Source organism: Bos indicus x Bos taurus, chromosome 2, assembly GCF_003369695.1.
Source record: "Bos indicus x Bos taurus breed Angus x Brahman F1 hybrid chromosome 2, Bos_hybrid_MaternalHap_v2.0, whole genome shotgun sequence".
Lineage (NCBI taxonomy): Eukaryota > Metazoa > Chordata > Mammalia > Artiodactyla > Bovidae > Bos > Bos indicus x Bos taurus.
The window spans coordinates 90087115-90369440 of NC_040077.1; the positions used below are offsets into that span (position 1 = coordinate 90087115).

At 40.3% G+C, this 282326-nt stretch overlaps 4 protein-coding genes and 2 non-coding genes across 12 annotated transcripts; 3 read left to right on the forward strand and 3 right to left on the reverse strand.

Annotated features, from left to right (window-relative positions):
- Positions 1–428: 428 nt before the first annotated feature.
- On the reverse strand, positions 429–23562 carry TMEM237 (transmembrane protein 237). Of its 3 annotated transcripts, XM_027564393.1 has the most exons (14): positions 22671–23157; positions 21361–21392; positions 20463–20473; positions 19497–19553; positions 17737–17814; positions 17441–17578; positions 10977–11097; positions 9892–10049; positions 7480–7603; positions 7006–7197; positions 5426–5499; positions 4685–4778; positions 4163–4284; positions 431–2119 (listed from the first exon to the last, which is right to left on the reverse strand). In XM_027564393.1, exons 1-14 carry the CDS (start codon positions 22686–22688, stop codon positions 2058–2060), a joined length of 1281 nt encoding a protein of 426 aa, XP_027420194.1. In that variant the 5' UTR covers positions 22689–23157; the 3' UTR covers positions 431–2057. The 3 variants fall into 3 exon arrangements, with proteins under 3 accessions (XP_027420207.1, XP_027420194.1, XP_027420197.1); XM_027564406.1 differs by lacking the exon at positions 17737–17814 and having other exon boundaries at positions 429–2119; positions 22671–23155; XM_027564396.1 differs by lacking the exons at positions 17737–17814; positions 22671–23157 and adding an exon at positions 23429–23562.
- Positions 23563–24305: 743 nt separating this feature from the next.
- MPP4 (membrane palmitoylated protein 4) lies at positions 24306–65628 on the reverse strand. Its single transcript, XM_027564414.1, has 21 exons — positions 65526–65628; positions 64367–64488; positions 62880–62957; positions 59758–59838; positions 57800–57931; positions 56475–56556; positions 54918–55003; positions 52138–52209; positions 51431–51627; positions 47958–48022; positions 46034–46051; positions 45065–45103; positions 43176–43196; positions 39229–39243; positions 38068–38109; positions 37095–37265; positions 35265–35345; positions 31139–31232; positions 30652–30760; positions 29213–29347; positions 24306–25247 (listed from the first exon to the last, which is right to left on the reverse strand). Exons 1-21 carry the CDS (start codon positions 65611–65613, stop codon positions 25056–25058), a joined length of 1920 nt encoding a protein of 639 aa, XP_027420215.1. The 5' UTR covers positions 65614–65628; the 3' UTR covers positions 24306–25055.
- Positions 27369–27472, forward strand: LOC113881504. The gene has a single exon (XR_003508047.1). It is a non-coding gene; the product is annotated as a U6 spliceosomal RNA (small nuclear RNA).
- On the forward strand, positions 42100–42171 carry TRNAC-GCA. The gene has a single exon. It is a non-coding gene; the product is annotated as a tRNA-Cys (tRNA).
- Positions 65629–76106: 10478 nt separating the features above from the next.
- Positions 76107–137732, reverse strand: ALS2 (ALS2, alsin Rho guanine nucleotide exchange factor). 5 transcript variants are annotated; one of them, XM_027564434.1, is made up of 34 exons: positions 136955–137732; positions 124858–124933; positions 123408–123562; positions 119624–120558; positions 116156–116513; positions 114638–114806; positions 113694–113790; positions 110391–110468; positions 107319–107501; positions 105381–105552; positions 103103–103283; positions 101280–101345; positions 97695–97857; positions 96123–96254; positions 95387–95515; positions 94950–95020; positions 94491–94557; positions 94026–94228; positions 93840–93905; positions 92699–92797; positions 91790–91954; positions 90123–90234; positions 89809–89886; positions 87561–87694; positions 86472–86639; positions 82751–82868; positions 81684–81841; positions 80720–80842; positions 80025–80201; positions 79273–79318; positions 78998–79059; positions 78265–78414; positions 78081–78177; positions 76107–77453 (listed from the first exon to the last, which is right to left on the reverse strand). In XM_027564434.1, the coding sequence occupies exons 2-34, from the start codon at positions 124875–124877 to the stop codon at positions 77415–77417; spliced, it is 4971 nt and encodes a 1656-aa protein (XP_027420235.1). In that variant the 5' UTR covers positions 124878–124933; positions 136955–137732; the 3' UTR covers positions 76107–77414. The 5 variants fall into 5 exon arrangements, with proteins under 5 accessions (XP_027420235.1, XP_027420228.1, XP_027420241.1 ...); XM_027564427.1 differs by having other exon boundaries at positions 136545–137013; XM_027564440.1 differs by having other exon boundaries at positions 86472–86636; positions 136545–136979.
- Positions 137733–164867: 27135 nt separating this feature from the next.
- On the forward strand, positions 164868–261248 carry CDK15 (cyclin dependent kinase 15). Its single transcript, XM_027564470.1, has 14 exons — positions 164868–165094; positions 165809–165958; positions 166160–166254; positions 174871–174950; positions 183398–183492; positions 184625–184687; positions 190285–190408; positions 192176–192296; positions 207720–207813; positions 219616–219679; positions 240598–240646; positions 244520–244659; positions 255750–255891; positions 258601–261248. The coding sequence occupies exons 1-13, from the start codon at positions 164972–164974 to the stop codon at positions 255857–255859; spliced, it is 1308 nt and encodes a 435-aa protein (XP_027420271.1). The 5' UTR covers positions 164868–164971; the 3' UTR covers positions 255860–255891; positions 258601–261248.
- Positions 261249–282326: the final 21078 nt, after the last annotated feature.

Genomic DNA, 282326 nt, shown 5'->3' on the forward strand with positions numbered 1-282326 from the left:
CAATGAGTTGGCTCTTTGCACCAGGTAGCTAAAGTATTGGAGCTTCAACTTCAGCATCAGTCCTTCCAATGAACGTTCTCAATTGATTTCCTTCACGATAGACTGGTTTGACCTTGTGAGAAGACTCTTGCAAGCACTCTTGGAGTCAGCACTCCAATTCAAAAGCATCAGGTCTTTGGTGCTCAGCCTTCTTTATGGTCCAAATCTCACATCCATACATGACTACTGAAAAAACCATAGCTTTAACTATATGGACCTTTGTTGGCAAAGTGATGTCTCTGCTTTTTAATAGGCTAAGTTTGTCATAGCTTTTCTTCCAAGGAGCAAGCATTTTTTAATTTCGTGGCTGCAGTCTCTGTCTGCATTGATTTTAGAGCCCAAGAAAATAAAATCTGTAAAACTCACATTCATTCAAAAACCTATACACAAATTTTCATAGTAGTTTTATTCATAAATAAAAAAGTGGAATCAGCTCAGATGTCCTTTGACAGGTAAATGGTTAAACTTCAATAACTTGCAATGTGACTTTGCAATCAAAAGGGATGAACTATGGCCTTACAACATGGGCAAATCTCCAGGGAATACACTGAGCAGAAAAAAAGCTAATCCCTAAAGATTATATACTGTATAATTCAACTTATTATTGAAATTATAGGATTTAAGAAATAGAAGACATTAGTAATTGCCAGGGCTTGGGGTTAGGGGTACAGGGAAAGGATGTAGGAAGGATATTGTCTGTTTATAAAAGGGCAACATGAGAGATTCTTACAGCTTTTAGACTTGGTAGATACACAAACATACACAACTGATAAAACTGTATAGAACTTAATATATACATAGACATACACATACATGTAACAGTAGGGGGATTCCCTTTTCAGCAGCTCCTGACAGCTGGAGAATACCTTATAGACAAGCAAGATATTCCTAGTTGGCATGTGTATCAAATTTAGACCTATTCTCAGCGCCATCCAACTCCACCATCAACTTATCAGTCCTCTTCTATTCCACAACATTCAGTGGGTTGCTAATCAGGGCAGGCTCAGTTTTACTGAGGTGCTCAAGAGACTCTGAGACATCTTTTCCCACAGTGAGCCTTAATGTCTTGAGCTCTAAGTCTCATGTCAGTTGAGGCACCAATAGATACAGCTCTGAAGAGATCTCTTCCAGTGCAGGACCCACCTGAAGAGTGGGATTTCCGTGAAGGTCAAAGATCTCTCTGACAAAGAACTCAGGAACAGGTACGGTGAATTTCGACTCATACTTCTTGTCATTTAAAAAAAGAGGCAGGGGAAAAGGTCTGCAGAGGTCAAATGAGTGTTAACTTAATAAGCTCACAGGCCTCTCCTTTACTCTCCCGAACTCTTGGCCAGCTTGGCTTCTCTCTTGCCATATATGTTTCTTAAAGCTCCCTATATGATTCTGATGTGCAACCAGATATGGGAACTACTGGTATAGGTCTTAAAAAAAAAATAAACTTTTACAATTATATAACTTCTCAAACGAAAGTTACATTTCCTTTTTATTAGCCATCTTTCAAGCTAAATTACATTTTACTTATTACATGATACACAACCACTGAACCAGTTTCAAAAATGACAAAATTCATACTTCAATTTATTCAGTCAGGAAACATGAAAAATAAATAATGAAGGTCCTTTTCCTCTACTTCTTCTCTATTCTCTAAACTTATGTTTAAACTTGATAGATATTTTGTAACACTAAAGTTATGGCTTTTTTAAAAGCATTGTATTACTGCTTTTAAAGATAATGATTATAAATGCAACTAATCTGAAAAAACAGGAAATAAACACTTTCACCTGTTGGTTTCTAGTTCATTATCTCCTTCATCATAAAGATGATAATGCTATAGAAATTAATGTTTGGGTATAAATTACAGATACAATTTTAACATTTTCCATAATCCTGAGACATTTTTCAGTATTATATATCAAAAATCAATTCCAAATACATCTGTACATATATAAAAATACATTTACAAACAAGAATGGGAAAAATTCTAAATACTAGGTCATTACTCAGAAGGTGAGTTGGCACTATGAAGAGACTTTGATTCCTTTATCAGGATATTCTTCCACATCCGAGGAAAACATCAACTCTGGGAGAGAAAATGAACAAATCATACTTAAAATGATTTCCCAGCATCTCAAAAAGTTTTATAACTTACTAATGAACAGTCTTAAAATACTGACATATTATAGAATTATAATTCTTTATGTTATAAATTATTATTATAAATTCTTTATATAATTCTTATTATATCATATAATATAATTCTTACTTGAGTACAAGTAAGATTTCTTGATAGTGAACTCTGAGTTTTAAAAGATGAGCTATTGACAAACATACAAGTTTTGCATTTTGAGATGTACAAGTTTTTAATGCATTGTAACTCCTGAAAAATAAAATATATACAATAGAGACAATATAATAACTCATACCAGGAAGTTTAAAACACTTAGAGAATCCAGGATCATTAAACGGCTAAAGAAGTCTAATTCTATAGTGATCATGATAAGCTAAAATATAGGACACAGCCATAGAGGAGGACCTGGAACTAAGATTAGGTGTGTGCCAGGAAAGTTTAAATATGTGACCCCATTTAATCACCATGAACTCCCTTTAAGTGAGAATTATCTTCCCATTTTATATTTCCTTTTTTTTTTGTCCATATGGAAATGCTATTTGACTCACATAACCCTAAAAGAGAGCAGGATTCTGGAAATATAAGTAACATATACTTTATGATTAAGATTGAATACTGCATAAGCCAGCTGAATTAGCTTCAATCCCAGTGGAGAATGTTATTAACTGGCATTTCGACATTTCAACTATCACTAAGCATAGTCCCATAATTTACTAAAATACCAATAAATATTAAAAAAAGAAAACCTTAGGAATTTAGTAAAATAAAGTCCCCTGATGTAAACATTAGATGGAAAAAAAAACTTTGAATGATGAAAAACTACACCAAGTTAAAGAAAAACTGCAAACTACCTAAAGCCTAAGAAGATTTTTTAAAATATTTTAAATATATCTAAAAGGAATAATTAGTGAATAACACAAGAAAAGGTACATTCATGAATGAAAACACACAAGATTACATTTTTTGTCTTGGTTTTTACAAATGGAAATGTTGGAAAGATTCTCAGTTTCAAGATTTCTGAGACACAGGCTGTAATCAGTTGATCGAATTGTGGTTAAATGCTTTGTTTAACAAATCAAGAATGAAATAATAGCCAAAGTCCAGAAAACAGCAAAGAGATTCAAGGGTGAAACTGTGGAACATCTACCAGGAAACACAACTTACAATACAAATACTAAGCTGTTCTCAGAGCAATGCTGAAAGACGAGCAGTTTACAAATGTGATCCTTCTTCAGGTGTTCCAAAAAGGGTCTGAGGACTACAGATTAGTAAATCTCACTTTACTCTGGGCACTTTAAAGATTGCTAAACACTTCATTAGACAATGAAGGGTTAAGAATTTGTGCCAGGTAGAGGAGGAGGTAAGGGTAAATTCACCTGAATATGTGTCTAGCAGAGGCTAACAGATGAAGCATATGATTAATTTCAAATTTATGGGCTTCCCGAGAGGCTCAGCAGTAAAGAATCTGCCTGCAATGCAGGAAGCACAGCAGGAGCTGCAGGTTCAATCCCTGGGTCGGGAAGATCCCCTGGAGGAGGAAATGGCAACCCACTCCAGTACTCTTGCTGGGAAAAGCCCATGGACAGAGGAGACTGGAGGGCTATAGTCTATAGGTTCGCAAAGGGTCAGACACGACTTAGTGACTGAGCAGCAAGAGATACTTTGATCAGAAAGAGACTAAGAGAAAGGAAGAGCAAAGACTTTCTATAAAATACCTGAAAGGGTCCAAGAAAAGAAATATCTCCAAAATATGTGGAAACCCTCATTAAGTGCTCCAAGACTCCAGCTCTCCTACACACGCCTCTGTTTTTTGCAGCATTCAGTTTCACCACTTTATTGTTATACTTCTTGGGTTATTTTAAATGCATCTTTGTTATTGAAATGTTATAATACTATAAAGTATAAATGACATAATGCTATATCCATTAAAAGAAGATTTATGAAGTCATTATAGAAGATTTTATGATGTACTTATACTATTTTTTTCTTTAATACCTTCACTAAGATCCATGCCTGGCCTGTAAGACAAAAAAAGCCAAGATAACCCAACCAGAACGGCCACCACCAGATTCACCACAATCCATGGCTGAAGAACCTGCTCCTCAATTCCTTCTGCCCTAGAGGTACAGAAATACTCATCAGAAATGTCTTCATTGTGATCCATATATCCAGATATATCTATTTTGTAAATTTTAAAAAAAATTAGCCATCCTTATCTAGAGGAGTAACAAGCATAAAATAAAACTTCCCTATGAAATACACTATATATATCATGAGAATTTTAAAACCATAACTTAAAAGATTTAAAACATTGCTTACAAAACATTTCATTAAAAATGCAAGAGTATATAACAATAGTTATCCATTAACCAGTGGAATAGGGGGTTTTTTTGGCCACAATTGTAGAAACAAAAACAAGGCCCTCATTACTATCTTGAAAAAACAAGAATAGCACCATTCCTCCCGCTGTTTCTATTATTACGATCAACAATTACAAGTGCTACTATGAATCCTTACCAGAGGCTACCGTTAACAGAAGAAGGTGTGTAAAGGTGGATTCTGTCACTCGTCATTTGTTGACTCAGAGATAATACAAGAGCAGTAAAGTACACTGAGAAAAGACAAATGAATTACTAATCCTGTACTTTTAACAACCCAGTTTGTTTGGAATTTATAAATAACTTTAAGGTCAAAAATAATCTGAGCTTTGGGAAATGATGACACAAAAAATTTTCATTTGGTCAATTTCAATAGGCTGGATAGTCTTACATTATTTTTCAATATAGGTAGAGAAGGGTCTTTAGATACTCACTATTTTATCATTAGACTGACAAGAATCTAGAAGATCATTTAAGAAATTAAATGATTCAAGGTCTTAAAATTAGTTTTATTAACATTCTCATAATTAGAACAAAATTTACTCCAAATTACCAAAAAGGTAAAAAAAAATAGTATTTGTTACTAAAATGCCCTATCAGCCTTATTTGTTTAATGTCAAGTAGAAAACACAAAAGTTAAATATTAAGTAATACAGAACAATAAACTTTAAAAAGTTAGATAACCTCTACTGAAAAATAATTCTAAACCTCCACTGAAAAATAATTCTATCAAAATTATACCTACCATAGTTTAATTACAAATTCCACTGAATATTGATATGAAATGTTTAGAAGTAGCAATAATATAAAATCATTTAAAAAATAAAATTATACTTTTTTTCTGATTCAAATTTACACAGTTATCAAATTATTTACTTACAGAAAGATGCTAAAGCTCTTGGATCCAGAGCAAGAAAATTTCGGATTGCTACTGACGTTTTAGCAAAGTCAATCCTAGAAAATACAAAAGCCTCTTGTCACAGTGTAGTTGTAAACATATTACAAAACTGTACAAAACTGTAGTCTCTAGGCAACAGTTTCTTCTCTATTTTAATGCTACCACATGTACTGTCTAGTATGAAGCTTTAAGTAGCTACAGTTTATACTTAACACATACAAAAGAATCTTATTTACAAAGGCCACATAAAACATTTAACTAAAAGACTATTTTAGTCATTATTCCTTTAGCATTAAGAAGAAACAAATTTGATCAGCTATTTCATTAGATTCTACTTCCTTTTATTACTCATATTGAGTGACAAGCTGTTGTTTTCTTAGTGGGTTAAATTGTGTTCCTAAAAAGACATATTGAACTTCTAAACCCTGGAACCTGTGAATGTGACCCTATTTGGAAATAGAATCTTTACTGATGCAGTCAACTTAAGATGAGGCCATTACAAGGGGCCTAATCCAATAAGACTGGTGTCTTTATAAGAAGAGACACAGATCCATGAACACACAGGTAAGACTGTCATCTGATAATTGAGGGAGAGGCTAGAGTAATGCATCTACAAGCCAAGGAACACCAAGGACTGCCAGAAACCACTGGAAGCTAAGAAACAGGCAAGAATAGACTCTCCATGGATCCCTCTAAAATGGAACCAACATTGCCAACAACTTGGTTTTAGACTTTCAGATTCCAAAACTGTGAGAGAACACATTCCTGTTGTTTCAAGCCACCCAGTTTGTGGTACTTTTGTTACAGCAGTCCTGCTGCTGCTGCTGCTGCTGCTAAGTCGCTTCAGTCGTGTCCGACTCTGTGCGACCCCGTAGACGGCAGCCCACCAGGCTCCCCCGTCCCTGGGATTCTCCAAGCAAGAACACTGGAGTGGGTTGCCATTTCCTTCTCCAATGCACAAAAGTGAAAAGTGAAAGTGAAGTCGCTCAGTCGTGTACGACTCTTCGCAACCCCATGGACTGTAGCCCACCAGGCTCCTCCGTCCATGGGATTTTCCAGGCAAGAGTACTGGAGTGGGGTGCCATTGCCGTCTCCATTTGTACAGCAGTATAGCCAATTAATAATGTTGTGATAGTTTCAGGTGAATAGAGAAGGGACCCAGCCATACATATACATGTATCCATCCTCCCCCAAACCCCCCTCCCATCCAGGCTGCCACATAACACTGTGCAAAGTTCCAGGGTCTATACAATAGGTCCCTGTTGGTTATAGATACAGCAGTGTGTATGTTTGGGACTTTTTGAGTTGATTATATTTGGATGAAATTTTGGATTTAGAGTTGATGCTGGAACGGGTTAAGACTTTGGGGTATGTTTTTGCTCACAATTGTCCCATCTCCTCCCCTCAAAAAGAACAGAAACAGAATGGCTCTTTAAAAAGTCAAAATAATATTAATATCCTGTAATTCTATTTTGAAAATGTCATAGTTTGTCAGGGACACATTTTGCTCAACACTTCCTTCCGAAGAAAGTTAGAGGGGCCTACAGTCACAACAGTCTTACCTGTCAAAGGCTGAAACTGTACTCAGAGCCAAAAGCAAGTAGAGAAGACTCTGGAATGGATATGCTAATGTCTTGTATTGTTGCAGAAGGTTTGAGAGGTCAGAAAGCTCATCTCCTGCCAGAACATAGATCACAACAATGTTCCACACAGCACAGCCAGCCAGGAAGCCATGGGAGAAGACACCAATCATCCTGAATGGAAAACGGTTTTGTTAACATACACGAAAGACTAAAGCAAAAAGCTCATTCTTCAAATCTCTTCATGTGTAAGAATAAAGTTCAACATTTCACAGAAACAAGCTTTTCTTTTCTCTATACTAACAGGCAGATCATTTAAATCTAATTGAATGTTTGAAAACTATATCCACCCACCATTTTAAGCTGTCAATTTTTTAACATTATTGAACAATCAATTCTTAAAAAAAAAAAATTGTGGAACATTAGTCTTTAGAAAAGTCCAACAAAATCAGTCACCGGAAAGCCCGATGCACCAACAGTGCAACATCTCTGGTCGTCCAGGAAGGTTTCATGTCCATTGACACATCGATCTTTTCTGTGGTCTTAATCAACTCTGCACGATCAGCAGCCTGGAATCGCCCTAAGAACACAACACACAATTAAAAACAACTCACAACAGAGAACCCTGGTGATCTTTCTTGTTATTCCACATTTAAGAACCCTCAGGTTGAGACTGAAATTTTACAGTTTTCTTGTCTTAAAATTCTCCCTGATTCGGCTCCTATTTCAGAAGCCTCTTTTCTCTCAGTTGCTAAAAACATACAATGTTTTAATCTTGAAGAGAAGTAAATGATGTCCATGTAATTTCTTCTCAACCCAAAACAGATGTTAAAGTAGCAGTCTTGGAAATCAATGTATTTAATGAAATACAATGAACTTGTAATTCAGAATGAAGTCTGGAAACCTTTAACATGATATAGTCTAAAACATTCTAATTTAGAGATTTTTACAAGTATCAAAGTGTAAATCCTACCACTATAAAGGTAAGTCAATATTTGAAAACACTTCAAATTTCTCAGGCAAAGATGCCAGCATATGTAGTATGGTGTTCTGTGGTGACAGAAAAGAAACAGATTGTTTCATACACTGGTCTTAAGATTCCCATGGAAACCATCAGTTCAAAGGTCAGAACTCAATACTGTGAGCAGAGCTTTATGCTTCTACTGCACACAAGGAGGCTCCTTCTCATTCATCAGCCAATCTACAAATGGACCTCAGGAAACTGGAAAGGTTCCATTATCTTTGAAAAACCTGGCTGTCAGACACTTTGGAGAAGGAAAGACAAAAGTGGGATACCTAATGTTCCCAAAGAAAAAGCAACTGCTGGGCAAATCACTGGTACATTTCATGGTCAGTTACTTTACTAAGGGAAGTTTCTGTGCTACAGGAAGCAAGAATAAAAATGAGGATTGAGTGATATTGCTTGAAAATCAGTTCAGTTCATTCAGTCATTCAGTCGTGTCCGACTCTGCGACCCCATGAGGCCAGCACACCAAGCCTCCCTGTCCATCACCAACTCCCAGAGTCCACTCAAACCCATGTCCATTGTGTTGGTGATGCCATCCAACCGTCTCATCCTGTCATCCCCTTCTCCTCCTGCCCTCAATCTTTCCCAGCATCAGGGTCTTTTCAAATAAGTCAGCTCTCCGCATCAGATGGCCAAAGTATTGGAGTTTCAGCTTCAACATCAGGCCCTCCAGTGCTTGAAAATAGACTGAAGCAAATTAAATGGCCACACGGTATACTAGTCCTGCTGCTTGCTGCGTGCATGCTCAGTCGTGTCTGCAACCCCATGGACTGCAGCCTGCCAGGCTCCTCCAACAGCCCTTAACTAGAAGTCATAAAACTTTGGTTCGAGTCCCTATTCTGTACTAATCAACTGTGAGACCCTGGGTGAGTCCGCCTCTCTGGGTCACAGGTTTCTCACTGGCCAACAAAGCCAAGATCCCTTAAGTGGGCTCTTAAGGAATCAGAATTCTAAAACAATTTACGCAAAATCTAAGTTGTAAATTTTAAGGGTTAACGTTTATGTTTTAGATGAGTTCTTTAGGCTGCATGTTCACAGCATATCCATGGGACTAATATATGGTTCTGATCATGCTTTCAGTAGGTTTTTCTTAAACACCACAGATGTAGTGTTATAACCAATGTGTGCTATATACAATGTCAGAACTATTTTTCTAAAAGAAAATATAGCTATAATGTTGTATTCCTCATTTAATATGGCAATACTCTCATGTATTTTCTCTTATTTATTTTTAATGATAGTATTTATATCATTACTTGCTCCACCACCAATATCACTACCAATTGCAGAAAACTGGTAAAAGTACAACAGAGAATAAAGAAATGGGTGGGGGGAGAGGGAGGTTTTTTAAATTACCAATCATCTCATAACCTAGAAACAACCAGCATTAACATTTTAGCATATTTTCTTCTAGTCTTTTGTCCTATGCATTTCTCTATAGTTCAAATCTAACTACAAGTATGTATGTTTGCTTTTCATTAGCATCTTAACATGAAGTGAAAAGTTCTCCCTAAACATTATTTTTAGTGGTGCAGAAGATTTCATTGTATAGATATGCCATAAACTGTCTGAAATCACTCCCCTTGTTTTTTGATCTCATTAATAATATGATGGTTTTTTCCAGATTTTTGCTCTCATTAATAACAATATGATTAGCTTTATGTTTTTCCAGTTTTTTGCTCTCATTAATAACAATATGATGATTAGCTTTATGTATAAATTTTTATCCACATTTTTACTTATTTCCTTAATTCAGATTTCCAGAAGTATAATTCCTAGGTCAAAGGATATCCTTGTATAATTCTTAAAGGGTTCATGTTCCAAAATAAGGACCTACTTACTGCTTTTTTCCACAAACACTTTGCCTACAGGCTGGCTAATGCCCGTGGGTGCAGTGAATACAGACTGTTGTTCTGGACTACTTTGCTCGTCAGTAATTATGTCTTCATCTTCAACTCCTAGTTCATTGGCATAATGTAATTCCGCTGGCTGGGTTTTCCTGTAATCAAGGAGAATGTAAGAAAAATGGATGATTTCTGACCTTTTATAGACCCAAATAAGGAGGTTCTTGTGAGTCTAATGGAAAGAACCCTGGATTTGGAGTCAGGAAATTTGGTTTTTACTCAAATGGATCAGTTATTAACTGTTATGTACAGCAAGTCACTTACATTTCTGTGGACCTCAGTTTTCTCATCTGGAAAATGAAGTGACTGAACTAGATTTGAAAGGTTCTTTATAGACTTAAAAGTATATGATTCTATATAGATACTGATCACTATGTTGTAGAGTCATTTCCAAATATGAACAACAACGTTATATAACTTCCAGTATACTCCTTTAGAGTCTACCATTCTATCTTACCTGGGACTTAATTTCCTATGAAATAAACATTTTATGTATTGTTAGAATAATCATAATTTTAATTCTATTAATATGAGAAAATAAATAATAGCCTACCTTATTATACTGCTACTGCTAAGTCAATTTAGGCATGTCCAACTCTATGCAACCCCATAGATGGCAGCCCACCAGGCTCCCCTGTCCCTGGGATTCTCCAAGCAAGAACACTGGAGTGGGTTGCCATTTCCTTCTCCAATGCATGAAAGTGATATCACCTTTAATTTTTAATATCTTTAATAGGTAATGTTTTTACTACTTATATAAAATCTTCTATTTGTGTTCCTCTTCTTTAGATACAGCTCCTAAATATTTTATTTATTTAAATATAATATTTTACTTTTCTCAGTGGGCTTACTCTTTTCAAAGTTATTCTTAGATTAGTTTAACTAATACCTTTGTAATACTACTTATGCGAGAGAACACAACTGCAAGCATTTAATAAGACTTAGAAGCTGCTTTTTGGGAGCTCCAAATTAAGCATCAGGGTATATCTGCAGAATATTTAGAAGGACAAATAAATCCTTACTTCGTCTTCCTTCGAGGTTTCTGAATAACTGGCTCCTCATCTGGCTCCACATTGATACCATTTTCATTTGGTAATAAAGATGGACTAGCTGTCTTCTTCTGGGTCAAGGTAGTCTCCAATTCTGAAAATAAAGCAGATTAAGTTTTTAAATAACTATGATGCAAAAAAGAAAAGTAGCATGTAAGATTTCTGTAAGACAAAAGAACTTTAAGAATTCTAATTGGCCCCCAATTTTTTTCACCACCTTATTAATCTTTAATTTTTAAAATTTTACACCTCTAAACATTCAACAGAAAATTTGAAATCATGATGCCAAACAACATGAAAAAAGAAAAATTAAGTCATCCAACATTGAGGGTATGTCAGAGCTCCAAGATTACCTCCAAGTTCTATGATTCTCTCAATGGACTCACAAGTCATTTACACTCACAGTTATGGTTTATTACAGGAAAAAGACACAAAAATCAGAAGAAGGAAAAAGCTCATGGAACAAAGTCCCAAAGAAACCAAGTCCAAGTTTCCAAGAGTCCTCTATCAGTGAAGTCACACAGGATGGTGCTAACTCTTCCAGCAACAAGTTGTGATGATATACATGTTCCTTGCTCTTTCCAGGGAAGCTCATCAGTCACTTAGCAGCCAGGAATTTTACTGGGGAGTGATCACAGAGGTACCTCCTGCCAAACACATACCAAAATTCTAGACTCCCAGAAGAAAAGCAGGTGCTCAGCATAAATCTCACTGTTTGCATAAGTGCACAGTGAGCCATCCTGACAGTTTATAGAGAAAGCTTTGTATCAGTGTAGACAACTGTTGCATAGGAAGCTGGAATGTTAGGTTCATGAATCAAGGTAAATTGGAAGTGGTCAAACAGGAGATGGCAAGAGTGAACATTGACATTTTAGGAATCGTGATCTAAAACAGACTGAAATGGGTGAATTTAACTCAGATGACCATTATATCTACTACTGTGGGCAGGAATCCCTTAAAAGAAAAGGAATAGCCATCATGGTCAACAAAAGAGTCCAAAATGCAGTATCTGAATGCAATCTCAAAAACGATGGAATTATCTCTATTCGTTTCCAAGGCAAATCATTCAATATCACAGTAATCCAAGTCTATGCCCCAACCAGCAATGCTGAAGAAGCTGAAGTTGAACGGTTCTATGAATATCTACAAGACCTTTTAGAACTAACACCCAAAAGAGATGTCCTTTTCATTATATGGGCCTGGAATGCAAAAGTAGGAAGTCAAGAAACACCTGAAGTAACAGGCAAATTTGGCCTTGGAGTACAAAACGAAGCAGGTCAAAGGCTAACAGAGTTTTGCTAAGAGAACACACTGGTCATAGCCAACATCTTCTTCCAACAACACACAAGAAGACTCTACAAATGGACATGACCAGATGGTCAATACCAAAATCAGACTGATTATATTCTTTGCAGCCAAGACGGAGAAGCTCTATACAGTCAGCAAAAACAAGACCAGGAGCTGACTGTGGCTCAGATCATGAACTCCCTATTGCCAAATTCAGGCAATAAACTGAAGAAAGTAGGGAAAACAACTAGACCATTCAGGTATGACCTAAATCAAATCCCTTACGATTATACAGTGGAAGTGAAAAATAGATTCAAGGGAATAGATCTGATAGAGTGCCTAAAGAACTACAGACTGAGGTTCGTGACATTGTACACGAGGCGTTGATCAAGACGATCCCCAAGAAAAAGAAATGCAAAAAGGCAAAATGGTTGTCTGATGAGGGCTTACAAATAGCTGAGAAAAGAAGAGAAGCTAAAGCAAAGGAGAAAAAGAAAGATATAAGCATCTGAAGGTAGAGTTCCAAAGAATAGCAAGGAGAGATAAGAAAGTCTTCCTCAGTTATCAATGTAAAGAATAGAGGAAAACAATAGAATGGGTAAGACTAGAGATCTCTTCAAGAAAATTAGGACATACCAAGGGAATATTTCATGCAATGATGGGCACAATAAAGGACACAAATGGTATGGACCTAACAGAAGCAGAAGATATTAAGAAGAGGTGGCAAGAATACACAGAAGAACTATACAAAAAAGATCTTCATGATCCAGATAATCACGATGGTGTGATCACTCACCTAGACATCCTGGAATGTGAAGTCAAGTGGGCCTTAGGAAGCATCACAACGAACAAAGCTAGTAGGTGATTGAATTCCAGTTGAGCCATTTCAAATCCTGAAAGATGGTATTATGAAAGGGCTGCATTCAATATGTCAGCAAATTTGGAAAACTCAGCAGTGGCAACAGGACTGGAAAAAGTCAATTTTCATTCCAATCCCAAAGAAAGGCAATGCCAAACAATGTTCAAAGTACCACACAATTACACTCATCTCACACACTAGTAAAGTAATGCTCAAAATTCTGCAAGCCAGGCTTCAACAGTACGTGAACCATGAACTTCCAGATGTTCAAGCTGGATTTAGAAAAGGCAGAGGAACCAGAGATCAAATTGCCAACATCCACTAGATCATCAAAAAAGCAAGAGAGTTCCAGAAAAACATCTAATTCTGCTTTATGCCAAAGCCTTTGACTGTGTGGATCACAACAAACTATGGAAAATTCTGAAAGAGATGGGAATACCAGACCACCTGACCTGCCTCTTGAGAAATACGTATGCAGGTCAAGAAGCAACAGTTAGAACTGGACATGGAACAACAGACTGGTTCCAAATTGAGCAAGGAGTATGTCAAATCTGCATACTGTCACTCTGCCTATTTAACTTATATGCAGAGTACATCATGAGAAATGCCAGGCTAGATGAAGCACAAGCTGGAATCAAGATTGCCGGGAGAAATATCAATAACCTCAGATATGCAGATCATACCACCCTTATGGCAGAAAGTGAAGAAGAACTAAAGAGCCTCTTGATTTAAGTGAAGAGGAGAGTGAAAAGGTTGGCTTAAAGCTCAACATTCAGAAAACTAAGATCATGGCATCCGGTCCCATCACTTCAGATCAGATCAGATCAGATCAGTTGCTCAGTCGTGTCCGACTCTTTACGACCCCATGAATCGCAGCACGCCAGGCCTCCCTGTCCATCACCAACTCCCGGAGTTCACTCAGACTCATGTCCATTGCTTCATGGCATGGCAAATGGGGAAATAATGGAAACAGTGACAGACTTTATTTTTGGGGGCTCCAAAATCACTGCAGATGGTGACTGCAGCCATGAAATTAAAAGATGTTTGCTCCTTGGGAGAAAAGTTATGACCAACCTAGACAGCATATTAAAAAGCAGAGACATTACTTTGCCAACAAAAGTCCGTTTAGTCAAAGCTATGATTTTTCCAGTAGTCATGTATGGATGTGAGAATTGAACTATAAAGAAAGCTGAACACCAAAGAATTGATGCTTTTGAACTGTGGTATTGGAGAAGACTCTTGAGAGTCGCTTGGACTGAAAGGAGATCCAACCAGTCCATCCTAAAGGAAATCAGTCCTGAATATTCATTGGAAGGACTGATGCTGAACCTGAAACTCCAATACTTTGGCCACCTGATGTGAAGAATTGACTCATTTGAAAAGACCCTGATGCTGGGAAAGATTAAAGGCCCTGATGCTGGAGGAGAAGGGGATGACAGAGGATGAGATGGTTGGATGGCATCACTGACTTGGTGGACATGAGTTTGAGTAAGCTCTGGGAGTTGGAGATGGACAGGGAAGCCTGGCGTGCTGCAGTCCATCAGGTTTCAAAGAGTCGGACACAACTGAGCAACTGAACTGAACTAAGAAAACTGTTTACCTGCCAAGTTCCCAGATTCCAGTCAAGCGGCCCTACAGCAAGTAGGCCTGTCCAGTCCTGCTGAGTTAACTCTTTTCTAAACACAAAGCATTAAATTCAGGCAAGTCAATAGAGCCTTCTAACCCACTAGCAACTCTTCCTATCTGGAAATACAGGAAATGGCTCCCTGGAATGCCCACAAAGACCCTAGAAATCTATTTTTAAAAGCACTTACAGCCTGGGCTGGAAATAGAAGCAGTACAGGCAACCACAGATGTGCTGGACAAAATAAAAATGAAACAAACATGTGGGAAGCTAGGCCTGTCGTGGCAGGTGCATTCTAGAATGGCAGTAAAGGTACTCTTTGGCCCAGGACTTAGTTGGGATCTTAATTTTCTAAAAACTATCACTTCTATAAATAAATTTGCTCCTGAATTATAAAGCTAGGTATTATGGTATCCATCTTGATTTTCAACTTTGTACCCTAACTGAATTACTGAGACAGTAGTTTTATATGTACCACAGCTTTCTTATCCATTCATCTGCTGATGGACATCTAGGTTGCTTCCATGTCCTGGCTATTATAAACATATACACAATGGAGTATTACTCAGTCATTAAAAAGAATACATTTGAATCAGTTCTAATGAGGTGGATGAAACTGGAGCCTATTATACAGAGTGAAGTAAGCCAGAAGGAAAAACATAAATACAGTATACAACGCATATATATGGAATTTAGAAAGATGGTAACAATAACCCGGTGTACGAGACAGCAAAAGAGACACTGATGTATAGAACAGTCTTATGGACTCTGTGGGAGAGGGAGAGGGTGGGAAGATTTGGGAGAATGACATTGAAACATGTAAAATATCATGTAAGAAACGAGATGCCAGTCCAGGTTCGATGCACGATACTGGATGCTTGGGGCTAGTGCACTGGGACGACCCAGAGGGATGGTAGGGGAGGGAGGAGGGAGGAGGGTTCAGGATGGGGAACACATGTATACCTGTGGCGGATTCATTTTGATATTTGGCAAAACTAATACAATTATGTAAAGTTTAAAAATAAAATTAAATTAAATTAAAAAAAATAAAAATAAATCAAAGGAAATAAACTGTTGGTAAAACTGTCTGAGGATCATTTCTGTCTCTTTTTCTCTCTTCTGCCCTCTACTTCTCCTCTTACTGCCCCCCGGCACTGTGGTATCCCACTTCAACTTGCCTCTCAAAACTGTGTTCCATTCTCCTGGCTTTTCTAGTTCCTGCTCTCTACTCCTGTAATCTCTTCATCTAATAAGAATCTATTGTTTTCTAAGAAAACAAAGAAATAGTCTTGGGAACTATTTTGTAATTAAACATTCATTGGGGCTAATGTTAATGGGAGAAAGCTAATCTTACAATCTTTGTTCCTTCCTTTTTTTTACTCTAATAAAATCTATTGTCATTTTCTAATTATTATAAAAGTTACACATACAATATATGAAAATTTAGTAAACATAAAGAAAGAAAATTTTTAAAAATCATCCCTAATTCTGCCTTCTAAAAATCTTACCACTGTTGACACTTTGCTATATCCTTCCATTCTTTTTACTGTATGTGTGTGTATGTACATATGTTCTGGATTGAATTGTCTCTCCTGAAAGATATACGCAAGTCCTAATCCCCAATACCTGTGAATGAGACTTTAGAAATAGGGTCTTTGCAGATGTGATCAAGTTAATATGAGGTTATGCTGGATTAGGATGGGCCCTAAATTCAATGGCTGGTGTCCTTATAAGAAAAGCCAAAGTTGGACACAGAAACACAGGGAAAAATGTGAAGATGGGGGCACAGAATGGAGTTATGCTGTTACAAGCCAAGGAATGCCAAGAACTACAAACAACCACCAGAATCTGGAAGAGGCTAGGGTAGATTCTTTCCTACAAACTTTGGAGGAAACATGGCCCTGTGGACACCTTGATTTTGGACTTCTAGCCTCCAGAACTGTCAAGAGACTAAATGCCCATTGTCCATTGGAAGGCATGCCGAGATCTAAACTTTCTATTTTGCTTCTGAAATTGCATCCCTTCTCTCATAATCTGTACATATATTCCCTCATAGCTCAGTTGGTGGTGGCTTCCCTGATGGCTCAGAGGGTAAAAGCATCTGCTTGCAATGTGGGAGACCCAGGTTTGATCCCCGGGTTGGGAAGATCCCCTGGAGAAAGAAATGGCAACCCACTCCAGTACTCTTGCCTGGAAAATCCCATGGATGGAGAAGCCTGATAGGCTACAGTCCATGGGGTTGCGAAGAGCCGGACACAACTGAGCAACTTCACTTTCACTTTTCAGCTCAGTTGGTAAAGAATCTGCCTGCAATGCAGGAGACCCCAATTCGATACCTGGGTTGGGAAGATCCCCTGGAGAAGGGATAGGCTACCCACTCTAGTATCTGATCTGGAGAATTCCATGGACTGGATAGTCCATGGGGTCACAAGGAGTCGGACACCACTAAGCAACTTTCACTTCACTTCACAATCAAAAGAGATCCTGTTAAATATTCCTGACTTAACCCTCTGGAGTTACCCTAGCAATAAAAATTTTAAGCAAAAACAAACAAACAAACAAACAAAAACTGGATATGAGTGGGGAAAAATAGAAATAGACAGGTTTTTAATCATATCCCTCAAACCACAACTGTTGTCACAACCTAACCTTGGTTTCTTTACATACCAAGAGGTAGCCTTGTTTTCTTCTGCCTCCGTTGAACAGGAGCTTCTTGATGTTCTATGGAGTCTTTGGTTGGTGGCTCGCTGCCCTCAGGTGGCCTGTGAACAGCAGTCTGAACAAGACCTTCCGAAGAAGCACTAGCTACAGAGATACAGAGTAGGGGGAAATGGGGATAACTTGAGCAGAGACTACCAGCTCTCAAAAATATGGGGAAAGGGGAACTGGAACGTTTCCTATCTAATATCCTCTTCTCTCACAGAACTAATTGTGCCCCAAGTCTTGATTTCCTCCCCACTTACCTGTAACTTTGGGCTTCAAGTTGAAAAAACAAAGAAATGAGGGAACAAGGAAGACTGAGGAAGAAAGAAACCTGGGGACTAGAAAGAAGAACAAAAGATGGGGAGGAGGAAAATCGCTTCTGAACTTTCAAAAAAGTGAAAACATGATAGAAACTGTCACCATAGGGAACTTTCTTATGCCTTGAGGATTATCAGCCTCTAAATATCAACAGTTTAGTCCTTCATTTATAAATTAACACATGATAAATTCATCATGGATAACTGGAGTTAACAGAGAACTTATAAATCTCTCCCCTCATTAAATCTTTGAACAGATTTTGACACATTTTGGCAGATCTGAATTCTGCTTCATACATTCCCTTGCCAGTTTCTTCACAAAAGAATACAAATGAGTGAACAAATGAACAGATCTATCAGTATCTTGGTATTATCAATAGTGTTCAATGAAATAGAAACTAAAATAAGCTACTTTTTGTCCACTAGGTTAACAAAAAAAAAATTTTTAAGTTGATATTTTCCAGCGTTCCTTAGCAAATGTGACACTCAAACTCTGTTGCTGGTACGAAGATAACTAAAGCTCTGTTAAAGGCAATTTAGTAGAAACATATTAATAATGCACAGGTCCTTTCATCAGTTTCACTGCTAGCAATCCATGTTATAGAAATATCTCTTCTTCCCCATCATCCACTATTTTATGTAGAAGAATTGCAAACTGTTGGAGTGAAAAATTTGAAATAACCTAATCGAACAACAACTTTAATAAAAGCCAGCAATACATCCCTTTGTCAAGAGCACTGATTTTTTTTTTCTTTTTCACAAGAAAAATAGTTGGTAGCTGGGATAGAGCTATACCTCTGTTCCTACAACTCACTCTTTATTACATTCTTCACCAGTGACCTTTTTAAGTCCATAGGTAAGACATGTCTGTACTTAATTGTGAGTACACTTTTAGAGCCTAGTATTTCAGCGAGTATCTTTGTGAATCTAAGTCTCTCTGCCTCTTTTCTTTTTGTTCCATGTCTGTATATTTTTCTGTATACATCCATCTCCATTTTTCTCTTTTCTTACACCCACCATCTATTTATTAGGCAATGATAAGCTAATATAAGTTTCCAACCAGGTATAAGGTAGGACCAGCTATGAGCTTTAGGACATTCATCCAGCAGTGGTGGACAGGACAAAGTGGGGTGGAAGGAAGCTAGAGGTACAGAGCAATGTTGGAGGCAACCCCCGTACCTCAGGTGAGAGGAGGAAAGGTGCTAGACTAACCAGTGGAGATGGCAGCAGGAAAAATACATTAAAACTACTATACAAAAAGCAAGCTTGAGCTTCCCTGGTGGTCTAGTGGTTAAGAACCTATCTCGCAATGCAGGGAACATGGGTTCAATCCCTGGTCCAGGGGATTGTGTCTCTAAATCCAGTATCTTGTTCAAGGGTCTGGAACTGATCACAGCTTAAGACAACTTACGTTATCTGGGGATAAAAGACCTCAAAGAGTCCAAGAAAGTTGTGGAAGTTAAGATTGGGGGCAGCACTACCCTTTATTCCACAAATGTTTCTAGATACTCCTCAGCCTGCCCATTGCCTTATCCCTCATTACCATCAAGAATCCCACTGCTTCAGAGTGAACTTGATCCTATCTTTAATAAAGCAGTGACTTGGGACTGTTAGGGCCTTGCCTCTCCCTGATCTGTGATGTTTATCATGTCCGAGGTCCTGGAAAAACTTGTGATCCCACAGAACAAAGAACAACTTCTTACCAAGCGGGGTTTTCGTTCTGGGCTTCTTTTTCTTAGGACGACTAAGTGGAATATCATCTATAAAAGAGAAAGAACACCAGAAAAGGCTGCCTAAAAGTCAATGCATGGAAAAGTCAAAAGGGAACTTTTAGTGGGGAAGACCTTTCCCTTCTCTTCCCTGGGTCCAGTCAACTTCTATACATTAGGGGAAGAAGGTGAGAAATTGACAAAGTTAAAGGAAGCCCAGAATGTAATACAGGTAGCTCACAGCTGGTCAGTAAAGTTATAAACTGTGACAGAAAGTGGGCTCATCAAATATTCATCTGATCCCCTACATTTCCCAGCCCCTTTGCACTGGGGCCTATGACTGGTTCTGACCAGGCTGTGAGCAGAAGTGTTCTGTGCCATTTGGGGGCCAAGACATTGAAAGAGCCAGTGAGTAACCCTCCAGCTTCCTCATCCCTTGCTGTGGCAACTGAGGGGGCCTCACGTTAAGATGGTAGAACTGCAGCATGGAAGTAGCTGAGATCACTGCATCATTAGTGAAGAGGGAGAGGAAGGTAACTTTCCTGGATTGCTCCTATGATGGACTTTGCATTAACCAGAAAAACCCCTTATGATATTAAGTAACTGTGATTTGGGGGTTAGTGTGATGTAACCCAGTCTATCCTGATGAAATGAGACAAAAGAAGATGTAGTCCCTATCACAGAACTATATGCAAGACAACAGTTATATTCTAGGTGACTCCATTCAGGGATGAATGTTTTTTAACTTTTAAGGTCAAATATCAACCACATAACTAGTGTCACATAGTATCAGCCATCCTTTAAAAATGGCAGTCATAGGAGATTAATATGATTTAAAAAATTGTGACATTATATACTATTCAGATTCAAGTTTAAGGGAAAATTAAGGGGGAAAAAACTAACTTTCAAACATCAAATACTGTATTTAGAAAATTTTACATTAACAGAAAACTAACTCACCTTGAATAGCACTTTACATGACACCACCAAATTTAATCAGGACAGAGACAAAAAGAGAAACTCTATTAATTAGAAATCTATTAAACTGTCAGATTGTAAATTGACTTATATCATTACAAATTTAAAATAAAATTAGCTTTCACAGAAAATAAGCTAATTTACAAACTAGCTTATTATTTATAAGTAATAAGCTGTTTAATAAGACTAACAAAATAACCCCAATATTTTCTGAACCTACATATACATACTCCCTGTCTATTAATAAAGTGGGTTAAACAGATTAAGGACTCTCATGTTGTCACTGATTAAAATCAGCTTAAACTCTGAGGAAACTATTCTCACAAACAAAAGAGGATCAGAATTCTGATCAACAAATCACTAAAACATTCAGAACAGACACAGTATACGAATATGTGGACATTCAGTCTTTGAAACAGAATGTTTAATTACAACTGTTATCTTAATGATTCAAGGATTTTTCATCTTTAAGCTTGAGGAAGTCTTTTCTGAATTATTATAATTGTGCAATGCTATGCTATGCTATGCTAAGTCACTTCCGTCGTGTCCGACTCTGTGCGACCCCATAGACGGCAGCCCACCAGGCTCCCCCGTCCCTGGGATTCTCCAGGCAAGAACACTGGAGTGGGCTGCCATTTCCTTCTCCAATGCATGAAAGCGAAAAGTGAAAATGAAGTCGCTCAGTCGTGTCCGACTCTTAGCGACCCCATGGATTGCAGCCTACCAGGCTCCTCCGTCCATGGGATTTTCCAAGCAAGAGTAGTGCAGTGGGGTGCCATTGCCTTCTTCGAATTGTGCAACGGTACTAGTCAAATTTTTTCACTTTGTTTATTTTGCATTTTTAAAACTAGATAATAAAATTACTGTAAATTATTTTTACCTTGGCACAGGTGGAAGGGCTCGTGGAGGACGCTATGGGAAAAAGAAAACTGCTTGTAAGTGAAGGCCTGGGAGCATCTTTACTTCACGTATTTTAAACTTTTGATAACCCTGTTCATCAAATGAAACCCAAGAGATACAGATGAGAATCAGATGGGCAATTTTAATTTTTTCTATCACTTCTAAATTTCACATAAAATTCCTTCCTTCCTATATTCCTATCTTCAGGCCAGGCACTGTTCTAAGCATTAGAGATACATTAATAAACAGAACCGAGAGATCCTTGCCTTATGCAAAGTACATCCTAATGGTTAAATATTAGAAGATAACATTAGGCATATATATTTTTATATATATGATGAAGAATGCTGCTTTAGTTAGGAAAAGTCTCTCTGAGGTATTTGAACTGAGACCTGAATAAGAAAGGAGCCAAAGGGGAGCAAATACAAAATATTTTACTGGAGGTTGGGCTTGGAGAGTTTCAGATAAAAGAAGGCCAATAAAGGTGAAGCACCATTATCAAGGCATGGGAAAATTAATTAGGAAGACCAACAGAAAGAACTGAGATTTTGCTTTAATTCAATGGGAAGCCAATGGAGGTTTTAAGTCACAGAGTAAAATACTAACATTTATATAGTAACATTTTAAAAATGTTACTAACACAACACAGTAACCTTTTAAAAAATATACTCTGAATACAATGTGAAACACCCAATTTAGGGCAGAAAGAAAAAAATTCTAAATGTACTATAAATTTTCTACTTTACATGAACAAGAAAAGTGTTCACAACATTAATTGGCTATAGGCCAATATAAAATAACACACGTTTTAAGAAGTGCTTGCAGGTCACAGAAATTACAGTAAGTAGCACTCTGGAATCTTTCAAAATAAAATACTAACAAATATGTCTAGTAATCAGTTTAATATTCCAAGTATCTCAAGTTGCTTGCAGAAGACATTGATTTTGAAGGGTTAAATTTTAAACAACTCATTGCTTGTTCCACAACTGTCCCATTCAGCTATCCATTCGTTCAAAAAAGTGTGTTAATAAAAATGCTACAAGACTAAGACATCGCCGGCTGTCTTAGCACTATCCAGTAGCCAAAACTGAACTGGCAAAGGATGGGTACTGTTCCATCAGTCTACAAAACGGTATTGTTCTAAAGATGCTAACCAAAGACTCAGTTCAGACGACAACTCATTTCAAAAGTCCCGCAAAAATGACGTGTCATCCATCCAGAAACTCAACCTCTATGTTCCTCAAAAGTAGAAAGTCTCATCTGAACTGAAAGTAACTAAGGCTCGCTTACCACCTGCTTCTTCCCCATTGCGTCTAAAGCTTGGCTCTCCGGCGGCTGCCGGCTCCCAGGCGCGGGTAACTCACACCCCGCCGGGGTTCACACCCGCCTCGCTGCCGCGCGCGCAGGCGCAATGCGTCATCAAGCTGCGCCGCACAGGTCGTTCTGATCCCCAGCCTCCACGCAGCAGGGTGGGAGCGAGGGGGAGCACAGAGACCCGGTGTGGCTTTTCCGGGCTACACTTGCGGCGGGCGTTGGAGTCGGAACCCCGGGAGGGGAGACTCCGGCGGATGCGCAGTAGCAATCACGATTTTCCCCGTGGTCTCCCAAGTGGTTGCAGTGATTTGTTCGAGAGAAGACCAGGATTAAAAGTCCCTGCTGGCAAACAAATCTCTTTCCTGGGCAGCTAAAACGCTCCCTGGGAGGAGTCGATAAGGGCCTGGCTGGCAACCCCCGCACCCGCAGGGGCGGGGTCTAAGCGAGTGAGGCGTCGTCATGGCAACACCCTCACTCAGACCCCCCACCCCCACCCCCGGCCCCCCGGAAACTTCACGCCTGGCTCTCCGCCCGGCTTTTGGAGTTCGGGTCCGGCCCTGGGAAGAACTTCTAGCCCCCGCTCCCAATCCCTCTCCTGTGACCACCGAAGGGGCGGAGGCGCGAGCTTCCAGACTGGGGTTCGCCCCTTCTTGTCTCCAGCAGGTCGGTATCGGCCCCGCCCCAGAGGCTGCGGCCGCGTTAAGGCAGCGGCTGACAAGCCCTTCACCGCTCACCCGGTGGTCCTCTTCCACCCCGAGCCTGGAGTCGGCCCTCATGGCGTTGTGCCCGCCTGGGCTCCCTCGGCGCAAGTGCTGCCGGCGGGAGCCTGGTTCCCCGCAACCCTGCAGCCTTCGGGACCAGCGGAAGGCGGGGGCTCTGCGGAGCCGGACTAGGCCGCCGCCCCCGGGCCAGGTCTCCGCCCGCCTCCGCTTTGGCAGCCTTCGCGTTCCGAGGCTTCGGGGTTGAGAGACGCAAGCGTTTAGCCACCAGACCTAATGTTTAGGTTCGGGTATGAGTGAGTGTGTGTTGAAACAGGCAATTCTCAGATTTTCTCCAGTTGCTTACCCTCCATCCAAAGACGCACGACATAAAATCTGAGCTCACATAAGTGTTTTAAAATGACAGTTTTCTTCGTTTTGTTTGGTTGGGTTTCTGAGAAAAATAATGGTCACTTTAAATAAAAAACTACGAATATTTTGAAGCATACACTCAGTTTGCTCAAGTTAAGAAAGAGCAGATCGGATATGGGGAAAGTTAGGGAATGATCCTGTAGTCCTGTATGGATGGATGTGAGAGCTGGACCATAAAAGAAGGCTGAGCACCAAAGAATTGATGCTTTTGAACTATGGTGTTAAAGAAGACTCTTGAGAGTCCCTTGGACTTCAAGAAGATCAAACCAGTCAGTCCTAAAGTAAATCAGTTCATTGAAAGGACTGATGCTGAAGTGGAAGCTCCAATACTTTGGCCACCTTATGACAAGAGCAGACTCATTGGAAAAGACCCTGGGAAAGACTGAGGGCAGAAGGGGGCGACAGAGGATATAATGGTTGGATGGCATCACCGACTCAGTGGACAAGAGTTTGAGGAAATTCCAGGAGATAGTGAAGGACAGGGGAACCTGGCTGCTGTCCATGGGGTCCACATGACTGAGTGACTGAACATCAAGGGAGAGATCCAGAAGGTGAACATATATAAGGGCAGGAAGAGCGACTGGAAGTCTCCGAGTTCGTGGAATAACATCCTCATCCCCTTGTTTTCTTCATTGCTCTTTCCTAATTTAGGCATAAATGTAGATACTGGCTTTTAGGAAAATTAATGATTGCTACAGCCCTGATCAGAAGAAGAATTTTTCTTTGTAGCTTAATGTGTAAAATGAGAGCAGTGCTGTTTCTGTAAGTTTTGGTGTTAGAGGTGATTTGTATATTAATCCTTCCTTCTTGCAGGTAAACTGCATACTTTTTGAAAAATCCATGTTTATAAAACAAGTTTCATAAGGTAAAATACAGTTTCTGAAATTAAATACAACGTATTTTATTTAGGAAAGCTCTTTTTTATCTGAATCACACAAAGGCCACGTGAAATCTATGAAAGGTCCTCATACTCTGTGACTTAACATTGTTCTCTACCAACTGCTGCATATAAGGTAAAGGAAAACATTTTTTCCCCCTGAAATCCAAACAGATAACTCTACATAACCACACAAATTTCTTTCACATAAGATGAACAAACTGCAGCACTTTTGCAGCTGCACATATTATAATAGAGCAAATATGACACTGATGTTTTAGATTATAGCTGTTTTTCCAGCACTAGTGAACAGGTGAACATTGTTAAAACTCCAGTATTAAGCAGAAGGCCTCTTTAAGATTTTGTATCAGAGGAAACCCATGTTGCTGGTACCCACTGAGACTCCTCCTGAGCCTTCTGAACTGCAGACAGCAACTGGGCACATGCCTCTTCCAAGTTGTCATTCACAATCACATGGTCAAAAAACTGGCCAAACTGAGTCTCCATTTTTTGGGCTAAATCCTCCATCTCTTGTAGATCTTCATCCTTTAGGAAAAATAGAAAAATACAAATAGCAAACTTAATGAGATGAATAGAAATAATAGGCAGTTATGTTGTTATACTCAGAACTGTATCTGTTTATAAAAACAGGTCATGTAAATGTTCTCCACTCTAAACCACAAAACTTATGTTTTTGTGTTTAGTCTTACTTAATTTTTCCCAGATCAAGTTTTCATAAAGTTGAGTTAATAGTTTGTAGACAACCAATCCTCTCAACTTCCTATTTGGACTTAAATTATCTTATTCTATTATCTAAACACTTGGAGTTCTCAAACCCCATACAACATAAAACCAAAGAAATTTTATCAGTTAAATATAAATAAAAATTAAACATAAATTTCAAATGAACATTAATCTGATAAGAATGACATTATTTTGTAGACACAAATGGCCACTTTGAACATGATGCTATGACATGGGTCTTCAAATGAGGCATTTCTAAATTACTCTTCATGATGACTGACTTCACTTATCAGATCAGATCAGATCAGTCATTCAGTCATGTCTGACTCTGCGACCCCATGAATCGCACCACGCCAGGCCTCCCTGTCCATCACCAACTCCTGGAGTTCACTCAGACTCACGTCCATCGAGTCAGTGATGCCGTCCAGCCATTTCATCCTCTGTCGTCCCCTTCTCCTCCTGCCCCCAATCCCTCCCAGCATCACAGTCTTTTCCAATGAGTCAACCCTTCACATGAGGTGGCCAAAGTACCGGAGTTTCCACTTTAGCATCATTCCTTCCAAAGAAATCCCAGGGCTGATCTCCTTCAGAATGGACTGGTTGGATCTCCTTGCAGTCCAAGGGACTCTCAAGAGTCTTCTCCAACACCACAGTTCAAAAGCATCAATTCTTCAGCGCTCAGCCTTCTTCACAGTCCAACTCTCACATCCATACATGACCACAGGAAAAACCATAACCTTGACTAGACGAACCTTTGTTGGCAAAGTAATGTCACTGCTTTTGAATATGCTATCTAGGTTGGACATAACTTTCCTTCCAAGGAGCGAGCGTCTTTTAATTTCATGGCTGCAGTCACCATCTGTAGTGATTTTGGAGCCCAGAAAAATAAAGTCTGACACTGTTTCCACTGTTTCCCCATCTATTTCCCATGAAGTGGTGGGACCGGATGCCATGATCTTAGTTTTCTGAATGTTGAGCTTTAAGCCAACTTTTTCACTCTCCACTTTCACTTTCAGCAAGAGGCTTTTTAGTTCCACTTCACTTTCTGCCATAAGGGTGGTGTCATCTGCATATCTGAGGTTATTGATATTTCTTCTGGCAATCTTGATTCCAGTTTGTGTTTCTTCCAGTCCAGCGTTTCTCATGATGTACTCTGCATATAAGTTAAATAAACAGGGTGACAATATACAGCCTTGACGAACTCCTTTTCCTATTTGGAACCAGTCTGTTGTTCCATGTCCAATTCTAACTGTTGCTTCCTGACCTGCATACAAATTTCTCAAGAGGCAGATCAGGTGGTCTAGTATTCCCATCTCTTTCAGAATTGTCCACAGTTTATTGTGATCCCCACAGTCAAAGGCTTTGGCATAGTCAAGAAAGCAGAAATAGATGTTTTTCTGGAACTCTCTTGCTTTTTCTATGATCCAGTGGATGTTGGCAATTTGATCTCTGGTTCCTCTGCCTTTTCTAAAACCAGCTTGAACATCAGGAAGTTCACGGTTCACATATTGCTGAAGCCTGGCTTGGAGAATTTTGAGCATTTCTACTGCTGTGAAAACTTCATTTAGTCAAGATCATTTGGCCTTCACTTGGCGATAATACATTAAATTCATTGCTATTATTTTCTTATTTGTCTACAATAATTAGTACAACTTGTCACAAATACAAATATAAATATGGGCACTGAGATCTTGTGGCAGTACTCCTTTACAAGGTGACCATACACAAGACCTAGAAACAATTTTGTTAACTTTTCAGATTGCCATAAAACTGAGAACAGAATTTAATTAAGACTCAGAGAATATATCCATAGACTCCACTGTTTGAAATGCAAACTGGAGAATCAAACTTCCATATAGTAGCCTTTGAAAAAATAACGAAGATAAAAATAACGAGAGGTAAAGGATAATACAAAGATACCTCATGCCCACTTCAGCAACACATATACTAACATTGGAATGATGTAGAGATTAGCATGGCCCCTACTCAAGGATGACATGCAAATTCATGAAGTAATCCATATATTTATTTTGTTTTACAAGATTAAAAAGTTCTGGAGATCTGCTTCACAATATGAACAGAATTAACATTACTTAACTGTACACTTAAAATGGGTAAGACGGTAAGTCTTGTTTTATGTTATATACTTTTTACCCCACCACATACACACACACATGCACGCGTGTGCATGCACACACAAGTGGATATAATGTCTTGATCTAGATGATGGTTACCTGGGTGTATACACACTATAAAAAATTCTTTGAACTGTACACTTAAGATTTATACACCTTACTGAATGTATGTTATGACTCAAAATATTTAAAGTATATTTAATTAAAAATATACATATATTTATGGAAAAATCACTGATTAATCCCACCTGGCCTGGCCCCTCTATTATTACTATAATTATTAATAAACATCTTTTATATTTTAATATATTTATAAAGAGATCTCATGTAATAGATGATATAATCGATTAGAGTATTTTATTTTTTTCAGGTTTACTTTTTTTTAATATAAATTTATTTATTTTAATCGGAGGCTAGTTACTTTACTATATTGAAGTGGTTTTGCCATACATTGACATGAATCCACCACAGAGGTACATGTGTTCCCCATCCTGAACCCCTCTCCCACCTCCCTCCCCGTCCCATCCCTCAGGGTCATCCCAGTGCACCACCCCCAAGCACCCTGTCTCATGCATCAAACCTGGACTGGTGATCCATTTCACATATGATAACATATATGTGTCAATGCCATTCTCCCAAATCATCCCACGCTTGCCCTCTCCCATAGAGTCCAAAAGACTGTTCTATACATCTGTGTCTCTTTTGCTGTCTCTTATATAGGGTTATCGTTACCATCTTTCTAAATTCCATATATATGCATTAGTATACTGTATTGGTGTTTTTCTTTCTGGCTTACTTCACTCTGTATAATAGGCTCCAGTTTCATCCACCTCATTAGAACTGATTCAAATGTATTCTTTTTAATGGCTGAGTAATACTCCATTGTGTATATGTACCACAGCTTTCTTATCCATTCATCTGCTGATGGACATCTAGGTTGCTTCCATGTCCTGGCTATTATAAACAGTGCTGCGATGAACACTGGGATACATGTGTCTCAATTCTGGTTTCCTAGGTGTGTATGCCCAGCAGTGGTATTGCTGGGTCATATGGCAGTTCTATTTCCAGTTTTTTAAGGAAAACTGTTCCACACTGTCCTCACTGTTCTCCATAGTGGCTGTACTAGTTTGCATTCCCACCAACAGTGTAAGAGGGTTCCCTTTTCTCCACACCCTCTCCAGCATTTATTGCTTGTAGACTTTTGGATAGCAGCCATTCTGACTGGCGTGAAATGGTACCTCATTGTGGTTTTGATTTGCATTTCTCTGATAATGAGTAATGTTGACCATCTTTTCATGTGTTAGCCATCTGTATGTATTTTAAAGTAAATTCAAATATTTTGCAAAATAAATAATCCATTTTAAGTACACACACGCAATTTCTGTGTGGTTTTGCAAATTGTGACTTGAGGGCCTTTTAAAGCTAGACCCAAAAAGAGAAGAAAAATAAGAGTAGTTATTAAACTTTATTTTAATATCTATAAATGATATTCAATAAGGATAATTCATAAGGGTAGTAATCATTAGAAACAAAAATTACATTCCTTAACATAGGGATACTGTGGAATAATACAGTAATTTTTTTGACTGGGGAAAAAAAACAATATACTCATCTATCTCCTCTGTATCTTACCTTGAACTTCATGTCCACAAAGTAGTCTGTAATAATCTTGGCATTTTTCCGAGATCGTTTCATACAACTCATGTTAGATGGCTTTATAAATATGACATAGGGCTTCAGTTCTTGGGTTCGAGCCACTTGAATACCCTACACAGAAAAATTAAATGCACATTTAAAACAGAAGTCCTTACATGTATATGTATGGCTGAGTGCCTTCGTTGTCCATCTGAAACTACCACAACATTGTTAATCAGCTCTACAAAATAAGAAGTAAAGTTTGGGGAAAACAATAATGAAAAAGAAAATGAGAAAAAAAGAAGCCCTAGTAGCTGAAATATCTCAAGAGAATATTAAATTGAGGATCTAAAAACATAAGTCCTAATTTTCTAGAGTCAACATGAATGTTCTCAAAATTTCTAAGACCAGAAATTAGCAGTTATTTTTAGCCAGAGTATATTCTCATGTGCTCCCAAGTCCTCAACTCTAAAAAACATTTTAATAATTAAGAGATGGAGTTCTGGAATCAAAATTAAGTTGAAATCCTGGCTCTTCCTCTTACTAGCCATGACACCGTTATTGAAACCTGAGAATAGGATTCTACACCTGATCTCACGGGCAAAAGACAAAGACAGACTCCCAAGGCCAGTCAGCTCCCTCACTTCTCTTTCCCCTGACATCTTCGTGCTGACCACAGCTTCAGCCCAAGCGAGAACAACTCTCTCGTCCTCTGATTAGCATACAAGGTAATATTTTTACATGACTACAGAAAACATGGAGTTGGTGATGGACAGGGAGGCCTGGCGTGCTGCGATTCATGGGGTTGCAGAGTCGGACACGACTGAGCAACTGAACTGAACTGAACTGACAGAAAACATAAACACAAGGTTTATAAAAATTTCGACAACACATTGTATGTTCTGTATCTCACTTTAACTCACTCACTCCTGCTCTATTCCACACATGGTCTCAGGGAGACAGCTATTGATATGATAACATGGGAACCTCATCTCCTTGCATAAAGCAACATTTTATTCCCTCCACAAGAAGTTACCTTGATGCCTTTGTAACCAAAGGCAAAGCAAGATTCTCAGTTGTTTTTTTTTTTTAAAGATCCTCAGTTTTCTTTATGGCTGTCTGCTCATTTCTGGGGGCTTTTCGCTTTGTTTTTTTGTTTTTTTAAATTTTTTATTTTATTTTCTGTTGTTGCTGTTGGTTTTTTTTTTGGGGGGGGTGGGGGACAGGTCTGAGAAACTAGATTTTTTTTCCCTCCAACTAAAAGGACAAAATAATGACAATTGATTTTTCAAGTAACATCCTGGTCCTTATATATGGGAAGTAGTCTTATCCTAACAGAATAAAGTGGCTCAACTACAGCTTAAAGCATGTGCAAAAAATGGATGACATGCATTCATTACTTTGGGGAGATGGGAAATATTCCACCATAGACCCACCTGAGGCTCTAGGTCCATAACACAGATCTTTCCATCATCAAGGACTGCTTGAACCGCATCCACACTGGTGCCATACAAGTGGCCTTTGTACTCACCATACTCGAGCATTCTGCAAGGGTGAGATAAAGAAAACAAGAACTGTTTGTACAGGTAAAATATTATTAGCAATAACATAGAGATAAATTCCAACAGAAGAGAGTAAAATATGTGGATCTTGATAAATGAATTAGTGGATATTCAACAGGAAAAATACATATTAGGAGATCTAAGACTTAAGTACTCCAAATTCTCTGAAATTTGCAACTCAGTTCAGCTCCTTCTCCAAACTCAATGAGTTAGTGTACTAGTAAATCAGTATACATTTTCTTAATTTTTCAGAATAAAAAAAATGTATCCCAGAAGTTTTGGACAAAGCATGAAAATAAGAGATCTATTTTAAGTATAAAACAATGAGAGGGGAGAATCAGATTCTGAATGTCTAGCTTACCTGTGACTGTACATGAGGCTTTCAAATGTTTCCTTTGACACATAGTGATACTCACGACCATCCATTTCATAACTCTTTTTGGAACGAGTAGTATCTGTCAAAATAGGGAATTTTTAAAAGACTTTAGAATCTACAAAATGTTTGGACTTATTACCCATATACATTTGGATAAAGATGATCAAAATAATTAATACATAAGCAGATAGATCAAATGCTAGAACAAAAAAGGGAGCCTGATTGGTGATAAGAAAGTAGAAGTTCCCATATCAAAATGAGCTAATCATAAGCCTTTGTTAAGTGTTTGTGGTGTAGACTAGACCAGAATGTATCGTATTTAAACCAAGATAAAGAGGCTCTAAAGGAACTCTTGCTGTTACTTCAGGACAGGAAGTGGTAAGTTATATGTGAGCCCTATGGTGCCTAAGGGCTTCCCAGGTGGCTCAATGGTAAAGAATCCACCTGCAATGCAGGAGACACAGGAGACATGGGCTCAGTCCCTGAGTTGGGAAGATCCCCTGGAAGAGGAAATGTCAACCTACTCCAGTATTCTTAACTGGAATATCCCATGGACAGAAAAGCCTGGTGGGCTATTGTCCATGGGGTCACAAAGAGTCAGACATGACTTAGTGACTGAGCACGCACACACAAGGTGCCTAAAGGCCCTCAGGTAGCAAAACCAGCAATATCTTATGTTTAGATAATGCATCTCCCAAGATCTCATTTCATCCTTCATATTCCTAGCTAGGTGAAATGCTGTTATTTGTAGTTTACTGATAAGTAACTAAAGATTTTAGAGAGTAACTAACTTGCTCATGTGAATAAAATTAATGAAAAACAAAGTTGTAAACAAGCACCTAGGTGTCCTGACTCCCAAACTAATCTCTTCTACCACAGCAGATTCTGTCAGATTTGAAATAAAGCCCCTGACACTCTGTAGTCTTGCTCAGATGCATTAACATCCAAGTAAGCTGGTGATCAGTTTTAGGGATCTCCAGAAAGAAAAGATTGGTAGAGTCTAGATTCAATCTGATTCTTTGATACAACCACTTTGTTCATAGATCTTCAACCTAAATAGTACCTAGTATAGAACAAGGAGTTCACTGACTACCTAAAAGTGATTCTTGTCTGCTTACCCATTTATTCAACTAGCATATACTGAGTGCCTATATTCCAGCTATCATGTTAATTTCTTAGAACACAAAGATGAATAAGACATGGTTCCAGCTCTGTGACCTGTATAAACTATAAAGCTGCTGGTTCCCTAACCTGCATTACAATAAATTCTCCTTATTCATAAAAAATTTGTATTTACATTTGATAAAGTTTAAAGATGAAATAGATCAACATCTGATGATACCAACACATGGAAATAACCAAAAAGGAACTTGAAATAGACCCTAAATGATAAAAGGAGTTCCCAACGTTTCAAGATACAATACTTTGGCCACTTGATGCGAAGAACTGACTCATTTGAAAAGACCCTGATTCTGGGAAAGATTGAAGGCAGGAAGAGAAGGGGACAACAGGATGAGATGGTTGGATGGCATCACCGACTCAATGGATGTCAATTTGAGTAAAGTCTGGGAGTTGGCAATGGACAAGGAGGCCTGGCGTGCTGCAGTCCATTGGGTTGCAAAGAGTCGGACATGACTGAGCGACTGAACTGAATTAACTGAACATTTCAAGAAGTTCAAAAACCAAAATTTTTTTCTTTATTCAAGCCTCTCTTTAGATCCTCAGAGTTCCTACAGTTATGCTACCCTCCTATACCTTTGTACTGAAAAAAATCTAGTTCTCAGGTGATAGAAAATTATATTACTATCAGCCTAAGATCAGCCCTTCTCCTTGGCTTCTATCCTACTATGTTATATATGGTAGGCTAAGGTCTGTGAATTGGTGCATAACTTGAGGCGTTCATTCTGAGCTTAAAACTGTTCACTCAATTTAAAGAGCAAAGTATGGGCAACATATTCCCATTTTGAATGATGGTTATCCAGACAACATACAATTCTACATTTTGTGGGCATTTTATTTTTATCCAGGTTATTGTAAGTGGTGATTTCTTTATTAGTTTTTGCTTTGTAGTGCCCATTCTTACATAGGTAAACAGTACTTGGAAAGCACAACTTATAGGATGTGATCATAAAACAAGTTCATTTGTTTGGCCCTGGATAGAATTCTCAAATTCGTCTGATTACTCTTAGATTTGTTTGTTTGTTTGTTTTTTAAGAAAGGTTCAATATTATTTATGCCTGAAACTCCGTCTCAATAATTAAAACTCTGTTTCCATGTAATACTCAAAATTATGAACTTTATTTATATTTCAGGCTTCTTCTCCCCACAGCTGGCTCAGACTTGCTACACCAAGGGAAGCCTGACATCAGAGAAGTCAGAAATCAGGAAAGGGAGCTTGATTCTCTTCTCTTCCCTTTCATTGCATTCCTGCTGCTCCTCCTCCAGTTTTATAACTCTCCAAGCCTAAGTGCAGAGAGAGAGGAGGAACAAGCAGGGCAGGAAAACTCTTATTTAATTGATGCTGATGCTGGCTTCTCATGGCTCTTTTTAGACTTGCTGCTGCTGCTGCTGCTAAGTCACTTCAGTCGTGTCCGACTCTGTGTGACCCCATAGACGGCAGCCCACCAGGCTCCCCCGTCCCTGGGATTCTCCAGGCAAGAACACCGGAGTGGGTTGCCATTTCCTTCTCCAATGCATGAAAGTGAAAAGTGAAAGTGAAGTCGCTCAGTCTTGTCCGACTCTTTGCGACCCCATGGACTGCAGCCTACCAGGCTCCTCTGCCCGTGGGATTTTCCAGGCAAGAGTACTGGAGTAGGGTGCCATTGCCTTCTCCCCTTTTAGACTTAGCAGATGTTTAAATCTGGCTCTTAATCTCCCAGAGGATTCAGTGGACTATTTTGCAAAGCCTACCCCTCTACCACCACTACTGGGTATCTCAAATCCATCTCTATTCCACCTAGTCATTTGTGACTTCTTCCACACCCTCAGGTAACCGGGGCTTCACGTTTGATCTTCCTCTTGGGCAGGAACCAAGACAACCCCAGGCAGACTTTCTTCCACATTATCCACCCAGATCTGGTCTTTGGGGAAAAAAAAAAAATCACAACTCTTTTGCAGTGATAGACTCTAAAATGGCAGCTACCTGCCCAAACAGCCTTTGGCCACTCTTCTAAACTCTCATGCTTTAGATATTTCAGATATAATTCTGATTCCAGTCTTCTGTGTCTCCCAAATAGCACAAAACACATATTAGGCTCTTTAAGTGGTTTTCCTAACTTCTTCTCTCTTGCCCTGAGGTAAAGGGGAAGCACCCACATCCACATGCTCCTTCACCTTGGATGGTATAATAGTTATTGTTCTTGTTCAGTCTCTAAGTTGTGTCCAACTCTTTGAGACCCCATGAACTGCAGCACACCAGGCTTGCCTGTGTATAGTTGATTTAAAATTATATGTGCATATATTATGGAGAAGGCAATGGCACCCCACTCCAGTACTTTTGTCTGGAAAATCCTATGGACAGAGAAGCCTGGTAGGCTGCAGTCCATGGGGTCGCAAAGAGTCGGACAAGACTGAGCGACTTCACTTTCACTTTTCACTTTCATGCATTGGAGAAGGAAATGGCAACCCACTCCAGTGTTCTTGCCTGGAGAATTCCAGGGACGGCGGAGCCTGGTGGGCTGCCGTCTACGGGGTCGCACAGAGTCAGACACGACTGAAGTGACTTAGCAGCAGCAGCAGTTCATATATTAAAATAAAAAATATGATAAAGCATTCAAAGAGCCAAGCACACTGCCAGGAGGATTGTAAATATTGAATGAATGCTAGCCATTATTATTAAATATTTAGTTTTCCTAAAAGGTTATGCATATGATTGCTAAGCAATGGAAAAAAAGAGTCACTTTTCAAAAGCCTAGCTAGCTAGCTACATGCTAGTAAGTCAATTTCCTCTATTAAAATAAGCTTAGTTAGAAATGCTGAGGACTATCTGTGTCTTACATTCTTACAACAAAGATGGTATAACATAGTTGGGATCAGTACATCTGAAAATCTTTTTGCATCTGTAAAAAGAAAATCTTACTCCAGTATGAACCACTATGAAAGATAAACATACGTGGCACGGCACTTTGAAAACGGTTAGGATTAAGTTCAATAAGTTGTCTTCTCAGTTCATTTACTCCAACACCAGAAGGTCCTAAACAAAACATCACATATGGAAATTATTAGAAGTGGATAAGCAGAGGTATGTGGTAAAACCATCACTTTGATCCTTTCCCTGAAGACACTTGAGAGCACATGTTTTTGCAGGGAAAATAACATAACTTCCATTCTCATGAATTGAAATAACTGGAAAATTCTTGGGAATTTCCCTGATGGAGTAACCCACACTTCTCCACCTGATGACCTGTGGAGTAACCCCCACTTTCAGAAAAGAAGTAGGGAATTGCAGGAATGTGGCACCCCGGAACACTTTGCCTAATGTTGGCTACTCTGAGAAGTCTCTAGCCTCGTGTCAGATCATTTGAGACACGCTGCCTTTCCTCTTCCCATGAAGTTCCCATGAAGCACAACCCAGAAACCGGCTTCCACAATGATAGAATGCAGGGACACATCCCTGACCACAAGTGGAGAAGTCAACACCCCCATGTGCAAGTGAAGGCAGGGCTGGCTTCCAACTGTGCAAGCCACAAGCCCACACTTAGCTGCTGCACTTGGCTTGATGCTCTTCTTTTGCCACATATATAGTCTTCATTTTTGAATAAGGGATTCAAAAAAAAAAAAGGATTTTTATTTTGCTGTGTCCTGAAAATTCTGTAGCTGGTCCTGGCTGTGAGGTATGTTGTTCTGCTTCAAAGGGGCCTGCCTTCACCACAACTGGAATACACAGAGAAGATGGCAGTAAGAGTAAGTTACTACTACTGAAGGCAGGAGGAGAAGGGGACCACAGAGAAAGAGATGGTGGGATGGCATCACTGATTCAATGGACGTGAGTTTGAGCAAGCTCCAGGAGTTGGTGAAAGACAGGGAAACCTGGCGTGCTGCAGTCCATGAGGTCACAAAGAGGTGGACACAACTGAGTGACTGAACAACTCCTATGGCAGGGACCAGCTTTGTAGACATCTGGGTCACAATGCAGGTCATCCCAGCGCTATATTTGCCCTGTTCTTTATCAACAAAGATACAGCCCAGAAGTGTTTTAGAAACTCTCCTAAAGGAGACAGTTACACACTTTTTAGGGAAATGGATCTTAAGCATTTTTATTCCTAATATAGACTAATGATGTGGTGGGGGGGTGGGGGGGGGATGGGAAACATCTCATCCATGCTTCTAAAAGCACTGATGTATAGAACAATCTTATGGACTCTGTGGGAGAGGGAGAGGGTGGGAAGATTTGGGAGAATGGCATTGAAACATGTAAAATATCATGTTTGAAACAAGATACCAGTCCAGGTTCGATGCACGATACTGGATGCTTGGGGCTAGTGCACTGGGACGACCCAGAGGGATGGTATGGGGAGGGAGGAGGGAGGAGGGTTCAGGATGGGGAACACATATATACCTGTGGCGGATTCATTTCGATATTTGGCAAAACTAATACAATTATGTAAAGTTTAAAAATAAAATTTAAAAAAAAATTAAAAAGAAATAAAAATAAAAGAAATTCGAAACAGGACAAAAAAAAAATCTTAAGTTATGACCTCATCATATCACACCTTGTTGTTACACAGATTCATATACACCTTGACATACCACATTCAACTGTAGACATTAAAAGTATAATTAATAACGTTATATTTATAAACACACATTAAAAAAACGGTTTCGTCTTTTTTTTTAAAATATGCAGGCTCACAGAGTCCTACTTTTACTACTACACCCAATGCAAGACTACTGAAGGCAGGGGAACCTCGCCGGGGATGGGGAGACTGCCCTCGGGACATACCCACGAGCACGATGAGGCGGTGCTTGTCCGTGGGGCGTCGCTGGTATCTCACCACCTCCTCGTACGGGGCGCCCACCGCGCCGGCGCAGCTCCTGGCGCTGCACCCCTGGGCGCGCAGCTGGCTTCGGTGGGCCCTGCGGCGGCACAAGCGCATGCTGCGGCGGAAACCCGCTGCCAGGGTGGAAACGGAGGGACAGTGAGATCCAGGGCAGGGGAACTCGCTTCCTGCGTCTGGCCTGGAGAAACAGGCGGCGACTGTGATTCGAAAGAGTTCATTTTATTTTTTTATGTGGGACCTTAGTTCTCCTCGGAGAAGGCAATGGCACCCCACTCCAGTACTCTTGCCTGGAAAATCCCATGGACGGAGGAGCCTGGTGGGCTGCAGTCCATGGGGTCGCTAGGAGTCGGACACGACTGAGCGACTTCACTTTCACTTTTCACTTTCATGCATTGGAGATGGAAATGGCAACCCACTCCAGTGTCCTTGCCTGGAGGGTCCTAGGGACGGGGAAGCCTGGTGGGCTGCCGTCTATGGGATCGCACAGAGTCGGACACGACTGAAGCGACTTAGCAGTAGCAGTAGCAATAGCAGTTAGTTCTCGGAACAGGGATGGAACACATGACCCCCTACAGGGGAAGGGCAGAGTCTTAACCGAGGGACCTCCAGGGAAGTCCCGGAAAGAGTTGACTATGTGTGTCTGAAGGTAGAAGATAGGAAGCAACAGAAAGGCTGCAGGGTCTGGAAAGCAGAATGTTGGTCCCTAGGCCTGGCTGCATACTGGAATCATCTGGGAGCTTTTAAAATTAAAAAATGGGGCCACTGACTAATTAAAAAAAAAAAACAAAAACAGAGAAAATAGTTTGAGAACACCCATCAGCAAAAGAAGCTTTCAGAAGAGCCAGGCTTATCCATTATGGTATGAATATAACTTAGCAAGTGACAAAGAGCCACCTGTTATTAATCATTACCTACCAATATAGAACTTCTGACCATAGCCAACAAATTCCTCCTTGTCTGGAACACAGCAAATGGCAGGAACAGAATATGTGAAGGAGAAAGAGAAGTTTACTTAGAAGAGGTACATGAAATAAATCTTTAAATAAATAAATCTTTAAATCTTCAAGCGACACTATTTCAGTAGATGGCAGCACAGCTGAATTTGTCCTTGGCAGCTTATTGAAAACTGTCCCAAGCACTTTCCATTTTATCACATGCACTAAACTATATAGAGACATGCTCCAGAAATTTAGCAACACACTGCATATATTCTGTCTAGTATAGTTGGAACAAAAATCTATTATAGGCTTCTTTAAAATTATAAGAAATACTGAGTCATAGTGAAAACACATATTTGGGTATACATTTTTAAATGTTCCCAAGGAAAACTGATTTTTTAAAAAAGAAACATACAAACTGGTTTTGGCTTTAACTCCTAGATATGGCGTTCTGTAGACCCAATAATTAATTTCTTTGTTAGAAATGGGTTGTTATTTTTTCCCTTATAAAATGGTTCATTCTGTAGAAAATTAGTATTTGCTTTATAGATGCAAATTCTTTCTGACTCTGAGAGACAAAAGAGTGGAAAACTGTGCCTAGTAGTAACATCTAGAGCTATTTTAAACTTCTGTCTCTGCTTCCACTGGGGTCTCAGAAAAATTATCGAAAACTATGGGGAAAAATGTTATAAAACTGTCATTTGAAATTACTTCTTACTAACGTATTCCTTTTCACTTATACAACTCTGTTCTGATCATTGAAATAATATAGAAAGAGCATTTATTCATAGAATGAAATGACATAAATCTTTCTTAACTTTTGTGTTTAAACACACATTTTAAAATATAAAGAAAACACACAAGTATCAACTCCATCTTCTGGTAAGAAAGCACATTTTTCTAACTGAAAATTGGCAATAAGTTTAAAAGAAAATGTTTACTTAGGGATATAGTCATAAGAGTACTTTCATTGTTCATTTAAATATATTTTCTATGACATTGAATGTCTCGTCATTGATTTCATCCTTAAAATATCATATCTTAAAACACTTCCAGTGAAGTATTCATGTTGAGGCATGTTTGAAAGATCTCAAACAGCTCTATTTGGTATACCAAGGACATAAAAATGAATAGTTACCTTCTGAAAGTTCCTCTGGATATTTTGGTAAGTTAAGAAACAGACATGAAAAAGTTAAGCCTTTGAGGAGATCAAGTTGGCAAACTGAAGACAAATAACAAACAAATGACACAAGTGAGGCATTCGTGTTACCCTTAGAGAGAGTTGTAAGCTGGGCAAGATGAACAGCACACAAACTAGACTCAGAAACTCACTGGACCTGTGTCTGCTGCCCAGCAGACTCTAACTTCCTGAAAGCTGCTTATCTCAACTCTCCTCAAAGGCCCTCTATCCATGCAGACTTCCCTCTACCCGGCTGGCACAGATGGGGATTGAAAGAGAGAAATTATAGGAAGTCAACTAATGTGAGCCTTCTCTCCCTGTCTCTGCCAGAGGCCATCTGCCTGCAACCCTGTGATGTGGAGGAAGTGGTGGAAGGGGCACTGGCAGCCTTGAGCCACACCATCCTCATTCCTTACCCATCCCAGGCCCAGTTACATATTCCACCTCCAGTTGGCCCCTTGAAGATAGGTGTAACTAAACACAGAGCATACTCTTTTCTTTGTTTTCTAGATGTCTTGAAACATCTATCATCCCTGTTTTTGTTTGTTTGTTTTTGGTAGCGGGGAGAGAGAGAGAGAGTGTGTGTATGTAAATTGAATTCCTAATTAGACTATACCATCCAGAGGTATTCAAAGAGGTCACATCATACTTCATTCAGAGACAAGTTGGGGATAAAACTTAAGAAACTTAACTGCCCGTTAAGTGCTCAAGGAACAGAATTGAGCATCTTAGAAAAAAATGCCAGCCTCAAGCCAATTGTTCCTTAATTGAGCTCCTAAGTGAGGAGGATTCAGAATGTACTTGAGAGTTCTCATGCTTTCAACCATGAGGAGTCCAGAAGGAGCGCTCTACCGTAACTAAGGGCAGCTGCACGCTTTCCTCTGTAGTTCTATCAGAGAACGAACTGCTGACTGCCCCTATATTTCTTTGTAATAATGCTGGCTAACCCTCATGCACTTATGTTCTAAGCATGTTTTATATATATAATTTTTCCCACTTTAGACATGGGGCACCTGAAGGATAAACTGTGGAAAATTCTTAAAGAGATGGGAATACCAGATCACCTTACCTGTCTCTTGAGAAACCTATAATGTGGGTCAAGAAGCAACAGTTAGAACCAGACATGGAACAATGGACTGGTTCAAAATTGGGAAAGGAGTATGTCAAAGCTGTATATTGTCACCCTGCTTATTTAACTTATATGCAGAGTACATCATGTGAAATGCTGGGCTGGATGAATCACAAGCTGGAATCAAGATTGCTGGGAGAAATATCAACAACCTCAGATATATAGATGTTACCACTCTAATGCCACAAAATGAAAAACTAAAGAGTTTCTTGATGAGGGTGAAAGTGGAGAGTGAAAAACTAGCTTAAAACTCAACATTTAAAAAACTAAGATCATGGCATCCAGTCCCATCACTTCATGGCAAATAGGGAAAAAGTGTAAGCAGTGACAGATTTTATTTTCTTGGGCTCCAAAATCACTGCAGACAGTGACTGCAACCATGAAATTAAAAGATACTTGCTCCTTGGAAGAAAAACTATGACAGCATATTAAAAAGCAGAGACATTACTTTACTGACAAAGGTCCATCTAGTCAAAACTATGGTTTTTCAGTAGTCATGGTACAGATGTGAGAGTTGGACCATAAAGAAGGCTGAGTGCCAAAGAATTAATGCTTTTGAGCCTTGGTGTTGGAGAAGACTCTTGAGAGTCCCTTGGATTGAAAGGAGATCAAATCAGTCAATCCTAAAGGAAATCAGTCCTAAACAGTTGGAAGGACTGTTGCCAAAGCTGAAACTCCAATACTTTGGCCACTTGATGTGAAGAGCCAACTTATTAGAAAAGACCTTGATGCCTGGAAAGATGGAAGGCAAAAGGAGAAGAGGGCAACAGAGGATGAGATAGTTAGATGGCATCACCAACTCAATGGACATGAATCTGAGCAAACTTTTGGAGATAGTGGAGGACAGAGGAGCCTGACATGCTACAGTCCATGGGGTCGCAAAGAGTTGGACATGACTTAGCTACTGAACAATAACAACAATAACCTGACGGGCAGAGAGGTTAAGTGACAGAGGAGCCTCCCAGTTAGTGAGTAATGGGCCAGAATTCACGCTTGGACATTCTGCCTCCAGTCCATGGCTTTGACCACTGCAACACTGCCTTTCCTCTCACAGATGTCTCAAGTACCTCTAAGCCTAAGCTGCAACTTTGGCATGCAGAGTGTCTCCAGCAAAATGACCAGTTGAACAGAACAAAGAAGGATGACTATAATCCAGAGGAATTAAGCATTAAACCAATCCCAAACACTGAACCAAGTGTAGATCATTAAATCACCCCTAACAGGCCAATTATCTAATTGAAAACAGGAAATTTAGAAAGAATATAAATGGTAAATAATTTCGGAGAATTTAGGTGAGTAGTTTCCCAGCTCCATCTGCCTCAATGCTATCTCTTTTATAACTAATATATATACAGCAATCTCTCTACTCTTATAAAGTGAAATCCATAGATATAATCTAACACATATAACTTTTAAAAACCAGTGCAATGCTCTGCATGCGTGTGTGCTGTCACTTCAGCCGTGTCCAACTCTTTGAGATCCTAAGGACTATAGCCTGCCAGGCTCCTCTGTCCGTGGGATTCTCCAGGCAAGAATACTGGAATGGGTTGTGCAATGCTCTAACTGGAATATAAAGAAAGTAAAAGGAAGCGATTTATATTTTAAAAGTCTGTATTTTAAAAAAGTATATATTTTGGGAATGACTTCTCTATTAAACAAGAGAAACTATTAGATGCCTATACCTGTCTATATTGAGGGCTTCCCTAGTGGCTCAGTTGGTAAAGAATCTGCCTGCAATGCAGGAGACCCAGGTTCGATCCCTGGGTAGGGAAGATCCCCTAGAGAAGGAAATGGCAACCCACTCTGGTACTCTTATGATGCTTACACCTACCTATACTGAAGAAGCCTGGCTTTAAAGGAAGTAAGAAGATCAGAAAATAGTCCTAATATGAAGTAGAGAAAAATACAGGAACAAAGTAACAAGTGGACATTAGAAAAAAAACATGTTCTGATAAATAGTAACAGATTAGATTCATTTGTGTATATGGGAAAGGGGGAACTTGACATAAATGAAGTAGATGTAATGTATGCCAAAGTAATTATAGACTGATGAAGTGAAGAAAATGAGACATCATACACTAGAAGAGGGTGAGTAAGGTTAACACGCTCCCAAAGGTTGCCAGTGCCTAAATACTCTGTGGGATTTATTTTTTTTTACTAACGAGGTCAACAGTACTTTGAGGACCAGATACTGGATGAAACCATGTGTCATCAATAATGACAATAACATGTTAAAGAAAAAGAAAAGAATTGATTTAGTATAAATACCTCACTTTTCAGTGTATTTTCTATCAATATAGATTAGACAGAATGTGTGGAATAAATTATTCAACACTTGCAAAATAAATGTCTTTATTCTGTATAAATATCTGTCTCCATAATGACACTCTTCTAAACCAATGAGCTTTTCATGTTACATCTTGTGAAACCTTACATCACTATTGTGTATTAAAGAATTACTTACTCAGATTTGTAATGAGTTTTGTCCATTCAGGAGTTGGTGTAGGATGGTCCCACACTTGGCAGCTCAACTGGCATCCCCAACTCCCAGCAGTTGAAGGCCAGTAGTGCCCCCCAATCAATATGAAAACCAAAACAGTGCTCCCAGAGGGTTCCAAAATGTCCCTAATGAACAGCGCCTCTTAAGGTGAAGTTTACAATATCTCACAACCATACCGCTGACGTATTTCTTCACATCCTTAAAAAGTGTTTAACGTATACCAAAATTTGGATAACACATTTATAAACCAGTACCAAATATTCACATCTTACTTACCAGATTCAAATGTTTCTTCATCTGTCGTTTTTCCATGAGGCAAAACAGAAGTGTAGTTATGTTACTATCCATAGCAAGTCTATAGTTCAACAGTCTAATTCCCTGACCCTGTGTTTCTGCACACACAACACTTTTAAAATGCTTTTCCTAAACCAAGGCCAACTCAGGGGTGTGTCTGTGGCAATAAAGCTTTAAATGAGATATATACGCAGCTGGGCTGTGATGACAAGAAGGGATACAAGCAGGAGCTTAAAATAAATAAAATCATAAGATAGAAAAGGATAAATAAGATCAAAAAGAGACTCAGAGGGAAGGGAAAGGTGGAATGTCATGGTAAACTCCAATATCTGGTTGGATGGTACACAGCTTTGCTGCTAGAGGCCTGCCTGAAGCTTTGGAGGTCCATAAGCAAAGGGAGCAGGATGAGGGGAAGAAGCAGACAAATAGCTTGACAGGTTAGGGTTGTTTAGGTGACTGAAAAATACCTGAGATAATGCCTCATCAGTTAAAATGATTATTGTTAGTGTTTTAAAGAGACATTAAGCATTGAGAAGCTAGAATTTATATGCAGAGCAATTTGAAATATATAGCAATATTACTAATACATCCTTGAATCTGGTGATGCTACATCTATGGTCTACTCATGTATGAAATTGTTTATAATAGAAAATATTAGACATAATTCAAATGTCTACCAGTAAGTGATTATATAAATGCACAACAACTTACCTAATCAATAAGCTGTTTAAAAAAATATGAGGAGGCTCTTTATGTATTATGATGGAATCATCTCCAAAGATACAATTTTAAGTAAAAAAAAACAGGAACAGAACAGTGTATATAGCATACCATCAAAGAGTACATGCATTTGTGTTTTAAAAAGAGGTGAGAATGAGGTGTGTGGGAGAGGAGGAAAAAACGTACATCATTGCACAGAATATGTCTGGAGGGATGCCAAAGAAACAGAGCATTTATTGCCTCAAGAAAGAAAACTGAGTAGGGAAACAGGAAGAGAGAGGGAATTTTACTGAATATATTTTCCTAGTTTTTTGAACTTGAAAGATGTGACTGGTTAACCTAATAAAAACTTTTCATTAAAATTATAGAAAGGAAATGAATATTACTGCTAGTTAAAACCACTCACCCAGGATGTATACTTGGTAGAATAAATATGTCAACATTATTCTGTAGTTGTTCTGGGAAATACATGTAAATCTTTGAAATACTCAGTATTTAAACATTTCATGTCATTCTTTAATTTCTAAAACTAGATTAACCTGTAAAGCCAAGACACACTCACTTATCAGACTAAAGACTCTCCATTTAGTCTTCCAACAAAATCCTAGTGATTCTTGAGTCAATCTTAGTTTTGCCACTAAATTTGAAACATCTTTTCCCAATTTCCAAAAAGTGTAAGGATAGAAATGTGAAAAGTTTTAATATATCTCTCAGAAATTTGGAACCCGTGACTATTGATCTGTACTAGAATCTACCAGAAGATGATATCAAACAATAACTGGATATTTTGCTTTTAAAATTTTGATATCTCAGTATTCCATAGTATTTCACAAAGAGCATGTGGATTCTAGAATTTCTCCTGAATGTTACTGAATGTAACACTAGAGCATTACTGTGTATTTCTGTGATTGTTTCCAAAAAGTGCTTTCTAGAACACTTTCTAAAAGGTTGGTCTGGAGCATGGAGACATCCTTCCAGCTGTGCTTCCCTTCTGAGTGTCAGAACCACAGGAAAATGCTGGGGTGGGGGCTTATTTTACACATTTCTTCCAGAGAAAAAGGTCCATGGGTCCTTTGACTGACTGCTTCAGAAAATCTATAGTTGAGCTGCTTTGTATCTCTCCTAGTAGTAAATCTATCAAGAAATGCTACCTGCTTCCACACATTTCTCATCAATCTTCATGTCATCATCTATAAAAGAGCAAGCATAGACAGGGAAAAAATGAAATTAAATGTGTTACTATCACAACAAAAATCCCCTGCTAAGTCATTCAGTCATGTCCAACTCTGTGGGACCCCACAGACACCAGCCCACCAGGCTCCTGCATCCCTGGGATTCTCCAGGCAAGAACACTGGAGTGGGTTGCCATTTCCTTCTCCAATGCAGGAAAGTGAAAAGTGAAAGTGAAGTTGCTCAGTCGTGTCCGACCCTCAGCAACCCCATGGACTGCAGCCCACCAGGCTCCTCCGTCCATGAGATTTTCCAGGCAAGAGTACTGGAGTGGGTTGCCATTGCCTTCTCTGCAAAAATCCCCTATGTATAGGCTATGGCAATGAAACTCAGACCACCGTATATCATGTTATTCTTACAGCAATCACTCACTCAGACAGATAAAAAGGACTCTATTGTACTAAATGAAAAAATATATATGTTATGGGAGGCTACAGGACATCACATGGTTAAAATTATAAAAGCATAGGCTTTTGAATGCTGGACAAATGATTTTACCTCTAAGCCTCCATTTTCTATCTATAAATGAGGGTAGTAACAATACATACTGTGTAGGATAAGATTGAGATAATGCAGGAAAAGCTCATACACATGGTAAGTGCTCAATAAGATTAACTATTTTTACCTTTAGTTGGGATATATATATATATGAGAATAAAAGAATATAACTTTCAAAATTGTTCAACTCAAAACTCTTTACAGTGTAACCCAAACACTGCATATGTTTTCTTTTGACTGACATCTTTTTATAAATTAGGGTATTAGTACACTATTAGGCACACAGAAAGAGCTTATTAAACAGCTGAATTGAAGTGAATTAAGAAAGCTACAGGAATTTTCTAGGTGGCTTTGGAAATGAAGCTTTTTTCCCCACAAATACTGTTTCCTACCTTCTTCCATAGAAATCGCTGGGTACAGATGATTGAAGCCGGGGGGCGGGGGGGGGGGAGAGAGAAAGCACAATATTTTATGCTATAATTTATCAGATGAATTTACCCACATTAATAAAAGTGAAGTGCCAAAATTATTCTCTAAAAATTCAGTGGAGACTTAGTAACAAAATGCTAAGTGAATATCCTATAGAAACCAATACATTCGTGAGCCTTGCTGGAAACGGAATCTGTTTGCTTCTGGCAAATCCTATTCCCTTCTATCCTAATAAACTCTGCAAGAGTTGCATTCTACTCATTTTGAATTAAGGCACTTATTATTGATTCATTATATTTTTAGAACTCAAACCTTGAATGAAAAGAAGAAAGAGAAAGGAAGAGAGAAAGAGGAAGAAAAGATGGAAGGAAGAGAGAGAAAGGAGGGAGGGAAACAGATGACAACTACAGTGAATCTTCAGTAAATAACTCTTTAGTAACTGTCTATAAACTAACATATGCTTGGAATTTTTCAATAACTCTTGAGTAATAAAGTTGTGTACACCTTCTGAATCAGTATCTTTACCTAAGATTTTTTTTCCTATAGTAACTTTCAAGCAGAACAGAATTATATGAAATAATGTTTCATTTTGATATTTCATATTTAGAAATATTTATTTGTAACATCATCTCCAAAAACTAAAAAGAAATGACTTGATAGTTCAGATAGTGCTGTCCTCCATCAAAAACATCTCTGCGAGAAATGATCCTTTAAGTCAGTGGGCTCCATACCTTGGGTTCTTGGACTCAGAAATATGTGAGGATAATAATACAGAGCTGCAAACTCTTTTCAAGATGGACTTTGCAAAAGTCTAACAGAAGTGGCACATAGCCTGTGCAAGCAAATTAAATGTTAACAAGTGGTCCTACTGGTTACCAGATACTGATTAAAGCTGAGTTAGACTTTTCATATGCCTTTGAGAAACAAAATAGGAAAATGAGTTAAAGAAGTCCTTCAATCTGGTTTGGTAAACAAAATTTTTTTCAAAGCACAGGGGAAATAACTAGAATATCACCATGAAGATGATATCATGACAAATGTTTCTCATAAAATGTTACATTAGAGAAAAAAGATAAAAGGTAGTACTGCAGCTGTTACTATAATCATGTCAAATACGGTTCCATAACTGGAAGGTAGTATGAAACTATTGCCAGTGTAAAGGAATTCTAAGAATTTATTTCCCAAAAAATGTCTTTATAGTTGTCATGTTTTCAAGAGAAAAAAAAATGGGAATTTTTGGCTTAGAGAACTGAGAAATAAAGAGGGTGAGAATTCTCTATGGGCAAGTCTACGTCTATGCCCTTCTCCCTCCTTGGGGTGCCTCTTCCCCTTCTGTAACTGCTGCCAGGGAGCATATCGGAAGGGCCTTGATCAGTAGGGTCTAGCTGCACTCTACAAGCTAACATCCCTCATTAAGGCAGTAAGTCGTTCACAAGCGTTTGCCACCGTGGATGCCTTTGCTGACCATTGCCCCACTGCCATTTGAAAATACTGTGTAGTGAACAAACTACACTCATCGAACAGTAATTCAGTCCCATGTTTACTTGTCAAAGGCACACGCGCTACACCACCACGAAGCCTTGCTTGCCAGTAGATGTACAATGCATGGACTAGCCATAGACACCTCAGGGGACTTCAAGCTGGGGAGTGAACCCTGAAAGTGTCACAACACAAGGACATTTGCATTTTTCACGAACTGAAAACTGAAAAGTCTTCTAAATCCCAAGGAATGAATGTTTACGGTAGGATTTCAGATGGCTGCCAGGAGGCCATTTGGGGCATGGGGACGTTTAAAGATCCTCCTTTGGGCAGGAAGCCAGTCCTGGAAGAGACGGAGCTGGCTTCCCCATGAGGCAAACGCTGGATTTGAGGTGTCAGCATACTCACAGATGGTGGATCTGAGGTGTTTGTAAGGCTGGTACGGCTGAGACCACCAGAACTCCCGTTGCTTCCTGTGCAAAAACAAATACACTGTGAGAAAAAAATAGAACCCAGGTTAACCCAGGTGAGATAGACCCAGGACAGAAAGTTTTCTAGAATTCTGTTGCCTCCAACCAAGTGAACAAGATTCCACCTCCAAAGTGTCAGTTGCTCAGTCAAGTCCGACTCTTTGCGACCCCATGGACTGGATAACCCGCCAGGCTCCTCTGTCCATGGAATTCTCCAGACAAGAATACTGGAGTGGATAGCCATTCCCTTCTCCAGGGGACCTTCCTGACCCAGGGGTCGAACCTAGGTCTCTTGCATTGCAGGCAGACTCTTCACCATCTGAGCCACCAGGGAAGCCTCCACACACATTGTCAAATACGTTCTGCAAATGTACAGTCTTTCTTATTTTGTCCTGCCTCATAGCATCTTCTCAGAGCCAAACCGATTTAGAGTTAACACCCAGCCCATGACCCTAGTTCATATGCCCAGGGCTTCAGTGCATGAGCCCTGGCACCCCCGTTTCTGGTGTGGTAGCCCGCTCCAGCAGGTCTCAGAATATTCACCACATGTTCTGGTTTCCCTCCCAAGCTGTGAGGCTCTCCATAGTCCCTTTAGAGCCACATGAATTTCAACTCCTTCTGTTGCCCTTTATTTGTGCTCTGATCCAATAAGCCTGTCATTTCTGTATGCTCCTTGCAAGACCCCCACCAGAGCCTCCACACCACTCCCTGCTCTGAGACCATGAGGACTAATCTCCTTAGGCCTTTATCCCTGGTGTGTGTCCTCAGCCCCCAAATTCGGGTCATTCCTTATCCTCTGCACATTAATCCCTGTTCCATCTACCATCTACCGCTCCCTGACACCCTTTCTCACACTCTCTAGAACTGGTAGAAAACCTTTAGTGAAGCCTCTCACCACACTTGACCTTCTTGGAGCTTCCCTGGTGGCTCAGATGGTAAAGAATCTGCCTGCAATGCAGGAGACCTGCGTTCAATCCCTGGGTCAGGAAGATTCCCTGGAGAAGGGAATGACAACCCACTCCAGTATTCTTACCTCGAGAATTCTATGGACAGAGGAGCCTGGCAGGCTACAGTTCATGGGGTCTGAAAGAGTCAGATATGACTGAGTGACTGATACTTGCACTTTCACTTTTCACCTTCTTGCCTTAACTAAACCCAGGTCCCCCGGAGGTCCCTGCTCCCCTTTCCTCTTGCTCCCAGGCTTGTGTGGGTAAACCAGCCCAGACTCGAGGGGGAGGGGAATCCTGATGTGCAGCTTAGCTGATTTCGGTCTTGTCAACATTCCCACTGTGACTGATTTCCAGCTGCCACCTGACGACACTGACCATGAGGAAGGGTGCACACGGGCTCTGCGGGCTGGCTCCAGCATACCACAAGGCCCTCACTCCACAGGGCCTGGAGGTGGGGGTCTCTGCCCTGCCATCTCCAGACCATTCTCCCTCTTCCCTAGAAGAGGCTCTCACTTTGAATACCCTCCTCCTGACTCTTCTGGAAGCCATTCTCAGATGATTCCTGCTCACTCCCATGCTCTTAACACTGCTAAGTCACTTCAGTCGTGTCCGACTCTGTGCGACACCATAGACGGCAGCCCACCAGGCTCCCCAGTCCCTGGGATTCTCCAGGCAAGAACACTGGAGTGGGTTGCCATTTCCTTCTCCAATGCATGAAAGTGAAAAGTGAAAGTCAAGTCGCTCAGTCGTGTCCGACTCTTAGCGACCCCATGGACTACAGCCTACCAGGCTCCTCTGTCCATGGGATTTTCCAGGCAAGAGTACTGGAGTGGGGTGCCATTGCCTTCTCCAGCTCTTAACACTGCTCCATCGTAATTCATGAATATTTTTATTTGGCACATTAATGCCTCTTCCAACACCCTGGCCTCTTGGTTCCTTGATCTCCTCTCTTCCAATGACCTTAGCTACTGCCTCCCACTGTCATCCCCTAGACCTTTCAGTTCCAAAAACTACAATCTCTATAATTTCAATTTCTAGCATCCCTTTCTTCTACCAGCAACTTCTGTCTTCCCACTCCAATAATCTATCAACCTCTTAGGAACCTATAATCCACTGACCTGACTTCCTTTCCACTGATCCTACACTGTCACCTCCCTCCTTAACATAAATGTCATGATCCTTCATAAAAGACACTCTCTTCTCCCTCTCTTAATTTACTGCTAAGTCTGACTCTCTGTCTAGTCTGGACCTGTCCTCCCAGGAAGCTGACCAAATTTATGTAAATTTGACTGTAAATTTATGAACTTGAAGCCTAAGTGGGCCCTTAATGCTGATGACTGTATTTAGTCAATCAATTTCTCTCCAGTTCTCATAGAAACTTTTCAAGCTTTCTCCTCTTTCCTTCCCCAAATCTCCTACCCACTTTACTCTCAGCCATGACATTGGTTGATAAGAAAATAAGAGCAGATGGAAGAGACTTTCCATAAGCTCGCACCATATCCCTCATCCTCAGCTGTGCCCACACTCTGCATTCTCTACTGCTGCGATTACTGTGGGTAAACTGTTCAGAATCCTGTACAAGGCCAACCCCTCTACTTATAGACTTCATCACCTCTCCATCTGCCTCCTCAAGGACTGATAACAGCAGCAATTCTCTCCTTTTTCTCCTGTATCAGGAAAGTTTCCCTCTCACTGGATTTCCCCCATTAGCATTATCTACCCCACCTAAAAACTCTCTCATACCACTCTACTTTCTCCTCTAGCTATTTCTCCACTGCTTTGCTCTGCCTTATACAAAATGTTGCAAAGACTTTTCTGTGCTCAGTTGTCAATGTCTTCAAATCCCCTTTTACTCAGATTTTGGCCCACCCCTCCACTGAAATTGCTTTTATCAAGATCACCAATGACCTCCTTTGCTAAATCCAGTGGTCAGTTCTCAGTCTCCACAACAGTGGTGAACATAGTTGATCAGCACACTCTAACATCATGATTTTCATCCTGTCTCATTGGCGATTCCTTCTCAGTCTCTTTTGCTGGCTCCATTTTCTTCTTTGTGATCTCTTAACATTGGCTGAGTCTTGGGCCTCTTATTCTATCTTCTTTCTCTCTCTAATCACTTCCTTGGGTGATGAGTTGAGATTCAGTAACTGAGCTTTCAACTCAGCCTTGAAAGGTTAATAGAGGGAGCCAGAACTACCTTTTAAACTTTAGTTTCCCAAGTACTAGTCTCTCTTTTCTAGTTGATATGATTATCCTGGTCCCTTTGGTATTTAAGATGTTTAGGGCATATTGACAAGTTGACATTTGGATTTATAGACCAGTGTGTGTTCATCTATCTGCTTGTCTCTCCTCCTATCTTAATTGCAGTAACACTGCTTATCTCCCTTAATTGCAAAAACCTGAGAAATATTTTATTTCCTGATGACTCAGTCTTGGGTCCAGGAATAATGACTTTTCTTACCTCTTCAGAAGTTGGTTAGAAGGGATTAGCCCAGCACAGGTATCAAGGTCAGAGATTTTCCGGGCCTGCCACCAGAGGGCATCATTCTGGTCCACAATCTGGAGGATGTCTCCTTTCTGGAAAGGCAGCCCGGCATCCATGCAAGGGATGGTGGGGTCCTCCTGGGGCCAGTACTCGATCATGGCACGAACATACACCTGATGGTAGGCACGTAATGACATCATCAGAAGAATCCTTACCCCCAGGTTGTTAAGACTTAAAATCATCTCTCTCACTCTTCTACCTACTAGTGCTATCTTTCCTCTCCATCTTCACCAAGAAGAAGAAATCCCTTCTTGAACTGAGTCTAAGAGCCATGAAAAAAAAAAGTGACTTTGGGAATAAAATCTTTTAGTTCTGAGAAGTTTCTGCTCAAATGTTCACCATTCCTGATGTTACTTCTTAATTTCTCAATACCCCCATTTTCTCTTACTGTGTTCATTTACTGATTTGCGTCTCATGTCATCAGTGTTGAAAAATATGCAATACAATATTGAACAAATGATCAACACATTACAGAGGATAGTAGTAAAATATAAAGTTTTTTTGTTTTGTGTTTTTTTTTTTTTTTTGCTGTTATTGTGGAGGATTTACTGTGTGTGGGTAAAGGTTTTTACTGTGGGTAAAGGTTTTTACTGTGTGGGTCTGAAGGTTCAGTTAATTCTTACCGTCTTCTGGCTGTTAACAGGAGGGTCAGAAACTGGAACCACCTTGAACATAATTGTGCCACGAGACATGGCCTAGAAAATGTCAGAGGAGAGAATGGCAAACCTCAGACTTTACTGGGTTATTAGGGTTTGGCAGGTGAAAGTTAAAAACAATGTGTGCAGGTCAAATGGTGACATCTCCCACAGGGGCTTTTACAAGGGCTCAACAGCTAAATATCACCACCCAGAAACGGACATTAGAAGAACTTTAGCTTCACTTCTGTCCTGCTGTGTGGGGTCCAGGGTCCTGAGGCTGGACTCTCCTAGTACCCTCCACCTTGCTCTCATCAGGACACCACACTCAGCAAGCTCTTTTTCCCCCAAAGCATGAGGAGGGAAAGGAACTCTTTTTTTTTTTTTTTTTAACCAACGAAGTATCATCTTTGTCGTGTGTAAGAACTTTTAGGTTCCTCACAGTGTAGAGTCATAGTAAGGACATCGTGACATCAGCCATGTATACTGTTGGGGTAGGTAGGAGTTAGTCATTTTCCCAGCTTCTCAGCAGTAGAGAATCCGCCTACTAATGCAGGAGTCCTCCCCTCCCCACCGCCCCCCCACCCCCGCCCCGTCAACCCCAACGCCCCCAGCCCCTGCCATTGGATCCGTGGTTCCAGAAGATCTCTTGGAGAAGGAAACGGGTAACCCATTCCAGTATTCTTGCCTGGAAAATCCCTTGCACAGAGAAGCCTGCCGGGCTACAGTCCATGGGGTCACAAAGAGTTGGACTTGTCAGACTGAACAGGCTAGGTGAAAAACTTCAGAATTGTCGCTTAATTACTATATCTCTGCTTAGAAATGCCAGGACCCTAGACAGTAATCATCAGAAACAATGACTTTGAAAACTTATTAATACTGTCCAAAAAAAAAAAAAATCAATCTTAAAGAGCTTTGCTTTAACTTCGTCTTTGTTTCAAGGATTAGAAATAATGTTAAATAAATACCCTCCGACAAAATAGTCTCACAATAAATGGTATCTATTACTGTCATTCCTTGCTGTCAAGGCTCATATATTCTCATATCTGTACCACCTCCTAACGCCTAGCACATATTGGACAGTCATATAAATATTTCATTCGAATGAGTGAAGGAGTGATAGCACTGAGATTCAAGTTGCACTCTAGTTAAAGCTTCGAGTCTTGCTTTTTGCGTTAGACCCTGAGTGCATGAGAAAACGAAGGATAAAAACCTTCTCCGACTTGCTGCCAGTGCTAAACTATTAATTCCCAACATGCAATAAAACTCCGTAGTTACCCGAGCCAGGTCAAAGCAGTCTCCAACTCTCCTTTCGATACGCGGGAGTAGAGCAGAAGTTTATGCAAATACTGGAAAGGAACTCTTGATCTGACTTTCACTCTTCATGTCTCTGTCAGTAAGTCTTTCCTAAACACTTGTTTCTGTATCAGGCAGCCTCATCTGATGGGGAAGAAGATCCCAAGTCTTCTCAGGGGTACTGACAAGCCTCTAAACTAATGGTAGAGGAGACAGAGAACCTCCTAGCTTGATGTGGGAGGTAGGAACACACCCCTCAGCCCCACTCCCCCAAAACACACACCATGACAGACACTGGAGATCCAGAGATGAACAAGAAAGATCTCATTCTCACTCAGGAATCTCATGACCCCACTGTCATGGTAACTCCACAGCTGGTACCAAAAGGACTGTGGTGGACACATGTGTATCTGTGACTGACAGTCCTTTAAGCTCTTTTGGCAGTACATTTTAAACCACAAAGAATCTTGCATAGCAGTTTGCAAAATATTTAGGTGCTTAATATACTCCTTAATGGGGGCTTCCCAGGTAGCGCTAGTAGTAAAGAACCTGCCTGCCAATGCAGGGGATGCAAGAGACTCAGGTTCAATCCTTGGGTTGAGAAGATCCCCAGGGAGAAGGAAATGGCAGTCCACTCCAGTATTCTTACCTGGAGAATCCCCATGGACAGAGGAGCCTGGCAGGCTACAGTCCATAGGGTCACACAGAGTTGGACACAACTGAAGTGACTTAGCAGGTACACATACTCCTTATTATACCACTTCTCATCTCAGTCCCTAAGGCACATCTATGAAAATCCAGAGTTCCCGCAAGAACCCAGTGTGAGAACCACTAGTACACGTAATATATAATAACCGACCTCAGGCCCCACAGGGGGGTGTGCAAGGGGAGAGCTGGGCAGGGCATGACGCTATGGCTATATTGACAGCTGAACGGTGACCCAGGCAATGGTTGGAAGGATGGGAATGAGAACTGAAAAGAAACCAAAAGCTCATATAACCAGGTCTTAAATCCCCATCTCAACCACAAGGACTGGCAGGGCCAGCAAAGATGTCCCCCTCCCCATTTGCTGCCCTCTGGGGACTTCTTTTCTACCTCAAAGCTGCCTCAAAGAAACTGCATAAAAATGTTAGGGGAGCAAGGGGTGGTTTGCTCAGGTTCAGACTCTCCTCCACAGTCTCACTCTGCCCACCCCGGGCTCAGTTTCCAACAGAGCAACCCAGGTGATGAGGACCTGGGCCGTCTTCCTGAGGCTGAAAGAGCAGCTTGGGAAGGGACATCTCCAGCAGGGTCCAGATCAACTGGGGAGAGGGAGTACATGAGGGGGATGAGATGCATAGAAACAGACAAGTTCTAGGGCCTGGAGAGAGTGGGCTGCCAGGAGGGACTCGAATCCCCCTCCCAGCGCACACGCCAGAGGCTGGATGCAACACGGAGTGAGTCATGGATAAAGTGAGGAGAAGACTTGTTACCAGAATGTGGATCACTTGCTCAGGGTCCAGTCCTTCAACTGAAACTCCATTCACTTCCACCAGTTTGTCCCCGGCGTATAACAGCCCTAGGCAAACCGGAACACAAAACAGATGGGTGCCAAATAACTCGCAAAAAGGGCGGCAGCCATCCCAACACTACTTAACAAACTCACTAACCTAAGCATGCTCTGACATCTTAAATTCTACTGTGAAACAATAGTAATAATAAACTGGTTATTTGAATTTACAAATAACCACCAAATTCAAACTGGTTATTTGAATTTACACTACCACCAAAGTACACGAGAATTGCCTTTTTCTACCTTTTCACCAACACTGGGCATTAACTAAAGGTGATACTTTTATTTTTGCTAATCTGATGTTGTAAAATGGAACTGGAACATTGGTAAGAAGATAAGACTAAAAATAAAGATGTCTATAATTTCCTTTGCTGTGCAAAAGCTTTTAAGTTTAATTAGGTCTCACTTATTTATTGTTTTTATTTCCATTACTCTAGAAGGTGGGTCACAGAGGATATTGCTGTGATTTATGTCATCAATTGTTCTACCTATGTTTTTCTCTAAAAGTTTTGTAGTTTCTGGTCTTCTTTTAGTTCTTTAATCCATTTTGAGTTTATCTCTGTGTATGGTGTGAGGAAGTGTTCTAATTTCATTCTTTTACAGGTATCTGTCCAGTTTTCCCAGCACCACTTAAATTTAAAAAATAAAAATAAAGATGTCACGGTCGTGAGTAAAGGTTAAATGAAAAGGAAATGGGGTGGGGGTATTCTTCAAAAGAGAAAGTGTAGAGAAACTTGGGGGTTAAGATTAAGCCTTGAGAATTATGAGGTAAGACAGTGGAGACAAGAAGCTTCTTGAAAATTTCAAGAAAGCTATCTTCAACAACATCAAATGTGCTAGAGAAGTAAAAATAGAACTGAGTCTTAAGGGAGGGCCAGTGGACTTAGCAACTAGGAAGTCTCTGGGTAATTTCTCTAAGAATGTTGGTGTATGAATTCTACACCAGGTTTCCGGGGTCATGAGCAGAGAGGACAAGGGACAGCAGGTAGATAACTGATGGTTTCAGAAGCACAGCAGTGAAAAGAAGGAAATTCAGTTCCCAGATAGAAAAGGCAAGCAACGACAGTCTGAAGATGTGGAAAAGCTGTGCCTTTAAGAAAGCAGAAGGACCAAGTGGAGAGTGAAAGTTGGGAATATAGAGAGAGGCAGACCTAGCCTTGAACCCTAACTCCAACTGTGAAACCTCAAGCAAGTTAGGTGGTTAATCTTTGTGAGCTTCAGTCTCCTCATCTATACAGTAGCATGATGATGCTTAGCTTGTTAGGTTTATGTGAGAATGTAAAGTGACAGAAAATTAATTTAATGCATAAAATGGAGGGACTCGGTGAGGAAGGGCAACGGGGTTGGTTTCTCTGGAATATTTCTGTCTTCCTTCTTAGTAACAAAGCAGTGGAACTTATTAAAGGCTCGACCTCACATAGGAGACAGGGGTCCCCTGTTTTCCCGGTCCCGCTTGCACACCGCTGCTCCAGCTTACCACTCCTCTCGGCCAGCCCACCATGGATGACTCTGGCCACCAGGATGTCCCCTGTCATCTCATGGCGCTTGATGGTAGCTCCCTGGGAAGAGAGTACAGTGGAACCCATTTTTTACGTAACATGACCACTTTCCTGGGGGCTTCCCTCAATGTCGTTCTGGTCTTTCAAACAAGGGAATTCATACCAACCAGGGTCATGGAGAAGGAAATGACAACCACTCCAGTATTCTTGCCTGGAGAATTCTGTGGACAGAGGCGCCTACAGGCAGGCTACAGTCCATAGGATCTCAAAGAGTCAGACAGGACTGAGTGACTATCACTCACACTCGGGGCCATATGTATACCATGTCATCAAAAAGGAAAGGCCATTTCACTCAGGTCTGCCAGAATCTCTATTCAACCACATAGACATCAAATAATATTGAGATCCTTCCAGAGATAAACAGAACTTCCACGATTCCAACCTAATCAAAGGAAATATGCTTAGAAAATCATATTAATGCCTTACTTAGCTTCCCCTTAACCGAGGAAAAAACCTAGGCAAATACATTAGAACTAGGTGAAATACATATACGTGTCACAGAGCCAAATAATAAAATAATTTCTTTTTTTCTCATAGCTGTTAAAAAAGAAAAACACTAAGCAGAAATCTTTCCTGGTGAAAACATTATAACCTGTAAAGTGCTTGAAATCACAGGCAAAATTGATTAAAATATATTTTAGCCATTATTATCATGGATTCCCTCGTGTTGCCTGAGTGCCTCACACTATAGGTGACCATAGACAAGAATATTGCCCAACAGTTATTTCAAGCTACTTATCACACTAAATTTCAAGAATCCTAAGATGAAGCAGTGATCTCTGCTAGAATCATATGAGGAAAAAGTACAACAGCACTGATTTTGACTGCTTTCCTCTGGCCAACTGAAGAAACAGAACAGACAAGCATTACAAAATTCTGTCGGCAACCATGCCTAGCTGGGAATAGGATTGCTATGATAAAGTCAGAAAGACAGGTAGGTAATCAGCAAATCAGCAGAATAGGGGAAACACATAACCCTCACCAAAAGGGAGAATAATTTGTAGCTCAAAGATATCCTTGATTGGATGGGGGAAGTTAATAGTTAAATAAAGAGAAATTATTAGTTTAAATAACACATGCATAAGGAAAACTGCCAGTGATTCTCTGTATGGCCTTTGAAACATTTTGCTTATTTTAAATTAAAGAAAATTTTTATTAAAAAAAATATTGTTTAAATAACTACTAGAGATAACTTAGCTCCCAATTAACCCTGGTGTAATCCTAAATGAAAAGATTTCCTTACCAGGGGCTGCTGGTTCTTTACCAAGCAAACAATCCTCATTGCTTCCTCACTCTCAGGGATGTTGTCTGGCAGTGGGGGAAGAAGGGGCTCAAAGTCCTTCTGAGCTACCGTGTCGTGGGCGCTGAGCAAGGCCTGGAAACAGAGAAGGAAAAGGCAAATGAACCTCACGCATAGAATGCACCCACCTAGAAGATGCTGACTCAGTACTGTGTGAGACACACGACGACAACCAACAGGGACGCGCCAGGCACAGTTCTAAGTGTTTTATGTGGATTAACTCAATCGTCACAGTAACTCTGAGGCAGGTGTGCATATATTTTTAACTTTTAAAATTTATTTTTATATAATTTTAAAGTTTACTTTCCATGTTCAGTTATTACAAAACACTGGCTGTGTTCCGTGTTTGTACAGTACATCCCTGTAGCCTGTCTCACACACAGTAGCTCACACTCCCCGCCCCCTCGCTCCTGTATTGGTCCTCCCCACTCGCACTCTACTGGTCGCTCCTAGCTTGTTCTCTGTATCTGTGAGTTTGCTCCTTTTTTGTCGTATTAGATTATTGTATTTTTTAGGTTCCCCATATAAGTGATATACAGTATGTCTTTCTCTGTATGACTTATTTCATTTGGCATAATTCCTTCAAAGTGTCCGTCCGTGTTGCTGCAAATAGCAAAATCTCATTCATTTTTATGGCTGAATGGTATTCCATTGTGTGTGTGTGTGTGTGTGTGTGTGTGTGTGTGTACCACATCGTCTTTATCCATTCGTCTGTTGATGGACACTTACGTTGCTTTCATACCTTGGCAACTAGTGCTGCTATGTACATTGGAGTGCTTGTATTTTTTTCAAATTAGTGTTTTTGGGGGGTATATACCCAGGAGTGGAATTGCTGAGTCAGATGGTAGCTCTATTTTTCGTTTTATGAAAAACCTCCATACAGTTTTCCATGGGGGCTGCATTAATTTACCAGGGTTCCCTTTTCTACACATCCTCATGAGGCAAGTATATTTACTGTCCCCATGTTATAGATAAGGAAACAAGGCACAGAGAGGGTAAGCAACACACAATTTATTCTTTCATTCCTGATAAAATGTATTCTGTCATGTTCTCATTTCCTGGAAACCCATGTAATCCATGATGCTCCTGTAAACTTGAACTACAAAATAATTATTGTAATAGTTTCCCCAGGCAAGGTAGAATGAGAGGCAGTAATCAAAACATCTTGCTGGTTTAATTTGTCAATGACACCTAAGATCCCATGTGAAACAGGATGAGAAAAAGCAGTCCCCTGGTTTAGGGTACGATCAGATAGTTCCGGTATGTTAAAATTTCATTTCATGGGGTGGGGAAGTAGTCATTCTACGACTCTGCTTGAGACTGGTGGACAGAACTCTGTTGGAACTCAGAGAAAATTCTGTAGGCTTATCTTGTGAAATAAAACTTTTTGACTCAAAAATTCCATTGCTCCAGATGCAGATATTCTCTTAAAGTTCTAATTTGTTGATAAATTGGTCTCAAAACCTGTAAGGTAGGGTTCTGTTCTGCAATCAAATGTTCTTTATATACCCCCTCATAGAGCTATTCATTATTATACTGTTTTTTCCAAATACCTTCATACACTTTATCTCTGAAACTTAAAATATTTCCCAGTTGGAAAGGATGTATGGTGCCTTAATTGTCCCCCAGAATTTTAGAGGAATGGTGGCTTTTCAGGGGGAAAACAAGATGCCATGGGAAGTCCTGAATGCCTCCATATAAATAGAGCCGGCTTGGCTCCATAACCAATGAGATTAAGTCGCCCATCAGTCACATCTGAGTCCCACATCTTTCAGTATAATCTGTTGGTTACCCACATACAGTAAAAGAACATCTATTCCAAGAGCACATCTTTATTTCTTCTTCCCAACTCTGTCAATGTGCTGGATGGTTATACCTTGTCAATTTTAGCAAGCACTTGCCTTAAAGTGTGGAGCCTGGAGGATCTGTCTTAGCTCTTGGATCTCAGGGGACTTGGGGGTTTCGCGTAGTATCTTCACTACCTGGTTGGTGGGAAAACATACATGTGAATTTTTAATAATCTTTATCACCTAGTTAACATCACCCAGGTTGGATAACAGGTATATTGACATGATATTTACCTAAGAAAAGCTGTTACTAAAGCCTTCTTCTTCACCTTTAAAGTCAGGTGAAATTAGCATTTTTTCCTTATTCACTAAACTTCATTACAGCCGATAGAATCCAAGACTGGGGATAGATCTAAACCACAGTGCCCTTGTCCTGGCACCTCACAGACTTGGGGGAAGGACTAACTTAATCGTGTAAGATCATATGTGCCAAGGCAGTTTCCCTCAGTGCCTCTAAAGTGACTGTTTGCTCATGTGAATGCTTTATGGGCAAGTTAAGATATCTGGGTTCTCCAGGTACAGGCTCAGTTACCTGGAAAACCAAGTAGCTTTAATCCCATGGGATGTTCCATTTTTCAACTAAAAAACGAAACGGTAATTTGTATTTTAAGGCTTTTATTTGATTAGTAATTTTAATGTTTGTTGCAACAATAAAAAAGTGTTAGAATAAATTCTGATCCCTTTGCTTTGGTTTAAGTGTAGACCTGGCTTCTGATAGAACATAAGAGCTTTCAAGAATTTAACTCTGTAAATCCTCACCAGTCAAGCAACATCACATCCAGTCAAATGAAAACAAGAGGTTTAGCAAACTTCACCTCCACTCACTAGGGTTACAGCTGAATAAAATCACATGTATGTGTTTCCCCATGGATAGCTAAGAACAATTTGAGTTGTTGATTACTGGAGTTTTGGCTGTAAGGCTTTATTTTTTTTCTTTTTAAAAGTTTCTATTAATGTGGTTTGGACAATAAATAAAAATAAAATGGATTATATTTATGCATCCAAATATTGGGCTTCCATGGTGGCTCAGATGGTAAAGAATCCACTTGCAAGGCGGGAAACCCAGGTTTGATCCCTGGGTGGAGAAGGTCTCCTGGAGGAGGGCATGGCAACTCCAGTATTCTTGCCTGGAGAATCCCCATGAACACAGGAGCCAGGTGGACTATGGTACATGGGGTTGCAAAGATTCAGACATGACTGAGTGGCTTTCATTTTTCAACAAATATGTATTGAACATTTACTATGTGCTAGGTATTGTTTTTTGTTTGTTTGTTTTTAAATATGTATGTATTTATTTACTTGGTTGTGCTGGGCCTGTCATAGCGCTTGAAATCTTTGATTTTTTTTCTGAAATGCAGGATCTAGTTCCCTGACGAGAGATCGAACCCTGGTCCCCTGCTTTGGGAGGGCAGAGTCTTAGCCACTGGACCACCAGGGAAGTCCCTAGACACTGTTTTAAGTGATGCAAATACAGCTGTGAATAGGCAGACACAAACCCCCACACTCATAGAATTTACATTTTTGTTAGGAGCCACAGAAAAGAAGTAAAATGTGTAAATAAAAAAAAGAATAGTTTTATTTGATGATGAAAAGAATTAAGAAGAAAAATAAAACAAGGAAGGTGGATAGAGAGTGCTATGAGGGGATTGCAGTTTTAGATGGGGTGACCAGAGAAAGTCTCTGTGAGAAGCTGACGTTTCAGTGGAAACTGGAAGGAGATGTAGAAGCATATCATGTGGATATATAGGCAAGAGCATTACTGATGTAGGGGATAGCAAATGCAAAGGGCCTGCAGCAGGAACATGTCTGATTCAAACATCCACAAGCGGTTCATGAGTCTGAAGCAGAGTGAATAAGGGAGAGGGTGGTAAGTCAACATCCAAGAGAGGTAGCACTATGTTTGCCTATATGATAGCTTTGATGTTTACTCTGAGATAAGAAGTTGTAGAAGAGTTTGAGCAGGGAAGTGACACATTTTGACACATCTTTAATTCAGAATGTCTTAATGGCTGCCATGACAGGAATAGATAGGGAGCAAGAGTAGAAGGAGACGACCAGGCAGGATGCTACATTGCAATTATCCATGTAAGAGAAAATGATGGCTATATGCAGTGATGCAGCAGAGGTGGTGTAGCTCAGCGTATTTTGAAGCCAGAGCTGAAGGACTGGGTGTGGGTATGAGAGAAAGAGAAAGTCAAAGATGATCCCAAAGATGTTGGTTTAAGCACCACAAAAACAAAAATTGTGCTCAGTCATGTCTGACTCTTTGCAACCCCATGGACTGCAGACCACCAGGCTCCTCTGTCGATGGAATGTTTCCAGGCAAGAATACTGGAGAGGGCTGCATTTCCTACTCCAGAGGATCTTCCCAACACAGGGATCGAACCCACAACTTTGTGCCTCCTGCATTGGCAGGAAGCTTCTTTACCACTAGCGCCACCTGGGAAGCCCCATGCAAGAACAAAAATAGATAGAAAAGGCTGGAGGAGGAGCAGCTTTGGGGTGGGGATGATCAGGAGCTCAGTTTGGGACCTGTTAAACTGGAGGGTCCATTAAACAGTAAAATGGGCAGGAGGCAGTGGATATAAGAGTATAATTTAGCGGAGAAGTCCAGACTGGAGAAGTAAAATTGGAGATCATTAGCAGAAAAACAGGAGAAGGCAATGGCACCCCACTCCAGTACGTTTGCCTAGAAAATCCCATGGACGGAGGAGCCTGGTAGGCTGAAGTCCAAGGGGTCGCTAGAGTCGGACATGACTAAGCGACTTCACTTTCACTTTTCACTTTCATGCATTGGAGAAGGAAATGGCAACCCACTCCAGTGTTCTTGCCTGGAGAATCCCAGGAACGGGAAGCCTGGTGGGCTGCCGTCTATGGGGTCGCACGGGGTCGCACAGAGTCGGACACGACTGAGGCGACGCAGCAGCAGCAGCAGCAGCATAACTGAGTCGAATATTTAGGGAAAAAGAGAAAAACAGACACATTTCTCTAGAAATGTGTTTTGTTTTAATTTGGGGAGGCAGGAGGCCAATTGTCTTTCTTCTTTTAAAGCTCAATTAGAAGCAAGGATTAGATGCATAGTCACCAATTAAATATTTAGAGCATTTAAACTAGCACTATGAGAAAATGGCATCATGTTAAAACTACTATTCTCTGGATGAAAGAAAGCACCTCACCTCACAGGATAACGCCTGTGCATGGGGTGTGGCAGGAACGAGCTTCTTCTCTTTGAATTCCTGGAGGCTGTCATAAACCTGCAGAGGGGCAGCAAGGAGAGAATGATGTACTGAACAAAGGTTTGCCAAGGGGAGAAGCAGCCTGGGCAACGGTGCCAGCAGGTAGGCAGCCTGTGTGCCAACCTTTAATAAGGCTTGTTAGGTTGCCAGAACTTTTTCACCTTATAATTAGAAGCTTGTACCCTTTGACCAACATCTCCCCATTTCCTCCATCCCCCAGCTCCTGGCAACCACTAATCTCTCTGTCTCTATGAGCTCCACATTTTTAGATTCCACATACAAGTGAGATGACATGATATTTGTCTTTCTCTGACTTATTGCACTTAACATATTGCCTTGAGATCCACCCATGCTGTCCCAAAAAAGGAAGATTTCCTCCTTTTATGGGTGAATAATATTCCATTGGACATCCCATTTCTGAGGATATTGTAAAATGAAATCATTATCTCAAAAACGTATCTGCACCCCATGTTCACTGAGGCTTTATTCATAATAGTCAAGGGCTTCTCAAGTGGCATTAGTGGTAAAGAACTCATCTGCCAATGCAGGAGATATAAGAGACCTGGGTTCGATCCCTGGGTTGGGAAGATCCCCTGGAAAAGGAAATGGCAACCCACTCCAGGATTCTTGCCTGAAGAATCCCATGGATAGAGGAGCCTGGCAGGCTACCGCCCATGGAGTCACAAAGAGTTGGACATAACTGCGTGACTTAGCAAGTACACAAAAGCCAAAACATGGGGGAAAAGAATCTGTGTCCAGCAATGGATAAAGAAATCAGGTATTTTAAAGCCAGTGCTGTAAGGAGTACTTCTGTGTTCACACTAAATACATTGACACCTCTTTTAAAAATATTAATATGCACCATAAGGCTGACCACATTTCACACCTAAGTGAAGGAAACACATCCCCCAAAAATAACTTCAAAAGGATCTTTCTTGATAATAACATTTGTTTAAAAGAACAAAATTTTAGTCAGATAGTAGACACTATTGTATAGTGTGAAATTTCAGCCAACTTATAAAAGAGAGCTTCAGAGTAAGAAAAACTTAAGATACCTAAACAGAACTGTGGACATTTCATTTCCTAATTTATAAAAACAAAGAGGAATGATATTTTAAAGCCTTTTTATTTGTCCTGAGTTGACCTCAAGGACAAAGGGTTATGGACAGCTGCTGGGGTTGCTGATGGCCATTTTCAGTGGCTGCTTTGTGATCCTGGGGCCCCTGGAAGAGAGGAAGGTGAGGGCAGAAAAGAGAGGAGCTGCTATATTCTTTTCCACTCAAGTAATTTCCTTCCTGAACTTGGGGTTGTGTAGGTCTTCCTTGAACTTTTTCCCTGTTGAGATTTCCCGCCATGTGACAGGCGACATTGCTGGATGAGCAGGTGCCACTCCCAAGGCCATGGCTTCAGAACAGTGGCGCACTCACCTTGAGCAGAGCCTGCAGCCACGGGGAGTGGAGGAGGTCATACAGGAGGCACACTCCGTTAACGTCTCGGCTGTAGAACAGGTTCAGCTCCTGTAGCACGAGCCTCAGGAGGTGCGAGATCCCTAGGAACAGGAGAGGGCAGAGATGGAGTGGCAGATGAGGGCAGAAAGAAGGGCAGGTGTAACAGGAAGGACAATTCAGACCATGAGGAGGCTCCAGGGGCTCAAAAGGAGAGGAGTGGACACTGCATTTAAAGCCGAAAGATCTACCTTCTGGCTCTGTTATCACTGTGTGTGCTTCAGAAAACCATCCAACTCTCTGGGAACTAGTTCCTTATAGAAAATGAGGGTATACTTGCTTTGCTATAGAGTTCTTGCTAACATTAGATGAACTAATAGATCACAATATACAGATGAAAAATTTTATGAGAGCAGTATTGCTTTCCCCTCCTCAGTCCTAACAGCCTCTGGTTTATTCCAAAATTATATAGTTGTTTTCTGGATCCTTCAAATATGCAGTCATCTGTATTTACCCTTTATGAAAATTCTTACTGAAAAACTCTCCCAACAGGCTCTTAGAAAATATTTACTCATGTATGTGCCTGCGCTGGGTCTTAATTGTGACACGCAGGCTCTTTCAGTTGCAGCTTGCGGAATCTTTAGCTGCAACATATGAGAGCTCCCCGACCAGGGATCGAACCTAGGCCTCCTGCTTCTGGAGTGAGGAGCCTTAGCCACTGTAGCACCAGGAAAGTCTCTCCCAGTAAAAAGGCTTTTAATACAAACCTCAGGGTTCCACTATTAAAAGGACTGGACAGATTTTAGCAAATGGTTGTTTTTATAAGTGTTTTCATAGAAATCCTATTTGTTGCAATGACATTCTGAATGTGAACAAGTTGCAAAGTTCTAAATAGAAGTAAAACATTGTGGGATAGGAAAAAAAGATTCCTCATCTACTGTATCGATTTCTTTCCTTTCTGCCTTAAAAATTGCTTGGACATATCACTAATAGATGCAACAGTACACTTCAGAGTGTATAACAAGTTCCATATAGAAATCAGAATAAATCTATCAGAATTTCTGCCCCTAAATTGGATCACATGTTTAGAGTGATACTGAAAGGCCTTTCTGGTCTAGAAAAGGAACTTGGCACCACATACCGTTCTCCGGATTGGTTCCCGTAGAGAGCTTCTCCTCCTTCTTGTCTTTTTCATCTGGAAGATCTGATCCTTTGTCTGACTGTATCATCCTCCTTGCCCAAGATTTCAGAGGGGATTCAGAGCTAGGGAACAGATCAACAAACAGCACACAGCTCATCCAGTCACACTGGCCCCATAGCTCTTAGTACATATAAAGGCATATATTTTCAACTAGCAATAGTCCAACTGAGCAAGTTGGACTCTGTGCTACATACACACCAGGATCCACATCAGATAAAATGGTCCTGGGTCCTGCCCAGTGGTACTTCCTCTCTAAATTCACCACCACCAGCTGTGTGGACAAGAAAACTCACAAAACATTCCTTCTATCCCCTCTTTTTTATTTTCATTTATTTTTAAATAAATACTTTGATACTTTATTTTTAATGTGTTTATTTATTTATTTGGCTGTGCTGGGTCTTAGTTGCAGCGTGTGGTATCTAGTTCCCTGACCAGGGATTGAGCCTGGGTCACCTGCATTGGGAGTATGGAGTCTTAGCCACTGGACCACAAGGGAAGCCCCTGTTCCCCTCTTTTTTTAAACAAAGGACCAAGTTATATTTGTTTATTTTCCACCTCTTTGCCTTGTTGATTTTACCACCATTCTGAGCTTGGAAGGGCCTTCTCTGGCCTGACTCCATCTAGCCTGTCGATCTGGCCCTGTTCCCTTTCATTACACCAATGGCACTGGTCACAGTTGCAAAACTTATGGATTACTGCTGAAAATACCATTAGAGTTTATTTTATATATTGCTATAAGTAGGTTTAAAGAAACAGAAACTCCAAACAATAGTGGCTGAACAGAGTAGAAGTTCATATCTTGCTCGTGTAAGAGTCCAGAGGCAGAGACATCCCAGGGCTAGTAGGGCTGCCCCACTCCTGAAGTTGTAAGAGAATAGGCTCCTTCCAGCCCACAGTTCTGCCTCCTCAGGATGCAGTGTGATTCTCATCTTCCTGCTCTAAGATGGTGGCTGGATCTCCAGCCCTCAGGCCTACATTTCAGCCAGCAGGACGAGGATCAAGAAAATGAGGGCAAAGCAGACATGCTCCCTGCTCTTTGAGTTAGTTTGACAGAGAGAAGTTACCCTACATGATGGGAAATCACTTCAGGCCCTGTAAACTTCCAAATGTCCCACTGGACTCTCACGTTGCTGAGAAAAACGAAACAAAAAACTTATAATTATCTGACCCCAGGTGGTGCTAATGGTAAAGAACCCACCTGCAAATGTAGGAGACATAAGAGACCTGTGTTCAATCGCTGGGTAGGGAAGATCCCCTGGAGAAGGAAATGGCACCCACTCCAGTATTCTTGCCTGGAGAATCCCATGGACAGAGGAGCCTGGCGGGCTATAGTCCATAGGATCACAAAGAGTCAGACACGGCTGAAGCGACTTAGCACACAAACACCAAAACTCAACTTCTCTTTATAAACACAAAGTATTTTTGCACAGTTTTAATGTACATTGAATTTTCTGGAATGTTACTACCATAACTGAAGAATGAATTTACTCCGTTTTGCTTGGACTTTATCAAGCCCACCATTTCAGAAAAACCATGTCATTGATAGTAAAGCTGCTTACAGTATATAACACACACTGCAACACACCAGGCTGCGGCTGTGTCTGTCTGCATTCAAAGCCGCTGATTCCCTAGAGAATTCTTTTATAGGTGCAAACGTGTTACTTCATTATATCTTTTGGTATAATGATATCCCATTTTATACATTGTAATAGTATCTTACCAGCCACATAATTTACTTAATTAAATAGAAATTAAGTAATTAGTAAATTACTAATTAACAGAAATTTACTTAATTTCTCTTTCTCATTATTACTAGGATTTTGTTTGTTTGTTTGTTTCATGTAAGTAAGTGCATTAGTCTGGGCTTCCCCAGAATCAAACACCGAGCAAGGATTCTAGTGAGGTGATTTGCTTGGAAGGTGATCCAGAACATTAGTAGGGGAGTGGGGTATTAAGACAGGGCAAGGGCGGAAAGACAGTAAAAGGTGTTATCAAGCAAGAAGCTGCTCTGGGTACTGTGGTGCTTAACCCATGGAGAAACAAGGGGCAGGGAGTGGGGTTATTCATCCCAATGCTGCCAGATACTGGTGGAGGGCTTTCCCCAGAAAACATTACTTCTGGGCCTTCCAGCCTGCTTCATGTGTGCATTCACAGAGTGTGGACGTAGAATACACCAAAAGGGACAAGGTAGGGCACTGATAGTACTTGTTACAGGAGGATAATAATGAATAAATCGGGAATTTTTTTAAAAGGAGCATTTCGCATTAGTTGTTAAGGACATGGGTATTGAATCGGATGAGGCTGAGACCACTGTCTAGAATCTAGACAGACTGTGGTGTTGACTCAGGGAGGATGTCTAGGAAAAGACAGATCATCATGTAGTCTCTCAATTCTAAGGCAGTGAGAAGAGCAAAGCAGAAAGCTGTTACGAAATCTTACACATTCTTGCCCAGTCACATTGAAGTTTTCTAGTTTGCTAGATTCTGCCAAAACTTGACATCATAAACTTTTGCCCTGCCCAGCACCACCCATCCTACCCAGCCCCAATTCAGTTTAAATCCTCCCTTGTTCCTGCATTCCAATTTTTGAGCCTCTATTGAATCATTTAGCACAACAGTTGCTTATACGACTCATCTTCCTCCCTGGAGGGGAGCACTACCAAGGTAGCATTTGAAAAGGGAGATGGGGTGTCTGCCAGACAAAATTCAAAGCAAAGAGATGAGTCTAACACCAAGCCATCATACTTGGGCAACTTCTTAAAATGCTTCTCACAAATTGTATGTTCTTGGTGAGGCAGTATGAATCAGACAATGATGCTATGTGTGCATTGTGGGCGAGCCATAGTTCTTCCATATTTAATGCCCAGATGACAGTGTGCCCTACCAGGCCTATCCATGCAGCATATGGGACACTGGAGACTGTAGACTCCTGAGATGAAACTGTGAGAGAAACTTACAGACTGTGGTTTCTATGTGCGTGTGTGCTAAGTCCCATCAGTCATGTCTGACTCTTTGCAACCCCATGGCCTGTAGCCCACCAGGTTCCTCTGTCCGTGGGATTGTCCAGGCAAGGATACTGTAGGGGTTGCCACGCCCTCCTCCAGGGGATCTTCCTGACCCAGGGGCGAACCTGAGTCTCTTTTGTCTCCTACATTGGCAGGCGGGTTCTTTACCACTAGTGCCACCTGGGAAGCCCAAACATTATCTGACATTGTTGTTCAGTTGCTAAGTCATGTCTGACTCCTGTGTGACCCCATGGACTGTAGTCCACCAGGCTCCTCTGTTCATGGGATTTCCCGGACAAGAATATTGGAGTGGGTTGCCATTTCCTTCTCCAGGCGATCTTCCTGACCCAGGGTTCAAACTCATGTCTCTTGCATTGGCAGGCAGATTCTTTACCACTGAGCCACCTGAGAAGCCTTAATAGAAGGTTTCTATGCTGCTGCTAAGTCGCTTCAGTCGTGTCCGACTCTGTGCGACCCTGTAGATGGCAGCCCACCAGGCTCCCCCGTCCCTGGGATTCTCCAGGCAAGAACACTGGAGTGGATTGCCATTTCCTTCTCCAATGCATGAAAGTGAAAAGTGAAAGTGAAGTCGCTCAGTCGTGTCTGACTCTTAGCAACGCCATGGACTGCAGCCCACCAGGCTCCTCCGTCCATGGGATTTTCCAGGCAAGAGTACTGGAGTGGGGTGCCATTGCCTTCTCCGAGAAGGTTTCTATAGTGAGTTCTAATTATCAAAGTGTGTATGTGCTCAGTCACTCAGTCACATCTGACTCGTGGCAACCACAAGGACTGCCGTCTGCCAGGCTCCTCTGTCCATGGGATTTTCCCAGCAAGAATATTGACTTCAGCCTCATTCCTTGTCAAAACTTGGATCGAGGCTGACGATCCTTGAGGCAAACAAATGCAATCTTACAGATAAGGAATCTGACACTCAGTGGGGTATTCAGTAGATTTCACAAGTAGTAAGGACAAATGTTTTCCTCCTTTTTTTTTCCATATTTAGCCCTGAAACATGGTAGTCCCTGGCAAAAGATTGTGATGTCCTTTCCTTGCCTGCCTTTTTATGACCGTCAGCTGAGACTTAATCTATTTCTGTCTTGAGGATGAGAATTCTTGATTGAGACTGTAGTAGCCAATCATAGGCAATCCTGAGCTAAGTAACACAGGAAGCATGGCCAATTCTTATTATTAACTTAGAAGCTGCATTAGTGTTATTGACACCTAAGAAATTTGCCCTAATGTTATTTTAAAAATCAGTATATGTGAACTTTTAAAAATATAGTGATTATTAAATGCCACAATCCTTACCCATATTATGCTTATTTTTCAAAACAATGCTTTCTACTAGACAAAGCTGAAAAAGCACTTTAAACTTAACGATGAGAAACAGCCTGTACAAAAATGGCTGGCTTCCTCTGGGTCAAAAGGCTGTTGACTGGGACTAAGACAAATGTTCAGCTTTACTTAGGCTCCACAGCAATTTATTATTTCATACTTAAGAAAGGGTTTCTCAAAGCAAAACCTGCTCTTTCAAAATCAAAAAATTCTCCATGCAACTAAAGCATTCATGCATCGATGCAACTAAAGCATTCAAATATTACTCACAATTTTTAGCTCTTAAAAATTGACAGAGGGCAGACATTTGTATTAATAGATTTCTTCTGGTAACTGGGGGTCATCTGGAAGGGTCTCTTACCTGCAAGACTGCAAACATGTAACGCTGCTCCTATGCAGAGAAAAGCTTTAGCAGGAAATACCAGTGGGCTATTAGGTACCAAAGTCACCTCACTGTTCTAGATAAAATCTCGGTGCATCCTCTTTGATCTAATCCACGGAAGCCTAACCCCGCCTCACCACTAAATTACACTTAAGCCTCCCCTGTTACAAATCTTCCTACGTGTTCCTAGCACTGGTTTCTTGCACTGGATCTGTAAAGTCCAACATATCATTTTCAAACCTTCGCTTTAGTATTTTCTGATGGCCAGCACATAGTAACCAAAAAAGATGAATATTTTTGTTGACTATTTCAGGAAAAGACACCCCATGATAGACAATAGCATCTTTATTGAAATCTAAGGAAAAAACTGATACTTGAGAGTAAGCTGACTTACTAATCTCATTTTCTCACATTATGGTGAGGAAACAAATGGAAGACTCTTCATCCAGTAATAATGAGACTGATACATGATTTCCTTCTGGAAGTTCAGTTCAGTTCAGTTCAGTCACTCAGTTGTCTCCAACTCTTTGCAACCCCATGGACTATAGCACACCAGGTCTCCCTGTCCATTACCAACTGCTATAGCTGCTCAAACTCATGTCCATCGATTGGTGATGCCATCCAACCATCATCTCACCTTCAATCTCTTCCAGCATCAGGGTCTTTTCCAAGGAGTCAGTTCTTTGCATCAGGTAGCCAAAGTATTGGAGCTTCAGCTTCATCATCAGTCCTTCCAATGAATATTCAGGGCTGATTTCCTTTAGGAGTGACTGGTTTGATCTCATGGCACTCCCAGGGACTCTCAAGAGTCTTCTCCAACACAACAGTTCAAAAACATCAGTTCTTCTGCACTCAGCTTTCTTTATAGTCCAACTCTCACATCCATATTTGACTACTGGAAAAACCATAGCCTTGACTAGACAGACCTTTGTTGGCAAAGTAACGTCTCTGCTTTTTAATATGCTATCTAGGTTGGTCATAGCTTTTCTTCCAAAGAGCAAGGGTCTTTTAATTTCATGGCTGCAGTCACCATCTGCAGTGATTTTGGAGTCCAAGAAAATAAAGTCTGTCATTGTTTCCATTGTTTCCCCATTTGCCATGAATAGGAATAGGAGTACGTCAAGGCTGTGTATATTGTCACCCTGCTTATTTAACTTATATGCAGAGTACATCATGAGAAACGCTGAACTGGAAGAAACACAAGCTGGAATCAAGATTGCCGGGAGAAATATCAATAACCTCAGATATGCAGATGACACCACCCTTATGGCAGAAAGTGAAGAGGAACTAAAAAGCCTCTTGATGAAAGTGAAAGTGGAGAGTGAAAAAGTTGGCTTAAAGCTCAACATTCAGAAAACGAAGATCATGGCATCTGGTCCCATCACTTCATGGGAAATAGATGGGGAAACAGTGGAAACAGTATCAGACCTTATTTTTTTGGGCTCCAAAATCACTGCAGATGATGACTGCAGCCATGAAATTAAAAGACGCTTACTCCTTGGAAGGAAAGTTATGACCAAACTAGACAGCATATTCAAAAGCAGAGACATGACTTTGTCAACAAAGGTTCGTCTAGTCAAGGCTATGGTTTTTCCTGTGGTCATGTATGAATGTGAGAGTTGGACTGTGAAGAAGGCTGAGCTCTGAAGAATTGATGCTTTTGAACTGTGGTGTTGGAGAAGACTCTTGAGAGTCCCTTGGACTGCAAGGAGATCCAACCAGTCCATTCTGAAGATCAGCCCTGGGATTTCTTTGGAAGGAATGATGCTACAGCTGAAACTCCAGTACTTTGGCCACCTCATGCGAAGAGTTGACTCATTGGAAAAGACTGTGATGCTGGGAGGGATTGGCGGCAGGAGGAGAAGGGGACGACAGAGGATATGGCTGGATGGCATCACTGACTCGATGGACATGAGTCTGGGTGAACTCCGGGAGTTGGTGATGGACAGGGAGGCCTGGCGTGCTGTGATTCATGGGGTCACAAAGAGTCAGACACGACTGAGCAACTGAACTGAACTGAACTGATGGGATGCCATGATGGGACCAGATGCCATCTTAGTTTTCCGAATGTTGACTTCTAAGCCAATTTTTTCACTCTCCTCTTTCACTTTCATCAAGAGGCTCTTTAGTTCTTCTTCAGTTTCCGCCACAAGGGTAGTGTCATCTGCATATCTGAGGTTATTGATATTTCTCCCGTATATCTTGATTCCAGCTTGTGCTTCACCCAGCCTAGCATTTTGTATGATGTACTCTGCATATAAGTTAAATAAGCAGGGTGACTACATACAGCCTTGATGTACTCCTTTCCTGACTTGGAACCAGTCTCTTGTTCCATGTTCAGTTCTAACTGTAGCTTCCTGACCTGCATGCAGATTTTTCAGGAGGCAAGTCAGGTGGTCTGGTACTCCCATCTCTTTCAGAATTTTCTAGTTTGTTGTGATCCACACAGTGAAAGGCTTTGGCATAGTCAATAAAGTAGATATTTTTCTGGAACTCTTGCTTTTTCGATAATCCAACGGATATTGGCAATTTGATCTCTGGTTTCTTTGCCTTTTCTAAATCCAGCTTGAACATCTGGAAGTTCACGGTTCATGTACTGTTGAAGCCTGGCTTGGAGAATTTTGAGCATTACTTTGCTAGCTTGTGAGATGAGTGCAATTGTGCGGTAGTTTGAACATTCTTTGGCATTGCCTTTGGACTGGAATGAAAACTGACCTTTTCCAGTCCTGTGGCCACTGCTGAGTTTTCCAAATTTGCTGGCATATTGAGTACAGTGCTTTCACAGCATCATCTTTTAGGATTTGAAATAGCTCAACTGAAATTCCATCACTTCCACTAGCTTTGTTCATAGTGATGCTTCCTAAGGCCCACTTGACTTCACATTCTAGGATGTATGGCTCTAGATAAGTAATCACAAAGTCATGGTTACCTGGGTCGTGAAGGTCTTTTGGATAATTCTTCTGTGTATTCTTGCCACTTCTTCTTAATATCTTCGGTTAGGCCCATACCATTTCTGTCCTTTATTGTGCCCATCTTGGCAAGAAATGTTCCCTTGGTATCTCTAATTTTCTTGAAGAGATCTCTAGTCCTTCCCCTTCTATTGTTTTCCTCTATTTCTTTGCATTGATCACTGAAGAAGGCTCTCTTCTCTCTCCTCGCTATTCTTTGGAATTCTGCATTCAGATGCTTATATCTTTCCTTTTTTCCTTTGCTTTTAGCTTCTCTTCTTTTCTCAGCTATTTGTAAGGCCTCCTCGGACAACTACTTTGCCTTTTTGCATTTCTTTTTCATGGGGATGTTCCTGATCACTGCCTCGTGTACAATGTCACAAACCTCTGTCCATAGTTCTTCAGGCTGTCTATCAGATCTATTTCCTGGAATCTATTTGTCACTTCCACTGTATAATCGTAAGGAATTTGATTTAGGCCATATCTGCATGGTCCAGTGGTTTTCCCTACTTTCTTCAATTTAAGTCTGAATTTGGCCATAAGGAGTTCATGATCTGAGCCAGTCAGCTCCCAGTCTTGTTTTTGCTGACTGTATAGAGCTTCTCCATCTTTGGCTGCAAAGAATATAATCAATCTGATTTCGGTGTTGACCATCTAGTGACGTCCATGTGTAGAGTTGTCTCTTGTATTATTGGAAGACGGTGTTTGCCATGACCAGTTGTGTTCTCTTGGCAAAACTCTGTTAGCCTTTGACCTGCTTCACTTTGTACTCCAAGGCTAAATTGGCCTATTACTCCAGGTATTTCTTGCCTTCCTACTTTTGCATTCCAGTCCCCTATAATGAAAAGGACATCATTTTGGGGTGTTAGTTCTAGAAGGTCTTGTAGGTCTTCAGAGAACCGTTCAACTCCAGCTTCTTCAGCATTACTGGTTGGGGCATAGACTTGGATTACTGTGAATGGTTTGCCTTGGTAATGAACAGAGATCATTCTGTCGTTTTTGAGATTGCATCCAAGTACTGCATTTCAGACTCTTTTGTTGACTATGATGGCTACTCCATTTTTCTAAGGGATTCTTGCCCACAGTAGTAGATATAATGGTCATTTTAGTTAAATTTGCTCATTCCGGTCCATTTTAGTTCACTGATTCCTAGAATGTTGACGTTCACTCTTGCCATCTCCTGTTTGACCACTTCCAATTTACCTTGATTCATGGACCTAACATTCCAGGTTCCTATGCAATATTGTTCTTTACAGCATTGGACTTTACTTCCATCACTTTACATACACAACTGGGCGTTGTTTTTGCTTTGTCTCTGTCTCTTCATTCTTTCTGGAGTTATTCCTCCACTCTTCTCCAGAACGTATTGAGCACCTACTGACTGGGGGAGTTCATCTTTCAGTGTCCTATCTTTTTGCCTCTTCAAACTGTTCATGGAAGGTCCCCTACTAAGTGACTGTTCTGATCCTAACAGTCCATTCTCTATCTCAGGTGGGAGCTACCTCTTTTTCGAAATTTTCAGGGAGGTGACAGCTGGAAGAATATTTGGAAGCAGGATGAGAGAGGGTACATACCCCTGGCAGCCATGCAAAGAGTAAAGACCAAATGGCAGCTGTTAAAGGTTTACCAGCCCTTTCATCCTAAATTAGACGGATGGCATTCTGTTACTCTGTTGTAGATGGAAGCTCAAGCTAGGAATGTGATACATTTGTGACTGCTTGAGCACAGTGTATTTTATCAAAAAACTTAACTTTATTTAAAATTTGCAACTGTTTTTCTACTTATGAGTAGCCCACTATGAAATAACATCTCTGGCACCTGCAGTAGAAAAAAGCACTGGAATTAAGAGTAGGGAAGTTTCAGTTTGGAATCCCAGTTCTGATAGCAAGAAAATCCCAGCCTCTGCTTGTCTACAAGATCAGGGGGTTAACACCTGCCCCATGGGGCTGTGGGCATTAGCACACATGTGTTAGACCTATGTAAGCTGCTGCATCAAGGCTAGGTATTTCTACTTGCAGGCACTGGCCTGGCGACTTATCCTCGAGGTTTTCCCCTCAAGGGAACTGAAAATTTATAGTTTTAATATGCTTTCTGAAAAGTATAAATACAGTGTGAAGAGTCAAGTAATGGAATAACTGGCTTTCAAGACTCCCAATAAAACAATGAATTGTAACTCTTCTCTTAGAATTAAGATAGCCTACTATCATTTGAGAACTTCAGTATAGGTTTCAAGTCTGTCAGTTTCTAGAATTATCCCTCTCTCTTCCTCTAAAGAGGTCATTCAGTAAATTTGTCTTTACAAGCCAAATGTGAAATCTGTGTTTATCCCAAAATCAAAACAATTGCTAATGGTAAACGTAAAGTGCTTAACATAAACTAAACTTTAAGCGTTGGTCTCTTTCCAATAATGACAGGTACATCCTGGTAAATGCTCCCTGAGAAGACATTACAACTGGTATGCAATTAAATAATGCCTAATATTTTTAGCCAGAATTTTAAATCCTCCATTTTCCCTCCTCTGTATCTGTTTAGGAAGGGAAAAAATTTAACTTCTAACTATCAAAATATATCTTATTCAAAGAAATAATAGTACCATTTCTCTTAAGACCCTTGTCCTCAGTTTATTAGGGTCAGAAATTTAATTTGTTCTTTGTCAACAAAGGTGCTCTAATTTATGTCTATTCTAAAGAAAGAGAGCTCTAAAACTCTGTGGGATCTCTGAGGCCTGTACAAAGAGGCATGGATTACAACGCAGGGGGCAAAGCCCCCACCCACAAATAACTAGACTCGGATTTCTTTTAAATTTTTAGGTGGCCCAGTGTCACTTCCTTCACAATCATAAAACAACCTCATAAATATGAATGTCTTTTATTATGAAAATTGCTGTTACATTACAGCCAACATTCCAAAACAGTATTTTAATAAACACTTGTCTTGATTACAAAGTAGAGCAGAAACCATGATCCTTTTTCAAAATCGATTAACATCTGCAGATGTTAACATGAAGAAGGAGGAGGACACTCCAAACGCTCACCCTGGTGTAGAGGAGATGAGATGGGGAAGAGCACCTGTTATCCAGAATAGCTACTAGTGTTATTTGTACAGTGTAAACCAACCACTTACAATAGGACATTTAAAAATGGTGAAAAGCAAAACAATAAAAGGCTGAGGTGTCACAATACTTTTGAGATGGGAAAAGCCAAAGTGAGTTTCCTTTTCCTTCCTCTCTGTGAGTTCAGTGCAAGGTACAGGGAAGAACCACAACACTAGGTCAAGGATGGATGCAGTTCTTTGCTTCCATATTTCCCAGTCTCCAGTCCTATTTTTAAAAACAGCTTGCATGTAAAAGCCCTTCAGGCTTTCACAGGTCCTGGAACACAGCGTTTGCACGTGGATGAATGAGGTTCCACAGCAGCTCAGAGTCAGTGTCTGAATTCCAGTGTATCCACTCTGGAGCATTGTAAGGAATCCAAGAACACAATTCCTATGTTCTTTCTCATTGGGAGGCAACAGACTCCTATTTGGGTGTGCTCCATGTTTGGGGTCAGGGTGTAGAAGTAGTAACTGCACAGAACCTTTCCATCACGAATAAATACCCTGGTGGAAAAGCTTAGAAAAAGTTAAAATTGCAGTTTAAAAGTTCCTCTTTCCCCTTCCCTCAGCAAAGAAGCATGGTGCACACATGATTGCAAGGAATTCTGGAAGGCATAGTGTGGCTACTATAGTTTCAAGTACAAAGTATTCCTTGCAAAGGGGTCTGGGGTGACTGTGGGCAAACCAGAAACTCAAAAATATTCATCAACCTCTTTAATGTAAGAAGCCACACTGAGAATTTTATCCTACAAGTTCATGAGCTGGCATACTCTTTACCATAGGAAGGGATAGCCTCGTTTCTCCAACAGCAGATGTATGATACTTGGAAAACTTAACACAGGCCAGGGACTGGTCTAATCTGATTTCTACCTCCTTTTCCGTCCTCCCTTTCCACCGGTCTTTTATTCTGGGCTCAGAGCTCCAATCACTAGCAAGGCTCAGAAATAACAACCAAAATAATACAACGTCCTAATTTCAACACTGTTCTTTTTTGCTGCTACAGGAAGACACCAGATGGTGCCGAAACACTCTGAATAGATAATCCAGTTGTCAAGCTGTTATGCAGCCTAGTTAAGCTTCTCACGCTGGATCTGATAGTAACATGCCTGAAAGAAAAGTTCAAAACCATTTAAAATTTACTTTAAAAGAAATTACATAAACATAACAATGCACATGGGACTAAGAAAAGAACTCCTTTATGAATACTGAGCGCTCAACAAAATCAGCTGCTCTCATATTTTCCCATTTTCTTCCAGTCCCCCTATCCTATCCCATGTCTACTTTGTCTAGTTGTAATTAGTAGAAATAAAACTTTGTAAAATTCTGATTCTAAAACAGACAAAAACATTTTTTTCAAGCTGTTTAACATCTGTTATTAAGCAGAAATATCTTAATTTGCTAAGCCACTACTGACTGGACATTTAGAATATGCTGATGATCAGTATAAGGTACACAAACAAGTGTAATCAGAATCACCAACATGTTTGATAAACACACAGGTTGAGATTAAGCATCATTCCAGACCTACTGAGTCAGAGGATTGGATAACTTGCTTTAGTATTTTGAGACTGACCAATTCTATTTTCTTTAATATAGTATATATTTTAAAATATTAACAATATGTGCTGTTTGCATTAAAATTTTATATAAAAGAAGGTGGTTAATGAAAGATTCACAATATTGTAAATGAAGGAGAGATTTTAACAAAATATTAAATAATATCTATACTTTACCTTCAAAGTAGTGAACATTATACCCTGTTCTCCATGCTGAAGATATGGGTCCATTAGATCCTCGATGAGGTGTACCTCAGAGCCTAAATTCCTAATCCTGCCCCAACGAGAAAGAGATATTGAGTTACTTCTGCTTATGTATGTCCTACTTCTGAATCTATTTAAGTTAGAAGAGATTGGTCACCTGGCCCGGAGCACCACATATAAAAAAACAGGGAATAAGTCATCCATGGACCATAGGAAGTCTTCCTGAAGTGATGCCAGGACACTCTGAGAGATCTCTTCAAAAGTCTGCTGGATGACTTTTAGTTTGTCTGATGGGGTAAACGTTGTGCTGTTGTAAACAAACAAACAAAAAAAACAATTAAAAACTAGAAATAAATGACAAAATATAGCCTATGGTTGTTTTCTTAGTAGAGCCATTTGACATTGTTTGACAATATACTCTAAGGGCTCATGTGCCTTAAGCTGGACACATCAGGCAAAAGGAGTCACCAGAAGGGATGACCTCTGTAAGCCTATGATTCTTTGAGGAAAGAAGCCTCCAGCTATGAATGGTTCACATGAAAGAATTCACTAAGTCATAGATCACCTCCTTTTACCCACATGGAACCTTATTGTCCTAATACATGCTCTTCTCTGAGTAAGAAGCTTAATTTCCCTTTGGCTAAAGATATGATTATGTAGATAAATTTCTGGGTAGGTTCTTCACCACTTCTGAAAATGCAAGGGCCTTGTAGAGTAAAAGGTAACCCAAATGTCTCAAGAGTCTTTCTGATATCCAGGCTGAGTTTGACACCATCTTGGGGAGTTGGGTGTGGGGGGACTAGAGTTTAGGTAAATATAAAATCGCATCAATATCTTAGTAAACTAACCACTCCTTTGATTTATGTAATTTTCAGCAAAGCAGAGATCACCTGATCTGTTGCAGACATTCCACAGCTGAGGCAAAACAAGCATCTTTCGTGGTTGGCAAAACCTGCAAAAAAAAAAAAAGGACTGATAAAGGTCAAAGAAGAAAGCTGTCTTTTGCAGTGACAATAAACATAAACGACACCAATCACAGAATGCGTGTCTTAAGTGAGTAACTTACGCTTGTATACTATACTATCAAAGTAAAATGGAAATTTTTTTGCTAATCCCCCACACCAAACAAAAGCATATTTGCTAAGGAAACCAAAATCCACTGTACCTTTTTATTCTCTCCAAGGACTGACAAGGTCACTGGCCAAAATTTCCTACAATGGAATCCATATGTTGTTAATATGTGTTTGTGTCTTATGGTAGATTAAGCCCCATAAAAACAGTTAATGACTAAATTGACTTTCCTGTCCCCACTTAAAATAACTATTTCAGTTACTTAGTTTTTACTACTGAACCAGTCCATTGAAAAAATTTACTTTCCAATTAAGGCTCAATCTCTTTTTTCTAATAGCACAAATCTATAATTATTGGGTGCTGTGGTAATCAGCTTCATCATAACACTTCTAAAAAGTATAATTATTGACTGTTTCCTTAGATTATAGGAAACAACGCCCTACAATAAAAAAGGGCACTTCTAAACTTTTAATTAGAAATTGTAGATGGGAAGGGAGGGAGGAAAGAGAAGAGAAAAGAAGGGAAAGAAGAATGCAAGAGACTGAATACAATTAACTTTTTCTGAAAATGTGAATGTATGTACTTGGCTTCGAAGAACTGCAAAATACCAGTCAGGAAAAACTCAAATTATTTACATATATTCAGAAGAATAATCAGATTTCAAACTCACATCTAAAGATTCTCAGAAATAAAGATTTTTAAATATCATTATTTTGCTAAAGACAGGCAATAAGTAATAAGTGCAAATCATATATTTAATTAAATATCAAAGTACCAAATTCCTGATAATGCTGTTTGCATTTTGAGTTAAAACCACTAGCTCCCATTCATAATTACTGTACTGACCTCTGCACCCCAAGGAAGCCCAAAAGAGCAAGGTCTGTCTGCTTATTTAGCCGGAGAACACATTCCCAGTAAACGTCCTCCTCACGATCATTATCCAGGGCGTACAGCATGAACAGTGGTGGGTAGAGCCGAGGTAGGAGTACAGGAAGCAGTAACCCAGAACCTGTTACCACATAGCTACAAAACATCACAGGGAGGCGGAGAACCCTTAACATTAAAACTGAATATAGAATCAAACATGGAGCTTCATTTTCTAGAAGTAGAAAGTAAAGGTGGGAAATTTTGAGTAAAGAAGCAGTTCTATTACTTCTTTTACGTAAGGAGTTAACATGAGAAGTTTACCTATGGCCCCAGAGTTTTGTTTTGGGTCACCTGTGAATTCTTTTCATAGGCTCAAAATCTAAATGAAAGCCCACTGTGTTTACATTTTAAGGTTGACTTCTCTGTTGAACTGTGGCAAAATGATCTACTTTGCTCATCAGCCTTTGTGCCTAGTCATCTGTGGTTACAGCTTCATGGCATTTGGCTAACAGAACTTGAGACCTAAAAGAAACCTCAGAGATCACCTAATCCAACCAAACTATTTTAAAAAGAAGGAAACAGATCTAGAGAAAAGAATTTTCCCTGGGATTCTCTGCATAAGATCACTTGGTTCCCATCCTCTTTCTTCACCATCTCCACCCAGCTCTACTCACCCTGGCTCTGGTGATTCAGATCTGGAATCTGACTTTCCAGTGCAGAAGGATTTCCTTTCGGTCGGCAGAGGGGCAGAGAGAGGAATTGTGCTGCCCTCTTCAGGAAGCTCAGGAAATAAGAACCTAAGGAAGAATAAAACAATCATTATACAGTTACACCTCTAGAGTGAATAAAAAGAGTAAAAACACATTTCCATTATTTAATCCACTTAAGGACCAATTAAATCAAACTTCATATCAATTATAAAAGAAAATGCCAATTCCCTTAAGAGTCTTAACTAATGCTTTTTACATAATAAAATTAACAATGTAGCTAATGAGTGTATATGTGCTCAGTCCTGTCCCACTCTTTGCGACCCTATGGACTATAGCCTGCCAGGCTCCTCTGTCCATGGGGTTGTCCAGACAAGAATACTGGAGTAGGCTGCCAATTCCTCCTCCAGGGGATCTGCCCGATCCAGGACTGAACCTGCGTCTCTTGCATCTCCTATACTGGGAGGCAGGCTCTTCACCACTGCACCACCTGGGAAGCCTCACAAAACATAAATGCTCGGGGATAAAACTTCCTATTAGACTTCGTCTTCTCCAGGTGTTAGGTTAGGCTAGGTTTTAGAGACACAACTTTGCCTAGAGATTAACTCCAAATAAGACTCCTATATGTCACACCAAAATTGGTATTAAAAATTTATTTTTAGCTTTCTATTATACTTAATGAGTAAGAAAGACATAAAGGAAATAAGTTACAATGGCTATGAACACAAAGTAAAAATGTGTTTTCACTAATCTACTGAAGGATCTATGGCATAAAACCATTTTCCTGATGAATAATTTCTGCAATAAAGAGGAACATTCATGATTACAGCTTTCCTCGCAAAGCTGTAATCTCTAGATTCAGGGTGAAGCCATCCAAGCATGAGTGTAAACTAGTATTTCCACACCCTGCTGACATGAAAAGCTCTCTCACCTCACCAGCTGGAAAATTCGCTTAAGGTAGGACTTAATCTCCTTCACAGCCTCCTGCAGTAGCCGGCGGTTGGCTCCCACACCCACATATGTCATTCTATACACTGCAACCAGAGTCTCCACGAGCCTGCCCAGCGGGTGCAGAGGAGTGTCGCAGGCCTGAGCAGGAGAGAACCAATGCAGCCAGTCAGTGTGCACCAACAGCGGAAACAATCAGAATAAACAATTTCATAAAGGATAAACAATTTTCAAAGCGCCAAAAGTCTACTTTTTGGACCAGGAATATTTAAATACTTCAACTTCTCTGAAAGCGTTAATTCTACCCAAATTATATGGAGTAGGAATTCTTAATCAAAGAATCCTATTAACATTTTGGAAAAATAGCTTTGGATACTGATATAGAATAACATCATTAAAAGAAAGGTTCTAAGGGAATTCCCTGGCAGTCCGGTGGTTAAGACTCTGCACTTGCACTGCATAGGTTCAATCTCTGGTCAGAGAATTGAGATCCCACATGCCATGTGGCCCAGCCAAAGGAAAAAAGAAAAGAAAGATAACATACCTTAAATGTCAAGAAAAATACATGAAATGTTACCTTGCAGAAAACTGAATAATGAGAGTTGAAACAGTCACTGTTCAGTTCCCTTGATTTCTTCTAATACTCCTTCCTGCAACCCTACATCAATGCCTGTCATACTTTAAACTGTGGTCTGATTTCACAGGATTGGAGAAGGAAGCAAAGACAGCATAACCATGGGGTGAGGGTGGGGTGCCTTCTTTATATAACTTTTAGTTTGTTAATGTTACAAACAGAAAGCCATTTTAAACTCTGACCCTAGATGTCCAGGATCCCCTTGAACATTTACAAAACTTATAAATTTCTACCATCATAATCAGCCAATCTTCAGGTGGAAATGTGTTCTTAGCAGTCAGAGAATTAACAAAAGACATATTAAGAAAGCAAAAACAGGATATGAGTAACAATAAGCTGTGAGTACATATGAATGATATACTGTGTTAGTTGTATCATTAATTAACAAAACCAGTATGGTTCCGATTCTCATTTACCTTTATTAAGTATTTCTTAATGTCATCATATTTCTCCACGGAGAAGGCACCAACATGCTGAGGAATGAATTCCAAACTCTCTAGTGTCTGAGTCTGTGAACGACTTAGTATCTCTGGACTATAAAAAGGGAAAACAAAGCCTATCATATATTTTAAGAAAGCAAGATAATTTTAAGTGCACATGAAGCTCTATTAAGGATGAAATGGAGCAACCATCACAGTGTTCAGACAAATGTACTTATAACTTGTAATTGTCCTATATTAGATTTATATAAGTTATTCAAAATAGCACTTAATGTTACTCCACACAAACCACAATAAATTAATGAAAATGTTGTGCCAATATAAACCCTGGTGTTGAAAAATACTGTTATACTGTTGTAAAATACTGTAATGTAGTATGTGTAATAGCCTGAAGAGAAAACCGGTGACAGACTTGTTAGTGATGATAGAAATGGAATAAAGGGGAGAGGGAGAGCTAAAGAATGAAGGAAAACAAATCAAAGGGCAAAGGGTGAAATGGAAATGAGCTCAAGATGTAAGGGGATAATGCGGACACTATAACACGTGGTGGGGTACGCACACAATGGGTAAAGGGAAGCTTCGGATGAAGAGGTTAAGATAAAACACATACCAGTCATCAACTGAAGTTTTTTGTATTGGCACTCTATCATTAGATTACAATTAATGAGAAATTAGAAACAGTGCACAATTAACATTGATACTATTTTAATAGTATCAATGAACAAATAAGATCTTTGTGGCAACAATGTGGTTTTACACAAAAGTTCATTCATTCTCACTTCTTGGAAATACCCAACAAAAGTTAACCAAGTTAACCAAGGTTAACTGGAAGACTCAAGTCTCAATGTCTTGGCCCAGGGGCTCTATCAGCGAAGGCTGACCAACTACATCCCATAAGGACACATCCACAGCTTTAATCAATCCTGGGAGTTTCCATTTCTTTCACTGATACAGTAGGAGATAAAAATCATAAACTTCATGAATGAAACACTATAATCAATTCCCACTGATCCCCAATACAGGAAAAAACAAAACCAAATCTTCTTTCTATACTGCAGGGATGAGAAAGTTCTTTAGATTCAAATGCTAATCAGTGCTTGTGGAAGTGACTGGCCAAGTTACATACAGAAATATGAAGAATGGTAGATGGAAAAGAAAAGCAGGAAAAAGAAAAAGGAAGAAAATAAGAAAAAGAAAGAAATGAAAAGTACATCTGTAATTTTTCTTTCAGCACTTCCAAATCATTGTGCCACTTCCTTTTGGCCACCAAGGTTTCTGACAACAAAGATGCAGCCATTTGAACTGAAATTGCCATATACATGCAACGCATAATTCCTCTGTAGCTGCTTTCAAGATTTTTTCTTCCAATTTGAATATGACATGTCTGTGCATGGATATCTGGTTTTTTCTAGGATGAAGTTTGTTCAGCTTCTTGAATGTGCAGGTTTATGTGTTGGGCTTTCACCAAGCTTGGGAGTTTTCAATCACTACTTATTCAAATATTTTCAGCTCTGCAATTTTTCTCGTTTCCTTCTGGGATTCCAAGGACACAAATATTAGACTGTCAGGTCCTTAGAGCTCTGTTCACTTTTTTTTTTCACACTCTGTTGTTCAGCTTAAATAATTTCTATTAGTCTATTTTCAAGTTTACTGACTTCTGCTGTCGTTTCCTATCTGCTACTGAGTCCACACAATGATTTTTAAAATTTTGCTTAATTTTTCATTTCAAAAATTTTGATTTGGTTCTTCTTTATATCCTCTATTTCTTTGCAGGTACTTACAATTTTAACATTTGTTTCAAGGATATTTACAATTGCTCATTTGAATGTTTTTATAATAGCTCCTTTAAAGTTCTTGTCATATAATTCCAAAATCTAGGTTAAGGGGTCATGGATATCTGTTGATTATCTTCCCCTGAATGAGTTGAGATTTTCATGGTTCTTTGATTGCCAAGTAATTCTGGTTTATTTCCTGGACATTTTGAGTATTACGCTATGAGATTCTGGGCCCTGTTTATATCCTATTGAGGATGTTGACATCCAAAACATAGTAAACATAGAACTGAAACTGTTGTCTTTACAAAGACCTGCTTATGAAGCTGGCGCTTGGGTGGCACCTGGGAACCAAACCCCCTATACGAATATGAAGCATTTCCTAACATAGGGTATTGTGGCGCTGCCCGTAAACTGTATTAACTAAGTGATTTACAGTGAACACATGCTTCCTTCCGCGACTGTGGGATTTTGGTAGCTGGTAGGCTTAAGATTGGAGAAGAAAATGGCAGCCCACTCCAGTACTATTGCCTGGAGAATCCCAGGGATGGGGGAGCCTGGTTGGCTTCCATGTATGGGATCGCACAGAGTCGGACACGACTGAAGCAACTAGGCAGCAGCAGCAGGCTTAAGATGCCTATGTGACCAGTCCCCATAAATACCTGGGGCAGTTCATCTCTAATGGGCTTCACTGAGCAGAAATACTGTGTTTGTGTGGCTGCATTTTACTGCCTGGGGGAGAGTGTGCTGTGTGTGACCCCTCAGAGAAGAGGCAGAGCACAGGAAGCTTGCACATGGATTCCTCCAGACTCTGCTTGTGTCTTCTTCCCTTATGACTGGCTGTGGAGCCTTACTGTGTTGCTGGAACAACTCTTACCTGTGAGTACAACTATATGTTGAGTCATATTATGAGTCCCTCTAGTGAATCACTGAATGTGTAGGTGACCTTAGGAGTCTTTCAAACAGCTGGTATTTTTGTTTCTGCTGTCTGTGGGCTGTGGTTCCAGTGTTAGCCCACTTCCCACGGACTATGCAGGCCTGTCTGGGTCTGTTCCGTGAGTACCACTCAAGTGTCAGTCTGGGACCTAGGTGGACTGCTTAGCTAATTAGAATCAAATCCACACATGAACAGGTATGGGGTGAATCCAGGAGTTCATAAACAACTTATCAGGGTTGCTTTCCAAAGTTCCTCTCTCTCCATGACCTCTCCAGCATTTTCTGATTCCCCCTGTAGGTAAGTCTTTCAGCCTGAAATTACCCACTTCCATAAAGTGGTGGGAGGACAGAGAGAGAAGCCAACATAGCAGTAAGATTTGGCCCTGACTCCTGGACCTGATGATCCATCAAGGGAGAAGAAGGCTCCACATCGTAAGAGTCCTGGCTCCTCCAAGCACTCCTGGCTGCTCCAGCTGGTACATCGCTGTCCTGCCACAGAAGTGCCTGTAGGCTGAAGCATGAGAAAGTGGAGGAGAGAGAAAACCCAGTGTTCCTCCTCCACTCTTTCTGAGCTCTAGGAGTCTCTGGCATCTTAAGCCAGAAATAGAGGGGTTTTTCTGGATCCCCACACCACAGTGTGTGCTTCTAGTTTCAAGTTATACTGAGTTCAAGCTGAGGAACATGGAGGTTAAAAAACTTGTAAACTTTCCCTGGTTGGGTGGCACTTTAAAATTCAGGTGTTCTCCCCCAATAATCTGCTGACATGTACTCTTCAGAGTTTTGAACAGCTCACCACGTATTCTGCCTGCATTTTATATTAATAGTTGAGTTCAGTAGAAGACACAGGGAGGCGTGTTTTATCCATCCTTACCCAGAAGTACATCGCTGACTTCTAAATTGTCCTTAAAACCTAAATGTGGAAATCCTTAACCTACTCGCTTTAGGTTTCATCTTCCACCAGACTCTATGCTGGGCAGGCATCCACGCACCTGTCTCTGTGTTGGCGCCGATTGGTGGTCAGGGCCACAGCAATATTGTCCCACGCTTTCCAAACTTCCCCTTGGCCTGGGTTCTCACAGCCGAGCTGATGCCAACATTCATCAAACACGGCTTTCCACTTCTCATCAGCCGGCACCGCCAGGTTTCCAAGCTTCCTGCTAATAAGGTTATGTCAACTTTTTATTGATCACTTATTTTTGTGCAAATATCCTAAGAAACAGAAACTTTCTAGTAATATACGAACTATAAATATTTCTATGACAAAAGCTGCCTAAGTTGATAGTGGCTCTGTTGTCTAAAGACTGAATAAGAAGTGTAAAGGGATGGTTTTTAGCTACTTAGTGTTTATTAGATACTAAAGTATATGAACTGTTAAGTATGAAGCACATCAGCTTGTCTCCTTTGCTTTCTACATTTCTACAGAATTGATTTTGAAAAACTGATTCCTGCTAAAAAGAGAAGTTTCTGTGCCTTGCATATCTCACAATGAGAACTGTAAAATACATTATGCACTGGGTTCTAAAAATACTCCTTAAGAATAAACATGCTACAGAAAGTATATCATGCTCCCATGAAAACAAAGAATCTGAGATGCTATCAAAATAAAAAAACAAAGCAGAAGCTGGAATCAGTAAAGGAAAATAAACGTGCCAAAAACCTAGAGAAAGAACACAATACACTTAGAGACCTTGATTTTCCCCATATATGCAGCGTATACTATTCCATTTATTGTATCTATAGGGCTGATCTTTACTTTTCAAAATCAAGTTGTGCAGGGCTTCCATTTTAAAAGGTTCTCTTTCGATCAATTTGGATACCTGTACCATTAACAGTAAGATTATTCCTGCACACAGAACTTCCATCAGTTTAAACATTTATGCTCTGAGGCTATAATCGAAGATAAGACTATAGATTTAGCTATCTGTAGCAGTTGTCAGTTTACAATTCAGGGTTATACACTACTAACAAAAACAGACTTTAAAAACCTGTTCTGCATTTGAAATATTAACCAGTTTTTACAAAAGCGAGACAACTCAAAACATTCAATAATTAATCCATAATTAATACTCATTACTCACAAAACTTTAGGTCGGTCTTTATCACTCTCATACAGACTAGGCTTGAAGTATGTTCCAGTGATTTTGATCCCAGATCCCCATTCTCCACTAAAATAACCTTCAATGTAATCTCCATTTGGCATAGTCAGTGTTCCCTAGGTAATGGTAGAGAAAATGTGGAATTACAAGAGGTACTTCCAGTCTTAAAAATCAAGGTGGGGGCATTAAAAAAAAAGAAAAAAGAAAAAGCACTACATGGTTGGCATTTTCACTTTTAACTAGCCCCTAATCCTTAAAAAAAAGTATATGTACACGTATGTGCAAAAAGAGTATATAAAAATAACCCATGGGTTAAAGAAAAAGAAATAACAAGAAAAATTGTTAAAATACATTGAGTTGTAAAAAATGAATACACAACTTATCTAAATTGATGCAATGCTACAAAAGCAGTGCTTAGAGGCAAATTTAAAACTGTAAATGTCTATATTATTAAAAAAAAAAAAAAGACCTGAAATCAATAATCTAAAATTCTACCTCACAAAATTAGAAAAAAGCAAACTAAACCCAAAGCAAGAAGATACTAAATATTAGAGTAAAAATCAATGGGAAAGAAAATAAGAGATAAAAAAAACAATGAAACCAAAAGTTGCTTCTTTGAAAAGATACTAAAATTTGACACACATTTAACTGGATTGACTAAGAAACAAAGACCAACACTTAACTAGATTGATCAAGAAAAAGAGAGGACATAAAATTAGAAAATCAACAGAGGATATTAAAATGCAATAAGCTATAAACAAGTAAATTCTTAAAATGTCAAAATATTTGAATATATACATTTCACCAAAGAAGACAGATGAATTGCTAGTAAGTACTTGAAGATATGGTCTATAATGAGATTATTAGTCACTAGGGAAATGTTAATTAAATCCAAGAGGTTTCAGTTCACATCCACTAGAATGACAAAGAGGAAAAAAAGAAAATAAAACGTATTGGCAAAGGTGTGAAGAAATTTGAATCCTTATACATTGACTATAGGAATGTAAAATGATGCAGCCACTGTGGAAAATAGTTTGGCCATTTCTTAACATGTTAAACATCAATTTTCCATAAACCCAGCAACTGTACTACTAGGTATCCACCTGAGAGAAATGAGAACACATGTTCACAGAAGAAGTTTTAAGTGGAAACGGAAAACAGAAACAAACTCAGAGAGACAGAAAACAAACCTGTGGTTTTCAAATGGGAATGGATAGAACATGGACAAATTAGTGGTATGGGATTAACAGACACAAAGTACTATGTACACAGTAGATAAGCAACAAGGATATACTGTGTAGCACAGGGAATTATACCCATTATCTTGCAATAACCTATGCAAAAATACTGAGTAGTCATGGTGTACACCTGAAACTAACACAATATTACAGATCAATCATATTTCAATTTAAAAAAGAAGAAAAGAAGTTGTAGTTAACTTCACTATACACAATAGCCTAAAGTTGAAAACAGTCTGAAGTTGAAAATAATCCAATGCCCATCAACTGGTGAAGGGACAAACAAAATGTGGTTTGGGGATGCTGTTCAGCAATAAAAAAGGAATAAAGTACTGCACATGCCACAATATGTAAAAATCTCACAAACATGCTAAGTGTGAGAAGCCACACAAAAGAAAACCCTTGTTGCATGATTCCAACTACATGAAAGGACCTGAAAGGGCAAATCTATAAAGTTTATCAGAGGTCATCTGGGACTGGAAGGAGAACCAGGGAATGACTATAACCGGGCAGGAGACGCTGATGGAAGTGATCTCAAACTGGATCATGGTAAGAGATCAGTCCTGGGAGTTCACTGGAATGACTGATGTTGAAGCTGAAACTCCAATACTTTGGCCACCTGATGCGAGAGCTGACTCACTGGAAAAGACCCTGATGCTGGGAAAGATTGAGGGCAGGAGGAGAAGGGGACGAAAGAGGATGAGATGGTTGGATTGCATCACCGACTCAATGGACATGGGTTTGGGTGGACTCCAGGAGTTGGTGATGGACAGGGAGGCCTGGCATGCTGCGGTTCATGGGGTCACAAAGAGTCGGACACGAATGAGCGACTGAACTGAACTGAAGTGAATGGTTGTACAACTCTGCATACGTACTAAAAAATCACTAAAATGCACACTTGAAACAGGTAAATTTTATTGGAGGTCAGCTTTTTTAAAGATCAAGAAAAAAATCAGTAAAAGATTATTAAGAGAGAGAAAGAAGTTTCCAACCTTTCCACTGAGGGTCCAGTCATCTGAAAATTCCCCTTCATAGATAGTATCATCTTCAGAAAGTAAAACCCCATTTCCCTATGTGAAGAAAAAAAAACAAAAATCACAACACATAAAACATAGGGCAACTTAGGGTAACACCTAACTTAGGGTATCTGTAGCCACATCCTCCAAAGCCTTACATAATCTTAAAAAAAAAAGATAAGAAAAATTGTATTAGGGAAGGTGGAACATTAATAAAAAGATGACTTAAAAATTAAGGACTAGGAGTTTAAAAAAGTCAACCGTAACTATATGCAAAACATTCCACTCACCATCATTTTATTAAGATGGAAGTTGCCTTCATAGTATAAACCAAACTGGGTAACTACTACACCATTGCCTTGGCATACATCATCTTGCCACAGTCCCATATACTTCTCCCCTCTGCAGAGAAATAGAAAAAAAAATTAAAAATAGAAATTTAAAAAAAAGAAATGAAATTAAAAAATCAATTATGATAAGGATGAGGTAGGGAAAAAACAATGATCACATGGAAGATACCAAGCATCACCCCTAGGTTAGTATCTGTCCCATTTCATTAATTAAAGTGTTAACGCTATCTCCTCCAACAGGGGAGAATGTGACTGCAAAACACATCCCACTCTGAGCACTGCCCTCTCGGGAACTGGTGGCTCAGATGATAAAGAATCTGCCTCAACTCGGGAGATCTGGGTTCAAACCCTGGGTTGGGAAGATCCCCTGGAGAAGGGAATGGCTACCCACTCCTGTATTCTGGCCTGGAGAATTCCACAGACAGAGGAGCATGGTGGGCTACAGTCCATGGGGTTGCAAAGAGTCAGACACCAACTGAGTGATTAACATACACATACTACCAGACACAGATCTGTATATATTTTCAGGGCTTCCTTGATAATTATAAAATATTAATTAATGCCAGAATTCAACTCAAAACAATGTCACTCAAGAGGTGAACTTAAAGCTATGCACAATTTTTCTTATCCAAAATTTATTGACTCAAATGGGGTTTATCAAAAAAGAAGGCTCATTCTTCTACCTACTCAAACTCAAGAGAAATCTTACTAATCTCCACTAAAAAAATCAAATGAGTACAAATTACCTGTTAAATAACCATGGATTTTAGTAACTACAGCAAAAAATTTTCAATCCCACATTATGACAATAACATGTGTGTGCTAAGTTGCTTCAGTCGTGTCCGACTCTGTGCGACCCTATGGACTACAGCTCACCAGCCTCCTCTGTCCATGGAATTCTCCAGACAAGAATACTGGAGTGGGTTGCTATGCCCTCCTCCAGGGCACGAGATCAAACCCACGTCTCTTACATCTCCTGCACTCGCAGGCAGGTTCTTTACCACCAGCAATACCTGGGAAGCCCCAACAATAACATGAGGGGCAGATTATATATTTAGTCTAAAAGCAAATCAGGCCAAACCAGATACAGAGGCAAAAGAACTATTTTCCTCCCCAAAGTTTAGTTCATTGAATTTAACCAAGTTTGATTCCTGGGTGGCTGGCATGGTAACAAGTCAGAGGCTTGACAGGAACAACTACATAGAAAGGTGTTTAGATACTATTTCATAATCCCAAAAGGGAATTTCCACTGATCTTGCTAACTTTTTATTCCTATTATCTACTGACTGCATTAAAGGTTTCTCTTTGTATAATAGTCAGATTTGGTAGCCCCTTTGAAACATGAAAAGCTTTGTATGGGTAAAGCTTTAAGGAAAATCATACCAATGTTAATTTTTAATGATCCAGATCTTGTACAGAAGTAACCTGTTGTTTGGTTCACAACCGAATGAATAAAATGACACCTGACAACTCTGTTTTCTTATTAAAAATGTTCTCAGTATTGTCCAATTAATACACTTAGCCTTCATAAAATCATCTTTTTTTAGAGACGAACAGGAACCTTATCCTCTCAACTAAACTGTGAGAGAAGAAGCAGAATACTGTACCTCGTGATATCATCAAAGACACCATATCCTGCTTTCTTATCCATTACCCACTGGCCAATGAACATACTGGGAGAAGAGGAAGTCAGCTTGCCGCTTCGCAGGAGACCATGACCATGACGCATATTATCTTGAAAACAGCCTTCAAACACTTCACCAGAGGCATAACTGTGGTTAGAAAGAATGGATAAAGATCACAAGCATACTGAATTCTGATGCTCATTTTTACAAAGTTTAGGAAATTCAAAATTATACTCATGTCTCACTGGTATTTGTTTATTTATATGACTATTTTTCACCATCAAAAATCTCACTTTTGAATGACTGAGTTTAAGAAGTTGAAGATGTTATGGGGGGAATTTTATGCTAACATGGGGGAAAATGTGCCCCTTATGGGAAAATGATAATGAGTGATCTCTGGAAGAATGACAGGTTTTATCCATACTAGAGCTATGCAATAAATATCAGATAAATTCACAAGCAAGAAGGAGATTCTATGAGAAAGTTATGGCTTGCAATGATTTTACAGTTTTAAGAACTAAATAATAAGCTAATATCTTCATCCTGTGATAGATGAGAGGCTGATATTTAAAAGAAGAGTCAACACATTTTCAGTCATTAAGGATAAGTAAAATTTACTGCTTGGAAATAGAAAATTCAGGTTTACATGATTTTTCTTTTAAATTTATTTTTAATTGGAAGATAATGGCTTCACAATATTGTATTGGCTTCTGCCATACAACAATGTAAACCCACCCTAAGTATATATACATGTCCTCCCTCTTGAACCTCTTTCCCACCTCCCACCCCATCCCACTTCTCTAGGTTGTCATAGAGTACTGCTGTGAGCTCCCTGTGTTAAACAGCAACTTCTCATTAGCAACCAGTCAGCAACCTTTCCAATGCTATTACCTATAGACTCCTTGACCACACATTTTTCCTTCTTTCCAATGGCCCACATAATGGTCTTCTTTGTTCAGTGCTTTGTTTGGGATTCTATATTCTCCGTATCTGCCAAGGAAAATAAAAACATTTTAAGATGCATATATGACATACTCACTTTTGGTATGAATATGTTGGTAAATGTAACAGGAACAGAGAAAAGATTTACCTAGAAGAGTAAATGGGTTATTGGTTTACGTGGTTTTCTATTACCTAAGCTATCTGGCAAGTATTAGAGGAATGGGATATCAACATCATTACAGAGTAATTAGGTGTTTTATCCCAAGTCCAATGAAAAACAGGAAATCTGTGTCCTAGGCCTATTTTTGCACCTAATCAGCTGCATCAGCTTGGGTAAGTCTAGGTACCCAGCTCCCTCATCTGTGTAATAAGGCAGGTAAATCAAGAGTATCTCAAGTCTCTTCTCATTCTGAAATTCTATGAAATAGAGATTAAAAGACATCAAAATTATATAAAATTAATTATAAAAATTATAAAAAAATATAAAATTAATTATATTATCACACACACAAAAATCACCTATCCAATTTATATAATAATCTTTTTATATAGTAAAATAAATTAGTTCTCTAACATGAAACAAAACACTTCATTGCCATACATTTATCATGTAAATACATTTATAGTGTTAGAAAACTTGACTTGTTTATATAAAAATAACATCATCTGAATATCATTAAGATAAATACAATTTAGAAGATTTCCCCTTCAACAGATCACAGAAATTAAAGATGAATTAAAATTACTGAAGGGAAAACTTCCTTTGTGTAAAGGGGGCACTTGATCTCAACAGTCTCAACATCAACATTACCCAAGGTTCTCAGTCCTTACAACTGAGAAATGGATAGAAAAAACAGTCCTATGTCAACAGATAGAAGCTGTGTAATTTAAGGTCATCAGCTGTCAAAGCAAATGATTCATTCTAGGTAAAACAAGGCTGCAGCCTGGATTCCTAGCTCTCTTCATGTTCATACCTGTACATAAGTCCTAATCCATTTCCAAAAACATAAAACAAAATTCTACTGTCTTAAAAATAACTGTGAGCACAAAATAATGCACTTTAAGACACTTATGTTCACAATGTCCTTACCCATCTTCCAAGCCATTCCTGAACATGCCAGAATACATCTTTCCATCTGGCCACTTCAAAACCCCTCTGGAAATGCATAAGCAAAGAATGATACATGTCAGTTAAAGTTTCCGATAATCAGTACTTTTTCAGTAGTTAGACTACCATCCTGACTCCAGACATGTATCAAATCATGAACATGCTAACCTGCCATGAGGCTTCCCTGAAAGCCAGCGTCCATCATAGGTTGCGTCCTTTAGGCGAGGATCCTTGTAGAAAGTGTATTTGGCACTGCGTGAAATTGGTGGTTCCTGCCTCTGAATACTGCTGCCACTTCCATAAGGTGGAAGATCAGACATCCCCCTCAAAGCCTGATCCACAGCTTGGCTTATAGCCCGGAGCCACTTTGTCTAAGAGCAAAAAGTACATGCCAGTAAGCTTAAGGCAACAACTCATCAAGCATTGCTTTAAATCTTGATAGCTTTCCTTACTGTGGAAATTTCATCTGACTCCTAACACTCTCTTTATTAAGTAATACTGACTGGCTCTTAAAATTGATTGCTTTATGTTTAAAATTCATTGCAAGCAAGAACAATTTGTATTTCTTCCTCACTACCATAAAAGACAGAAACAGTCAGGCCAAAGATGGAAAGAAAATACCATAAGACTAACCTTTTCCTGGGGTGTTGATGAAATGAGAGTGAACTGCTCCTCGGGTGTAGTTATCTTTAGGCCATTCCTAAAATGTGCACAAGAATAAAGGCCAGTAGGTAAAACAACCTGTTATTATAACATCAATCCTCAAACATGAAAAGCAACTTGTTTATTTCAAGAGGATGAGAAGTCAATCAGATGTAAATGCAGTCTTGCCCTGGGTTTGGGTCCCATAGTGGGGAAAGGACACAGTTTCTTTGCTCTGGGTTAAACAATGGGGATGTAAGCAGTGGAGAAGCCCTTCCAACACTCATCATGTTGGCTCTTCATGATCTTCCCGCTAGGCCACTTACTATCTATGTGTTGGGATGGTGAGCACTCTTGTACACAACAGCGAGGCTTCTTGAGCTTTTATTTGTCTAAGGAAGCAACCTGGGTAAGTAACACAAGAAGGGAATGTGGTAGGGGGACACTTACACACCACCAGCTTCTTCAGAAAGTGGCTCAGCCCACAGTGTGGCCAAAGGGAAAACATGGTGTGTGGAGAACTGAAACAAAGAATATGGAGACACGTCTGAGAAGGCCGATGTGGGCCCTGAAGTTGCTGCTGCAGAACCCCTTTCAAGTGGTTAAGTCCACCTCAGCCACATCCCCATAACACAGCCAACCCCAGTGGTCTCGCCATGTTTGCAGCTATGGACCCCTTCACATGGCTGACACTCATTTTCAATTTGGAAACTAAAACAGCTCCTGGAAGTCTAGCCTGTGCCACCAAGCAAACTAAACATTCTCTTTCACTCAAGTGTTTCAGTAAAATCACAACAGTTTATAAAATAAACTGATGGTACGATTAATTAAATACTCATAGTACTGCCCCTTCCATGGCCTCTTTTGAGGTGAGGAATCTAACCTACCTGGGCATGGACTAGGGCATCATTAAAGAGAATGAACCAGTTCACAGAAAACCTCCCAGCGTGCTGCAGGGACAGGGCCCGGTTGCTGCTCTCACACAGCAGCCGACGCTCGGGCTTCCGCAAGGAATCCTGGGATTGAAAACAAATACAAAATCAAAGTATCAAAATTATTTTATGCAAAGAGAAAAAGAAAAAAAAATACAAATTACATTTAGGAGAATTTGTTGGTCATAGCTTAGCTTGGTGTTAATAAACTTAAATTCAGATGGGATCCAAACATTTCATAAAAGCAGAGCTCAAAGGAAAATAAAAAAGACAGGAAAGTGGCTCAGTTGGTAAATCTGCCTGCTATGCAGGAAACCCAAGTTCAATTCCAGGGTCAGGAAGATCCCCTAGAGAAGGAAATGGCAACCTACTCCAGTACCCTTGCCTGGAGAATTTCACAGACAGAGGAGCCAGGTAAGCTACAGTCATGGGATTGCAGAGTTGGACATGACTGTGCTACTAACTTTCATTTTCTGGAACAAACAAAAGAAGAGACATATTCAGAAAAGATTCCCAGAGATGAGGGAAGGTGCTGATTCTCAGAACCCCCATGGCTGTGGCCCTTAGATCACCCTTAGAAAAGGGGTCACTATAGCACCATTACCGTAAACAAGTGAGGGGTCAAGAAAATTATGGCAGCTATTACAGCTATGCCTGCTGTCTGTGGGGTAAGACCATTGGCATAGTTTACCGTCATTTTTCCAGGAAAGGTCTTCCAGAAACTCAGTGTGTATTCTGCTTCCTTCCTTTTCCTGCCGAGATGGAGAGCAAGTGACTCATAACAAGAGCTGGAATCCTGCAGCTTCTGGTATTCTGGAGATGTCTAGAGGCCAATAATTAAGAGGGGGGGGTAACGGATATATAACAATAGTCCAGAATTTGTAGACTCATTGTGGTTTAAATAGGTAGTAATAAATTTAGGGAAGGAAGCCAGCCTAAGAAAAGACATGGTACACTATAGGGAACTGAGAAAAAAGAAGACTGTCTCCAGAAAATTCTACCACATACAGTTACACATGTATCACATACAGGTACATATGGAATAGGTGAAGAACTCAAGAGGGAAAAGAAACAAACACTGGCAGTTATCAGTAAGGAGAAAAGCAGAGAACTCAGGATAGGAGAGGAATTATCAATGGTTTTGGTCTCAGGATCCCTCTATTTTGCTTCTGTGGGCTATATCTCTTGATATTTACCATATCGGAAAATAAAGTTTAAAAAATTTTAAATCTTTATTAATTCAAATATAACAATTTTTAATGAAAATTAAAATTTTCAAAACAAAAAATGTTTCATATTAGAAGCAGCACTGTTCCACATTTTTTTAAATCTCTTTATTATGTGAGTTAAAAGATAATGGCCGGATTTTCATATCTGACACTGCATTTAATCTGTTGAGACTGTTTAGTTCAAACAAATGAAGAAAATCTTGCTTTATACAGTTGGAAATACAGCTGAAATTAGATCAGTTTGGGGTAACACCAAAACCAGACAAAAGAAAAGACCTACAAGACCACAATAGGATCAAATATAAAAAGACCACATAAATTCCTAGATCATTCTGAAGACAATATCTGTCCTAAATGAGGACCCCAAGATATAAAAAATTCTAAACTATAAGAAACCCTAGAATCATTATGGTTTCTCTAGAGCCCTTCAGAATGGAAACTAAAACAACACATTTCAGCACAAGTTCAAAAATGACTATCTTAGGACCGGCTTTAATATACACTCATATCCTAGAATGATGCTAATTATCTAGGACTCCACCTAACTAAGTTTATACAGAAAGTGATCTAGTTAACATTTGAGAAAATCCTATAACACTGCTGATTTTTCACAGCATATGTCAAAGTGACCCAAATACCTGGCATTAAGTCTACCATGAATCCAGGCCAGGTGCTAACGCCACACGGCCTTAGAAGGTGTGTCATTATAGGCAGGGTTTTAAACAGCTCTGTTTAACTTGTAACTTGTACTCAGTATGTACTCAAAGTTGGACAACTACTGAATGAGTAGCAAAACTGGGTCTCAGCTTTAGACTGACATAAAATGAATAAAATTAATCTTGTCAAGGCCCTGAAAGAAAATTGAATCCATAGCAAAGAACACAAGATAAACCTACAGTCATACTTTCTTCTTTCATTTCCCTGAAGAAAAATAAATTTAGTGGAGTTCCAGATCTTGGGGTAGAATAATTCAAACAAAAAACTATGATCCTTGGCGTCCCAAGTGTCCACAAGAGATACATATGTGAGCTTACCACTTCAAAACAAGTAGCAAGTTTTAGCAAAACTTTTGCATAACTATGAAGCCGTCTGATTGGCAAGAAAAACAGAGTATTCAAAATTTCCATCAACTGGGTGTTTTCCTCATCCACTTCTGATAAATCTTGCAACAGTTCCTGGTTTTTATTTAGGAAATCACTGAAGGTAGAGACAAAAAGGGATTCAGTTAATCATTTTGATATTGACAATATGCATGATATAAATAGAAGTATTTCACCACCTACTACTTTCTTCAAAATGTACATTTTTAGGTGCTATGAGAGAAAGTAACAGATGATTAATACAATGAAATAAACATGATATAATTAAAACAATTTCCCTGCCTATAAATATGGGATTTTTGAGTATGAAAAGTAGTAAATGGTAGCAACAGTAACACTGTAATAGATATGGTGCATCACAGCCTTGTGCCTAAAGTTCTAGGAAATCAATCATACATCCCACAGTTACAGGGAATAACTGGAGACAAGCTGACACAGTTACCTGTTAATTTCCAAGTAGGAAGTCACAGCAATAAATGGAAAAACCAACTGTTCTAAACACTTGTGCTAAACACAAATACTGGAAGAAAAACAAAGTTCTTTGCTCTAACAAAATTGGCATGGAATACTAAATACTGCTAATTTCTTTTTTTTCAATTTGTGATCATCTAATAAGCGTTTATTACAAAGGCGTATTAAAAGGTGGCCAGTACTACAATTAACAGCGAATAGTAAAGCAAATTGTATGTGTGGATTTTAATGCTGAGATCACTGAAAAAACATTTCAAACTGAAACTAATATTTACTTTTTATATTCAATTATGAAGTTAAGTCACTCAGTCGTGTCCAACTTTTTGCGACCCCACGGACTATATATAGTCCATGGAATTCTCCAGGCCAGAATACTTGAGTGGGTAGCCTTTCCTTTCTCCAGGGGATCTTCGCAACCCAGGGATCAAACCCAGGTCTCCTGCATTGCAGGCAGATTCTTTACCAGCTGAGCCACAAGAGAAGCCCATGTGTGTGCTCAGTTGCTCAGTCGTTTCCAACTCTTTGTGGCCCCATGGGCTGTAACCCGCCAGGCTCCTCTGTCCATGGAATTTTCCAGGCAAGAATACTAGAGCGGGTTGCCATTTCCTATTCCAGGGGATCTTCCCGATCCCGAGATCAAACCCACATCTTCTGAGTCTTCTGTATTGGCAGGAGGACTTTTTTTTATCACTAGCGGCTTCCCAGGCGGCTTCCCAGGTGGCGCTAGTGATAAAAAAATCCTCCTGCCAATATTGTAGACTCAAAGATGTAGGTTTGATCTGGGGATCAGGAAGATCCCCTGGAATAGGAAATGGCAACCCGCTCTAGTATTCTTGCCTGGAAAATTCCATGGACAGAGGACCCTGGCGGGTTACAGCCCATGGGGCCACAAAGAGTTGGAAACGACTGAGCAACTGAGCACACACAATATAAGTTCATGATTAAAATTTTACTGCAAATTTTAAGGCTGGTCAGTAACCATTGAGATTATCCACACCACACTAAAACACTTAAAAGATCTGTAAAGAAGTAAGAGGGCTTCCTTTGTGGCTCAGCTGGTAAACAATCTGCCTGCAATGCAGAAGACCTGGGTTCGATTCCTGGGTTGGGAAGATCCACTGGAGAAGGGAAAGGCAGCTCAGACGGTAAAGCGTCTGCCTACAATGCGGGAGGCCTGGGTTCGATCCCTGAGTTGGGAAGATCCCCTGGAGAAGGAAATGGCAACCCACTCCACTACCCTTGCCTGGAAAATCTCATGGACAGAGGAGACTGGTAGGCTACAGTCCATGGGGTCACAAAGAGTCGGACACGACTGAGTGACTTCACTTTCACCCACTCCAATATTCTGGCCTGGAGAATTGCATGGACTGTATAGTCCATGAGTTGGTGGAACAGAATAATAATCATTATCTGCCACTTAATGAACAATAATTATGTGCCAAGTACTGCCCTCACTGCTTTGTAAGCACGATACTATAACTTTTAGCTACAAGGCTTCAAAAACAAAACAATGTCACACAAGGCTATAAAACAAAAATGAGTAATTTTAGAATCCCTTAGAGAACTATGGAATAAAGAGATGTTTAACTCAGAAATTATAAAACATTATCTTGGAAAGATGGAAAAATATGTAATAATTTCCAGGAACCCGTAAGTTCAATGGCACAAACTGGACTGCTATACAATGTAATTAAGAGATCTTGGAGAGTGTGCTGCAGGGAACATGGCCCAGATTTTTGTTTATATTTGGCTTGTTGGATGGTCCTACTTACTCCTCCATGTTCTGCTGGGGAAACTCTCTTAACCTTACATAAGTATTCTGCTTTGACCAGCTCCTGAGAGATGGAGGTGGTACATGCTGAACACATAATCCCTCTGTCCACATTTCTGCTGGATGCCCAGTACTGGACCAAGAATATTCCAACTCTCGTGAACCTTATTATTTTTCTGAACTCACTGAAGTACTTGCCTATAAATCTTCCCAAAAGGAGCCCTAGTATGCGCTCAGAAAACCTGAACTACTCTGTTTAGCATATTTTCTCTTGGGAGTCTTTAATCCAATAGTGGCAATATTGCTCTTTCTTTATACGGTTAGGTTTGTACTTGTCACCCAAAAAATAAATACATTAAAGGTAGAAACAACCCAAGTGTCCGTCAACAGATGAATAGACAATCAAAATGTGGTATATTCCTAAAATGGAATATTATTCAGACACACAATGAGATGAAATTTTGATATATGGTATCACATGGATGGACTTTGAAAAATCATGCTTAAGGAGATAAGCCAGACACAGAAAGACAACTACTGTATGATTCCACTTATGTGAGGTACCTAGAGCAGGGAAATTGAGAAAGACAGGAAATAGAATAGAGGTTACCAGGGGCTGGTGGAGGAGGGGAAGTCATTTTTAATGGGTACAGAATTTTTGTTGGGGATGATAAAAAGTTTGGTGTGTAGACAGTGGCTTGTACAACACGTGAATGTACCTGATGCCACAGAAATTGTACCCTTAGGAATGGTTAAAATGATAAATATTATGTATATTTTACTACAATATTAAAAAAAAAAAAAAAACCTTTATGAAGATCAAACTACCAGGCTAGTCTGAGGTGAATGTCTAAGTGATAAACCAGCTGAGTGAGGAAAACGTGGGCAGGGTCACTACCTGCCTGTGGGCCCACTAGTATGTTCTAGAGATTCTCAAATGGTTCTTTTTAAATGAATATCTTAAAATTCTGATCTTGTAAACAGAAGTATAAAAAGAAGTTATTACTGCCTTTAACTATGTAAAACCATGGGATTCATGGACCATCACTTCGGAAAGGCTGCCCAAATCCAAATTTAACATCTGCTGCCATAGCTCAGAGTCACCCAGAGTTCATTAATTGCTTTCTACCCATCCAGGCTCTAGCAAGAGGCTTTCACTTACGTTATTGTGAACTCAACTCTTAAATACTAGCTCTTCCTAGGCACTCAAAAACACAGGCTGCTATAAAACATGTTCTTTGGTTGTTAGAATAACTGGAAACTATGCATTTGCTTACATGGCAGGTTTAGCAAGAAGCTGGAATCCTCCCATAACCAGGAAATTTGTAATAGATGTGCAATACCTTGAGCAAAAAAGAAAACACACAGATATTAGTGTAAAAGTAAATTTGCTCTTCAGAGTTTTGAACAAGCATCTGGAATAAACACTTCTTGGTATCTCATGAGTGAGTTTCACTTCAGAACTTTGTGATGTTAATAATCATGAACTACGTAGGGCATATTATGTGATCATCACAACAATCAGGAGTAAAAGGCCATTTTCGTAAAGATGTTAATAGGAATTTTTAAAAAAACACTTTAAGCTGTGCAGAAGATGCTAGAAGTATCTTTATTAGGTATGTTTTACTTTGGTAATTTAACCAATGTGAGAAAATACGATTTAAGTTATTGGATTTTAAAAAAATTTTCTCTAATCTTCACTTTAAGTCTTCCAATTAAGTCTTCAGAAATAAACAATAGGGAAGGTAAGAATATATGTTTAAAAGAGCTTAAGCGAAAAAGTGTTAGAAAGTGTTGGTAAAGTACTGATCTACAGTTAGAGGAAGTCGTGACATACTGCTTCGCACCACGTACATTTCTTCCACACTCCTGGGCCGGCAAATAAAATCAACTGACTTTGACAAAGACGACAAATTCCTGCTAAAAACACCCCAAGGTACTGAACACTTAAAAATAGTTACAATGGTAAATTTTATGTGTATTTTACCACAATTATAAATAATTTTTAAAATTCATACACAAATCAAGTTTTTTACCTGCCCAGTATATAGGAATACATTTTAAAAACCCAAGGAATCAAAATAAAAGCATTTCCAAGCATAAGTCCTAAAGTATTACAGCAGAAAAAGAGAAATACACATGAGATCTATACAAGTCAAAACAAAAAATTTATACCAATAAAAGCTGAAACCTTCACACATACAAAAATCTAGTTTAAAAAAGTAAATTCATATCAAATTATGCTACTTTTTATGTCCGAAAGAAGATGAGTTAAAAGACTCTAACAAGGGTAATTCCTCCCAGACAACAGCCAACAGCTTCAAATATACTCAGTTTTGCTTAGAACTAAAATCACATAATCCATCTGCACATTTATGCCTAAGTCTGTAAGGAAATACACTAAGATTATTAACAATGGCTGTTTCTGATAGTAGGATTATGAGTGACTTTAAAATCAATATTTCAGATCAATAGCATAACCTAATACACATTAAAGTAACACTTAAATTATGCCTCACATCACAATGCCAAAATGAAAATGAAAAAGGCAAAAGAAAAAGTGAGAAATACTGACTATTTCAAATACACTTGGGATATTTTACTTGAAAAACATGAAAAGAACCTTGGATCACTATCCTAGGTTTTATTACAATAAGATCTTTATTTTTAAACCCTCCTTTACACAACAGTGAAAAGCAGGCATTGGAAGAGCTCCATATTTACAATCATTAGTTGATCTTAAAATAATCTGTTTACTTATTTCTTCAAATTTTAGTATAATTTATTTAAGTACAAAATTGTTCTCTAAAGAGCCATCTTTATTATAGTACATTTTGTAAATTAAGAATACTATCATTCTGCTAGAATGCAGAAGGAAATTTGAGAATGCATTATTTCTTTTTAAAATTTTCCCCTCTTAGAGCAAACTAAAATTGTAGTGACATGGAGCTATATAGTTGTCTTAAGATTAAAGCACTGCTTTGCAATTTCTATTACCTTATAGAACTCTCCCTAATCTAGTCTCTTCTGATTAAGGAGCTGTTCTCCTTGGCAGAATAACCCTGCAGAGACTGAACATGACACGGGACTGGATACTTGCTCTGTATAACTATCCAAGAAGAGACTTGCATGCTTCAGGATGACCAAACTCCTGGCTTCCTTTATCCCCTGAAGGAAGCTGCTCAGTGAGGTTCCATGCTGACCAATTAGGTAACACAGCTTGCTGAATCGGCTTGCCACTTCCTGCAACAGCTGGACTGTATTTGCAGTGCCCAGATTTTCTGGAACAAAACGATGATGATGATGACATAACCTAAAGACTCATTATATAAATACTTTCTTATGATCAAGATTATGAATTTTCCTTTACTAAAAATTCTTAACATGTTGAAATGGACTCTCAACTATGGAACCCAAATAATTTATGGAACCCAAATAATCACAGTGGTTAAAATGCAGAGATCAGTGTCCAGTCATTTCAAGAACTTGTTAAAAACACATTCATGGGACCCCTATAGATTCTGACTCAGCAGCCAGAGTTTAGACACCAGGATGGATATTTTTTTAAAGCACTTTCCAGGTAATTCCGAAGACCAGCCAATATTTGATAACCACTGTGCAAATCCAACTCTCTTCTCATCTTGAAGTCATCTAAGGCCAAGGGAAAGGAAGTGAAATATCTACCTTTACACAACTGGTTAGTAACAGCCAGGAATTAAACTCACTTCTATAGCTATACCTTTGTCAACATTTCCCACTTTTACACTGACTTCAGCTCTGCTTGCCCCCTGGATAAGCCCTGTCCTTCCATGCAAAGAAAAAGATTCCAAAAAGATTGCCTTTGATCAGGATTAAGACTAAGTCTAAGACTGATTTAGACTGCCTCGGTTACTCTTAACTTTATAAAGGACATCAGGAGATTACTACTTTTTCCCAGTCCAAAATACCCAATTTGTAGGACTTCTAAGAAGTAAGGCTGATGAGCAGACCACATGAAACCAATATAGAAATCAGGAATCAGAACAGGAAAAGAGTAGGTTTCACTTTCTTTTCAGAGCAATCCAGGAAGCCTCCAGCTTGGACTGCTTCCTATCTCTTGCCAAAGTTCTAGGAAGCTGGGCCCACCCACTGGAGGAGTATTTATAGAACAGGAACTCTACAACATTTAAAAAAGCAAAACATGTTAAAAACAAAAACAAATGCTGACTGTCTCCAGCTTATATAGGGACTGAATTCAGAAAGACTGTAAGTTAGTTGTTTGAAAAATAGATGTTTTCCCATTAAAAACAATGGACTGACCTACACAAGCCAGTCACCCTAATGTGGAAAAGTGATGCATGAACAGGGCACAATTTAAGTACTAGAGTACTGGTCTGAATTCTGTGGCCTCACAGGGGGTCGAGTTCAGGTGAATGAAAGAGAAAAAAGGTCCTTTCCATTTTCTGAGAGTAGGGTCAAACCTACAAAAGCTTTTGACTAGGGGAAGTTAATCTTTAATAGCCCACCCACCCATCTCCATTCTGCATTCCTTTATAACCTCCTGGAGATCCCAGTATTGTATTTCTGGACAGTAGCACCCCACTGAGAACCACTGTAATCTATTTTCTCCATATTATCTCCTTACCTTCAATCCCTGTTGTCACTGATTACAGCTAAGGGATAAGATTTAATCAATTTCTGCTAACGTGGGGGGTAAGATCCTTAACATTCTTACAGTTATTCACATTTTGAGATATTACTTGTAAATCCAAATGAAGTTCTACTTGATAAAATTCTAAGAAGCAGAACAAAGAAAATGAAAATTTGGAGTAGTATATAAGCTATCTTGGGGCTTGCCTGGTGGCCTAGATGGTAAAGAATCTGCCTGCAATGCAGGAGACCGGGTTTGACCTCTGGGACCAGAAGATCCCCTGGAGAAGTGAATGGCAACCCATTCCAGTATTCTTGCCTGGAGAATTCCACGGACAGAGGAGTCCAGCGGGTACACGGGGGTCTCAAAGAGTCGGACATGACTGAGTGACTAATACTTTCACTTTACACTTTTAGGGTATCTTAGAACTAGTGCAGCTAGAAGTGTTGTTTAGAAGTCTGACTCCTAGGATCAACTTTTCCACAGTTGCTCTGCTTCTCTGCCATGGATCTTATGAAAGCTCCATGTTCTACTTCCATAAGTAACAGGACCTCTGCGGGTGCCAGGACAGCGGAGCTAGGCTACCAGCAAAGAGGAAATGGCTTGTAAGCTGTTGACCATCTGGGCACAAAAGAAGAGACTGGAAAGAAAGGAGCAGAGTACAACTCAAACAAAAAGTTTTCTTTATTTGTGATATAGGAAGAAGAGGTAAAACAAGACTCCTGATAACTGACTGGCTGGTACTTACCTAAACCAAGAAGAGGCCTGAGAATCTGGGACTTGATATCACTTAGTTTTGAATAGAAGCGTCTTTCAGTAGTAGCCAACTCATGGAGACTGGCAATATATCCCATAATGTTTTTGTCCACCAAGGCTAGATAACTGTCTTTTCCTGCTGTCACTCTGCTTATATACCCAAGCTAAAACAGGAGAAGAAAGAGATTAAAAATAAAATCTAATTTACTAGCAGTAATTTGGGTACTGAAGTTAGTTCATAACAGCTGGTGAGAGCCAAAAGCTAACTACGCAGGAATTCTGCAGCAAGTTGGTTATTAAATCATTAATAGTTTGAAAGTGGCAATAGTGAATTTACTAAAAAAAAAAAAAAAAAAAAAAGCCTGGAAAACATTACAAATCAGAGCTTTTGAGTTTACTTTTTAGGGCTGGTTTACCAGTATACTGTTGTTATATACATATAACACAATCTATATAACTATAAACATCTATAGTATTATTTATTGCCACAATACCTTTTATTTCACTTTACACAGAGTTAGAACCATAAATACTCTAAATATACAAAGATCCAAATGATACAAATACATGTCTCAGGACTTCTTTTTGCATGAAACAGATGAGAGCAGAGACCATCTCTATGCTGTATGTCAAAATATCAAGGATCTAGGAGCTATATTTTAAAAGCACAACAGATATATGGCAAAACCAATACAATATTGTAAAGTAATTAGCCTCCAATTAAAATAAATAAATTTATATTAAAAAAATAGATACGCAACAAGCAAAAAAAAAAGTACAACAGAAAGAGATTTTCTTTAAAAGTGGACTTTGTCATTTATTCATGATAGCAGTGAACAAAAACATTTGATGTCTTTGTCACATATCCCTATTAAACTAGGCAACCAAGCTGCAGGCTCAATACACTATTAAGAGCCCATGGTAACTAAAGACACAGATTGAGCCTCATCGCTTTCATCAGCCCATTTTATCCTTTACCTGGACTGTGGAATCTTTAATGAGGAATGTGGAGTCAGGGCCAAGAACTACAAAGAGTCAATTAGTATGTCTGGAATAACAGGCTATATACAGGTCAAGAGTCAAATCTTGGCCAGTGTTACCTTTAACAAGAAAGATCTTGCCCTTATTACGCATTTAGCCAGAAAAACAAAGGATTAAAAAAAAAAAAAACAATCCATAGGATATATTATTCAGTAAGAATAAAAAACCCAGAATGCACAAGCTTTGAAGGTTAATTTCCTTGCAATGTGTGAGGAAAAAGAAAACTAGAAACAGACCAATGGTATTAAGTTTAAGAAAAAGAGGTAAGCAGTAAGAAAGCAAATAAATTCAGATCAACAACGGAAAAATAAGTTAACAGTAGTAAACAAAAGAAAAAGCTAAGAGAAGAGGGGAAGCGATGGAAAACAGTATGGTTGGTGGCCTGTCAGGTCTGCCACGAGCCCATCTCAGGCCCCTGCAATTTTCACTTTCTACTAACAGTTAAAAACTTGTTATTCAATTTCTATTCTGATTCATTTCTGAGGACTCCATTAACACAGTCAGAAAACTTTGCTGTGAAATAAATATTTTTAACATTCCTATGTGAGGGTGTTACATCAACAATCATTTATAAAGCATTTACTTCAACAAATATTTATGAAATATACATAAATATAGCTATAAATGAGAGAGCCTAAAATCCCTACTCTAATGAATTTTACAGTTAAGGAGGACAGACAATAAACAAAATAAGTAAACTCTATAGAGGGTGAGATGATGACATGCACTGTGGAGAGAAATAAGGCAGGAAAAGGAGATGAGGAGTGAAGGGGGATGGGAAGCAGCTTGCAATTTTAAATATATTAGTCAGGGACACTTAATAACAGGCATACATACAAACAGCAACAGTGTTACGGGATGTGGGCCTTAGGATCTAATTCCTGTTCACCTTACTACAGGAGAGGAGGACTGGCATCTTAGTACCACTGTGATTCTCTGGAAGGTTGTCACCTTCTGTCGGGTCCAGCCGGCCACTGTAACATAACCCAGGCTGGAAGTCTTCGGTATCCACTAAAAACAGGGAATAATCCTGGCCTGCAGCCACACTCCAGACTCCATTTTCACTGTTCACCTGCAGTGACAGGAAGACATGTCTGTCTGATATGAAGTAATCAGATGCAACTCCAAGTCCACGATAACTAGAATGTTAGGTTACCTGAACAAGTGAAATAAAAGTCACGTCTCAGAGGGCAAAACTCACCCAGAAACATACCCAATCAACTGCGGAACAGATGCAGCAGTGAAAAGGAACCCTGTTCAGCCAGTAAATGTAGAACTGGATTGTTAAGTCGCCAGTCCAGGTTCGATGCACGATACTGGATGCTTGGGGCTGGTACATTGGGACGACCCAGAGGGATGGTATGGGGAGGGAGGAGGGAGGAGGGTTCAGGATGGGGAACACATGTATTATCTGTGGCGGATTCATTTCGATATTTGCCAAAACCAATACAATATTGTAAAGTTTAAAAATAAAATAAAATTTAAAAAAAAACTGAAAAATTGGAATTCAAAAAGAAAAAAACTACACATTTGATATTTTAATTGTTATTTTTGGAAGCTGTCATAGGACTTAGCCTGTACTATAATCAAAGACCCAAAAACTTCTAGAGCCCTATTCTACAGCTAGGACACACCTTTGTCCATTCATATTCTGCTATGTACACAAAAATCAATGTAAAAAGAAAACCTAACTAGGCTAAATTCCATTCTGGCCAACTAAACCCATGAGTGCGAAAATTGCTTTCTGACTTGGAACTCACTAATTCTCACATGATTTCACTGTGTCCCAGGATGTTGCAACAGGCAGAAACCCCCAGAAGCCCATCTACAAGGATCCCCTAGACCAATGGTGCTCAACAAGAAGCTTTTGCAGCAGCAGCAGCAATCATCTAGGAACACATGAGAAATGCAAACTCAGGCCACAGAGCCACTGAGGGGAGGTACTGGGCAGTCGGCTTTGACAAGCTCTTCAGGTGTTTCTGATATATGCAAAAGTTTGAGAACCACTGCCTTAAACCAATGGCTTTAGGTTTCCAGGATTCCAGGTAGTGATTCAGGAGCCACCATGGAAAGGCAGGTGCCCGGGTTCTATCCCCACCCACCTCCATCCCTCAACTAAGACAGTCCTACAGTTATCTGTTTTATGTAGGGGATTCAGCACAAGGTTTCGTTTGAAGGAAGTGTTCTGCTACGAAAACCACTGCCCCATCCTGCAGACCCAGCTTCAGCCATGACTCGTATAACAATAAAGCAAAAAAATTTCTTATCTTGAGATTCCATGTCTAGATCTGGTTCACATCCTGGGTGATTAGGTGATAGTGTGTGTGTTACTATCACGCACATCTCCACTACTTTACAGTTATCCTCTTCAGGCATGACATTATCTTCTCAAATTCAGGCTATCTATAAAATTGACTTCCTGCTGGTTTTGCAAAGAATGAATTAAAATTTTTGCAGGAGGAAAGAGTTGTCTTCCTAGTTTCTAATCAAAACTAATTCAGGTCTCACTCTGCCTTGATTTTAATTCACACATTAATTTAAATGACTTCAAAATAATTTTCTCAAATAAAAAACCAAAATAAAACCTTCCCCCAAATAAAGACCAAACTAATGATGTTGCATTTTCAGAGGTATAGGTAAACAGTAATGAAACTAAAACCTTATAACAAACTCTATTCTCTCGTCTGACTCTAAAATGTTAAATAAAAATTGTATTTGCAGCATCTCCATGCTGGATTATAAAACTTTTCTTAGTAGGAATATAAGCATGTTCTAATTTATTCAAATGAACAGAAAACAAGAAACAATTATTTACCATATTTTTATGTGTAATAAAATATCAGAAATTGAATTTGCTGTTCAGTTGCCAAGTCATGTCCAACTCCTCAGGACACATTATTCAAAACTGAATAGCTGACCACTAAAACATTTTATGCTAAAAATATTTAAGATTGGAGCTAGAAATAACAACTGTTCTGTAATGTTTCATTTAAGACTTTCCTTCCCAGTAAAATTAGTTCACTGGAAGGAAAGGTAACAGGTAAAGGTCTTATGTAGTGATGGATGCACAGTGTACACTGAATACATGAATCACTGGAATACATATTAACTGTAGCTCATATGTTGAATCAGGTTCCTGAAACTCAAGTAAACATCCTTTTCTAGTCTCTAATACTCTCAGGGCAGAGAGCATGCATCAGGATGGAGAGGATTCAAATTAGAAACACATGAGCCCCATATCCCATTCTTTTAGGCTATTGGGCTATCATCATGCCTACTCTCTGCCCACAACACATCCGTTCCCCAAACAAACAGATCTCATATGAGGAGCCAATACTACTGATGAATTCTGTATTTCTGCAGAACATTGTGACAGAAAAAAAAGGGTGAGAAACGGTCCTCTAAAACTGCACCCATTACATAAACTAAAACCAATTCATACAGCAGTGAAGAAATTATCTATACTTTTAGCTTCCCTATAGAAAACAAAAAGGGTTACAAAAAGGTTTTACTACTGTGTACATAAAAACAAAACAAACCATCAAATAATGTTATGTAAAAGTTACACTTAAAAGAAAGTCAAACTTAAGTGAGAAGTCGAAGAGTAGGCATTATTCGGTGGTATAAAGCTTAGAAGTCAATCTCACAGTCCAAGAAACATTTGCTTTAAAATAACTTATTCATTTTTACTTAAAAAAAAAAAACAACACAGAACTATGAATACTTAGTGAAGCTAGGAAAAAAAGAAATATTAATACAAACTAACACATCAAAAATGGGGAACATTTTGCCTGAAAACAAGCAGCTTCAGTTTTTTAAAAATTTTAATGTACGTGATAACAAACAGGTTACAAGTATACAATTCTCCTAATTTTATAAAACAAGAATTGGAGAAATATAGTGTTATAACTTAGAATTCTGGAATAAGCTGCTGTAAAAGTTATCAAGATTACAAAAGTACCTTTGCAAGACGGGGAACTGTTGTTGGAAAATCTGAATGCCCAAGTTGACCAAAGGTGTTGCTCCCCCATGAGTAAACCTATTAGAAAACCACAGGAAACTAGGTAAGAGGCGTGCCACTGATTTTTGCATGCCAATTCTGAACTTTTATAGTAACACATATATACCAAGAGTTACACACAAATTACTTATCCTCGTCTTTCCACTCTTTAGAAAATTCATTTTAACTAACATTTCTCAGGACTTTATTACCTGCCAGGCCCTGTTCTTAATATATTTTGTGTATTAATTAATGTTTCACTATCACACAATCCTTTTTTTTTTTTAAACATATAAGGGAATTGACCCAGAGAGGTCACAAAATTTTCCAGGATTTAATCCCAGGAACTATCCTATACTGCCTCTTATAAAGAAAGTGATTTTTAAAAATAAAGCTAAGTACCATGAAGAAAAAGGAATCACGATTCTTTATTCTGTGGACAGGAGTAAAATGGAATAACTAGAAAGCTTTTCATATATGAAGAATCACATATATGAGAAGCATAAAGCACCTATGCACTAATATAGACAAACAATTCAACCAGATTACAGTAATTATGCTTAATGCAAATGATTTTGTTTATTCTGATTATAAAAGCAATTCATGACCACTGTACAAGACTGTGACAATACAAAGAAACAAAAAGAAAGTGAAAACCACTGATGAATCACCCACTCAGAGACAACTCCTACCTTGCTTTAGGAACATACACATATATAATTCCAGAAATTTTATTATCTACTAGATATAATGAATATACAAAATGTAAAGTATAAAGTGGGACTCTACTATCAATGCTGCTTTGTGACCTGATGTTTTTTATGTAATGCTCTGCACACTTACATCTTTCTAGGTCAATACGTATAGAGCTACAATATCATTTATAACTACATGAAACTCCACTGTGGGTGTAGTTTAATCAATTACCTAATGAAATAAGTACATTTATTAATAATTTCTTTTCAATTACTTACTATAAAAATTAATTAAAATTCTTTATATATATATATAAAATGTATCTGTTTCCTTAGGATAAATTTCTAAGCAAAGAACTTTGGGTCAATGAACATACACATTCTGATTTTTGCTATATACCAACAAACTGTCTTCCAGCAAAGTCCAATTTACATTCCCACCAGCAATGTGTATACCTTTTCCCCACATCCTCACCAACACTTAGCATTAAATGCAATCCCTGCTAATATGATAGGTGAGAAAATTTTGTTTTAATTTAAATTTGCTTACTGAGTAGCTGACCATCTTTTGTTGCTGGCTACTTCTATTTTTTCTTCAGTGAATGGAATATAAATGCTCTTAAACAATTTTTCTTTATGGATCAGGTCATATATGTTACAGTGTTTTTCCCCGTATATTATGTATCTTAAATTTGTTTGTGGGGTTTTTTGGTTTGTGTTTAGGTTTTTGCTGTGTGGGACTGTTGAATTATTATGTAGACAAACATATATCTTTACTTTCTAATTTCTGGTTTTGATGTCATATCTTATTCTACTCCTAAGATTACTGAAAAAATAAATCACCTAAATTTGTTCTTACACATGTAAGGTTTTATTTTTTAACATCTAGATCTTTACTCCATCCAGAATTAGCATATGTAAAGTTATCTTAATTTTCTTCTGCAAATAAGAAGCCAGTGGTTCCAACAGTATTCACTGAACACTCAAGTCTTGTTTCTCCACCTGATCTGAAATGCCTACTTTTTAAAATTTTTTTTAATTTATTTTTTAATTGAAGGATAATTGCTTTACAGAATTCTGTTGATTGCTGCCAAACACATGTACACCTATGGCTGATTCAGAATGCTGAAATGCCTACTTTTTATCACAGACTAAATTCTCATATATACTTATATATGAGAATATATAATATATACTCATATATTCTCATATATACTAAAATCTCTTATATCTCTATAGTGTATTTCTGTTATAATAATCTGTAGTTTTATAATATGTTTTATAAGGCTAATGCTTTCTTTTTCAGAATTTTTATGGCTCATCTCCTTTGTTTATTCTCCTAGAATAATTTTGGGAATCATTTTATTAAGTTGTAAATATTATATTGGAATATTCTGGGGATTGTACTGAATTTACACTCTACTAATTTAATGATCTAGGAGAAATGGTATTTTTGCAATGTTCAGTCTTCTCATCTAAAAAGAAAAATTTCCCTCTTTACTCCTATTTTCTTTTATAACTTAGAAGAGTTCTTGAATTCATGTCATGTGGGCTATATACTTTTCCTATTAACAATGTTCCTGTTTCCTTAACACTTGTTTTGTAATTGTGAACAGCTTTTTCCTTAAGCATGCTTTCTGCTTTACTTTATGTATATAAGAAAGCTAGAAATTTTTATGTTTACTTTGTAACTTACCATCTTCCTATTTTCTTATTTTTAAGCCTTTTTGATGATTCATCACATTAATAACAAATTATCCTTTTCTTTGCTAATATTTATATTTATTTATATGAGCTATAATAGCTTTTTGGTGAGACTATTATGTCATTTAAAATAAAGTGTTTAGAATCTTTTACTGACTGTTTATAGCAAGATAAAGGGACTGATGAAGAATCATTATATGAATATATTTAAGAGTATGTTAAAAAATCTACCAAAAAATATTTATATTTATTTATATGAGCTATAATAGCTTTTTGGTGAGACTATTATGTCATTTAAAATAAAGTGTTTAGAATCTTTTACTGACTTTTTATAGCAAGATAAAGGGACTGATGAAGAATCATTATATGAATATATTTAAGAGTATGTTTAAAAATCTACCTTCCTCAGATTTGTGTATGTGGGCATGGTTTTAAATGATTCTGGAAGTCACTTTCAGGTCTCACTATTTTAAGAGAGAAATGCCTTCTGTTTTCTTAATGTCTTACGTAAGTGTTTCCTTCATCAAGAAATAAAAGTTTACCAATACCTTAGAAAACTCTGAGTTCTATTTTTCCATAAGAGCACATTATAAAAAGCTTCTGTGTCAAGCAGACCAGTGTTGAATCCAAACTCTTACAGTCACACATGTGACTTTTGCCAAGTTACACAATTTCTCTAAATCTCCCTTTCCTTACGTATAAAATGGAAATAATACAGTGCAATGTAAAACACTGAAAAGATCAAATGAGATATAGGATTGTTGCCTGACATATAGCAGATAAGATTCTCAATAAATGATAGTCTAATCTCATCATGTTGGTCTTTCATGAAATCAAAATCAGCTTTTAACAGTTTGCCTCCTACCTGGGATTTTGCAGTAAGTGCAAGAGAATGGTAACCACCTGCCTCCAGATGGATTACTTCTTTACCGTCCAGACATTTTACACACAATGGTTGAAGCCTTAAAGAAAAACATACACACATACACACAAACTCAGAGGAAGAAGTATTCTCAGCAAGAATCATGGACTTTCTCAAATTATGTTTTCAAATAAACATTTCCAAAAAAAATTAAAATAAAAATACTGGATTTATATTCAATCTACTCCTAAATACAAGTAATTTTAAATGGTTTTAATTTAATCTTTGTCTGTTAATCACTAATTCACCACCATAATTCGAAATCATAAAACAACTAAATGATTCATATAGCACAGAGTATACTTTTTAATGAATTAGGTGCTTTCACTCTGCTAAGGAGAAAAGAGACATTTATATTAACTGGTTTAGATAATCATTCTATTTACACACTTTTACAAATATTTATTGCTAATATCAAAAGAATTTCTCTTAAAACAGTTTTTCCATGATATACATGAACAGACACGGTTTAATACAGTGGTTATAGTTATTTTGGCAGCAGCAGATAGACCTCTCTCAGGTTAAGAAAACTGTTGGCTCTTTTTTATAAGTTAAAAATGTGAACCATTCACATGTTCCAGTGACATATAATCTTATCCCAAACACCCCTTTCTGCATTCTAACATGAATAAACATCAAAGAAGAGATGGAAAAATATACCATGGATACTTAAGTCCTTTATTGTCAGGAAAAATTCAAGACTAAGAATGACTGGGGGGAGCAGATGGTGTTTGTTTTGGTTTTTTATCAGAGTTAATGGTGTATAACAATCTAGAGCTAGAAGGGACCAGATTTCCTCCAGAAGGAAGTGGAGATTTGGAGACCTTCAAGGGGGAGAAGTTATTTGTCTAAACTAATTCCTAACAGTAAACACTGGCAGCACTCACCTGGGCAGAACATCGCCATGCCCCAGCTGTCCTTCCTTCCCTTTCCCCCAGGTCCACACCTCTGTTCTCAGAGAAGGCAGGAGCGCGTCTGCTTCTCCACTGTATGTAGGGGTCAGAACCACTGTTCGAGTTTTTACCCGTGCAGCTTTCCTCAGGAGCCTGGGCGAGACTGAAAACAAACCAGAAATATCATGAGGGAATAGACAGATGAAAAGAAAGGTACCCTTTTAATAAACTGTTGATTTTCAAGTAAATATACTAACATGGTATTTGTGAAGCATATTCTATAGGTCTGCAAAACTGGGGATTAAGTGAGTTTGGTAAATACTGCCTACTACATTCTTCCTTCCTGCCCCTGTGGAGATTCACACACACATCAGCATGCTAAAGGTACAGACAAGTCCTGCAATTAAAAGCCATGTTTAAATCTGTTTAGCCCTACCCCACTTCCAAGCATTTGGCCACAAAATTCTTTTCTGTACATTTTTTATATAGAATAGCTATATGACATCCTATGTAACTGGTATTCTGAAGAACAAGCTTACCAAAGTACTGCTGCTGCTACCACCAAGTCGCTTCAGTTGTGTCCGCTTCTGTGCGACCCCACAGACGGAAGCCTACGAGGCTCCCCCGTCCCTGGGATTTTCCAGGCAAGAACACTGGAGTGGGTTGCCATTTCCTTCTCCAATGCATGTAAGTGAAAAGTGAAAGGGAAGTTGCTCAGTCGTGTCTGACTCTTAGAGACCCCATGGACTACAGCCTACCAGGCTCCTCCGTCCATGGGATTTTTCAGGCAAGAGCGCTGGAGTGGGGTGCCATTGCCTTCTCTGAACAAAGTACTACACTAAGGCTAAGAAATAGTTCTTCCATGTCAAAGCAAAATTAAAAGTAAAGCTTTTCCAAATGAAGGTCTTAAGTTCAAGCATACTGTAAATATTGTAACAAAAGATTTACTTTAGACATAAAGTGTTAGTTTTTAAGTGAGAAAATGGTTATGAATCAAAAATACTAAAAAGCTTTTGTATTTTGCCTGCTAACTTTATTTTATAGAGAACTTCAACTTTTAAAAAAGAATGCTGACATCTTTTACAGTGTTCTAAATTATACCAAAGGCTGTTATAACATTGTGAAAATCTTGTACACCAATCTGGTGACAGAATGTTTTGAAGAAAATCATCAAGTGTCACTAAGTACAGACTCAGTCACTTGATCACTAAGTTGTGGGTCACAAAGAAAGTGATCATCACTGGCTAAGATTACAATCTTTTCTGCTGAATGTGCCACTAGCTTACACAAGGTTCATAAGCAGAAGCATGTATCATGAAAAAGTGAGGGTCTAAAGTTATTTCTAAAGCACAGTAATATGTAACTTTAAAAAAATTAATTAATGAAATAAATTTTGATATTTGAATATGTTAGCTTTAATAATTAAGAAAGCAAATTTATTATAACACAATATGTGATGTCAGGAGCATCTTGGATTCACCAGAAGTCAGCTCAGAAAAGCTAGCTCCTTACCTTGTGACAACAAGCCAGGGAGAGAGAGTCTTCGGCTGCCTCCCTCAGACTCTTCTTCTCTGATATCCACAAGACTTGAACTCTTCTTTCCTTGCATTGACTCCTGTTTAACCTGTTCTTCTCTGCTATCTTTCAGACCTTCTGGGCCTATGGAACTGCTGCCTGCCAGAGCTCCAGGCTCACAAGGGGCTGTATTATAAAAGTTCATAACTTTCTTAAGAGACAAGGCCCCAGCTTCATATGTAGCAGCCACTCTCACACCAACAGCAGATGCACAAGAGACCACAAGGCTGTTGAGGGCTGAAGTGCTTGTGGTTGGTGGGCTGTGAAGATTAGGAATTGCTTCTTCTACAAGAGGCTAAAATATACACACATAAAACAGCATATAAAAATATAATCCCTTATACAACAAGTAATCAATACAAAGAAAATGTAACATCTATCACTATTCGCAAATATAAGACTGAAACAGGAGGTCTTCATCTCCAACCTAAAGGTATCCCTTCTTGATCATGTATTTAACACATTTATATGGAAAAGAGTACTCAAAGTACAGCTCCTTATAAAAAGTACTTCCTTTTGTTTGAGCGGGATTTTATCATGGTATTTAAAAATAAGTCCCAGCTGCTTTATAAAACAAAACACAGTAGAGGAGAGAGGGGAGGGAAGGTATGAAAAACAAAGCCTTTAACATGGGGTAATAGCCCTGGATAGAAGGTTGAAAAAGTATAAGCTTTACTATTGATCACTACTAGGAAAAATTATACAGATTTCTACTAAGAAATTATGAGAAAAAATTCTATTTTAAGAAAATTCTATTTTAGGCTTTTCCTAAAATATTTTATAGACAGAAATTTATATATGGCATACACAGGCAGAGAAATAAGTTATATCTCTAAATTATCAGCCCCCAAATTATGTTTTGAAGTTTATGTCCTCCTCCTATCTAATCAGGAGTTATTTTCCATGACCCAGGCACAAGGTAAACTGAAAGATTACTTTTGCTCTCATTACCATTGAGTAATGTGGTAGGTTAATCATTAAACACTTGGATCCAATGTGCTTAGTGTTATTCACAGCTGGATTAGAAAGCTAACTAAAGTTTTCTGGTATCCTAGTGAAAGATCAGTTAAAATTTACTCTGAGCTGTCAAGCACCACTGCTTACTAAAAAAGATAAGCCTACTAACCCACACAAAAAGCTTTTAGTTTATGAGCACAGGTCACAGTGAAAATTTTGTTTCCTATGCTACCCAAATATCCCAGAGGTGTGGGTATGCACACACACACGTGTGTGTGTGTGTGTATAATATTTCTTCATTTGTCCTGAATTGCAAACCAAACCCCCAATTTTTTTTTTAACACTGGCTTCTGATTTTCTTACAGGAAATAATGCCTATTCCCTGCACAGTGTCTGACATGTAGTAGGCACTCAACACATTTTGGTGAATTAAATACTAAATTCAAGAAGAGTCACTTCTGTGTGAGTCTTTAATTAAAATATCCAACAAAATAAACAAATAGACCATATAAAAAAAGTTAAATACAAAGTGTGTCACTTCCCTGGTAACACAGTTCCCATGATAACGTGTTCAGAAAAGCTAGTGTTGCTACTTCCACCCTCTATTTACAAACGCTCACAGGTGGTGCTAGCTGGTAAAAACCCGCCTGCCAATGCCAATGCAGGAGACTTAAGAAACGCAGGTTCAATTCCTGGGGCGGGAAGATTCCCTGGAGGAGGGCACAGCGACCCACTCCGGTACTTCTTGCCTGGAGAATGCTATGGACAGAGGAGCCTGGCAGGCCATAGTCCATAGGGTCGCAAAGAGTCGGACAGATTGAAGTGATATTAGCATGCATGCACATAACAGAAGCTTAAATAGTATTTACAGGTGACAAACTTAGGAAGTTCTTAGCATCAGGCTCAGGAAAATTAAAAAAAAAAAAAAACTCTACCTTATATAAACTTTATTGTCTTAATTTGTCCCTCTACTTAATTACATTTAACAATTCATAAAATAAGTAAATAAAACAAAAACACATGCCCAGCAATTCTGACAAAAGACACAATTTTAGTAGTCCCAGTCAGTAAAATTCAATAATGAGATATATACTTCATTACCAAATACTTTGGCTTATTTCATAAATATGTGATATTCTTTCAGTTACATCTGGCCAGAAGAAGAAAAGACTTATCCTAGACTACATAAATTCCTAAGGGTTAGCTGTATGACTGAGACACTCTTTACAAAGATGGGTGAGTTACACTTAGTTAAACACACAATGTCAAAACTAGCATAGGTAACCAACGCTTTAAATGTTTAACCAAATGATTGGGTCCAAAGAAAAGTGCAATTTCAATGATGACAATCTATTAATCAAATAAACAGTACAAAATAAACTTTTAACTTCAACTTTAACAAATCAGATGAATGACTTTTGACAAGTCAAAATCTAACTTTTTTATTAGCGTGCGCAAGTCCTGTTAAATTATTACTTTCACTTGGTTTAGATTTCCCTTTCTCCAAACAGCTTCTTAACTAAAAAAAAAAAAAAAAAAAATCAAATATCTACAAGGTTCAGGGAGTAGACTGTGAAATAAAGACTGTTTCTGAAAACACCTCTAAGCCACATTTCTATCCTGAGCCAGTAAACAACAGTAAGGAAGAATCAAGAAGCAAGGTGGTTTCAAAAACCTGAAAACAATGCCACAGGGTAGCTCTTTTATTTGAGTCTTAATCACTAAATTGCCAGGGAAGTCCATATGATTAGATGTTCCTCTTCACATTTATTTTAGAAAAGCAAAAGCCTTCTACTAAGAGTAAAAAAACAAGTATCCTTTAGAACAATTTGTTTGAAGTAGGGAGACACAGTTTACTATATGGCCCTAGTAAATAGCTTCTCTCCACTTATTACACATTTTCCAACTAAAAATAGTTTAAACAAGTTGAAAAAAAAAAATTAAAGCCTCCGTCCAATAATGCCCAGTAAGGACCACTGATATAACTGAAAAGAATTCAAATATGTAATGCCAGTCAATTTTAAGTCTGCCCTCAATCAAGGGATCTACCACATAGCAAGCTTCCCTGATAAAGAAGGAACCTGAATAGTGCTACAAGTACAGATCAGAGAATTCTTTGTGAATATACAGTCATGTTAGATCAAACTTTTTGGGGAGCCCACCTTAGCCAGGGGGGGAAAGTACTTGGACAAGAAAAATGGGATTTTGCTACTTATAAAACAAGCCCAGAGTAACATCTTGCAACATCATAAAGAGCCAGAATTTGAACAAAAAGAGTAATTTTGAATCAATCCAGGGTTTTTCTTATCTAGGCTTGCATGATGAGATAGAATCATACTCAAAACTAAAAAAATTTTAAATGGTACCAACCCTTAGGTATTTAAAGTTTCTCAAGAAAAACTCAGATGGTTCAACTCCAGAAACACCTTTACAAAATTTAGCAGGTACCTGAGATGGCACTGGCTTTTCACCATTCTCGGAGCTTTCTCTTACTGAATGATCCGACAGTTTCTGCACATATTCATTTACTGCCTGAGTGTCAGGGTATGATGGTCTACTTGCAGAAGAAACTTCAGTTGTTCCCATGATATCTTGTGGGAAGGAAGTGGTTTGAACACTTGCGGTCTGAACATTTCCAACATTCAGTTCAGTAGCAGCAGGCGGCTCATTCTGCACAAGAGTGTTCTCAAACACTTCTCCCTGGGTGTCAAGGGTTTCAGAGGAGGGGCTGACGGTGGTGCTGGCCTGGATTTCTGCCTGGGATTCTGACAGTGTCACACCTAATGGACAACAGTGGCTGTCTGATATAATCACGTGGTCTTCCTTGTCAGTCATCGTAATCAAGAGCTGGCTGCATTGGTTGCATCTTTCTGGCACTGGCTTCAGATCCTGGGAAGGGAGGCACTGGACCAGTGCTAAGCTGTGGAAGGCACCGCAAGCAACTTGGAGCACTACTCGCCCAGCAAGGTGTTCCACCTTTTGTGGCTTTGTCACTGGAAAGGTGGTGGTGATGAGACCCAACTGACAACCAGTACCCCATGCCCAGATCTCTCTGCTTAGGGACAATGCCAGAGTGTGCTCCTCACCACATGCCAACTGCAAGATCCTGACCGCTAACAAAGGACTGGTCTCAGAATCAGAAATGCTGACAGGGTTTGGCTCTGGAACATATGGCTGGTTAGCTACCGCACACTGGCCAGCAGAGTTCTCCCCCCACATGTACACCACACCACTGTCTGTGACTGCTCCGGTGTGGAAACTCCCTGTTGCCACGGTAACAACATACTGCCCAACCAGGGCACTCTCCAGAATGGGGTTGCTTGGACAAGTCTCTGCTGGCTCACTTCTCCAGGGGAGAGTCCCAAAGCTGTAGACCTCACCATCTGAGGGTTTAAAAACAAAACAAAACAGAAACAAAAAGTTAGTGAATTAACTAGACATTTTCTCAGCTAACCTTTAGTCCCCTCTAGGTTTAACAAAATAGAATTTCTTTTTTTTTTTCCTTTTCTTAATTTTCAAGAGCACAGCTATAGAAATTTGGTTCAAGCATATAGCATTCCATACTTACTAATCTTTTAACAAAGAGCATCTTTGAACATTCAGAAATATGGTGACAATTTCTACAAATTGCAGGAGACAACTTCAAATGAAGGTGCTCCTCTTATTCAGCCTCATCCTAGCACTGATCATTACTAACGGCTCTCATCGTAGGCTATTACAGAAGTAGATTCCAAGTTCAAATACAGAACAATGATCATGATATGATTAGATAAAATAAGCAGAAAACAAAACAGATACATTCATTAATATCTATAAAATTCACTTCTAATGTTTAACAGAGCAGTAGATGAATATGCAATGGCATAAAAAATACTAGAGATTCACTTTGGCCAAAACTATGAAATCAGCTTTATATAACACCTCCAGGTTGGACTGAAAGCAGCAATATTAACAATATGTGACTGTCTTCATGTTTTGTACTATACTATGTGTAATTCTTAAATATTATATATAATATATATTGTGTACTAGACAGCCTTTCTGAGTTGCATTTAAAAAGCACATCACAACAAAACAAAGTAAAACACAAACGAAGTCATGACCGATAGCTTTAGACTGAAGGGTAACCGGCCAGCTTTAGAAATAAAAAGGAAGGCACCAGTGAGTTGGAGACATGAATGATGACAACCCATTTATGCTCACTTGTGCTATCAAGTCGTAATTTTACTGCAGGCACTGCAGGAATTTGGGGGCATGTATAAATGATCCATATTAGCTAAAAAATTTAAATGGGACAAAGATTTGGCCATGGATTTTGAAAAATACTAAACAAAGCCCACTATCTTTTCTTTCCTATATGACCAGGGATCTACCCATTTTTTTTTTAAATAAAGAAATGAGTACTATTCTTCCTCCACAAGCAGCGATTCAGTCACTGATGAAAAAAATGCTTATTTTATCTCTGGCCTATGATACATGGCAGATACAATTATATATTCAAATTAACTCACTACAAGATCTGTGTTAGGAAAAACACAACAGTGGCTAGAAGAAAGATCAGCTTTTGTTAGGGAATTTTTAATTTGGATAGAGTACTGAGAAAATAAGCTCACTGGTTAAGAGCTTTCAAACTTTTCTTCCCAAGTGATACACCTATCACACTTGTTTACCAAATCACACAGTTCACCAAAACTTTCAATTGGTATTATTCCACTGGAATAATAGGCTCTCTAGAGAAAACTGCAAGAAATGAATATTTAGACATCATTTAAAAATAGTATCCCACACAAACAGTGAGTCAATGAGGTGTCCTCACTGAATTAGGAGCTAATGGCTAACTTGAACAGAGACAAAGAAGCTTGAAATTTCTAGTATTCAATCAATACCATTTCCTCACTTAGAAAAGAAAGTACTGGAGATCTCTGTGCCATTTCAAGCTACACAGTTGTGTTGAGAGGAGATTTTTTGTTACTTTGACACTTAAACCAGAATACTGCTTACACATGAACATTATTTACATATTTTTTAAAGTTTTCCCTCAGATTTCCCAGCCTTTTAGGTTTGATTCTAGATGTTTAAAGATCCCATGCTCATGAAGGATTCCTAAACAGCTTACTGAAGGGCTCAAACAACAAGAGTAACAGAATTCCATTTATATATGCTTGAGAACTATACATTTTGAAGCCCATAGTATAGGTACTGAATATAGTTTACATTTAAAAAATAAGGCTTTTTCCAAATTTTGGCCTAATACAATAATAATGATAGTATTATGTATTATCATAACAAAAGTGACAAAATAACAAAGAAGTTAGAAAGAAATCTATGTTTACCCCATAAAACCACCAAGGTCAGCTTTAAGCTTTGTTTCCTAGAATTTGTCTTCCCTTAGTTCCTACAAGGAAAATACCAAAGCATTATTAAATACTTAACAAATGCTTATAGAGCAGAAATTTATAAATTAGTGGAGTTGATGGCAGTCCTGACCCAAATCAAATTTGCCATGACTGCACTGGCAAAATGCCATCAAAATTAAAGGTAGCTCTCTATATAAATTATAGCCTAGGTTTCTGTTACAGATTTATAGACTGCATTAAATTCTTATAAGCTGCCATTTATGCCTGAGAAAACCTAAGACAGTATAGCCAAGTGATTTTAAAAGCAGGCTTTGAAATCAGACTTTCTGGGTTCCCATCCTGACTCTGACCCTTTAAATAGCTGTGTGTGCTTGGTAAAACGATTTAACCTCCCTGACCTTCAGCTTCCTCATCTGTGAAGTGGGGCTAATAACAGCAGCTACCTCATAAGGTGGCTGTCAGGACTCGATGAGATAATACATATAAAGTGCTTAGCACAGTGCCTGGCACATATAATTGCTTAACAGACATTTGCTATTATTAGCATTATTATTTTGATACATTTAATGAACAAAGGTATAGCAACAGGATCTCTGAATACATAATCTTTGAAAAAATCTAATTTTTCATGTACTTATCACTACAAAAAAATTTAAGCTATAATTCTCCCTTTTATTCTAGCTAGGGAACATCTTAAATTTAAGAACTAATCTGATTTCTGATAAAGGGAGTAAGAACATATTTTGAAAACAAAAAGAAAATAAGCTCCAGCAAAGTCCATTGAGAACCCCGGGCACACAGGAAGCTCAGCTATTCTTACACACTCAGACACTGGTCAGAGTTTCGGTTAATGCTGGCTAAGCCATTCTCAGCACCTTCAGTCAGAAGCACTCCATGTTTCACTCCAAGGGCAGCGTGAAGAACAGTCTTTCCTCCCCAGCCTGGCAATCTCTCTGGTGTCACAGAACAGGACCCTGCCTGCCACACATGGACCAGGCCTCTTTCTTTGGATCCTTCAGCCTCTGTGGAACTACAAACATCAAGAAAAATAGCTTAATTGTTTCTGTAGTTCAGAACTATACCTTTTGTCCTTAATACTGTCATGAAGATTTATACCTTTTACCAGTACATGGGTGACTGGGTGACTGGGTCAGACAGGTTAGCTATTTTATGACTTGGTTACGACACAGAAGCAGAGGCAAAACAACTATTTATATGAGACCCTGAGGACAAATCCACAAATTACTTATTTCTATCTAAGAAGCCAACAAAACCTGGGCTATTTTTTGAAGTTTTTTGATTAACATAAAATTTCAAAATTCTAACTTCTCAATACATTAACTCCTCAGCTATTAAAGTTACAACATATCCACCATGGGTATACATGTGTTCCCCATCACACACACAAAAAAATATATAAAGTTACAACATATCCAAAGTTGGAGTCTTACTTTTAAATTTTTTTAATTTGGTAGAAAAAAAAACAACAAATAGATATCTGATGAGAAAGACAGGAGCAGTAGAGATCCTTATTTCACTTTATGCTAAGTTTAAGCTCTATAATTCCTATTTAAATTTTTAAGAGTTAAATTTATAACAGGTAAAATCCTTCATGCTTTACTTACATTTTAGCCAAAGAATTCTATCCATCTGATGACACTGGCTCAAAAATCATAAAACACACAGCTGTGTAATAATGATCATATCCTAACTGTCTCCCTTTCCAAGAAAAGGCCATATTAACATACTCTGGATTTCCTTTATATAAAGTCTTCCTTTGTGTCGCCACTGATGGGACATTTCTTTTTTCATAATCTTTTTTCTAGAACACTGATGCCAAAATTTTAATGATGTTCAGAAACTTTCTTTGACTTTATTTTGTAATACCTAGATTTTCTCTATTTGTGCTAAATAATATTCCTGTAAGTTGTAATTGGGCACATCCATGGTTTTATGAAAGGGAAGCCAGAAACCTAACCTCTTTTTCAAAATATCGTTCATGACAAGTTTTCCAAGAATATAATTATAAGTAATAAGGCTACTTTTGAAAAAACGGAAATTATGTGAGGAAAAAATGGCTTCAAAAGCTTTGCAATGATGAAATGAAGACATCTGTGCCTTTAGTAAGAAAGGGACTAGCAACAAAGTGAACCACTAACAAGCTTTATTGTAATTATCTTCTCTCTTTGCCAATCAACACAAATGTCGCTATTCCTACTTAATAACCATCAAGAAGAAAATTAAACTGAAGAGAAGCTACACATAAGTGGAACTGCTTGTTGTGTTTTCCTAGAAAGACAGAGGAGAAGGAAAAAATGGTTTTACCTTTTCTTCTTTGAGTCCATCGGTCAGTGGGAGCACTCCATCACCAAATCATTCTCTCCTTGCAAAAGGTAAAGACCTAAACGGCAAAACGCAGGTAAGCACAAAGAGCAGTAAAAGAACCCTTTGCTATTTTATCAGTCAGATTTTTCAAAAAAGGGAAAAAAAAAAAAAAGGCAGCCTTCCAACAAGTGCACGTTCACTGGGCAATAAATATGCAGCAAAACTATTTAAACTATTTCACATCCTGCCTGCCAAAGTTGAATCTCTAGACTGAGCCTGCCCACTAGCTTATAAAAAATGCCTGTTGAACGTCAAATGTAATTTCAAAGTGAGAAAAGACTACCTATGACCTCGCTGTACTTTGTCAAGCAACAGACTTTTTTCGTTTGTTTTATTACAAAGAAGTGGAATCCAAAAACTCAGTGTGTTACATATTCACTACATACACACTAAGGCTACTTTTTAAATGCTTCTGGGACATATGTACACTTAAATACCAACTAAATAAACAAGAAATTCTACAATCTCTCCAGTAATGTATCAGATTGAAGCAGTTTTAATTTACATTTTCCAGCAATGCCCACACACAAAATTACATCATTAGAACAAAGTTCTCCATTTATTGGAACCAGCAGTATTTTCCCCAAATCAATCTTAATTCAAAACCATAATCCAAAGGGCTAGAAGAAAGAAATCTGAATTTTAAAATATCATCTGCCATTTAATAGAAAAGAGTTATATGAAAATAACAGTACCAATATCATGATCCATCATTTCAGCAACTCAAAATTTAATAGTTAGAGCTAGCAATAGGAACAGGCAGACAGAAACGCTCAATGCATTTCAACTTAGAAATTCACATTTTTAAGGGCACCAAAGCTCATGAAAATAAGGGCAATGGGGTTTTAGATGTGTGAGTGATAAAAATACTGGGGCCAAATTTATTATTGTCCTGCAAAAGGATATGGCATGATCACAATGCTCTGCAAACCGCCCACACCGGCAGGAGAGATGTAAGATCCATCTGTTTACTCCAGGTTGCCTGTGAATTCTTACTGTTTCCCATCTGTGTATCTGGAGGAAATTACTCTCTACCTAGTGCTTATTTTAGAAAGGTTCTGAATCATTCCAAGTTGGATGAAGGGTACCATATAAATCAAAGATATATTTGAATAGATTTAGCCGATTCATCGGAAGAGACCCTAATGCTGGGAAAGATTGAAGGCGGGAGGAGAAGGGGACAAGAGGACGAGATGGATGGATGGCATCATCAACTCAATGGACATAAGTAAGAGCAAACTCTGAGAGATAGTGAAGGACAAAGAAGCCTGGCGTGCTGCAGTCCACAGGGTCGCAAAGAATCGGACACAACTTAGTGACTGAACACCACCACTTAATAAATGATTACTAAGTGGTACTATGCTTTGTGTGTGACAGTAATATACTTTTGGTAAAAAGGTACGACTTGATGGACTCGATGGACGTGAGTTTGAGGTGAACTCTGGGAGTTGGTGATGGACAGGGAGGCCTGGCATGCTGCAATTCATGGGGTCCCAAAGAGTTGGACACGACTGAGTGACTGAACTGAACTGAACTCAACAGTTCATAGCATAACAGAAAAGTTCTGAGGACAGGTCTAACCTTCGCTTATCTATCAGAGATCACAGAGTAACTGGTCCCTTGATACAAGTAACAATGCCCTGGAAGAAACCAGAGAACTGCTCGGGGAGGGTGCGGCAGTGTACAAACACACTTAATGCAACTGACTCACTGCCTCTGAGCTGAACTGGCAATCAAAACTGTGGAGAATCTTTTGGTAAAGTGACTGAAGCAGCTGACATATCTTCCCTTTTGGGGTCCTTTTTTTGAATAAAGGGCTTTCTTAAAGTAGATTACCCTTATGTGATATGATTTCTCACCAATAATCATTTTTTCAAATCCAAGTGAAATTAAAACTCTACAAACTGTTTTGCAACATTCCTTTGTTACTTTCTATCTATGGTAGGGAAGATAATGATCCCCAAGATGTCCATGTATCCTAATGTCCAGAACCTGGGAGTATATCAGGTTACACGGCAAAGGAGAAGTAAAGCTGCTAACCAGCTGGTTTTAAGTTGGGGAGATGATTCTATTAATAGCTATCCAGGTGGACTCAGTATAATCACAGAGTTCTTAAAAGTGGGAAAGGGAGGTAAAGGAGAGTTTGAAAAAGAGATATGATGATGCAGACAGGGTCAGAGAGCTGCTAAACTGCTGGCTTTGAAGATGGAAGGGAACAGCCCTAAGCCAAGGAACGCAGGTGGCCTCTAGGAGCTGAAAGGGGCAAGGGAACGGATTCTTTCCTAGATCCTCCAGAAAAAAACGCTCCCTGATGACACACTGAAACCTAGAGAGACTTGAGTCTGACTTTTAACCTAAAGAGCTCTAAGATAATAAGTTAGTGGAATTTTGAGCACTAAATTTGTAGGAATGCTATAAGCAGCAACCAAAAGCTAGTATACTATTTCACAGACATCTTTATCAATATTTATAGATCTAATTTTGTTTTAATGGTGTTTAATATACTTCTAAGAAGATATGCCCACCTGAAATTCAAATATGGCAATGACAAAAAAGGAAATGAGTACTAAGTAAACATAACTAAAAAGGAATATTACAGCTAAATGTGGAAAGCTTAAAAAGTTTTACCTCACATACTTAAAATATGTAGCATTTACCAAATCCAGTTAACCCAGTATTCTTCCTCAACTATGTACCGAAACAGAAACGTAAATTTAAAAATTTTGTTTTCCTAATATTTTTATGATCCCCCCCCTCGGGAAATCTATAAGACTTGCCTCAACCATTCAAATAGCATTTAAAGTTGCTTATGTTCTTCCTCTATTTAACATTTTTAATTGTTATAAAACTGTCTAATTATGAGGCTTCTTCTGAGGATATTTCTCCCCAGGTGAGTCAGGATCCCTGCACTCTGCTTTTCTTCTGTTACAGTAACTTTCCCTAACAGCCTTTATTATATTAACTAGCTCTGACCCCGGAGAAGGCAATGGCACCCCACTCCAGTACTCTTGCCTGGAAAATCCCATGGACCCTGGTAGGCTGCAGTCCTTGGGGTCGCTAAGAGTCAGACACGACTGAGCGACTTCACTTTCTCTTTTCACTTTCATGCATTGGAGAAGGAAATGGCAACCCACTCCAGTGTCCTTGCCTGGAGAATCCCAGGGACAGGGAAGCCTGGTGGGCTGCCGTCTATGGGGTCACACAGAGTTGGACACGACTGAAGTGACTTAGCATAGCATAGCATAGCTCTGACCCAGAAACTGTGTGATATTTACGGAGTCAAATAATGTGGGGTCCTCTTTTACTTCACCTGGCCTTTCCAGACACCAGTGGCATCTGTAAAAGAAGCAAAATAGACTCTGGCATCCCCTCCAACTACTAAGTACTATGAGCCACAGAAGAAAGCTACATTCAGTTTAAATATACCCCTGAACACTTCAAATGATCTCCTTCACTGTGAAATGTAAAGTAATCAAACTCTCAGAAGACCCTTTAAAACAAAAAGCAAATCTTGGTTCTTAATGAATTGATTCCATTGTTAGATCCCAGTGGACACACAACCTCCTGTTACATTTAACAGAGAGATAAGCTAACTTGTACATGCTGAGGATATGGTTTTAGTACCATGATCTGGAAGTGTCTAAAAAAAAAAAAAAAAAAATCTGGTCTAGATGTTCTAATTATCACTAGAAAGAAGAGCTGCAAACTATCTACAGGTCCATGATACCATAACCAGAAATCCAAAGGCCAAAAAACTCTGAAAACTAAAAGTTTTTTTCATTTAAGTCTTCTGGTGGCAAAATTTAATCTGACCTGAACTCACCCAAGAGCAAAACCTGACCAGAACTAAAGTGAGGCTATTTAGTTTTTACCCCTTTGGTGCACATCTTCATAAGTTCTGTCACAGAAGTATTAATACGAATGTAGGGTGGGATCAAAAGCCCCATAGCAAGTGTTATATATGGTTTATGCATCTTAGTCCAAAGATCAGAAAAACTCAGTTTCAAAACACGTCTTGCCCCAAGGGTTACAAGCAAGGGACTGGGAACCTGTATTCTAAAACTATCATTTTGGTAGGCATCCTCAACTTTTTAATGGCAATGGTTTACATCACTTGTTTCAAAAGTTTTAAGTCAATTTTACAGTGAACATAGTCACATACAGTGCCCAAATGAGTTTTGTAAGGAATACCCTCCCTGAAAATACTCTCTTGCCTCATCTGAGTGAAGCAAAGAAGCCTGGGCTCTTTAATTTCACACAAGGCTACCCATCTGGTGGAAAGTGGTAAACAAGGTGAGAGGTGCTGTGTCCTAGAACAATCAGGACTTAGTGATGTATTAGATATAAGGGGGAGATAAAGAAGAAGGAAGAATAAAAAATGACTTCTGACTTCTGCCTTGAGCAACTGTGTAGTGGTACCATTTACTGAAATGAGGAAAAGTGAGGGGACAGGATTCTGAAGTGGAAGGTAAGATTCTGGTTAGACAAGATTTTTTTTATATATAAATTTAAGGTGCCTGTGAGAAATCCAAGAGTACATATCAAGTGAGCAGCTGAATATATGAGTATGGTGTTCAGAAGAAAGGTCTTAACTGTTGACATGAACTTGGGAAGCATATGGACAATATCTGAGATCAACACAATGGACAGTGACAGTGGACACACAAAGAAAGGGAAGGCACAGAATCAAGCTGTAAGATGCCTGGACAGACAGCAACAAGCAAGGGCTGAGGTGGGAAGTGGCCTGAGAGGCAGAAGAAACGTGAGTCAGATGTGAGCACACAAAGCAAAGCAGAAAACGTTTCCAGCAGGAAGGACTGATCAGCACAGCTGGGGTCTCAGTTGGGGAATGAAAACCAGATTGGAGCAGGCTGACTGTAAGTGGGAGGTGAGGACACGAAAATAAAGTTGGTGCAAATGATTCTCTTAAAAAAAAAAAATGTTGAAATGGCAAACAGAAAGGAGCAGTCACTGGAGAGAAATATGAAGATCAAGAGTGTATTTTGGGGGAGCAGGGTAAGATGAGAGACAGGTGAATATGTCTGCAGGACGATGACACTGATCCTAGATATAAGGGGGACAAGGACAGAGGGCAAAACCAAAATCCTGGACAAAGTGGGAAAGGATAGCATTCAGAACACACATGCAGTGGGACTGATCTTTCATGAGAGGAAGGGTCTACATTTCAAGAAGAAACAAAATGGCAGGTATAAACACAGGCAGGATTATAGATTTCATGGTGGGCGGATAAGAGTCCCACAGGATAGCACCTGTGACTAGGACTTCACTGCATGTGTGCTGTTTTCTAATCTCACACCTGGCTCCATTCATTCCATCTCTTCGTTTTATTTTGCCACATTGACATATTTCTGTAAACTGCCTTGTAGGAACAAAGTAGAATATAAATAAACATTTTAAATATGGAACAGACTGAACTATTATCAATGAACTATTTTCCCCAATGCAAAGATAAAATTAAATTCTATGTATTCACATTTAGGAAACTTTATTCTCTGGACAAAGTCCATTTGCTTTAATAATTTAGTCAAAGTTAGCATACTAACTTTAAAATGCTTAAATTTCAACAATTAAAACCATATGTATTTTTCTTACCTACTATACTTCAGGTATGGAACCAATATAAAACTTCCATGGAAGCCCAAAACACCTTATCTTCTATTATATCCCAGCTGCTTAAAACAGTCCTGATATACAACAAGTACTCAATAAATACCTGTAGACAAACTGTGCTGTGCTTAGTCGTTCAGTCATGTCCGAATCTTTTCGACCCCATGGACTAGCCCGCCAGGTTCCTCTGTTCATGGGGATTCTCTAGGCAAGAATACTGAAGTGGGCTGCCATGCCCTCCCCTCCAGGGGATCTTTCCAACCTAGGGATTGAACCCATGTCTCTTAAATCTGCACTGGCAGGCAGGTTCCTTACCACTATCACCACATGGGAGCTGACCACCCCTTAAATCCTGACCCAGAGTTCATGAATTCAGTAAATTAATGCATATACATAAAGTCAGTAGGATGGCCAGAAAGTACTTACTTATAATGCTGTTACTAATGGGATAATGCACTTACTAAGTCATTGATTCAAAATATATTACAAACTCCGGGAGGTCAGAAACCATGACTTATTTATTGGTAAGCTCTTGTACCCATAGGAACCATTAGGTGCAAGCTGGCTACACGTAAGAGTACCCAGTGGAAGACAACCCTTGATCTTAAGTTCCTGTCCACAGACTTTCAAATGATTAGAAGGTTTCTATGCTTATATATAATTAAAAGTCAGTTTTAGACACAAAAGGGAATCTTCTCATAATAAAAACTCTCATCCATAATTTGCTAATGATCTTCCTAACAAGGAAGATGCTTTTCTTTCATGCCACTTCACAGATGTCAGATAACGCAGGAGAGAACAGTCCCTTTCTCCTTAGCACATGGAGACTTTTTGGTGTAATCAGGGACATTAAGGCTTCATAGTCTCTCTCTTTTTACTTATTTTTATTTTTTTATGGCCCGATAATCTCACCCTGGGGGCTTCCCTGGGGGCTCAGTAGTAAAAAATCCACCTGCCCAATGCAGGAGACACAGGTTTGATCCCTGGGTCGGTAAGATCCTCTAGAGATGGAAGTAGCAACCCATTCCAGTATCCTTGCCTGGGAAAACCCATGGACAGAGAAGTCTGGCAGGCTGCAGTCCATGGGGTTGTAAAAAAGTCCAACACTACTTAGTTACAAAATAACAACAACAACAAATCTTACCCTGAAACCTATTAAAACTGTATTCTTCTGACTGTTGAGAATCTTCTAAAATGAATATTGTTCATGGGAGGGGGGAAACATGGTAAAATAAACATCCCACAATACCCACTTAGCTCTTTTTTACACTCACTGCATACCTCTTTGAAATGCATTTGTTGGAAATACTAAAATTCCAAAGAAACATTCTGATAAATATTATAATTCTGCAAATGAATTTCAAATTCCCAGGTACTGCAACCATTTATGCCTATTATTACTTGACAGTGTATAACTTATGATATAAATTATGTATATATATAATTTATTTATATAATTTATTTATATATATATTTATATATATAATTATTCCTTTAATAGTTTGCTACTATTCTTTCATTAAAATGGCTGCTTTTTTAAAAAAAGGCATTACAGAAATACAGTTCAAAGTATGTTGTGACTTATTTCTTATTTTACCGATCAATAATACCCAGTGCTTAAGGTCAAAAAGGGACCACAACAGGGAGTACACATGCCAAAATATACTTTTCTGGAGACATATTTCACTTAGAGTATTTTGAAAGTGCTAATACCAGGTACCTTGATTAGGCCTGAAAATATTCTTTTTAAACTTGAGTTATATTAGGGATCAGCCACTAAATTGACTATTCATAACTCAACCATTTAATACATTATCATCATGTTTACTTATTAATACCTGTAGAAAGAGAATTATTTTGCTTGAGCAATAACTAGGACACTTGTATTCACAGTATAAAACTTAGGATTACTACACTGTAATGAAATTTAACCAATGCAAACTTGAAAAAAAGTAAATGTTAATGACTATATGATACCTACAGTTATTTTGTATCTGAGTCACTGTCCAAATTCTCTTCAGGATTTTAGGATACAATGCACTCCCCTACACTCTGAAAGTTCACCATCATGTACTTCTCAAGGGTTTCTAGAACTTGAATTCCCCTGCAGCCTCTTAAGAAGGATCACTCCTCATATCCTAAGGAAAGCATTTCTCCCAGGAGCTCAAGTCAAACAGCAAAATAAACTTGAATAAATAATTGGTCTGGCTCCTTTCTTTAAAAAGCTTCACACAGTGGCTATGCAGTGGCACATTCTTTTCCTGCTGCAGGGAGAGAAGCTCCAAAGTAAAATAAACAGAGCATATCGAAGAGAGCCCAATTATAAGCAAAAATTATAAGGTTCTAGTTTCACAAACTATCTTAACCATACACAAGTCTTTAAAAACACAAATCCATGCACCTATCATTCCATTTTATATTTTAACACATTTTCATATCTGCTTCAGCTCTCTTTAAAACAGAAGAAAAAGTTATACAGAGACCTGAAGGAGTTCTGTCCAAACCTTCCTTCTCCAGGGTTACCCACTATTTCTAAAGTTAGTATGTATTTCAATGTATATTCTTGTATGTTTATGTAATTTCAGTAGATATACACATAACAATAAACAGTATATGTTATATTGTTTTAAAACTCTACACAGTTGCATAATACTGTGTGTATCTAACCTTTGGCAATTTGTTTTATTTTTACTCTATTATATATTTGAGGTGTATCCATGTTGATAAGCAAAGATCTAGTTCACTCATTTTTACCAGGGGATAGTATTTCATTGCATGAATGCTGCTGCTAAGTCGCTTAAGTTGTGTCCAACTCTGTACGACCCCATAGACAGCAGCCCACCAGGCTCCCCCGTCCCTGGGATTCTCCAGGCAAGAACAATGAAGTGGGTTGCCATTTCCTTCTCCAATGCATGAAAGTGAAAAGTGAAAGTGAAGTCCCTCAGTGGTGTCCAACCCTCAGCGACCCCATGGACTGCAGCCTTCCAGGCTCCTCCGTCCATGGGATTTTCCAGGCAAGAGTACTGAAGTGGGGTGCCATTGCCTTCTCCGTCATTGAATGAATAAACCATAGTTTATTCATTTCCCTACAAAAGTAGAGCTGGATTGTTCTACTGATTGCTATTTTTTAAGAACTGCTATCATCATCTTTGTTAGATGTTTGCTTACGAAACTGCCCTAAGTTTAGTTAAGAATTCAGCTCAAAAAGAAAAAAAAAATTCAGGTTGTGGAAGAAAATAATCCTAGAATGAAAAACCTACCCATATCACACTGACCCAGTCTTTTTTCCGTAGGAGTTAAGAAAGCTACATTTTCTTCAAAACAAAAAACTCTACAATAAAAGAGTAAGTCTGCAAGAGCCCCCCAAAGTACTCATTACCTTGCTGATTTGAATATCTGTGCTCTATCCACATGGAGAAGGCAATGGCAACCCACTCCAGTACTCTTGCCTGGAGAATCCCACGGATGGAGGAACCTGGTGGGCTACAGTCCATGGGTGCGAGAAGAGTCGGACACGACTGAGCAACTTCACTTTCACTTTTCACTTTCATGCATTGGAGAAGGAAATGGCAACCCACTCCAGTATTCTTGCCTGGAGAATCTCAGGGACGGGGGTGCCTGATGGGCTGCCGTCTATGGGGTGGTACAGAGTCAGACATGACTGCAGTGACTTAGCAGCGGCAGCAGCAACAGCTCTATCCACATGGATCAATTAATTCACCTATTTAACCAATTGCTCATCTGTTCTATCAATTGTGTGATATAGGCAAATATCAGGACAAAATGTGACGATAGCACTGTTACATCTATAGAGGAATGGGAGGTGGAGACAGGAAAATAAATGGAGTGCTAAAAAGAATCAAGTCCAAGTTGGCTGATTTAATTTGTGGTTCCCATGCATGTTCTTAAGGACTGATATCCTGTTAAACCTACTGCTTTTATATTGATGACTGAATTACCTGGTCATCAATGAAGAGTTAAAAGAAAAAATTGCTAAAAAATTAAACTAAGTCTACCAGAATTATGTATATCCCTAATACAATCAGAATATGTGGTAGGTTTAATTTCACAAAGTAATTAAAATCCTCACAGCATTCCCCTGAGTGTCTGAGAAAAGGGCTCAACCTCACACTTTATTAAAGCAAGGCTTTTTTTACACCAGCCCAAAAATCACCACTCGTTACTTCCTTCACAGTTTTTCAACCCACTCCTTACCTAGTCTCATATTAATAAAGAATTACAAAAGGTTTTTACAAGTCAGTCATATTCTTTGGAAATACTTTTAAAATGGACCCAACACTACTACACTAAACCCATGTTTTTCATGAACAGGTAGAGGATAGTACTCTTTCCATCTAATTATATGAAAAAAATCAGCTTTCAGTGAGGTTCATATCATACCTTTTGCTTCTTTAACAGTCAAAATGTCCAAAGTAAGTCAATGATGACCTAAATTCTGTCAGGCTGAAATCTGGAGAGAAGGGATTCCAGTTCACATTATACGAATCAATTTTAAAAATAAGGGGCTTACATAATGTTACTCAAATTCTCCCCCTCAAATTACTTGCTTGGTACTTTATTTTCTGCATCATTATCTTTCCAAATTTTAATATTGTGAAACAGCTTTTAACATTTCTCCTTATAACTATGAATCTTACATCTGCCAATACTAGTCACAGTTTGCAAACTAAGTAATTAATTTAAACTAGGTATGGATTCCATCAGCATTTTCCCCGTTAAAAGACTCTAATGGAACACCAAAGTTACTACAGACCAACTTGAAATCATATTTTCTCTAAATATACCCCTGCATCATAAAACTATCTGGAAACTAACCCTTGATATTAAAAACTATAGCTCTTTTCTAAAAAAAAAAAATCAGTTCTCTTTCACATCATTTAGAAAACAGTAAGTCAGTGGGTCATGGTGTAGTGGAAAAGAAAATGACATAAAATGGCTAATATGTATTGAATATTTACATACAGTGCCAAGTTCAATAAAAAAGAAAAAAAAATACAATACATGAACCACTACATGTAAAGATACTGTTATGAAGAAAGTACTTTTATCCCCAGTTTAAAGACAAGGAAATTCAGACAGAGGAGTAACTTGCCCAAACTCAAAGATGTAGGTTGATGGGGCTCCAGGTACGCCCAGGTCTAAAGCCTAGGATCTTCACCATTATGCTTGTACTATTAAGATTAAAATACTGTAATCTACTGCAAAAACAAATTTTTCACTCTTTTAAATTCTTAATCACTAACTCAGAGGTCAAGTGGCCACTCCAAACCATCCCTATCTATGATAAACTGAAAAGATACTGGACCAACAGGTTTGCTGAATTTCTGTACTTGTTCAAAATAAACACACATCACACAATTTTATTTTTCTAAGCATTTTAAAGAACATTTACAGCCACCAACAAATCCAGAAGGCAACAGACTAAGGATGAGCGTTTGTTGCTGCTGCTATTGTTCAGTCGCCCAGTCGTGTCCAACTCTTTGCGACCCCATGGACTGCAGCACGCCATGCCTCCCTGAACCTCACCATCTCCCGAAATTTGCCCAAGTTCATGTCCATTGCATCGGTGATGCCATGGACAAATGGTGAGCGTGTGTATTCAACAGTTATTCCTTTTCCATTCTAAACCCAAAAGAAAATACTGTACTTGGATAAGCCACTTCAGCCAGTGTGTTTTTCCTATTCCCTCATCAACAAAGCCCTAAGCAATACACCACCACTTTAGCCAAACACACAAGGAGGACCAACACCAGCGTCAGTACCATTTCCTCACGAAAACCCCTGTTATTTTCCTCTTCACTTGTCAAAAGAACTTGCCACCCTCTGCTGGATCACTTGACACGCAAAAGGACTAACCTAAACTCCTAATTCTTAATATCATTTTCTTTTTCCACGACCGCCTTTTCAAGTCAGCGAAACCCTTGGTCCACTGTCCACCGCGAGCTGCATCCAGGGGCAACCCCTCCCGGGACACTCACCAAGGTTCGCGGCCAGGGACCCGAGTTTATCTGGTCGGCGCCAAGAGTGGGCATTCAATAAATCCTCCGGAATGAATGGCTGGAAGGCAGCGTGGGTGGAGGCGGGAAGGGGGGACGCGAAGAATTTCAGGAGGCTGAGGTCTCCGCAGTGGCGCCCCGTGTGAGGAGGGAGGAACCGGGGCGACTGGGAGAACCTGGGGCCGTTGGGTGCTCCTCCACAGGCAGGCGCAGCGGGGCGGACGCTGGCTTGGGAAGATGGGGGCGCCGTCTCCGCGGATCCCCGCAGAGCGCTCCTGGGCCTCTGCCTGCGCCTCCGCCTTTCTCTCGGACCCCGGCCGCCCTCAGGCTGGAGGCCCCGGCCGGTCAGCCTTCCGAAGCCACGGGCCAACCCGGGACCCGCGCTCGCTCACCTGACGCTCCACCAGCGGCACCGCCGTCTGCATCCGGCGAGAGCCCCGCAGCTCGGCGGGCCGTGAGATCAGCTGATTCATGGGGGGCGGGGCTTCTCAGCTCGGGCTGGGCGGCTTGCGAGTCTGAAGGCGGGAGGAGATCACCCCCGAAGAGGTGGGGTCAGATGCCAACGGCGTCTGGTAGGGATCAAAATTACTCAAGGGGCGGTGGGCACAGCGGGCAACGTCCCGGGGGTACTTGCCTCTCCCTTAAGACCAGGCAGAACCACCCCTCCTGAGATGCACTTGGACAGTGACGTAACGTGGCGTCGCCGCAGCCTAACTACCCGAGCGCTTCCATGGTAACGGACAACTAGGAGGGTGGTCGGGAGCCACAGTCATTTTGTTGCTACCTCAAACTGCCGAAGTCCGAAGGGTAAGCGCTACACTTGAAGGCGAAGAGGCTAAAATGTGAAATGTATTCAGACTGCTTTGATGGACTGTACCTACCCCAACGGTAGCCGCTTGCTCCCGCGAGAATGACGTCATCGCCATGCGGCGCGGGTTGGCGCTAGTGTTCATACTGTGTTTATACTGTTATTTAGACTCCAAAGGATGGAGTCTGGTCGGAGGGAATTAGTTGGTCTCTCCTATGATTCCCACTGGGCTCTCGAGTGTACAGTCTTAGTAAAGCCAGTTTGTTTGCCCAGCACACATTTTCACGACCTTTTGCTTCTTGCAGTCACTACCCCACCCCGTCTCAACTCGAGCCCCATAAGTCCCCTCGTGAAGATTTTCCGGAGACGCCACTCTTGGCAGAGAGTGGATGCAAACTTTACGGCTAGGCAGTGTGCCATCGCTGGACCTGCAAATCTGTATTCAGACCATCAGTGAGAGATGTGCAGTCAGGGTCTCACCGTCCTGTGCATAAATGGTCTATTGTGTTCACCAACATCTTCAACTCAGTGACCTCCTTGATCCTCCATCACCTGCAAAACTGTTAGCCTGTAACAATTCAAGCTTATACACTCTTGCGGCAGTTCTGGAAAAAACATAACCCCGAGGATTCGTACCACTGCAAACCAAGGGTGTCCAACTTCAGTCAGGACTACCATGTGGCAGGGCAACCTTGGTGAGCCCCAAACTGTCCTTAATATATTGCTACTCAGAATTTCTCTTATCTCTGTCCCCTGCTATTCCCAATCGTCACACTCCGCTAAGTTCTTACTGAACTCTACCCACCCACCCTTTCTGATGCAAATTTTAAAAAATAAAAAAAGTTTGCTTCCTACATTTCTGAGGAAAATGAGACCAGTAAGTCAGGAAGCAACAGTTAGAACTGGACATGGAATGACAGACTGGTTCCAAATAGGAAAAGGAGTAGGTCAAGGCTGTATATTGTCACCCTGCCTATTTAACTTATATGCAGTGTTCATCCGGAGAAGGCAATGGCACCCCACTCCAGTACTCTTGCCTGGAAAATCCCATGGATGGAGGAACCTGGAAGGTTGCAGTCCATGGGGTTGCTGGGGGTTGGATATGACTGAGCGACTTCACTTTCACTTTTCACTATGAAAAGGAGAAGGAAATGGCAACCCACTCCAGTGTTCTTGCCTTGAGAATCCCAGGGACGGGGGAGCCTGGTGGGCTGCCATCTATGGGGTTGCACAGAGTTGGACACAACTGAGTTGACTTAGCAGCAGCGAAGTTCATCATGAGAAACGCTGGGCTGGAAGAAGCACAAGCTGGAATCAAGATTGCCAGGAGAAATATCAATAACCTCAGATACACAGATGACACCACCCTTATGGCAGAAAGTGAAGAGGAACTAAAAAGCCTCTTGATGAAAATGAAAGAGGAGAGTGAAAAAGTTGGCTTAAAGCTCAACATTCAGAAAACGAAGATCATGGCATCTAGTCCCATCATTTCATGGCAAATAGATGGGGAAACAGTAGAAAGAGTGTCAGACTTTATTTTTGGGGGCTCCAAAATCAGTGCAGATGGTGATTGCAGCCATGAAATGAAAAGACACTTACTCCTTGGAAGGAAAGTTATGTCCAACCTAGACAGCATATTCAAAAGCAAAGATATTACTTTGCCAACAAAGGTCCGTCTAGTCAAGGCTACGGTTTTTCCGGTAGTCATGTATGGATGTGAGAGTTGGACTGTAAAGAAAGCTGAGCACCAAAGAATTGATGTTTTTGAAGACTCTTAAGAGTCCCTTGGACTGCAAGGAGATCCAACCAGTCCATTCTAAAAGAGATCAGTCCTGGGTGTTCATTGAAAGGACTGATGCTGAGGCTGAAACTCCAATACTTTGGCCACCTCATGCGAAGAGTTGACTCATTGGAAAAGACTCTGATGCTGGGAGGGATTGGGGGCAGGAGGAGAAGGGGATGACAGAGGATGAGATGGCTGGATGGCATCACTGACTCAATGGACATGAGTTTGGGTAAACTCCAGGAGTTGGTGATGGACAGGGAGGCCTGGCATGCTGCGATTCATGGGGTCACAAAGAGTCAGACACGACTGAGCGACTGAACTGAACTGAAGGATGAATTTCCTTAGCTCCCAACTGCTACCTTTACAAAGACTACCTGCAGCCCCAGCCTTCCTTTCCTTCTCTCTCTTTCTCCTTAGAAGTGTTCTGTCCTCTCAAGGTTAATCCCTTCCAATCCCCTTAGAGGCTTGCTCCATTACTTATCGCTTCCCTTTTGTGTATTTTCAATCTCCTTGTCCCTTGTTACCTTTATTCTTAAGGATATAAGCCTGCTCCTGCATATTCATCTTTTATTTCTTTTTCCTTTGTCCTCTCCTTGTTTACTTTCTGACCCCTCAATCTTCATCCCAATCTGCAGTCTCTACTTTTTCAGGAGGTAATGAAATCAGTAATTGCCTTCTAATTTTGAAAGCTAAAGATACATCCTAAGAATGGAACCATTCTATGCAACCATTTGAAAGAAAGAAAATGTTCTATATGTACTGATGTGGAATGATCTGGAAGTTAGGTTAAGAGAAAAAATGCTAGAGGCTGAATCATGTGAATTGTATTCTACTAATTACATACATTAGAAGAGAGAGAAGATAAATATCCTTGTCTTTGTGTATTCATATTTTAACTCTGAAAGGATGCATTAAGATGACTGACACTGGGGAGGAGAATTGGGAACAAAGGTAGGGAAAAAATTCACTTTTCACTCTATGCCATTTCGCATTGTTTGAACTTGTAACTTTACAAATGTAGATTAAATATGCTTTTTCAAACTTATTTTTAAAGCTTTTAAATCTGGGGGGGAAAGGAGTATAATTTTCATTCTTATCTTCCTTTCCCTCTTTTCTTAACTTCTGGGACACATTCCTTCTGGGCTACTGGTCCTACTCCTTAGACCTTTCCTTTACCTTTTCAGACTCTTTCATTTGTCCCTTAAATACATGGGCTAAATAAATATTTGTTGTACATGTATTATGTGCCAGGCACTGCTCTAGGCACTAAAGAGACAATGAACAAAACAGACGAGCCCCTCCTCTCATGGAACTTGCACTCTGTGGTGGGGAAGACAGTTGCCAGCAGTAGCAGCCATCAGTTCCTCCCTTTGTGTATACAAATGCCACTCTTGACATCAAGAGATGGAGTCTGTTTCCTCTTCCCCTGAATATGGGCTAGGCTTATGTTTTTTTCCCCAACTAATGTGACAGAAATGAAGATCTGATACTTCTGAATGAAGGCCTTCTAACGAGCTGTATGTTTATTTAGTCCATGTATTTAAAGGACAAGTGAAAGAGTCTGAAAAGGTTAAGGAAAGGTCTAAGAAGTAGGAGGAAAGCCCAGAAGGAATGTATCCCAGAAGTTAAGAAAAGAGGGAAAGGAAGATGAGAGTGAAAATTATCCTCCTATAAATAAGTTTGAAAAAGCATATTTAATCTACATTTGTAAAGTTACAAGTTCAAACAGTGCGATATGGCATAAAGAGAAAATTGAATATTTTCCCTGCCTTTGTTCCCAATTCTTCTCCCCAGTGTCAGTCAGTTTAATGCGGCTGAGTGAGTGACATCAGCCAACGTGAAGGGGAGCATACACAACAGCCCAGTTAAGCCCTGCCTGAGTTTCTGACCCAAGTTTCCAAGAAATAGTAACTAATTGCTTCAAGCTGGTGAGTCTGGAATGGTTGATTACGCCACAATAACTGAAACATATGGGAAGAGTGAGAGATAATAAATAAATACAGCAGTGACTGGGGCTACCCAAGAGGCAAAATAGTGGAGTAGCTAAAAGCACAGGCTGGAGCCAAACATCCTGGGTTCAAATCTCAGCTCTTTGGACCTCTGTTTCTTCATCCATAAAACAAGGATAGTGGGACTTCGATGGTGGTCCAGTGGTTAAGAATCTGCCTTGCAATGCAAGGGATACAGGTTCAATCCCTGATCCAGGAAGATCTCATGTGCCCTGGAGCAACTAAACCTGTGGGCCACAACTACTGAGCTTCTGCTCTAGAACCCGAGAGCTACTGAGCCCTTGCGACACTACTAGAGAGTCCGTGCATGCGTGCATGGCCAGTCATGTCCAGCTCTTTGTGACCCCATGGACTGTGGCTCCTCTGTTCATGGGATTATCCTAGCAAGAAAACTGGAGTGGGTTGCCATTTCCACCTTCAGGGGTTCTTTTTGACCCAGGATTTGAACCTGCATCTCCTGTGTCTCTTGCATTGGGAGGCAGATAGTTTACCACTGAGCCACCTGGGAAGATGTAGGCAGTCCAAGATCTCACATGACTTGCAATGAAGATACTGCATGCTGCAAGACCCATCACAGCCAAGTAAATAAATATTTTTTAAAAACAGAAATAGTAAAGTCACTTTTACAGGGTGATAGAATTACATGTAAATTACTTAGAATAGTACCTGGCATATAAATGTTATATAAATGTTGTTATTTTGAACAATAAACAAAGGTAAGGGAATAGACAAGAAAGAGTGCGATTTTATGTAAGGTGGGTAGGACAAACCTCTTTTTCTATTAATAAGAAGATATCTGAACAGAGATCTAAAAGTAAGTGAAGGCACAAACCATATGAATATCTGACACTCCAGGCAACCCAAACAAGTATTCTCTAAGGCTAGGAGGGCAATGTGGCTAGAGCTGAATAAGAGACTAAAAGTGACTGAATGAGGCTAGAGTTGAATGAGAAGAGGATGAAAGGTAGGAGATAAGCTACTAACTGGTGGCTCAGCTGTAAAGAATCCTCCTGCCAGTGCAAGAGATGCGGGTTCGATCCCTGGGTCGAGAAGATCCCCTGGAGAAAGAAATGGCAACCCACTCCAAAATCCTATGGACAGAGGAGTCTGGTGGGCTAGAGTCCATAGGGTCTGAAAAGAGCTGGACACAACTTAGCAACTAAACAAAAAGATGATACTATGTAAGAATTTGGGCTCATAGAATTCTCTGAAAATATCTAACTGTGTGAAATCCTGTTCTGCCCATTTTTCCCAGAGCACAGAGTGCCTCATTCCCGATCTCCTCCCTGGACTCCCTTTCAGGGTAGATTGATAAGATCAGGTAAATAATGATCTGAAAGTAGAGGCAGATCCTCTGGGCTGGGGAAAGAATGGAAAGGACTTCGAGTTTATCTGAATGATAAGAGCAACCACTGTGGCTTTAAGCAGAGGGTGCTGTAATCTGGCTTCTGTTTTAAAGGAATGACTTCTGCTCTGGATCATAGTGATCATAGTATCAGATCAGATCAGATCAGTCGCTCAGTTGTGTCCGACTCTGCAACCCCATGAATCGCAGCATGCCAGGCCTCCCTGTCCATCACCAACTCCCAGAGTTCACTCAGACTCACATCCATCAAGTCAGTGATGCCATCCAGCCATCTCATCCTCTGTCGTCCCCTTCTCCTCCTGCCCCCAATCCCTCCCAGCATCAGAGTCTTTTCCAATAAGTCAACTCTTCGCATGAGGTGGCCAAAGTACTGGAGTTTCAGCTTTAGCATCAGTCCTTCCAAAGAAATCCCAGGGCTGATCTCCTTTAGAATGGACTGGTTGGATCTCCTTGCAGTCCAAGGGACTCTCAAGAGTCTTCTCCAACACCACAGTTCAAAAGCATCAATTCTTCGGCACTCAATCTTCTTCACAGTCCAACTCTCACATCCATACATGGCCACAGGAAAAGCCATAGCGTTGACTAGACAAACCTTTGTTGGCAAAGTAATGTCTCTGCTTTTTAATATGCTATCTAGGTTGGTCATAACTTTCCTTCCAAGGAGCAAGGGTCTTTTAATTTCATGGCTGCAGTCACCATCTGCAGTGATTTTGGAGCCCAGAAAAATAAAGTCTGACACTGTTTCCACTTTTTCCCCATCTATTTCTCATGAAGTGATGGGACCAGATGCCATGATCTTTGTTTTCTGAATGCTGAGCTTTAAGCCAACTTTTTCACTCTCCACTTTCACCTTCATCAAGAGGCTTCTTAGTTCCTCTTCACTTTCTGCCATAAGGGTGGTGTCATCTGCATATCTGAGGTTATTGATATTTCTCCCAGCAATCTTGATTCCAACTTGTGTTTCTCCCAGTCCAGTGTTTCTCATGATGTACTCTGCATATAAGTTAAATAAACAGGGTGACAATATACAGCCTTGACGAACTCCTTTTCCTATTTGGAACCAGTCTGTTGCTCCATGTCCAGTTCTAACTGTTGCTTCCTGACCTGCATACACATTTCTCAAGAGGCAGGTCAGGTGGTCTGGTATTCCCATCTCTTTCAGAATTTTCCACAGTTTATTGTGATCCACACAGTCAAAGGCTTTGACATAGTCAGTAAAGCAGAAATAGATGTTTTTCTGGAACTCTCTTGCTTTTTCCATGATCCAGCAGAAGTTGGCAATTTGATCTCTGGTTCCTCTGCCTTTTCTAAAACCAGCTTGAACATCAGGAAGTTCACAGTTCACATATTGTTGAAGTCTGGCTTGGAGAATTTTGAGCATTAGTAGTTTAAGAGCAGAAGCAGCAAGAGCAGTAAGAGGCTATTGCAACACATAGGCAGTATCCACTAGGCACTGGTTGCAAGACCCCTGTGGGTAACAAAATCTGCAGATACTCAAGTCCCTTATAGAAAATGATATATTATTTACATATAACCTATGCACATCCTCCCATATACTTTAAATCATCTCTAGATTACTTATAATAACTCATACAATGTAAATGTTACCTAAATAGTTGCCTGGCACAGCAAATTTAAGTTTTTCTTATTGGGACTTTCTGGATTTTTTTTCCAAATATTTTCAACCTATGGTTGGTTGAATCCATGGATGCAGAGCCCACAGACACAGGAGGATCAAGGCAAACAGTTTTGATATTTTGGCTAGACTGGAGGAGAAGGTGAAAGAAGTTGGATTCCTGATGTATTTTGAAAGTAGAGTCATGAGTATTTGCTCATGGATTAGACATGAGCTTTGAGATAAAAAGAGGAATTAAGGTCTGATTTGGGCTTCCCTCATAGCTCATTTGGTAAAGAATCTGCCTGCAGCGCAGGAGCTGCTGCTGCTGCTGCTAAGTCGCTTCAGTCGTGTCTAACTCTGTACGACCCCATGGACTGCAGCCTACCAGGCTTCTCTGTCCATGGGATTCTCCAGGCAAGAACACTGGAGTGGGTTGCAGGAGACCCAGGTTCAATTCCTGTGTTAGGAAGATCCCCCGGAGAAGGAAATGGTAACCCACTCCAGTATTCTTGCCTGGAGAATCCCATGGACAGAGGAGCCTGGGAGACTCCAGACCATGGTGTCTCATGCATCGGACACAATTTAGTGACTAAACCACCACCAAGGTCTGAGTTGTTGGTAAAAATGCACTATTGTTTACTGAGATGGAAAAGACTGAAGAAGAGAGTATATCTGGGAGTATAGGGAGGAAGTACCAAATATTCTTTTTTTATATATATAGATTATATGGCTTATAAGCATCTGAATGGAAATGCCAGGTAGACAATTGCAGATACAAGTCTTGTGTTGGGGAGAAAGATTACGGCTGGAGATAAAATTTAGGAACCTGTCCAAGGAAAAGATAAGCAGTCTTAGGTCCAAACTCTATCTAAAGACTAAGAAGATAGGGAGAATCTAGCCCAGAAACCTGCGAGTTTCTTTGAAAGGAGAAATAGAAAGAAGGCAACAATATCTAGCACGGAGGGGTTGTTGTCATTGTCGTTGTTGAGTTGCTCAGTCATCTCTGTTTGCAACCCCGTGGACTGTAGCACACCAGGCTCCTCTGTCCCCCACTATCTCCTGGAGTTTGCTCAAACACATGTCCATTGAGTTGGTGATGCCATCCAACCATCTCATCCTCTGTCGTCCCCTTCTCCTCCCACCTTCAGTCCTTTCCAGCATCAGGGTCTTTTCCAGTGTGTCAGTACTTTGCATCAGATGGCCAAAGTATTGGAGTTTCAGCTTCAGCATCAGTCCTTCCAATGAATATTCAGGACTGATTTCCTTTAGGATTGACTGGTTTGAACTCCTTGCTGTCCAAGAGACTCTCAAGAGTCTTCTCCAACACCACAATTTGAAAGCATCAACTCTTCTGCACTCAGCCTTCTTTATGACCCAACTTTCACATCCATACATGACTACTGGAAAAACCATAGCTTTGACTGTATGGACCTTTGTCAGCAAAGTGATGTCTCTGTTTTTAATACGCTGTCTAAGTTTGTCATGGGGCTTCCCAGGTGGCTCAGCATAAAGAATCCACCTGTGAAGCAGAAGATGCAGGAGGCCCCGGGTTCAGTCTGTGGGTTGGGAAGGAGGGCATGGCAATCCACTCCAGCATTCTTGCCTAGAGAATCCCATGGACAGAAGAGTCTGGCAGGCTACAGTCCATAGGGTCACAAAGAGTGGGGCATGACTGAAGCAACTGAGCACGCACGCACTAGGTTCGTCATGCCTTTATTTATTTCTATCATAGGTTTTTGTGAGTTTTTGGAAGAGAAAACACATATATAAAGCACTTTGCAAATTGTACATTCTAAAATATATTTTATTGCAAGAGTATTTAAATTAGTCCGAATATCATTACCTTCCAGTGGGCATATCACCCACCTCATGAACACACACGTTCACACATTCATTCATCAATTGCCTCAGCGCAGGTAAACCACTGCCTTCAATCCTTTTGCCCTTTGAGCCCAGAAGGGGCTTATCTTGTATGACTTTTGTTGATGGAAAAATTAATCAATAGTCAATCTAAGAAAGAAATAGAAAATTTTACTTGAGGCAATCTGAGGATTATAACCTGGGAGAGTCTTTGAGAAAGCTCTGAAGAGTGTTCCACCCATTCAAGTTGAGACAAAGGAGTATATTATATACATCAAATGTTGTTGACAGTTTACACAATCCAGATCTACATGTACAAAGTGAGTAGTGGGTCATAGATTGTCACAGCCCCTTGCAATATTTAGAAGGAAGATTATTTCCTAAGGAGTTGTTACCATTAATGAGATTCAGAAGAAATCCTATCTCCTAAGGAGGTCTGATTGCCGGGAGAAATATCAATAACCTCAGATATGCAGATGACACCACCCTTATGGCAGAAAGTGAAGAGGAACTAAAAAGCCTCTTGCTGAAAGTGAAAGTGGAGAGTGAAAAAGTTGGCTTAGAGCTCAACATTCAGAAAACGAAGATCATGGCATCCAGTCCCATCACTTCGTGGGAAATAGATGGGGAAACAGTGGAAACAGTGTCAGACTTTATTTTTTTGGGCTCCAAAATCACTGCAGATGGTGACTGCAGCCATGAAATTAAAAGACGCTTGCTCCTTGGAAGGAAAGTTATGTTCAACCTAGATCAGATCAGATCACATCAGTCACTCAGTTGTGTCCGACTCTTTGCGATCCCATGAGAATCGCAGCACGCCAGGCCTCCCTGTCCATCACCAGCTCCCAGAGTTCACTCAGACTCACATCCATTGAGTCAGTGATGCCACCAGCCATCTCATCCTCCGTCATCCCCTTCTCCTCTTGCCCCCAATCCCTCCCAGCATCAGAGTCTTTTCCAATAAGTCAACTCTTCGCATGAGGTGGCCAAAGTACTGGAGTTTCAGCTTTAGCATCAGTCCTTCCAAAGAAATCCCAGGGCTGATCTCCTTTAGAATGGACTGGTTGGATCTCCTTGCAGTCCAAGGGACTCTCAAGAGTCTTCTCCAACACCACAGTTCAAAAGCATCAATTCTTCGGCACTCAATCTTCTTCACAGTCCAACTCTCACATCCACACATGACCACAGGAAAAACCATAGCCTTGACTAGATGAACCTTTGTTGGCAAAGTAATGTCTCTGCTTTTGAATATGCTATCTAGGTTGGTCATAACTTTCCTTCCAAGGAGCAAGCGTCTTTTAATTTCATGGCTGCAGTCACCATCTGCAGTGATTTTGGAGCCCAGAAAAATAAAGTCTGACACTGTTTCCACTGTTTCCCCATCTATTTCCCATGCTTTCTGCCATAAGGGTGGTGTCATCTGCATATCTGAGGTTATTGATATTTCTCCCAGCAATCTTGATTCCAACTTGTGTTTCTCCCAGTCCAGTGTTTCTCATGATGTACTCTGCATATAAGTTAAATAAACAGGGTGACAATATCCAGCCTTGACGTACTCCTTTTCCTATTTGGAACCAGTCTGTTGTTCCATGTCCAGTTCTAACTGTTGCTTCCTGACCTGCATACACATTTCTCAAGAGGCAGATCAGGTGGTCTGGTATTCCCATCTCTTTCAGAATTTTCCACAGTTTATTGTGATCCACACAGTCAAAGGCTTTGGCATAGTCAGTAAAGCAGAAATAGATGTTTTTCTGGAACTCTCTTGCTTTTTCCATGGTCCAGTGGAAGTTGGCAATTTGATCTCTGGTTCCTCTGCCTTTTCTAAAACCAGCTTGAACATCAGGAAGTTCACAGTTCACATATTGCTGAAGCCTGGCTTGGAGAATTTTGAGCATTACTTTACTAGAGTGTGAGATGAGTGCAATTGTGTGGTAGTTTGAGCATTCTTTGGCATTGCCTTTCTTTGGGATTGAAATGAAAACTGACCTTTTCCAGTCCTGTGGCCACTGCTGAGTTTTCCAAATTTGCTGGCATATTGAGTGCAGCACTTTCACAGCATCATCTTTCAGGATTTGAAATAGCTCAACTGGAATTCCATCACCTCCACTAGCTTTGTTCGTAGTGATGCTTTCTAAGGCCCACTTGACTTCACATTCTAGGATGTCTGGCTCTAGGCCAGTGATCACACCATCGTGATTATCTGGGTCATTAAGATCTTTTTGGTACAGTTCTTCTGTATATTCTTGCCATCTCTTCTTAATATCTTCTGCTTCTGTTAGGTCCATACCATTTCTGTCCTTTATCGAGCTCATCTTTGCATGAAATGTTCCTTTGGTATCTCTGATTTTCTTGAAGAGATCCCTAGTCTTTCCCATTCTGTTGTTTTCCTCTATTTCTTTGCATTGTTCGCTGAAGAAGGCTTTGTTATCTCTCCTTGCTATTCTTTGGAACTCTGCTTTCAGATGTTTATATCTTTCCTTTTTTCCTTTGCTTTTCACTTGTCTTCTTTTCACAGCTATTTGCAAGGCCTCCCCAGACAGCCATTTTGCTTTTTTGCATTTCTTTTCTATGGGAATGGTCTTGATCCCTGTCTGCTGTACAATGTCACGAACCTCATTCCATAGTTCATCAGGCACTCTATCTATCAGATCTAGGCCCTTAAATCTATTTCTCACTTCCACTGTATAATCATAAGGGATTTGATTTAGGTCATACCTGAATGGTCTAGTGGTTTTCCCTACTTTATTCAATTTCAGTCTGAATTTGGCAATAAGGAGTTCATGGTCTGAGCCACAGTCAGCTCCTGGTCTTGTTTTTGCTGACTATAGCATATTCAAAAGCAGAGACATTACTTTGCCAACAAAGATCCATCTAGTCAAGGCTATGGTTTTTCCTGTGGTCATGTATGGATGTGAAAGTTGGACTGTGAAGAAAGTTGAGCACCGAAGAATTGATGCTTTTGAACTGTGGTGTTGGAGAAGACTCTTGAGAGTCCCTTGGACTGCAAGGAGATCCAACCAGTCCATTCTGAAGGAGATCAGCCCTGGGATTTCTTTGGAAGGAATGATGCTAAAGCTAAAACTCCAGTACTTTGGCCACCTCATGCAAAGAGTTAACTCATTGGAAAAGACTCTGATGCTGGGAGGGATTGGGGGCAAGAGGAGAAGGGGACGACGGAGGATGAGACGGCTGGATGGCATCACTGACTCGATGGATGTGAGTCTGAGTGAACTCCGAGAGTTGGTGATGGACAGGGAGACCTGGCGTGCTGCAATTCATGGGGTCGCAAAGAGTCAGACACAACTGAGCGACTGAACTGAACTGAACTGAAGGAGGTCTGGCTAATACAGAAGCACAATACATAATAAAGGTGATGGAGGAGGGCCAAATGAGCAAAGAGAAATTTTATATATAATTTTTCTCATCTTGCCATCAAATAGGAATTTTATTTTGTCACTTTTAAAGAGAGGAAAGTAGGAGAATCATGCCTCAATTCTTCCCAGTGATCAGAGGACAGGAACAAGAGCCCATGTCAGTCAGGTTAGCTGGCAGAAGAAGCAACCACTTATGTCGCTTTCAATGAACTTCACTTCAACAAATTGTTGAATTGCTAGATCTCAAGAAACAATATTACTGAACAATTATTAAGTTTAAGGCACTGTAGCTAGTTTCTCGGAGTAGGCAATGGCACCCCACTCCAGTACTCTTGCCTGGAAAATCCCATGGACGGAAGAGCCTGGTAGGCTGCAGTCCATGGGGTTGCTCAGAGTCGGACATGACTGAGCAACTTCACTTTCACTTTTCACTTTCATGCATTGGAGAAGGAAATGGCAACCCACTCCAGTGTTCTTGCCTGGAGAATCCCAGGGACGGGAGAGCCTGGTGGGCTGCCGTCTATGGGGTCGCACAGAGTCAGACACGACTGAAGCGACTTAGCAGCAGCAGCAGCTAGTCTCTAGAGAATTAAAAAATAAGAAACATTGTCTAGGACCTTAAAATCTAACAAGAGAGACATACGGGCTTGAAAATTAGTGTAACACATGCCATGCTAAAAGAACATATATATAAGTAGATTCAACTCAGGTTTTGCATTACAGTACTAAATCTGGGATAATATCTAGAAAGATGTGTTTGGATGTGTTTTCTTTTTTTCCTTATAGGATCAGTTTCTTTCCAATAGGAAATCTGGGTTTGCTATTGTATTGACCTTTTTTTTTTTAATGCTTGGGTTTGGGGTATCTGTTCTTTGCCTTAATATCACATTCCCTTCCAGCCACTACCCAGTTTTCTATTCCACTTCACAACAAAACTTCCTGAAGGAGATGTCCCTGCTCCCACATCTCCTATTTTTTCTTTAACTCACCCTTGATAAAACCTCTGTCTATTGTTCCACTGAACCTACTCCTGTCAATGTCTACTGAAAGAAAAATGCATAACATAAAAGTTGTGAGTTAAGTTTTATTCAGGAACCTTCCTGAGGACAACAACCTGGAAGCCAGCCTCTCGGATAGCTCTGAGGAACTGCTCTGAAGAGGTAAGGGAGGAGCCAGTATATACATATATTAACTTTTTTTTTTTTTGCTAGGAAAAACATGGAATCAAGCATCGAAAGACTACTGCTAACCACAAAGAACAGATATCTGAAGTTAATTATTTTATTTAGTGCTTTTCTATTTATATAGTCATGTATGGGTGTGAGAGTTGGACTGTAAAGAAAGCTGAGCGCCAAAGAATTGATGCTTTTGAACTGTGGTGTTGGGGAAGACTCTTAAGAGTGCCTTGAACTGCAAGGATATCAAACCAGTCACTTCTAAAGGAAATCAACCCTGAATATTCATTGGAAGGAATGATGCTGAAGCTCCAATACTTTTGGCCATCTGATACAAAAAGTGAACTCATTGGAAAAGACTCTGATGCTGGGAAAGATTGAGAACAGGAGGAGAAGAGGGAGACAGAGGATGAGATTGTTCGATGGCATCACCAACTTAATGGATGTGAGTTTGAGCAAACTCCAGAAGATGGTAAAGGACAGGGAAGCCTAGCCTGCTGTAGTCCATGGGGTTGCAAGGAGTCGGACATGAATCACATGAAGGAATTGAAGCCCACTGACTTGTCCAAGTGAACCCAACTACTCTAAGTGGCCCGAATCTCCTAATCTAGATCTCTGAACTCCAAATTCTTTGTTTTGACCCCTACTTCAACTCTTATTGGATCAATATGTTGAATATAGAGTTCTGAACTAAGATTAAAAAGTTGGGTTCAAAAAGAGGAGGATAGAGTATGACAGAGAAGAAGTAACAGAGCCAGTGAAGGCCACTATTAGACACTGAGAATAACACTCATGGGAGGGCAGGCTTCAGGGACTTGTCTCAGAGTGGGATCAGCATGAACATAACATAAACCCTGATTTTAGGCTCCCATCCCCTATATGTATGTGAATATGAGTGGGTGTGGTGGTACATTCACACACATTTGTACATTATTACTTAATATAACTGCCGTTTAATAGGAATCTGAAAGTTCACACCCTAGAGAATATACTTTTCAACTTGTTAGGAAAACATTAAAAATAGTGATTAGGATATTCAGACAATCAGTGATTCAGGAACTTGTCCTTTGAAGAGATGGGAGTCGGGTGGGGAGAATCAAGGAAGCAAGGGAAGGTTTAGAGAGAGAAGATAGAAGCTCAGCCACGATTTGGAGGATGGGCATGAACAGGGGAAGGAAGAAGTGTCAGATGGGAGACACATGAAAGAAGGTCTGTTGCACAGATACAGGTGTGGCCACAGTAGGGGATGACTGGGAAATTGTGGTGGGTGGAGCAGGATATGAGTCAGGTTGTCTGAAGCCAAACTGAAGAATTTAGACTTGATTTCATAGGTAACTAAGGGTCTATGGCTTCCCTGGTACCTCAGACAGTAAAGTGTCCGCCTGCAATGCAGGAGACCGGGATTCAATCCCTGCATTGGGAAGATCCCCTGGAGAAGGAAATGGCAACCCACTCTAGTACTCTTGCCTGGAAAATTCCATGGACAGAGGAGCCTGGTAGGCTACAGTCCATGGGGTCACACACTACTGAGCGGCTTCAGTTTGTACTTTTGTACTAAGGGTCTATGAGGAATTTTAAAAGTATACCACAGAAACATCTACTGAATTTCAAAGAAAAGTTGTAGTCTGCGTTTCTTATTTTACTTAACCATTAAAACAGAGGGTGTGTGTGTGTGTGTGTGTGTTATACCTTTTATTCTTACTGAATTAGATTACATTTCTCTTTGAGGTCTTCCCAGGTAGTGCTAGTGGTAGAGAACCCACCTGCCAGTGCAGGAGACATAGGAGACATGAGTTCGATATCTGAGTCAGGAAGATCCCCCAGATTAGGGCATGGCAACCTACTCCGGTATCCTTGCTTGGAAAATCCTGTGGACAGAGGAACCTGGTGGGCTGCAGTCCACAGGGTATCAAAGAGTTGGGCACGACTGAAGCACCTTAGCACGCACACATTCTCTCCCAAGTTCCATAGCATAGTTTAAAACAACTTGTGTTTAGCTGCTCAGTCATATTCGACTCTGTGACCCCCATGGTCTGTAGCCTGCCAGACTCTTCTGTCCATGGGGATTCTCCAGGCAAGAATACTGGATTGGGTTGCCATGCCCTCCTCTGGGGGATCTTCCCCACCCAGGGATCGAACCCACGTCTCTCACACTGCAGGGTTCTTTACTGTCTGATCCACTAGGGAAGCCCTAAAACAACTTAGATCTTTGTGTTTTGAAATGCATCCTGAGATTCTAAGTAGCTGAGATTTTAAAGGGGCACCCAACTCTCTTTGACATCTGGGAGCATTTTACTCTATGGCCAAAATTCATGTAAGAAAATAATGACTGAAATGAGGAACAAAGTCCTGCTGATGACATACTATAATTTGGGGGAATGGTTTAAAAAGAAATGCTTCTACTCATCTTGTACCAAAAATAATCAGTGAGTTAAATGACTAACCAGCAGATATAGGTAAGCAGATGCTAAGTTGTTATTTTTAAAATGGAAACACATAGCTGTATGAGACTTGTTGAGACATATATTGATAAATCCCATATTATGACGTAGAAGTATCCATTAGAACAAGCATAATAAAAAGGAGCTTCCCAGGTGGCACTAGTGGTAAAGAACCCACCTGTACCTAAGAGACAAAGGTTCAATCCCTGAGTTGGGAAGATCTTCTGGAATAGGAAATGGCAATCTGCTCCAGTATTCTTGTCTGGAGAATCCCATGCACAGAGAAGCCTGGAAGGGTATAGCCCTTAGAGTCAAAAAGAGTTAGACAGAACTGAAGTGACTTAGCATACACAGCACATTGTAATTTAAAAAGTATTTATATTTAAATGAAATGTTTTTTCTGGATCTGAGTTATTTTTATGTAATATGTGCCTAATAATGTTATACTTTTCTCTTTTATTCTTCCCTTATTTCAGTTTCTTGACAAAACCCATTCTACTGATGTATCTTAGTCTTCTGATCTCAAGCTGGGCCCCACAAGTCACTGTTTTTCTTAAAAGTAAAGAGCAGTAGTCTGAGTTAAAGGGCATCCTTTGTTGGTGTGTATTACAAAGTGAAACTTGTAAATTGTTGTAAATATTTAAAGAAAGCATTTAGGGCCCAATGTACAAAAAACAGCATCTCAAATATTTATTTGCAAGTGAGTTCTTTGAAACTTAGAACTTGGCCTTCTCATAGTCATAGTGAGGTAAATGATGGATTAGTTCCTGGGCTAATCTACAAATGTTATTTGATTTATGATGTTATTCAAATAATGTGCATTTGCAATTAAAAATGTGCCTTAAGCAATACTTCTGCAATGCTTTACAATTTAAAAAATGAGAAAGAAAACCCGTCCGTATTGAGTGAATAATTTTGCATGAATGCTGGTACTTAAAGAAAGGTGGGTTTTAAGGGTCAAGCATAAAAAGTTGGTTGGAAGTTGTGGAGTTCTAGAGCAGGAAGCAGCACCCCTGCCAGCCATATTGGAGCCTGGGCAACAGGAAAAACCTGCACTCTTATACATACATGGATCAAAATAAGCTCCCATATCTTATAATCAATTGGAAACAAAGTTATTAAAGCCCTATAGTTGGGAAAAACATAGGTAGATGATGGATATATAGATAGATAGATAAATTATAGATATAAAAATTTGCATGGCCAATCTCTTGCATATCCCTGTCAATCAAACCTCATAAACCCACCCAGCCTGTTAGGGTGGGTTTGGCTCCTATAGGAGCCAAATTTGGTTTACTCAGTCATAGTAACTGCTAGGCTTATGCATGTAGTAAAGGCAGTTGGAAGATTAAGAAAAGCTTATGAAGTAACTGGGTGAGGAAAAGAAAAAGATTTTTTTAAAGAAGGATGTGTACACTATTGATACTATGCATGAAATAGTAATGAGAGCTACTGTTTAGCTCAAGAAACCCTACTCAGTGCTCTATGGTGACTCTAATGGGAAGGAAATCCAAAAAACAGGAAACATATGTATATGTATAACTGATTCACTTTGCTGTACAGTAGAAACTAACACATTGTAAAGCAACTGTACACCAATAAAAATTAATTTAAAAAAGAGTTCTAAGCCAATAGCAAAAACAAAAAGGATGTGTGTAAATTTGAGGAAGATTACCTGAAGTGGAATCACCTTGGCTGTGAAATGACAAAGTCCAAAGAAAATTGAGGTGAGTGTGTGGTGGAGGAGAGATTGGGGTTGGGGAGGGGCATTCTCTTGAGGAAAAAAGTTTGGAGGGAAGAAATGTCGATTTGACCTGTTTTCCATCCTGGCCACCTAGTGGTGCTGTTGGAACAGGGCTGGTTGCTTTCCAGAATGAAGGACTAGAGGGGATCAGGCATCCTGGGGTGGATGTAGGGAGAGGGAGTCTCAGATTCTGCCACAGAGTTTGTGGGGATCAGAAATTGACCACTCAGGTTTTTGTAAGTTGTGTTTATCTGTATTTACAGATCCACAATATACACATATTTTAAAGTGATAGTAAATTGCAGGAGAGGGTTTCAAGCATTTCTAAAACTACTAATTTTAGTACTGTGGAGGGTACTATGCTTCAACATGAAAAATGATGGGTTTTAAGGCTAGACCATTTTACTCTGACAGAGCAAGAAACTTTAAGGCAGCGTTAAAGAAGGTTATGAGAACATTTTAATCCATTTCACAGAAATTAACAATGATGAGTTATACAAAATTAGCATTATTCTTTAATCACCAGCATGAGCACTTCTGTGGTGGACTAGTTGTTCCGATAGTACACTGAAATTGTGAGGGGCTACGGGAAGAGATGCAGATGGCTGTGGAGGCCACGGGAGGAAGACAGCTCAGCCTCTGCTTCCAAGAATGCATGTTTCCTGTCAGAAGCGATGTTCTTTCACATGGTTTAGGGTGCCCTTCTGGACACCAGGAAACATAATTCCCTTCCATGTACAAGAGAACAGTGTGCTGAGTTGATGGACCCCCTGTGTGTCAGGGAAAAGGATGCCCATACCACCTGGGTGTTCGCTGTGTGGAGATGTAATTAAGAGCATGGATCCCAGAATCAATACCAGTGTGTTTAAATTCTAATTCTGACACTTATACTCTAAGAAATTTTGAGAAATTCTCAGTTTTCTCATGTAAAATCAGGAGAATAAATGTCTCTGTCACAGAATTAAATGAGATAATGTATATGAAGTGCTTGGTTAGAACAGATTTTAAATAAATTTTAGCCATATTTAGGAGAAGGAAATGGCAGCCCACTTCAGTATTCTTGCCTGGAGAATCCCAGGGATGGAGGAGCCTGGTGGGCTGCCGTCTATGGGGTTGCATGGAGTCGGACACGACTGAAGTGACTTAGCAGCAGCAGCAGCCATATTTAGCTATTCCCTTCCCCAGGGGATCTTCCCAACCCAGGGATCAAACCAGGATCTCCTGCACTTCAGGCAGATTCCTTACCATCTGAGCCACGAGGGAAGCCCATGTTAGGTGGCAATGCCTTAAAAAAAAACCGGAGACCAAGAGCAGATGTGGAAAGTCTTTGCTGTGACATTCTTGATCAAGAATGAAAATGGTCAAGTAGATTTAAAATATGGACATCAGAGCTGTTCTTCTTTGATTTAAATCCTGGTTCCACCACAAGCTGGAATCAAGATCGCTGGGAGAAATATCAACAACCTCAGATATGCAGATGACACCACCCTTATGGCAGAAAGCGAAGAACTAAAGAGCCTCTTGATGAAAGTGAAAGAGGAGAGTGAAAAAGTTGGCTTAAAACTCAACATTCATAAAACTAATTCATGGCATCCGGTCCCATCACTTCATGGCAAATAGATGGAGAAACAGTGGAAACCATGACAGATTTTATTTTGGGGGGGCTCCAAAATCACTGCAGATGGTGACTGCAGCCATGAAATTAAAAGACGCTTGCTCCTTGGAAGAAAAGCTATGACCAACCTAGACAGCATATTAAAAAGCAGAGACATTACTTTGCCAACAAAGGTCTGTCTAGTCAAAGCTATGGTGTTTCCAGTAGTCATGTAGGGATGTGAGAGTTGAACTATAAAGAAAGCTGAGTGCTTTTGATGCCTTTGAACTGTGGTGTTGGAAAAGACCCTTGAGAGTCCCTTGGACTGCAAGGAGATCAAACCAGTCAATCCTAAAGGAAATCAGTCCTGAATACTCATTGGAAGGACTGATGCTGAAGGAAACTCCAATACTTTGGCCACCTGATGCAAAGAACTGATTCATTGGAAAAGACCCGGATGCTGGGAAAGATTGAAGGTGGGATGAGAAGGGGATGACAGAGGATGAGATGGTTGGTTGGCATCACCGACTCAATGGACATGAGTTTGAGCTAGCTCCGGGAGTTGGTGTTGGACAGGGCTGCCTGGCGTGCTGCAGTCTGTGAGGTTGCAAAGAGTTGGACGCGACTGAGCGACCGAACTGAGCTCCACCACCTTTTCTTGTGTGGCCTTGGTCAAATTGTTTAATGCTTCTGACCACAGAATTGTTATGAGTAAATACAAGTAAACCATGTGTCTGCCTTATTATTGTCATTTTTTCCCCCTCCCTTTAGCCTGAAGACTTAGACTAACTATATGAACAGTTGCCTCATCATGGAACCTGATTATGGTATGAATACAGATCTACTCTTTATAAAAAGAATGTGAAATCACTCCTCTTAAAAATTATAATATTATTGGTGTCCCCCATTTCATTTGGCACTAAATCATCAGTTTAAGTCATTTCTGGAATTTTCCCTTAATAAATCAAGACTCAAGAAATTAAAACAAACAAGCAATCATAACAAAAATTCAAATTTGTTATGCATTAGTTATGCATAACAGGGAAACAGGGAAACAACTAGTCTCTAGAAGGAGAATTTTATTTTTTGCTCATACTGGAAATAGTGTCTTTCTACTTTCCCTTCATCTACAAATATCCCAAGGATTCATGCAGTTTTAGACAAAGGATCCTCTTTAGGTATATCTCTTTAGGTAGCCTACCAGGCTCCCCTGTCCGTGGGATTCTCCAGGCAAGAATACTGAAGTGAGTTGCCATTCCCCTCTCCAGGGGATCTTCCCCATCCAGGGATTGAATCTGGGTCTCCTGTATTGCAGGCAGAGTCTTTACATCTGAGCCACCAGGATAACCCCTTAGGTAAAAAGTTCAGTGTAACTTGGTAGTTTCATAAGCTAAGCCATCTGTCACAGGAACACCTTATAATTAGATTTTTTTTTCCTACTTGTGAAACGTCTCTTAACCTGTCATTGCTTTCAGGTGGTTTTAGAATACGGGTCTGCACTCTCTGACATACATCACAGCAGGATCCTCTATGACCCACCTCCCAGAATATTGGAAATAAAAGCAAAAATAAACAAATGGGACCTAATTAACCTTTAAAGCTTCTGCACATCAAAGGAAACTATTAGCAAGGTGAAAAGACAGCCTTCAGAATGGGAGAAAATAATAGCAAATGAAGCAACTGACAAACAACTAATCTCAAAAATATACAAGCAACTCCTACAGCTCAACTCCAGAAAAATAAATGACCCAATCAAAAAATGGGCCAAAGATCTAAATAGACATTTCTCCAAAGAAGACATACAGATGGCTAACAAACACATGAAAAGATGCTCAACATCACTCATTATCAGAGAAATGCAAATCAAAACCACTATGAGGTACCATTTCACACCAGTCAGAATGGCTGAGATCCAAAAGTCTACAAATAATAAATGCTGGAGAGGGTGTAGAGAAAAGGGAACCCTCTTACACTGTTGGTGGGAATGCAAACTAGTACAGCCACTATGGAGAACAGTGTGGAGATTCCTTAAAAAACTGGAGATAGAACTGCCTTATGATCCAGCAATCCCACTGCTGGGCATACACACTGAGGAAACCAGAAGGGAAAGAGACACGTGTACCCCAATGTTCATCGCAGCACTGTTTATAATAGCCAGGACATGGAAGCAACCTAGATGTCCATCAGCAGACGAATGGATAAGAAAGCTGTGGTACATATACACAATGGAGTATTACTCAGCCATTAAAAAGAATACATTTGAATCAGTTCTAATGAGGTGGATGAAACTGGAGCCTATTATACAGAGTGAAGTAAGCCAGAAGGAAAAACATAAATACAGTATACTAACGCATATATATGGAATTTAGAAAGATGGTAACAATAACCCGGTGTATGAGACAGCAAAAGAGACACTGATGTATAGAACAGTCTTATGGACTCTGTGGGAGAGGGAGAGGGTGGGAAGATTTGAGAGAATGACATTGAAACATGTAAAATACCATGTAAGAAACGAGTTGCCAGTCCAGGTTCGATACACGATACTGGATGCTTGGGGCTGGTGCACTGGGACGACCCAGAGGGATGGTATGGGGATGGAGGAGGGAGGAGGGTTCAGGATGGGGAACACATGTATACCTGTGGCAGATTCATTTTGATATTTGGCAAAACTAATACAATTATGTAAAGTTTAAAAATAAAATTTAGAATACGGGTCTGCACATATGGAATTGCTCAGCATTCTTCAGTGTTCTATCTGTAGCTCACCGTTTTGATCCACAACAGGGAAAGCTGGGATGTGAGGAGAGCCTGAATGTGAGGCAGGGTCCAATAGTGTCAGAGTCAGGAGCACAGCACAGAATTTAAGTCTAGAAAACTGTAACTGGGGCATTGTGCATTACTGAGCTGAAGTTCCCAAGCTTCAGAGTCATCTTCTTAAATCAGGAGAACTTGTGAAATTTGGAAAATGGCCATCTTGCGCCACACAATTCCTCATTAATTCATTAGTTTTAAAACTGACTCTTTCTTGAAGGAAGTAGAAATAAAATGTAACTCTGGAGTTCACACCATCAGCTTCATTATGAAAACTGAGTACAAGGCAACAAATAACACTCTAACAGGCAATGATAGTATGATGTCATTACAGATCACAGATGCATGCAAAGGTGCAAAGGAGACCCAGATGCCACGCGCTTGCAGTTCTGCTTGTTGTCAGCAGACAGCACTCTCAGCATGTGGAAGTGTCAGGTCAAAGAATTCCAAGAAGAACTAAGGCAAGAGATTTCAGAATCATGCTCTAGCTTGTATTGGGACCAAAGATGATGTCACATGCCTCCTGATTAACAAATTAGAGTTACTTACCTATTACTGATTTATTCTAAATACAACTAATTTAAATATGTGTGTGCACAGTCACTCAGTCGAACCCGACTCTTTTTGACCCCGTGGACTGTAGCCCAGCAGGATCTTCTGTCCATGGAATTTTCCAGACAAGAATACTGGAGTGGGTTGCCATTTCCTGCTCCAGGGGATCGTCCCAACACAGGGATCAAACCTGAGTCTCTCGCATCTCCTGCATTGGCAGATGGATTCTTTACCACTGCACCACATGGGGAAGCCAGTTTAAATGTAGGCCTAATAATTAATAAAGAATGAGACCAAACAGAGAGATTTTGTGCTTTTTATGCAAATACAATTATCAGTGTGTCCTCATTAAATAAAATCTGGGGAATTTAGTAGTCTTTGAGCTGCTTTTTAAATATTTTCTACTATTTGTAGTTTAGTAGTCTTGGGAAGGGACCTTCCCTGGTGGCTCAATAGTGAAGAATCCACCTGCCAATATAGGAAACTCGAGTTCAGTCCCTGGCTGGGGAAGATCCCCTGGAGAAGGAAATGGCAACCCATTCCAGTATTCTTACCTAGGAAATCCCGTGTACAGAGGAGCCAGGTCACAAAGAGTTGGAAACAACTTAGTGACTAAACCCAAACCTAATCTTGGGAAAGTTAATTAAACTCTCTAAGATTCAGTTCCCTCATGACTAAGTGAGGCTACTACTCGTACCTACTCAATGTCAAGGAGTTGGAGGATCAGCCTGGAGTCTGGCATACAGTGAGCACTGATATGGTAACTGTTGTCGTTACTATTACTACTGTACTTTTATCTAAAGCCTCCCCCTACCCCCCACCTTGTTGAAAAAAGGCAGGGATATAAGGAAATAAATAATCAAAACGCATGCATTTCATGTGAATGCATTTTCAAAACTGTTATTCTTTTTCTGTCTTGTTTAGAAAATTGTTAAACACACAGAAATGAACCTCCCTATAGCCATCACTCAGCTTAGCCAATGATCAACATTTTTACCAATTTTGGGTTTTTTATCCCCAATATTATTTTTATGAAATATTTCAAAGCAAGGAAATTAAATCATTCCACCTGCAAATACTTGAGTATTCATCTTTAACCATATAATTGTTTTAAAAACATAATCATCATGCAACACTGAAAATGAATTCTTAATGTCAACTAATACCATATTTACATACCCATATTTGTCTCAGAAATATCATTTTATAATTGTTAACGGGTTGGGACGTGAGGGGAAATGGGAAAATATTGGTCAAGGGGTACAAAGTTTCAGATATCCAGGATAAATACATTCTGGGGCTCTAATGTACATCAGGGTGACTATAGTTAACCATAGTGTATTGTATACTTGAAATTTGCTAGAAAGTGAAGTCACTCGGTTGTGTCCGACTCTTTGCAACCCCACAGACTGTAGACCACCAGGCTCCTCCGTCCATGGAATTCTCCAGGCAAGAATACTGGAGTGGGTTGCCATTTCCTTCTCCAGGGATGCTCCCAACCCAGGGATCGAACCCAGGTCTCCCATATTGCTGGCAGACGCTTTACTGCCTGAGCCATTTGCTAAGAGTAGATCTTAATTGTTCTCACATACTCAAAAGTTGTGAAGGGATTGATATGTTAATTAGCTTCCTTCTGGTAGACATTTTGCAAAGTATACATATATCAAAACATCACCTTGTATTTCTTAATTACATGCAATTTTTTTTGTCAATTATACCTCAGTAAAGCTGGAGGGAAAATCTGTTTTACAGTTAATTTATTTTTTAAAAAGAAACTGTTTTGCATTTAGTTTATTCAAATCAGGATCCAAATAAGGTCTACATATTGCATTAGTTTGTCCTGTCTCTTGACTTTTTCTTTTTTTACCATTGCTGCTTTAAGAGAAATCAGGTTTACTGACCTTTCTGATTTAGGGATTTGCTTCCTTGTGGCATTATGTAACTTTTCTGTTCTCTGTGTTTCTTGCAATCTGGTTTTAGATGCAGTTATTTGATTGGCTTCAGGTTAAATTTTTTTTCCTTAGTCAAAAATACATCACAAGTGATGCTGTGCAATTTCTATTGTATCATCACATCAGGAAGCACATAATGTCTGGATGTCCCAAATTTAGTGGAGCTAAGATTGATCTGAGGACTCAGATGGTGTCTACTTGACCCTTCATTGCAGAATTCTTTATCAATCTTCCACCTAGGGACTTCCCTGGTGGTCCAGTGGCTAAGACTCCATCCTCCCAAAGCAGGAGGTCCTAGTCAGGGAAGTGGATCCCACATGCCACAGCTAAGAGTTCGAATACCACAATTGAAGATTCTGCATGCTGCAGCGAAGATCAAAACTCCTGAGCGCAAAACTAAGACCTGGCGTGGCTAAACAAACATTAAAAAAAAATCTTTCACCTAACCATTTTAACATCCATTAATGATGGCTGCTTTGAAGTATTATTGCATTGCTACTGCTGCTACTGCTAAGTCACTTCAGTTGTGTCCTACTCTGTGCGACCCCATAGATGGCAGCCCACCAGGCTCCCCCGTCCCTGGGATTCTCCAGGCAAGAACACTGGAGTGGGTTGCCATTTCCTTCTCCAATACATGAAAGTGAAAAGTTAAAGTGAAATTGCTCAGTCGTGTCCGACTCTTAGTGACCCCATGGACTGCAGCCTATCAGGGTCCTCCATCAATGGGATTTTCCAGGCAAGAGTACTGGAGTGGGGTGCCATTGCCTTCTCCGATTATTGCATTAGGGACTGCATAATAGTGAATTTCTTACTTTTGTCATTTCTTCTGCATTTATTAGTTGGAATTCTTCCATGAAGAAGAATTTCCCCTTCATTAACTACTTGATAACCCTGGAAAAACAGTCTGTATAGAAGAGACAAAGAAAGTACTTGATTTTCCCCTTTATGTCTCAATAGCCTGAGTAATGAATTGCTGCACTAGAAACCTCCAAGTTGTCCTTTTTATTTCAAATAACTATAAAGTTATGGATTTTATGTATTTGGTGTGTACCAATCCTTTATAGCCATTATTCTTTCTTGGTTTTCAAATCGTCCTCTCTTAAACCAAATGAGACTCTTTCAGGTTGGCTCCTATGTCCTGTTCATGGGGTCACAAAGAGTCGGACACGACTGAGCAACTGAACTGAACTGAACTGAACATGCTCATAGTTAAATTATCTGAATAATTACAATAATTATAATTATTCTTGTAAGATTCAGATATCAAATATATGTAAATATTGTTGTGATAAAAGAGATGACTCTTATTTTTTCCTTAATGATCATGTGTGTATGTGTCTTATTTTCCATCTCATTCTAATTAGCACATTATAGTGGTAATGACCTTTAGGATTCTATGAGAGAAAAAAGTTCTGTTCTAAGACTGCAAACTAGCTTGAGGTCCTGCCCTGACATGTCACTGTATTAATATATTGATCAGTTCAGTTCAGTCGCTCAGTCGTATCCGACTCTTTGCAACCCCATGAATTGCAGCACGCCAGGCCTCCCTGTCCATCACCAACTCCCGGAGTTCACACAGACTCACATCCATCGAGTCAGTGATGCCATCCAGCCATCTCATCCTCTGTTGTCCCCTTCTCCTCCTGCCCCCAAATCCCTCCCAGCATCAGAGTCTTTTCCAAAGAGTCAACTCTTCACATGAGGTGGCCAAAGTATTAGAGTTTCAGCTTTAGCATCATTCCTTCCAAAGAACACCCAGGACTGATCTCCTTTAGGATGGACTGGTTGGATCTCCTTGAAGTCCAAAGGACTCTCAAGAGTCTTCTCCAACACCACAGTTCAGAACCATCAATTCTTCGGTGCTCAGCTTTCTTCACAGTCCAACTCTTGTATCCATACATGACTACTGGAAAAACCATAGCCCTGACTAGATGAACCTTTGTTAGCAAAGTAATGTCACTGCTTTTGAATATGCCGTCTAGGTTGGTCATAACTTTCCTTCCAAGTAAGCGTCTTTTAATTTCATGGCTGCAATCACCATCTGCAATGATTTTGGAGCCCAAAAAAATAAAACCTGACACTGTTTCCACTGTTTCCCCATCTATTTCCCATGAAGTGATGAGACCAGATGCCATGATCTTCGTTTTCTGAATGTTGAGCTTTAAGCCAACTTTTCACTCTCCTCTTTCACTTTCATCAAGAGGCTTTTTAGTTCCTCTTCACTTTCTGCCATAAGGGTGGTGTCATCTGCATATCTGAGGTTATTGATATTTCTCCCAGCAATCTTGATTCCAGCTTGTGCTTCTTCCAGTCCAGTGTTTCTCATGATGTACTCTGCATATAAGTTAAATAAGCAGGGTGACAATGTACAGCCTTGATGTACTCCTTTTCCTGTTTGGAACCAGTCTGTTGTTCCATGTCCAGTTCTAACTGTTGCTTCCTGACCTGCATACACATTTCTCAAGAGGCAGGTCAGGTGGTCTGGTATTCCCATCTCGTTCAGAATTTTCCACAGTATATTGTGATCCACATAGTCAAAGGCTTTGGCATAGTCAATAAAGCAGAAATAGATGTTTTTCTGGAACTCGTAAATGTTAGTTACTTTTATGTGGACAGAAGGAGGTCGGGAGAGGGAAGGAGAGAGGGAGAGAAAATATTTCGTGCAAACTCCTGTCTCTCCACTACTGGGTAACATTTAAAGAACAACACAAGTGCTCACTAGATAGTTTTTGAATCAGTGAATGAATGGGTACCCCTCTGGGACTATTAGTTACCCTGTTACTCGAAGGCAAAGAGATGGACTAGATATCTTCAGCTCTCTTTCAGTCCTAGGGTTCTGTGGTTTCTTTGACTACTAAAAATTGGTTAGGTTGCAAATTTATTCTGTAGTCTTAAAAACAAAATACCTTCACATAAAAGGCAGGGAGAAAATATTCCTCAACATGTCCAGGAAAATCTAATAAATATCTTCAGTAATATGGATAAGCAATGCAAATTCATTAAAAAGGTGTGTACCAGTGGCACTAACTTGTGGCTGGAAGAACTTGAGTTGTGTCAAAGTTTATTCTATCCAACATTAGCTGTCTTGGTGTCCATTGTGCACATATGAAGGCAGGCGGCTGCCTTTCTGAGGTATACTCTCTTGCACTGATCAAGAAAAACTGCTGAAGTCATGAGGCTGCTCCAGGCAGAGCCCTCATGTGAGTCATATGAAAGCTCCCGCACTGCTGACCTCTGGCAAAAAAGGGAGTGAACAAGGAGAGGAGAAGCAGAGGGAGAGAGGTTCAAGTGCCGGTGTTCTCCTTGAACCTAGAAGATTATGGGTCAAGAGCTGTGTGCAAAGGCTCTGCAGCCTGGATGCAGCTGCCATCGCTGTCGGGAGGGAGGCAACGCACACAGCTGTCAGAGGAGTGCGCCTGTGATGACGGAGGCTGCGATCGAGGTATTCATATCCCAGGAGCATCTCCCTCTACTGATAAACAGAGTTCAGAGGCTCCCTTTCTGTAGCAGGGTCTGCTTTTCCTGCATTAGGACTAAGGCAATAAAAAGAAAATTCTATTAAAGTCACAAAGAATGTGTGGCTGTTGTTATCAAATTCGGGGATTTTCTTTTAAGCCAAAAGGGAAAAATAACCCTATGCTTTGGGCTGCACGAAATTCACTTGCCTTGCAGTCAAGAAAGTTATTCTCTTGAAATCTCTGAAGTACTAAATTAGAGAGCTGAACCTCAAAAAACAAGCTGCGGTATTTGGTATCCTATGGATTAAAATTTTCAGTTAATTAGCTCATGGCTATCAGCAATGCTGTACAGGAAAGTTATTCCCCTAAAGAGGTAAATTAAAGGGACAAGAAAAAGAAAAGTCTAGGTTTAACAGAAAAATTGGAACCCATCCATCAGAGAAATTTAGGTTAACCTAAGTGTCTAAAGACAGATTTTTTAGGTAAAGAAAGAATGTTGTGTTTTAGCAGTTGATATCATTATGGGTTTTTTGTTTTTTTAAAGGAACTGATGTTCAAGAAAGGTACATTTTGAAAGTGTGGGAAGCTTAGAAAACATTTGAAGAGTTAACATCAGGCAAATAAAGAAAAAGCGGTTTATGCTAGCCATTGTCTTGACTTTGCATAAATTTTATTCCTGCACTTTCCTTTTTCTCTAGCTAACAGACCTAAAAGAAGCATCATGTTCCATGACTTCATTTCACCCCAGGGGACTTCAGGCTGTGCATGCCCGGAAGTTCAAGAGTAAAAGGCCACGGAGTAACAGCGATTCTTTTCAGGAAGAGGATCTGAGGCAAGGTTTTCAGTGGGTGAGTGAGCAGCTGATGTTGATCAAGAGGAATTTAATGTGTACTTATCTAGGAAGGCTGGCCCTTTTTCCAAGACAATTACTAAGCAGACCTTCCCAAGCACATTCTGCAACGTTGTCTAATTTCTGTGGGGGAAAAAGTCAACACTAAAAAAATGCTCTTTTCTTTCCCCCCTCCTCACTCCTCATTCCTCTTATGCAGAGGAAGAGCCTCCCTTTTGGGGCAGCTTCATCTTACTTGAACTTGGAGAAGCTGGGTGAAGGTTCTTATGCTACAGTTTACAAAGGGATTAGCAGGTAAGTGACTCATTAGCTGGGAGAAACTTTAGAGATGAGGATTTCACCCCCAGGATTTGACATTATGAAGCCAGCTGACACATGGTAGAAATTCAGGACCTATGCAAGACCCCACTGTCAATATGGAATGACATAATGACTGAAGCAGCCTTGAAAGCAGACAGACTTCCCGTGCCCCAATTAAAATCAGCCCACTAAGATGTTTATCAGCTTTTCCTCCTTTTGAGTCAATTCAAATTAAACTTTCTCAATTACTGTCCATCACTTGGTGGGGAGTACAGTGGATAAGATGTCATATCCTTCCTGAAACATGACAAGGGTTTCAGTAGCACCCTTGAGTTTGCTCCTTCCTTCTTTTACTTTGCCTTCTTAGAAGATACTGAAGTTGGTTTCTACAAAGTAAGACCTAGTACGCAAAGATTGATTTATCCTGGGTTTTCTACACTTGCAAATTACACAAAAATGGCTGGAGAATAAAAAAGACTGTTAATCCAGAAAGCGAATACCCATTTTGGTTAATAAAAACTATGTTAAACATATTTGAGAGAGTCATGAATTTCACTGCTTTTTCAAGGTGGGATAGTCAAGAAGGTCTGATTTCCTTAATTTACGTTACTCCAGTGGAGAAAAATAATGGCTCAAAGTGGTTTAATGTTAATTTTTAACAATTTAATATAAATACTACAAAACTAAGTATTTATTATGTATCTTAATACTTGTGGTATTGTTTTTACTTGTTAAAGGCGAGTTTGGAAGAGATACCATTTTAAATATTTTATGTATAAACAAGATTTAACTCACTTCCATAAACTATCTTAGGAACTAAGAATATAAAAAATTTCCTTCAAAATATTCATCCTAGTAACAGAATGAAAAAATACACTAGAAATATATACTCTGTCCAAGTTCACAGAGATGTATGTAACAGTATATTAATTGCAGCAAGACTTATAATAGAAAGAGTGAAAGCCTGGTTACCAATATCCATTAATGGAGGACTGGCTAAATTATTACTATATAGTGAAATAGTATGCAAACATCTAGAGTATAAGATAGACATATATGAAGAAAAACAAGTTACAGAACAATATATGATCTCATTTAGGAAAAAAAAGCACTGTTCATGTATAAATTTGTATGTGCTTAGAGGAATCTGGAAAAATCTAAAAGGGACCATTGAAAGTAGCTACTTTTAGTGGTTGAAACTGGAATGGAGGAAGATCACTCAAACTTTTCACTGTATTTCTTACCATAAAAGTGTTACATTCATAATTTAAAACAAGTTAAAACATACCATAAAGATAGATGTCAAGAAAGCATTTTATAAATTCAACATCAATTACTAGTTTTTAAACTCTGAACAAAATAGGAATAGAATGATAATTACCCATCATGACGTAGAGTAATTTCAGATCAACAACTTCTATACTTTTTCTTTGCTCAATACTACTGACATCACCATTAAGTTAGAGTAGGGCAAGACTGCCCATTATTTTCTATTGTTAAAGATTATCAGAAGGATTCTAGCTCATGCAACAAGGAAAAAAGACTGAATATAATTTTTATGGATTATAGAATTGTCTACTTAAAAAAACCCCAAGAGAATCATCTAAGAAACTTGAAATAGTGAGATAGAACAACTAGGTCATCAGTTATAAAATCAAAATATACTTGTTAACAATTGCCTTATGTATTAGCAATAAGCATTTAATGGAAAATATTGTAGGGGAAATTATTCTTAAAGTAGCAACAATAAAAAGTCATTAGCATTAAAAAATGGGCAGGATTTATATATAAGATTTACTAAAGGATATAAAAGATTTGCAAAAGCCAGAAAGGCATTCATTCTACTCGTATTTATTAAGCACTTACTATGTTGTTGCTGTTGGTTAGTCACAACTTACCAACTCAACCAACTTAACAACTAAATTAGTAAGTCGTGTCCATTTCTTTTGCAACCTCATAGACCATAGCCTGTCAGGCTCCTCTGTCCATGGGATTACCCAGGCAAGAATACTGAAGTGGGTTGCCATTTGCTTCTCCAGAGAATCTTCCTGACCCACGGATCAAACCAGCATCTCCTGCATTGGTGGGGTGGATTCTTTACCACTGAGCTACCAGGGAAGCCCTACTTACTATGTGCTAGGTACTATTTTAGCCAATAAGGATTCATTGAAGAAAAAAAGTGATAAGTACGGAGTGTATGTTCTAGTGATGATGAGAGAGGCAATAAACAAACTCTTTGACCAAGTTTGTCAAAGAGTGAAAATGTTGGGAAAGAATAAAACAGGGAAGAGGAATCGGGAGTGCCGGCATGGGGTGGTGAATTACTATTTTAAACAGAGTGGTGAGAGGCAGGCTTACTGAGAAGGGAACACTTGAACAGAGATTCTGACAAAGGTGAGGCATGAACTGCGTGGGTGTGTAGTGGAAGAGGACCTCAGGCAGAGGGAACAGCAAGCAGCAAACCCCTGAGGCAGGAGCATGCCTGGCATTAGAGGCAGTGGGTGGAAGGACTTGAAGGTAGGAGGAGTTGCAGATACAGTAGGGCCATTGTGTAGGATCTTGTAGATCATTCCAGGGACTCTGTAAGGACATTTAGATTAAAAAATCTAGTAATACAAAGATGTTAATGATTCTATAATTTAGAATTTTAATGCATTCTAAATATGTTCAAACGCTACAATAATTAAAGTAGTGTAGCATGAGTACAAGAAAAGACAGATCAAATAAATATGATTTGTAAAGCCCCAAAGAGTCACAAATCCAAATATTAGTAAGATCTAATATACAATCACTGTTCATGGGGTTCTCATGATTGTCGGGAGAAATATCAATAACCTCAGATATGCAGATGACACCACCCTTATGGCAGAAAGCGAAGAGGAACTAAAGAGCCACTTGATGAAAATGAAAGAGGAGAGTGAAAAACTTGGCTTAAAACTCAACGTGTAGAAAATTAAGATCATGGCATCTGGTCCCATCACTTCATGGCAAGTAGATGGAGAAACAGTGGAAACAGTGACAGATTTTATTTTTTTGGACTCCAAAATTACTGCAGATGGTGACTGCAGCCATGAAATTTAAAAGACACTTGCTCCTTGGAAGAAAAGCTATGACCAACCTAGACAGCATATTAAAAAGCAGAGACATTACTTTGCCAACAAAGGCCTGTCTAGTCAAAGCTATGGTTTTTCCAGTAGTCATGTAGGGATGTGAGAGTTGAACTATAAAGAAAGCTGAGTGCCAAAGAACTGATGCTTTTAAACTGTGGTTTTGGAGAAGATCCTTGAGAGCCCCTTGGACTGCAAGGAGATCCAACCAGTCCATCCTAAAGGAAGTCAGTCCTGAATATTCACTGGAAGGACTGATGCTGAAGCTGAAACTCCAATGCTTTGGCCACCTGATATGAAGAACTGACCCACTGAAAAAGACCCTGATGCTGGGAAAGATTGAAGGCAGGAGAAGGGGACGACAGAGGATGAGATGGTTGGATGGCATCACCAACTCGATGGACAAGAGTTTGAGCTAGCTCCAGGAGTTGGTGATGGACAGGAAAGCCTGGCATGCTGCAGTCCATGGGGTCACAAAGAGTCGGACATGACTGAGCGACTGAACTGAACTGAAATGAAAGGAGTTGAAAAAGAAAACATACAAGAACTAGAAGAATAAACAAGGGAAGTCTATATAACTTTTGGACTGGAAAGGTCTGTCTGTACATAACACTGAAGTCAGAACCTATTAGGGAAGATTGGACATGTTCATGGTTGCCCATCTATCCAAGTACATTCTGCTGCTGCTGCTGCTAAGTTGCTTCAGTTGTGTCCGACTCTGTGCGACCCCATAGATGGCAGCCCACCAGGCTCTGCCGTCCCTGGGATTCTCCAGGCAAGAACACTGGAGTGGGTTGCCATTGCCTTCTCCCATGTGTGAAAGTGAAAAGTGAAAGTGAAGTCGCTCAGTCGTGTCCGACTTGTAGCGACCCCATGGACTGCAGCCTACCAGGCTCCTCCATCCATGGGATTTTCCAGGCAAGAGTACTGGAGTGGCTTGCCATTGCCTGAGGACCCCTCAATTCTGAGCTACTTCAATAGAGGTTCACTGAAACAGTTACCATGGTCAAATTGACACAGGTAACCCTAGATCAAAATATAATGTGATCCTTCATCATAGGTGCTCTCAGCATCTTTAAAATGTTGATGTATAGCATGACTGTCTAAAAAAGATTAAGAAAAATTTTAAAGTAAAAGCATTTTCTAAACATATTTGACTTCCCTGGTGGTTCAAATGGTAAAGAGTCTGCCTGCAATGCAGGAGACCTGAGTTCAATCCCTAGGTCAGGAAGATCCCCTGGAGAAGGAAATGAAAACCCACTCCAATATTCTTGCCTGGAGAATCCCCTGGATGGAGGAGCCTGGAGGGCTACAGTTCATGGGGTTGCAAAGAGTCAGACATGACTGAGTGACATCATTTTCACTTTCATATTTGACCAGAAAATTTTTAGCATAGGGGGTGGGGAATATTTCACAGACCTATTCTCTGAGTAAAGCATTTTGGAAAATACTGAATGTCATAAGAAATTGAAAGTTTAAAATTTCAAAGAAATAATAAGGCAAACAAAAGAAATTGGTAAGAGGTATATGCAAAATACCTCCCCCCAAAATGGACAAATAGGGAAACTACAAAAAAACATAAAAGACCAATAAGCTTATAAAAATTCAGTTCCACAAGTAGTTGAAGGAATAGAAATTAAAATGGAATCATCCTTTTAATCTTTTAAAAAGACCAAAACTGAAGATAAAGGCATGCACCTGATAAACAAGCCCCACATTTGTGGAAGTATGTCAAAGGGACCCAGAAGCCAAGGAAAGGCTCCCAAGGAACAAATGTGGAAATTGAGCAACAAAATAAAATAGTATTGGGTTGTAAGCCAAAGTATAAAATGAGTACCTGTGAGTCCAAAGTGCTATGAATAAGTAGTTTGGTTGATTAATAAATGGGAGAGAAGAGGCCATTTCCAGACAATTTAAGTCACTATTCTACCTTCAAGCTGGCAGAGCATAACTTTCTACTCTTTAAGTGTGGGCTACTGAGAGTGACATTCCCCCAAAATACAGTATGGAAAGGGATTAGGGCGAGAATGAATTTACAGTGAAGAAACCTGATAGATATTACCTGAGCCAAGTGATTAAGGCCACATCAAAAGTCATGTATTATGATGACAGCATGTACCCCAACACAATGTGACAAAACCAAAACCCATGACCATGGTCTAATCATAAGAAAAACATCAGAAAAATTCCAATAACGAGGTATGCTACAAAATACTTGACCAGTACTCCTCTAAATTGTCAGTGTCATCAAAAACAAGGAAAGTCTGGGAAACTGTCACGGCCAAGAGATGCCTAAAGAGACATGACAACTAAATGCAATGTTTGTCCTAGATGATATCATAGAATACAAAAAGGACATCAGGTAAAAACTAAAGAAATCCTGGTAAATCATATTTCAGTACCGAAATGTATCAAGTCAACCTGTTGCATACCTTAAATTTACAGGGTTATATGTATATACATTGTATATGAGTATACAATGCTATATATCTCAATTTTTGAAATGACTAAGAGGTAAATTGATTTTCATACATTTATACATATCTAGAAAGAATAGTTTCTGTGAGAAAGCATTTTGAAATGAAATTGGAAAGTTGTAATGTTATTTTAAAAGGAAATATGCAACAGCAGATGAATTTTTTAAACTTAAAAATCATCTACTGTGTAATCATTCCATCACTTTGGCATAGCAATATGCACACGTGCATTTTGTCTTTCACTTGCACGTAGATTGTTTAGTTACAAATATGGTGTGCTTGCTGTTATGTACTCTATTTTTCATATTATCATAAACTTTATGGCTTTTTAAAATTTAATTAATTTAATTTTTTAAAAGACCATACTGAGTCTTTGTTGCTGCGTGGGCTTTTCTCAAGCTGCGGTGAGCAAGGGCTATTCTCTAGCTGCAGTGGCCTCTCCTGTTGCAGAGCACGAGCTCTAGGGCATGCGGGTTTCAGTAGTTGCAAGGTGTGGGCTCAGTAGTTGTGGTTCCTAGGTGCTAGAGCACAGGCTCAATAGTTGTGGTGCATGGGCTTAGCTGCTCTGTGGCACGTGGGATCTTCCCAGACCCAGGAATCAAACCTGTATCTCCCCCTGTATTGGCAGGCAGACTCTCTACCACTGAGCCACCAGGGACGCCTCATGTTTCTTTCTATATGCCTCTGGACTTAACTTTTGTTATGAATGCAAAATATTCTACTATACTGATGTACCACACATTTTTTAGCTGTTTCTCTAATGTTGAACGTTTCAGTTATTTCTTTTTTTTTCTATTGTAACTAACACAACAATGTCTTTCATTACTTGGAATTATTAAAATCTTTGTTAATTAACATTATTGGGAAAAATCCCAAGTATGATAATCTCAAGGCTTTTCATATGTATGATCATGTTATGGTGGTGGTTTAGTTGTTAAGTTGTGTTTGACTCTTGCAAGCCCATGGACTGTAGCCTGCCAGGCTCCTCTGTCCATAGGATTCTTCAGGCAAGAATACTGGAGTGGGTTGCTATTTCTTTCTCCAAGAGATCCTTTCCACCCAGGAATTGAATCCAGGTCTCCTGTATTGCAGGCATATGTTGCAATACTGAGCTATGAGGGAATCCCATGATCATGTTGCAAAGTGGAAGTCATTCAGTCATGTCTGACTCTTTGTGACCCCATGGACTATACAGTCCATGGAATTCTCCAGGCCAGAATACTGGAGTGGGTAGCCTTTCCATTCTCCAGGGGACCTTCCCAACAAACCCAGGGATCAAACTCGGGTGTCCCGTATTGCAGGCGGATTTTTAACCAGCTGAGCCCCAAAGGAAGCCCAATAATACTGGAGTGGGTAGCCTATCCCTTCTCCAGTGGATCTTCCCAACCCAGGGTCTCCTGTATTGCAGGTAGATTCTTTACCAACTGAGTTAGTTATACTCTCCCAAATTTTACCAATTTACAGTGCAACCCACAAGAAGCAATACAATTTTACTGCAAAAAACCCTAAAGAATTCCTAATAAACTATGGACTTTAGTTAATAATTATATATCAATATTGCCTCATTAATTCAACAAATGTATGATACTAATATAAGTATGATAACAACAGAAGAAATTGGATGTGAGGTATATGGGAACCTTTTGTACTATCTTCTCAACTTTTCTGTAAATCTAAAACTGTTCTAAAAAATGAAATATTGAAGCAATAACAATGAAAAGCAAGGAATCTGTCTGGTGTCAGTCAGTGGGTGCTAGAATGGCCAGCCTCATGACCAGTTAGTGGTGCGACCACTCTGTGACACAATTTGGGAACATGTGTGCAAAACAATAAAAACTTGTGTGCTACATACTCTGATTTAGCAATTCTATCTCAACCCTGAAAAAATAACAGAGGCTATGTGAAAAGACTTATGTGCAAATACAAACAAATATGATTGTCAGGGTATTTTTATAACAGTCAAAAGTTAGAGACAATATTAAAATATTTGGATCTGGCAAAACACATTGTAACATATTTATCTGATAAATGTTATTATTAAATATCACATAATACAAGAATGATTAGAAGTCAAATGGAGAAAAAACTAATAATATGATATAAAACCTACTGTATTAAAAAAAAACAGTATAGTTACACTTGCATTAAAATCGTCTCTGTTTTCTGGCATTTAGCTCACATCAGTAAACAGAACAATGAATAACTGGAGAGTAGGAGGCGATGGAGAGAGAGAGAATGGTGGGACTGGGCAGGTTGGCACCCCACTCCAGTACTCTTGCCTGGAGAATCCCATGGACGGAGGAGCCTGGTAGGCTGCAGTCCATGGGGTCGCTGAGGGTCAGACACGACTGAGCGACTTCACTTTGACTTTTCACTTTCATGCATTGGAGAAGGAAATGGCAACCCACTCCGGTGTTCTTGCCTGGAGAATCCCAGAGACAGGGGAGCCTGGTGGGCTGCCGTCTCTGGGGTCACAGAGAGTCAGACACGACTGAAGTGACTCAGCAGCAACAGCAGCAGGATCCGATTGTAAGAATTTGACTTTTATTCAGGATGAGATGTGGAGACAATGTTGGGTTTTGAGCACAAAAGTGACTTGTTTTGACTTTCACTTTAAAAAGATTCCCTGGACTACCGTTGGGAGAAGATAGTGGGGGTACAAACATACAAGCAGAAACTCTGTAGGAGTTCATTACAATAGTTCAGATGAAAAATAAGGATGGCTCAGTGGTAAATAAAAGGAACAATATACATCGGAATATGAGGATGGCTTTGTTGGGTTTGTCTTCTGTGCTTTCCTGAATTCTCCATCTTTTCTGTAATGAATATATATCACTTTGGTAAAGAGAAAGCAATGGTTTGATATATACATGTGACTTTTAAAACTTTTTATTTTGAGAAAATTGTACATTTTATATGCTGGAATAAAATTTGAAGCAAAGTTACTTTTGTTAAGCCATCTCTAGTATAAATTGCTACTATGAGGCATGTCGACAAATGTATGCCCTTTCCCCCGACTCTTCCAGGATAAATGGACAACTAGTGGCTTTAAAAGTCATCAGTATGAATGCAGAGGAAGGAGTCCCATTTACAGCCATCCGGGAAGGTAAGAACAGTAGAGTGGACCCAAGAGATGTTTTAAGTTTTTGATTCGATAAAAACACATTGAATCTATCCATTCAGCATCTAGCTTTTATAGAAGTAATGTTGTAATTGCAATTTTATTCTTCACACCAGTTTTCCAAATCATTTTATTACTTACTCTTGAAGAAATTAGAATTCAAAACTATTATATTAATTGACCCAAACTATGAACTCAGTGAGTATTTACTAAATATTGTCTGTGAGCTTGGTCCCATGCTGCGTGCTAAGGCCATATCTATAAAACCCTAGAAATATCCATACAAAGGAGAAAATTAATGTACTTACAAATCCTCAGTAAGCAGCTTACCTGAAAATAAGTTCTTTAGATAGTATTTGAAAAACTCTCTGGAAAAACATGTATTTTTAGTGTTATGCCTATATTTTCTCTGAACCTCAGGTGGTAGAGCAAGTAGATGAGAAGTCTGGTGTCGGTAGGACTTGGGCTTGAATCTTAGAGGTCTACAGATTAGTAGTGCTGTGACCATGGGTAGATTACTTTTCCTGTTTAAGACGTCTATTGCAGAAAGACGATTTGTTGTTCAGTCTCTCAGTCTTGTCTGACTCTTTGTGATCCCAGGGACTGCAGCACTCCAGGCTTCCCTGTCCTTCACCATCTCCCGGAGTTTGCTCAAACTTCTCTCCATTGACTCAGTGATGGCATACAACCATCTCATCCTCTGTTGTCCCCTTCTCCTCCTGCCCTCAATCTTTCCCAGCATCAGGGTCTTTTCCAATGAGTTGACTCTTCCCATCAGGTGGCCAAAGTATTGGAGCTTCAGCTTCAGCATCAATCCTTCCAATGAATATTCAGGGTTGATTGACTGGTTTGATCTCCAATACCTATTTCTTTGAGTTATTATGAGGGTTAAGTGACAATATGCATATAAAACACTAATCACAGGGTTCATCTTCAGAGTTCAACATGTTGGCAAATATCATATCCTTTTTGCTCCTTTCTTTTAGTGATGTCTCGTTCGCTATCAAGATAACTAAAAATTTATAATTTAAAAATCAAGAAGCCAGTACAGTGAAAATAAATCATTAAAATGCAACTTATTAGCCTTCTTACATGAGCCATTTGAAATAAAATGATAATAGAATTAGTATCTTTTTCATCAAAAACCCAGAGAAATGGCTCCTCTCTGGTCTTGCTTGTCCCCTTTTAACAACTTCATCTTCCCTTTTTTATGAAGCACATACTGTACACAAAGCATACTGCAGGGTGTTGTGAAAGATGAGAAGAAAGATCTGATCTTTGCTATATATCTTTTCAGTTGTAACAGAGCAGATGGTTCAGGTTGTAAGCAGTGTTATGATGAAGGTAAAAAGGACCTTGTAAACTGAGATGAGAACCAATCAGTCTCAGTATGGCTAATTGAGTCAATAGATTTTGAACTGAGCTTGGAGGATGGGTCATGCAAACAGGCTTGGGAAAAGCAATTCAGAAAATGAGTTTATAACTGAATTTGATGCCATTTTCAAAAGACTTCCAGAGCCCCTGGGAAATACGTCATTCTGAATTTCAGTAGAAGGACCAAATGGCTGTCTGATTAGCCGGGGCTTCAACCTGGTAGGATCAGGTGCATTCTGGAGGAAAGCGTGTTTTTAAGTGTTTAATATAATGGACTCTGTATTTACTGATGGACATATTAGTGGTCCCCATGAAAGGATGATCAGATTTAGAAAGAGATGTGTGGACAGGCTAAGGAGCATTTCTGAGCATAGTAGGCATCCTCAGGCGGCCAGCATCAGGCCTGGGTCTCTAGGCCCAGGTTCGCCCTCTTCTCACAGCGTTTCCTTTGTGAGGTGCGCTTGCCTGTTGCTACAGGCCTGCCTTGCTCAGATTTTCTCCGCAGCCAAGTTTTTTTTCAGGTTGACATTTGACTTTAAACAGCGAAAACTTTGCCAGTTTTGCTAACAGATGGTTCTCAGCATGGTTCAGAAATGCTGGATCTGCATTGTTCTGTATGCTAAATGTTTCTTTTATTTCTTATTTACTGAGAAAGTGCCTCTCCATCACAGGTGTTTGCAATTACATTTAGTATTCAACTGTGGACTTTCTTGGTTTGTTTTATGGACTTACCTTACTGAATGCTTTGCTTGTTTAATATGAAAAACCACAAAAGGATTTTTTTTGACACACTGGAGGTTGTTAGGCATCCAGTTTCCAACAACGCATGTTTCTTTTTTCACCAATGTAAATGCTGGGAGCCCTTGATAGAGGAGCCCTCTCTCTTCAAGAAGACAGAAGGCCTCATTTGAAAACTTTGGCACTGTCCCATTTTTCCTGTAAGAACTTTAAGGATGTGAGGCCAGGGAGACAGGAGGTTAAATGAGAAGGGCTGGAAGGCAAAAGAAGAACAGCTGGAGTTTGTTAGTTAAAATCCAGGGTCACTAGCTAAAAAGGCAACCGAAAGCCACGTGCAGAAAAACTAAATGAGCAATGCAGACTTCTCTAAAAAGCCTTGAAGTAGGAATTACTTTTCCTGAACAGTTTGGCTGCTCTAATGGTGTATCAGCCAAAGATTCATTGAGTAGGATTTTACTCCATGTGCAGTCTCTATATGTATAGGTAGAAAGCATGTGGCAATTTATTAATCTGGTCATTTGGAATATTATTTGATTGTAACATGTAATATAATGAAATTAGCAAAAGTATGCACAGTACTAAGGGCAATATACCTTAATACATGTGCCAAATATTTTTCATGTGTTAACCTCTTCCAGTCCTTTGGAGGTAGATATTATTATGATTCCTGTACAGAGCTGTGAGTCAAGCAAAATCTGAGTCAAAATCCATATGGGAGAGTGTATGGATTTTGACTTCATACACAAACACCTGGCCACCTACTATGGCTAGGTATTTTGCCGACTGCTATATACACAACAGTGGACACAATAGGCATATTGCCCATCCTTATTCCTTTGCTAGTTAAAAAGATTAACCACCTTCATTGAAACTTACAGAATCTTTCCCAATGGGCTCTATATTTTAAACATTTGTTTTTGCAACTAGGAGATAGCACTTTCATTGGAATAGGCTAATATGATGTTTTTATATAAGAACATGTTCCCTAGTTTTATTAACCTATGTATCAATGTCTTAATAATGTACATTATTTTAAATATCTGTCTATAAAAATAGAAACTGTTTAAAAAGCACTTCCAGGACTTTCAGCCCCTTAGCGGGATTCATTAGGAAGCATTCATAGAAATAATCTTTTTTGAGGACTGGGCACATAATATAATCTTCCCCCAACTTCAATCTTTTTTTGAACCTTTACGTCAACTCTAGTTGGTAAAGTGTGTTTTTTGTCGTAGTGATGAAGGAGTTTGAACTTAAGAGAGGTTAGATAACTGGTCAGAGGTCACAGAGCTAGTAATCAGAGGCATTACATATTCAAATCCATTCTATTCTATTCTAAAGCCTTTCTACTTTATTACAGTAAAGTTAGAAATCCTTAACTCAAGGATTTTTTCCTTTTGCAAAAGTAAAACTAAAAAATAAAAATAGAAATCTATTTTATGAAGCATGTTGTATAAACATTAAGTAAATGCAAGAGAAACATTTTAAAGAAAATATACAATATTGTGTATTTATCAATTCTGATTCTTTCATATGCTCTATAGCACTATAATTCCAAATCTTTAAGTTAGAAAATGGTTTCAGCTGAGAATCTTTTAATATCATTCTCTAGTAGAAAACATTACGGAGTAATTATTTTCAGTCCATATATAAGAAAAAGCCAAAAACAGACAAAGGCACCTCTACAAGGTGATACAGTGAAGTCTTGTTTTTGCTCACTCAGTCGTGTCCGACTCTTTGTGACCCCACGGACTGCAGCATGCCAGGCCTCCCTGTCCTTCACCATCTCCCGAAGCTTGCTCAAACTCATGTCCATTGAGTCAGTGATGCTTAGTTGCTTAGTCATGACTAATTCTTTCCAACCCCATGGACAGAGGAGCCTGGAAGGCTATAGTCCATGGGGATTCTCCAGGCAAGAATACTGGAGTGGGTTGACATGCCCTCCGCCAGGGGATCTTTCCAACCCAGGAATCAAACCCAGGTCTCCCTAATTGCAGGCAGATTTTTTTTACCATCTGCGCCACCAGTTCAGTTAGTTCAGTCACTCAGTCGTGTCTGACTCTTTGAGACCCCATGAATTGCAGCTCGCCCGGCCTCCCTGTCCATCACCAACTCCCCGAGTTCACTCAGACTCAAGTCCATCGAGTTGGTGATGCCATCCAGCCATCTCATCCTCTGTCGTCCCCTTCTCCTCCTGCCCCCAATCCCTCCCAGCATCAGAATCTTTTCCAATGAGTCAACTCTTCACATGAGGTGGCCAAAGTACTGGAGTTTCAGCTTTAGCATCATTCCTTCCAAAGAACACCCAGGACTGATCTCCTTTAGGATGGACTGGTTGGATCTCCTTGCAGTCCAAGGGACTCTCAAGAGTCTTCTCCAACACCACAGTTCAAAAGCATCAATTCTTCGGTGCTCAGCTTTCTTCACAGTCCAACTCTCACATCCATACATGACTACTGGAAAAACCATAGCCTTGACTAGATGGACCTTTGTTAGCAAAGTAGTGTCTCTGCTTTTGAATATGCCACCTAGGTTGGTCATAACTTTCCTTCCAAGGAGTAAGCATCTTTTAATTTCATGGCTGCAATCACCATCTGCAGTGATTTTGGAGCCCAAAAAGATAAAGTCTGACACTGTTTCCACTGTTTCCCCATCTATTTCCCATTAAGTGATGGGACCAGATGCCATGATCTTCATTTTCTGAATGTTGAACTTTAAGCCAACTTTTTCACTCTCCTCTTTCACCTTCATCAAGAGGCTTTTTAGTTCCTCTTCACTTTCTGCCATAAGGGTGGTGTCATCTGCGTATCTGAGGTTATTGATATTTCTCCCAGCAATCTTGATTCCAGCTTGTGCTTCTTCCAGCCCAGCATTTCTCATGATGTACTCTACATGTAAGTTAAATAAGCAGGGTGACAATATACAGTCTTGACGAACTCCTTTTCCTATTTGGAACCAGTCTGTTGTTCCATGTCCAGTTCTAACTGTTGCTTCCTGACCTGCATATGGGTTTCTCAAGAGGCAGGTCAGGTGGTCTGGTATTCCCATCTCTTTCAGAATTTTCCACAGTTTATTGTGATCCACACAGTCAAAGGCTTTGGCATAGTCAATAAAGCAGAAATAGATGTTTTTCTGGAACTCTCTTGCTTTTTCCAGATCCAGCAGATGTTGGCAGTTTGATCTCTGGTTCCTCTGCCTTTTCTAAAACCAGCTTGAATATCTGGAATTTTACGGTTCACGTCTTGCTGAATCCTGGCTTGGAGAATTTTGAGCATTACTTTACTAGCATGTGAGATGAGTGCAATTGTGTGGTAGTTTGAGCATTCTTTGGCATTGCCTTTTTTTTGGATTGGAATGAAAACTGACCTTTTCCAGTCCTGTGGCCACAGCTGAGTTTTCCAAATTTGCTGGCATATTGAGTGCAGCACTTTCACAGCATCATCTTCCAGGATTTGAAATAGCTCAATTGGAATTCCATCACCTCCACTAGCTTTGTTCGTAGTGATGCTTTCTAAGGCCCACTTGACTTCACATTCCAGGATGTCTGGCTCTAGGTGAGTGATCATACCATTGTGATTATCTGGGTCATGAATATCTTTTTTGTACAGTTCTTCTGTGTATTCTTGCCACCTCTTCTTAATATCTTCTTCTTCTGTTAGGTCCATACCATTTCTGTCCTTTATCGAGCCCATCTTTCCATGAAATGTTCCCTTCATATCTCTAATTTTCTTGAAGAGATCTCTAGTCTTTCCCATTCTGTTGTTTTCCTCTATTTCTTTGCATTGATCGCTGAGGTAGGCTTTCTTATCTCTTGCTATTCTTTGGAACTCTGCCCATTCAGATGCTTGTATCTTTTCTTTTCTCCTTTGCTTTCTGCTTCTCTTCCTTTCATAGTTATTTGTAAGGCCTCCCCAGACAGCCATTTTGCTCTTTTGCATTTCTTTTCCATGGGGATGGTCTTGATCCCTGTCTCTTATACAATGTCATGAACATGAATGTCCATAGTTCATCAGGCACTCTCTCTATCAGATCTAGTCCCTTAGTTCTATTTCTCACTCCCACTGTATAACCATAAGGAATTTGATTTAGGTCATACCTGAATGGTCTAGTGGTTTTCCCTACTTTCTTCAATTTAAGTCTGAATTTGGCAATAAGGAGTTCATGATCTGAGCCACAGTCAGCTCCCAGTCTTGTTTTTGCTAACTGTATAGAGCTTATCCATCTTTGGCTGCAAAGAATATGATCAATCTGATTTCAGTGTTGACCATCTGGTTATGTCCATGTGTAGAGTCTTCTCTTGTGTTGTTGGAAGAGGGTGTTTGCCATGACCAGTGTGTTCTCTTGGCAAAACTCTATTAGCCTTTGCCCTGCTTCATTCCGTATTCCAAGGCCAAATTTGCCTATTGACTTCCTACTTTTGCATTCCAGTCCCCTATAATGAAAAGGACATCTTTTTTGGGTGTTAGTTCTAAAAGGTCTTGTAGGTCTTCATAGAACCGTTCAACTTCAGCTTCTTCAGCGTTACTGGTTGGGGCATAGACTTGGATTAATGTGATATTGAATGGTTCGCCTTGGAAACGAACAGAGATCATTCTGTTGTTTTTGAGATTGCATCCAAGTACTGCATTTCAAACTCTTTTGTTGACCATGATGGCTACTCCATTTCTTCTAAGGGATTCCTGTCCACAGTGGTAGATATAATGGTCATTTGAGTTTAATTCACCCATTCCAGTCCATTTTATTTCGCTGATTCCTAGAATGTCAACATTCACTCTTGCCATCTCCTGTTCGACCACTTCCAATTTGCATTGATTCATGGACCTAACATTCCAGGTTCCTATGCAATATTGCTCTTTACAGCATCGGATCTTGCTTCTATCACCAGTCACATCCACAACTGGGGATTGTTTATGCTTTGGCTCCATCCCTTCATTCTTTCTGGAGTTATTTCTCCACTGATCTCCAGTAGCATATTGGGCACCTACTGACCTGGGGAGTTCCTTTTTCAGTATCCTATCATTTTGCCTTTTCATACTGTTCATGGGGTTCTCAAGGCAAGAATACTGAAGTGGTTTGCCATTCCCTTCTCCAGTGGACCACATTCTCTCAGCCCTCTCCACCATGACCTGCCCGTCCTGGGTGGCCCCACGGGCATGGCTTAGTTTCATTGAGTTAGACAAGGCTGTGGTCTGTGTGATTAGATTGACTAGTTTTCTGTGATTATGGTTTCAGTGTGTCTGCCCTTTGATGCCCTCTAGCAACACCTACTGTCTTACCTGGGTTTCTCTTACCTTGGATAAGGGGTATCTCCTCACCGCCGCTCCTCCTGAGCTTGAATGTGGAGTAGCTCCTCTTGGCCCTCCTGCGCCTGCGCAGCCACCGCTTCTTGGACCTGAGGTTGCTCCTCTCGGCTGCCACCCCTGACCTCAGACATGGGGTAGCTCCTCTCGGCCACGCTTCTGTGAGGCCCATTGCAGCCAGCACTCTTCTGCCACCAGGGAAGCCCAAAAATACTGGAGTGGGTAGCCTTTCCTTTCTCTAGGAGATCTTCCCAACCCAGGAATCAAACCAGAACCTCCGGCATTGCATGCAGATTCTTTACCAGCTGAGCTACCAGAGAAACCCAAAGGGGCCTTTAGTGACCTAATAATAACCTGTTATTGAAGATACAAGAGCCAGTCCTCAGCCCTTCCCACTCATCCGGGCTCCCCAAGTTTGGCTCTCTCCTCTTTTTAACTTTGAATTTCCTCCTTTCCACAGGTTTTCAATTCTCCCATTGTGAAATGGAAATCCCCTCCACTCTCTGTATTATGCTGCAGCAATCCTTCATTCCATGCTCCTGCCCTCCATCGATCACGTCCACAGGCCCTGCTGACCTCCTGTGGGACTTTGAACTTTAGAGTATGGTCACATCTTGCAGTCTTGCTCTAGAAGGCAGAACACCCCTTTCCTGGTCCTCCAATGGCCTCTATCTCTCCAGGCTTCCTCTCCTGTAGCCTGAAGCAGAGTTGATAAGCTTTCCAGAGAAAGGCATATTCAAAGTGCTCTGAGTTGACTGGGAAAATGGAATCTTTTTTTTTTTTTTTGCAACTTCTCTGGCCTGTAAGAAAAATAAGTTACGTAAATGCAATCATTGACTGACCATTTACTAAATAATGAAGTTTTAAAAATAGTTTTAAATATTATTTCACAACAAGTTTTTTCCAGGCTTGAAAAATCAGAATGCTTGATTTGAAATGTTTAAAAAACAAATGGTGCTTGATATTTTTAAAGAAGTATTTTCATGATCAAAGATTTAATTAAATTTTTGTTTAATTTTCTAGCTTCACTCCTGAAGGGTTTGAAACATGCCAACATTGTGCTGCTGCATGACATAATACACACCAAAGAGACACTGACATTCGTATTTGAATATGTGGTGAGTTGTCCCAGCATTTTACAAAGTGTAAGGGAAAAGCCTGGTGCTTGTATGATGAATATGTTAATATTTTATGGCATGACAAAACTTTGATAACCATGTGAAAAGTGTCATGGAAATTTTCATTATTGGAAATTTCTCTATTGTTCTTATTCTTTTTTACTCACTATTTTTGTTGCCTTTTTCCCTCTCATGAACAAGAATAAACATTTCAAGTTTGCCTCCTAAATAAAACTTTTGCACTTATTTTTTAATCTAGTTTTAATCACTATGTGAGGAGAGACCAAAATTTTTTTCATTGACAATAATGACATAAACCACAGGGTTTTAAAAAACTCCATATGAGTTTACTAAAGAATAAATCATTTTGTATTTTTGAAAGATAAAAACCATTCAAATATAACAGAAAGAAAGCATAAGGTATGTGTACACAACTTGCTTTTCAGGACACTTGGAGAGTACAAATATCCCCACATCATTGTGTTCAGTGGCAGTCATTTAAAATGAACCTCTCTTGTATGATTTCAATACCTTTAGACCATGAAATTTTTACACCTTGTTTTACATTCCTGGATATGTTCCAGTGTCTCCAGTTTACAGTCTATGGAGATTTGAATAGAATTTGTATCCTACTGGTGTGTGAAAATTGTATAAATCTTAATTATGTTGAATTGGTTGACAGTGCTTATCAGGTCTACTATATCCTACTGCTTCTCAGTATATTCATTCTATTAATTTTTGAGTATGATATTGAAACTCCAACTAAAAATCTTCATTTATCTACTTTAAACAATTATAATATATAGAGGAACTATATGTAATCTTGTTCTGTATTTTCCAAGTCTCCTATAAATGTGTTATCATACTTTCATAATTAAAAAAATAATAAAAAAATAAGTAAAATGAGCCTCTCTTGTGTCAAGAAACAGGGTTCCTTCTAAGAGCAGCTAATTAGAAAGACACACTGTGTTTGACTTTAACAGTGGTGTCTCAGAAAACCTGGTTGTGTACCTTTTGCACATTATTCTCAAAAATTATAAACTTTGTAATGCCTCTGAGAGTCAAGTCTGTGGTCTGCTTTGTGACACTGACCAAGCACTACTAACATCACTCTCTCCACTATTTTGTGTAGCACACAGACCTGGCTCAGTATATGTCTCAGCACCCAGGAGGGCTTCATCCTCATAATGTCAGGGTAAGTACTTTGAGGGCTGGAACTCCCCTCTGGCTTGCCCACGGCAGGAGAATTCAGAAACAGACTGCCATCACAAACTGAAAGCCCATGATACTAGGTAAGAAGATGGACACCACTGATATTCTAGAGAAAAGTTAAAAAAAAAAAATCTGCCCTCAAGATATGGAGCAAAGTCCAGCTGCTTTCTGGGCAAGCTAACCCTGTCAGTCATCACCATCAAGCAAATGTGTCTTTAGAAGTATAATCCAATTAAAAAGAATCGCCTTAAAAGGAAAGAAGTGAAGTTAAGCTATCATAAATTAAATACTTTCTTCATAGCAGACTACTGTGCTCTGTGATAAAGTTCATGTTGCACTTAAAGTTCCCAACTAGGACTAGCAGACTACCTTGACTGGTTCTTTATCAGTTATCTGTTTGCCTGTTCTATAAAATCGTATTACATGCAGGACCAACTTCCATTTTTCCAGTTATTGGAATAGAAATAATATTAAACTCTTAACTAGCTATAATTCCACATTTGTTATAAATTTTAGAAACCATTTGTATGCCATATTTTTCATTCTCTAAGGTTTTATTGGCATTAATTGATTGGCCCTTAACATAACCATATGAGATTTGTATATGATGTACCCATTCATTTAACTAATATTTATGTGTTCATTTATTCATTCATTCAAGATATATTTGAGTACTCAGTACCATATTAAACCCTAAGGTTTCAATAATGAAAAAGTTGTGTTTCTTATTTTCAATGAGCTGAAGCCCAGCAAGATATATGGACTTAGATAGGTAGTGAGAAGCAAGGTGATGAGGGCTATGGCCATGTTAATTAGGAATACTATGAGGACTCATAGTAAGGGGACTCCAGTCATGGAGGCAAGGGGAAAGGAAGGTTTGAAGACAGGGTTTTGAAGAGAATTAAAACATTTAAAAATACTTAGAGGAAACTGAAATAGAAAACTAACTAAGGGGACCAAGAAGGAATGTCTAGTAGTGTGTTAAGGACTCTGATGAGGATGGAATCCATTAAATTATATGCATGATGATGGGATTTCTTTTTTATTTTTTTAATGGCAGCAAATAGAGGAGCAGAGAAAGTAGAAAGTTGGACTGATTGAGACATTGGGTCTGTGCCAGACATGTGAGAGGAAAAGACAGTTGGGCCACATATTTGGAGACTATCAAGAGAGAGGCTAAAGGGATGGGCAGGGGCTTCTACGCTGAGTCCAATCTGAGGGAAGGAAGTGAAGACTGATAGCTAGGGAGAGAGCAGAAGAGTCAAGGAACCAGAAGTTTGATTAAATAGAACAGTTGGAGAAAGAGTAACTGTGTGAAAGATAGAACATTTTCAGACTTGAGGGACTCTTGTAGCAAGCACTATGCTAAGTGTTTAGCAGGATAGAAAGATGCAGAAGACATGATTCCTATCCTCAAAGGAGGTAGAGCCTAAAACAGGAGGTAAGACATACACACCACCACTATTCCAGGACATTTGTGAATAATATCAAGTAAGAAATAAGACCTAATGTTGTAGATGTGCAAGGAAAAGATATCTTCTCATTTTAAGAGGTTTTGATAAGCCAGAACTTACAAGCTGCAATGCTTTTCAGAGGCTGGAATAGGGGAAGATGTTAGAGGAGGAAGGAATGTTTTCAGCGAAGGTTCAGAGCAGGGAAGTAGAGGGTGTGTTGAAGGAAGAAGATCCCAGCGCCACACGGACTGTTAGGGTCAAAGGGACTATGGTGTTTTTCACTCTCCAGGTGCTAGTCCATTAGTGGGTTATGAAATCAATCGGTAATCAGCAACCAGCATTTTTTAAAAAAATGAAATGGAATGGATGAGAAGAGAATGTGTATCTGTGTGCTAAATCAATTCAGTAATGTCTGACTCTTTGCGACCCAATGGACTGTAGCCGCCAGGCTCCTCTGCCGATGGGATTCTCCAGGCAAGAATACTGGCGTGGGTTGTCATGCCCTCCTCAAGGGGATCTTCCTGACCCACAGATCAAACCTGCATCTCTTACGTCTCCTTCGTTGGCAGGCAGGCTCTTTACCACTAGTGCCACCTGGGAAACCCTCCAGAGAAAGGAATAGAAAATATTATAGTATGCAACACTTAGTAAGAACAAGTTTTATTTTGTGCAGATTCTTTTCCATTAGAAACTGTGCTCATTTCTATGCATGAATGTGGAAACTGGAAGCATATCTATTTCTTATTGTGCAATGCAGTAAGAAAAAAAAAACCTTAAAACACTGGGTTGGTCTAACTTCCTTATTTTGCAGAATTAGAATTCAAGTTTGAAAAGAAATATTTTTCCTGAAGTTATAGAACCAGCTTTTGCCATTGCTCAAAGAGATTCTTGGTTGAGGTTCTTTTCCACTACTGCCATCCTGAATCTCTGGTCCTGTTGGCCTGAAACAGATACTGTCTTAGTGACATGGAGTACATGAGTCTGGGGGAATAGATTGGGTAGGTGGCTGAGAGCCTTACTTTCTAAGATGTGGACTTTATTTCTTAGACAGGAGAGTCATTAAAAGGGCTTGATTGAAAAAGAATAGCATGATCAGAAGGAAATTTATGTAATTGTGGTCTGTGGGAGAGATTAAAGAGAGGTGACTGGAATCAAGGATTTCAGTTAGGAGTTTGTCAATGTGGGCTAGCCCAGTGCTTCTCAAGCTTCAGTGAGCACACTAATGACCTGGGGATCTGATTCAGTAAGTCTGATTCAAAGCTCGAGGTTTGTGTTTCTAACATACTCTAAGGTGACACAGATGCTGCTGGTTGAGGACTAAACTTTGAATGGCAAGGTTATAGGTAAGAAGTGATAAAGGCCTAAATTAGGACAGTGAAGGTACGAATGGAAAGGACTGTGGAAAACAATAACAGAGAAGGGTTCGGCCAGGACACGAGGACAGCAGTGGTGTAGATGTGAATTGGTGGTGGAAGAAAGTGGACATATGGGCAATTGATTACTTCACCAGAATTGTTGGGAGATGGAAGAATCAACAGTGTTTTTTCTAGCTTTAATTAATTATGTGGATGATGGTGCCATTCACTGAAATAGAGAAATAGGAAAATAGATTCTGGAGGAACACAGAGAGTTAAGTTCTGGCATACTGGGTTTGAGGTGTTATGGGATGTCCAGGTGAACTTCAGACTATATGGGTCGAACAGTTCCAGAAAGAGATCTGAAGTGAAGCTAAAGACTTTCAAATTATCAGAATACAGTCGTTAATTGAAGCAATGTTAGTGGATAAGATGGGTAAGGGAAGCATGTATGGTGATAAGAGAAGGTCAATGATGGAGCCCTAAGGAATATCACCATATTAGATATCAGTAGAGAAAGTGGAGCCTATGGAAAGTACAGTCAGAGAAGTAGGAGAAAAATTAAGAGATTTTGGTACCAAGTGGGGGTAAGAGCATCAGGAAGGAAGATAGAAGCAACAAAGCCAGATCCTGTAAAGTGAAGGATCCACTGGATTTTCGTAGCAAAGGACATTGGTGGGACTTCCCTAGTGGTCCAGTGGCTAAGATTCCAAGCTCTCAATGCTGGGGGCCCAGGTTTGATCCCTTTCAGGGAACTAGATTGCACATGCTGCAACTAAATTTCAAACATCACAGCAATGATCGAAGATCCTGCATGCCACAACTATGACCTGGCACAGCCAAAAAAAAGAATATTTTAAAAAGACATTGGTGAGCACCGTGAAAACATTATGAATAAAGTGATCGCAGCAGAAACCATTTTGTAGGGGAAGGAATTTCACCTTTCAGAGGACAAACAGTTCTATATGATGGTGGGACCCAGTGTGTGACCATGGGAGCCAAGGGCTAAAGTGGGTTGGAGAAGCAGATCGTTGGAGCATGGAGGTTGGCTGGACATATTCACGTGAGCACTGATGTCAAGGGAACAACAGCTGTGATCCAGGTGTCCAAGTCTTGAGTGAATGATGGAGAGTGGTAGGAGTTGTGTGGATGACAGTGAGAAGAGGGGTAGAGGGGTAGAGAAAGATGGCATGGAAATCCAAGGACAAGGGTTTTTACATGAGGGTGGATACACTGGAATCAAGTTGATGAACACCAGGGTCTGGTCTGAGAAAAGCAGGATCCTGGGCAGTTTGCCTCCCACGGCACAGCTGTGGCTGTGTGGGCTCCATACAGGTCCCATATCAACGTCCCCAAGCCATTTAAGAATGTTAAAATTTTCTTGAGGCTCCTACTTCAGATGTTTGCTGCTTCTATGAGTCTTCTCATCACAGTTCTTTCTCTTTCTGGTACTTCAAACATACACACTGTTATTCATTTTTACCATTCACTTTTTATTCACTTGTTACTCATTTTTACCATCACTCTACTGTCAAGGCATAAAGGTCCTATACCGACATGTAAACACATTCTTAAATGGTTTGGGGACCTTGATATGGGACCTGCATGGAGCTCACATGGCCACAACTGTGCCATGGGAGGCAAACTCTCCAGGATCCTGCTTTGCTCAGACCATGGTGCATATCAACCTGATTCCAATGTGTCCAAGTCTTTGTTAGGTCATTACAGGTTCTATAAAAGCATCTCTGAAGTTCCTAGTTTCCAAGATGTGATGGAAAAAGTGAATTTATCTGCACAACTTTGTGTCTTCTATTAGGTCCATGTCCCAGAAATGCTGGGGCTGGCTCTTTCTTTTCAAAACTGCCAGAACATGTTCTCAGTTGGCATAAGTCTTTGTAAACACTAACGTTGGTGTTTGCATTCTCAGTTGCCAGTTGCACTGGAAAATAGCAAAAGACACTTAGAATACTAAGCTTTCTTTTTTTTCCCTTAGGCTTCTATATTGGTGGGAATCTACTAATGTCTTTGGTTTCTGTGCCTTGTAATCACCAGCAATGTTTTAAAATTTGGATCCAGGATGTATTTTTCCTTTTGCTTCCCCCCACCTTTTTTTTTTTCTTCTCTCTACTATTTATTCCTTATTCTCTTTTGATTTTTTTCTTGGTCTGATTTATTTTGGTGCCTTTTCCCTCTGAATCTATACTGTATATTTCCCTTGTTTTCACTTTGAACTTAAGACTTAAAAAATATGTTTAAAAAGATAATGGTTCCTGTATTTCCTAACACCATCTAAGGATATACTTCCCAGTCTGGACTCCCTGTGTTCTGTTTTTAAAAGGGTTTTATATCAGAGAGCCTGGAAAACTTAAGCAGTTGTAAACCTTAGAATATCATTTCCAGGTCAACTTTGATCTTGTATGCCAAGTTCATTGGTGGGAAAAAAATTAAATCTTTCACATCTAAATCAATAACTAGTGTTCCAAAGGAAACTTCAAAGTTTCACTTTAGATTTTTAAGGAAGGGTAATTCCTTCAGTATCAAAGAAATGAGATGTCAGGAAAAACCAGAATCCTTTTGTTTAGGACATGGTCTACTTATTTGACTTTCCTTGTCCTTTTTCTTCCTGTTTGAATGTAAAATCTTCTTTTTTTTTTTTTGGTCTCTTAAGAGACACTTTTACTATATTCTTTCAGATGACTGGTTTTGATTTAGAGGAGAAATCAACACATAATGGCTCAAATCTGCTTAGATAAGGTGTTCATTCCTTCCAGCTTTTCATGTTTCAACTTTTGCGGGGCCTGGCATACATCCACCACCAACACGTTCTTCACAGGGACCTGAAACCTCAGAACTTACTCATCAGTCACCTGGGAGAGCTCAAACTGGCTGATTTTGGTAAGTCACCCCCTGAGTCTCTTTCTGGGCTATGAACAATGATGCTTTTGTGAGCAAGTGTTTAAAGCATCAATTAGGCCTGGACTTTGAAAAGTGGGGACCAGGGAACATGACATTTTTTGAAGATATCAAACAACCATACAGTAAGAGTGAGGCAAGACACTGAGAGAGACTGATCGCTTCTCAGGGTCCCATCAAGCCTCAGTGTAATCAGATCCTAAAATGTGAGCACCCCTATTACCTCACTGCTGTTTTTGATGCAGAGACTTTTGTAGAGTGAATGGTACTTCTTAGGTTTCCTTAAATCTGGGTGGATGTACAAATTCCATCAGACTAGATCAAAGCTATCCCAGGATGGCCAGATAAAGAGGTCACCCCCAGACTCTAGGCTGGACTCTTGCTGGAATGGAGGTTCCAGAACACCTATGTATCTATACAGGTGGGACTGTACGGTGTGTGTATGTGTGTGTGTTCAGTTGCTTAGTCCTGTCCAACTTTTTTGACCCTACGGACTGTACCCTGCCAAGCTTCTCTGTCCATGGAATTCTCCAGGCAAGAATACAGGAGTGGGTTGAATACAGAAGTGGGAGAATACAGAAATGGGAGTCTTCTGCATTGCATGCAGATTCTTTACCACTGAGCCACCAGGTACCTGAGGCTTTCATTCCCATCAGAGTGATGCAGATTTACCCTGAGTGTTTATCACTGTTTATAATTATACATATAGACATACATACATACTTATATGATGGTTTTGTCTCCTCCACTAGACTATAAGTGTTATGAGGGCAGCCTGGATCCATTTTTGCTTATCATTATATCCCTAGTGCCTGACACCATCACAGGTGCTCAGTAAATTTTTGTTGAAAAACTGGTTCCATATAAGCTGAGAAGACCCTCTTCTCTGTTTGGCAGATGTCAAATGACACTGCTATAACTGCAGTAAGCATGTAACAGACATTCGTTTATCAAATTCCCTATAAAAGTAAACTCATCTATTGAGATTTCATATGGCTATAGATCATGTGATTCTGTGAGATAAATAGCTAACTGACAAATGTACTGTTTTGCAGAGGAGTGCTTGAGAATGACTCATCTAAGTTCCTGCCAAACTAGCTAATGTGGATTAACAGTCCCTACCCTTTATCTACTAAACTGGGGATTCCTGAACTGCAGAAATGGAGGGTGGTCACATTAGTCATGAATTGATCTTCCCTTGCTGTTATAGAAACCTCCAATTACAGAGGTGTAAACATGCTTGGAGCTTAATTTTCTCTCGTGTAACAGCTGACCTAGGCAGTCAGAGCTCTGTGGAAGCCCCCAGATGTCTTGGCTCATGCTCCTTCTGACACGTGAGCCCCACCACCCCTAGGTGTTGCCCGCTGGCATATTTCAAGATGGCAGCCGCCTCCTCCTCACCACAGCCTGGAGGAAGGAGAAAAGGGACCAACATTTAACCCCTCCAGGAAGTTCACACGTCACTTTTATTCGTATCAAATAGGCAAAACTTTAGTTGCCTTGCAACACTTAGCTGCCAGGAAGGTCACATCTAGCTGCAAAGTAGGCTAAATTTAGAGAAATTAATGCGATGAAGAGGTACACAAGAATCAAGATAGTTGAGTAGTTCTATTAAAAGCACTGAAATTTGTGTATCATTTTAAAAATATTGTTTACTCTGCCAGCTGCACTCTCCTTGGCAGACTGTATCACTGTGCCTCTCAGGGAAGTCTCAGGACAACAAGTTCTGTGCTTTCCCCCTTCGCTCAGGTCTTGCTCGAGCCAAGTCCATTCCCAGCCAGACATATTCTTCAGAAGTTGTGACTCTCTGGTACCGCCCTCCTGATGCCTTGCTGGGAGCCACTGAGTATTCCTCTGAATTGGACATATGGTAAGAGCAAGTGCCAAGAAAATGTGAGTCATCCTAGCCATGAAGATTGCTTTATTAACCGTGTTACATTTTAGATAGTCATTCTAATGGCTTCCCAGGTGGCTCAGTGGTAAAGAATCCGTCTGCCAATGCAGGAGATGTAGGAGACCCAAGTTCAATCCCTGGGCTGAGAAGATCCTCTGGAGAAGGAAATGGCAACCCACTCCAGTATTCTTGCCTGGAGAATCCCATGGACAGAGGAGCCTGCCAGGCTACAGTCCATGGAGTTGCAAAGAGTCAGACATGACTGAATGACTGAGTATGCACACACAAACATTCTAATGATGACAATCACATTTGTATACAGAAATATAAGGTACTTTCAATACATATCTCATTTGATTTTTACAGTAAGTTTTAACAGTTAAATAAGTTGAGGCTCATAGAGGTCTTGCCCAAGGCATCTTCTGGATTCTATCCTTTTTTGTCAATGCTCCTTCTTCTAGCTCTTCTCTTAATCCTTTGTCTTTTCCTTTGTCTCCAGGGAAACATACATATGCTCCCAAACCACAGATCTCACACACACACACACACACACACACACACACACCTGCTTGTCTACACATGGCCAAACACAGTTCAGAGCCTGATGGAAAAAAAACATAAATACCAAGATTCTGTAGACCTGATTTTCATGTCAGTTCTATTTCTAATCATTTCTTCTGGATTATGTTATCTTCAAAAAACCATGTACCCTCTCTGTGTTTATGTTTCTTTGTTTTTAAAATAAGGGCAATATACTCTTCCCATGAAGGTTAAGGGGGACTGTGGTGTGAATATAAGAAATCAGATAGATGTTGTCAAGTAGAAACACATTGTTGGGAGGCTCTGGGATTGAAGAGGTACAGTGGTGAGTGTGGGATATCAGTCACTCAACATCCCAGACCTGTACTGTTATGTTGTCTGCTTCTGATTCCTGGAAATATCCCAGTCATTTGTGTGGTGAATTTACAGTCACAGCCAGCACCTCAAAGGTAACAGAGTATACGGACTTCTTTCAATTCTTTAGACGGTCTTATATACACTGAAGGCCCTGTTTAAAAACACTAAGAGGCGAAACTAAGCTTTTGAATTTCCCAAAGTCTTGAGAAAAGTTGAAGAAAATTTCCTGCAGTGTATCTGGAGTCGTTGATTTCCCGATACCCAGTACCATGTCTCAGAATATCACCTGCTAGTCAAAACCCCCCTGAAACTGTCAGTACTCACTGCTCCATGCTGTCACTTCAAAGGCTTTCAGCGGGCTCTGGTTTTCTCAGTTTTTAATGATCACTTCCTAGTTGTGCTTCACAGACAGTGAAACTTCTGCTCACCACTTTTAAACATTGCTTTATTACTGAGCATTTAAAACATTCAAAATACATAAACATATATATCAGTGATTCTTCACCAGGATCAATTTTACTTCCCAGAGACCTTGGCAATGTCTGAGACATTTATTGTCACACTTGGGTAGGGGCGGGGTGCTCCTGGCATCTAGTGGGTAAAGGCCGGGGGTGCTACTAAATATCTTACAGTGCACAGGGCAGCCCCCCGCAACAAAGATGTATCCAGCCCCAAATGTCAATAGCATCAAGATTGAGAAACCGGATGTAGATTGAAAAGCATAATGAAGCGAACTCCATGAACCCACTACCCAACAAAACAACCAGAGCATGGTCAGTATTGCCACATTGGACTTCCCTGGTGGTCGGTGGTTAGGACTTTGCTCTTCCAGTGCAGGAGGTATGGGTTCGACCTCTGCTCGGGGAGCTAGGATCCCACATGCTGCATGGCACAGCCAAAAAATATATTTCCACATTCGCTTGTGTCTTTTTTCCATCCACCAGAGCCTGCCCCTCCACCGGAGGGGCTCTACCCTGAATTTTTATTCTTGTTGTCCATCCCTCACCTTTTTTTAAATAATACTTTTACATTTTTATGTATTTTAAAAATATTATTTTACCTACTTTTGAGTTTTTATAAAAATTGTACTATATTGCTTTTAGTTTTCTGTGATTTGCTTTTTTTAAACTCTGTGTATTTATAGGATTTATCCACGTTGATCTAAGTTACACTTTATTTTCTGTTGATGAACATTTCAGTTATCTAACTTGATGTTTTTGGTTTTGCTATTTTGAATATACTTGGTACTTATATTTAAGGATTTCTCTAAGAGTACTTCAAAGTAGATTTGCTGTGTCATGGGGTATATGAATGTTCAACTTCATGAAACAGTGTCCAATTGTTTTCCAAGTGGTTGTAACAATTTATGCATCAGCAGTATATCATGGTCCCTTATCCACATCTGTACTAGCTTTATAAAATCAGATTTCTTAATTTTTGCTAATCTTGTGGGAAGAATGGTAGCATGCTGTGATCAAATGTGCATTTCCCTAATTACTAATGAGGTTGGAAGTCTTTTCATGGATTATTCGTGGGGTTTCTCCTATGAAATACCTCTGTGTGTCTTTCATTTATTTTCTTTTGGTCTCTATGTCTCTGACAGTCTCTCCCTTTCTTTCTTTATTGATTTATAGGAGTTCTTATACTCTGAATACTAATCTTTTATCAGTTATGTGTGTTGCAAGAAGTCTCCCCAGTTCCTGGCTTACATTTTCATCTTAATGTTGTCTTTTTAAGCAAGAGTGCTTTGTTTTAATATTACTGACCTTAGCAGTCTTTTCCTTTATGGTTAGTCTTTTTGTTCCTTATTTTAAAAATCCTTCTCTCCCTGAGACCAAAGTGATATTATCTAATACATTCTTTTAACTGTAGAATTTTTCCTTTCACTTCAAATCTTTAGTATATGGGAAATTGACTTTCTCTGTACTAACCAATTGTCTCACCTCAATTTCTTCAGTGATCTGCCTTGCCAAATATCTCATATATCAGGTTTCTAAAGATGCATAGGTCTGTTTCTGGGCTCTCTACTCTGACTGGGGTCAGTTTATCTGTCCCTGTACCAGTGTCCCACTGTATTAATTTCTGTAGCTTTCTAATAATACTTGATTTCTGCTAGGACGAGTCTCACCACCTACTTCATCTTCTTCCTCAGGAGTATCTTGGCTATTTTTCCCCTTTGGTTCTCCATATAAATTTTACTGAATGTAAAAACCCTAGTGGGATTTTCTTTAGAATTACATTGAAATTATAGAACATTTTGAGGATAGTTAACACCTTTATAATACTGTCTTCCAATTTTAAAACAGTATAGTTCTCTGTCTGTTTAGTTCATCTATAATACCTTTTAGTAAAGGTATTATAAGCTCTTACATATCTAAAGTAAATGTTCTTTTCTTGTAAGTTGATTTCTGTTGTTTATTGTTTCTTTTGGTTCTTGCATATGGTATCTTTTTTCCATGCGTATTTAGTTGATTTTGACAATGATATGCTAATTCTCCTTGGAATTTTATTTGTGGGATTTTTTTTTTTTTTTTGAGGGCTTGAATAAAGTGTAGTCTGTCAGAGAGGATTTGCATTTGATTCTGCTAGGTACATTTTTTTTAAATTATTATTGTATTTTACATAAGTGTGGGTCTCCTACTAAGATATTATTTCTTAATACCATTCCCTACTGAAAATAACTAGGCCTTTTTGGAGAAGTAGCCAGTACTGAGACTGGGGCAGAAAAAGTTTAAGATGAGCTAGGAACATCTTGTTAGGCCAGAATATTTTCTAATAAAGTGATCAAAAAATGATGGGAATATGTCAAAAGGATGTGGAAAGCAGCTTGAAGAGACTCCCACTGGCCAAAGCCAATACCTTCTGAGCATCCTAATAAATAGTGTGGACAATGTATTTTAACACTGAATAACATAAGAATATATGTCTATATGGAAGATAGACAGATAATAGATGGATAGATTGGATGGCATCACCGATTCAATGGACATGAACTTGGGCAAATTCCAGGAGATGGTGAGGAACAGGGAGGCCTGTCATACTGCAGTCCATGAGGTTGCAAAGAGTTGGACCCGGCTTAGCAACTGAGCAACAACAGATGGATGGATAGATGGGTGGATGGATGGACCCATAGATACATAGGAAGGGAAGCTCCTTCTTACAATATAATGCCAACTAATAACTGGGGAAGAAATGATAGAATTCAAAATATCACTATTTTGTAATATATATAGTAGTAATCGGTTCAAATGAGAATCATCAATCCTAAATTAGTGGGGAAGTTTTCATGAGAAATAAAATATTTATTTACATAGTCTCAAAGTACCTCTATACAAATTATTTATAACAAAAGAAAAAATAACAACTTTATATCAGAGGAACTTGGCAAACACCACCTTAACCAAGTGATTAGAGTCAGTATCATTAATAATGGGACTGACTACAGTCCATAGGGTCACAAAGAGTTGGACATGACTGAGCAACTGAGCATACTGACATCATTTGCCTCCTAACACGAATCAGAGGAGACAGTATCACAAATGTGGTTTTCCTGAAAAAAGAGCATAACCGGAGTCAAATCATGAAGCAGCATCAGATAAACTCATTTTGAGGAACATTCTATGACATAACTATACGGTACTCTTCACTTTATTTTTTAATACTTTTATTTATTTATTTGGTTGCACTGGGTCTTCATTGCTGCTCCTGGGCTTTCTCAGTTGCGGGGAGCAGGGGCTGCTCTTTAGCTGTGATGTGTGGAGGGCTTTGGTTGTGTCGTGTGGCAGGCTTCTCGTTGCGGTGGCTTCTCTTGTTGTCGAGCACGCGCTCTAGGGTATATGGCTCAGCAGTTGCAACTCTCGGGCTCTAGAGCACAGGCTCACTATGTGTGGCACACAGGCTGAGTTGCTCCACAGCATGTAGGAGCTTCCCAGACCAGGAATCAAACCTGTGTCTCCTACATTGGCAGATGGATTCTTTATCACTGAATTACCAAGGAAGCCCCTAGACTATACTCCTTCAAAGAGCTGTAGAGGAAGAAAAAAATTTCTTCTATTCTCTGAGGTTCAGTGGATGGGTCTGTGAAATAAGCTGACAAAAGACAGATGAACAGAAGAAAAGCATACATGTTTTATTTTATGTTAAAAGTTTTATGTGACATGGGGTAAGTGGCTTCATAAAAAGGAGAGAAAATCCCCAAAGAAACAGCTAGACTTGGAGGCTTTTATACCATTCTGACAAAAGATGATATACTCCTCTGTAAAGAGAAGTAACAAGACAAAGGAAAAGGGCTTCTGAAATCTTTAGGGTGATAACTGTGAGAAGGTAAATATGTGTATGGGGAACCCTAGTGGTGGATAAGGGTAACTTATCAACAACTGTTTACATACATTCTTCTTGGTGCCATCTCTGCATCTGGTGATAAGGTTTTTCTCCCCTCCAGGGCTGGGAAAGGGGTCATCTTCACAAGGGGATTTTATGTCCTCCTTATGGGCTTCCCTTGTGGCTCAGATGGTTAAGAATCTGCCTGCAATGCCAGAGACCCAGGTTTGATCCCTGGGCTTGGAATATCCCCTGGGAAAGGGAAAAGCAAACCATTGCAGTATTCTTGCCTGAAGAGTTCCATGGACAGAGGAGCCTGGTAGACTACAGTCCATTGTGTCGCAAAGAGTCAGACAGGACTGAGCACCTAACACTTTCACACTTTCAGACAGCCCAAGAGAAGCAAAATCTCATCCTGTGTCTGCTTTTTCTCAATTGCCTTCAGCTCATACTGATCCTTATACCAGAATGGCATATTTTGGGGGTGGTATTTTCTGTTCCTATATAGAGTCAATGTTTGAATAGACAAAAAAAAAAAAAAAATTTAGGGAAATGTTCCAGATTAAAGAGACTAAAGAAGCATGTCTACTAAACATAATGCATGGTCCTAGATTGGATACTGGGGGAGAAGGAGCTAAAGAACCCTCCTGGGACAATCAGTGGAACTTAAACATGGACTGTAGATTAGATAGCGGTATTGAGATCAGTATTAACTTTCCTGATTTTGATAATTGCATTGTTGTTGTGTAAAAGAATGCTTTTGTTCTTAGAAGATACATGTGGAAGTATGTAAGGGTGAAGAACCATGGTATCTGCCACTTATTCTCTATTGCTTCAGAAAAAAATTAGATAATAGATAGATGGATGATAGAAAAAATGATAAAACCAAAAAGGCAAAGTGTTGGCAATTGGGAATCTGTTTGAAGTATATAAGACAATTCTTTCTACTGTTTTTGTAACTTTAATTTTGAAATTATTTCAAAATTAAAGGTTAGCAAAAAAAAAAAGTTGAAAAAAACCTGGTGTTTCACCAAAGAGAATGAAGTAGCACTGGCTTTGTTAGAAGCACTGGCCCAGTACATAGTCAATATTTTCAGTTATTTACTATGTGTTTGAGAAGGATGTGTATTCCCAAATTGTTGGGTACAGGACTTTACATATGTTCAAAATTTCAAGGTTGTTACTTGTGTTATTCACAATTTCTTTATATAATTTTTGTCTGTTTAAGCTATCAGGGGAAGATATATTGAAGTTTTTGATTTGTCATATTTCTATTCATTTTTCCTTTATTTACTTTGAAGCTATTTTCATCAAGTGAAAATAAATTTAAAACTGTTCATCATTCCCTCATGCACTTCAAATATGACTTTGGAATAACTTTCCTCTTTTGATACAAACCCTTTAAAGCTTTCTTTAGTGTTGGCCTGTTGGTGTCAAACTCCGCTTTTGTTTCTTAAGATAAACTCTCATTGTTAAAGGTATCCCATTGCTGGGGGTGTAATTCTAGATTGACATTATTTTCTCTCAGAACTTGGAGGATCTTTTCCCATTTTGTCTTCCAGTGCTGCTCCTGTGAAGATTGCTTTTAGCCTAATTGTAGGGAAGTTTGATTTTGGCCTTATTGTCTTTCTCTTTTACAGGTGATCTCCCATTTTCTCTGGATATGATAAAGAATTTTTTTTGCCTTCATTATTATGCAGTTTTCACTATAATGTGTCCAATGTGGACTTCTTTTTACTTACCCTGCTTGGTGTATATTGTGCTTCTTCTAATTATGAATTCATGTTTTCCATCAGCCATTTTCTTTTTAGTGTTGCCTCTATTCCAGTCTCTCTTTCTGGAACTCCAATGAAAGATTATCTTTCTATCATCCTTGGCTCTTATCCTCTCTTTCATATTTTCAGTCCCTTTAACTCTCTGTGCTACTTTTGGGTAATTTCTTCATCTACCCATCCTTTAAACCCCTCTTAAACTATGTATCCCTTAGTTTTTACTGAATATACTAAAGTGTATGTTATTCCACTGATAAGTGTTTCATTAATTTAATCATGAATAACGATGTGATGCTCACAGAATAAAAACTCAGTCATAAGTTAAAATTATTGTCATTACTGTTATTAATTTGATGATTGTTGTTTGTCCAGTAAAACTCAAAAAGTAATGTATAAATAGAATAATCATTATCTTTCAGTATTTACTATAATGGTTTACTCTACATAACTGTTAGATATTAAGTGTTTACATTGGGAGGAGAAGGCAATGGCACCCCACTCCAGGACTCTTGCCTGGAAAAATCCCATGGACAGAGGAGCCTGGTAGGCTGAAGTCCATGGGGTCGCTAAGAGTCGGACACGACTGAACAACTTCACTTTGACTTTTCACTTTCATGCATTGGAGAAGGAAATGGCAACCCACTCCAGTGTTTTTGCCTAGAGAATCCCAGGGACAGGGGAGCCTGGTGGGCTGCCATCTATGGGGTCGCACAGAGTCGGACACAACTGAAGCGACTTAGCAGCAGCAGCAGCAACATTAGGAATCCTCTTCTATTTTTTTTCTTTTCAGGGTGAGGAAAATGAGCAAGGAAAAGATTTCCAGTTACAATGGAAGAAAAGGCCATGCAACCCCATAGGGTACAAACTGAACGCTTTTGTAAGGAAGCAGGTGACAGTGGTTGAGCATTAGAGCCTTTGTCCTAATGAAACTAATTTAACAAGAGCCTCTCATTCACAGTAAACCCTGGGAGCAACAGAGTCCTTGGCCCAAAGCAAACACTTAAAATATGGAAAATACACCAGTAAGACACATTGGTTATTCCCAGCACTTACAACCAACATCCTCTAATCTCCCATCATCTTTTCCTCTCTTTCTGATACTTTTTCAGACCTAAAAAGATTTCATTAGCAACTTCAGTGGGAAAAAAAAAACACACCTCAATGCTTTAGGATGATTACACTTTTTGCTTTTAATTTTTGTATTGTGTTAAAATATATATAACAAAAATTACCATTTTAACTATTTTCAAATGTACAGTTCAGTGGCATCAAGTCCCACCACCTCCACCATCCACATCTCCAGAACTTTTCATCATCCCAGTATGACTCTTTGTACCCATTAAACAATCACTTCTTTTTGCTCCCTCCTCTCAGTCCCTGACAACCACTATCGTACTTCCTCTCCCTGTGAACTTGACCACTCTAGTACCTCATATAAATGCAATCATACAGTATTTGTCCCTCCATGTCTGGCTTTTTTCACTTAGCATAATATTTTCAAGGTTCATTCATATTATGCTAAACTGGGTTTTAAACAAGAATTTCCTTTGATAGTCAACTCCTCTATTCAAAACTAACTGCAGGCAGATGCTGGATTTAGAACTACAGAAAGTTATCAGTGCCTGAGGGATTCTTTATGGTCAAATCTCCTGCTGCAAACTTCCAAATATAAAGAGTGGCCCAGGGAAAAGCAAATAGAAATATCATGTCACTGCCATATATCAGGCTGCTCTGAATTAACTTCAATAGTGAAAAGTGAAATATTGACTCACTTCTCCCAACAATGTTCTTGTAGACTCCTTGCATCTCCCCAAACCTAAAACTCCTGAGATGGTTTATTTCTCCAGAGATTGCCTGAAGAATTTGAGGAATCTTTTTCTCTCTTATGGGAAGAATTTGCTCATGCTCAGAATAGAGAAAAGACCAGGAAGAAAGCCAGAAAAAGCAGAAAACATGTTAGCTGTTTCTTCTAACGTGACTGAAGAACCACAGTTGGAGCAATAAAATGACCCAGTGCATCTCTCCCTTCTGGAAGGATTCACTGTTTGATGTCACCAGCTCTTTTTTCCCCTGCGTGTGAAGTTTCCCTTCATCTACATGGGCTGCCCCAAGGGTATCTCCACAGAGCAGAAATCCTCTGAGAAGCCTAAAGATATGTAGGGTAATAAGAGCCACAGGAATGAAGATTTAAGAACAAAACAGAGGAATAAAAAGAAATAGGAGCTGGCTCCCTATCTGGACATGAATGTTCAGAATACTTAAAATGTTTGCTTTAAGACTAGTCTGGGGTGGACAAAATAGATGATAGCCACACAACTTGCTTAAGAAACAAATAAAAACAATGAAAGTCACACAACTTGTTCACAAAGCAAATAAAAAAAAAAAAACAGTTCTGAGGAATAAATGGAAAAAATAAGAAAGTGAGTTGTACATTTTTTAAAAAACAGTACTTACCTGAAAAAAATCTTTCCTTCTTCAAACTTAAGGTGCACAGACTTATTTTCTTTCCAGTGCACTGATATTTATGATACAAATAGTCCAGCTTCTGAAATACAATTGATTTAGGAATTTTGTTTGTCTTGTAAGTATTCTAAGTGCATAAGTGCATTGCACATGCACACACACACACACACACACTCACACACACACACATATATTTTATTAGTCTGCCAGGCTCCTCTGTCCATGGAATTCTCCAGGCAAGAATACCGGAGTGGGTAGCCATTCCCTTCTCCAAGGGATCTTCCCCACCCAGGGATCAAACCTGGGTCTCCTCATTGTAGGCAGATTCTTTACCAATTGAGCCCCCAGGGAAGCCCTTATAAAAAACCTTAGACTCTAGATTGGTAGGTGAGGAAGGTTTAATCTGTCCCTAAGTGAAACTTAAAAAGAAAGACTCAAGAAAATGTCTATATGGCACCAACCGCACAAATGCAGATATAAATGGAATTTCAACCAATATTAGCATTTTATTCTTTTATGCAAACATCTCGTGTTATTTTGTAGTACTTACACAGAAGCCTTAAAGTCCAGCTTTCTCCAGTATATTTTACATAATTGTGCCCACTGTCCTAGTGGTGTAGAAGATAAAGGACACTAAGAAATTGTGTATGAAAAGGACTTCCTTTTTGGTTCCTCTCAGCCACCATTATAAAAGGACATAAAAAGGCAACAAGCTCTTTCTTAGCCATGAAAGCCTTTTGAGGGGAGGGAAGGCTCAGTAAACTAGCGATGACTATGGTTTAACCTTGTTTAGAACACCCTCAAGCCTTCTGGTAATTTGTGAGCTCCTGGGGTTTCTGGAGCTATTGTGATACTGGATGGAGAGTTGGTTCAAATCTTCAAAAGCCAGTACATTTTCATTTCAATTTTGTGTCAGTTAATAAATAATCACTTGTGTTTTATACCCACAGATACATAAATATATATTTGTGTGTGTTTTTCTTTTTCACTTCAAATTGAAATGGCTTGAGACCTTTCAAGAACGCAGAGAAAGCATGAGGGGAAGTGGGTGGAGACCATTTGATGGTATTCACCATCTCAGTTTTTCAGCTGGCTTGTCTCACAGTTGACATTGCTAGCAACCAGGATGTTTTTAAACCATTTGACAGTTTGCTATTACTTTCATTATTCTCCATGTATTGTTTAATTTACACCTTTTATATCTGTTGCTTTAAAGACAAGAAGTAAAAAGAATATGAATATTTAAAAGCAAGCCAGTAAGGAGTCTTAAAATGATAATAAAGAAATAGAGGAAAACAACAGAATAGGAAAGACTAGAGATCTCTTCAAGGAAATTAGAGATACCAAGGGAACATTTCATGCAGAGATGGGCTCAATAAATGACAGAAATGGTATGGACCTAACAGAAGCAGAAGATATTAAGAAGAGGTGGCAAGAATACACAGAAGAACTATACAAAAAAAGATCTTCACGACCCAGATAATCACGATGGTGTGATCACTCACCTAGAGCCAGACATCCTGGAATGTGAAGTCAAGTGGGCTTTAGGAAGCATCACTATGAACAAAGCTAGTGGAGGTGAGGGAATTCCAGTTGAGCTATTTCAAATCCTAAAAGATGATGCTGTGAAAGTGCTGCACTCAATATGCCAGCAAATTGGGAAAACTCAGCAGTGGCCACAGGACTGGAAAAGGTCAGTTTTCATTCCAATCCGAAAGAAAGGCAATGCCAAAGAATGCTCAAACTACCGCACAATTGCACTCGTCTCACATGCTAGTAAAGTAATGCTCAAAATTCTCCAAGCTAGGCTTCAGCAATATGTAAACTGTGAACTTCCAGATATTCAAGCTGGTTTTAGAAAAGGCAGAGGAACCAGAGATCAAATTGCCAACATCTGTTGGATCATCAAGAAAGCAAAAGAGTTCCAGAAAAACATCTATTTCTGCTTTATTGACTATGCCATAGCCTTTGACTTGTGGATCACAACAAACTGTGGAAAATTCTGAAAGAGATGGGAATACCAGACCACATGACCTGCCTCTTGTAGGTCAGGAAGCAACAGTTAGAACTGGACATGAAACAACAGACTGGTTCCAAATAGAAAAAGGAGTTTGTCAAGGCTGTACATTGTCACCCTGCTTATTTAACTTATATGCAGAGTACATCTTGAGCAACGCTGGGCTGGAAGAAGCACAAGCTGGAATCAAGTTTGCCAGGAGAAATATCAATAACCTCAGATATGCAGATGACACCACTCTTATGGCAGAAAGTGAAGAAGAACTAAAGAGCCTCTTGATGAAAGTGAAAAAGTTGGCTTAAAGCTCAACATTCAGAAAACTAAGATCATGGCATCCGGTCCCATCACTTCATGGGAAATAGATGGGCAAACAGTGGAAACAGTGTCAGACTTTATTTTTCTGGGCTCCAAAATCACTGCAGATGGTGATTTCAGCCATTAAATTAAAAGACGCTTACTCCTTGGAAGGAAAGTTATGACCAACCTAGATAGCATATTCAAAAGCAGAGACATTACTTTGCCGACAAAGGTCCGTCTAGTCAAGGCTATGGTTTTTCCAGTGGTCATGTATGGATGTGAGAGTTGGACTGTGAAGAAAGCTGAGTGCCAAAGAATTGATGCTTTTGAACTGTGGTGTTGGAGAAGACTCTTGAGAGTCCCTTGGACTGCAAGGAGATCCAACCAGTCCATCTTAAAGGAGATCAGTCCTGGGTGTTCTTTGGAAGGACTGATGTTGTAGCTGAAGCTCCAGTACTTTGGCCACCTGATGCAAAGAGCTGACTCATTTGAAAAGACCCTGATGTTGGGAAAGATTGAAGGCAGGAGGAAAAGGGGACAACAGAGCTTGAGATGGTTAGATGGCATCACTGACTCAATGGACATGAGTTTGGGTAAACTCCGAGAGTTGGTGATGGACAGGGAGGCCTGGCGTGCTGTGGTTCATGGGGTTGCAAAGAGTCGGACACGACTGAGTGACTGAACTGAACTGAACTGAATTCTAAAAATTCACCTCAAGATACTATTCACCAGATTTTTAAGAGACATTCATCTCATCAAAATTCTGTTTTCCTTTTTTTGGCCATGTAGAACAGCTTGCAGGATCTTAGTCCTTTACCAGGGATAGAACCCGGGCCCTGACAGCAGAAAGGTGGAGTCTTAGCCACTGGACCACCAGGGAACTCCCAAAATGCTTGTATCACACATCAGGATGTCTCTTGTACATGAGAAATCAGTAAAACACATACAGTGGACATTTTATCCAATTAGTTTTTTTAGCAACTGGGGATAAAGACAACCTGTTGTTTGAGGGAAAGGATAAAAACCTACAAAACTCAGTCTGATACCTCTTATTTATGTGTACACAAAATTCTGAGAATAAGTTAATTGACTATTTTACATGCAAACCGAATATTAAGTCATGAAAATTGTCTCTTGAAATGGTAAGATATGTTTAAATGTGCATACTTTTAAAAATATATATATTCTCTCCCCAAACTAGACATAACATAAAAATTATTCTTAAGCTTATTTATCAAGAAATCTTATTTCTGCTACACAAAATAAATTAAATAGCATGTGTCTATAGTCAGATGGAAAAGTGGAAATGTATCATGAAAAAGTATTAGGCACTCAGTTGTGTCCAATTCTTTGAGACCCCATGGACTATATAGGGTTCTCTGTGCATAGACTTCTCCAGGCAAGAATATTGGAGTGGGTAACTATTCCCTTCTTTAAGGAATCTTCCTGAGCCAGAGATCGAACCTGGGTGTCTTGAGTTGAAGGCAGATTCTTTACTATATTAATTTGAATAATATTAAAAACCATTTAAAATTAATTTCATAATAAACCTTTAATAATATGATGATAATCAGTTCTGAATATTCATTGGATGGACTGATGCTGAAGCTGAAACTCCAATACTTTGGCCACCTGGTGCGAAGATCTGACTCACTAGAAAAGATCCTGATGCTGGGAAAAATTGAAGACAGGAGGAGAAGGGGACGACAGAGGATGAGATGGTTAGATGGCATCACCGATTCAATGAACATGAGTTTGAGTAAGCTCCGGGAGTTGGTGATGGCCAGGGAAGCCTGGCGTGCTGCAGTCCATGGGGTCACAAAGAGTCGGACATGACTGAGCTACTGAACTGAACTGAACTGAACTGAATATGACGATCTATACTAAAATGTTTTACTTAAATTTTCTTCTTTATCATGCCACAGCAAAACATCAAGATGATTAAGGAAGTTTGCAAAATTATGTGTTATGGTGAAAGAGATTTGGAGTCAAAAATCAGAAAGTATTAGACCATGGGAATAATCTCTGTAATCAATTATTTGAAGTAAGTGAAAGTTGCTCAGTCATGTCCGATTTGTGACCCCATGGACTATACCATGGAATTCTCCAGACCAGAATACTGTAGTGGGTAGCCTTTCCCTTCTCCAGGGGATCTTCCCAACCCAGGGATCGAACCCAGGTCTCATTGGGTTCTGCATTGCAGGCAGATTGTTTACCAGCTGAGCCACAAGGGAAGCCCCTTGAAGCATTCTCAAAAAAGTTTTGTGAGAGTAAAAATGTGTGTTACCAGCAAAATCTTACTTCTTACTGTTCCTTAGGAATTACCCTCCAGTTTGACTAAGCAGGAAAGACAATTTATTTTAAGATGCATGTGCCTGAGTGCTAAGTCGCTTCAGTCATGTCTGACTCTTTGCGACTCTATGGACTGTAGCCCGCCAGGCTCATCTGTCCATGAGATTCTCTAGGCAAGAGTACTGGAGTGGGTTGGCATGCCCTCTCCAGGAGATCTTGCCAACCCAGGGATCAAACCCACGACTCCTGTGTCTCCTTCATTGGCAGATGGGTTCTTTACCACTAGTACCACCTGGGAAGTCCTTTAAAATGTGCATTCTCTGTTTAAATCAGGATGCATTTCAGTCAGTAACATCTTAGAATAGCCATCAACCATGCTGCAGTTGTGACTATAGTTACCCTTGTATGTGTGTGGACATCAAACATGTCAGCATCAAAACTTGCTGAATGGGAGTCAGTGACTTTGAAGACAGGAGAGCTTTATTTCTTTCTTTATTTTTTAACTCTTAGGAAACCAAATGGTTGTGGAGAATAAGTGAATCAGACATATTTAGCAATATTTTTTAAGCTGGAATCAAAAGTGTAACTTGTAATTGCAAGGTCAGCCTAGGATCCCAGCACCAATAACTCTTAGTTCTTTTATTTTAAGAAATAAGGATTATTTTAAGAAATGCTGTATCATCAAACTCCTGGACAATACCATCAAAAGACGATATCATGGATATAAACACAGACATTAAACAGTCTTTGTCAAATGCTGAATGTGAGAAAGTTTGATGAGTACCTGAATCAATTTCTTTCATTTAATATTTTTCATTGTACAAGTATGATAGTTGATGAAATAATCTGTCTGATTAAATGTGTAACAGCCCTTTCAATGAGTATAAAAGAAACATTCTGATCATGTCATAGTTTAACTTGTGGGGTTTTTTTTTTTTTTTTTGGTTTTTTTTTTTTTTTTGGTTTCTTAAAAGTACATACAATAATGATGCTTCTTACAATGATAGCACCTTAGATTCAGTGAAAGAGGGTATTCAGTTTGGAGACTCAGTATTTTCTTCCTCTCTCATAAAATAGATAGTTAATGAGCTTGAATGAACTAAAATGTTTGCTATCTATACTGTGATCCTAAATGCCCAATGCGTTCCATTTTAACAAAAAGCTGCAAGCTGTTCTTATCTTTGTTTAACATAGGGACTTTTTTTGCCAAGACTTTTCATAGTGCATGGCCCATATTTAATTATCCTTAAAATATTTCTTAAGGGATGAAATGCTAGTAGTTCGGTTTTGCATGTATGGTTTCCTTGAAAGTATCGGGTTGACTCTTATTTCCTTTGTTAGGGGTGCAGGCTGCATCTTTATTGAAATGTTCCAGGGTCAACCCTTGTTTCCTGGGGTTTCCAACATCCTTGAACAGCTGGAGAAGATCTGGGAGGTAAGAGAAGAATTCCTCTTAGGAAGAAAAAATATATGCATATAAAACTTTGAACCAAATTTGCGTTAGAAACAAATGAAGCAGTCCATCTGCTTTGAGACATTAAGCCATATTTTGAGGTTGTGGAAACTGTGGTGTTTGCCAGGGGCTTAAGCACCTAGGGAATGAGTGGTTAGGAAGCCCCCCTTTGTCCCATAGATGCCCTTGAATCCTCCTGCTCCTGATGACTATTATCTTAACATCCAAGGGCAATTTCTGCCATTACTAACCTTCCCTGCAACCCCCAGGTCTAATTCTACCACATATTTGGCCATGGATCTTTGTCAACTGAAGATAAAACACTACATTTTCACAGAGCCCTGATAAAACAAAATGTTAGCTTCCCATGTTAGTGTAAGAGAAATATACTACTTATGCTCCAAAACTAGATTTCTAAGGTGACAGGATGCTTATGTATGTGTGTTTCCACTTCTTTATTCATTTTTTATCCCTCCCTCATTTGCACTATTGGGGCTTCCCTGGTGGCTCAGTGGTAAAGAATCTGCCTGCAATGCAGGAGACTCGGATTCGATCCCTGGGTTGGGAAGATCCCCTTACGGCTGACATGGCAACCCACTCCAGAGTGTATTCTTGCCTGGAGAATCCCATAGACAGAGGAGCCTAGCTATAGTCCGTAGATAGGGCTGCAAAGAGTCAGACACAACTGAAGCAACTTAGCACGCACATGCACGCAGTTGCACATTATGTACTTCATTTTTATGTCCCTTGTAGCTTATATTTTTGGATTTCCCTGGTGGTTCAGTGGTAAAGAATTTGCTTGCCAATGCAGGAGATGACAGTTTGATCCCTGGGTCAGAAAGATCCCCTGGAGAAGAAAATGGCAATCCACTCTAGTATTCTTGTCTGGGAAATCCCAAGGATAGAAGATCCTGGCAGGCTACCATCCATGGGGTCACAAAAGACTTGGACATGACTTAGCGACTAAACAGCAATAGTGATAGTCATTTATATATGGCTCTCTTTTTCTGATGATTTTTAAATTGTGGTTAAAGATATATATAGCATAAAATTTACCATTCTAACCATTTTTAAGAGTACAGTTCATAACATTAAATACATTCACCTTGCTGTGCAACCATCACCACCATCCATTTCATCATCCAAAACTTTTCATCATCCCCAACAGCAGCTCTATATCCATTCAACCAGCCCCCCATTTTCCTGCCCCTAGCCACTGGTAACCTCTCATCTACATTCTGTCTGCATGAAATTGCCCATTCTAGGTTTTCATATAAGTGGAATCATACAGTGTTTGTCCTTTGTGTCTGGCTTATTTCACTTAGCATAATGTTTTCAAGATCCATCCATATTGTAGCATGTATCAAGTACTTTAAACTGGGGTGGGTAGGGTATTCCTTGTATCCTGGATTCGGATTCCTTTAAGTTTGCTTGTTTCAAGCAAGCATCTAGAGCATTCTTGCTAATAGCCTCCCAATCAGGTATCTGGGGAAATAATGCAAAGTGGGATTTTTGTGTGCAGGTGAGGAAACTTATCTTTTCTCAAACTCTTTGTGATTTTGACTTAATGTCATCAAACATTTTGCCTTGCAGGAATAATATAAAATTTCATTTTTGAATTATGTTTCCACTGCAGAGTCCTTCATTTATTAAAAATTTTAAAAAGCTGGGGATTTCCCTGGTGGTCCAGTGGCTAAGACCCTGTGCTTCCAATGCAGGGAGCCCAGGTTTGATCCCTGTTCAGGGAATTAGATATCACATGCCACAACAAAAGATCCATTGTGCTGCAACTGAGACCTGGCACAGCCAAATAAAAATAAATAAATAAATATTTGTAAAAGCCCATGTAAAAAACACTTATATCATTTTTTTAAGTTGAATTTTACAACATGAAGGTGAAGATAATCCTCAGGAAACTTTTAGGAAAAGGGAAGAGTTAGTTGCTAGTGTCTGGAGGGAAAATGACTCACATTTATGAAGATATTCTGTGCAAACCAGTCTAGTGCCACAGATTCATGACCCAGAAAACACAGTGTGTTGTGAACACTAAAATAGAATGTCCTTTGTGAAATTCAGATGTTTTATAGAGATTAATCACTGCCATTAAGCTTTCTTTTGGAAACACGGAGGATATAATGGAGGAACACAGGACAAATTGGGAAACATTCACACACTAAAAAAAATTTCAAGCCAAAAGATTTTTCTTCCTCAAAATTTCCCCGCAAGCACTGTTTATAATAGCCAGGTCATGGAAGCAACCTAGATGTCCATCAGCAGATGAATGGATAAGAAAGTTGTGGTACATATACACAATGGAGTATTACTCAGCCATTAAAAAGAATACATTTGAATCAGTTCTAATGAGGTGGATGAAACTGGAGCCTATTATACAGAGTGAAGTAAGCCAGAAAGAAAAACACCAATACAGTATACTAATGCATATATATGGAATTTAGAAAGATGGTAACAATAACATGGTATACAAGACAGCAAAAGAGGCACTGATGTATAGAACAATTTTTTGGACTCTGTGGGAGAGGGAGATGGTGGGATGATTTGGGAGAATGGCACTGAAACATGTATAATATCATATATGAAACGAGTCGCCAGTCCAGGATCGATGCACGATACTGGATGCTTGGTGCACTGGGATGACCCAGAGGGATGGTACGGGAAGGGAAGAGGGAGGAGGGTTCAGGATGGGGAACACGTGTATACCTGTGGCGGATTCAGGTTGATATATGGCAAGACCAATACAATATTGTAAAGTTAAAAAATAAAATAAAGAAAAAAAAAGAAGTTAAAAAAAAAATTTTCCCTGCAAGACTGATAAATGCTACTGATGAATGCTACCTTCAAAAATTATTACTGGATTCCATAACATCATCTAAGCTGGAGGTTCAGTTCAGTTCAGTTCAGTTGCTCAGGCGTGTCCGACCCTTTGCAACCCATGAATCGCAGCACACCAGGCCTCCCTATCCATCACCAATTCCTGGAGTTCACCCAAACTCATGTGCCTCGAGTCGGTGATGCCGTCTGGCCATCTCATCCTCTGTCGTCCCCTTCTCCTCTTGTCCCCAATCCCTCCCAGCATCAGAGTCTTTTCCAATGAGTCAACTCTTCACATGAGGTGGCCAAAGTACTGGAGTTTCAGCTTTAGCATCATTCCTTCCAAAGAAATCCCAGGGCTGATCTCCTTCAGAATGGACTGGTTGGATCTCCTTGCAGTCCAAGGGACTCTCAAGAGTCTTCTCCAACACCACAGTTCAAAAGCATCAATTCTTCGGTGCTCAGCCTTCTTCATACTCCAACTCTCACATCCATAATGACCACAGGAAAAAGCATAGCCTTGACTAGACGAACCTTTGTTGGCAAAGTAACATCTCTGTTTTTGAATATGCTATCTAGATTGGTCATAACTTTCCTTCCAAGGAGTAAGTGTCTTTTAATTTCATGGCTGCAGTCACCATCTGTAGTGATTTTGGAGCCCAGAAAAATAAAGTCTGACACGGTTTCCACTGTTTCCCCATCTATTTCCCATGAAGTGTTAGGACCGGATGCCATGATCTTTGTTTTCTGAATGTTGAGCTTTAAGCCAACTTTTTCAGTCTCCTCTTTCACTTTCATCAAGAGGCTTTTGAGTTCCTCTTCACTTTCTGCCATAAAGGGGGGCATCATCTGCATATCTGAGGTTATTGATATTTCTCCCGGCAATCTTGATTCCAGCTTGTGTTTCTTCCAGTCCAGTGTTTCTCATGATGTACTCTGCATATAAGTTAAATAAGCAGGGTGACAATGTACAGCCTTGACGTACTCCTTTTCCTATTTGGAACCAGTCTGTTGTTCCATGTCCGGTTCTAACTGTTGCTTCCCGACCCGCATACAAATTTCTCAAGAGGCAGATCAGGTGTTCTGATATTCCCATCTCTTTCATAATTTTCCACAGTTTATTGTGATGCACACAGTCAAAGGCTTTGGCATAGTCAATAAAGCAGAAATAGATGTTTTTCTGGAACTCTCTTGCTTTTTGGAGCCCAAAAAAATAAAGTCTGACACTGTTTCCACTGTTTCCCCAACTATTTCCCATGAAGTGATGGGGCCAGATGCCATGATCTTAGTTTTCTGAATGTTGAGCTTTAAGCCAACTTTTTCACTCTCCTCTTTCACTTTCATCAAGAGGCTTTTGAGTTCCTCTTCACTTTCTGCCATAAGGGTGGTGTCATCTGCATATCTGAGGTTATTGATATTTCTCCTGGCAATCTTGATTCCAGCTTGTGTTTCTTCCAGCCCAGCGTTTCTCAGGATGTACTCTGCATAGAAGTTAAATAAGCAGGGTGACAATGTACAGCCTTGATGTACTCCTTTTCCTGTTTGGAACCAGTCTGTTGTTCCATGTCCAGTTCTAACTGTTGCTTCCTGACCTGCATAAAGGTTTCTCAAGAGGCAGGTCAGGTGGTCTGGTATTCCCATCTCTTTCAGAATTTTCCACAGTTTGTCATGATCCTCACAGTCAAAGGCTTGGCACAGTCAATAAAGCATAAATAGATATTTTTCTGAAACTCTCTTGCTTTTTCCATGATCCATTGGATGTTGGCAATTTGATCTCTGATTCCTCTGCCTTTTCTAAAACCAGCTTGAACATCTGGAAGTTCACAGTTCACGTCTTGCTGAAGCCTGGCTTGGAGAATTTTGAGCATTACTTTACTAGCGTGTGAGATGAGTGCAATTGTGTGGTAGATTGAGCATTCTTTGGCATTGCCTTTCTTTCGGATTGAAATGAAAACTGACCTTTTCCAGTCTTGGGGCCACTGCTGAGTTTTCCAAATTTGCTGGCATATTGAGTGCAGCACTTTCACAGCATCATCTTCCAGGATTTGAAATAGCTCAACTGGAATTCCATCACCTCCACTAGCTTTGTTCGTAGTGATGCTTTTCCAGGATGTCTGGCTCTAGGTGAGTGATCACACCATCATGATTATCTTGGTCGTGAAGATCTTTTTTGTACAGTTCTGTGTATTCTTGCCACTTCTTCTTAATATCTTCTGCTTCTGTTAGGTCCATACCATTTCTGTCCTTTATCAAGCCCATCTCTGCATGAAATGTTCCCTTGGTATCTCTAATTTTCTTGAAGAGATCTCTAGTCTTTCCCATTCTGTTGTTTTCCTCTATTTCTTTGCATTGATTGCTGAGGAAAGCTGTCTTATCTCTCCTTGCTATTCTTTGGAATTCTGCATTCAGATGTTTATATCTTTCCTTTTCTCCTTTGCTTTTCTCTTGTCTTCTTTTCACAGCTATTTGTAAGGCCTCCCCAGACAGCCATTTTGCTTTTTTGCATTTCTTTTCCATGGGGATGGTCTTGATCCCTGTCTCCTGTACAATGTCATGAACCTCCACCCATGGTTCATCAGGCACTGTCTCTATCAGATCTAGTCCCTTAGATCTATTTCTCACTTCCACTGAATAATCATAAGGAATTTGATTTAGGGCATACCTGAATGGTCTAGTGGTTTTCCCTACTTTCTTCAATTTAAGTCTGAATTTGGCAATAAGTATCTGATCCACAGTCAGTTCCCGGTCTTATTTTTGCTGACTGTATAGAGCTTCTCCATCTTTGGCTGCAAAGAATATAATCAATCTGATTTTGGTGTTGACCATCTGGTGATGTCCATATGTAGAGTCTTCTCTTGTGTTGTTGGAAGAGGGTGTCTTCTATGACCAGTGTGTTCTCTTGGCAAAACTCTATTAGCCTTTGCCCTGCTGCATTCTGTATTCCAAGGCCAAATTTGCCTATTACCCCAGGTGTTTCTTGACTTCCTACCTTTGCATTCCAGTCACCTATAATGAAAAGGACATCGTTTGGGGTGTTAGTTCTAAAAGGTCTTATAGGTCTTCATAGAATCATTCAACATCAGCTTCTTCACTGTTACTGGTTGGAGCATAGACTTGGATTACTGTGATATTGAATGATTTGTCTTGGAAATGAACAGAGATCATTCTGTCGTTTTTGAGATTGCATCCAAGTACTCCATTTCAGACTATTTTGTTGACCATGATGGCTACTCCATTTCTTCTAAGGGATTCCTGCCCACAGTAGTAGATATAATGGTCATCTGAGTTAAATTCACCCATTCCAGTCCATTTTAGTTTGCTGATTCCTAGAATGTCAACGTTCACTCTTGCCATCTCCTGTTTGACTACTTCCAATTTACCTTGATTCATGGACCTGACATTCCAGGTTCCTATGTAATATTGCTCTTTACAGCACCAGACCTTGCTTCTATCACCAGTCACATCCACAATTGGGTGTTGTTTTTGCTTTGGCTCCATCCCTTCATTCTTTTTGGAGTTATTTCTCCACTGATCTCCAGTAGCATATTGGGCACCTACCGACCTGGGGAGTTCCTTTTTCAGTATCCTATCATTTTGCCTTTTCATACTGGAGGTAGCCTAATGTAAATAACAGCTTTTAAGTTGCACATTTGAATTCTAGCCATTTTTCAGCTAAATGAATGTGTGCAAGTTATATAGTCCCTCTGAGCTTCAGTTTCCTCTTCTGTTACATGGGGCTGGTGATAATGATTTTATAACCTTGCTTTGAGAATTTTAAAAGAGCACGTGAGTAACAAGCACCACGTGCCCTACGTGCTCAACAAATGTTTGCTGTCTTTCTCTTTCTCTCTCAGAAATTATTTTCATAGTGATGTTTCAAAGACCAACCCAACTGTTGACAGGCATTTCCTAATATTTAACCTAATTGTTCTATTCTCTCTGTTAGTTTCTTGTCCACATTAGAGGAAGCAGAATTAACCCTGCCTAGATCTGACCCTGTGCAGCTGCTGCTGCTAAGTCGCTTCAGTCGTGTCCTACTCTGTGTGACCCCATAGACGACAGCCCACCAGGCTCCCCCATCCCTGGGATTCTCCAAGCAAGAACACTGGAGTGGGTTGCCATTTCCTTCTCCAATGCATGAAAGTGAAAAGTGAGAGTGAAGTTTCTCAGTTGTGTCCGACTCTTCGCGACCCCATGGACTGCAGCCCACCAGGCTCCTCCATCCATGGGATTTTCCAGGCAAGAGTACTGGAGTGGGGTGCCATTGCCTTCTCCATCTGACCCTGTAAAAGTGATCTTTTACACACTTGAAAAGTTTTTCCTATTCATTTAATCAGGAGGCAATATCATTGGGTACTCATTATCTTATAAGATGTTACAAAACATTGGGAAAATAGAAAGAATAGGAAAAATGCATAATCTGTGCTTTCAACTGTTGTTCAGTCTAGGTGGGGTGATGGGTGGTATATAAGTAAATACATGCAAAACAAACATGAACTATGTATAGATGCAAAAGATGTATGTATAACTAGATAGTTAACAACAATTATAATAGTGAGATAAGGTATGCCATTAGGATATTTGAAAAGTTGTATATAAATTGGTTTTTTAAAACATTACTTCCTATTTTTAAATGATTGTGTTCTTAAAGCAATCATTTTATAGTTCTTTGCATTTAGTGCAGCCTTTAGAAATCATAGAACACAAAGAATGAGTTACGACACTTCCCAGAATCTGATGGTTTTCTAGTTATTGGTTCAGGTTTCCAGGACTGGTCTTGGTGACTGTCCCTGACCATGTGAAGGATGTTTTAGGTATTAATAACTCGGTAAGTGAGAAGTTTGGACTTGTATCTGGACATAAAATACCCAAACATGAGTGATGCAACCAAAGCAAGCACATCTTAACAAATGGGTCCAACAGGTCTTACCCAGGAAGCCATGTTCATGTCTAACATTATGCTTATCACACTGCAATAAATCAGAAGGACTTTATTTTGACATTTATGACAACTCATTACACATTTAAAACAAGTAAACACATTAGAAATAACACTGGCATGATGTTAGAGTCACGAGTTCAGAACTCAGCTCTAACTTTAGGTTAGGAGGTAAAGCAAGCCTCACAACCTAACTTCTTGGGTCTTTAGTGTCTTCTGGTATATTTGGTTTTCTGACTCCTGAACTTGTGACCTCTTTGAACAAAGTGTTATGAGACTATTGTAGCGCCTATCATTTTTAATCATAACATTCTTCTCTGTTTATTAAGTCTCCCCCTCCTCCACTTCTGAAGTTATTTCTCAAGCTTATTGACTTGCCTAGCTCATTGTTGCACTCCAGTACTCTTGCCTGGAAAATCCCATGGGGGTCACGAAGAGTCAGACACGGCTGATTGACTTCACTTTCAGCAACAGCAGCAGCTCATTGTTGAGCTTCAGACTGTACTGATGAGGAGATAGTTCCATATTGCTTAGCTCTCCTTACTGGGCACCAGGAGGTCAGATTCATTATGTCTCATTTCCCCCTTCTTCTGTCCAAGCAGGTAGAGACCCCAGTTTTGTTACCACATCTATAGTTTCATGCTCTGAGAACAAGGAAGAACCATATTCATCAGTGTGTTGTCTATTATACTATTACATCCCAAGTAGTTTGGAAATTCAAACACTACAAATGGCTCCTGAAGTGTGTTTTACTAAAAATGGTGTACATAGACAAAAAAGGAAAGCTGCTTCAGGCTCTGTGATATTTGATGTAGGGACTAGTGGGTATCTCCCAATCTCTAATCACAACTTTTCTTTACATGTATTCTGAGATCTCATTCTTGAGAAGTCCTGAATCTTTACTTATCATCTTTCTGAAATACCCCTAGGTGTGTATGTGTGTGTGTGTTTACACCTGAATGGCTGTTATTAATTTTTGATCAATTTTTTAGAAATCTAATTCTTTCAATAAATATTTTTAGCAAATAATACCGGATGTAGCTCTAAAATCCAAATAAAATAAACTATGCAGACTTTAAAGCCATTAATCAAAATGCCTTCAGTTTCCATTTCAACAAAGGCAGAAAACAGCCTCTGCAGCCCACTGTGGTTTCAAACATAGCACTCACTAACTGCCTTTTAAGAGCCTTCAGGGAGAGAGTAAATCAACTATTTTTGGTTTTCAGTTTCCCAGTCAGTGAAGTGGAGATTTAGTAATTTTCTCAAGTGAAAATGAACTCAATAATTTTCAAATAAAAACTGAGCATCAAATTTCCAAATAAAGGATATTGAATTTTTGTTTAAACTTTTAAAATCTCAAAGCTTAAAGCTTTTAGCACAATCTTCTAAAATTGTTGGTATCCATTGTTGGCTTTAATTACACAATAATACAAAGTAGCCAACAATTCTGGTAACTTTTGGCTTAGAGAAAATATGGATGTGGTCATTTTTATTTCCTTTATTGCTTTCTCTTCATTATCTTTGCTTTCTTGTCATTTTCTTGCTAGGCAACAGAGATGTAGGGGTATTTGTGAATCATTCTGCCCACTTGTTTACACACACATCTGTGCAAATACATAAGATGGCAGTTTAGCAAAGAAGAATTAACTCCCCATCCTTTGGCCCTCTCCCACAAAAGAAGAATTAGTCCAGTTGGTTTTTCAAAATGGATTCCAGGATTCTCAGTGTTCCCTCTGGCTCGGGGTGGCTGATAGGAAAAGCTCACAATCCTCTCAGTAGCTTTTCAATTTGTTTAGGGAATGGATCAAAGAAAGAAGCTTCTACTGGGTGGCTTGATTTTTTATTATTATTATTATTATTATATGAGGGAAAATGGCACTTTGGTATCTTTTGTTTGAGGACAAGCTTAACAGGCACCACAAAGTATACTTGTCAGCCAGAGTCCTACTCAGCTAACTGGTGGTTATTAAGAGGCTTCCAGATTCCTCATCAATTTTCATCAGTCGAGGCTTCCCAGATGGTGCAATGATAAAGAATCTACCTGCCAGTGCAAGAGACACAAGAGACACAGGTTCATTGGTAAGATCACCTGGAGTAGGAAATCAGTCATTGTTGGGCAGTTGATTTCCTGCTATAACAATTGGGCCAGCATCTGTCTCCAGCATTTTACAAATGGATTCACTAGGCTTCTTCTATGAGAGATGCTTGTATTGAGGTATGCTTCCCAGAAGAGCTATATTGTAGTGGTGTATGAAAGCTACTAATGTTTCATTAGTATTTCACAAAAACAATATTATTCTAGCTCCCAACTGACATTGAGCATTTATGATTATCTTAAAAGAATGGTAAGGTTTTGTCTACAAGGGAACTCAGAGTAACAGAGTCATTTAAAATCTGAAGTATTTTGACTTAAATTCTAAAAGATTTTTCTTTTCTTAGTAATTAAAAAGTAAAGCTTCAGTTTAGTAATCCAAAGCATAAGTGAGCTCTTTTTCAAGCAATGTTGTTACTATTATGATCCACCAGTTAAAAACCAAACACTATATTCCAAACTGCTGGGCCACAGAGAAAAGAAGCAGATAAGATGAATTCAGTAGAAAAGACTAGAGTTAGGTTTCGGATCATTTTTAGCCAACATTCCACTGCCTAAAGGTCAGTAATCTGAATCCTTTTTAATTTGAACACATTGGTGAACAGCTGAATGCCCATGCTGAGGCATAATTTAAACTGTCAAATGTCTCCTGTTGAGATATATATATATATATACAGAGAGTTATCTGATGTAAGGCAAAGGGACACTTTGCCACTCACGTCTTTCTGTATTTCCAACTCCAAAGATAGCATCCCAGTGTATGGTGATCATGCACTACATACAGTAGGCAAACTTCGTTTTATTGCGCTCTACTTTATTGCACTTTGCAGACATTGCTTTTTTAAAACAAATTGAAGGTTTGCAGCAACGCTGTCTTGTCAGATGATGGATAGCAATTTTTTAGCAAGGAAGCATTTTTAAAATTAAGGTATGTACATTGGTTTTTAAATTAAGGTATGCACATTGTTCTGTTACACACTTAATAGACCATAGTATAGTGTAAACATAACTTTTATATATACTGGGAAACCAAAAAATTTGTGTGATTCACATTATTACAGTATTAGCTTTATTGCTGTGGTCTGGAATTAAACCCAAAATATCTCTGAGGTATGCCTGTAGATATTTAGGGATGAGAATGTGACTTTAAGTAAGGTTATATGATCTGTATTAGTCAGGGTTCTCCACAGAAACAGAACGAATGGGAGATATGGAGGGGTGTGTGTGTGTGTGTGTGTGTGTGTGTGTGTATACACAAGAGCCAATTCCCATGATATTTTATATTTATATACATATTTATATATATATATATATGTAGTGATTTATTACGGGAATTGGCTCGTGTGATTTCATGGAGGCTGAGATATGTCCTCTGCAAGCTGGAAAACCAGGAAAGCTGGTGGGATAAGTCCGTTTAAGGGGGCCACTGGTATAAGTCCCAGAATCTGAAGACCAGAGAACTAGGAGCTCCAAAGGCACGACAAGGTGGATGTCCCAGCTCAAAAAGAGAGACAAAACATTTGTGCTTCCTCCACTCTTTTGTTCTATTCAGGCCCTCTACCGATTAGATGATGCCACCCAAATTGGTGAGGGCAGTTCTCTTTATTCCGTCTACTGATTCAAATACTAATCTCTTCCAGAAACACCCTCACAGTCACACTCAGAAATAATGTTTTATCGACTGTCTTGGGCATCCTTTAGTCCAGTCAAGTTAACAAGTTGACACACAGGACAATGGAAATATACTGCAATTTTGCCTGGGAAACTACAAATGTCGGAAACACTAAAATTTCTTTCTTGTACACATCAGCTGGCACAATGTGATATACATCCAGTTTTTCCCTGTTCCTCCCCGATGTGTCCTCCATGTCTCCACACCTGCTCCATCCACTTCATCTGTCCCCGAATCTTTGTCTTTATATAGGTGCTGGGAGTCCCTACAGAGGATACCTGGCCTGGAGTTTCCAAGCTACCTAACTACAACCCAGGTAATACTGATTTGAGCTTCCAAAAGCTCTGTGAGTTATCAGTGTAAGAGCACTGGCCACACAGACAAGGTATTTTCCTTTAATTGTTAACAGTGTAGACAGATATTTAGACTCTTATATTCCGTGACTAATCTTTTTATGAGGAAAACATTGAAATAGTAGTTGAGGTTAGATCAGTTTTCCAACTCTGTAAAACACAAGTAACAAGTGGAATAACAATTGGGAATGACTATTACTGTGGACTCCACATCCATTTCCAAACACCCAATGGTTTAAATGGAAAACTCAAAAGAAGGTCTCATTTTTGAGCCCAATGACTATCATTGAGTCTATTTGCTAGATTATTGTACTTCATAAAGTATAAAAAGAAAGCTATAGGGGAAGCAGAGGCTCCCTGAGCCTAGGACAGGCCAGGTAAGATGTCTCTAGATTATACAAGAGTTCATCCATTGTCTCTAGACCTAACACTTTGTCATTTTCTGTCCCATATTTGGCCCTCCAAGACTGGCTCCTGGGGGTGGATTTGGAAGTGTTGCAAGTATTCCAAGGGAGATGTTTTTGAGAAATGGTCCCAAGGACATGCCAGAGAGGTCAGATTACCTAGTTGTCACTTCAAGGACATTGAAACAAAAGAGAGAAGGCAAGCAATGAGCTATAGGATAAAGGACCACATCATGGCCATACCAGAGCTGGACTCTCGCAGGCAGGATTAAAGGGGAGGTAGATATATATAGTGTGGGAGACCTGGGTTTGATCCCTGGGTTGGGAAGATCCCCTGGAGAAGGTAAAGACTACCCACTCCAGTATTCTGGCCTGGAGAATTCCATGAACTGTATTGTCCATGGGGTTGCAAAAAGTCAGACATGACTGAATGACTTTCACTTTCACTTTCAGATATGTACACAATTAGGGAGAATGTGGCCCAAGTTTGATTTTCCAGTCTTTATATCCTTCCATTGTCCCATAACTAAAAATGGAATTTCCCTAAATTGTTGTATTACTAACTTTGGTATGAGGGGGTTTTTATGAGAGTAAGAAATTGTAAGAAAATTTAAAAGGCAATTAAAGTGGAAAACAAAAGACATAGAAGGCTAATTTTCTTTTATTCCTCCAGCATCTAATACTTTTACTCAAACAGCTGTATATAGGGTTCAGTCATCTTGAACTGACTAAGATTATGGAACACCTACAGCAGCTAAAGACCAACTCTAAAATCATTTCAGTTGCTTTGTGAATGATCTATATGCATTGTTAGATGGGGTTTGGATCATTACAAATAGTTTGCCATTTCTAATTAGCACTTGAGAAAAATGTCACTCTCTCACCTCAGGGCTTAGAATAATGCCTTTTCCATTTGGTCTGAGATAGAGAGAAAAAAGACCAGGCTTCTCATAGAGATGATGGTCCAGTTGACAATAAAGCCTATCTCCAGGTGCTTCAGTTTCTAGGAGAACTGGGTCTCATCTTTTTCCACCCTGCCTGTACCCCTCCCTACCTACTCTGCTCTCCAGGTGAAAATGGGACCCCTCAGCTTCCTAAAGTAGGTGCAGGCAGAAGTTTAGGGTCACAGATGGGTTGTAGAAAATAATTGGAATGATCTCAACACAAAGCTGCCACGGTGAGCATATGCTATTCCCTCAAACTTGAACTATTTGGGTTTCAGGTTGATTCCAGCAATAAACAGTGATCCTTGGTGAGAACAATAATGAAAGGAACTTGTCCAACATGCTTTCCTGCCAGATTCTGTACTAGATAAGATAACTGGGTTCCAATAAACCAGTGAGAAATATGTTGCATTTTTCATTTTGCTGTCATTTCAAAGTAATATGCAATTTTTTATTTATGAAGAAAATTCTCCAGGCCCAACATCAATAGGGTTCATATTTTGCATTGTTTTTCTAGTAAGGATTCAATTTAATTCAAATAAGTCAAAAAGTTTTGAGCACCTACTATCTGCCAGGCATTGTGTTATATGCTTGGCCTGCATAGATGAATTTGGCACATTCTTGGATCTCTAAGAGGTTGGGTTTGTAGTCACTCAACCACAGTCTTTCACCAGCTCAGCTTATGAGAGGGTGTTCATTTGCAAACCCTACTTCCATGGGCTTGGACAGTGTATAGACCATGGGCCCGGCTAGGCTTATGGAGGGAAGCAAATTGTAACCTTAGTCATAGCCAAGATGTGTAAACCTGAGCTTATAAATCTTAGAAGTCCAGCATATCCTGAGCGTGCAGTCAGTACTATTGATAGCTCAATCATAAGGAGTATGTTTTAAAACAACCACCCACATATGTGTTCCAAGAACATCCCCTTATGTGAATTAAGAAGTCCCTTCAAGCTATACCCCTCCTACCTCCATCCCCAAGCCATTGCTGCTACTTGCAGGCACTTGAGCTCCAGTGATTAAGGGACCAGAAGAGGGGATGGGAGCCAGATAAACATCACAGAGAACTGTTAACACTGTTCTTGATGAGATTTCCATTCCTTTCCTTTTCATTCCATAGGCCCTCAAGCTTTGAATTCAGCAGTACGATCACTCTGAGGGAGCTGGAGAGCTCAGAGCCTAGAGAGCCATCCAGTGTCCATTTGTATCCACTCTGCCCTTTCCAGACCTTGTCCGGACTATGTATGAACAACACAGTTTCTGTTTATACAGGTTTTTTAAAAAACACCTGGTACTGACCCAGCTGGACAGGTTTCTCTGACCAGTTACCTCTTTTCTTGGGGTGCTGATAAGCAGGTTGTCAGTTTTCTCACCATCAATTCAGACTCCCTTGCCAGATTAAATCTGGCCGAGGAAAGAGAGGTATATAATTTTATACCCTAGCCTTTCTTTCCTTCTTTCTTTCCTTCCTTCTCTCCCCCACCCCACCCCCCATTTTAAGCAAGCTGGCTGAGAACTCCGTGTCTTCCACTTCAAAGGGCCAGTTGTCTTATTTTGATGTGGGCAGATTGAGAAGTAGGCTTTGAAAAGTAGGCTTTTTTTGTTTAATCTTTTCTCCTGGGATAGCTTTCAGAGCAATATATCCAAGTGTCAGTGAAGGGGTTCTGACGAGCACGGATTCCCAGACTCTCAGCAGGATCATTCTCTAACAGAAATATAAAAGTGAAATATTAAAAACCCTGGAACGTGAACTCCATCTGCAGAGTAGCCAGTGTCTTGCCTTGCTTGCACCATGGGAAAAAAAGATCTCCTTGAAAAAAGAGGGAGGAAGAAAAAAGTGCTTTGAGTAAGAGGTTTACAGGTTTAGTAGAGCATAGTAACATCCCCTCAAAGAAGTGGGTGTTGCTCCGTGACCCCCCAAAACGCTCCTCCTTTGACTCAGCCGCCAGAACACTCACCCTCCCCAGCAACACACCCCCTTTTCACATGCTAACTGAGGCGCCTGTGATTGGCTGAACAATAAACTGGTCACACTTGCTAAAGGCCTGCCATCTTGCACACAATCAGCCAAGACACATTAATCAAACTGGCGGGAACAGGGGTCTGTGCCGGCCTCCTGCAGGGGGGGAGGGGAGAAGTTCAGTGACCCTTAGTAAGAGTCCACAGGAAGCAATGATAAAGAAGGCATGCTGGAGAAAGTCTAAAAAGGTTAAAGCCCCAATTGATGCCATGTCTGGGATGCACTGGGTTTTTGACACAGAGGATCCCAGAAGCTTAACGCAAACTGGATATTGGGCTTGACTGAAGTCTGCCAATGCAACAGTAGTGTGAATTTAAAGGGTGGACCCCTATAGACATTCTTACAGAGCTTTCTCAGGCCTCTTAGCTTCCCCTCCGGCTCCCAAGAAAATACCCCTCCTGTTTTTAGCCTCAAGCACATTGGGCCCAACTGGACCCGGTAAAAATAAAATGTACGAAAGGGGTAGAGATCCCTGGGTCAGGAAGACCCCTGGAGAAGGAAATGGCAACCCACTCCTATATTCTTGCCTGAAGAATCCCATGGACAGAGGAGCCTGGTGGGCTATAGTCCATGGAGTTGCAAAAGTGTGGACATGACTTAGCAACTAAAATAACAACAGCGAGGAACAGATGAACCTTTCAGGAATAATTAAGAGAAAGTATTGACTGGCAAGGTATTGGTCCTAAATTAAATATTTGGAGGACATTAAAAAGAGTTAATTTTGAGAGAAAAAGAAAAGTTAACATTTGTACTTTCAGTGGTAATATCTTCTGACTTTTCCAAATTCCCTTTAAAAAGCTCTGCCAATGGCAGTATAGAGCCAATAAGACCATACCTTAAAGACCAGTTTGCTAGAGGCTCACATAAGGCTTTTAAGAGAATCAACTAAATATTTAGACATTTCTTAGGTAAAGTAAACCGAGGCCTTACTCCTCTGGACCTTGTCCAGTCACCATCTCATTAGATGCAAAGATCCTGTGATAAAGAAAAACTTTTTTTTTCCTGCCCACATGATTGCAGCCCAGTTGTGGTTTTTTAATGTGTCATTGATTGTTTCATCCAACTCCTTTTGCTCCCCTGAAAGGGTCTGTCGTGGCTCTGTTTGCTTCCTTAAACACGGTTTTTGAAAGCGCTCACGCTGTGTGAGCTCAAATCCTAGCATTAATGTACTGCTGGGTTCATTTCACCACGCTCAAAAGCGCCTAGTTTAAATCCCTCTCAATTCCATTTGAGGCACCAGAAGACTTTATCCTTCTCCACTAATGGTTCCAAGTTTACATCTAGATACTGGGGGTCAAGGACAGGAGAGGATTTAGAAATAACAGTGCATGACATTAGTCAATGCATTTGCCAAATTGGCAATTAGTTCCTGATGTGCGTGCAAAGCATTTTATTCCTGTCTCTTTGATGCCTGTTCCTGTTGAGAAGGGAATAGAATCCACAGAGGCCTTCAAACTTTTAAAGAAATATCTGCTGAAAATCATGCCTGATTTGTGACATGAGCTCAGCTACAGGGAAGCATCCGGGATTATCCTGGTTCTTTCAGCCCCAGGAAAGAACGCCGCACATGGAAAGACTTTCCACTGGAAGAACTTGGTAGAAATCAAAAGGCAGGAAAACGGTTCTAAAAGTCCTGCAGGGACCCAGATTCAGATGTCCTATAAACGATAGGCAAATGGATCCTGCTGACACCTAGTTATTTTCAGTACGTCTGCTTTTTCAGTTTTTGACCACCAGGTGGAAGCAAGAAATAACATGGACGGAATACTGGCATCAGACAACATGAAAACAGCCATCTAGCCCCACCCTGGGAATGTTTTCTTTTGACCTGAAATCCAGCGTGAGCACTTCACTTCATGTGACACCGCTACAGGACAGAGGATGATTAAAAGTTTAAAATGATCTTTGTCCGTGTTGCGGTGACCAAAAGCTACCATGCTTTAGGCTCAGTAGGTCTTTGTGTGTTTGCTATGAACACAGCCTAAGCTGTGTGCATCGCATCCACTCGATTCAGTGAACTGTTAGACAAGGGAGTTGCTCAGTGGGCTGAACTAAGGGGAAGGATACTGATAAGAGAGATTTTAATTATCAGCATCAGTTCCAGGAGTGGCAGGTCCACGCTCCATCTGGCAACTTCTGGGGGTGCTTGAGGAAGTTATTCTTTTCCAGTTCCCTAATGTGTAAAAGGAGAAGGCAATGGCACCCCACTCCAGTACTCCTGCCTGGAAAATCCCATGGACGGAGGAGCCTGGTAGGCTGCAATCCATGGGGTCGCTGAGGGTCGGACACGACTGAGCGACTTCACTTTCACTTTTCACTTTCATGCATTGGAGAAGGAAATGGCAGCCCACTCCAGTGTTCTTGCCTGGAGAATCCCAGGGACGGAGGAGCCTGGTGGGCTGCCGTCTATGGGGTCACACAGAGTCGGACACGACTGAAGTGACTTAGCAGCAGCAATCTGTAAAAGTGAGAAAGATCCTATGATTTAAAATATGTTCCCCCTGGGTTGGGAAGATTCCCTGGAGGAGAGCATGGCAACCCGCTCCAGTATTCTTGCCTGGAGAATCCCCATGAACAAAGGAGCCTGGTGGGCTACAGTCCATGAGGTCGCAAAGAGACAGAGAGGCTAAGCACAGCATAGCACAGCATACTGTCTGCTGGGGTCCATGCTGGTCAGAATAGCACAGTTTTACACCTGAGGAAAGAGCAGCTTTCTCCCAGGTCCACCCAGAATTATTTCCTAGGCTGGGAAATGGGTCCATCCAAAGCCAAACCTTGTTCTCCTTCTACTAACTATGTTATGTCCCTGTCTCATTTTGCAGCCAACATAATGATTTGATATGTGTATATATTGCAAAATGATTACCACCATAAGTTTAGTTAACATCCACAATGCCTAACTTTTAGGCAGTGCCCACTAAAAGGTAGTTCCCGTCCTTTTTTTTTTTTGCACAGTGTGGAAGTTCATTCAGCTGCTCAGTGACGCGCCAGGGTTTAGACTCAATGACAGGTGTGTGAGAGATGATGCTATGCCTGTTTCTTTCTGTTTGTATGTGTGTTCAGTTGCTCAGTTGTGTCCAACCCTGTGACCCCATGGACTGTAGCTGGCCAGGCTCTTTTGTCCATAGGATTCTCCAGGCAAGAATACCGGAGTGGGTTGCCATTTCCTCCTCCAGGGGATCTTCCCAACCCAGGGATCGAACCCACATCTCTTATGTCTCCTGCGTTGGGAAGTGGGTTCTTTACCACTAGTGCCACCTAAGAAGCCCCTTCTTTCTGTTTAGCTCCCTTAGAGTTCTGGACTTCCTTCTACATGTCAGGCACACCTCCTAGGCCAGAACTGATTTGATTTTTGCTTGCTTGGGCTTAAACACAGCCTGAATTCACACACTGTAAGAGTTGACCTGCAATTTTCCAACACCTACCTGAGTCAGTCTGAGCACCTGTTAAAGCTGTCCTTTCTGGTGAAGGCTCTTTCCTCCTCATCCTGAACCACTGTGAGAGGCCAGCCCATGCTGTGGCCACAGGGCTCTTCCCCTGGAGACCCTTATTATCTTGGTGGATGTCCAGTAAGGACCGCTACATCACAGACGGCAATCTTGTTGTCATTGTTGGTTTCACCTAAATCTTGATACAGTGGAAAGAGCACTAAAGGTTTCTGCAATGCAAACCTGACCACTTCCAGTGATTCTAGTATCTTACACTTGCCCCTGTAACTGTCACATAAGAGTAAATAGATATCTATTAAATGAAATCAATAACCAGAAGTGAGGAAACCTGGGTTCCAGTTCCAACTGCATCCTCTGAACTAATAATCCTTGTTCTGCCTGCTTTATCAAGGAAGTACATGTAAGTTACTATTCACCTTTTGCTGGGTAAAATAACTGTTGCTTATCTGCTAACATGGTTAGCAGAAGGAGAACAAGGTTTGGCAGTGGACTGACCCATTTCCCAACCTAGGAAATGCCTCTGTGTGGACCTGAGAGAAAGCTTCTCTTTACTCAGGTGTAAAACTGTGCTTCTCTGACCAGAATGGACCCCAGCAGACAGTATAAGTTAGTATGAGTTAGGCACTTTACTGTAATATTGAATGATTTGCCTTGGAAAAGACCCAAGATCATTCTGTCATTTTTGAGATTACACCCAAGTATTGCATTTTGGACTCTTTTGTTGACCATGAGGGCTACTCCATTTCTTCTACAGGATTCTTGTCCATAGTAGTAGATAGAATGGTCATCTGTTCACTCTTGCCATCTCCTGTTTGACCCCTTCCAATTTACCATGGTACATGGACCTAACATTTCAGGTTCCTATGTAGTATTGTTCTTTTACCGCATCAGACTTTACTTTTACCACAAGACACATCCACAGCTGGGCATTGTTTCTACTTTGGCTTAGCCTTTTCATTCCTCCTGAGAAACCTGTATGCAGGTCAAGAAGCAACAATCAGAACCGGACATGGAACAACAGACTGGTTCCAAATTGGGAAAAGAGTGCATCAAGGCTGTATATTGTCACCCTGCTTATTTAACTTATATACAGAGTACATCATGCAAAATGAGCACAAGATGGAATCAAGACTGCCAGGAGAAATATGCAGATATGCAGATGACACCACCCTCATGGCAGAAAGTGAAGAGGAACTAAAGAGCCTCTTGATGAAAGTGAAAGAGGAGAGTGAAAAAGCTGGCTGAAAACTCGACATTCAAAAAACAAAAGTCACAGCATCTGGTTCCATCACTTCATGGCATATAGATGGGGAAACAACAGAAACAGTGACAGATTTTATTTTCTTGGGCTCCAAAATCACTGCAGATGGTGACTGCAGCCATGAAATTAAAAGGCACTTGCTCCTTGGAAGAAAAGCTATGACAAATCTAGACAACATATTAAAAAGCAGAGACATCACTTTGCCAACAAAGGTCTGTCTAGTCAAAGCTATGGTTTTTCCAGTAGTCATGTATGGATGTGAGAGTTGGACCATAAAAAAGGTTGAGCATTAAAGAATTGATGCTTTTGAACTGTGATGTTGGAGAAGACTCTTGTGAGTCCCTTGGACTACAAGGAGATACAACCAGTCCATCCTAAAAGAAATCAACACTAAATGTTCATTGGAAGGACTGATGTTGAAGCTGAAGCTCCAGTACTTTGGCCACATGATGTGAAGAGCTAACTCCTTGGAAAATACCCTGATGCTGGGAAAGATTGAAGGCAGGAGGAGAAGGAGACAACAGAGGATGAGATGGTTGGATGGCATCACTGACTCGATGGACATGAGTTTGAGCAAGCTCTGGGAAATGGTGAAGGACAGGGAAGCCTGGTGTGCTGTAGTCCATAAGATCACAAAGAGCTGGACATGACTGAGCAACTGAGCAACAAGGCACTTTACATACATAATTCTACTTGGCTTCACTACGGCCCTATCAGATGGGGCAGTGCTATCATTTCTACTTTACAGATGAGAGAGCTGAGGCTTGGGGAGGTATGTGACTTGCCCAGGGTTACCTGGCCAGGGTGACCCAGAATATCCAATCTGTTGGACTCCAAGTTGGTGCTCATAGGTGATTCCATAAGCAAATATAACTTCCAAGGACAAATATAATTTGGTAATAAAGCAATGCCCTAGGCTGACATTAGCCAATAACATTTTTCCATGTTCATTTTCAAATGATTATGTCCTTTAACCCAGATTTGCTTTTAGAATCTGTGAGCTTGGCAATAGGTTTCTGGAGTGCAATATGAGTGGAACCCTTGCCCTGGGACCCCAGGAGGCAACCCCTCCACCCCTCACTGCAGCTAACGAATCCACGATGTTCACAGAGTCTGAATCACCATCAGGCTCATCGCTGTCACGCTTCTGGAGTATGGCAAAAGCTCCTGGGAGTTACAATTAACATCTTTATTAACCTGTCCCCCAAATAAGGCAGTGAAATTCGTTTATATACATGGCCCACTTTGATCTTCATTAATAGTCTCTACATTTATTTTTAGTTTTCTCATCTTTAATTTATTTTATTTCAATAATTAGTTTTTATTGGGGGAACTGGATGATCTCAGAGTAATTAAGACTATGAAAAATTGCAAATGAAAGAAAGCAGGTTAAAAAGAATTTTTTTCCAAGCAACATCCTGCTGTGTTTCTTCCCAGTTCAAGAAGAAAGCCTTAAGGTCATAAGTATCTTGGATCTGGTTCAAAACAGGCTCCTTCCCCAGCCCCATAGCCAGTGCCTGGCATTATGGATCTCTGTAAGATATACAGTGGGAATCACAAGTGGGCTGTCTTGAATTACTTTTACATTTTAAAAATAAGGTTTAGTAAATTTATCTCACTTTTTATTTTTTTACCCAAGCATCGATTTTTCATTTGTTCAACAAATATTTATTGAATGCTAGATGCTGGGACTAGGATTCAGAAATAAATAAGACATTGATACCTGCCTTCAAGGCATACAGTCTAGAGGGAGAAACAAATAAATAATACAATGTGGCAACTATTACTATAACAGGGTCCCCTGAGGACCTCTAGGAACACTAGGAAAAAATGCCTTGGTTGTCTGGGGAATCTAGGGACTGTTTGGGAGAAAGAGACATGCACTGGGTTTCAGGAATCATGAAGTGGGCTTTCTCTACGTGAGCAAGAGGGGAAGGACATTCCAGACAAAGGAACTCAACAGAGGAGTAGGGAAGCAGGTTTACTTAATATAAAAGTAGGTGAATTGCTCAGGGAAGCTAGAATGTTGGTTTTGTGGCAACTACTGCTAGAGATTGGAGCTTCCCAGGTGGCTCATTGGTAAATAATCCACTTGCTAATTCAGGAGACAGGTTTGATCCCTGGGTTGGGAAGATCCCCTGGAGAAGGAAATGGCAACCCACTCTGGTATTCTTACCTTGGAAATCCCACGGACAGAGGAGCCTGGCGGGGCTACAGTTCATGAGGTCACAAGAATCAGACACAACTTAGTGACTAAAACAACAATTGCTGGAGATTAACCTGGAAGGGTAGACAGCAACCAGACTGGAAAATTATTTGTAAACATCCTAAGGATTAGATTTGACTAATAAGCAAAGAGAAGGCATTGGATGGTTGTTCGTAGGGAAGAGATACGGCAGGATTTAAATTTTAGAAAAAATTGCTTGGAAGGCTATATGTAGAATTAAATTGGTGGTAGTCAGTATGGCAATGCTCTAGATTCTAGAAGATAAGTAGGAAGTCTCAACCAAAGCAGTGGCAATGGATGAGGAATGTTGGGACAAATCTAAAAATCAAGAAGGAGGTACAGTCAAGGCGAGATTGTAGCTGACTGGATTTGACCTGTGAAAGAGAAACTGAAATCCAGTGGGTGAGAGAAGGATAGTGCCATTTACTGGCACAGGAAATAAAGTGGGGAAGGAACAGATTGTGGAGAACGTAATGAGTATAAGGTTTGAACATTTTGAGTTTAAGCTATCTGTGAGACCACCAAGTGGGGATATCTAAAAAGCTATTATAATAGAAAGACAAGCCTGTGGGGACCTCCCTGGTGACCCAGTGTTAAGGACTCCATGTTCTGACTGCTTAGGGCCCGGGTTCTATCCCTGATAGGGGAGCTAAGTTTCCCACAAGCCACTCAGCATAGCAAAAAAAAAAAAAAAAGAAAGAAAGAAATAGAAGCCTGTGATTATAGAGGTCTAATATAGAAATACAAAATTGGAAGTCATCGGCTTAAAGTGGTATTTAAAACTCCAGGTGTGAATTTAGTTGCCCAAGGGAGAGTGTGTAGAGAAAGACTACAATGGAATTCATGGGAACCAATACTGAAGGATCTGGTAGAGGGGATGGGTTCTTTGAAAGCTGAGAAAGAAGAGCCAGAGGGGCTGGCAAAGACCATGATCCCATGAAAATCATAAATTAGGGGGGAGCACCAACTACCATGTCTGTGCATTTCCAGCACTGAACACAACAGCTGCATGTGGGGGCCCGTAAACGTTTGTAGAGACTACAGGGGAAATGATACATGTTGCCAAATGATGAATCATTAAATACCATAAACACTGAATGGCATGATCAAGCTATAGCTCAAACATCGATTTTGAAGGTGGACAGACATTAAACAGAGCACTGCCTCCAGGAGAGAAGAGACTCCTGACACCTTCTGTCACCTCCACCCTCTCCATCCACGCACCGGGAGCAAAGCCTAGCTTCCCCTTCTGCTATATAGACCATTACCTTAGGAACAGGCTTCTGAGGATGGAATACTTTCTTAGAGAATCCACAAAAAGTTTTGATGCATGGTTAGAATGGTGGGTAGGGCTTCCCTGGTGGCTCAGACAGTAAAGAATCCACCCCCAATGCTAGAGACCTGGGTCTGATCCCTGTGTTGAGACGATCCCCTGGAAAAGGAAATGGCTACCCACTCCAGTATTCTGGCCTGGAGAATTCCATGGACAGAGGAACCTGTCAGATGACCCCTGACAGTCCATGGGTCGCAAAGAGTCAGACACAACTGAACGACTTTCACTCTCTCTCTCTAGAATAGTGGTAAGCCTCCAATGCAAATTGAAGTGCCAAGTAGCGCCCTGCATGAGAGCACTGACTTTTGGTATCCCAATGATTCTCAAACAGGAATTGAGAGCCTGGTAATGCAAAGCCAAACTCAGACGTCTTGAGCAAAAGACTAAGGCAATTTCTAAGCCAGCCACCTGAGAAAGGAGGGCGAGCAGTTGGGAGGGTGTGAGTGTGTGTATATGGGCTGAGGCTGAGGGTGAAACAGAAGAGCTACAGACTTTTTGCAAAGCCACTTTAAAGTTCCTGCTGGAGATACCAAAATAAGGCTAACAGCATTATCAACTATCTAAATATATGGTATCTTAAGAATGCACTGGGTTCGGGAAATTCCAGAGGTGTAGATCAGTAGACCGGGCTGTAAGATAAGCGTAGGGTAATTGTGCTAAGACTATAGTAACTAGAAAATGTTTCACTTTGAGCTAAGGCTCCAAATGGTCATGGTGATATTTTATCAACCAACCAACAAACCTCTATTGACTTGAATCACTTGTGAAATGAGCTTTCTTAAAGGTTTATGAAAAATGCATTATTTTACTGTGGTAGCAACAGTTGGGCCCTCATTTTACTTTTACTCCATTCAGTTGGGAAATTAAAATGTTCAGCTTTTTTTTATTTATTTGCCACTTTACTTTTTAATTGAAGGATAATTACTTTACAGAATTTTGTTGTTTTCTGTCAAACATCAATAAGAATCAGCCATAGGTACACCCATGTCCCCTCCCTCTGGAACCTCCTTCCCATCTCTCTCCCCATCCCACCCCTCTAGATTGTCACAGAGCCCCTGTTTGAGTTCCCTGAATCATACAACAAATTCCTATTGGCTATCTATTTTACATATGGTTTGTAAGTTTCCATGTTACTCTCTCCCTATATCTCACTCTCTCCCTCCTCCCCTTCCCCTCGTCCCCCTCCCCCATCCATAGGTCTGTTCTCTTTGTCTATTTCTCCATTGCTACCCTGCTAATAAATTCATCAGTACCATCTTCTTAGATTCCATATATATACATCAGTATACGATATTTATATTTCTCTTTCTGACTTACTTCAATCTGTATAATAGGCTCTAGGTTTGTCCACCTCATTAGAACTGACTCATTACAACTGACTGCGTTCATTTTTATGGTTGAGTAATATTCCATTGCATATATATGCACCACAGCTTCTTTATCCATTCGTCTATTGATGGACATCCAAGTTGCTTCCATGTTCTAGCTGTTGTAAATAGTGCTGCAATGAACATTGAGTTACATGTGTCTTTTTCAATTTTGGTTTCCTCAGGGTATATGCCTAGGAGTGGGATGGCTGGGTAATATGGTAGTTTTATTCCTAGTTTTTCAAGGAATTTCCACACTGTCTTCCATAGTGGCTGTATCAATTTACATTCCCACCAGCAATGCAAGAGTGTTCCCTTTTCTCCACTGTCTCTAGCATTTATTGTTTGTAGACTTTTTGATGATGGCCATTCTGACAGGGGTGAAGTGATATCTCATTATAGTTTTGATTTTCATTTCTTTAATAATAAGTGATGTTAAGCATCTTTTCATTTATTTGTTATCCATCTGTATGTCTTCTTTGGAGAAAAGTCTGTTTAGGTGTTTTTCCCACTTTTTGATTGAATTGTTTGTTTTACTGATATTGAATTGTATGAGCTTGTATATTTTGGAAATTAATTATTTGTCAGTTGTTTCCTTTGCTCTTATTTTCTCCCATTCTAAGGGTTGTATTTTCACCTTGTCTATAGTTTCCTTTGCTGTGCAAAAGCTTTTACGTTTAATTAGGTCCCACTTATTTATTTTTGTTTTATTTTCATTAGTCTAGGAGGTGGGTCATAGAAGATCTTGCTTTGATTTATGTCATTGAGTGTTCCGCTTATGTTTTCTATGAGTTTTATAGTTTCTGGGCTTACATTTAGGTCTTTAATCCATTTTGAGTTTATCTTTGAGTATGGCATTAAGAAGTGTTCTAATTTCATTCTTTTGCATGTAGCTGTCCAGTTTTCCCAGCACACTTATTGAAAAGTGTATCTTTGCCCCAATGTATATTCTTGCTTCCTTTGTCAAAAATAAGGTACCCATAGGTGCATGGGTTTATCTCTGGGTTCTCTGTCTTCTTCCATTGGTCTGTATTTCTGTTTTTATGCCAGTACCATACTGTCTTGATGACTATAGCTTTGTAGTATAGTCTGAAGTCAGGAAGGTTGATTCCTCCAGCTCCATTCTTCTTTCTCAAGACTGCTTTGGCTACTTGGAATCTTTTGTGCTTCAATATGAATGGTGAAATTTTTTGTTCTAGTTCTGTGAAAAATGCCATTGGTAATTTGATAGGAATCACATTGACTCTGTGGATTGCATTTGGTAGTATAGTCATTTTCACAATATTGATTCTTCCTACCCAGGAACATGGAATATTTCTCCATCAGTTTATGTCAACTTTGATTTCTTTCACCAGTGTCTTATAATTTTTTGTATGTAGTTCTTTTTTCTCCTTAGGTAGATTTTTTTCCTAGATATTTGTTGTTGTTGCAGTGGTGAATGGGATTGATTCCTTAATTTCTCTTTCTGATTTTTCATTGTTAGTATATAGGTGTGCAAGTGATTTCTGTGTATTGACCTTGTATCCCATGACTGCTGATTTCACTGATTAGCTCTAGTAATTTCATGATAGTTTCTTCAGGGTTTTCTATGTATGGTATCATGTCATCTGCAAACAGTAAGAGTTTACTTCTTTTCCGATCTGGATTCCTTTTATTTCTTTTTCTTCTAATTGTCATAGCTAGGACTTCCAAAACTATGTTGAATAATAGTGGTGAGAGTGGACATCCTTGTCTTGTCCCTGATCTTAGAGGGAATGCTTTTAGTTTTTCACCATTGAGAATAATGTTTGCTGTGGGTTTATCATATCTGGCCTTTACTCTGTTGAGGTAGGTTCCATCTATGCCCATTTTTTGAAATGTTTTAATCATAATTGGGTGCTGAATTTTATTGAAGGCTTTTTCTGCATGTATTGAGATGATCATATGGTTTTTATCTTTCAATTTGTTAATATGCTGTATCACATTGATTGATTTGCATATACTGAAGAATTCTTGCATCCCTGGAATAAACCCAGCTTGATCATGGTGTATGAGCTTTTTAACATGTTGTTGAATTCTGTTTGCTAGAATTTTGTTGAGGATTTTTGCATCTATGTTTATCAGTGATATTGGCCTATAACTTACTTTTTTGTTGTCTTTGCCTGCTTTTGGTATCTGGGTGATTGTGGCCAGAATCTGGGTGATTGTGGTGTAGAATGTGTTTGGAAGTGTTTCTTCCTGTGCAATTTCTTAGAAGAATTTCAGAAAAATGTTTCATAGAATTCCCCTATGAATTCTGAAGCCATCTGGCCCTGGGTTTTTGTTTTTTGGGAGATTTTTGATCACAGTTTTGACTTTGTAATTGGCTTGTTCATAATTTCTGTTTCTTCCTGGTTCAGTCTTAGAAGGTTGAACTTTTCTAAGAATCTATCCATTTCCTCTAGGTTGTCTATTTTATTAGCATATGGTTGCTCATAATATTCTCCTATGATCATTTGTATTTCTGCATTGTCTGTTGTAACCTCTCCTTTTTAATTTCTAATTTTGTTGATTTGATTTTTCTCCCTTTTTTTCTTGATGAGTCTGGCTAGTGGTTTGTCAATTTTGTTTATCTTCTTAAAGAAAATATTCAACTTTCAAACTTGCCTCTTGCAATGTACTTTGCTCCTCCTGCCTCAAATTCCAATTGAACTCAAAGGAGAACTCCTTTAAAGAGAACTGCAGAAGGAGGAGATGGAGGAAAGAAAAGTGAAAGTGAAGTCATTCAGCCGTGTCCGACTCTTTGTGACCCCATGGATTGTAGCCCATGGAATTTTCCAAGCAAGAGTACTAGAGTGGGTTGCCATTTCCTTCTCCAGGGAATCTTCATGACCCAGGGATCAAACCTGGGTCTCCCACATTGTAGGTAGAGGCTTTACCTCTGAGTCACCAGGGAGATGGAGAAGAATATGGTCTAATGATTTACCATCATCTTTGGAAGGAAAAGGATAATAAGCTACCTACAGATGTATGATTTGAGAGGTTATTGAAACCAGAGAAACAGACTTGTCTTGAAATGGCATTGGATAAAATGACTGTTTTCCAGTAGTCATGTACGGATATGAGAGTTGGACTATAAAGAAAGCTGAGTGCCAAAGAATTGATGCTTTTGAGCGGTGGTGTTGGAGAAGACTCTTGAGAGTCCCTTGGACTGCAAAGAGATCTAACCAGTCCATCCTAAAGGAAATCAGTCCAGGTGTTCATTGGAAGGATTGATGTTGAAGCTGAAACTCCAATTATTTGGCCACCTAATGTGAAGAGCTGACTCATTGGAAAAGACCCTGATGCTGGGAAAGATTGAGGGCAGGAGAAGAAGGGGATGACAGAGGATGAGATGGTTTGATAACATCACCAACTCAATGGACATGAGCTTGGGTAAACTCCGGGAGTTGGTGATGGACAGGGAGGCCTGGCATGCTGCGGTTCATGGGGTCGCAGAGTCGGACATGACTGAGCGACTGAACTGAACTGAAAATGACTGTTTGCGGATCACTCTCTCATTGATCGCTTGCAGTTTAACTACTGGGAAAAATCAATGGGGGCAAGGCAAGGTCACTCAGCAGCAAATTATCTGCATAAGCGTGGAGGGCTGGCCACAGACAGGCACAAGGCTTGCCTTTATAACAGCAACCTGGCTGACCCTGGACGCCTCAGCCCCTCTTTATGGGCTCACGTAGCTACAGAAGAGATGTGGGGAGAGAGTCAAGCCCAGTCTACACAAGACACAGAACTTTAAGTTCAATGTTGTGTCATGGCCTCCTGGGGCCACTCCTACAAGTCATCCTCTACTTTTTAGGGGCTGATTTTTCTCTCATAATGCTTCCTTTTTCACATCCTTGAAAAACATGTGAAGTAGGCATCAGACATGATGTTCGGTAATTTTTATGTCCATTGATTAGTTGAATTTTCACAAGCCCATGTAAGGAAATGGGCCTCAGAGAAGTGTGTGGGAGTTGCTGGTGAGTGGTCCACCCTGCCCTCCTTACTAGACCAGTGTCCTCTCCTTCATTTAGTGCTACTCTATAAACATCTGGAGGTCATTAAACATTGTGCATTTGTGTGTGCTAAGTCACTTCAGTTGTGTCCAACATTTTGTGACCCCATGCACTGTAGACCACCAGGCTCCTCTGTCCATGGGATTCTCCAGGCAAGAGTACTGGAATGGGTTGCCATGCCCTCCTCCAAGGAATCTTTCCAACCCAGGAATTGAACCTGTGTCTCTTATGTCTCCCACATTGCAGGTGGGTTCTTATCACTAGCGCCACCTGGGAAGACCCCATTAAATATCATCATAACACAATAATGGACCGATGTGGGCCTCCCCAGGCTCATTGACGCAGGCTCTGTGGGGTGAAGCTGAGGCTTCCTTTTGGTTAAAAACTCTCCCAGGTGATGCTAGTGTTCTGCTTGGCTTGAGGACCACTGTGTGAGACTAGGTGTCTCTTCAAAATGAAAGGTAGAACCAAGGAGAAAAAGTAAAAGAAATAAGACTGACGTTGATTGAACACCTACTACAGGCCAAGTGCTTAATCTTGTCTTATCCTCCCAGGCAACTGGAAAAGGGTTCCAACTTTACAGATGAGAAACTTCTGAGTCACTTAACTGTAGAGGTGGAGTAATTTCCCCCAAATCCCAGAGCTCAGAAGTGGCAGAAAGGAGATGTGTGAGCCCAGGCTGTGTTCATGTTGCTACACCACAAAGCTAAGGCACACACCTCCGGCCCACACCAAAGACTCAGAAATTAAGCCAGGCTTGTAAGAACTCAAGCTCGGAACACATTAGAATTTCAGTAGACTGAAACAGCAAGTTATGGGTTTCCAAGGAGAACAATAAGGCAGAGATACCTGGGAGGAAAGAGAAAGATGTGATATGCCACATGAGAGAAAGAGGCAGAAAGAAAAGCAGCAAAGGGTAAGGAAATACTTACACTACACTCACTGTTCTAATTCTCACAATAACCCCATGCAGTAGGAGCTCTAATTGTCTCCTTTCTGCAGATGGGAAAACTGAGACCCAGTGAGCAACACCCTCAAGTCACACAGCTGGTTAAGTGGCGTGTTGTTGCTCGGTCACCAAGTTGTGTCCAACTCTTTGCAACCTCATGGACTGCAGCAGGCCAGGCTTCCTGTCCTTCACCATCTCCCGGAGTTTGCTCAAATTCATGTCCATTGAGTCAATGATCTATCCAACCATCTCATCCTCTGTCGTCCCCCTCTCTTTCTGCCCTCAGTCGTTTCCAGCATCAGGGTCTTTCCCAATGAGTCGGCTCTTCTTCACCTCAGGTGGCCAAATTATTAGAACTTCAGCTTTAGCCTCAGTCCTTCCAACAAATATTCAGGGTCGATCTCCTTTAGAATTGACTGGTTTGATCTTGTGGCATTAGTGTGGATTCAAAACACAAGTCAGAGTCCCAACTACATACAGTTTACATTTCCCATCGCTTTTCAAAGGAAGAGAAAGAAGGAAAAGCCAAGAGGATTTATTTTGTTTAATGCTGAGGCCAGCACATTCCATTCATTATCTTAATATATCCATAAATTCAACAAATCACTTTGTCCTTGTGAGGTGACTATGACTTCCAACTTGAGGTACAGAAACAGGCTGGCCATAGTGAAAATGTCTTGCTTAAGGTCTCCATGAACCTGAAGCAGCAGTTTCAAACCCATGCTCAACAAGAATACTAAAGCCAGCAATTGTATTAAAAAACTAAATACCCAAACCCCAGCACCTAGGGCTCATCTAAGGGATAAATACAACATGGGAAAGCTTTGAACTGGATTTCACTACACTGATTGGAAATTGAGATATGACTGGTGAGGACATATTTTAATTTTGTTTGGCCAGGGAAAACTATCAATAGGCAGCAGAAAGTGGTTTGGAAATGAACGTTCTGAATGAATGCCAGGTATTCTGATCTTTACTGGTTATTTGAATTTGGGCACAATCACCCGAGAGAAAGTAAATAACCAGTTTAGACAAGGACTTCCCTTAGTGCCCACCTGGGACTGTAAAATGACAGCACAGTGGCTCACTTTTCTTTGAGTGGGGAAGGTATCCTTGCTTTATAATGTTGTGTTAAGTCTCCACTGTACAATGAACTGAATCAGCTATTTGTATGCATAGATCTCCATTTTGGACCTCCCTCCTAGCCCCAGCCCCCCACTCCACCCCTCTAGGTCAGCACAGAGCACTGAGCCGAGTTCCTGTGCTATACTGCAGCTTCCCACTAGTGATCTGTTTCACACATGGCAGTGCACAGAGGTCAAGCTCAATCTCCCAAGTGGCTCACATTTGATTGTATCTGATCTTGAAAACTCAGCTTAAATCATGTTCTTTGATCATGCCTTTCACTCCCCAACTCTTAACACCATAAAGTCCATCTTTAATTGAACTTCCTTTTGAAGTTACACAGTAATATGTAATTTTTGTTTGAAAATAAATGTAAGAAAATAAGCGTAGAAGTGAATAGGGTAAGCCCCCATAACCATTATCACAATCAGGTGAGTGGTCTTCCTGGGTTCTTTTCTGTACACTTACAGACACCAATAGGTTGGTATTATCAAAACCATTTTTTGCCCGCTACATTAGATTCTTTTTTGAATAAACAGTCTTGGTGTATCCCAATCCTATAAGAGTTGGAAGAAGAAAACTTTTAAAACCAAAATGATTACATTTCAGACCCAAGGAAAGTATAAAGCAAAGATATAATTGTGGATGAGAGTTGAAATACTCTTTTCTCAATTTGGAGTCAGAAATAGGATTGAAGCAGCCCCAGCTTGTGTCATTGCAGCCCCTTTTATCACTTTACACAGAGTAAGCATTTAATAGTATTTCTTGAATGAATACAAAATCATCTCCTTTTACAGATTTCATTTTGGATTAAAGAGTGTCAATATTAAAAAAAAAAAGAAAACCATGCGTCCACATGTAAATGTAGTAAGGAGTGCTCCAATGAAAATTAAAAATCTTATTATCATCCATGTTGGATTATTCAAGCCAGGATTCACTTCTGTGCGTGAAGTATACTGTACGTGACATATAAAATTAGTCCCATTCCTTTTTACCGTTTTTGAGTCTTTGAGACTTTGCCGCCTCACTTGTCACATGAATTTTCTTGGAGGGGAGCACTTTTGTTTTCTCAAATGAATTATAAGCTTGGTAAGAGTGGGGAAGTTTCTCACGATTACCTGTGTGTTCTCCCAGCACTCACACGTGTTCACACACCAGATGTCGAGTATTGTGACTGTATTAGTTTAGTTTGCTAGGAATGCCATAACGAAGTGCCACAAACTGAGTGGCTTAAGCCATGGAAATGTATTGTCTCACACTCTGGAGGCTAGATATGAAGCTGAGGTGTTGTCAGGATTCCTTCCTTCGAGGCTCTGACAAAAGGATTTGTTCAGGCCTCTCTTCTTGGCTTGTAAATAGCTGTCTCCTTCTGTCTCTTCATATTGTCTTTGTCTTCCTCCATACATGTCCATGTCTGTATCCAAAGCTTCCCTTTTTATTTGGACCCCGGTCATATTGAATTAAAGCCCACTCTAATGACCTCATCTTAATTAATTATATCTATAACAATCCTATGTCAAAATAAAGCCCAATTCTGAGGTATTTGGGGCTAGGACTTGGGCATATGAATTTGGGAGAAGGACACAATTCAACCCAGAATAGTGACCATCCACAGAATCATAAAATTTCAGAGGGAGACAAGCCTTTAATGTCATTTAGTTTGCCCATCTGATGACTGGATTCTGTCTTACCCAAAGCCAAGAGGAGCGTTTAGAATTTTAATAGTATTTTTGGCAACAGGATTTTAGGATTGTTTTTGTCTTTTAACATGTCCGTGTATGTTTTTCAGAATGGTTCCCGCTGCCTAAGCCTCAGAGCCTTCAGAATGTCTTCAACAGGTAAGAACCGCCTTGGAAAGCTTACCTTTCAGCAGGGCTGAAGGGACATTTCACTCAGCCTCAGTCCACTGAACACTCAGCCCCTGAGCACCTTGATCTGGGGGCCCAAACCCCATGAAGATGCCTCTTGAAGAGGCAGCCACCTGTGAGTCTGTTAGTTTTTCTCTATGAACCATTTTACTTTCAGTGAGTTTGGTCATTAAAATTGTTTTGTGCCCCTCAACCATGCCCGAGGCCCTGAGAACGAGGGAGTGTTGGCCTGTAAGAAAACCTCGTGGGTTTATTATTCTTCGACACAGAGAAACCAAATAACATCATTGAGTGGCTATTGGAAGAGGGGGGCAACGTGATTCATGGAGGTCATGCTTTCCCAGGCCCTCTCTACGCAGTCTCAGCTCAGACCAGGGCAGACTTTTATTACCAGCTTTCAACAAATCCCTAGTTTCTTTTGCAAAGTAAAACAGATAATAGAGACATTCCCGGAATAGTTAGCTAACTAAGCTGTGCCAGGCAACCTCAGGGCTAAGAAGAACTCAGTGTTTTCGGACAATGACCAATTACAATAACCAGTATTATTTGATCTGAGAGTAATTAGCCAAGGCTCTGTTCTTTTTGCTTCAGTAAAAAGGGCAGTGAGGAAAACATCAGAGACAGGGGAAAGGAGCTCAAATGTCAAAGAAAAACACACTCTCGCAGGTGGGGAGAAGGGAAAGACATCCCAACTGAACGTTTGAACGCTGTTCTTCCCTGAAAATGTGGTAGGGTTTAACCCAGCCAAAGTTTGTTTGATTTTTTTTTTTCATAGTTACTGTTCATGTGCTTTAAAAAAGCCTCATAGAGAGTGAATATCAGAGCACAAAGAGTAAAATAGGTCGGAACACAGAACTGTGGACTAGCAAAGGATCTTTTTTTGGGAGGGACGATTCTCCCCAGGGTATCCCCGCGCTCCACTCTTATTTTCAAACACGCTATATCACCTGAAACTCTCCTGTTTGGAGACAGGTTCCAGGGAACTGCTGTTTATTATTTCATCCAAGAAGCGCAAACTTTCTCTTGCTAGCATAGTCAGGCTCCCCAACCCCTAGCTAGGGAAATCTGGACTTTAGTGCTGTCCTGTGGCTTTCTTCCATTTCACCACTGGCTTCCAAAATAATGGTAGCTCCAAACCTGCACACCATCTTACTACTCTATGCTGCTGCTCTTGGAACCGTCGCATGGCAGGAACATCGCTGCAAGCCCCCCGCAGTTACCCTACCAGCCCTTCCTTCCAGGCTGAGTGGGACTTGGATTGGCCCAATATCCCTCTGGCTTTTCTGAACGTACGCAACACCTCTGCCTTAGCCCAGCTGCCTTAGCTCAGACTGTCTTTGCTCAGATTCTCAAAGTAAGGAGTAATGTCTAGAGATGTGCTATCTCATACCATAACCACTAACCACATGTGACTATTTCAATTTAAATTATTTAAAATTAGATAAAAAATTGAGTTACTCTACAGATTGATTGTATAGCATGAGAAATTATATCCAATATCCTGTAATAAACTAGAATGGAGTAAAATCTTCAAAAGAAAACCCCCCAAACTGAATCACAATGCTATACACCTGAAACAAGTGCAATTGTAAATCAGTTGTACTTCAATTCAAAAAAACAAAATGAGTTGCTCAGTTGCACTAGCCACATTTGAAGGGCTCACTAGGTACATGTGAGTAGTGGTTACCATATGAGATGGGGCAAAAATAGACTATTTCCATCATCATGGAGCAGGTGGCACTGGCAATAGGAGAACTTGATTGCCAATGCAGGAGACACAAGAGACGTGGGTTCGGTCTCTGAGTCAGGAAGATCCCCTGGAGAAGGATGGCAACCCACTCCAGTATTCTTGCCTAGAGAATCCCATGGACAGAGGAGCCTGGCAAGCTACAGTCCATGGAGTCACAAAGAGCTGGACATGACTGAAGCTACTTAGTTCATCATCACCGGAAGTTTTGTTAGACAGCACTGGCCTAGATTATCACATGAGAAAACTCTTGGCTTTGAGAAGGGTTTTGTCATGGAAAGGGAACTAACATTAGGACGGATGCCCTGGTTTAAGCACATATCCAACTCCACCATCCTATAGTGAAAATGGACTGGCTAAAAATTTTTTCAGAAGATTTCCCCTGATTCTCCTTTGAGACTGATACTGAGTCCTACTGATTTGTACCCGCTTACCCACTCCAGACTCCTATTTCATTGACCTGAAAACCTGTGCCTGGGCAGGGCACCCGTGATGGAGAAAATATCCGCCAGCCCTTTGGGTTACAATCTCTTAAACCAGCCTCCACCTCTGGTTCCCTTCTCTCCTAACTGGCCTGGAAATTTGCAAGGACTGGGGGTTTGAAAATTTCTTCTCTGCCTTAAGTCTGTGAAGCAATTACTCTTGAGTTTGAGAGTAAAGTTCTCTGGTTGCAGAAACAGCTTTATGTCATGGGAATCAAATACCTGAGTTTTTATGCAAATCTTATGCAAAAATTAGGCAAATTCCAAGTCAGGGTCAGGGCTTCCAGCATCGCTGCATCATGGTACCTGGGGAGGAAAGGGTATCTGTTGATGACTTCAGGTTGGTGTGTACATTCAGCATTAAGAAAGCCCATCTGTTTTTGTTTATTTGAGGAGTTGCATGGCAATGCAACTTAGTTCTGAAAGTCAGGCATTAGTTCTGCAGCTAACTGCCTCTCAGAATCAGCAGTTTTCTGTCTTGTGCTTTCCACTTGTAAACCTGTCTGTGGCCTCTAGAGATGGGTGTACTTGAATGATTGGCACTAGATTAGCAAAGACTTTCAGACTTTGTAAGTAAATAGGAAGCATGAAGACCCACCGGGCTTGCAGGGTCAGCCCCTGCCACTCTCCATGGCTTCATAGCAAGCCCGTCTTCTCTTTATCCCAGGCCCACCAGCTGGCCTTTCTTTCTTTCTTTCTTTAAAATCACTTTTCTCCGTCTCACGCTGGGGGTCTGCAACACCTGCCCCTCCCCCGCCCCAGATCCTCAGTTCTCAGCCCAAATGCTGCTTCCTCAGGAGAGTCTTCCCTGACCCCCTCCTAAGTCAAGTATCTGGACCTTCTTCACAGTTGTGTTTATGCATCTGTATGACCATTTAATTAGTGTCTGATTCCTCTACTGGATTAAGCTGCCAGAAGAGAGCATTCCTGTATCTCCCAGATCCAACCACCTACATAGTAGTTGCTCAACTAATGGATTTGCTCTACTCCAAATTTATAATTCAGCATAAGGTCAACTTGAGGACTTGTCCTTACTGTAATTTGGGTATTTAATTATCTTTCTTGCTTATGCTCTATCTCAGGGGAAACCAATAGAGCTTCTTCGAGAAAGCCCTGGGAGCTGAGCTTCAAAAATGCTGTAAACAAGCCTTTTTTCCCACTCAAGTTTCACCTTCCAGGATCTCTTCTCTCCTTCCTCCCATTCCAGAATTCTGTGCTCACCACCGTTGGAGCCTATTTCCAACTGGGCTTTTCTGCTTGCAAGGGGCTGCTGTATCCCTCAAAGAAAGAATCCTTAATTATATATTTCTGTTTCTATAATTACAATTTTCAGGTCTTTTATGTACACAGGGTACCCAGAGCCATCGTGGAGGGGGTGGGCTGGGGCCTGAATGATGGAATGCTGAAGTTTTGCCTTCATCTTAGTCACAGGACAGGTAACAGTTTCAGTGTGGGGGTTATTTTTCCATTGCCATCAACTTTACTAGTCCCAGGAAAACTCTATCTATCTGAAATTTTTCTAGCCACCTTCTTTTCTTTACTATTCTTCTTTCCCCCTTGACTTTTCAGAAATGAGGCCTCTGGAGAAATCCTGTGTCTCTCTCACTTTTCCAGGCTAGGCAGGGCTCCCGAAGCGGAAGATCTGGCCTCCCAAATGCTGAAGGGCTTTCCGAGAGACCGTGTCTCAGCCCAGGAAGCGCTGGTTCACAATTATTTCAGTGTCCTGCCGGCTCAGCTGCACCAGCTTCCAGATGGTGAGTGAAGGAGTGTGTGTGTGTATGTGTGTGGTGGCGGGGGGTGGGGTATACATGGACGCACATAAGTCTTGGTGTCTGTTTTCTTGAAGCACTGGAGAATCATAGAATTTGCAACCAGAAACATGCTTAGAGCTGGGAAAAGCAAGATGGGACAAAGTCTTGCCCAAGTTTTGTTTGTGGTTTTCTAAAACTCAAAAGTTGAGAGTTGAGGTGACACAGGCCTCCTTGTAACCATCCAAACATTTCCCCTATACACACACCTAGAAAGTAGAAGAGATGAAAGTTGCCTTTGAGTTTGCTTTCGCTAGCATCTGCCAGGAGAAGCCAAACCAAAGTTTCTAACAACCCCCTTTGCTCTTTCCGTTGAGTAAGATGATAGGTGACATGGATACATCAGGAGAGGAGAGCTGGGCCTGTCTTGATTGGAAATCTGATGCTGCCCAAGGAAGTGCGGGTGGGGCATGGGGAGCGGGGAGCATCCTCCCAGGCTGGATGCACACGGAAAGCACAAGTTACTCTGAAATCAGCCTTGCTGCCTGGGCCTGAAGTCATCCTCCAAATCTGAAAACTGCTGAGGGGTCATGTGGCTGGAGCGCTCCTCATGTTTCTCAGAATGTGGCAAGGAAGGGCTGTGCGGAGGTTGTGGGTACTGCAACCACGGCCCTGGCTGTTTGCCTGGGACCCTCCTTAGGTGGGATTGCTTTCAAAACACCCACCAATCAAGTGAAAACAGTTTTTAGAAGTCCTGAGCCAGAGAAAAGAAAGCTAAGGAAGGTTGTAGGGGCTCTGACTGAGAGGAGGGAACTGGGATGGGGTGTGGTCAGGAACTACTGTCCAAGAGGCTCAGATGCAGGGTCTGACTGATGTCTCCAGGATTTGCAGGCACAGCTCCACAGTATCTGGGATGTGATTTTGCATCTGTCCAAAGCTTTTAATTTGGGGTTTCTCAAGGTATTTTATTATTAAAGTGAGTCATTTAGAATCTCCAAAAATAACCATAATCATACAACCAGGGTTAATGTCATACTTAACCCTGTAAGAAAAATCGGTCATCAGTATTTATTAAGTTGCCATTAAGTGTCGAGAACATATTAAGTGCTATAACATTTGAGCGAAAAAGGAGGCTTGTCCCTGACCTCAAGGAGCCTATGAAGTGGGAGGAAAAGAGGGTGAGGAAGAGGAAACAGGACACCCTCGTACACATATTAGCACAAATCATATCTAAACAGCTAAAGTCTGTGCATAATCAGCTACAGATGTTCAGAGAATATGTGTGCACTGAAGGCAGTCCTCGGAGGAACCGCTGTAGAATAACTCCGGTAAGACAGATGAGACTGGAGGTGACTCCGGAGAGGAATTTGGAAGGAGGGGAGGGACACGGCTTGGCATATGGGTAGACTAAGAGACATTCCAGGCGACTTAACAATTCTTACTCCCTTCTTGGTACCTCCTCCCAAGCTTTATCCCCACCCCCCACTCCCATCTCAATACCCTCTTCCCAGTCTGAGCCCCAAGATCCCCCCTTCTTAGCCTTCTCCTCTTGAGATTGGGACTTTTCTAACTCCCACTTCATGCAAATATACATGCTGGGGGTGTGCACACACACATTCACACCCCTTCTCTCCACTTAACAACATATCTCCCATGAGAGACATATATAAATAAATAAATATAAATAAATCCTCCTCCAGGATTTATTATTCTAGGTCCTGAGAACTAATGAGGACCTTCAGAGTTTTCTGGGTACCAGCTTTTCCTTTAGAGTAATTAGCAGGAAACAATCACTGTGCAAACGGGATGTGTTTGTTAGAAACTCGGGTTTTGATTCTTCCTGGTCATCTGAAGCAAAGCCACCAACAGAGGGGCTCCATTGTACGTGTGTGTGCCTGTGTGTGCATACACGGGCACAGGAGAGGGACCCATCTGTATTCCTTCTCTGTTCACCCAGCCACAGAGCCCAAATCTACTTTGACACTTTTAGAAAAATGAAAAGATGGAATCTTGCAGGAGCCTGCCTGCGCTAAGGGGGGAGATGAGGAGTGCTCACAGCAGGAGGGAAGTTGACTTTTCTTTATACATATAGGGGTTTTTCCATGCAGAGTTTAAATTATGCCTGATAAAAGGAGTTTCGTGGATGTTTCAGTTCTTTCAAATTCTCCTGGCTTCCTCCCAATTAAATGAGGTTTGTCAAAGCCACAGGGCTCTGCTGCTGCTGCCTCGGCCGACAAGCACTTCCTGCAGCGACATCTCGAATCCCCAAGGGAGAAGATGAAAGGGCCAGCGCCAAGAGACAGGGGAAGGGGGGCAGATTGTGTGTGTGTGTGTGTGTGTGTGTGTGTGTGCGTGTGTGCGTGTGTGTGTGTGTGTGCGCGTGCTTGTGGGGGTGCAGTGTGCAGAAACAGGTTTAGATACAGATTGACAGATAGGACGTGGACAAGAAGGTGGGGAAAGCACAACTAACTACCAGAGAAACTGGAAAGAAAAACAGAGGAAGAGAGAGCAGCACTGAAGCCAGTTTGGGCACCTTGAGAACAGTGGCCACCACCACGTGTGACATGATGTCACCATGTCTTCTAAGGGTGCCCTCTCTTGGCCTGGCAGTGCCAGTCTACATTTTCATTGTTCATGGCAATGAGCCTTTATTAAGAGCCTCCTTTGCAGATAGGGTGCACCAAAGGGTCCTCTCAGTTCCCAACCCTCAAGGACCCAGAGTCTCCATCCCAGGGGCAGGCTGTTCCAGGCGTAAGGACTGTGCAAAAGTCAGATATACTCTTGTGAGTGCTTTGTAAAGAGAGTTTCCCTGCCATAATTATGCAAGAAATTTTGCTCTCTGGTGGCAGTATGGAATCACTTAGTGGGTTATATTTGTATCATTTTATTATTCTGGCTTTATTCCGGTTGCAGGATAACAAAGTTGTCACTTTAAAATATATTCTGTTTCCCCTTTGATCTGGGAGATGCCAGCTCTTATTGTCTGCCCTCTGACGATTTAAGCATGAAGCCTGAGTCTGGGAACTGTGAGAAGAGTGGAAGGACAGCCTACATCCCAGCAAAAGCATGGCACACGAATCCGCCCCCCAAACGCCAGGGCTGTTCCTATCCATCCATGTGTGTTTCCATGAAGCTGAGAGGTCCCAGATACCACTGTCCCGAGGCTGTGGCAGTAAGCTTATGGCCAGAAGAAATCGAAGGGGAAGGAGTCACTTGCCACAAAATCCAGGAATTCTAGGCTTAGTTCTCCTTCGGAGAGCAATCTTAAGTGGAAAAGCGTGATTACTAGATGGCAAGCATGTGGAAATTTCTGCCAAGCACTGACATCCTCCCTTATTGACTCTTGAACACCTGAAGAAACATTTGTGGAAGGAGAAATTATTGGTAGTCTCTCTCAAAACACACCCAACAGCAAGCTAATTGCTTTTGCAGATGGCCGGGGAGACGTTGTACCCACACAGCCATCGGCTTATGGCCACACTTGTGGTCCTCACAGCTGAGCCAGCAGTGCAGGATGTCAGCTGGGGCAGCTAGGACCTAAAATTAGGCCCTTGGCAACTCTCTAATCTTAGCTGCAGGTTCAGCTTCTTCGTTTAATTCCCTTTGCCCTCAGCATGAACTTGGGCTCTGGGAAAAGAACGCTGCTTAACGATTTGAAAGTGAGGGGAGTAGAAAATCATTAAGCTGCCCCTTCTAGAAACTGGCTCCACTCAGTTCTTGCCAGGCTTCCAAATGTTACCCTTGGAAAGTTAAAACTAATTTTGGAACGGAGCCATTTGGAACCACAGACACTGATCCAGAAAAGTGTTTTTTTTTTTTTTTTTAATCTCGGGCAGTAAATGCCACGTGATTTAAGAGTCTGGTGCTTAAGCCATGGTCCTTGATCGTCAGAACATCAAAGGCTGTCTCTTTCTGTGGGTTGGTCCCATTTTGCTTTCCAAATCCCAGGCTTGAGCCTCTCCCATTCCTTCCTGGACTAAATCCCCCTTCTCCTTTAAAACAGGTTTCAGCATCTTAAAAATTAAAACTTAAAAGTTTGCAATTGTTTCACAAGTAATTTTGCAAAAACAATTTACCAGAGTCCTTTTTGTCATCACATACTTTGGTACCTGTAGGCATGGCATTGACCTCTACCCTGGAGAAGGAAATGGCAACCCACTCCAGTATTCTTGCCTCGAGAATTCCATGGACAGAGGAGCCTGGCAGACTACAGTCCATGGGGTCTCAAAGAGTCGGACTCGACTGAGAAACTAACACTTCATCACATCACTCTACTATCTATACTCTGGTAATTCATCAGCAGGCCTTATTCATTTTGCCCCCTTAAAATCTGAGAAATTTTTTGTTTTGCTCCAATAAAAGAACTTCCAGCCTTCTTTTAATAATATCTCCTTAATATATTTGAAGGTTCCTCAATATCATATTATAAAGCTGGGTTCCCTTGACCTCTCTCTCCACATACACAAACCCCCAATATAGATTCTGTTTCTTTTACCTTTTAATTATTTTGTTTCATTATTCTATTCTGAACCTATTCCAACTATTCTGCTTATCTCGAGACTATGAACCCACCATAGGCTCAGATTTCTAACAGAGTGGGAGAATTATTTTCATTCATGGAAGATTATTTTCATTTTCATTCATTCATTATTTCATTCACGGAAGATTTGCTGAGGGTCTATTAGATATGAGGGGCTTCACTGGTGGCTCGGTGGTAAAGAATCCACCTGCTAATACAAGACATGTAAGAGACTCGGGTTCAATCCTTGAGTCGAGAAGATCCCCTGGAGAAGGAAATGGCAACCCACTCTAGTATTCTTGTCTGAAAAATCCCATGGACAGAGGAGCCTGGCAGGTTACAGTCCATGCAGTTGCAAAGAGTCATACAAGACTGAGCGACTAAGCACTTGAAGATTAGATAGGAGATTGAAGGACACAAAAATGAATTAGTCTTAGACTCTGTCCTCAAAGAGCTTACAGTCCTTAAGGAAATGAGACAAGAAGATAAACAGCCATAGACCAAGTGTGAAGTGCTCTGGGAGTTCAAAGGAGGCGAGATTAAACTCCAGCTGTAGAGGCCCAGGATGGGTTGGTGAGGTCTTGAAAGATGATAAAGTGAAAGTCGCTCAGTTGTGTCCAACTCTTTGTGACCTTGTGGACTATACAGTCCATGGAATTCTCTAGGCCAGAATACTGGAGTGGGTAGCCTATCCTTTCTCCAGGGGATCTTCCCAACCCAGGAATCAAACTGGGATCCCCTGTATTGCAGGCAGATTCTTTACCAACTGAGGACCAGGGAAGCCCTGAAAGATGATGGGGAGGAAGGATATCCAGGGAGAGGAAAGTCATCCTCCTCTGAATGCCATCTAATGTCATCCACAGGTGTCTTCTTTGTTAAAATAGTGCAATCCTGACTCATATTCCATCCTAAGTTTTACTCTTTGTCACTGTATGCCTTCTTGCAATGACATTCAATTTAAACATTCTTTAACATGTACTAGAAAAGCTTAGTTTAACTGTTTGTGTGCTAATGATATCAAATCTTACTCTGTTTATTGTTTTTATTGTCTAGTCTAGTCAAAGTTTAACCAGAATATTTTGTCATTCCACAGGTCAGGGTTTAGAGGCTGGGTTTGGTGGGGAAGGGAGATTCCAAGCCAAGTCTCTCAATCCTATTCTGTTTCTAGGAGTTTGTAATTTAACTCAGACTACTCTGTCTACACCCTTTGGAAAAGACTCTGATGCTGGGAGGGATTGGGGGCAGGAGGAGAAGGGGACGACAGAGGATGAGATGGCTGGATGGCATCACCGACTCGATGGACATGAGTTTGAGTGAACTCCAGGAGTTGGTGACAGACAGGGAGGCCTGGTGTGCTGCGATTCACGGGGTTGCAAAGAGTCAGACATGACTGAGCAACTGAACTGAACTGACTCTGTCTACTTTTTAAATCCTCCACTAATCAGTACTTAAAAAGCAAGTTATCCTCTATAACACACTTCTCCACCTTCCATGCTCAGTGTTGTCCCCAGCCCATTTTAATACACTAGAATACAAGTTGTTGGGTTGTGATTTGGCTTATGTGTTGTGTAGAGTTGCCTTGGTAGGAAAAATCTGACTTAACCAAGTTCCTCAGCTCTACCAAGCTCTTAAGTTGGTTACATTTGTTAGCATCATGAACTGAATCTCCAAATAAAGATAAATGCTTCAGGAAGGAGTCAGAGACCTTTTGACAAGAAAAGGATCTTGGGACTCACTGTTCCATATCTTCATTATATGGATGAGTCCCTAACACCCATAGAAGAAGAATAGTGTCTGCTATTTCTTGGACATCTATGTGTTTTACATAAATTCTCATTCAGATAGTAACTGGCAAGGATGGAGCTGTTTTCCTAATATTACATATTAAAAAATTGGGTCCAATTACTTAAAGTTACACCACTAGTAAGTGGGAGAGGCAAGATTTGACTGTAGGTCAGCCTCCCAAGCCACTCTCTTCCACTCCTCATCCTAGGGAAGATGTCACATGCCCCCAGGTAACATATTTAATATCTCACAACTAAGAGGACTCAATCTTATCTTTAATAAAGACTCAAACCCCTGATCTCTTCCTTAATCTTTAATGTCATCTTGTCTTTGTTAGGGTTTTGTTTTGTTGGGGTTTTTTTGCGTGGGGTGGTGGTGGAGAATAACACAGTCACCCTTGGGTTTTAAGATTTCTTAATCAGTGGTGGTTATTATTTTTTCCTTACTATTACTTATTCGGAGAAGGAAATGGCAACCCACTCCAGTACTCTTGCCTGGAAAATCCCATGGATGGAGGAGCCTGGTACGCTGCAGTCCATGGGGTTGCTAAGAGTCAGACACGACTGAGCGACTTCACTTTCACTTTTCACTTTCATGCATTGGAGAAGGAAATGGCAACCCACTCCAGTGTTCTTGCCTGGAGAATCCCAGGGACGGCGGAGCCTGGTGGGCTGCCATCTATGGGGTCACACAGAGTCGGACACAACTGAAGCGACTTGGCAGCAGCATTACTTATTCAGTTTTGTCAGAAAAATATCAGGAATCGAATCCAACAGAAAATTGGGCAAACATATAAAACAGCAAATTACACAAAGGAAATGAAAAGAGCACACTAACACGTGGGATAAATAGGCAGTCGAACTAGTGATTAAATAAATACAAATAACTGTTAAAGTAGTTATTTTTCCCTTCAACTTAATGACTCCCTGTGCTGGGAAGGTTGTAGTACGATGATTCTCTGCAGGCGGTGGTTTTAGTTGGGGCAACCTTTGCAAAGCATTTTGCCATACCTACCAGGAGCCATAAAAATAACATTCAACCTTATACTTAGGTTCCTGGAAATCATCCAAAGAAACAATTGAACAGGGGAAAAAAAAAAACCCTAGATACATAAAAATGTTCATTGCAGTGTTGTCTATAATTTTTTTTAAATAAAGAAACTAAATATTCAACAGAAGAACTGGTTGGATAGATATTATTATATTGACTCAGCATACAGTACTATGTAACCATTTAAAATGGTAATTCGCAGGAGTGTAGAGTAGTATGGAAATGTTTATGCTAAAAGAAAGTGGGATACAAAATTGCATATTATAACGCACCAGTGAAAATGTATTATGCATATCAACAAAACTGGAATGTAGAGTACAAAAATAAAAATGCTCTTCTAGTTAAAGGGAATGGTGGGTAATTTTTTCCTTTTTTCAGTTTTCTTTCATGTGGATGTTATATTGCCTTTAGTGTTTAAAGGAATGAGTTAAGACAAATGGTACAGGGAGTTCAAGCTCTGAATTGAGAGCTAAAGAACCTAAGTTTTCTTCTTTTCTCCTCCAGCATCACATGTATTATTGGCCTTCATAAATCTCAGTTTCTCAGTCTGCACAATGGGTTAACATTAGTTTCCTGTACCCCAGATTAACAGAATGTTTATTTTATACAGCTTTTAACTCACTGAATTCAAGAGTTCAATGTAAATGTGGTCCTGGGAGAATGAGAGGAGGGAGGGAGAGGAAAAGATAAATAGGCACTAATTAATTTTAAAAGGAAAGATCATCTGCTTTAATCGGAAATGCATATGTGCTGTGCCCCTAGTCAGAGTTTTAAGTGCACTCCGTGTTAGTTAGCAACTTCAATTTAAAGTACTGTGTGATCCTTTGGGCTTTGAAGATATGAAGCCTATATACATACACATGAGCTAAAATTACCGCGCAGTCACGGAGGCTGTGTGCACTCTGAATAATTAAATGCACTAAGCAACTCCAGCTGATGGATTGATGATGTGTAAGAGCAGCGCAAAAACCACGTGACAAGGGAAATTACAAGACATTTAGAAATGATGGTTTAATTTCCAAGCTTTCTTTTCTACTTGTGCTTTCTCTTTCAGCCATTACAGGCTAGTAGAAGAGATTTGATTATCTTGTTTCCTGTGAAAGGTTATTTAGCCCCTCAATCCCATTAAGTCACTCTCTGCACTCCAGTGCACTGAGACTCCACCAGGTTATCAGCCCAGGAAGAGTAAATGGAGACACCAGGATCAGATTTCTAAAGGAAGGAAAGTTAAAGCAAAGTTTGAAAGCGGTGACAGCCAACAGCCAGGAGCTTAGAACTCAATTAGACTGAAAGACAACTATGGCATTATCTCATTCCGAAATGATCTAAATACATAAGAATCTAAAAGTTTTAAATAAACTTGTCGTACTGTCTGGATGACTGAATTTTCCTTCTCAAAAAATTTTTAAACACTCACTTTTGTATTTATTTATTCTAAGTGCAAAGCAGCTTCGATAATTATGCTGTCAGATTCAGTAAGCTAATGAGCAGTCAGCGAATGGAAGGTTTTGCATTTGTGAGATTGCTACAGGAAAACCACTCGGCTGCTTTTTTCCTTCTTTTTTTCTTCCCTCTTGTTTTCTTTTTCTTTTTCTATGAGTTGGGAAGGAGAGTCGGGCAGTCCATGGCCAAATTGGAATCCCTTTGATTAACTGGTTGCTTTCCCAGCACTGTTCTGCTGCACGTGTCCCCCCCACCCCCATCCTCCTTCCCGTCTCCTCCCTCCCTCTCTTTCACTTTCTCTCTCTCCCTCCCTCTCTCTCTCTCTGCCTCTCTCTCCCTCCCTGTCTGTCTCTCTCTTCCTCTTTCTCCCTCTCTCTCCCTCTCCTGCCCCTTTTTCTGCTCTCTCTCCTTCATCTCCCTCATTGCCGCTGAGGAACTGTTGCTTTTGAGGGACATTTTTCATGTCACTGTCCCCAAGGCAAGAGGATGTATCTCCCTGAGGGAAGCTCCCAAAATGGTTTGGACTTGAGCCAATTTGAGAGTTATCTGTAAAGTTTAATATGCACTGCTTATTTGAACTGTTTATGCTACAACAGGAGCTAAAAAGAAAGTAGAATACAAAATTGCACATTATAATGTGCCTGGGAAAATACATTATGCATATCAACAAGACTTGATGCCTCCCCTTTCCAGTCTGGCAAATATGTAATTCCAAACCCAAGGAGTCAGGGTTTACCCCAGGCAGCCAAGGCAGAGCAGGCATTGCAAGTTTATTTCTCCCCTTTTGGTGTGAGGAGCTTCGAGCAAACAATATTGATGCATTTTATGCTTGTGGTGCACCAAAGCTGGAGCTTCTCTTTTTGTGAAATTGTGCAGTATTTAGAGCAACCGGTTTGTGCAGCTTGTGAGCCTTGAAAAAGTGATGCCCAGGTAGAAAGATGTCCTGAGCAGGTTTTATCGACGTGCTTTCGTGACACTGTGGCTGTTGTCCCTGGATATTTTTCTCAGATGGTATCTGTGCTGATGCTACTAGCTAATAACAGTGGCTAGTTAACTAGTTAATAACTAGTTAATAACAGTGGCTACTAGTTATTAAGAATACATGGTGTGGGGCTTACTTGGTGGTCCAGTGATTAAGACTCCATGCTTCCACTGCAGGGAACTCGGGTTTGATCCCTGGTTAGGGAGCTAAGATGCCACAAGCAGCAAGGTATAGCATGTGTATCTTATTTCACTACTCTGGAAACCCCAATAAAAACTATAATAAGGGAATTTAACTTAATTAATTATATACATGAATGGGCTTCCCAAGTGGGCCTAGTGGTAAAGAACCCACCTGCCAATGCAGAAAGACGCAGGAGACATGGGTTCAATCCCTGGGTTAGGAAGACTCCCTGGGGGAGGGCATGGCAACCCACTCCAGTATTCATGTTTGGAGAATCCCGGGGATGGAGGACCCTGGTGGGCTGCATTACTTAGGGTCACAAAGAGTTGGACATGACTGAAGTGACTTAGCATACATACACACACACACACACACACACACACATATATATAGTATCAGAACAACCAAAGATGTTTGGCATGTATTATGTTCTTTAAACTTATAGCAATCTGCCCAGAAGTTTTATTATCCCCATTTTGCAGGTGAGCCCCTTAAAATGTTAACTTTTAGGGAACTTGGCCCATATCTTTAGCATAATAAGCACCCAGGAATAATATCCACTTAACAAACAAACAAATATTACCCATTTAACTCATTTATAAAAATGCAAACTGCCAGCATTCTGAGCTAACCAAATATATAATATACATATATTCTGCCCCCCCCCATTTTTTAATTTACAAAAGTTGCAGTTTAGAGTCTACTTAAATAGATTGCCAAAGCAATCTAATGTAACAGAAATTTGAAACTTTCCAAAATGTATCTGACCTAGCACCAGGCTCACTGCCTGTTGTCGCTGGGACTCCTTGGCTTGATTTTGGCCCTTGTTGTTAGTGTGTATGTGCCTCCCAGTTCCACTCCTAGTTTTACCACCTTCAACACCAAGCCTAGTGCCTTACCCAAGTGTTCATTTGGTAAATATGCATTGAAATGAATTGAATCGAACAGAAGGCACTTAACAGCTATTCAGTAAAGTGAGTTATCCGTGAGTCAGTATAAGTTATTGGTGGATAAATCCGGCTCACATTTTGACATCTCTTTGGGTGACAAATATTACAACAGACATAAAAAAACACATCGTGAAAGATTCCCAGGAAATAATATGTTGGTGCTTTTCTCTTTTGTTCCCTACAGAGGAATCATTGTTTACAGTTTCAGGAGTGAGGCTGAAGCCAGAAATGTGTGACCTTTTGGCCTCCTACGGGAAAGGTCACCACCCAGCTGGGTTTAGCAAATGCTGGTAAAAAGAAAGGGTGAGATTACCAAGATCTTCCAGGTAAGTGGTTCCAACAGTGTGGGGCCTAGGATGGAACTGAAAGTTACTCACTCTCCAGTGAAGACCTGGTTCCTGGGTTCAGAGATCTCTGTCCTGTGCCTGGCTCTTCATTCTCACTCTGGGCACAGAGGCCTAAGCTCCACAGGCTGTGAGAGGAGGTGGCATCAGTGTGCATCAGCTCCCCCTCCTAGGGGAGGGACAAGACTCCTAAGATGACCCGTACATGTCATTGTAAGGCCTTGAGCTGGTGCACCGGAATACAGGACTCCATTGGCATGTTGCTGCTGCTGCTGCTGCTAAGTCGCTTCAGTCGTGTCCGACTCTATGTGACCCCATAGACGGCAGCCCACCAGGCTCCTCTGTCCCTGGGATTCTCCAGGCAAGAACACTGGAGTGGGTTGCCATTTCCTTCTCCAATGCGTGAAAGTGAAAAGTGAAAGTGAAGTCACTCAGTTGTATCCCACTCTTTGCGACCCTATGGACTGTAGCCCACCAGGCTCCTCTGTCCATGAGAGTCTCCAGGCAAGAATACTGGAGTGGGTTGCCATTTCCTCCTCCAGGGCCATTGGCACGTTAAGTTCCCTTAACTATGTAATTCTCACTGTCAGCTGACAAGACAAAAATCAGATGTCAGGGTGACCAGCTTTCCCCATTTGCTCGAGACCAAGGGGTGCCCCAGGATGTGGGATGTTCAGTGCTAAAATTGACACAGTCCTGGATAAACCAGGATGGTTGGTCACCATAGCGGTGCAAATTACCACCTGGCTTGCCCCCAAGTGCCAGAGAAGACCTGATTCAGAGTCTAGCCCCACCTAGGAGGTGGTTTTGGAGGATTGTGAAAACCCAGTCATCACCGCTACAGGCTTTTGCACCACTGGTTACAGAGTGTCCTCTCCAGGGTGCGGTCTGGGAACCACCAGGACCTCATGGTCCTGGGAGACAGGAGCCATCCACAAATGTCACAGACTCAGCTGCTCTCAGGAGTCTCCTCCATCAGCCTAGGGCAGCCCAGGCTTCCAAGGCAATCCTGAGGGAGAAGGGTGCTGTCGAGGTTTTTCCCAAAGCTTCCATACCCTAGAGTTCTGCTGGCAGGCACAGGAAGCCAGGAGGGACAACTCCTAAATCCACCACAGTCCAGACATTCGTAGATCTTATAAGAGCATTTCCACAGTGAGTAGAGGGGACAGTAATCCAGACAGAGGAGTCAAGGTGAGACCCATGCACAGAGCCAGCCATCCCTGTAGGTGACTCTGGCTATATCCCAGACCACAAACAAGCCTAAGGTTTGATCATACATCAGGCAACTACAGCTTGTCATGCTTCCCGACAGAACTTTTGGGGTCTAGATGGCAATGACTGGCATGCTTCCTGCACCACCCTCGCCCCATCGTCGTTCACATAGCAGGATTCAGTTCTTTGCCAGTTTCTCTGTTAAAGACATATACACATCAAGAATGTCTGCCTTTCGGATTTTCTAAGATCATTGTGTTTAGAAATTTGGGGAGATCAGGGAAGTTTAGAATTATAGTTCTTCCTCAGGTATAATTCTGAAGTTTATATTTTGACAATATACAACTGGAATTACAATGGGCAATACAATAATAATATGGTATTTTGATAGTAAAATATTTCTAGAGCAGAGATTTTACTATGTAATTATGCCATTTTTAAACCCACTAGTTATGAAAGTAGGATGTACTTTAGCTACATTCTATAGCATGAAAGATTTGCCCTTGATAAAATTATCAAAGACATTGATGGAAATGGTCTTGGATGGTAGTGCTGCATAAGAATTAATAATTATTTCTATTGAGTTGTTATTCTGTTTTACTAAGCAACCAGAAGGTAGGGAGATTACCCGCCTCTCTGAACTACAGTCAAAGAATTGTTACCTGTAGGTGTAAATTGGTCACAATATAAAATCAATTAAAAGCAGCATGACAAATTTTGTGATGCCTGTGCCAGCAATTGAAGAAGGGAGAAGGCAGGCTGAGTATGCATTGGAGTAATCTGATGTCCCTAGGCCTCTGGTACTAATGCAAGGAGATAAACCCGTAGGAGATGAACCACAATAAGGAAAGGCTGGAACAATTAAACTGTTTAATAAATGGCTTGGGATGATCAAAATCTGGAAGTGCCAGAGTGAGGGACTAAAAGCGGTTATCACATGGACACTTGGGGCCTGTAAATCTTTTCCACTAAATTAAATTTATGTTAAAATATTCACTTTTCAGGAGATTCAAAATGTAAATTGGGATATTAGGACTTATAACTAGCAGCAATGCCTGAAAATTAAGACTCTGAAAAGATCCTGAAAATGTCAGTTTCAGGTATGGAGAAAATGTACACTAACATCTACAATAGAGAAATGGGACTAAACTCTGCTGGGAACATAACATGTGCCAAGCACTTTACAAATAGTTTCAAAGCTTTGTGCGTTTTGAACAGTTAGGGTGTGGTGAGGTGTAACTATAGTTTGTACATTTGGAGATAAATTTTGATTATTTTTAAAACTTTCTCAGGGAAAGCTTTCTTAGTTCTTATTACCAGGGTAAGATGCTACCTCTGTTCATATCTGTTATCAAGCTTTCTGTCAATATCTATGTAATTCCATCAATAACTTTGCAACAATATTGCACAGAATTTCCCCACTCAATCTGTAAGATGTTACTCATGATTTTCATTTTTTTATTCTTCATTCACTTCCAGGGCTATTTTACTGTTGCTTCAGTTTAAATTTGCTTCAGCTTACTAAGAAGCTACAAATCTAACTCCACACTGGACCAAGGGTTTTATACCATCACCTGTGATGTGGAACATTTTAAATACAACGTCCTAGGCAACAGCGCATAATACTTGAAGAAAAAGCAGTGAACAGTTATCGCTATTGTCATTTGCCTAGAATTTAACAGGGACTGGCTCAAAAATGAGACATAGACAGAAATCATCTGAGAAGAGAACTTCTGGATAATTTCATCCATTTCATTATTTGATAGAGAGATCCCTGGGCCAGAAGGAGCACAGGACAGATGGGGACAACAATTGAAAGACTTTGGAGACAGAGCACAGGCTTAACAGAGGCCTGTCACTCCTGTGTTCACTTACGATTTTCCCCAACAAAAGGACTTCTGTGGCCAAGGAGAGGATTAGGCTAAAGTTTAAAAAAGCCTCCAGGGAAGGTGGTTTCTTGGATAAAGTTGTCAACAAAAGTACTTGCTGAAGACTCTTTGTTATGATTTCCTAGGGGGCGCCTCTTCCTTTGCTAACTGGATTATCAAAACACATTACCACTCCATCCCAGCCAGACTTCAGTAGGAGTTTGGATTGAGATGCTGGTTAGAATTAAATTTCAGGCTGTCCTCTTCTGCTGAACTCTATTGTCTGTGATGATAGCAAAAGTGATGAGGAATCTCAGCTCTGATTTGATGGCAGAGATACCGAATAAAGGCCAAGAGTTCCAAAGTAGTAACTCAAGTCCTATTGCACCATCAGACACACATGCATGTGTGCACGCCCATAAGCCTCAAATAAAATGAGAGATCTGTCTCAGCTAACACGTGTTTCATTTTCTACAATGGGTCCTTCTGAAAGAAGCTGGGAAACTCAAATTACTTCATCTGAGGATCATCTACCCAGGAAATGTAGTAGCCTAGAAACCAAAGACTTCTATATGGCCTTTAGAAGAACAAGGCGGAACTAATTAAGAGAGAATTTAAAAATAGTACCTATGCACTCAAAGTCTGAGATGAAACTATATACAGATAGTCCAGAGAAATCTTCCTTACTGAGTATTCAATTTTAGTGAGGCATTTGGCAAAGCCTGTTCAGATATACCTGAAAGAGGGAACTGTGTGGGCTGGATGATGGGGTGTGTGTGCTCAAAGAACAGTGGCCTTGCTGGAGAAAGGCTGGCAGTGGTGTGGTATGAGGTTCAGCCCTGAGTTCTATTCTGGTCAAATGTTTTTATTAATCACTTGAATAAAATCAGAGAGGGCATGCAATTTATTCATACAACTCATTAAAGTAAGTACTGTGGCCATTCATTTATTACTTCCATTTTACAGAAGAAGGAAACTGAGGCTCAGAGAAGTTAACTAACTCCTCCATAGTAGCACACCAGAGTTAAGGTACAGATCTTAGGCCTGGCTGTCTCCAAGGTCTATCATCCTTCCAGTCATCATGTATCTATCAAATCTGTAGAACACACAACTCTCGAAGAAGCAGCTGATGTTTAGCATTGGATCATGATTCAAAAGACTGAGATATTGCCAAAAGCTGATGTGTACACTACACATTCGTCCTGGATTTAGAATGATCAAATTCCAGAACACTGACAGCACCAATGCTGTGTGGAGCAACAGGAACTCTAATTATTGGTGGGAATGCAAAATGGTAGAGGCCACTTTAAAATGCTGTTTAGCAGTTTCTTACAAAACTAAGAAACACTCTCTAAGATCCAGCAATCATGCTCCTTGCTATTTACCCAAAGCAGTTGAAAAATTATGTCCACAAAAAACCTGCACACAGATGTTTATAGCAGCTTTATTCCTAATCACCAAACCTTCGAAACAACCAAGATGTTGTTCCGGTTGAGGTCATCTACTCAGGAAATGTAGTAGCCTAGAAACCAAAGACCTCTATATGGCCTTTAAGGCCATATGCCGTTCAGTCACAACATATGAATAAAACAGACTGTGGTACATTCAAAAAATAGAGTATTATTCAACAGGAAAAAGAAATGGAGCTGTCAAGTCATGAAAAGACATGGAAGAAGCTTAAATGAATATTACTAAGTGAAAGAAGCCAATCTGAAAAGGCTACATCGTACATGAGTACAAATGACAATCTGAAAAAGGCAAAACTATAGAGACAGGAAAAAGATTGGTGGTTGCCCGGGGTTAGGAGGAAGGGAGTGATGAATAGGCAGAGCACAGAGGATTTTTAGGACCGGGTAACTACATATGACACCATAATGGTGGATACATGTCATTCATTATAAATTTGTCCAAACCCATAGACTATCACCAAGACTGAATCTAATTGAAACGGACTTTAGATGACAATGATGAGTGTGTAGGTTCATACAGTGTGACATATGTAGCATTCTGTGGGGGATGTTGATAATGGGGGAGGCTGTGCATGTGTGGGGGCAGGGTGTATACAGGAAATCTGTAACTTCTGTTGAATATTCCTCTGAGCCTAAAGTTGCTCTGAAAAGTATTAAAAAAAATTTTTTTTAATAAAATAAAAAAACCTGATGAACAGCAAGCCAATACATTTCTACCAAATTTCATGGTTTAATTTTTAAACTTTAGGTTTAAAATGTCAACAAGTTAAATAAAGTTGTGACTTAGTGGATATTGGATGGTGGATATTGGCTTAGTGGATATTTATATTTAAAGTATAATATGAATTAATAGTATGTTTGTGTGTTTGTGAACTCAGTTGTGTCTGATTCTTTGTGACTGTATGGACTGTAACCCACCAGGCTCCTCTGTCCATGGTATTTTCCAGGCAAGAATACAGGAGTGGGTTGACATTCCTACTCCTGAGGATCTTCCCAACCCAGGAATCAAACCCGTGTCTCCTCTGTATCCTGCATTGCAGTGGATTCTTTACAACTGCGCCACCTGGGAAGCCCCAATAGTAGGTTTGACTGACCACAAAAATAATGCTAATACTTGTAGGTGATTGGAGAAGGAAATGGCAACCCACTCCAGTACTCTTGCTTGGAAAATCCCATGGACGGAGGATCCTGGTAGGCTACAGTCCATGGGATCATAAAGAGTTGGACACGACTGAGCGACTTCACTTTCACTTTCACTTTTGTAGGTGATATAAATAAAGGAATAGGATGGTGTCCCAGAGAAGGGAATTAGTCAGATCACATCTAAATTATTGTTTAATTTAACTCTATTCATCACACTTTAAAAAAAATATTAATTTGGCTGCTTCAGGTTTTAGTGTGGCATATAGGGTCTTCGTTGCATGATGTGGGACATAGAGTGGTAGGATTTTCATGAGAGTCGGTAATGTTGTCTTCTAACTTTTCTTGGTATTTTTCAGTTCAGTTGCTCAGTTGTGTCAGACTCTTTGTGACCCCATGAACCACAGCACGCCAGGCCTCCCTGTCCATCACCAACTCCCAAAGTCCACCCAAACCCATGTCTGTTGAGTCGGTGATGCCATCCAACCATCTCATCCTCTGTCATCCCCTTCTCTTCCTGCCCTCAATCTTTCCCAGCATCAGGGTCTTTTCGAATGAGTCAGCTCTTCGCATCAGGTGGCCAAAGTATTAGAGTTTCTGCTTCAGCATCAGTCCTTCCAATGAATATTCAGGACTGATTTTGTTTAGGATGGACTGGGTGGATCTCCTTGCTGTCCAAGGGACTCTCAAGAGTCTTCTCCAACACCATAGTTCAAAAGCATCAATTCTTCGGTGCTCAGCTTTCTTCACAGTCCAACTCTCACATCCATACATGACCACTGAAAAAACCATAGCCTTGACTAGACAGAGCTTTGTTGACAAAGTAATGTCTCTGCTTTTTAATCTGCTGTCTAGGTTGGTCATAATGTTCCTTCCAAGGAGTAACTGTCTTTTACTTTCATGGCTGCAATCACCATCTGCAGTGATTTTGGAGCCCAGAAAAATAAAGGCTGACACCATTTCCACTGTTTCCCCATCTATTTGCCATGAAGAGATGGGACCGGATGCCATGATCTTAGTTTTCTGAATGTTGAGCTTTAAGCCAACTTTTTCACTCTCCTCTTTCACTTTCATCAAGAGGCTCTTTAGTTCCTGTTCACTTTCTGCCATAAGGGTGGTGTCAGCTGCATATCTGAGGTTATTGATATTTCTCCCGGCAATCTTGATTCCAGCTTGTGCTTAATACCACCTTGGAGTTATTCTCAAAAATTTTTGCCTTTTTTATAACAAGATACCTGGGAACATCCAATAGAGGTTACCTCTGGAAGAAAATAAATGACTCTGAAAAGTTACATTTCTTAGAACCAAAGTGCTTAGACTTTCCTGAAGGTTATGTTGACTAACACCTTTTTGTTACTCTCAATGCCCTTCATAAATAAATTCCCAAGAGTAGTTTTATTTTAGTTCTCTTCTCTAAACCTATTCACATTTTCTCCTTCTAACTCCTCTCCATCCCTAAGTAGGTTCATGGGCACCTGGTAAATGATCTGACATACTAGATAATGAATTCATTCAAGTTTATTAGCATCCTTGTAAACAATTGTTTCTTTTGAAAGAATTTTCATTGGGTATTACAAGAAAATATTGTGGGAGCCCCAAACTGAACCAAAATATAAAACTGAACCATCTATTCATTGATTTATTCCACAAACATCTGGACAGTAGAAATATAAAAATTAAGGTTCCCCCAAGGATCTTGTAGTCGAATGGGACATTAGCTGGAAATCAATACAAGATCTAATGACATTTCAGTCTTCCCTGTCATAAAGGAGATGACAATTAATCTTTGTCTTCAAATAAAAGTTGGCCAGGCAGGCGATTGGGAGTAAGGGTGAAAACAAGAAAGGACAGATGGTTTTGGCTGTAAGGAATAGAAAAACCCCATCCAATGGCTTAATCCATGAGAATATTAGTTCACATAAGAAGTCCAAAAGTATATGGTTCAGTGATTGATTAATTGATGGGTCAACGACATTATCAACAATCCAGTTTCCTTCCATCTTTCTTTAATTCATCTTCATGTCCTTTGTTGCCTTAATTCTCAGGCTGGTTCCTATCATGGTTACAAGATGCTGCCACGGTCCCCAGGGATCATATGTAGGTTTGACAATGCCCAGTTGAAGAGAGGGTGTCTCTTCCTGTCTGCTGCTTTTTCAAAGAAAGCAGAACCCTCTTCATATCTTACTGATCAAACTGTCACATATCCACTCCTAAACTGCTAGCAACAGAAATTAGATGACAGCTTTAAAATAGTCAGGATTTGCTACTCATCTGAAGCAGCAAATCACCTTTCCTGAGAGGCAAGTTCCTGAATAATCAGTTTTCTTTTAGCTGGAGAGGAGGGGAGAATGGCTATTGGACAGTCAACCAAAGGAACTGCCACAACATCTAATTGGCTGTGGCGTCTAGTGGTACAGGCAGCAGAGGAAGAATGATCGCAAGGCTTCCAGTCTGGGAGCCTGGATGACTTGTTATATCATCTTAAGTCAAGCAATTAGTTCAGCAGAAGAGGCTATGAGCTCATTTCTGGACATCTTGAGTTGTAGGTGTGCATCAGATAATTGGAACTGCTGACCTGGGACTAAGGAAATGAAGAGTAGCTACTTGTGGTTGTCACCTACATGCACGTCCCCGAAGTCCCAAAGATATGAGTACCCCAAAGAACACACACAAAGAGAAGAAACACAAGGGTGGGAGAAGGAAGAATCTGCAAAAGAGACAGGATATTAATGGCTAGAAACTGGAGGGGCAGGGCAGGCAACTAGAATCGTTCTGAGTGACAAGAGTCAAGAAGACTGTTTCAGTCTACAGTTTCTCTGTAGACTGCGGGGCCTACAGAGAAAATATCAGGAGGGTGTAATCCAAGGCAGTCCATGGATTTTATGGCTACTGGTCAGGGTTACCTCAAAGGGTTGGGGGGCAGTTTCCACGGAATTGTGGTCGCAGAAAAATGCAATGGATTAAAGAAGGAGTGATAAGAAAGTAGCAGCAGGACATATCTTTCAGAAACTGTCATGAAAAGATAAATAAGATGGAGTACTAGGTAGAATACGAAAGCACTGAGAGGGTCCTTCTTTTTTCTAAGCACAGGAGAGATCTCTGCACTTTATGAAGTGAAGGAAAAAGAAAAAAGTTGGGAGAACCAGCAGCTAGTCTAAATACACAGATGTGCTCCCTCCTTAGGCTTCTGCCTGGCTCCTCTGTCTGGAACTCTTTCCCGCAATTACCCACGCAGTCAGCGCTCTTACCAATTTCAAGCCTTTGCCCCAATGCCATCTATTAGTGAAGCCTACCCCGGCCACCCTGTTCAACACCCAAGCCGCCTGCTCACAAATCCCTCTAACCCTGTCCGGTTTTTCTAAAGCAAGTTATCACAGGATTTCATACTCTATAATTTATGGTTTACTTATTTATGGTGTTCATTGTTTTTCTGACCATTGCTAAAATGTAAGCTTCATGAGGATAGGAGACTTTGTTTTATTCACTGATGTATTTTGATCACCTTGAATAGTCTCTTGTACATAGTAGGTCCTTGATAAATATCTTTTGCATGAATGAACTCCTCTGCCACTTGTTTAATTGTGACCCCACCCTTCTTTAGCCCATTGACTCTGGGTTTTTTCCTTATATATTGCATATTGATGTTTTATATTTATTGTTTACAAGTGACCCTTGAAAAACTCAGGGGTTAGGGGCATCAACCGCCCCCCCACAGTCAAAAATTTGAATAAAACTATAGTCAGTCCTCTATGTTGGTGGTTCCTCCATATCCACGGATTCAACAAACCACAGATCTTATAGCACTATACTATGGACTACTGAAAAAAAAAAACCAATCTGCGTATAAGTGGACCCATGTTCGAACTCAGGTTGTTCAAGGGTTCTTTCTCCCCCTACTAGAAAATGAGTCCTGCAGGAGCAAGGATTTTAATGTTTTGTTCACTGATGTATCACAAGCATCTAGATGTGCATGACACATAATCTGTGTTTAATAAATATTTGTGGAATATATAATGAATGAATCAGTGAAGAATCAGAGATTGAAGGAAATGAGATTAAGAACTTACATTTGCCTGGAAGAGGATAAGAGACATGTATCCACTATGACAGGGAAAAAAGAAAAGTGCATGGGTGAAGATTGAGAAAAGACTAAAGACTACTCCATGTGGAGCAGGAGTAAGAGCCAGACTGCTTTTGGATCTGGCTGTGTGACTTTGGACAAGTTCCTACACTTCTCTGTGCTCTCATTTCCTCCTTTGTAAAATTGGGATAATAATAATGTTTATGTCACAGCGTTGCTCGGGAGGATCCAATGAGTTGATACATTTAAAGTATTTTAAACAGTGCCTGGCAGACAGTAAACACTATGAAAATCAGCTAACTTGTGGTGGTGGTGCTGTTCGGGGATGGTGGTTGTGATGGATGTCAGGTTGGTTCCAATTATGGTCATAAGAAAGTGGAAGATAAAAGGACCAGGGAAATGGTTGAAGGAAAGTTTCAAAGCCATAGGGTTCTAGCTAGCAAGGTGATGCAGGAGGCCAGAAGGACAATAAGAAACCAAGTAAAAGAGGTTTCTCATTCCTCTTCCCTGAAGGTCCAGTGGCTAAGACTCTGAGGTCCAGTGGCTAAGACTCTGAGCTTCTAATGCAGAAGGGCCGGGTTCAATCCCTGATCAGGGAACTAGGTCCTACATGCAGCAACTAAAAGACCCTACATGCTACAGTGAAGAGCAAGTGCAGTCAAATACATAAATAACAAATAAATATTGTTTAAAAAGAAATCAAGTAAAAGAGTTAAATTGGGATTTAGAGTGAAGTTGGGGGAGGAAAAGCCACAACACCCAGCGCTGGTTTGTGACTGTGGTTCTCTGTGGGAGCCTTGCTAGTTAAAGCCGCAGGCATTCTAAGAAGTGTGTGTGTGTGAGTTGCTCAGTCGTGTCCAACTCTTTGCGACCCCATGGACTGCAGCCCGCCAGGTTCCTCTATGGAATTTTCCAGGCAAGAATATTGGAGTGGGTTGCCATTCCCTTCTCCAGGGGATCTTCCCAACCCAGGGATCAAACCCAGGTCTCCCACGTTGCAGGCAGATTCTTTACCATCTGAACCACCAGGGAAGCCCGTAAACAAAGTGCACTTGGGTTTTGTTAACCCTCTGCTCTAATAAACATTCAGAAATGAAGATTAGTGTTCTACAATTTGTTTCTCTCCAAATTCCAAATCCTGATAACTTGTATGAAATATAATAACAGGACTGATGTGTTTTGCCCTCCCTGAGATTTTTTTTTTTTTTGTCTTTTAGGTTTGGAGGTTTTTTGTGATTTATCATATTTAAATAAGGTTTGAGGAGACATCTAGGGGATTCAAGGCAGGAAATGCAAAAGGCCAGGCTGATGGCACTGACAGAACCCACTACAATGGCCACCACGGCCATGCATCTCTGGAAAAGACAATTCCCCACAAGGGTGGCTGGGGAAGGCAGATAAAAGACGGAAGTTGGGTCATGTGACAGGTGTCACTTGAGTAACGGTACTGGGGCCAGAGATAAAAGCACGCTCCTTTTGGTCACATGATGCAGCTTCATTACGCTCCCAGCAGGGGGTTAGAGAGTCTGGTTGCCATTTTTACTTATTTATTTATTTGTGTTTTTTCCCCCCTTATTCTGTGATAATGAGAAAATGTTTAAACTCCCATCTCTGTGTTTAAACATTCTCCCTGCTGACAGCAGCGGGATACCCCTTGATCAACTGTCAGATTGGAAAGTGCAATTTCTCTGGAAAGTAAACAGCATGTTAGCTGGTTGGAAATAATTTTCTGTTTATTGGTAGCTGTTAGGCCAGGAGTGATGGAGCTCTGTGACAGCACTTGTCAAGTAAGGAATAAGAAACAAGTTTGGAAATACCTTTAAGGACAGAGCTCTGACAATAGGGCCTTACTATTTTTTGATAGAAATGTACTCTGAAAAAGTTAAAGTCATATGGGCAAAAAAAACCCCAGAAACTTTACCAGTGTTACCAGCTCCTGGAGATCCTTCTGGTAAAATTGACACTGACTCAAAGGAAAACTGGAGGAACACTGGAGTTGAAAAGCATCCTTAGCCATTGCTGGGCTTCCCAGGTGGTACTAGTGGTAAAGCTCATGCCTGTCAATGCAGGAGACATAAGAGACATGTGTTTGATTCCTGGGTCAAGAAGATCCCCTGGAGAAGGGCATGGCAACCCACTCCAGTAAATCCAACCCACTGAAGAACTGAGGCTCAGCCAAGGGTCCTGGATTCTGCTTGCAAATGAGAGGAAAACATAAAATTACCAATATAATAGAGAAATAAAGGGGTTTTTTTGTTTGTTTGTTTGTTTTTGCTTTTCACATTCATGTGTGAAGATAAATGCAAAAAAATTGAGGGAGGGGGTTTTAACTTTTGACTTAGGCATATTTAACTACCAGGTTTAATGGGTTTTGCGTAATGTGGGGTCTTTGTTTTTATAGAGTGGTTCCAAAGACATCACCACAGTCTTTTATTAATTAAACATAACCAGAAAAAAGTGGCTCCAGTAGAAGTAGTATATACTCTCAAGCAATACAGAGTCAACAGTTCATAACTATCTTGAATTAGGTTAAATCTGAGGTCCTGATTTGTCCCAGAATTTGCCTCACTTCTTCCAGATAGCTAGAGAAGTATATCCAGCTGCTGCCTAGTTGCCTTCACCTAGATCTTCCCAACAAATAAGTCTAGTCCTACACGTTCAATCATCTTCTCTCCCATATCATAAACAGAACAAAAAGGCTTTCTCCACTCCCATTTTGGTTAGTATCAGTGCCTTACCATCAGATGGTTGCCAGATCCCCCTCTCCCTGCCTCCAAAATACCTCCCAGTCCTTTTTCTCCTCTCCATCCCACAGCCTGGCCACAGACCTGTGGTTCTCAAAGTGAGGTCCCTGCACCAGCAGCATTGGCACCACCTGGGAAATGGCTAGAAATGTAAGTTCTCTGGTCTCACCCTAGACCTCCTGAAGCTTGGGGCTGGAGCTTAGCAAATTCACAAGGCTTCCAGGTGATCCTGATGCACTGAAGTTGGAAAACCACTGCCCTGGAGCAGTTCTCCAGGCCTCCAGTAGTCCCCTAACTGGCCTTCTTTCTTCTTTGGAGTAATTCTCCACACCAGTAGTTTTCAGCCTTGGTTGCACATTGGAATCGCCTGGAGAGCTTTTTAAAACTACCGAATACCTGAATCCTACTTCTGGGAATTCTTGCTTAATTGAACTGATGTGCAGCATTTGGCATCAGGATTTTTTTTTTAAAGCTCCCCATGCTATTCTGATGTGCAGCCAGGACTGATAAACACTGCTCTGCACTGAAGCAAATCAGATGATGTCACCATCCCCCCGGGAAAAGACTCCATCAGTCAAAAGATAAATTCTGAACGGGACCCTTCAACACCACCCCTTCCAACCTATCCATCTGGCTCCTCCATCCTCACGGCTCATTCACTCCCTCCATGCTCAACCAAACATGCTCATCGTTCCCCAAGTGCCGTGTTCTGTTCAAATCACTAGGCTTTGTTTTTTCTGTTTCCTCTGCTTGAAGCATCCCACCTCTTTCTTCTGCCTAATGAATTCTTCCTATTTATCCTTCAAAACTTAGCTCAAAGGTCAACTTCCCTGACTACTCCAGCCCAGAGTTAGTTGCTGCTCTCTCCTCTGGAATCCCAGAGCACTCTGTTCCATTTTGGTGTAATCACTAGCTGACATTTCTTTTTCTCCTTTGCTAAAACCATCTGCACCAGGAGCAGGAGAGAAGATTACTTAGTTTTAAAATTTTAGACACTGAAAAGATGCACAATAAACGTTGATTAAGCGAATGAATTGAAAATAAAATCAACCACATTTGCTGCCTTTCACTGAGATGGAGTTATGGTGTCATTTGGCTCTTCTTTCCAGAATCAGTAAAGCTCATATAGCTCTTCTCACATCTGTGGATGAGGAGTTAACCAGACACAGGTTCTTGACCTTTGTTTTCTAACCTTTAATAATAATACTTTGAAAGTGAGTATGAGGACTCATTGTACAACACCCATCAGATTGCTTGATGCAGAGAAGGCATGAAATAAATTAAAGCATTTATTATCATAATAAGTAAAACTAACTGAAAAGAAAGTCGAACTGAGCAGCACATCTGTTTACACATCTGTCTCCGCCTTCAGAGCATGAGCTCCTGACAGGCAGAAACTGTCTTATTTATCTGTGTGTTCCCTGGGGCTGGGAACTCAGTAGGCATTCATTAATTAATTCAGTCCCTCACTCAGCAGCATTTATTAAGCTAATGAATGCAATAAATGGTATTTGGGTTAGAATGATGGCTTGCTGTGTGAGGGCAGAGAAAGACTCACACATTCGCCCATCTTATAGAACAGAATCACAATCTTGGCAGAGGGAAGGTATCTTAGAAATCACTTTAAAGCTCCTTATTTACAGATGAGGAAATGGAAATACCACCACAGGGAAGCCATTTTCATTTCAATATTTAACAAAGACTTCCTGGGTTACAAATTGGTGCTGACCCTGTAGCAATATGTCTGTATTCATAACAGTTGAGGCTCACGGTGACTTGTTGAGTGAGCACCAGGACTAGGACAGCACCTGATTTTCCATGAGGTGAGAAACTGACAGATGGAGAAGAATTTCAGAAGAAAAATCATGGGTGGCACCTCTGAGTATGGTCAGTTCCAGATCATATAGTTGCTTTCCTGGAAAATAAAGCACATTTACTCAATATGCATTTAAGTTTGTGACTCTGACCTTTCAAAAGGCAGGCAGAAAGTCCAGTTTGGGTCATTTGCTGCTAAGTCACTTCAGTCATGTCCAACTCTGTGCGACCCCATAGATGGCAGCCCACCAGGCTCCTCTGTCCCTGGGATTCTCCAGGCAAGAACATGGGAGTGGGTTGCCATTTCCTTCTCCAATGCATGAAAGTGAAAGTGAAAGTCAAGTCACTCAGTCATGCCCAACTTAGCGACCCCATGGACTGCAGCCCACCAGGCTCCTCCGTCCATGGGATTTTCCAGGCACGAGTACTGGAGTGGGGTGCCATTGCCTTCTCCATTGGGTCATTTAACAGGTTCTTATTCAAGCAACAACAAAGAATGGATAAAAGCAATTAGCAGATAGGATCATGTAAATAAGCCTCTTTTTGTAAAAAAAATTAATCACTTCAGTAGAGTGTCCTGGTCTGAGTCACTCCCAAGAGGTCTTGAAAGCCACTTTCAGTTTTCAGGGCAGTCTAGTGTGGAGTTACCTGGGTGAGCCGCCTTGGACTGGCTTGGAAGTCAAGAAGGCTGCTCAGCAGGTACAGACAGAACAGCCAGGGCATTGGTCACAGATGTGCAGATGGAAAACCCAGGAGGCCCTTTGTATCAAATACCCAGCACCACTCGGTCTTGGCACCCAGATCTCCTGGAAGCTTCTCTGTGCAGGACTCTTCTGGGAGGCCTCCACACCCTCCCCAACCCTTATGTTCAGGCCTGAAAATGAAGCTTAGGCCTTGTATTCGTTTGCTTAGGATGCCCTAACAAAATATCACAGGCTGGGTAGCATAAACATAGGAATTTATTTTCTCAACAGTTCTAGAGGCTAGTAACCCAAGATCAAGGCATCTGCAAGGTTTGTTTCTTCTGAGGCCACTCCTTGGCTTCCAGAAGATATCTTCTCACTGTATCCTCAGCCTTTTATCTGTGTCCTAATTCCTTTTGCTTATAAGGACACCAGTTACGGTGGATTAGGACCTACCTACATGACTTCACTTTACCTTAATTACCTCTTCAAAGGTCTTATCTCCTAATACTCTTACTTTCTGACATATTGAGAATAGGACTTCAACATGTGAATCTGGGGGAGACACAGTTCAGTCCATAATAGGCCTCTTAGCTGCAAGATTGCTGACTTCTCTCTTGCATAAGATGAATGAATGAATGAACAAATGAAGACCAGCGGGACAATAAGCTGCAACCGATGCTACGTTTCCTCTGGCCACTCGGGGTTTTTCTTATGTCACCGTGTGAGAAGGGACTACATGAGGAGGTGGGGGGCAGTTCCAGGCAGGAATGGGGGTGGGCAGCCAGCAGCCCCCTCCACCCCAGATAACAAACTGCTCTCCAGGAACATGTGTTAGGAAAAGTGCTCGATCAGAGTGTCAACTTGTGGGCCGAGAAGGAACACTAAGTGGTTCTGTCTGTCACCTCCTCCGCCTCCACTGGAATTTGGCCACAATCTGATGGAAACACTTTGCCCACTTTCAGGAGAATTTCCCACTATCAGTGAGGCTGTTTTCCATACTTAGGCTATCACCAGAGGCTTTCGGAGCAGCGATACTGCTCTCTCCCTGGAAGGTGTGTGTATCTTGAGGGTAGCCTCCTATTCAGATGAAGAAAATGAAGCTCAGAGAGGATAAGTGACTTGCTTGAGGTCATACAGCTGAAAAAGTATGGAGCTGAACCAATTTGGTTCCAGGATTGACTTTAGAATCTGTGCTTTTACTCACTAGGATGCAATGTCTCTTTGAAGTAATAAACTTTAAGACAAATTCTAGAAGTTACTACTCTCAACTGTGCACAAAGTCTTAATGAAATCACTTTGAAAAGTGTCAAATAACCCCCTCAATGAGGCCATTGTTCTTACTCAGAGCCATCTACAATCCTCAGGAGAAAACTAGTCTCATTCAATTATATCAGACTCATCTTTAATCTAAAATGGTATAACTTCATTTGATTAGTCACCTGATTTCTCAGACTTTGATACAAATGAGTTTTGACTGTTGGTAAAAATCAAATCTACCTTTAAAGGATAAGCATTTGCCTCCATCAAGATACTCCAAAGTATGCACTTAAGTGTCTAAAAAGAAATGATCCAGATTGTATTTAACAGTATCTTTGGAATAAGTGATTCATCTTCCAAGGGGACTGTGTTAAAGGAGAGAGTCATGTGGGATGCATATGCTCTGGTATGTTTATTTAAAACATATCTTAGATTTCCTTATATATATTCACAAGTAACTTGCCTGGAAGCCCCAGACATTCAGCTCCTCTAAGGCAGAGGAACCTGACCAGATCATCCAGCCTTTTTCAACTTCATCTTGCCTGGACTTTTAAGCTCTTATTTAGTGGATTATAAATGTGAACAAAAGGGTTCACTAAGGAAAGGGACACCATCCTCATACACACCTTGAACCTGCTCTCTGTCCTGCAATGCTGAGCTCTAATAGACGGGGAAACAATGGAAACAGTGACAGATTTTATTTTCTTGGGCTCCAAAATCACTGCAGATGGTGACTGCAGCCATGAAATTAAAAGATGCTTGCTTCTTGGAAGAAAAGCTATGACAAACCTAGATAGCATATTTAAAAAGCAGAGACATTAATTTGCCAACCAAGGTTTGTCTAGTCAAAGCTATGGTTTTTCCAGTAATCATGTATGGATGTGAGAGGTGGACCATAAAGAAAGCTGAGAGCCGAAGAATGCATGCTTCTTAACTGTGGTGCTGGAGAAGACGCTTGAGAGTCCTTGGACTGCAAGAAGATCAAATCAGTAAATCCTAAAGGAAATCAAGCCTGAATATTCATTGGAAGGACTGATGCTGAAGCTGAAGCTCCAATACTTTGGCCACCTGATGCCAAGAGCCAACTCGTTAGAAAAGACCCTGATGCTGTTGAAGGTGGTTGAAGGTTGAAAGCAGGAGGAGAAGGGGATGACAGAGGATGAGATAGTTGGATGGCATCACCGACTCAATGGATATGAGTTTGAGCAAACTCCAGGAGATGGTGAAGGACAGGGAAGCCTGGCATGCTGCAGTCCATGGGGTCACAAAGAGTAGGACATGAGTAAGCGACTGAACAACAATAAACCAGAGATGGCAGTTACTAATAGTAACTAGAGAGTCTTGGGCTCTAAAGACACAAATAAGAGTATTGGAAGTCAGCAATTCTCTCACTGATGGAGCTACCCTGAATTTAAGTGCCTCCCAATTGCTAGAAATCTGGTGTTGCATTTGATCCCAAACAGTGCTGGTTAAATTTAGACAAGATTTCTTCATGTGGCTGGCCATGTGACAATCAGTTTCATGTCAGACAAAGGGTACCATCCTTCCATAGCCTCTCTCAGCCTCCAGCTCTTGATAAGTCAGGATAGCTAACATAGCCCAAAGACATAACTGGGCTTAGCCATTACATTAGACTCTCCTTTCAAATATATTCAAAGCACAACCTTCTAGTTTTTTGCGTTGCATAAGTTGGGTTCCTTCAAGCTTTTGTCACTTTTAGTTTTGCCTAAGCTACTGCCCACTTCCTGCCAAAGCTCCCCGTCTCACCAGACTGTGCTTCCCAGATGTTCGTCACCTTGAAACATCCCAGACGACAAAATGTATACACATTGTAATTGCCCAAGTAAGTCCATCTTGGCTCACTTTGCTCTGCTTCCCATTTGTCTTATCAAGTTAAACAGTAAAACTTTGATTGGTGTGGTAGACAGAATAATGACCCTCTAAAGATGTCCACATCCTAATCCAGGAACCTGTGAATATGTTACATTACATGACAAAGGGGAATTAAAGTTTCGGATGGAATTAAGGTTGCTAATCAGTTGACTTTAAAACAGGGAGATAACCCTGGATTAACCAGGTAGGCCTAAATGTTATCCCAAGGTCCTTAAAAGTGTAAGACAGGCAGAAGAGGAGGTCAGAGTGATGTCAAATTTAAGTAGATCCATTACTGCTGGCCCTGAAAATGGAGGAAGAAGGCCAAGAGCCAAGGAACCTGGGCAGCTTCTAGAAACTGGAAAGATCAAGGAGATAGATTCTCCCCTAGAGCCTCTGAAAAGGAACAGAGTCCTGCTGAGACCTTGATTTTAGCCTGGTGAGACCCACCTCAGACTTATAGACTATAGAATTTAAAATAATAAATGTGTGCTGTCTTAAGCCACTAAATTGATGGTGATATGATTTGTTACAGTAGCAATAGGAAACAAATGCAGATAACTGAGACCTAAATAACCAGAAAATACAATTTACTAATATTTTTTTCTGCTTACCACTTTTAAGAGAAACATACAAATCTCAAGAAAAATTTAAATCAACAATGTACTTTCAAGCAAGATCTTAGATTGAGATAGACTCTCAACTGGAAAAGTTGGGGGCCACAGGTTTCCTGGGGAGAGCGCTCAGCAAGTACACCTGTAAGGGGTAAACTCACAGCAGAAGGAGACACTGACCTGCATCTGAGGCCTTAGCTGATCCAACAGGCAACTCAGGAGCTGGGGCAGCCCTTCAAAATTGTACCAAACTGAGGCAATGGGACTGAATTTTTGTCTCTAGGTCCTCCAGCCTGGGAGGGAGTATAACCTTGGGCCAGACAGTGCCTGAGGGCTATGGGCCGTATCCAGCCAGGAACACACAACTGTGAATGGTCAGCAGCTGATGATCCCAGCTGCGAAGGACAGGTGGCCAAACCCTGAGGAGGGGATCTGGGCAAGCATAATAGTATTCACTACCAGCAGTCAATATTTCTAGGGTAGGAGAGATCTATCTGAGCTCTATTTGCATTCCATCCTATCTTGACACAATGGATAAGAAGTCTGATTTGTTTGGAGCTTCTTATGTAGCAGATTGAAGGCAAAAAGAGAAGAGGGCAGCAGAGGATGAGATGGTTACATAGCAGCACCGACTCAATGAACATGAATTTGAGCAACCTCCAGGAGACAGTGAAGGACAGGGGAGCCTGGCATGCTGGAGTCCATGGGGTCAGAAAGAATTGGACACAGCTTAGTGAATGAACAACAAAGGCAGCAGGTACTATGATTAAGGATCTACACTCATCATCTCTAATCCTAGCCAAGGAACTACTATCAGTTCCATTTCACAGATGAGAACACTAAGGCTCAGAAGCTCAGCCTGGTGACACAGCTTGCCCCAGGCCACCCAGCTTGTTTGAGTTAAGCAACAGAGCCATAAGCAACAGAGCCAGGTTTTGACATCAAAGCCAGTCGCCTTAATCCCCAGTCCACCACGGAGTTCAGGGAGCAAAAGAACATGTACAAACATCAGTCTGACACCGCAAGATCCTTGGCCATCAAAGAAAGATAAGATTATAATTGGTAAACTCTGCTTCCTAAATAGGAAAGGGGGCCCAAGACTGATCTATAAGATATTAAATGACTGAAACAAAAAAGAACTTCTGGTGGCCCAGAAAGGTTGAGTAGATCGAAGTTTGTACTACACGCAATAAATCAAAGTTAATTACATTTTTGCTCCACACTGTACATGGTGAATTGGGTCATAATTTTTACGTATGCTTCAGTGTTCACTTTCCAAATGGAAGCTCCTAAGGGAAAAGCCTCGAGACGGTCTACCTTTCCTCATATGGCCCTTAGCACCACGTCAACACGGGACCGCACATCATAAATACCATTCGATGATTTTCTTGCCTGACTGCCGAGGCCCAGACCCCATCTAACGGCCTATAATGCAATACCACTCCCTGTAGCGGTCTCCCTGCGGGTTGGGTCTAGAAAATATGGTGCTCTGGAAAATGCTGTAAAAGCTCGCTCTTTAATAAGGAGCCCGGTGTCCCGTGATGGATGCTATAAAGTTTGGACCGGCTGGTGTGTTCATAGCCGTGTGGGCCCATTAACAGTGTCTGGTTCTGCAGTAACATACTTCATATCCTGGGAAGGGGAAGGTGGTCACCAGAGAGCAAAAGCGAAAGCATTTATTATAAATAACACTAGGTGACCCTGGAGTAAACACAGCTGTGCCCTCACAGTGTCTTGTCGGGCTGCTCCCTCAACAGATTAAAGAAATCCATGTTTTATGGGGCCATCACTTATTCTGTATATACACCACAGAAGGCGGCTTTTCCATCAGACCTTGCTGGCTGTGTATAAGGTTTCAAACCCTGGAATTGTATGAAGTGGAGAGGCTTCATGAAAAAAACTTATTCTTGCCTGTTCTAATATTTTAAAAGGGGGATGAGGATCACTTCCTATTTGTTCCTAAACGATTTACATGGCATTTCTGGCTCTGGACAACTTGTAGATGCCCTTCTGATTTCTCAGGCTCTTCTCACTCACCTCTTGCCCCTGTCCCAGCACACTTCCCTGCAGCCAGGGTGAGCAGAGTGAGCAGGAGACTTTATCTAGGAGGGGTTGGGGGAATGGGTCTGTCATCCCCCAGCTGTGAGGTTTGGGCGATTCCTTCAACTCACTGAGACTTATTCTTCTCATCCTCAAGTTGGGAGAAGGAACTCTGCTTCCTAGAATTGTGCTTAGTTAGATCAGTTGTCCCCAAATTGGAGAGCAGAGTGGGAAGGGAGTAGCAACACAGAGAAAGGCTCTTTAAACTGCTGGGAAGAAATAGAGTCACAGATTAAAAAACAAACTTATGGTTATGGAGAGAGGAGAGGAGATGGGGAGGATAAATTGGGAGACTGGGATAGACATGTACACACTACTATATACAAAACAGATAACTAATAAAACCTACTGTATAGCACAAGCAACTCTATAAAAATGCTCTGAAATGACCGATATGGGGAAAGAAACTGAAAAAAAAGTAGATACATGTATCTGTGTAACTGATTCACTTTGTTGTACCACAGAAACTAACACAACACTGTAAAGCAACTATACCCCTATAAACTGCTGGGGAAAAAATTTAAATGTACAATAATGTAAGAGTCTGAGTGAACTCCGGGAGTTGGTGATGGACAGGGAGGCCTGGCGTGCTGTGATTGATGGGGTCACAAAGAGTCAGACATGACTGAGCAACTGAACTGAACTGAACATTACTATATGATTATATACCTGTTGCTGCTGCTGCTGCTAAGTTGCTTCAGTCGTGTCCGACTCTGTGCAACCCCAGAGACGGCAGCCCACCAGGCTCTCCTGTCCCTGGGATTCTCCAGGTAAGAACACTGGAGTGGGTTGCTATTTCCTTCTCCAATGCATGAAAGTGAAAAGTGAAAGTGAAGTCGCTCAGTCGTGTCCGACTCTTAGCGACCCCATTAACTGCAGCCTACCAGGCTCCTCCGTCCATGGGACTTTTCAGGCAAGAGTACTGGAGTGGGGTGCCATTGCCTTCTCCATATACATGTTAATAAATATAAATATTTATTTGGTTTCCCTGGTGGCTTAGATGGTATAAAAAAAAAAAAAAAATCTGCCTGCAATGCAGGAAACCCATGTTCAATCCCTGGGTTGGGAATATCCCCTAGAGAAGGGAATGGCTACCCATTCCAGTGTTGTTGCCTGGAGATGAATTTAAAATCACACAAGGGCTATATAGATATTGTGTGTGTGTGTATATATATATATATATATATATATATATAATACATATACATGTGTGTGTATAAAACCCTCGAGTGATTTCACACGTATGCAATTAGCACAGCAGTACACACAAGACTTACAAGTATACATGCCCTGGGGTTAGCTGCCAGGGGTGCCACACAGCACAGATGTGGCAGAACATTTACACTGCCCACTGTGGTGGTGAGTCAATGTCCTTATGGGGGTTTTCTCTCAAGTTTCCATTACTTCTCCAACCACTTCCTCCTCACTGGTCAGAATTAGGCCCAGAGAAGCTGGACTGTCTTCTCCACCTTCCACAAACCATGTCAAAAGGAGGAGACATCCTTAACTAGGTGTGTGAAAGTGAAAGTCGCTTCAGATCAGATCAGATCAGATCAGTCGCTCAGTTGTGTCCGACTCTTTGCAACCCCATGAATTGCAGCATGCCAGGCCTCCTTGTCCATCACCAACTCCCGGAGTTCACTCAGACTCACATCCATCGAGTCAGTGATGCCATCCAGCCATCTCATCCTCTGTCATCCCCTTTTCCTCTTGTCCCCAATCCCTCCCAGCATCAGAGTCTTTTCCAATGAGTCAATTCTTCACATGAGGTGGCCAAAGTACTGGAGTTTCAGCTTTAGCATTATTCCTTCCAAAGAAATCCCAGGGCTGATCTTCAGAATGGACTGGTTGGATCTCCTTGCAGTCCAAGGGACTCTCAAGAGTCTTCTCCAACACCACAGTTTGAAAGCATCAATTCTTCGGCGCTCAGCCTTCTTCATAGTCCAACTCTCACATGCATACATGACCACAGGAAAAACCATAGCCTTGACTAGATGGACCTTTGTTGGCAAAGTAATGTCACTGCTTTTGAATATGCTATCTAGGTTGGTCATAACTTTCCTTCCAAGGAGTAAGCGCCTTTTAATTTCATGGCTGCAGTCACCATCTGCAGTGATTTTGGAGCCCAGAAAAATAAAGTCTGACACTGTTTCCACTGTTTCCCCATCTTTTTCCCATGACGTGATGGGACCGGATGCCATGATCTTAGTTTTCTGAATGTTGAGCTTTAAGCCAACTTTTTCACTCTCCACTTTCACTTTCATCAAGAGGCTTTTGAGTTCCTCTTCACTTTCTGCCATAAGGGTAGTGTCATCTGCATATCTGAGGTTATTGATATTTCTCCCGGCAATCACTTAGTGGTGTTCAACTCTTTGGGACCCCATGGACTATACAGTCCATGGAATTCTCCAGGCCAGAATACTGGAGTGGGTAGCCTTTCCCTTCTCCAGGAGATCTTCCCAACCCAGAAATCAAACCCAGGTCTCCCACATTGCAGGCAGATTCTTTACCAGCTGAGCTACAAGGGAAGCCCAAGAATACTGGAGTGGGTAGCCTATCCCTTCTCCGGGGGATCTTCCTGACCCAGGAATCAACCGGGGTCTCCTGCATTGCAGGTGGATACTTTACCAATTGAACTATCAGGGTGGGTAATGTATCTATAATTTCACACAACTGGATTTTTGCAGAAAAAAGTTATCAGAGATCACTGGAACAAAAACAAACTCTCAAAGGTTCTGTTTATGTTTGAATTAGGTTGCCTCTCCTCCATTCCAAAAGAAAAAACCCAGCACATTATCTACTCAGATAATGCACTTTCACTGTCACGAGCTCAGGGCCATCAAGTGTTATCAGTCTGCCCGTGCTCTGAAGGCCCACTCTGTGTCAGGCATGCTGCTAAGCCCTGGGATTTCATAAGTCTCCACAACATCACCCCTGCCCTTGACGGGGAGGAGGCAGACAAGTCCATAAAGCATGTGTCAGCGATGAGATCTGTACAGAGTTATGGGCACAAGTCGGTTGTCTGGAGATCCAGAGAAGACTTCGTTTCCTAAGAAGTGAGTTGCATTTTACCAGATAAAGAACAACAGGGTGGATGGAGCAAGGTGTAAAGGACAGGGGGAATCTCATCTCTGAAGGCACGAAAGTGTAGAATTGCTCAGGTGGACTGCAGAGCAAGGGTGCACCATTCTGAATGACAAGAGAACAGAGGGTGTTAGAGAAGGCATCAGGAGATGCCCTGCTGCTGCTGCTTCTAAGTCTCTTCAGTCATGTCCGACTCTGTGCGACCCCATAGACAGCAGCCCACCAGGCTCCCCCATCCCTGAGATTTTCCAGGCAAGAACACTGGAGTGGGTTGCCATTTCCTTCTCCAATGCATGAAAGTGAAAAGTGAGAGTGAAGTTGCTCAGTTGTGTCCGACTCTTAAAGACCCCATGGACTGCAGCCCACCAGGCTCCTCCGTCCATGAGATTTTCTAGGCAAGAGTATTGGAGTGGAGTGCCATTGCTTTCTCTGCAGGAGATACCCTACTTTGTTGAAGAAGGGCAGCTTGTTGAGAGCTGCATATGTTCTGACTTTATCTTACAAGCCAAGGAGAGGGGTTAAAGTCTTATAAGGAGGAGACAGGCATGATGTTGGTGGTTAAATATATATATATTTCTCGTTTCTTGTCAGTAAATGAAAGGCATAGGGTATGGATTGGGACCCATTAGTCAAGCCTTAAAAAATCAGAATAGTATCTAGCCATGTTAATTACTGGAAGATCATAGGACATTTTGTAGGACGCTATTCTATTATTGGGCTTCCCTGGTGCCTCAATTGGTAAAGAATCCTCCTGCAATGCAGATGACCCCAATTCCATTCCTGGGTCAGGAAGATCCCCTGGAGAAGGGATAGGCTACCCACTCCAGTATTCTTGGGCTTCCCTTGTGGCTCAGCTGGTGAAGAATCCACGTGCAATGTGGGAGACCTGGGTTCAGTGCCTGGGTTGGAAAGAACCCCTGGAGAAGGGAAAGGGGTTCTCTCCAGTATTCTGACCAGGAGAATTCCATGGACTATATAGTCCATGGGGTCGCAAAGAGTCAGACACAAGTGAGCGACTTTCACTTCACTTCATTCTATTATCACTGTTAGGACACATAAACACATCAACGTACAAACACAACCTTTAACTTGTCACATGAAGATTTCCTCAAAACTGGAAACTGCTAATTTTATTTTTAAAGTTTTTAATATGACAGCTTTGCTTTTTAACAGCTTTTTTGGATATAATCCACTTATCATACAATCCACTCATTTAAAGCATACAATTCAATGGCTTTTGGCACATTGACAGTGTTGGGCAACCAACACCACAGTCCATTTTAGAACATTTTCATCACCCCAAAACCTTGTAGCCCTTAACCATCACCCCCAAACCAACCATCACCCCCAAACCCTCCAGTCCCCTCAACCGTAGGCAACCACTAATCTTTCTTTGTAGATCTATCCTGGATATTTCATATACATGAAATCACACAGTTTGTGGTGTTTTGTGACTAGCTTCTTTCACTTCGTATGAGGTTTTCAAGGTTCATGCATGTATATACTTAATTCCTTTTTATAGTTGAATAATATTCCATCTATGGATATAGCACATTTTGTATTTATGTATTCATCAGTTGATGGACATTTTGATTGCTTCTACTTTTTAACTATTATCAACAGTGCTACTATGAACATTCATGTACAAGTTTTTATATGGATGTATGTGTCTATTTTTCTTGGGTATATACCTAGGAGTAGAATTGCTGGGTCACGTGGTAACTCTGTCTTTAACATTTTGAGGAACTGCCAGACTGTTTTCCAAAGCAGTAGCACCATTTTACATTTCCACCAGCAGTGAATGAGAACAACCTATTCATTTTAATGCCAAATTCTCATTAACTCCTATAGGAATTCCCTTTGGATAGAAGGACTGGCTCCCAGCCTTCAATGCTGAAGGAAGAAGTATTTGCTGTGGCTGCCTTTGCTTTCAGCCCTGCTTGGAACTTATTTTAGAGTATCCAGGCCACCCTCCTTGGCTTCATGCAGACTCAACCTCTGGGACGGTTAGGATGGAATGCTTATTTTCCTGTTTCTCAGGAGTATTTTCAGGAGGGAAATTCTTTGTGATCCTTGGAATGGAATAGCACAATTTTGTAGAGTCTGTTGGTGGTGGTTGCCACAACAAAAGGAATAGCTGTAATACTTAACATCATTGAACGTTAGCCTTGGAAGGGACAGGCAAGAGATCATTTAGGCCAGGCATGGTAAATAAGCTGCAACAATCAGCTCAATTGTAGGCACATGGGATTATGAAGCCTGTCCAGGCTCAGGAGAAAGGCTGGGATTGATTAACGATGTCTGCCCTGGTGACAGGAGGGCACCAGTCATGGCACATGTGCTACCTATTTGCTTTCCCTGATTGAAGCCAGCCATAGTACAGCTGAGGCTGCAGCCAAGGTCACACAGCTGGTTAATGACAGAGTCAGGGCAAGAAATCATTTCAACATTTTTTTCCTCTGAGCCATACAGCCC

What these genes read in the sequence shown, in the direction of transcription:
- MPP4 (XM_027564414.1), bottom strand. Translation starts at nt 65,613, where the DNA reads ATGATACAGTCAGACAAAGGATCAGATCTTCCAGATGAAAAAGACAAG. An exon ending in GGGAACCAATCCGGAGAACG is followed by an intron (nt 64,489 to 65,525) that starts GTATGTGGTGCC and finishes TCCTGTTCCTAG; the next exon opens with GGATCTCGCACCTCCTGAGG. An exon ending in CCGCCTCATCGTGCTCGTGG is followed by an intron (nt 35,346 to 37,094) that starts GTATGTCCCGAG and finishes TGTTTTGTTTAG; the next exon opens with GACCTTCTGGTGTTGGAGTA.
- ALS2 (XM_027564434.1), bottom strand. Translation starts at nt 124,877, where the DNA reads ATGGACTCAAAGAAGAAAAG. An exon ending in TCCTCCTCTCCTGTAGTAAG is followed by an intron (nt 105,553 to 107,318) that starts GTGAACAGGAAT and finishes CTCCTGTTTTAG; the next exon opens with CTTGGGTATATAAGCAGAGT. An exon ending in TCTGAATCACCAGAGCCAGG is followed by an intron (nt 80,202 to 80,719) that starts GTGAGTAGAGCT and finishes GATGTTTTGTAG; the next exon opens with CTATGTGGTAACAGGTTCTG.
- TMEM237 (XM_027564393.1), bottom strand. An exon ending in CTTGAAGCCCAAAGTTACAG is followed by an intron (nt 17,579 to 17,736) that starts GTAAGTGGGGAG and finishes GTATCTCTGTAG; the next exon opens with CTAGTGCTTCTTCGGAAGGT. An exon ending in AGTGTTTGTGGAAAAAAGCA is followed by an intron (nt 7,604 to 9,891) that starts GTAAGTAGGTCC and finishes TTGTGTTCTTAG; the next exon opens with GGCGATTCCAGGCTGCTGAT.
- CDK15 (XM_027564470.1), top strand. Translation starts at nt 164,972, where the DNA reads ATGGGTCAAGAGCTGTGTGCAAAGGCTCTGCAGCCTGGATGCAGCTGC. An exon ending in TGACGGAGGCTGCGATCGAG is followed by an intron (nt 165,095 to 165,808) that starts GTATTCATATCC and finishes CTTTTTCTCTAG; the next exon opens with CTAACAGACCTAAAAGAAGC. An exon ending in CATTCGTATTTGAATATGTG is followed by an intron (nt 183,493 to 184,624) that starts GTGAGTTGTCCC and finishes TATTTTGTGTAG; the next exon opens with CACACAGACCTGGCTCAGTA.